This window comes from Bos mutus, chromosome 6 (assembly GCF_027580195.1).
Source record: "Bos mutus isolate GX-2022 chromosome 6, NWIPB_WYAK_1.1, whole genome shotgun sequence".
Classification (NCBI taxonomy): domain Eukaryota; kingdom Metazoa; phylum Chordata; class Mammalia; order Artiodactyla; family Bovidae; genus Bos; species Bos mutus.
The window spans coordinates 5,830,234-6,085,251 of record NC_091622.1 but is presented as its reverse complement, the minus strand read 5'-3'; the positions used below and the strand labels follow the sequence as shown (position 1 = coordinate 6,085,251).

Below are 255,018 nucleotides of genomic sequence, written 5' to 3'. Positions count from 1 at the left end.
CCAGAGAAGATAGAGGATCTCTATTAAAATCAGAATAGTGATTATCTCTGGCTTATGGGTTTATGGAAATATTTATTTTGCATTTGTTTTTCTTAGTTCTAAACTTTCTGGTTAAATATGTATTATTTTTATAATAAATGTTGCTAAGGGAAATATTTACAACCAGTACAAGATTATAAAGACCCCCATGCAATATATATCTTTAATTTACCAAATGTGGGGCAAAACCCAAAACAGTCTATTAATGAATATGTCTTTTTTTTTTTTTTAAGAGAGACTACTTTTAAAGCAATGTGGGAACAATATTTATTCATATGTTTTTTAAAATGTCACATTCTTTTAGAACACCAGTAAACACATCTTAGAAATTGTAAGACAAGTTAAATCCTAATTAGCTTTTACATGTTTTTCTTTGGTGAGACTGGAAATATAAGCCATTGACCAATGCTTATGAAAGATCTAATCAATCAGCAACTTTATACCAGATGAGGAAAGGAAAGCATTTCTGGTTCAATACAGATTTTCCATCTAATCTGTGTTCTGGGCAATGCTCCAGGAACAGTGCTCATTCCTTTTTGAAAATCCTCTTGGCTTCCACACCTTCATAAGTGTAAGTCTGAAAGGTGTTCATAAACATAGAAGAATTTGACGTTAAGATTAGAGGCTCAATTAAGAAAAATATTAGTAGTATTTAGCTTCAAAATGTATTTTTTTCTTGTACTTGATAGTCACATTTTATACAGATAGAGGAGACATTCATTTAAAAATAAGTTTTGGTTTGTAGTCACTTTTTCAGTTAAAATAGGCTCAATGTGTTGACGTATGTAAGTTCTCTTCAAATAGGCATCAGAAAATACCTATATTTTAAAACTCAGTAAGATTTATGAGAAAAGTAATAGTCTGTTTATTGATGATTTAACTCAGCAACCCCCAGATAAAAATCATTGCTATGTAATTATTTTTGTCTTTGGAAAATAACTCACCTGGACCATCTCGCCACCTATAATTTCTCGGACAGTATTTAGTGCATTTCCATTGTCCAACCGTTTAAATTTTCCGACAAGTTTATCTCCCTCCAGGGCCCACGCCCCCTGTATAAGATTTCAAAATAATAATAAAAAAACCATTTTTAAGGGTCTTACACGTGTCAGGCTCTGTTCTGAGGTCTACAGATATACTTCTTCAAACTTCACTATAACCCTATGAAGGAGATATGTTTATCTCCGTTGCACAGATGAAAAAACTGAAATACGGTAATTAAAGTCACAAAGCCAAGCTTGCACCTAGATTACCGGGGCTCTAGAGTACGTGCTGGTAACCATCTCGCTCTGTAGTTTCCAAATGCTGAATTGTAAGGCAGATAATCGGGACTTCTCTTTACTAAGTCTTTCACATTAAAAAGAGTGTTCTAAGTTTAATCATGGTTCATATTAGTTTAACAGAGAAGTTAACAAGCTTGTACTTGTTTTAATTTATGTAATTGTGGTAACAGATAAAACAGCCATAATAAAATATTTGACAGCTTAATTGTCACTGCAAACATGTTTAATTTAACCAGAAAAGTTCTAAGTGGAAACATTTTTTAAAAAATCACTTGAAAAATGTGACCCCATTTTATATCTTAAAATTTTAGATCTTAAATAGTAAAATGAATTCCCAGTGACCTACATTGTAACATTGGACCTTTCTATTTGGTCACACATTCATTCACTAATTTATTCACTTATTTTATCATTTCAATTACACGTCTATTATATTTAAGTTAGATAGCTCTAGAAGCTTTTATTGCTGTCAGATATGTTGAAAACACTGAAATTTTCTTTATGAATAGGTGTATGCTTAGTAATTCAAAGGATATTTTTCTAATTGTTGTTTAATCCAGGTTCTTTAATAGATAACATATGAAAATCAAAACATTTTTAAATACTCTGCTAACTTGTATGATGTTTAATATAGATAAACTCCACTGACTGCTTCAGTAAATGAAGGAGACCTACATTCATTACCCGATCCAGTGGAAGAAAACAGAGATTATTTTTGCAGTATGTAAAAAAATCAGGAATGCTTTGCTTATAAAAAATTTCTTACACTGAGTTCAGTTCCATCTGCGAGGCTATAATTAAAAGTGACACCAAGCTCAAAAATAATTTCAATGGTTCGAAAAGTGCTTGATTCTTTGACTGTGAATTTATTTCCTTCTTGTGTAATTATCAGTTTCAAATTATCATGAGCTGCAAGCTTCCTTTTCACCACATTAATACCTGCAAAGACAAAGAGATTGGAGGAAATAAAGTCAAAATGCCATGGAAAGTGCTACTTTTCCAAGTTCTGTTTAAACTAGTTAATTAACCAGTTAATATTTTGTGGGTGAAGAGGAATACCTGATCATATTGCCTTTGCACAAGAGCATTCAGATTGCTTCTGTAGAAAAAGTTCAAGCTCAATCATATCAAACTGTTTTTCTAAAACTGAAAAAAATTAAATGAAGCATAGAATTGTAGAATCTTAGAACTGAGTAATTTTTTTAAAAATTATAAATATTTTTGTTTCAGTGTTAAGTAAGTCAAATTCCAGGGATATCAAATGAAGGATTAAGAAAGTACATTTATATATTTATAAGGATATACTACTTTAATTCCACATGTATGGTACACTTTCTTTTTTGATGTCCCTTTGCTTTCCATGGCTTTAAAATTTTGAGTTTCATAATTCTCTTTGCTTTTTGTGGTGTTTCTATCATAGAAATGAGAAAATTAGCAAATATTACGGTCAAATTCATTATTATAAGAATCTGCAAATTCCATAAATGTGAACTTGGAATTCCTAAACTACAGGATATAATTGATGCAGATTTTTATTTTTAGGGAATGACAAATCTTTTTGCCCAAAGTGTTCAGCGTATGGGCTGCCAGAGTAGTGGTGTAGATATTAAAATCTGTTAAATTAAAACTTCTGTAGAAACTACATACTGTCATGAGATCATTCCAAAAGCTCTGCAAGTCAGAGGAAGAGAATTAAGTCTCATTTGTTTTCATTGCTCTATTATATGGCCTTTGCTTTTCCATCCCCTAGAATTTAATATTTTAAAGTATGAAGGTTATCATTATGCTCTGCCATATTTTACTTTCTAAACAAACAAAAAACTATTCAATTTTCAGTCACCAGTTAACATAAATGAAACGTATCTGGATGTTTTTTGTGTTTTAGAGAATAGTGCCCAAGAATCTTTTCTTCCACTGGTGAGAGTGTATTCTTTCTAATGTAAGAAGTGAGCATGTGGTTTTCCCTACTCTGAACCAGCACCCATTCTTGATCCTCACCAGCACAACAGGTGCCATTGCCGAAGATTTGAGGTTTAGAAGGAGTTAAAGATGTCTGTGAAAAACAAAAGAACAAGCTGTTAAAGTATTAAGCACTTACCCATTTTTTCCATGAACTTTTCATAGTTCTCATTTCTGTCTACCTTCCAAGTACCATCAAACGCCATGGTCTCTGGTTAATTCAGCCTCTGAGCAATCAGAGATTCAGGTCCGTCCTTAGGAGAGAATTTATTCTATTTCTTATCTTAGAACCAGCTTCATATTGTGATGTGGAAGTTTAAAGTTCAAGAGGCCACTTGACTTCATTAATGCCAAACCTTCTAGTTTCTATAAATTTCTTAGTTCCCCTTCTGAAATGCAACTGCAATAAACATGATAAGCATATGTATTCTATCTTAAACTATGACTTACAGGTACAATTATTTCAAGAGTTAGAATGCATACTGTATGAAGATAGTTTTTTTGTTTGTAAGTTCAAAGTGCACACTTTGTTGGATGTAGCATAATTTAGAGCATATATCAAATGGGTTTTGGAAAATGAGACTATTAATGACCTATCCCTTTTTTATAATAGCAGTTACCTTGTAAGTAATGTAAGACTTCATGATCAAATACAGCTGAAAAGTTGATGTTAATAGGATATTGAGACTGGAATTTTATTTATTTTTCTAATATGTCCTTTTGCATTGTGTTTTTGGGTTTCCAGGACTTTGGGTAAATATCGTGGCACCTGGTCCAGTGCATGACACACAGTAGGGACCCATTACATTTTTGTTTTGGTCTTAAATGCAGGTAGGCCACTGAGAAAAATTTCAAGAGGTAGAAACATGGATGGATGTCATGAAAACTCCCATAAGTGAAAGAATCTTTAGACATCTGCCATGTGCAGAAAAAACAAAAGCCAGATGTCAGCTATGCCATTAACTAAAACCATTCCTGTATTTACTTTCCCCATACTCAAACCACTATATTTGGTTAAGAAAATCCTTGAAATTTGGTTAAGAAAATCTTTGATTTTCTACTGTCTATTAGAAAGTCACCAAAAGTGTGTTTATTTAGGTAGTTTTTAACACGTACTAGTGATTAACTTGGGACCAGATACGACTTGGATTTGCCTGTTAAGATCAGCATAATGCTTTAGCTCCCTTTGGAAATACAGCTTGCCGCTCTGTGATTTCGCAGCGACTGAAATAAAAGTGCCTGACTCCGGAAGGTGGGGAGGAAGAAACTAGAATGGCTTCTTACCATTGTTCACCTAACACTGGCCTTTATCTCATGGCTACCTTGAGCTTCCCAGGAAGAGCAGAATAAGATTAGATGAGGGCAAATAGCACTGGGACTCATGCAGACCTGCTAACAAATGGCCATGTTAAACTTTCATCTTCCATTTGTCAGTAGCAGTAACCTGATTTAAAATCAGTTAGGAATCCCTGTTATCTCTATAGTGTGGAATCATTGACATTTAAAAAAATGATTAGATTGGGACTTCTCTGGCAGTCCAGTGGTTAAGACTTTGCCTTCCAATGCAGGGGGTGCAAGTTTGATTCCTGGTCAGGGAGCTAAGATCCCACATGCTTCATGGCCCAAAAAAGCAAAATATTAAACAAAAGCAATATTAAAAAAAAAAAAAGATTAGATTGAATTTTTAACATTACACATTTTCCTGCAGCTTCCAAACTCTGTTATCTCCCATTTCTTACCGCTTACCCAGACCTCATCTAGAAAAGGTCATACAGAACCAATGGCCAGTTTCCCTTTACAGACTTCTCATACTGATGATACAGTTGGGCCAGTCAGCTGAGGGCTGACTCAGTCCTTTATTTTCTTCTTTGGTAATACTAGAAGATTTAGGGTCCTGCTCCTGCAGCTTGGGAAACTGGGTGGGTTAGATGTGCTTGGTGGGGGGTGGGGGACGGGTGGTACTGATGCTATAGAGGGAGAGTTGTACTCTCTATATGAGAGTTATACTCTCTATATGGACTCCGCAGTCCACGTCAGCCACTGAGTTGTGTGGAAGTAGTAGAAATCAGCAGAAGCTCCTGTTCATCCCTGTCCCGTTCCTCCAAGTACAAATCACATTCCTTAACGTGGTTTCTGATGCCCCTTCTTATATCTTGGGTCTCCTGTCATTCCTTACTGTGTACTCTGAGATTTAATATATCGAACTTCCTGCAGTCCTCAGTCTTGTGAATGTGCCTACTTTCTGTTGCTTCAGGTCACAACTTGGTCACTGAGTGCTCCAGGAAACACGTCCTGAACCACAGAGACTGGGGCAGGTGAGTCCACATCTCTCAAGTGCAGTGACCTTCCGAGAGCCTCAACATAGCTCATGAGAGACAAAAGGAGTTGACGCCTGACCATCATTTGTATCATCGTGAAGTACAGAGAGCGATATCATGATGAGGGACAGTATGATGCTTCAAGCTCACTTACAAGGAATGGCTTTCTAGAAATCACAGAAACCCTTTTAGCCTGTTGTAAAGCTGAAGGGAAAGTTTTTCTGTTTTTTAAAATGTATATCACTTATGGGAAATAGCATTTTCAGAATTTCTGAAGCCTGCTTTTCAGTGCCAAGTTATTTAACTTTTTCATGTCAGAGAAAGGTAATGGTCTCTCTGAGGGCCCTGTAAGAGGATTTGAGGGACAGATGTAAGGAGCAACAGAAAAGTCTTAAGGCTGCTGTCCAGTTCCTAGCAGTGAATGGGGAATGAGGGAGAATTCTGAAGTTTGCCTACAGAGTTTGCTTCATTCTGTTTTAACCATAAGCCTCTAAACTTTAGAAATACTAAGACCTTTTCAATTATGTTTTAGGATTTTGTGCATGAGATGGCTGGCTCATTTTCTTCCAAAGAAGGCTATAGAGTTATAGCAGTGTACAAGGATGTATCTACCAAATAATGGTGAGTGCACCCTGCTAATTGTCGTTAACAACAAGGCTGCCATTTTTAAAATTTTAATTGGAGGCTAATCACTTTACAATATTATGGTGGTTTTGCCATACATTGACATGAATCAGCCATGGGTGTACATATGTTCCCCATCCTGAACCCCCCTCACACCTCCCTCCCCATCCCATCTCTCTGGGTCATCCCAGCGCACCAGCCCTGAGCACCCTGTCTCATGCATCAAACCTGGACTGGCAATCTATTTCACATATGCTAATATACATGTTTCAATGCTAGTCTCTTAAATCATCCTACCCTATCCCTTTCCCACAGAGTCCAAAAGACTGTTCTGTACATCTGTGTCTCTTTTGCTGTCTCACATACAGGGTCATCGTTACCATCTTTCTAAATTCCACATATATGTGTTAGTATACTGTATTGGTGTTTTTCTTTCCGACTTACTTTGTTATGTATAATAGGCTCCAGTTTCATCCACCTCATTAGAACTGATTCAAATGCATTCTTTTTAATAGCTGAGTAATATTCCATTGTGAATATGTACCACAGCTTTCTTATCCATTCATCTGCCGATGGACATGTAGGTTGCTTCCATGTCCTGGCTATTATAAACAGTGCTGCGATGAACATTGGGGTACATGTGTCTCTTTCAATTCTGATTTCCTGGGTGTGTATGCCCAGCAGTGGGATTGCTGGGTCATATGGCAGTTCTGTTTCCACTTTTTTTTAAGGAATCTCCACCTTTTTAAAGGAATTCTCCATAGTGGCTGTACTAGTTTGCATTCCCACCAACAGTGTAAGAGGGTTCCTTTTTCTTTGCGCCCTCTCCAGCATTTATTGTTTGTAGACTTTTTGATAGTAGCCATTCTGACTGGTGTGAGGTGGTACCTCATTGTAGTTTTGATTTGCATTTCTCTGATAATGAGTGATGTTGAGCATCTTTTCAGGTGTTTGTTAGCAAGGCAGCAATTTTATAGGATCCACATGTGCTGGTTGAATGACGTTGCGTGAAGGATTTATGACTGTGTCTTCTGCCTTATTATTATTATTTTTTTTATATTTATGTATCTGGCTGTGCCAGGTCTTCATTGCAGCATGCTGGATCATTGGTTGTGGCACTCGAGGTCTTTAGATTTGGCGTGTGGGGTCTAGTTCCCTGACCAGGGATCAAACCCAGGCACCCTGCACTGGGAGTCTTCTGCCTTATTATTATTTTTTTTTATATTTATGTATCTGGCTGTGCCAGGTCTTCATTGCAGCATGCTGGATCATTGGTTGTGGCACTCGAGGTCTTTAGATTTGGCGTGTGGGGTCTAGTTCCCTGACCAGGGATCAAACCCAGGCACCCTGCACTGGGAGCATGAAGTCTTAACCCCGGGACCACCAGGGAAGTCTCTGCCTTATCTTTTTTAAGCTGGGGCTGTTCACCCAAATAATGAGTCTCTCTCCAGCAGTTTGAGTGAGAGGTTGCTCATTTCCTACGCCCCTCATACCACAGTCAGAGGAAGATGGGTTTGCATTATTTCAACTCCCCATTCCCACATCCATTATGTTTCTGGCATTTTTTTTCCTTTTTTAGTTCTACCAGTTTATTGCTACCAACCCATCTCCCTCTACCCTCATGCATGTGTGCTCAGTCATGTAACCCCATGGACTACAGCCTGTCAGGCTCCTCTGTCCATGACTTATCCAGGCAAGAATACTGGAGTGGGTTGCCATTTCCTTCTCCTTTAAGGAAATCTTTTCCTTTGAGACCATTTCCATTTGCCTGTCAGCTTCTAGCCTACTTCATCAATTTCTACCATCTGATCCATCTATCATTATCTACTGTCTGTCCCCATTTATCATTGTTATCTACCATCGATCATGGAGAATCATGGCACTGGGCTCACCATCTTCTTATTGTCCCACTGTGTCTTGCCATCATCCTGGGTGAGCTCAAAGTCCATGTGGATAAGATACTTGTCACTCTGTCCTCACAGTGCTTTAATCTCCTAATCTCTAATAACCTTTACTTTTGCTACACTTTATCCTACACCCAGGGCTACAACCTGTGATTTGTAGAGATTTTCCTCCTGTGAAATGTAACATGCCACTCTGTGTTCACAGATTTTCATCTGCTTGGCTCCTTCATTTTCCTCATACCATCAGTTCTCAGCTTGACGAGAACCTCAGTCAGTTATTTCCTCTATTTCCCTCAAAGTTTGGAGCCCCCTCCTGGTTTGTTTACATTCTCTTTCCAGTCGATACATGTTGCCAATAAAATACTTCCTTTGCTGTCCCAAGTGCTATTACACATGCATGGTCTCTAGTTTCAGAGGAATCATACCCTGCTGGGCAAGACTTTTGTATACCCCAAAATAAAAAATAAAACGGCAAGCAATAATTCTTTCAATTTATGTATTCTCATTTTCAGTATTACCTGTTACTACTTTATTTACGTCTATAAATTCTTCATCCACCTATTCATTCAACATATATTGGAATTCTCATTATGACCTAGGCGCTGGGCTAAATTACAGAGATAGAATGATGAACACATACACTTTCTGTCAAGAGAAAGCATAGCGTGAAATTAGAATAATTTGGTACCTGCAAAGATTTTTTTTCCTATCTGTATGTCTTCATTTTATATTTATTTGGCTGAGGTGGTATCTTTTCTCCTTCACATTATGATAATTGAGTTTCTCTCATCTTAAGAAATGAAAACAACTCTCCCTGGATTCTGTTGGCATTTCTATAAGCTGCTCCGTCCTTTTCCTTCCCCCTCATAGCCAGTCTTCTTGGAAAAGTGATCTGTACCGTCTCCGTATTCTTACCTTCGATTAGAGCCTCAGTCTATTGCAGTGGAGCTTTCATATCCGTCCCTCCACCGAAACTACTCACTAAGCTCGTTGATGAGTTATTTTGCTGCCAAATCCAATATACTTGTCTTGGCCCTTATTTTATGTCATTACTGCATTCTAGACCATGGGCTCCTCCCTTTTTGAAATTTCTCCTTTTCTTCTCTTGACTTTATTCTTTCCTTATATTCCTCTTCTCTAAATGTCCTTTTCAGGCTCTTTCATGGGCATCTCTTCCTCAACCAACATTTTATATTTTGAAGTTGCATCTTAGGATCTCTTTGTTTTTGCCATTCCCATGTCTTCAGTTTCCATCTGTGGGATTAAAATTTTAAGATACAGCCCAGATCTGTCTCCTACCAGGTACCTATTCCTTACCAAGTTGCTCTGTTTGCAAGTTCAATTGGTGCCTCAGACCCCACAAGCTGGAAAGAACCTTAACATTCCACTCAGCCTTGTTCTCTCTTGCAGGTCCTGTATCAGTGAATGGTGCCATCATCCTTGGAATCATTCTAAAGCCCTTCCTCTCCTTTATCCTTGGCTTTCCATTTTCTCAACAAATCAATACAGTTTTAACTCCTTAACATCACTTAAATATGTTTTCCCTTCCTTTTTATTCCCAGATAATTACCATTTTCCACCTAGATAACTGCAATACTCTCCTAAATGATTTTCCCCTCTCTGGTCTTCCAGAATCTAATTTGTGCAGAGAATATCTTTATAAAATGCAAATTTGACTGCGTCTTGTCCTTCCCTGTTAACAATCAGTGATACCCTATTGCTGTCAGCATAAAGTTCCAAATTCCTTACCTCTCCTGCACCCCCTTTTACTCTTCCTTCACAGGGTGCTGTCATCCATCGCATGTCTCTTTGCATATCTTCTTTCCTCTGCTGGGAAATCCCACCCCTCACACCATGCTTTTCCTGCCTGACATCCACTCAGCCTTTGGGAGTTGGCTCAGTGCTGTCACCTCTCCAACAGGCCTGGCTTGCCTACATCCTTCCTCTATGCCTGGGCTAACTTTTCTTCATGTCAGTATCATCATAACTCTTTGATTTTACATTTATTGTATTGATTGTAATAGTCTGATACCCTGTTTGTTTCTTCTACTCTTCTACTTTCCCATTTGACATCACCATCATCTTCATTACCTCCACCATAGTTTGGCCCCAGGTAAATAGCAGGGAGGGAACACAGCTCCACCCATCAACAGAAAATTGGATTAAAGATTTACTGAAAAAAAAAAAAAAAAAATTTACTGAGCACAGCTCCGCCCATCAGAACAAGACCCAGTTTCCCCCTCTGTCAGTCTCTCCCACCAGGAAGCTTCCACAAGCCTCTTATCCTTCTCCATCTGAGGGCAGACAGACTGAAAAACACAATCACAGGAAACTAACCGATCTGATCACATGGACCACATCCTTGTCTGACTCAATGAAACTAGAAGCCATGCCCTGTAGGGCCACCCAAGACCGACGGGTCATGGTGGAGAGTTCTGACAAAACATGGTCCACTAGAGAAGGGAATGGCAAACCACTTCAGCATTCTTGCCATGAGAACCCCATGAACAGTATGAAAAGGCAAAAAGATAGGACACTGCAAGATGAATTCCCCAGGTTGGTAGGTGCCCAATATGCTACTAGAGATCAGTGGAGAAATAACTCCAGAAAGAATGAAGAGACAGAGCCAAAGCAACACCACCACCTAGTTGTGGATGTGACTGGTGATGGAAGCAAGGTCTGGTGCTGTAAAGAGCACTACTGCATAGGAACCTGGAATGTTAGGTCCATGAATCAAGGCAAATTGGAAGTGGTCAAACAGGAGAAGGCAATGGCACCCCACTCCAGTACTCTTGCCTGGAGAATCCCATGGACGGAGGAGCCTGGTAGGCTGCAGTCCGTGGGGTCGCTAAGAGTTGGATACGACTGAGTGACTTCACTTTGAATTTTCACTTTCATGCATTGGAGGAGGGATAGGCTACCCACTCCAGTGTTCTTGCCTGGAGAATCCCATGGACAGAGGAGCCTGGTGGGCTGCCATCTTTGGGGTCGCACAGAGTCAGACAAAACTGAAGCGACTTAGCAGTAGCAGCAGTAGCAAACAGGAGATGGCAATAGTGAACGTCGACATTTTAGGAATTAATGAACTAAAATGGACTGGAAAGGGTGAATTTAACAGAGATAACCATTTTATCTATTACTATGGGCAAGAATCCTTTAGAAGAAACAGAGTAGCCATCATAGTCAACAAAAGAGTCTGAAAAGCAGTACTTGGATGCAATCTCAAGAACGACAGAATGATCTCTGTTTGTTTTCAAGGCAAACCATTCAATATCACAGTAATCCAAGTCTATGCCTGACCAGTAATGCTGAAAAGCTGAAGTTGAATGGTTCTTTGAAGACCTACCAGAACTTCTAGAACTAATACCCCAAAAAGGTGTCCTTTTCACTATAGGGGACTGGAATGCAAAAGTAGGAACACAAGAAATACCTGGAGTAGCAGGCAAATTTGGCCTTAGAGTAGAGAATGAAGCAGGGCAAAGGGTAATACAGTTTTGCCAAGAGAACGTACTGGTCATAGCAAACACCCTCTTCCAACAACACAAGAGAAGACTCTACCCATGAACATCACCAGATGATCAATACCGAAATCAGATTGATTACAGTTTTTTCAGCCAAAGATGGAGAAGCTCTATACAGTTAGCACAAACAACACCAGGAGCTGACTGTGGCTCAGATCAGTTCAGTTAGTTCAATCGCTCAGTTGTTTCCGACTCTTTGCGATGCCATGGACTGCAGTATGCCAGGCTTCCCTGTCCATCATCAGCTGCCAGAGTTTACCCAAATTCATGTCCATTGCGTCAGTGATGCCATCTAACCATCTCATCCTTTGTCATCCCCTTCTCCTCCTGCCTTCAATCGTTCCCAGCATCAAGGTCTTTTCAGATATGTCAGCTCTTCGCATCAGGTGGCCAAAGTATTGGAGTTTCATCTTCAACATCAGTCCTTCCATGAACACCCAGGACTGATCTCCTTTAGGATGGACTGGTTGGATCTCCTTGCAGTCCAAGGGACTCTCAAAAATCTTCTCCAACAGCACAGTTCAAAAGCATCAATTTTTTGGCTCTCAGCTTTCTTTATAGGCCAACTCTTACACCCATTCATAACTACTGACAAACCATAGCCTTGACTAGATGGACCTTTGTTGGCAAAGTAATGTCTCCTTTTAATATGCTGTCTGGGTTGGTCATAACTTTCCTTCGAAGGAGTAAGCATCTTTTGATTTCAAGGCTGCAGTCACCATCTGCAGTGATTTTGGAACCCCCAAAATAAAGTCAGCCACTGTTTCCACTGTTTCCCCATCTATTTGCTATAAAGTGATGGGACCAGATGCCATGATGTTAGTTTTCTGAATGCTGAGTTTTAAGCCAGCTTTTTCACTCTCCTCTTTCATTTTCATCAAGAGGCTCTTTCATTCCTCTTCACTTTCTGCCATAAGGGTGGTGTCATCTGCATATCTGAAGTTATTGACATTTCTCCTGGCAATCTTGATTCCAGCTTGTGCTTCATCCAGCCCAGCATTTCTCATGATGTACTCAAGTGAAATAAGCAAGGTGACAATATACAGCCTTGACGTACTCCTTTTTCTATTTGGAACCAGTCTGTTGTTCCATGTCCAGTTCTAACTGTTGCTTCCTGACTTGCATACAGATTTCTCAAGAGGCAGGTCAGGTGGTCTGGTATTCCCATCTCTTTCAGAATTTTCCACAGTATATTGGGATCCACACAGTCAAAGGCTTCGGCATAGTCAATAAAGCAGAAATAGATGTGTTTCTGGAACTCTCTTGCTTTTTTGATGATCCAGTGGATGTTGGCAATTTGAACTCTAGTTCCTCTGCCTTTCCTAAAACTAGCTTGAACATCTGGAAGTTCACGGTTCACATACTTCTGAAGCCTAGCTTGGAGAATTTTGAGCATACTTTAGTAGTGTGTGAGATTAGTGCAATTGTGTGGTAGTTTGAGCATTTTTTGGCATTGCCTTTCTTTGGGATTGAAATGATCCTGTGATCACTGCTGAGTTTTCCAAATTTGCTGGCATATTGGGTGCAGCACTTTCACAGCATCATCTTTCAGGATTTGAAATAGCTCAACTGGAATTCCATCACCTCCACTAGCTTTGTTTGTAGTGATGCTTCCTAAGGCCCACCTGACTTCACATTCCAGGATGTCTGACTCTAGGTGAGTGATCACACCATCGTGATTATCTGGGTGATGAAGATCTTTTTTGTACAGTTCTTCCATGTATTCTTGCCACCTCTTCTTAATATCTTCTGCTTCTGTTAGGTCCGTACCATTTCTGTCCTTTATTGAGCCCATTTTTGCATGAAATGTTCCCTTGGTATCTCTGATTTTCTTGAAGACATCTCTAGTCTTTCCCATTCTATTGTTTTCCTCCATTTGCTCTGATCACTTAGGAAGGCTTTCTTATCTCTCCTTGCTAGTCTTTGGAGCCCTGCATTCAAATGAGTATGCTGCTGCTGCTAAGTCACTTCAGTCGTGTCCAACTCTGTGCGACCCCATAGACGGCAGTCCACCAGGCCCCCCCATCCCTGGGATTCTCCAGGCAAGAACACTGGAGTGGGTTGCCATTTCCTCCTCCAATCAAATGGGTGTATCTTTCCTTTTCTCCTTTGTTTTTCGCTTCTCTTCTTTTCACAGCTATTTGTAAGGCCTCCTCAGACAGCCATTTTTCGTTTCTTTTTCTTGGGGATTGTCTTGCTCCCTGTCTCCTGTACAATGTCACAAACTTCTGTCCATAGTTTATCAGGCACTCTGTCTATGAGATCTAGTCCTTTAAATCTATTTCTCACTTCCACCATATAATCGTTGCTCAGATGACCTAAGTCAAATTCCTTATGATTATACAGTAGAAGTGAGAAATAGATTCAAGGGATTAGATATGATAGACAGAGTGCCTGAAGAACTATGGATGGAAGTTTGTGACATTGTACAGAAGGCAGGAATCAAGGCCATTCCCAAGAGAAAGAAAGCAAAAAGGCAGAAGGGTTGTCTAAGGAGCCCTTACAGATAGCTGTGAAAAGAAGAGAAAGGAAAGGCAAGGGAGAAAAGGAAAGATGTACTCATCTGAGTTCAGGGTTCCAAAGAATAGCAAGAAGAGATAAGAAAGCCTTCCTTGGTGATCAGTGCAAAGACATAGAGGAAAACAACAGAATGGGAAAGACTAGAAATCTCTTCAGGAAAATTAGAGATACCAAGGGAACATTTCATGCAAAGGTGGGCACAATAAAGGACAGAAATGGTATGGACTTAACAGAAGCAGAAGCCATTAAGAAGAGGTGGCAAGAATACATAGAAGAAACATAACAAAAAAGATCTTCATGACCCAGATAATCACGATGGTGTGATTACTCACCTACAGCCAGACATCCTGGAATGTGAAGTCAAGTGGGCCTTAGGACGCATCACTACATACAAAGCTAGTGGAGGTGACAGATTTCCAGTTGAGCTATTTCAAATCCTAAAAGATGATCCTGTGAAACTGCTGCACTCAATATGCCAGCAAATTTTGAAAACTTGGCAGTGATCACAGAAAGGCAAGGTCAAAGACTGCTCAAACTACTGCACAGTTGCACTCATCTCACACACTAACAAAGTAACGCTCAAAATTCTCCAAGCCAGGCTTCAGCAGTATGTGAACTGTGAACTTTCAGATGTTCAAGCTAGTTTTAGAAAAGGCGGAGGAACCAGAGATCAAATTGCCCACATCCTCTGGATCATCAAAAAGCAAGAGAGTTCCAGAAAAACATCTACTTCTGCTTTATTGACTATACCAAAGCCTTTGACTGTGTGAATCACAAAAAACTGTGGAAAATTCTGAAAGAGATGGGAATACCAGACCACCTGACCTGTCTCTTGAGATATCTGAATGCAGGTCAGGAAGCAACAGTTAGAAGTGTACATGGAACAATAGACTGGTTCCAAATAGGAAAGGAGTTTGTCAAGGCACTATATTTTCACCCTGGCTTGGAGAATTTTGAGGATTACTTTACTAGTGTGTGAGATGAGTGCAATTGTTCAGTAGTTTGAGCATTCTTTGGCATTGCCTTTCTTTGGGATTGGAATGAAAAGTGACATTTTCCAGTCCTGTGGCCACTGCCGAGTTTTCCAAATTTGCTGGCATATTGAGTGCAGCTCTTTCACAGCATCATCCTTCAGGATTTGGAATAGTTCAACTGGAATTCCATCACCTCCACTAGCTTCATTTGTAGTAATGCTTCCTAAGTCCCACTTGACTTCACATTCCAGGATGTCTGGCTCTAGGTGAGTGATCACACCATCGTGATTGTCTGGCTCGTGAAGATCTTTTTTGTACAGTTCTTCTGTGTATTCTTGCCACCTTTTCTTAATATCTTCTGCTTCTGTTGGATCCCTACCATTTCTGTCCTTTATTGAGTCCATCTTTGCATGAAATGTTCCCTTGGTATCTCTAGTTTTCTTGAAGAGATCTCTAGTCTTTCCCATTCTGTTATTTTCCTCTATGTCTTTGCACTGATCACTAAGGAAGGCTTTCTTATCTCTCCTTGCTATTCTTTGGAACTCTGCATTCAGATGCTTATATCTTTCCTTTTCTCCTTTGCTTTTCGCTTCTCTTCTTTTCTCAGCTATTTGTAAAGCCTCCCTATACAGCCATTTTGCTTTTTTGCATTTCTTTTTCTTGGGAATGGTCTTGATTCCTGTCTCCTGTACAATGTCACAAAGTTCTGTCCATAGTTCATCAGGCACTCTATCTATCAGATCTAGGCCCTTTAATCTTTTTCTCACTTCCACTGTATAATCATAAGGGATTTGATTTAGGTCATACCTGAATGGTCTAGTGGTTTTCTCCACTTTCTTCAATTTAAGTCTGAATTTGGCAATAAGGAGTTCATGGTCTGAGCCACATTCAGCTCCCAGTCTTATTTTTACTGACTATATAGAGCTTCTCCATCTCTGGCTGCGAAGAATATAATCAATCTGATTTCAGTGTCAACCGTCTGGTGATGTCCATGTGTAGAGTCTTGTGTTGTTGGAAGAGGGTGTTTGCTTTGACCAGTGTGTTCTCTTTACAGAACTCTATTAGCCTTTGCCCTTCTTCATTCTGTACTCCAAGGCCAAATTTGCCTCTTACTCCAGGTGTTTCTTAACATCTTTTGCATTCCAGTCCCCTATAGTGAAAAGGACATCTTTTTCTGGGTGTTAGTTCTAGAAGGTCATGTAGGTCTTCAAAGAACTGTTCAACTTCAGCTTCTTCAGCATTACTGGTTGGGGCATAGACTTGAATTACCGTGATATTGAATGGTTTGCCTTGGAAACGAACAGAAATCATTCTGTTGTTTTTGAAATTGCATCCATGTACTGCATTTTGAACTCTTTTGTTGACTATGATGGCTACTCCATTTCTTCTGAGGGATTCCTGCCCACAGTAGTAGATATAATGGTTATCTGAGTTAAATTCACCCATTCCAGTCCATCTTAGTTTGCTGATTTCTAGAGTGTCGATGTTCACCCTTGTTTGATTACTTCCAATTTGCCTTGATTCATGAACCTAACATTCCAGGTTCCTATGGAATATTGCTCTTTACAGCATCGGACCTTGCTTCTATCACCAGTCCCATCCACAATTGGGTGTTGTTTTTGCTTTGGCTCCATCCCTTCATTCTTTCTGGAGTTATTTCTCCACTGATCTGCAGTAGTATATTGGGCATCTACCGACCTGGGGCAGTTATATGCAGAGTACATCATCAGTAACGCTGGGCTGGAGGAAGCACCAGCTAGAATCAAGATTGCCAGGTGAAATATCAATAACCTCAGATATGCATTTGACACCACCTTTATAGCAGAAAGTGAAGAGGAACTAAAGAGTGTCTTGATGAAAGTGAAAGAGGAGAGTGAAAAAGTTGGCTTAAAGCTCAACATTCAGAAAACTAAGATCATGGCATCCGGTCCCATCACTTCATGGCAAATAGATGGGGAAACAATGGAAATAGTGGCTGACTTTATTTTTCTGGGCTCCAAAATAACTGCTGTGGTGACTGCAGCCATGAAATTAAAAGACGCTTACTCCTTGGAAGGAAAGTTATGTCCAACCTAGACAGCATATTAAAAAGCAGAGATATTACTTTGCCAACAAGGGTCCATCTAGTCAAGGCTATGGTTTTTCCAGTGGTCATGTATGGATGTGAGAGTTGGACTATAAAGAAAGCTGAGCGCCGAAGAATTGTTGCTTTTGAACTGTGGTGTTGGAGAAGACTCTTGAGAGTCCCTTGCACTGCCAGGAGATCCAACCAGTCCATCCTAAAGGAGATTGGTCCTGGGTGTTCATTGGAAGGACTGACGCTGCAGCTGAAACTCCAATACTTGGCCATCTGATGCAAAGAGCTGACTCATTTGAAAAGACCCTGATGCTGGGAGGGATTGGGAGCAGGAGGAGACGGGGACGACAGAGGATGAGATGGCTGGATGGCATCACCGACTCAATGGACATGGGTTTGAGTAAACTCCGGGAGTTGGTGATGGACAGGGAGGCCTGGCGTGCTGCGGTCCATGGGGTCGCAAAGTTGGACATGAGTGAGCGACTGAACTGGGCTGAACTGCTCTGAACAGGTTGTTTGGTCATAAGCAGTATGCCAGTGCTTTTTTTCTTAGACCTTTTATTGATGTGTAGTTGATTTACAGTACTGTGTGTACAGCGTCGTGATATTGGTTTTTTTTTCCCTGTTATAGCCATTATAGGTTATTATGAGGTTTTGAACAGAATTCCCTATGATAGACAGTAAATCCTTGTTTTTTATTCATGTATAGTGTTAATTGCTCAGTTGTGTTTAACTCTTTGTGACCCAATGGACTGTAGCCCGCACGCCAGGCTCTTCTGTTCATGGAGTTCTCCAGGGAAGAATACTGGAGTGGATAGCCGTTCTGTTCTCCAGAGGATCTTCTTGACCCAGGGGTGGAACCCAGGTCTCCTGCATTTCAGGCAAACTCTTTACCATCTGAGCCAGCACGGACGCTATGTATACACTATACATGTGCACTTGATGTGTCAGTTCAGTTCAGTTCAGTTCAGTCGCTCAGTCGTGTCCGAGTCTTTGCGACTGCGTGCAACGCAGCAAGCCAGGCTTCCCTGTCCATCACCAACTCCCGGAGTTCACTCAGACTCACGTCCATCGAGTCAGTGATGCCATCCAGCCATCTCATCCTCTGTCATCCCCTTCTCCTCCTGCCCCCAATCCTTCCCAGCATCAGAGTCTTTTCCAATGAGTCAGCTCTTCGCATGAGGTGGCCAAAGTACTGGAGTTTCAGCTTCAGCATCATTCCTTCCAAAGAAATCCCAGGGCTGATCTCCTTCAGAATGGACTGGTTGGATCTCCTTGCAGTCCAAGGGACTCTCAAGAGTCTTCTCCAACACCACAGTTCAAAAGCATCAATTCTTCGGCGCTCAGCTTTCTTCACAGTCCAACTGTCACATCCATACATGACCACAGGAAAAACCATAGCCTTGACTAGACGGACCTTTGTTGGCAAAGTAATGTCTCTGCTTTTGAATATGCTATCTAGGTTGGTCATAACTTTTCTTCCAAGGAGTAAGCGTCTTTTAATTTCATGGCTGCAGTCACCATCTGCAGTGAATTTGGAGCCCCCCAAAAATGAAGTCTGTCACTGTTTCCACTGTTTCCCCATCTATTTGCCATGAAGTGATGGGACCAGATGCCATGATCTTCGTTTTCTGAATGCTGAGTTTTAAGCCAACTTTTTCACTCTCCTCTTTCACTTTCATCAAGAGGCTCTTTCGTTCTTCTTCACCTTCTGCCATAAGGGTGGTGTCATCTGCATACCTGAGGTTATTGATATTTCTCCCGGCAATCTTGATTCCAGCTTGTGTAGTGGTTTGTTAATTCCATCCTCCTGATTTGTCCCTCCCCTCTCCTCTCTCCCCTTTGGTGACCATACATTTGTGTTCTGAGTCTGTTTGTTTTGTGTAAAGACTCATTTGTATTGTTTTTTAGATTCTACCTGTACCCGACACTATAAAATATTCATCTTTCTCTATCTGACTTACTTCATTAAGTATAATTTTTCTGCTCATTTTTTATTGAATTGTTTGTTTTCTCCATATTCATTTGCATGAGCTGTTTGTGTATGTTAGATATTAACCCCTTGTCAGTCACATAATTTACACATATACTTCCATTGCTCAGATTATTTTTTGTTTTGTTTATAGTTTCCTTTTCTGTGCAAAAGTTTTTAAATTTGAGGAAGGCCTCTATCTGTGAACTTCCCATTTAGAACTGCTTTTGTTTGCATCCTATAAATTTTGTAAGGTTGTGTTTTCATTTGTCTCAAGATATTTTCTGGTATCTTTGATTTTATCTTTGACCCATAGCTTTTTTAGTAGCATGTTATTTAGTCTGCATGTGTTCATTCTTTTCCTTTTTTTGGTCCCTGTGGTTGATTTCTAATTTCATGCTGTTGTTATCAAAAAAGATATTTGAAGTAATTTCTGTTCCTTTACATTTGTTGAGGCTTATTTTGTGACCTACTGTGTGCTCTATCCCAGAGAAAGATCCATATGCACTTGAAAAGAATCTATTATTTTTGTTTTTGGTTCTTTTTTTTTTTGGACGTAGCATCCTCTACTGCTGCTGCTGAGTCACTTTATTCGTGTCCGACTCTATGCGACCCCATAGACGGCAGCCCACCAGGCTCCCCCGTCCCTGGGATTCTCCAGGTATCCATTAAGTCTTAGCTGATCTATTGTATCATTTAGGACCTCTGTTATATTGATTTTCTGTCTGGATGATCAGTCCACCCATGTCGGTGAGATGTCAAAGTCTCCTACTATTATTGTCCATTTCTCACTTTATGTCTGTTAGTATTTGTTTTACATATTTAGGTTCTCTTATATTGGGAGCACATGTGTTAATAAGTAAAATACTCTTTTCTTGTATAGATTTCTTTGTCATTATATAATAGAGTCTTTGTTTTTCTGTATGGTCTTTGTCTTAAAGTCTATTTTGTCTTTATGAGTACTGCTATACTTTCTTGTCCAGTTCCTCTCACTTTCAGTGTATGTGAGTGGTTTTCACCCTGAAGTGAGTCTCTTGTAGGCAGTATATTTGTCCCTCCCACTCTCTTCTCTCCCTTTGGTGACCATACGTTTGTGTTCTATCTCTGAGTCTGTTTCAGTTTTGTATATAGACTCATTTGTATTGTTTTTTAGATTCCACCTGTACCTGATACCATATAATATTCATCTTTCTCTTGTTTTTTTTTAATCCACTCTGCCTCTCTATATCTTTTGATCAGAGCATTTTGTTCACTTATAGTTCAAGTAATTATTGACAGGTATGTACCTATTGCCATTTTAATCGTAGTTTTTCGTTCTCCTTTCTAATTTTTCCTTTTGTGCTTTGATGATTTTCTTTCGTAAAATGCTTAAATTTCTTTCTTTTTGTTTTTTGTGAATCTGTTGTATGTTTTTGATTTGTGGTTACCATGAAGTTCTAGTATGTTGACCTGTAATTATGTGTACTTTCTTTAAGAAATGTAAGTTTAAACATGTTCTAAAAGATCAACATTTTTATACTCCCTCCACCACATTTTGTGACATTAAAGTCCTGGTTTACATCTTCATGCTTATCCTGTTACTGTTAATTGCAGTTATATATATTTGCATTTTTATATATTTATTTATTTTTTCTATATACTGGCTTAAGGGATCTTCATTTCTTTTATGTATTTGTCTTTAATATTGTGATTTTCCCTTTCCTATAGATTCTTGCTTTTCTTATATATAGAGAAAACCCTTCAATATTTCTTTTAAGATAGGTTTCAGTTCAGTTCAGTTCAGTTGCTCAGTCATGTCCGACTCTTTGCGACCCCATGAATCGCAGCACACCAGGCCTCCCTGTCCATCACCAACTCCCGGAGCCTACCCAAACCCATGTCCATTGAGTTGGTGATGCCATCCAGCCATCTCATCCTCTGTCGTCCCCTTCTCCTCCTGCCTGCAATCCCTCCCAGCATCAGGGTCTTTTCCAGTGAGTCAACTCTTTGCATGAGGTGGCCAAAGTATTGGAGTGTCAGGTTCAGCATCAGTCTTTCCAATGAACACCCAGGACTGATCTCCTTTAGGATGGACTGGTTGGATCTCCTCGCAGTCCAAGGGACTCTAGAGTCTTCTCCAACACCACAGTTCAAAAGCATCAGTTCTTTGGTGCTCAGCTTTCTTCACAGTCCAACTCTCACATCCATACATGACCACAGGAAAAACCATAGCCTTGACTAGATGGACCTTTGTTGGCAAAATAATGTCTCTGTTTTTGAATATGCTATCTAGGTTGGTCATAGCTTTCCTTCCAAGGAGTAAGCATCTTTTAATTTCATGGCTGCCATCACCCTCTGCAGTGATTTTGGAGCCCCCCAAAATAATGTCTGACACTGTTTACCCATCTATTTGCCATGAAGTGATTTGACTGGATGCCATGATCTTAGTTTTCTGAATGTTGAGCTTTAAGCCAACTTTTTCACTCTCCTCTTTCACTTTCATCAAGAGGCTTTTTGGTTCCTCTTCACTTTCTGCCATAAGGGTGGTGTCATCTGCATATCTGAGGTTATTGATATTTCAGGTGGCAATCTTGATTCCAGCTTGTGCTTCTAAGATAGATTTAGTATTGGTGAATTCTTTTTCGTTTTTGCTTGTCTGAGAAATTTTTTATCTCTCCTTCTATTCTAAATGATAATCTTGCCCAGTAGAATGTTCTAGATTGCAGATTTTGCCCTCTCAGGACTTTGTATATCTTGCCACTCCTTTATGTCTGCACAGTTTCTGCAGATAAATCAGCTGATAGCTTTATGGAGATTCCCTTGTAACTGACTCTTTGTTTGGCTCTTGCTGCCATTAACATTTTAATTATGATATACCTTGGCCTGGGTAAGTTTGGGTTCATCTCTTTTGGGACCCTCTGCTTTCTGGACCTGGATATCTGTTTCCTTCTTTAGGTTTGGGAATTTCTTAATTTCTTTAAATACACTTTCAATCCTCTTCTCTCTTCTTCTGTAATGTCTATTATGTGTAGATTGACACAGTTTATTATCCTATAGATCTTATATGTTGCTTTCAATTCATTTGTCTTCCTTTCTAATGTTCTGATTGCGTGATTTCCATTATTTTGCCTTCCAGATCACTTATTCATTCTTTTGTGTCTTTTAGTCTGATGTTCACTGTCTCTGGATTGGTTTTTATCTTAGCAATTAAACTGTCAATTTTGATTGGTTTATTTTTATAGTTTTTAGTTCCTTTTTATAGTAGTCTGTGTTCCAATCAACAGTCTTTTTAAATTCAGTGAGCATTTTCATTACTTTCTTTTTTATCTTGTTGTCTAGTACACTGATAAACTCTTCCATTTGCTCTCTCAGGGGATTTCTCTGGGTTTTTCAGTTGGAGTGGTTCCTCTGTGTTTTCGTTTCACTTGAGTTTCTCTGTCTCTATGAACTTAGGAAAAACAGTTATCTGCTGTGGTTTTGAAACATTGTTTTTATGTGGGAGAGTCTCTGTGTAGATGTCTAATGTTTTTGGTATGAGGGCTGGTTTTGGTATGTATGCCAGCCACGCCTTTCCTCAGGATATGCTGGCTGGTAACCTCTTGATAGGGAGTGTGGATATTGTTGTAGTGTCTAGAGCCTGTGTTAGATGTGAAGCGAGGCTTCCTCTCTGCCCTGTCAGGGCCAGGGTCTGCTCCCCAGGTGTTGGAGTAAAAGTGGCAAAGTTTGGGACTGATCAGTTCTATTGCCCTTGAGTGATCAGGCTCCGTGTCCTGCCTCAGAGGAGGTGATTGCTGAAGCAGTGAGGCCTGTGCAGTCAGAGAGGGCCTGTGCACCACCTTTGTAGCTGTCTGCAGTTCTGCTCAGAAGTGGCCTAAGGTCACATCTCTTTCTCTCTGTGTTTGTCCCAGATCTAGTTAGTGCATGGTGTTGAGTAGAGTAGGGCTGGGGCTGGGGTTGTTCGTAGCTCCAGGAACTACTATAGCTGTTCTGTCTAAGATCTGGGCTGCTTCTGTGGCACTTTTCTCTCAGAACCTCTCTATACCAGTTCTAGTGCTAAACTGTGGTGTGGAGTGGAGGACCCAGGGAGCTCCCCGTGAGAGCGGAGCTGCTGCCTTCTTCTGAACATGCTCACAGGGGCCATCATCACCTAGTTCAGACAGTACCTCAGGCCCTCCAGCTGTCTCTCTGCAACTAGATGTGTTCTCCCGGGGCTCTCTGCCTGAGATTAGCACTTGGCTGCCAAGTGCTTTTGTGGCAGTGTTCCTGCATATACTGATGATGACCACTGAGACCCCACCTACCGCCAGGTGTGTGCACTGACAGTGGCTTCCTTGGCTCCACCTGGATCATCCCCCAGGCGCCCCCGTCTGTCTCTGCGTGGCTAGACCAGATCTTTGCCCAGATCTCACGGGATCTCATGCCAGGCTATAGCGTGGAGGGAGCAGGGCTAGGATGTTTGCCCCCTTTGGATTGGGAAGTGTATCAGGGTGGCAGCTACCAGAGCAAGGCTGTCTCTGCCTTGATTGTTAGTAAGCCAGCACATGAGCACCTCTTACAAATAGAATCCAGGCTTCTCTAGCCCTGTCTGTCTCAGGGCATTTCTTAGCAGGCAAGGGAACTTGTCTCCTTTGTGCAGGATCTTAGGACTGGGATGCCCAGAGTGTGGCTCCCCATGTGGGAGTCCACCCATGTGGACCTTCTCTACCTTACAGATCTCCACAAGAGACACAGGAATCAACCCAATGCCATTTATCCCCTATCCTACCTGATTATTGATCTTTATTGAAACTCTGGTGGTACAAGAGTACCTCTGTCAGCTTCCAGTTAGTTTTCCATGAAAATTTTTTCACATGTAGAAGTGATATTTTTGTTGGGGGAAGTAAGCTCCACGTCCTCCTACTCTGCCATCTTGATTTCCACCATACCCCACTCCTTTCTATTCTGACACTATAAGGTCATGGGCTTACCGAGTGTAGTATTTTGACTTCTGCCTACTTTTCAGTCTGAATAAAGAGCGCGCATTTGCAAATTTCCAAAAGAAAGATAGTTGCAGATAATTGGCTCCAAAGCTAACTAGTTGGTAAAATACTGCAAGGAACTTTGACTCCTTGATGAAATGAAGCAAATTTTCATCTCAGAAGGAAGGAATAATGTTGTCAAAGAACTACTTTTGGGGCTTGGCAGAAGTAGTATTGCAGAAATAAAGGACATCTTACCAGTTTTAGGAAAAACATCAGTTAGCTTTGCTATATTTTTACCTCCTTGCCACAGAGAATCACACACAGAGATTACCATGACTGTATGTACTCATTGTAGATAGTTTTGAATATGTAGCTAAGAAAAAAGAAAAGTAAAAATTGCTCAAAGGATCATCTCCCAAGGTAATCAGTGTTAGCATTTCTGTGTGTATGTTTCTATATAAATATAAATGCACACACACCATTCATTTATATAAAGTATACACTTTACACAGAGAGATGAGATCATACTATATATACTATTTTGTAAGTACTTCAAAAATTGACAACTGTTTAAAATTTTCTCATTTCATGAGATGAGATTTTAATGAGATCATTAAGAAATTTTTAAAAATTATATTGAGCAGTCATTACAGATAACTTAGAAAATATAAAAAAGCATGAAGAAAAATTTAAAGATTCATAATCCCACCAACTGAACATAATTGCTGTGATGTTTACATATGGTTCTTCCAGTTTAAGTATATGTGTATGTATATATTTTCATATATTCCTTTGTATATTTATGTGTGTGTATGTATATACATCTTGTATGTATATGAATACATAAGTGTGTATATGTGTATATTCATATAGGTTTTTGTGTGTACTGTTGATACCCACATGCATATCTTCATTTGATCATATTTATATTTTAGAAAGCTTCATTTGAGACCAAATATAGGAAAGATTTGAGGGACACATCTGGAAGAGAAGGCTAATTAAATATTACTGTGATCTTGGTGAGAAATGAGGACTGAAAGTAAGATGATGAAAATGAGGTTGGAGAACGGATAACCACAGATATGTGGGAACACCCTGGTGGTGTCAGAGAGTAGAATAGCAAACAAGACAGCAGATAACAGCTGTACCAGATGGGTATGTATCTCCCAAGGGCATCAGGGCACAGCATTCTCTTCTCAGTTAGCTCATCTCTATGGAAGACCAACCTTTGAAATACAGATAAAGTCCCTAAACAGTATCAGTCAATCAGACATTGAAATTTGCCCCCAATGAATGTTTTTACCCTTTTCAACAGGAATTTTCTTCTTGAATCATCTCCCTGTTAAGAAAACAGGTTAACTGAAATAGAATCACTCTAATAACTTAAATTGCTTTTTCTTTTCTTTTTTGAATTCATTCATTCTTCCCTCCATTCATCCTTCTATAACCATAAGCTGTATAAGTCTTTTATGAAGTTTAACTAAAATGTGAATTCCTTTTTGTCTTGATCTTTCACTGGGAGTTTTTTATTTTCCTGTGTCTGCATAAAAATCTAGGCAGTCTCATGATTTTTCTGACCGTTTAAGTAATAAAATGTTCTATCAGGGCCTCCAAGTTGCCCAATTGTAGGGGACACCATTTGCATTGTAATCTTTGTGAATGTGTCTCCCCAACTCGAATAATGGGAATGGTGCCATTGGAGTTTTGCAACATGGCCTTGAGTCCTAAGGTCACTTTATTTATTTATTTATTTTTTAATATTTAATTAATTTTATTTTATTTTTAAACTTTACATAATTGTATTAGTTTTGCCAAATATCAAAATGAATCCACCACAGGTATACATGTGTTCCCCATCCTGAACCCTCCTCCCTCCTCCCTCCCCATAGCATTAAAGTGACTAAGGTCACTTTAATATCAAAATTATAGTTTTAATTCAGTATTTAGATATGTTTCATCTCATATATTGAAGAATACATTACTTTTCATTCAGTTAGGACTTTTCCTCCCCACCCCGCCTTCATTCCAGGGCCTGGCAGGAGACACACCATACTGTAAACCTTATTGCTCAGCCCTTAGGGCTGTGCAGTTGGGAGGAGGGCTAGCGGCGGCCCGTCTGATTGATCTGGCCCTCAGTCTAACTCTCCACTCATAGCAGTGCCTCATCTTCAGTCGGTTCCTCCCAGTGCCCCTGGGATTCTGCCTTGTGGCAGTTATCACAAAACCCCTTACTCCTAGGTTGGCTTCCACCCTCTCAGACTCTCCTGTTGGAAAGTGAAAGTGAAGTCGCTCAGTCGTGTCCAACTTTTTGTGACCCGTGGACTGTAGCCCACCAAGCTTCTCTGTCCATGGGATTCTCCAGGCAAGAAGACTGGAGTGGGTTGCCATTTTCTTCTCCAGGGAATCTTCCCAACCCAGGGATCAAACCCAGGTCTCCCACATCGCAGGCAGACACTTTAACCTCTGCACCACCAGGGAAGCCCTTAAATACGAGAATACAGTCTCTCAGAAAACCTTCTGTAGAGACACAGAACTTCAGATCCAAGTACTAACATCAAAGATTTCAAAGGGAGGAAAGGAAGCCAGGTTGAAAGAAGAAGGGGGAGGAGGTGGGAGAGGTGGGGCAAAAGGGGTGGCCTTACAGTCTCCTGCCACCTACAGATACCCAGGCGTTATGGGACTTTTCCCTGGGCCTCCAGAGAAGGGAGGACTGGAACTCGGCCGTACCAGAAATCAGACCAGACCAGAACCAGAATTCGAGTTCTCTGCCAAGAGGAGGTGATCAGTCTCCAATCCTCAGCTCAGGCTGAGGGCCCTTTGACCAGATTCCTGCATCCAGGACCAGGGTACTAGAAAAACGGGGAAGGATAGGAAGGGTTAAGGAGAGGAAAGAGAGAGGGAAGGGGAGAGAGGTCAATAAAGTCTCTTGTTCCTTACCCGGTCGGGGCAGTCTGGCCAGTTGTCCACGTCAGGAGGAGACCAGGGACAAAAGGGTCCCAGTTGCAGCCGCTGGGTCTGGTCCATTGGCAGGCAAGCTGGCCCCTGAGTACCCCGAGTGATCAGGATGTCAGTCTCAGCAAAGAAGAGTCCCCACCAGAGTCGCCATTTGTTGCAGGAAGGCGGACCCCTTCCAGGGCCTGAAACTGGGCTCTTGTCTAACGCTCAGAAATGAATTGTCCGAGGAGACACATATGCTGACAAAGCAAGAGACTTTATTGGGAAAGGGCACCCGGGTGGAGAGCAGTAGGGTAAGGGAACCCAGGAGAACTGCTCTGCTGCGTGGCTTACAATGAGAGGATACCTTTTTAAATGACCCCGGGGCGGATACTAGTTTTCATCTAGTCCCTAGAATTCCCATACTTCTGACCCATTGCTAGAGGAGAGAGCAGGACCTTCTGAGTCACCCATGTGTGTCTGCTCTCCTAGCTTGCTGTAGCAGGTACAGGAGAGGGTCAGACATTATTACCTTGTGCTTGTCTGTTGGGACTGGGACTGCAGTGAAGCTGCTGAGGCAGTCACCCTGAGTGCAAGATTACAGCGGGTGCCAAAACACTCAGCAATTAAGATAAACTATTGTAATGAAATATTTTAAAAATAAATATTAATGCAAAAAACCATGATGAGCAAGGTATCAAAACTATGACTAAAGACAGGATTAGAGCACAAGATGTTCACTGAGTGCTGTGACTGTTTGAGGTGCATCGCAAACAGCACTCATCATTGTTCTCCCAAAATGCATCTTCTTTCCAGTGAAGTAATCCTCAAAAAATTCTCTCAATTGGCACTCTCATGCGAAGAGTTGACTCATTGGAAAAGACTCTGATGCTGGGAGGGATTGGGGGCAGGAGGAGAAGGGGACGACAGAGGATGAGATGGCTGGATGGCATCACTGACTCGATGGACGTGAGTCTCAGTGAACTCCAGGAGTTGGTGATGGACAGGGAGGCCTGGCGTGCTACGATTCATGGGGTCGCAAAGAGTCGGACACAACTGAGCGACTGATCTGATCTAATCTTATTATATCTATGTTGAAATTTAGGCTCTGTGTTCCAACAGCTCACTTTGAAATGTTTGTTTTTTTTGTATTGTTGCATCAGTCAAAATTTCCAGTTTAAATGATATCCATCTAGCTATTCATTTAATGGGGTTGTGTATGAAAGAGGATAAAGATACTCTTCAAATGCCAATGCTTAATTCATTTTAAGAGATGATTAAAGGGCTTCCCTAAGTGGCTCAGATGGTAAAGCGTCTGCTTCCAATTTGGGAGACCCGGGTTCAATCCCTGGGTCAGGAAGATCCTTTGGAGAAGGAAGTGGCAAGCCACTCTAGTAGTGATTTCACTTTCACTTTCCAAACTAATGACTGTTAGATGGAAATGTTTATACTTACAAAGGGTATACTAATTGGTCTGCCTCACAAGTAGGCCTTGAGATTGATATGTAAAATTAAAAGGAGCCACAATGCATTCCACTTTCCTGTCCCTTGAAACATTGTCATGTTACCAGCTCCTCTATTCTGCTCACCTGTGTAGTCAGCCCACTAAGCTGTTCTGAATCAGCTCATTCCACAGTGTCTGATCAGTTTGTCAGTGTAAAAAGAGATCTTCAGAAATGGAATGATGAGTCTGATCCCGTTCGGAGTAAAATTCAGTTCAGTCACTCAGTCATGTCCAACTCTTTGGGACCCCATGGACTGCAGCACACCAGGCTTCCCTGTCCATCACCACCTCCCAGAGCTTGCTCAAACTCCTGTCCATCGAGTCGGTGATGTCATCCAACCATTACATTCTCTGTCGTCCCCTTCTCCTCTTCCCTTCAATCTTTCACAGCATCACGGTCTTTTCCAGTGAGTCAGTTCTTCGCATCCAGTGGCCAAAGTATTGGAGTTTCAGCTTCAACATCAGTCCTTCCAGTGAATATTCAGGATTGATTTCCTTTAGGATGGGCTGGTTGGATCTCCTGGCAGTCCAAGGAACTCTCAAGAGTCTTCTCCAACACCACAGTTCAAAAGCATCAATTCTTTGGCACTCAGCTTTCTTTATAGTCCAACTCTCACATCCATACACCACTACTGGAAAAACCATAGCTTTGACTAGACGGACCTTTGTTGGCAAAGTAATGTCTCTGCTTTTTAATATGCTGTGTAGGTTGGTCGTAACTTTTCTTCCAAGGAGCAAGCATCTTTTAATTTCATGGCTGCAGTCACCATCTGTAGTGATTTTGGAGCCCAGGAAAACAAAGTCTCTCACTGTTTCTATTGTTTCCCCATCTGTTTGCCATGAAGTGATGGGGTCAGATGCCATGATCTTAGTTTTTTGAATGTTGAGTTTTAAGCCAACTTTTTCATTCTCCTCTTAGACTTTCATCAAGAAGCTCTTTAGTTCCTCTTCACTTTCTGCCACGAGGGTGGTTGTCATCTGCATATCTGAGGTTATTGATATTTCTCCCAGCAATCTTGATTCCACCTTGTGTTTGATCCAGCCTGGCTTTTCGCATCATGTACTCTGCATGTAAGTTAAATAAGCAGAGTGACAGTATACAGCCTTGACGTACTCCTTTCCCAATTTGGAACCAGTCCATTGTTCCATGTCTAGTTCTAACTGTTGCTTCTTGACCTGCGTACAGATTTCTGAGGAGGCAGAGAAGGTGGTCTGGTATTGCCATCTCTTTGTCAGAGAAAAATTATGGTCCTCAAGGTATCTGATCAGAGAAGGCAATGGCACCCCACTCCAGTACTCTTGCCTGGAAAATCCCATGGATGGAGGAGCCTGGTAGGCGGCAGTCTATGGGGTCGCTAAGAGTCGGATACGACTGAGCAACTTCACTTTCACTTTTCACTTTCATGCATTGGAGAAGGAAATGGCAACCCACTCCAGTGTTCTTGCCTGGAGAATCCCAGGGACGGGGGAGCCTGGTGGGCTGCCATCTATGGGGTCGCACAGAGTTGGACACGACTGAAGTGACTTAGCAGCAGCAGCAGCAAAGTATCTGATTGTCAGTTTCTTTGTAAAGAGTGTTTTTATTACCCTTCAGCTGCCTTAGAGGTAGTTGTTAGGTAAGGATGAAGTCAAACTTTGTATCAAGGAGTGCAGATAATGCATATCAATATAAGCGTTGAGTTTTTTTAAGTTTATTTTCAAGCTGATGTATTAAAGGGGTAATTTAATCCATAAACATTTGTTATGTAAAGCTAACTTCCTCCAGAGCAGTTGGCACCAGTGATTTTGAGTGGTGAAAGATAATTCTCTGAAATCGATTCAAACACCTTCTGCCTTTTGTGTAACCAGGTACAAATTAGTGAGTTTCTTTCTTTTTTTAAAAAAAAATTAAATGTATTTATTTTAATTAGAGGCTAATTACTTTACAATATTGTATTGGTTTTGCCATACATCAACATGAATCTGCCACGGGTGTACACGTGTTCCCCATCCTGAACCCCCTCCCTCCTCCCTCCCTGTACCATCCCTCTGGGTCATCCCAGTGCACCAGCCCCAAGCATCCTGTATCCTGCATCAAACTTGGACTGGCGATTCGTTTCTTATATGATATTATACATGTTTCAATGCCATTCTCCCAAATCATCCCACCCTCTCCCTCTCCCACAGAGTCTAAAAGACTGTTCTATACATCTGTGTCTCTTTACTCTCTTGCATACAGGGTTATCATTACCATCTTTCTAAATTCCATATATATGCATTAGTATACTGTATTGGTGTTTTTCTTTCTGGCTTACTTCACTCTGTATAATAAGCTCCAGTTTCATCTACCTCATAAGAACTGATTCAAATGTATTCTTTTTAATGGCTGAGTAATACTCCATTGTGTATATGTACCACAGCTTTCTTATCCATTCATCTGCTTATGGACATCTAGGTTGCTTCCATGTCCTGGCTATTATAAACAGTGCTGCGATGAACATTGGGGTACACGTGTCTCTTTCAATTCTGGTTTCCTTGGTGTGTATGCCCAGCAGTGGGACTGCATGAAAATTGAAACTGTAATCAGAAATCTTCCAGCAAACAAAAGCCCAGGTCCAGATGGCTTCACAGCTGAATTCTACCAAAATTTCAGAGAAGAGCTAACACCTATCCTACTCAAACTCTTCCAGAAAATTGCAGAGGAAGGTAAACTTCCAACCTCTTTCTATGAGGCCACCATCACCCTAATACCAAAACCTGAGAAAGATGCCACAAAAAAAGAAAAGTACAGGCCAATATCACTGATAAATATAGATGCAAAAATCCTTAACAAAATTCTAGCAATCAGAATCCAACAACACATTAAAAAAATCATACACCGTGACCAAGTGGGCTTTATCACAGGGATGCAAGGATTCTTCAATATCCACAAATCAATCAATGTAATATACCACATTAATAAATTGGAAATAAAAGCCATGTGATTATCTCAATAGATGCAGAGAAAGCCTTTGACAAAATTCAACATCCTTTTATGATAAAAACTCTCCAGAAAGCAGGAATAGAAGGAACATACCTCAACATAATAAAAGCTATATATGACAAACCCACAGCAAACATTATCCTCAATGGTGAAAAATTGAAAGCATTTCCCCTAAAGTCAGGAACAAGACAAGGGTGCCCACTCTCGCCACTACTATTCAACATAGTTTTGGAAGTTTTGGCCACAGCAATCAGAGCAGAAAAAGAAATAAAAGGAATCCAAATTGGAAAAGAAGAAGTAAAACTCTCACTGTTTGCCCATGACATGATCTTCTACATAGAAAACCCTAAAGACTCCACCAGAAAATTACTAGAGCTAATCAATGAATATAGTAAAGTTGCAGGATATAAAATCAACACACAGAGATCCCTTGCATTCCTATACACTGATAATGAGAAAATAGAGAAATTAGGGAAACATCCCATTCACCATTGCAACGAAAAGAATAAAATACTTAGGAATATATCTACCTAAAGAAACTAAAGACCTATATTTAGAAAACTATAAAACACTCGTGAAAGAAAACAAGGAGGACACTAATAGATGGAGAAATATACCATGCTCATGGATCGGAAGAATCAATATGGTGAAAATGAGTATACTATCCAAAGCAATCTATAGATTCAATGCAATCCCTATCAAGCTACCAATGGTATTTTTCACAGAGCTAGAACAAATAATTTCACAATTTGTATGGAAATATAAAAATCCTCGAATAGCCAAAGCAATCTTGAGAAAGAAGAATGGAACTGGAGGAATCAACCTACCTGACTTAAGGCTCTACTATAAAGCCACAGTCATCAAGACAGTATGGTACTGGCACAAAGACAGAAATATATATCAATGGAATAAAATAGAAAGCCCAGAGATAAATCCACGCACCTATGGACACCTTATCTTTGACAAAGGAGGCAAGAATATACAATGGATTAAAGACAATCTCTTTAACAAGTGGTGCTGGGAAAACTGGTGAACCACTTGTAAAAGAATGAAACTAGAACACTTTCTAACACCATACACAAAAGTAAACTTAAAATGGATTAAAGATCTAAACGTAAGACCAGAAACTATAAAGCTCCTAGAGGAGAACATAGGTGAGTTTTTTTCTTATGTCCACCTGCAATGTATTGTTCTGTAAAGTATCAGGTTGTCAGCTTTGGTTGAATGACCCAGCTCCATAAGTATAGCCTGTAGTGCATTTGGCTTAATAAACTAAAGAAACTAAACTAAAGGAACATGCTGGCCACAGCCAGGAGGATTTTATAGAACCATTCCTGCTTGGGAGAGCATAATTGGGATTTGAATTAATTATAATCCAGAAAGTTGTCTTAGCCCAAGGCATATGACCTCTGAGACCCCAAATGCCAAAATCATAACTATGTAAAAATGATCCATATAATAACAGAACACATAAGCTGAATTGAATTTCATGCCATGATGTTTCCTAAAATGCACTGTCAAAAGAATTGTTGTGTACCAGTTCCTGCTGATATATAAATGACCATATTTAAATCTAATTACAGTAACCCTCTGGAAGTGAAAGGCTAACTTGTTCAGAAACTGATTTAGGGCTCAGTGACACCAGGGAGTCTGTAGCCCTGTTGCTGCAAGTGAGCAGAAGGTCTGTGAACATTAACACACATTACAAAGTCCATATTTCCAACAAAACATTTTGCAGAGAATAAAATGGAAATTCAAGAAACATGTACACATTTACTGAATATTTTTATTAATATTAGCATTGATATGAAAGAATACATTTCACATATATAGTACAAAGCATAACCAAATAAATTCTATTTTAGCCCTTCTAGTTAAAAAAAAAAAAAAGTCATGCTTAGTCTCTGCAGGTGGGGTATGCTGGAAGTGCCAGGGTATCAAGGCCACCAGGAACTTTTCTCCCTTGAAATCAGTGACTTTAAGAAACTTTATATGTATACACATATGTAGATATTTGTATGAAGCTCTTACTACAGAAGTGATGCATACTTATTGTTGAAAATCACAACTATAGATTAAAAGGAGACAATAACCTTCGATAATCCCCCCACTTAGGGATTATCCCCAACTATTTCAGGTTGGTACCCTGCAAACCAGACCTGAAGACAGAATGCAGCGCCTGGAGTTTCTGCGGGAGTGCTCGTGGGAGAAACCTGTGCGTGACGGAGGCCGCAGGACAGGGCTGGGGTGGGGGCTGTCTGCTGCATGGGGCATGCAGTCTTCAGCTGGTCCTCTGAGACGGTCCGGAAGTGGAGTAGCCCTTCGGGGTTGTTCCCCAGCTAGACGGAGGGGTTGGGTCTTTGTTCTCCTGGTTGACCGTTAATAGGACACAGCCTGCCCCTGGAGAGAGGGTGCAGCCTCAGGCCCGGGCCAGGTTCAGGGAGGACCTAGCCGTGCCCTGACGCTGTCAGCGCTGGACCATCCTGGCAGCCTGGAGACGAAGGCTTCTGTGCTGTGGTTCTATGGGCAGGTACGGTTGGGGTCATGGTAGCTTGATGGGAGATGGATCTTGTCAGGATGCCACAGTATTCACTGAAATATAGCTCTTGCATAGCTTAGATCAACTTGCTTAATAGGCTCAAGTTACTTCATGTGGGAACAACTTTTCCCGTACCCTGACTGGTCTCTTTTTCTGAGGAAAATGCGGAGTAACTAGCCCTATGGTGGCAGCTGTCCTTGGGGTCACAGCTGATGCTTATAAGCTCTCTCTCCCATTATCCATTCTAGATTTGCCTTGTTCTTGGGGGTTGTTCGTAGGAGTCTTCGGATCCTGGCCGTTATGCCCTTCTCTCGCTGTGACTGCTGCCCTTATCTATTTTCTTTTAAAATTTGGCAGAGAAATACTAAACAATTTTCTAGTGGGTCATGTGGGTACCAAACATATTCGTTCCTCCTCCTGTTGTGTAAGAGCAAGCCTTCCTTCTGATACTCTGGGTTGGTTACTTCTGCAGGATTGTAACTTCTTACCTTGACTATTGGTCTCTTGGAAAATAGAATTTCTAATGTGAAATATCAGAGTATTAGTTAATACTTCACTATTCTGTAATAGTTAAATAAATCCCCAGTATACCCCAAGAAAGAAGTCTGTTTTTACAAGAAGTTAATTTGGCCAGCATGAAAATGGGAAAGTAAACTTCACAGAAAATGGTTCTTATGATTTAGGCAATCACAAATGAATGATTAACAGGCTTAAATATCACTGATGATTATGACTCTGTTGTATATCAAGCTTGTTCAGGGCAGGTAAGAGAGCACTTAAAGGATCGTGCTGAAACAAGCAGATTGCAGCAAATGCCCTTTGGTTACCTTTGCAATCAAAAGCTCATTCACCTTGGCCTTTTTTTCCCCCCTCACATAAGAGATTAAAACAAAAGATTTATTATGGATTTCTGTTTAACTGGGGTGTACAGCTTCCCAGGTGGTGCAGTGGTAAAGAGCCTGCCTGCCAGTGCAGGAGACATAGGTTCTGGGTTGAGAAAATCCCCTGGAGGAGGAAATGGCAACCCACTGCAGCATTCTTGCCTGGAAAATCCCATAAACAGGGGAGCCTGGCGGGCTACAGTCCACGGGGTCGCAAAGAGTCAGACACGACTGAGTAAACATGCAGGGAGGTAATATGGAGGAAGGAGGAAAGAGGTTTGAATGGAGAAAGAGGGATAGACAACCTACATTCCAATCATCCATGAGAAAAACTCCCAGCTCAGCTGTTTTTGATCGCTAGCCACTTCTGCGATTGTAGAAGCTCATGACTCTTCTCTCTGGACAGAGTAAGATGCGTGCTTGTAGGCCAAAAATGATGGCACTGATGAGATGTATGCTGCAATTGCCATTGATCTGTGGACCATGGCTCATGCAGAAGGGCTGAAAGTGGCCTCTCAGATACTGGAGATTGGCCAGTGGGGTCCCTTCTCCTGTGATAGTACAGCAGGGACTTTGAAGTCAGACCTGAGTTCATTTTCTAGCTGTGCCACTTACAAGGTATGTGTCTTTGAGCAGGTAACCCTTCTCTGCCTTGTTTTCATATCTGAGAACTGGGAACCCAGATATCTACTTAATGAGAGGGTTGTAAGGATAAAATGAGTTCATGTATGGAAAGGGCCTGCCACATAGTTCCTGCTCAATAAACATTCACCTCCTTCCCTCCACTCTGCTAGGAGACCTTTCTGTGACTCTGAGAATTGTCCTCTGGTAGCTCTTTTCTATAGAAAAGGCCTCTTTGGTGTGAAATCCCCTGCCATTTGTGCCCAGGACACAGGCTTCACAGCTCTTCTAAGGGGCAGGGCTCTGGCCAGAAAAATAGTTCACTCGCTCAGTGCAGCAGGGTGGTCCTGAGGGCCTTGAGCCTTGCCAGGGTGGAGCCCTGTATCCCTGTGGAGCTGGGACTGCCCTGTCCTCATCTGGAGTTTGCCCTGGGTTAAGAGGCTCCAAACTAGTGCAGCAGGAGAGGCCTAAGGCTGAGCAGGGGACCAGCCATCCCCTGGATTTCGGCTTCGGATGAAAGCACCACTAGCTTCACCTCCTTTTCTGAATCTCCTTTGAAATGCTTTCTCTCTGATGGACTTGGGACAGACTGCATGCTCAGGGATGCTTTTTGCCTGAGCCTTCTGCCAGGGCCTTTTTCAAAGCTGGACTGATCCTTGGTTCTAATAATGCAAAGTGATTGTCAGACCTCTGGGGTGGCAGCTGGCAGGAAACTTTGCCCTTCCAACTTACTCCTGGATGTTGATCCAAGCCATCAGGATATATGTAGATGATGAATCAGGAAGAGCACCTTTGCCCTCTTCTCCCAGATCTAGAAACAGTGTGGGGAATTACCAGGAAGCAGTATCTGTGCCATATGAAATGTCAGCCCTCCCTTTTCCCCTCTCAGCCACATCCAATTTTTCTTTGTTCCAACTGTGAGAAGGACTTAATCTCATCATCTTGACCTTATGCAGTCAAGTGTTCTCCAAGGAGATGATCCATGGGGAGGAGTGGGAGGGCTGATAATGGAGGTAATCTTTCAAAGTCCTATTTAAGCAATTGTAGATCATCAGGAGGAGAGGAAATTCTGGAGACCATCATGACCATCCTACTTCTGCCCTGCTGAAACTCAGTCCAAACTGTCAGTGTTCTGACCTCTCTTCCCTACATAGATGGAATATGTTGTGCTTTTGTTGAGATGAAAGATCTGCATAGTTAGAGGGCAAACCGTTTTCAGTGAGGTTGCTGTTTCAAATTTCTCTTGAATGGAAATGTAACTTTAATCATTGCCTAAGTGATTTTGTGTGGAAGTATTTTATTTCTCTTTAATCTTGGGATTGTTAGCAGAAGAAAAGAGCAGTGTCTTAGATTGGTGGTTCTCAGACTTCATCAGAATAAAATGGAAGGCTCATGAAAACTCAGATTGCTCAGCCTGACCCTTAGAACATCAGGCATTGGGCTCAAGAATTTGCAGTTTCAACAGGTGACGCTGGTCTGCTGGCTCAGGAGCACACTTTGCAGATTACAGATTTATATAACAGCCTGACCATCTGGAACCTTAGAGAGTGGCATGATTTTGTAATGCAAACTGGGCCAGATTTGATATAGATTCAGATGAAAACTTTGCAAGTTGTAAGAGTTGAAAGATGGTAACGATAACCCTGTATGCGAGACAGCAAAAGAGACACAGATGTATAGAACAGTCTTTTGGACTCTGTGGGAGAGGGAGAGGGTGGGATGATTTGAGAGAATGGCATTGAAACATGTATAATATCATATAAGAAATGAATCGCCAGTCCAAGTTTGATGCAGGATACAGGAAGCTGGGGGCTGGTGCACTGGGATGACCCAGAGAGATGGTACGGGGAGGGAGGTGAGAGGGGGGTTCAGGATGGGGAGCACGTGTACACCCGTGGTGTATTCATGTTGATGTATGGCAAAACCAATACAATATTGTAAGGTAATTAACCTCCAGTTAAAATAAATATATTTAAATAAATAAATAAAAATTAAAAAAAAGAGTTGAAACAACTGAGTGTCAGAAACTCAAGTTTCAGCTTCTGAAAATCAGGAATGAAAGCAACGCCTGCATCTCAGAACTGCTCTGAAAATGAGACTAGGTCACGCAGGTGAAGGAGCCTGGAATATGGCAAAGCACAACCTGAGTTCCGTTCATCCTAGGCGCACTTCCGTTTTTCTTTAGTTTGTTTGTTTGTGGCTGTGCTGGGTCTTCATAGCTGTGTTCCGCCTAGGCTTTCTCTCTGCGGGGCTCGGGCTCCCTGTGCCGGCTTCTCTTGTTGAAGCGCTGGCTCCAGAGCACGGGCTCAGTAGTTGTGGTGCATGGGCTTAGTTGCCCGTGAAGTCTTCCTTGATCAGGGATTGAACGTGTGTCCCCTGCATCGGTAGTCGGATTCTTAACCCCTGGATCACCAGGGAAGTCCCCTAGATGTATAGTCAACTTTTATCTTAAGAATAAAATCTTTTAACATCTGGGATAGAAGTCTTTCATCGTTATCATCATCATAATAAAAGTAACAATAATGGAAGTTTGCTGCTGCTGCTGCTGAGTCGCTTCAGCCGTGTCCGACTCTGTGCAACCGCATAGACGGCAGCCCGCCAGGCTCCCCCGTCCCTGGGATTCTCCAGGCAAGAGCACTGGAGTGGGTTGCCATTTCCTTCTCCAGTGCATTAAAGTGAAAATTGAAAGTGAAGTTGCTTCAGTCGTGTCCGACTCTTAGCTACACCATGGACTGCAGCCTACCAGGCTCCTCCATGTATGGGATTTTCCTGGCAAGAGTACTGGAGTGGGGTGCCATTGCCTCCTAATCTACTATTTATTGTACTTTCTTGGAGAAGGCAATGGCACCCCACTCCAGTACTCTTGCCTGGAAAATCCCATGGATGGAGGGGCCTGGTGGGCTACAGTCCATGGGGTCACTAAGAGTCAGACATGACTGAGCGACTTCACTTTCACTTTTCACTTTCATGCATTGGAGAAGGAAATGGCAACCCACTCCAGTGTTCTTGCCTGGAGAGTCCCAGGGATGGGGGAGCCTGGTGGGCTGCCGTCTATGGGCCTGCACAGAGTCGGACACGACTGAAGCGACTTAGCAGCAGCAGCAGCAGCATTGTACTTTCTATATGGGGACTTAACACATTTTTCAGAAACTTCATAAAATCTACTTTGTCACATAAACTCCTTACCTATTTTAAATGTTTTTAAGGCCTTAGGGCAGGGCAGCCCCCTTGGATTTGTGAAGCCCCTGTCTATATGCACAATTTGAATTAAAAATGTGGTACACTCATACCATGGAATGTTATTTAGAGCTAAAAATAAATGGACTGGGAAATTAAGAAGAGACAGAAAAAAAACTTGGATGCGTGTTACTAAGTGGAAGAAGCCAGTATTTTAGGCTACATAATGTATGGTTCCAACCAGGTGATATTCTGGAAAAGGCAAAACTGTGGAGACCGTAAAAAAGTCAGTGGTTGCCAGGGCTGAGGGAGAGGAGAGGACTGACTAGGTAGAGCACACAGGGTTTTTAGGGCAGTGGAATATGTATGATTTTATAGTGATACAAGCAGGGAGTGTATATGAAGTCTCCATAATTTCCTGTCAATTTTGCTGTGAACCTCAGACACTCTGAAAGAAGTGTCTGTAAATTGGAAAAAAAAAAAAAAAAAAGTGGTGTCAGATGTTAGGGGTGATGACAAGGTAAAAGAGGATTTTCAGGGCAATGAAATTACTGTTTGATACTGTAATTATAGATACCTGTTATTATACATTTGTCCAAACCCATAGAATGTATCACACCAAGAGAGAACCCTGGGGCTTCCCTGGTGGCTCAGACAGTAAAAAACTGCTTGCAATGCAGGAGACCCAGGTTCAACCCTTGGGTCAGGAAGATCCCCTGGGGAAGGGAATGGCAACCCACTCCAATATTCTTGCCTGGAAAATCCCATGGGCTGAGAAGCCTGAAAGGCTACAGTCCATGGGGTCACAAAGAGAAGGACATAACTGAGCGACTAACACTTTCACTTTCAAGAGTGAACCCTAATGTAAACTTTGGACTTTAGATGGCAATGATGTATCCGTGTTGATTCATCAACTGTAAAAAAATATATCACTAAGGAATGTTGATAGTGGGGGACTGTGCCTGTGCAGGTATGGGGTATCTGGGGACTCTGTACTTTGTTTTCAGTTTTGTCATGAACCCAAAACTCTATTTCCTTTGTGTGTGTGTGTATGTTTTGTTGACATATAGTTGCTGTATAATATTATATAAATTACAGATGTATAACATTAGATGTATGTATAGATGATTCATCTCACACACTAGTAAAGTAATGCTCAAAATTCTCCAAGCCAGGCTTCAGCAATACGTGAACTGTGAACTTCCAGATGTTCAAGCTGGTTTTAGAAAAAGCAGAGGAACCAGAGATCAAATTGCCAACATCTGCTGGATCATGGAAAAAGCAAGAAAGTTCCAGAAAAACATCTATTTCTGCTTTATTGACTATGCCAAAGCCTTTGACTGTGTGGATCACAATAAACTGTGGGAAATTCTGAAAGAGATGGGAATACCAGACCACCTGACCTGCCTCTTGAGAAACCTATATGCAGGTCAGGAAGCAAGTTAGAACTGGTCATGGAACAACAGACTGGTTCCAAATAGGAAAAGGAGTACGTCAAAGCTGTATATTGTCTGTCACCCTGCGTATTTAACTTATATGCAGAGTACATCATGAGAAACGCTAGGCTGGATGAAGCACAAGCTGGAATCAAGATTGCTGGGAGAAATATCAATAACCGCAGATATGCAGATGACACCACACTTATGGCAGAAAGTGAAGAGGAACTAAAAAGCCTCTTGATGAAAGTGAAAGAGGAGAGTGAAAAAATTGGTTTAAAGCTCAACATTCAGAAAATGAAGATCATGGCATGTGGTCCCATCACTTCATGGGAAATAGATGGGGAAACAGTGGAAACAGTGTCAGACTTTATTTTTTGGGGCTCGAAAATCACTGCAGATGGTGACTGCAGCCATGAAATTGAAAGACGCTTACTCCTTGGAAGAAAAGTTACAACCAACTTAGATAGCATATTGAAAAGCAGAGACATTACTTTACCAACAAAAGTCCAGCTAGTCAAGGTTATGGTTTTTCCAGTGGTCATGTATGGATGTGTGAGTTGGACTGTGAAGAAAGCTGAGCACCGAAGAATTGATACTTTTAAACTGTGGTGTTGGAGAAGACTCTTGAGAATCCCTTGGACTATAAGGAGATCCAACCAGTCCATTCTGAAGGAGATCAGCCCTGGGATTTCTTTGGAGGGAATGATGCTAAAGCTGAAACTCCAGTACTTTGGCCACCTCATGCGAAGATTTGGCTCATTGGAAAAGACTCTGATGCTGGGAGGGATTGGGGGCAGGAGGAGAAGGGGATGACAGAGGATGAGATGGCTGGATGGCATCACTGACTCGATGGACGTGAGTCTGAGTGAACTCTGGGAGTTGACGACAGACAGGGAGGCCTGGCGTGCTGCGATTCATGGAGTCGCAGAGAGAAGGACAGGACTGAGCGAGTGAACTGAACTGAATTGAACTGATGGATGATTCACAGTTTTCAAAGTTTATGTTCCATTTGTAGTTATTATTCCTGTGTTGCACAAAAGTTATTACTGCGGTTTATGTCAAAGAGTGTTCTGTTTGTGTTTTCCTCTGCTAGCTCGGTATAGTATCCAGTCTTACATTGAGTTCTTGTGGCTTCTTTTATACCTTATAAGTTGTACCTCATACTCCACCACCCCACCTCTCTCCCCCTTCCTGCCAGTAACCACTGGTTTCTTCTTTTTATCTGTAGGTGTCTTTTTTGTTAAATTCACTAGTTTGTTGTATTTTTTAGATTCTACATAAAAGTGATAGCATATAGTATGTCTTACTCTGTCTGACTTATTTCACTTAGCATAATGCCCTTCAAGTCCATCCAAAGAAAGAAAGAAAAGAGTGAAGTCGCTCAGTCGTGCCCGACTCTTTGCGACCCCATGGATAATAGCCTGCACCAAGCTCATCCATCCATGGGATTTTTAAGGCAAGAAGTATTAGAGTGGGTTGCCATTTCCTTCTCCAGGAATCTTCCCAACCCAGGGATTGAACCCAGGTCTCTCACATTGTAGACAGACACTTAACCGTCTGAGCCACCAGGGAAGTCCATCCATGTTGCTGCAAATGGCAAAATTTCATTCTTTTTTTATAGCTGAGTAATATTCCAGTGTGTATGTGTATGCGCGTGCCGGGGTCCAGCCCTGGCTGATCCTGGGTATTCGAAGGAGAGACGGCATCGGCGATCATCAGGAAACAATACATCAATTAAGCGTTAATTAAAGATATAAAGAGTGGTTAAATAAGGATAGCTCAGTGAGGAAATTCAGTGGAGAAAAGAGGCTGAAATAATTCAGCCAGAAGGTGAGAGAAAGAACGACATGGGGAGACCAAGTTTCGGTGAACAAGGCCCGCACTTTATTTTCCAAAGTAGTTTTTATACCTTAAGTTATGCATAGAGGATAATGGGGGAAGGGGTAGAGTCATGCAGCAAGCCAGGCTTTCTTCCTGCAAACTTATCATATGCAAAAGTTGAGGTGATTTGCATCATCTTCTGGCCTGGAGGCCTGTTAACATTTTAAGACCCTTTCTTCAGAAAACTTATTTTTCTGTAAAGGTGATTAGTCAGGCGCCACCCTCCAAAAGCATTAAAGTTGCATTCCTATAGGGCAAAGGTGTGGTGGGCTACAACAAAAAAGAATTAACTCAAGGGTCCAAGGTTACAAACATTAAAGCTACTACTTAGACCAATTATATTAATCAATACACTGCCAGGGACACAGCAGGTAAGGGATATGGAGACTTAGCAGCAAACATTGGCCCAACAAGTGAAAAACCCTTCACCAATACAATTTCTAATCAATCTTTTAACTGCTCTGTATTTAGACAGTTTAGAACATCTCATGCCTCTCACAGTTGGGAGGCTCTGAGCAATCACATGTGGCCGGAAAAACCTATTCAGGCAGGCTAGAGGACTTCCAAAGGAGTTTGTAGGTTGAAACACTATCACACCCAGGAACTTTATTAACTGGAGCTATAAGTTAACTCTTTTTTCAGAGAGAGGTAGTGGGGGACAGCCCCCCCATAAAGTCAGAGGTGTAGGTGAGAGCACAAAGCAGAAAGTAGGCAGACTCTGGTTTTGGGGGTAGATGCTCGAGAATTTCCAGGGGGACTCCTGAGGCTCGATCCTACCTTTGCGTATGCCGAGCCTCCTTCCTCATGACCTTTGCCACGGGCAGAGTTCCTCACACTGGCTCCTGGCAGTGATAGATTTCCAGTTGAGCTATTCCAGATCCTGAAAGATTATTCTGTGAAAGTGCTGCACTCAATATGCAATATGCTGGCTCCCGGCATGCGCACGCATGCATGCACGGGCTCAGTTGTGTCCAACTCTTCGTGACCCCATGGCCTATAGCCTGCCAGGCTCCTCTGTCCATGGAATTTTCTAGACAAGAATACTGGAGTGGGTCGCCATTTCCTTCTTCAGGGGATCTTCCTGATCCTGGGATTCAACCCACGTCTCTTGTGTCTCCTACATTGGCAGGCAGGTTCTTTACCAACTGAACCACCAGGGCCCCAGATTCCATTATATCTATTTATCTATGTGTGTGGGTGTGTATATAAAATATATACCATATATACCACCTTTATCAGTTGATCTGTTTATGGACAGATTGCTTCCATATCTTGGTAATTATAAATAATGCTCCTGTGAACTATGAATGCTACTATTGCAGTGTGTGTATCTTTTTAAATTATTATTATTATTTTGGATAAATACCCAGGAGTGGAATTGCTGGGTCATATGGTGCTCTATTTTTAGCTTTTTGAGAAGCCTCCATACTGTTTTGGAGTACAACAGTACACAAGGCTTTTCTTCTCTCCATATCCTTGCCAGCGTGTCATTTCTGTTCTTTTTGAAGTTAGCCGTTCTGACAGGTGTGAAGTGATATCTCATTGTGGGTTTGATTTACATTTCCCTCATGATTAGTGATGTTGAGCATCTTTTCATGTGCCTTTTGACCATCTGCATTTCATCTTTCAAAAAATGTCTGTTTAGGTCTTATGCCCATTTTTTAATTGGATTGTTTGCCTTTTTTTTTTATGTTGAGTTGTATGAGCTGTTTATATATGTCGGGTATTGATCCCTTATTGATCATATCATTTGCAAATGCTTTTTCCCATTCAGTAGGTTGTCTTTTCATTTTCTCAATGCTTTCCTTTGTTGTACCAAAGCTTTTAAGTTTAATTAAGTCCCATTTGTTCATTTTTGCTTTGATTTCCTTTACTCTGGGAGATAGATATAAAAAAACTATTGCTGCGATTTATGTCAAAGAGTATTCTGCTTATGTTTTCCTCTCGTAGTTTTATAGCATCCAGTCGTACATTTAGTTCTTTAATTCATTTTGAGTTTGTTTTTGTATCTGGTATTAGAGAATGTTCTGACTTCATTATTCTACGTGTGGCTGTCCAGTGTTCCCGGCACCACTTACTGGAGGGACAGTCTTCTCTCCATTGTATGTTCTTGGCTTGTTTGTTGTAGATTAATAGCCCATTATTTCTGGGCTCTCTCTTCTGTCCCATTGATCTGTGTGTCTTTTCTGTGCCAGAACCATTCTGGGTGTTTTGGGTTTTTTCCCCCAACTTTTAAAAATTGGAATATAATTGATTTACACTATTGTGTTAGTTTCAGGTGTACAGCAAAGTGATTCAGTTCTGCACATACATACATCTATTTATTTCAGATTCTTTTCTCTTACAGGTTATTACAAAGTGTTGAGTATAGTTCTCTGTGCTATACAGCAGATCTTTGTTGGTTACTTATTTTAAATCCAGTAGGGTGTATATGTTAATCCCATGTGGGTGTTAACTCTTCACCACGTGTTCAGTAGAATTCTCCTGTGAAGACATCTAGTCCTGGAATTTTGTTCGTGGAGAGTTTCTAAATTACAGATTCAATTTCAGTATGGATAATTTGTCTCTCAGGGAGGCCTAGCATGCTGCAGTCCGTGGGGTCACAAAGAGTTGGACACGACTGAGCGACTGTACAGAACTGAATTGGTATCTTCATATTTTTTTTCTTCCTGGTTCAGTCTTAGGAGATTGTACCTAAGAATTTTTTTTTTTTTTAGAAAAGAATAGTCCCTTTTTTCTAGGTTGTAAATCTTCTTGGCATATATTTGCTCATATACCTTGGGAGCCTTTGTATTTTTGTGGTGTCAGTTTAACTTCTTCTTCCTTTCTGATTTTATTGATCTGGCCCCTCTCTCTGAGGAGTCATTTTCTTTTTTTAATATCTTTTTAAAGAACCAGGATTTGGTGTCAGTCATCTTTTCTATTGTTTTTTCTTTAGCCTGTGTCTCACTTATTTCTGTTTTGATCTTTATGATTTCTTTCCTTCTACCAACTTTGGGTTTTGCTTGTTCTTTTTTCTCTATTTTACGTTGTTCATTTGATAGTTTTTGTGTTTGGTGACGTAAGCGTTTATCACTATAAACTTCCCTCTTAGAACTGCTTTTGCTGCATCCATTGGTTTTGGACTGTTGAGTTTTCATTTCCACTTGTCTGTAGGTATTTTTAATTTCCTTTGTGCTTTCTTCAGTGACCATTGTTTGCTTAGGGACATATTGTTTAGTATCTATGTGTTTGTGGGGTTTTTTTTTTTTTTTTTTCTTGTAATTGATTTCTAGTCTCATAGTGTTGTGAACAGACAAAAAAAAATGCTTGATATGATTTCAGTTTTCCTCGGTTTTACTGAGGCTTCTTTTATAGCCCAGCTAGTGATCTGTGCTGGGGAATTTCCATGTGCACTTGAAGAGTGTCTATTCAGTTGCTTTCAGGTGGAATGCTCTCTATAAATCAGTTAGGTTCGTTGGGTGTCTTTTAAGTTCATAGTGTGCGTTTTAAGGTCTGTGTTTCCATATTGCTTTCCTGTCTGGATGATCTGTCCGTTGATATACATGGAGTGTTAATGTCCCCTACTATTATCGTATGTTCTTAGATTCCACATGTAAGTGATAGCATTCAGTATTTGTCTTTCTCTACCAGACCTATTTCACTAAGCATGACACCCTCCAGGTTCATCCATGTTATTGCACATGGTAAAATGTCATATTTGTATGGCTGAGTTATCTATCGATCTATATATATTCTTTGGAAACATTACCAGAATTACTGACTTAAAGGGTATGCTTTATCTGGCATAGCACACACACATATACATAGGACTGTACTGGTGGCTTAGACAGTAAAGCATCTGCCTACAATGCGGGAGACTCAGGTTCAGTCCCTGGGTCAGGAAGATCTCCTGGAGAAGGAAATGGCAGCCCACTGCAGTATTCTTGCCTGGAAAATCCCACAGACAGAGGAACCTGGGGGGCTGCAGTCCATGGGATCGCAAAGAGTCGGACCCGACTGAGCAACTTCACTTTCATTTTCTATTATTGTGTTACTGTCAATTTCTCCTTTATGTCCATTAATATTTTCTTTAGTTATTTAGGTGCTCCTTTCTTGAGTGCACATGAATTTACAATTGTATCTTCTTGGACTGATTCCTTGATCATTATGTACAGTGCTTCTTTGTTATCTTGTAACAGTATTTATTTGAAGTATATTTTGTTTTATGTAAGTATAGCTACTCTGGTTTTCTGTTGGTTTCTGTTTGCATGTAATACCTTTTTCTATTCCCTCACTTGCAGTCTGTGTATATCTCTAGATCTGAAGGGAGTCTCTTGTAGGCAACATGTCTTGTAGACACAAAAACAAGACTGTCTGTTTAGGCAGTCTGTCGGAGAAGGCAATGGCACCCTACTCCACTACTGTTGCCTGGAAAATCCCATGGACGGAGGAGCCTGGAAGGCTGCAGCCCATGGGGTGGCTGAGGGTCGGACACGACTGAGTGACTTCATTTTCACTTTTCGCTTTCATGCATTAGAGAAGGAAATGGCAACCCACTCCAGTGTTTTTGCCTGGAGAATCCCAGGGACGGAGAGCCTGGTGGGCTGCCATCTATGGGGTCACACAGAGTCGGACACGACTGAAGTGACTTAGCAGCAGGCAGTCAGTGGCTTTTAGTTGGAGCATTTGGATCATTTACATTTAAAGTGATTATCAATATGTATGTTATTATTGCCATTTTGTTAATTGTTTTAGAGTTGTTTTCGTAGGTATTTTCCCCCTTTTTATTCCCTCTTGTGATTTGATGAGTATCATTTATTTTGGATTCCTTCTTCTTTTTGTGTGTATATATATTATAGATGTTTGATATGTTTTTGCCATGAAGCTTTTGTATAGCAGCTTTTGTATAGTAGTCTGTATATATACAAAAATTTCATGGTAAACACAAAAGTAAACATTTATATATATATATATATATATATATACATACACATATATACACAAAAAGAAGGAATCTAAAATAACACTGAAGATAGTCATCTATCAGATCAGATCAGTCGCTCAGTCGTGTCCAACTCTTTGCGACCCCATGAATCGTAGCATGCCAGGCCTCCCTGTCCATCACCAACTCCCGGAGTTCACTCAGACTCATGTCCATCGAGTCAGTGATGCCATCCAGCCATCTCATCCTCTGTCATCCCCTTCTCCTCTTGCCCCCAGTCCCTCCCAGCATCAGAGTCTTTTCCAATGAGTCAACTCTTCGCGTGATGTGGCCAAAGTACTGGAGTTTCAGCTTTAGTATCATTCCTTCCAAAGAAATCCCAGGGCTGATCTCCTTCAAAATGGACTGGCTGGATCTCCTTGCAGTCCAAGGGACTCTCAAGAGTCTTTTCCAACACCACAGTTCAAAAGCATCAATTCTTCGGTGCTCAGCCTTCTTCACAGTCCAACTCTCACATCCATACATGACCCCAGGAAAAACCATAGCCTTGACTAGACGAACCTTTGTTGGCAAAGTAATGTCTCTGCTTTTCAATATGCTATCTAGGTTGGTCATAACTTTCCTTCCAAGGAGTAAGCGTCTTTTAATTTCATGGCTGCAGTCACCATCTGAGGTGATTTTGAAGCCCAGAAAAATAAAGTCTGACACTGTTTCCACTGTTTCCCCATCTATTTCCCATGAAATGATGGGACCAGATGCCATGATCTTCGTTTTCTGAATGTTGAGCTTTAAGCCAACTTTTTCACTCTCCTCTTTCACCTTCATCTATAGTAGTCTATATATATATATATAGACTTTCTTCACTGATTTCCTTCTAGTGTATTTTTCATTTCTGTTATTGTATTCTTCACCTCTGTTTGGTTGTTCTTTATATTCTGTAGCTCTGTTAAAAACTTATAACTTCTTGCTCTGCCTCCATCCTTCTCCTGAGTTCTTTGATCACCTTTACACCTAAACTCTTTCTTGGGTAGATTGTCTATCTGGACTTCACTTAGTTCTTCTGGGGTTTTATTCTTGTTAGTTCATCTGGAACATGGTCCTCTTCTGCCTCATATTTTTCTAAGTGCTTTTTGTATTTTTATGCACGTGGTAGGTGAGTTATGTCTGTTGACCTTGGAGAAGTGTCCCTCTGTAGATATCTGTGCCTCACCACAGCACACTCCCCTCTCACCACACAAGCTGTATGCTTTAGGGGTTCTCTGTAAAAGAGCTGTGAGTCCTACTGTGATGGGGCTGACTACGTGGGTGGTATCGTAGTTTTCTCAGGCCCCTAGCCTGGTTGGTTGTCAGGCCCTGCCCCACGTGGATTCTCCTGACTGTTGGTTAGTGTGGCCTGGTCTCCAGACTGCAGGCTACAGAACTCTAGGAGGCCCTAGGGCTAGTGGTGGCTCCTAGTAGCAGGATCTGGGTCCAGAATACTCCAGGGTTGGTGCCATCCCACAGGTGGATAATGCCAGCTCCCAGTGGTGGCTCACTAGTAGCAGGATCTGGGTCCAGAATACTCCAGGGTTGGTGCCATCCCACGGGTGGATAATGCCAGCTCCCAGTGGTGGCTCACTAGTAGCAGGATCTGGGTCCAGAATACTCCAGGGGTTGGTGACAAATTACTGGCATAACTGGGTTCTGAAGTCTGGGCTCTCGGGTCCAGGGATCCCAGGGCAGGGGTCAGATCACTGGTGGTGCGGGGGGGACAGCCTCCTGACACATTGGGTATGAGGCTGTGGAGAAGCTGGTGCTGGCCTGCTGTCCCAGGAAGCCTCTGGCCCGTTGTGGGTGGGCTGTGTGAGCACGGTTTTCTTGTGTCTGGTGTCTACCCACTGATGTTTGAGGCTGGTCTAGAAGCCAGTACAGGCTTCTGGAGGGCAGGATTGGGCTTGCCCACTGGTGGGTGGAGCTGGGTCTTGGCAGCAGCTTCTGGGGGACAGGGCCATGTCTAGGGGAGTGTCAAGAGATGGCTGTGGTCTCAGGAAGTCTTTAGGAAACCTGTTTGCTTGATGGATGGGTCTGTGCTTCCACCCTGTTTGGTTGTTTGACCTGAGGCATCCAAGTGCTGGTGCCTAAAGGCTGTTGGATAAGCCCAGGTTTGGGTACTAATGAGCTAGAAGGAGGGTCCCCAAATGGTGGCCACCAGTAGGCATGTCCATGTGATAGAGGGAACCTCTCTGGTATGACTGCTGCCAGGGTCTATGTCCCCATGGTGAGCCTCAGCCACCCCTACCTGTCCAGAGACTTTCCAAGACGAGCAAGGAGGTCTAGCCCTGGATCCCATTAAATTCCTGCTTTTATCTTGGGTCCTGGTGTAAAATTTTATGTGCACCCTGTACGAATGATGTCTCAATTCCTCTCGCCTCCCCCCACCCCGCCCCGCCCCCATCCTGTGGGGCTCTTGAAATTAAGTCCCACTGGCCTTCAATGCTAGATTCTCTAGAATCTCATCTTTCCAGTGCAGGATCCTAGGGTTGGTGAGCCCAAAGTGGGGCTAAGAACTCACTCCTCTGGGACAGCCCTATATTTATTCTTGTTTGTGGGTTGCCCACCTGGGGATAAGGGACTTGGTCATAGATTGTGAGTCCACTTCTCCTACCCGCCTTGCTGTGGTTCTTTCTTTTTGTCTTTAGTTGTAGAGGAGCTTTTCTGGTAGGAGCTATCTTTTTCATAGATGATAGCGCTTTAGCTGTGATTTTGGTGTGCTCGTGATAGGCGACCTTAGGGTCTTTCTACTCCACTGTACCACTTTCTTGGCCAATCCTTTTCCAACCCAAAACTTTCCTAAAGAACAGTCTTATTAAAAGAGCACACCAAAAACGTATTCAAGAGCCCATGTGAAAGTGGCTGTGTGAGACAGAATAATGGCCCCCAAACATGTCCACATCCTAACCCCTGGAATCTGTGAACATGTCCCTTTATGTGGCTTTGCAGAAGTGGTTGTTAAGCATTTGAAAAAGGAAGTTCATCCTGGATTATTTGGATGGGCCACATGATCATACAGATCCTTAAGAGGGTGACAGGAGTGTTAGAGAAGAAACCGTGAGGATGGAAGCAGGGATAGGTAGGGGGAAGTGTGTGGTGTGTGACTGAGTGGGGAGCTTTGCAGATGTTATGCTGTTGGCTCTGAAGATGGAGAAAGAGGCCATGAACTCATCAGTGCTGGGAGCCTCTGAGAGCTCAGGAAGGCCAGGAAGTGGCCTCTGGATGGAATGTAGCCTTGCCGACACATTTTAGACTTTAGATCACCTGAACAGTAAGCTAATAAATTTGTGTTAAGTCAGTCCATTTGTGGTAGTAATTTGCTGCACCAGCAATAGGAAGCTAACAGATTTTTTTTTCAATGAAAATTTAGGAAATTGAGAAGAGATATTTACCTAGTTTATTACCATGTAAAAATCAATCCATAGTGGTAGTGTTCAAGTTCAGGAACCGCTTGTTTGGGTGAATGCTGCAACAGGAGGCTACAAGTGTCACCTGAAGGGTGTTCCTTGCATTTAGAAGCACAAGAGCGAGGAGCCAGTGATGCCTCCCTGCAGCCTCTGTTTAGGGGTTCTGTTGCCTGAATTTTTTGAGGATCTGATCCTACAGTTTTATGGCTTCTGACTTTGTATGGTGTGAATTACTGTTTCCTCATGTATATTGCAATTATGAGTTTGTCTTTAGGGGTATAAATTGTGTGGAAATTTCATGGGCCTGTTTGAGGATGTGTTCATCCAAAGACATTTTGCCTTTGCTTTCAACAGTTGTTCACAGATATTACCTGCCTGAGACTTCTTGCTTGTTATTTGACTTGGATAGTCCTGCATCAGCTTCAAATCCCAAATCTGGGTTAATGTGAAGATGGACTCTATGTTATTATTTTTTAACCAGAGCTCAGATTAAGACAGGCAGGCTTCCTTTAGTTGTCCTGTGTCTCTGAATTTCCCCCCACTTTCTACATGTTGAGAGCACAGCTCTTCAGAGTGCTCAGTCTTTCTTGGAGGGCCATTTCCCAGGTGCTCCCCTGACTCTCAAGACCATGTTTCCAGGTCTGATTTAAAACCCCCTCATGATACAGATCTGCAGGTATTCCTGGGCCTGACATAGTATCAGCTCACACACTTACACTGGATTTTTGATTAGCCTTTCTTTGGCCTCTAGAGATTTCTCTTATATTTTCTTAAGTACTCAAGTATACATTTAAAGAACATTTTGCTGGAATATATAATCTATAAAAATATTGAATCATCATATTGTATACCTGACACTGACATAATATTGTAAATCAGCTATGTGTGTATATTAGTCTGACTCTTTGTGACCCCATAGACTGTAGCCCACCAGGCTTCTCTGTCCATGAGATTCTCCAGGCAAGAATCCTGGAGTGTGTTGCCATTCCCTTCTCCAGGGGATCTTCTCAACCCAGGGATCAAACCCTGGTCTCCTGCATTTCAGGCAGATTCTTTGCCGGGGACCAGCCCCGGCTGATCCAGGGTATTCGAAGCGGGGACGGCGTCGGCGACCTATTTATTTAAATATTTTATCAAAGATATAAAGAGTAATAGGATGAGGATAGCTCAGTAGGAAAATTCAGTGGAGAAAAGAGGCTGAGTAGCTTGGTTTACACGGGAGACCAGTAAAACTTCAAGACAAGAAGTTTGCACCACTTACGTAGGCCGTAGGCATCCTTCCGTTCTCCCGAAGGAGAGGAGACACTGAGGCCTCCCGGTCGGATCTTAGAAGCCCAGGCATAATTAGTAAGCATGGCAGGTTCTGCACTCCAGATGGAGACTCAGCCAGAATTTGGGAGAGAGAGCGACATGGGGAGACCAGGTTTCAGTGAACAAGGCCCAATAAGTGAAAAACCCTTCACCAATACAATTTCTAATCAATCTTTTAACTGCTCAAAAGAATCTGTGTTTAGACAGTTTAGAACATCTCATGCCTCTCACAGTTGGGAGGCTCTGAGCAATCACATGTGGCCGGAAAAACCTATTCAGGCAGGCTAGAGGATTTCCAAAGGAGTTTGTAGGTTAAACACTATCACACCCAGGAATTATTAACTGGAGTTGTAAGCTAACTCTTTTTTCAGAGAGAGGTAGTGGGGGACAGCCCCCTGTAAAGTCAGAGGTGTAGGTGAAAGCACAAAGCATAAAGTAGGCAGACTCTGGTTTTGGGGGTAGATGCTCGAGAATTTCCAGGGAGACTCCTGAGGCTTGATCCCGCCTTTGCATATGCCAAGCCTCCTTCCTCATGACTTTTGCCATGGGCGGAGCTCGCTCCCTGCAATTCTTTACCGCCTGAGCCACCAGGGAAGCCCCAGATCAACTATACTTCAATTTAAAAGTAAAGCACATTTGCTTTATTTTACACATTTATAAGTATTCATAATATTTATACTTTATAAGTATGTTTGTAACCCTCATCATTTAAAAGTATAAATTTTATACAAATTAAGTAAAATTGTGGGAAGCCTTTCGGGTTCTCACGTTTGCTGCTTCTAGGTCTTCACACGTTCCTTCAGCCTGGAATACTCTTCCTCCTTTACACTTGGCTAAGCCAGTTGTCACACACTTCAGGAAGCCATCTGTGAACCCTCCACTCCCACACTTGATGCAGACTATTTGCCCTCCTGTGTAGCTTCTGCTGGACTAGATGCTTTGTGAGACAATGTGTATTAGTTTACCTGAGCCTGATACTTAGGAAAGAATCAAGTATTTAGAAATGAATCAACATCTTCTGTTGACTTTTTTTGGGCATTGTTATTTTTAAATGTAAGTCTTATCTTCTCCATGAGATCACTGACCTCTAGCTAGCCTTTTATGAATTTCCCTTGGCTCCTAGCAAAATGGTGAAAATCCCAATGAGAGTAACTCCACCAGTGGTTATCAGTTTATTAGTGAAAGCCTGGTGACTTCCTGTTCACAATAGAAAACAAATATTCTTTCCCGAAATTGTTCTATTCAGTTTATTTTTCCATCTTAAAATTTAGCTCTTGTCTGAGAATTTCTAAAAGTGCTGTATTGATCTTTCTGTTGCCCTTCACTAGAATTACCTTATCCTTTCTTTATAAGATCCGATTGTACGTCAAAGGGAATTGGATGAAAATTTGTTCTTTCACTGTTGGGTACCTTCAAAGTATTAACAGAAACAGAATGCAAGAGATGTTGGTGGGAGGGCTGTGTGATCCAGGCAGCTGTTCTTTAGGGCCGGGAGAATCAAGTGTGCTTGAAGGCCTTATGCATGGAGCCAGAGTAGAAGAAGAGAAACAGAGGTTGAAGAAGGACAGGACATGATGATGGGACACGGCCCTGCCTTCATACACTCCCCCAAGAAGTCCATTACTTATTCTGATAGACTTGGTAGAGCACCCTTAGTAAATACTTCTGTTAGCTCTTCTGGAGAGAGAGCAGCTGTAGCCAAGGTCGCCATTGAGCATGTTTAATGCTTTTCCTCCCTGTCAAGGCATATCAGCACGATCAGAGAATCCCTACCTTTCAGAGAGCTGGTTGGTGAAGGGGGAAGCTCGTGACTTACAGCAATATTCTGGATTGATGTTGTATAAAGCCTAGAAAATGCTCCTGTTGGGTAAGGGAAACAGTGATATGACATGAAACGTGGCTCTAAAAGTATTTAATATAGGGGATATTAAAGTTTAAAGCTGTTGTGGTAGTTCATGTGATAGTTCATTCCTTCCACTTCCTGCCCTTAGCCATGTGCTCTTGTACCTTAAATTCAGATAAAGATGAAGCCTAAAACATAGCATTGGGATTGCTGTTAGACGATTGAGAGTCAACTTAGTTCCTGAATATTTACACACACACATGCCTGCATACATACCTTTAAAAATGAGACAGGCATGCCTTTTAGATTTCTTTTGATTCAAGTAATTATTATTTTGATTCCATTCATAATTCCTGTGGATTTTTATTTTGAAAAAAAAAAAAAATGTGGTTAGAAACATAGTTTCTCTCCTGACAAGGCTGAATGTAACTTAAAATCAGAAAATATTCTCTGCAAATTCAAGGTGTTTCTGTTAATTTTTTTATATGCCTTAAATGCAGAAAATTACACACTGATATTTGCATATATATTTTTATATATATATATATATATCAACTATATCCCTGTTTGCTGAGAAGGCAGCACAGCTAATAGCAAAAATGTGGATTTTATACAAGAAGGAATGATGTCGCTGTGGATAGACTAATGAGTATCAATTAGAGAGACTTCAGATGATCAATTATTGTTTGCAGAAAATCTTAATCAAATGATCACTGGACAGAAGTAAGCAAATCTTAATTCTTTATTGATTTTTTTTTCCATTTGTTTTTCTTTGAAAGTGAAAGTCACCCCAGTCGTGTCGAACTCTTTGTGACCCCATGTACAGTCCATGGAATTCTCCAGGCCAGAATATTGGAGTGGGTAGCCTTTCCCTTCTCCAGGGGATCTTCCCAACCCAGGATCAATCCAGGTCTCCCACATTGCAGGTGGATTCTTTACCAGCTGAGCCACAGGGAACCCCAAGAATACTGGAGTGGGTAGCCAATCCCTTCAGCGGATCTTCCTGACCCAGGAATCAAACCAGGGTCCACAGCATTGCAGGCGGATTCTTCACCAACTGAGCTATCAGGGAAGCCCTGTTTTTCTTTAGCTGGTAAAAATATTTTTAAAAGCAGTTTATTCATTGTACCCAGTTAAGATTACTTCTTTAAATACAACTGAAATTATGGTGCTAGCTAGTGGTTAGAAGATCTACAATACTGTTTTACATGAGCTTTCATTTTATTTTTGTCTTTAGCTTTGTGAATTAGGCATAGACTGGATACTCTGTGCTCAACGTGAGAGGGCTTGTCTAGTGGCAAAACTGAATAACGAATCAGAAGTATTGCCTTTAATTATACCTCCATGCCTCTAGACTAGCAGCGCTGAAGCACAGTGGTACCTGGGATTCTGTGATGGCATAGCATTAGCTATTACCAGATGAACCAAAGGAGTATTAACTCTGAAGCCCCAAATAAAGCCACATCTGCAGGACATCTTGTATCTCGTGCTTCTAGATAACCCATTTGATCCACTAAGAGTGGATTCGGGACCTTTTACAGTTAAAATTCAAGGAGAGAACTAAGTGGAACAAATACCTGCTTTCAAACTAGACAGATCTGGGCTCACATCCAACTCATGCCATTTGGCAAGTCTTTAATTCCTAAGCCTTAGCTCCTCATGCAACCTGAGGATGCTAACAGTTATTCTCTCTGTTGTTAGAGACTTGAAGTGCTGAGGTGTGTGGAAAATGTTGCCCTCCACCTGGTATCAAAGGATATTAACAAAAAGATTATTTTACTCAGGTGTCTAGGCTGAACAGAGGAGTTTATTAAACCACATCCGCCCACCCCCCCGCCCCCACCCAGCTAATAGGACCACAGGTTAGCTGGATTAAAGTCACTCAAACTCTTGGGCCCATTCTTCTCACCTAAAATTCAAAGTCCTGTAAGAATGACACAGTGCTCATACTTACTTGTTAATTCTTTTTTTTATTTTTACACAGCATGGCAAAATGAGGAAACAGCTGACAAGTGATGAGTCTGCACAATGGAAAAACCACCCTGATCATTGGCATCATAGGTGGGTAAGTGTTCTTTTAAAGTGATTTTGTCAAAGTCATATGAAATGGTTTTCATGGTGGGGAGAGGAAAGACAAGAAACCAACATTCACAATTATTTAAAATGACTTAAATGCTAAACATAATATACATAGTAATAACTGTTTATTCTAGTATAAAAATAGTGCTAGAAACTATATATTTGTTCAAATGTATTGAAAAGGTATAAGAAATAGATATTAAGTGGCTAGTGATGATTCATAAGCTTTTTCTTCCCTTAAACTGTATTAGAAATTTATGTTTTTAACTATTTACATGGCTTTCAACAACATTCATGAAGACATGTTTACATAGGCTTTTGAGAAGCATATGGGAAGGGCAAAGTGAGCTTTAATACTTTCTTCCTCGCTCCCTGCGGTGGAGCAGAAGGGGTCCAAAACCGTGTGCGGTTTAACAGTCTGAGAGAACTCTTGAGTAATCTCTACCTGGCTAGCATATGGAAAAATAATCTATACGGTGGAATATATGACTCCATACTTAACATAAGGTGTTCTTTAAGCTATCAACAGGCTAAGTGATGCATACTTATAGGAAGACAGGATGTTCACTGACGGATTCTTAATAAGTTCCAGGTAAAGAAGGTCCTTGAAAAACTGTATAATACATATAAGTGAAAGTGATAACTGTACCCTATATTTTCACATTAAATCGCCAGAAGCAGAAGCTGGTGAGTCTCTTATGAGGTCGCTGCGTGGTCTCCACTGTGGAGTGCAGTACCTGACATGTGGCAGGAACTCAGTAAAAGGTGGACCGAGGCATGTCGGATGCTGAGCACTGCGTTATACTACCTTGTTTTAACTATAATTATTCCTAGGCGAGGAGAGCAATTATACTCTTCCCTCCTATCCCATCTTAAATCAAGCTTGTAAAACAAAACAAACAGCATTTCTTCTGATGGCCTGTAAAGTTTTAGGAGTACAATCTGATGGAAAACACAGGGAAACAGAACATCAAATTGGAGTTGGTCTGACATTTGTGCTCTGTGCTGAAAATAAAGGCACTTCACAGCTAGGTGAGAATATATCTGTGACCCGTTTCCTCTTGCAACCCATTATTTCCAGTACGCTGTCATACACTTTCTCATCTCCAACACTCCCGTGGGAGGAAACTGTTACTTGTAGTAAGGAGATCGGTGGCGTTTGCACCTTGAGGCGAGGTGCTGAGAGAGCTCTAAATCTCATACAACTAATGATCTGCACTAGGAGCCAAAGAAATGTACCTTTTTTTTTTTCTCCCCAGTCTTGGAAACTCAACATAGGAAATAACATATGGGATTCGACACCTTGCTTTGGGGCCCGCCATCTCCTTTCCGACAGTGGTCTCCAGGGCCCACCAGCTCTGACACAGGAGATGTCCTCTGCGACATCCCCCTTGCAGGGAAGGCTTAGCCCAAACACAACTCCTTCAGCGGCACAACTGGTTCACACTCACAGCAGTTATGACACTGAAACTCGAGTTCACACGGGTTAGTGACTGGCAAAGGCCACTCTTGTGAGTGTATAAGGCCGGGCAGGCAATCTTACAGACATCATTCACAACTTAGCAAAGTAGTGGGGACTTCTGGGGCTGAAAATTGAAATGAAATAGTATCATGTTACTCAGCTAGAACAACAGCAAACTAATCTAGAACAATTTCTTGCTAGTTACAGGTAATATAAATATAGGGTAGGGTGAGAGAAAAAAAATACATATATATATATATGCATTTTTTCCCCCAACTTGAGAGGATACTGGAAAGGAAATATTCACATAAGAATTTGTGTCCATGTACCAGGTATTAATCCATGTATGGAATGATTTTCCTAAAAGTTAAAAAGTATTTGAACCAACTAACCAGGCTTCAAGTAGCACTCTTCTGTATGAACTAAAATACCCAAAGATAAAATAGGTATGGCATTGCCCAACTTCTTTCAGTTTCTAAACTAGTAAGGTAAAATAAGCCATTATCTAAAAGTACGCCAAGAATTTCTAAATATATCATATTACTTGTTAAAATGACATACATGCAAATTCTCTATACATAGTCTACTGTGTATGTAAAAGTTGTAATGACATACATGAGAGGCCCTGAACAAACTGCTGAAATATTTGATTACAGATTTTCACATAACTGTTAAATCACAATGTGTATGGTAAAAAGATAGGTTACTGAAAAGACTGCTATTCTTCAAACGATTTTTTGGTACTAAGGAATTGTGTATGCATGCATAGGCATATCCTGGTATGAAGATATGTTATGTTAGTGACAGTCTGTGTAAGTTACACACCAGTGCCACCAAGAGGCAAACTCTCAGATCTCATGTGTATGACTTAAAAACAGAATAACATGCTGAAGCTACAAGTGTTACAACAGTAATACATACTGCATTAAACAACTGATAGCCTTCTAGACTCTCCCTTACCACTACAAGATGATGGCAATACAATATGTTTTGTTTTGTTTTTTACTGAAGAGTAAGAATAAAATTAATGTCAAGATACATATACACACTTAGAATTTTCAAAACTTATATGTTGAATTTTAGGATGTTTAGGGAAAAAATATATATAAATGGAAAATATGTTTTAGTGAAAATTCTTTTAGAATGCTGCATTATCATATCCCCAAGAGCTTTCCTATCCAAACCAGTGCTAGAAACTCAGAAACTTTTTTCAGGGATGTGGAGGGACGTGAACAGGTGAAACGCCTGTCTTCCTATTCTTCCCCAAGTCCAAACATTACTGCACGTTTAGAGCAGATTTTCTTTTCCGGAACCAGTTTCTCAATTCGTTATCTACTTCTCTTATATGGAATACCAGTGTCTTTAGGGGCACATATGTACAATGGGAATACAATTAAATGAGCTCAAGTTCTAAGAAAACATTAGCATTTTCTAAATGGACTAAAAGTTATGAGAAGTAAATCCCACCAAGTACGAGCTCAGGGGCCAGTTTAGGGTGCATACCCTCTTATCCTGAGTGGTCACAGCTCATTTCAGGCCTGTGTGCCCATGATCGCTTGTGTTTTAAAGTGTTGACTTACAACGATGACTCGTGAGGTGAACGAAAAGGAAGCTCAGTGTGTGACCCCCTGACTGTCAGGGTGTCCTCTGGTGGAGCGTTCTCTTCCCTGACGGCTGTCCTGGCCGCTCCATTTCTGCAGCAGGCTCATCCCTCGAGACTCAGGGGCTGGGTCTTCTTCCCAGGCTCCTCCTGCTCTCTACCAGGTCTGTTAGGTCGAAGTGAGCATTTATGGGTAGCCTTTGGGGAGATGTATTGCACTGAAATAAGAAACCTCTCTCTTGCCTATTCTCTAACAACAAAAAAACCAAATTAATTAAGTAATGCCTTTTCTTTACAATACTGCCTTATAGTACTTTCCATTTGTTTAGAGTTTTAACTTTCTTTCGTTAAGGTAATACAGTGTTGAAAAATATAGCCAATTCCTTTTAAAATCCAACAAGCTTTAAAAGTCAACACTTTTTTCTATTCTATGAAGGTTTTAAATGTCACAGAATATATTCAGTTTGCTCCTAGACTATTTTTAAGAAAGAAAAGATTCTAAACATTCTTGAAAGATTGATAATTCAGAAAACACAAAACCAATTATTTAAAATCCCCAGAAAAAAAAAAAAAAAAACCAAAATTAGCCTCTGTGCAAGAATGCAACTTGTACCTTGCAGTACACAAAGTATTACAAACAGTGCTCTTATTCACGTGCTAAGAGTGGGTGTCGTTGATAATCTCAGTTCAGTGGCATAAAACAAATGTACAGAAAATATGCAATAGTCCTCTAAAAACATTTCATGCTACGCTGTCAAAAATTGTGCAAAAATAAAAATACAGCAGTGGCAAAGTATACAACCAAATCTGTACAGTATATAGCAAAACTAGGCATACTGCAGAAGACACCATCTGTCAACTTCAGCTCTGCATGAATAGGTCTCTCAGTTCCGCTTGGTCTGGCTGCTTTCACCATTGATCAGTGTCTTCTCCTGCTGTTCTGCAAGAGCCTGCCATTTCTGCCTGTTCTTTCTGCAGCCGTCCAGCAAAGGGAAACAGTCCTCCGACACATGGGTCAAGGCCTAAAGAGAGAGGAAGAAAGCCGGTGACTAGATGGTACCGGGAAATAAGCCCTCTCCCCAGGCTTGTCCCAGAGGGTCACATCACACACTCACTTCCCAAGCAGACCCACTGCTGGGGTTCTCACAGAGCTGTGATCACAGATCATTTATGAATGACTCCTCTTAAGCTATACAGACGGGCAACACATGCTGAGACAGAGAGGAAATGCACACATTTCAACATAACATTATTAAGCAGTGAAGACAGATCTGTGTGGAATTGGCTCTGTAGAGAAAGAATCCATTTGCTTTTATGTACTACAGATGGTTCTCTCTAAGTGTTGACTTCATAGGGGGATGCTTAGTTTTTGTGATTTTCTATAAAATAATTTTATCCAATATACATTAAATTTTTATCCAAGATTATAATAAAGATTAAACTCTATATGGCATTATTATTTACCAACTATAGTTCCATAAATATTTAGCTTACAAGAACATTCACTGTAGATGTCTGTGTCATAGACAAACATTGCCTTAAATACCCAACAGCAGGGTTAGAAATATTGTGTTACTATTCTGCAGCCATTAAAGCTGTCATAGAAAACACATTTGAAACAGAAAGATGTACATTCTATTATGGATTGCAAAGAGCAATTTTTGTTAAATGAAAAATATATGAAAATGTCATAAAGAATATGCACTAAAATAACAGTAGTAGAATTATAAGTGATTTTATCTTTTCGCTTCTCTATTATTCTGATTTTTCTATAAGAACCTATAACTTCTGTAATAATAGTAAAAATGTCTGTCTATATCACATAGAATTTAACTGTAGATTAAAATAAAATGAATAGGAAATGTAGAAGGATGAAATTATAATCACCATTATAATGGGTGATTTGACTATATTTATGGGCATGGGGAAAAAATGGAGAGAGACATTAGTATCTGCAGCTGAGGAACTCTTAATCCAGTCCATAAGGAAGGCATTTGTTACAGAAAGGATGACTGTTGGGAGGTGCTGGAGACGCTGCTGGGAAGGCTTCTGCACAGCAGTAAACAGCCAGCTTGCCGAGAAGGGAGGGCAGAAGGTGGTGCCGGGGCCTCACACGCGTTCTTTCATCCTGTTTTCTTCTGCTGTCTCTCCTATCCCTCCCTCCTTTTTCCTCATCAGCCACAGCTTCTTTCTTCAATTCATCTGATGGCTAGAACCCTGGGCCCAGGCTGAGAACTGAACTCTAAACACAGTTCTCCCACTACCTACCTAGTTGGGACAAGCATTCCATCTCCCTGGAAGATGGACGTTTTACAGATTCAATGACTGAATCTGTGAAATGTCTGGATTAAAAAATTTCTAGCCTTTCTTCTGGTCTTGGCAGTCTATGATTCCTCCTATGATAAATGTTTTTTTCCCCAAATACTTAAAGACAGTTTCCTATTTAAATGTATAAAGACGAGGACAGCATCTACTTTCTGTATTTGGGGCATAGCATCTAAACTAGTCAGTTGGATATGTTAGGGAGAATAATTTAAAAAACCCAAACTAACACGTATATGAAAATGGGAACCTGCAATATTTTCCTAGCTGCCTTCCTGTAATCCTCATAAAAATTTTCTTAACAGTAGTAAAGTCATCCTATGAGAAGAAGTTAGATAACTGTTTTTCCTTATTTAGGCCAAAATTTAGTCTTAAAAAGAATATGCTAACATAGAGTATGCAGAATATACTTCCTTTGAGTGTAGCACTGGCACATACTTTTTCTCAGCATTCGCTACATGAATTTGCTGGAGCCTAGCATGCAGTAGGTACTCACTAGATATACATCAATGAATTGACATTTTTGAGAAATAGTAAATATAAAATGTGTTCCTTGTTCAGTACAAACAGCATGTTCATTAGTAAAAGAAATGTCCTGATTATTTTACTTCTAGTTTCTTGTGTAAGAAGGAAAAAAAAATGTGCCTGATGTTCATTGCTTCAATTTACTTCATAACACTGTCAAAAGTCTAGTAGTTTTCATAGTAAATACCTCATACAGTTGCAAGCAGATGGCATCTATGAATCCAACTTGCATACTTGGGATTTTGTTTTTCTTCTCCCGGTTCATTAGATCCTGAAAACACAGAAACACACATACACAGATCTGATTTACTTAATGCAATACAAGTTGGCTCTTAAACGATGATTCCCTGGGTTAGCTGAGGAAGGCCAGATACCTGCCTACCGCCTCTTCACCTTCTGGAGGCTCCTACCCCCCTGCACCAAACCATGCTCAAGAAGGCCCTGGTCCTCTCTCTCTCGTTCACTGGGGCTGTGACTGTCCCTGCGTGACCCCCAGAACCAGAACTGATCACTGACCTCAGATCAACTGGTGACCTAGAGTTAGGCACTGACCTAGAGTCCACTGCTGACATGTATCTGGAAAACAGACACGCTTTCTAATTGTCTACTGATGTGGAATCAAACACTCTCAGCTTTGTGAAAGACGCCACTGAGGCCACAGTCGATTACAACTCAGTTCACACAGAGAGCTCTCTGAGTGAAAAGAACGCAGATATCACTGTTGCTTATTCTCAGGAGCTCATGACGACATAAGACAAAGCCAGCACCTCTGAGGAGAGCAAAGAGTCTGTCTCAGTGCTCGTTTAAAATGAAGCAGATTCTCTGTTAGCTGTGACCATCACTCTGCTACCCACCATTTTCTGAGAGGATTCCGAGCTTCTAACAAGCCTATTACTGTGTGTGTGTTTAGTTACTAAGTCACGTCTGACTCTTTGTGACCCCATGGACTATTGCCCACCATGCTCCTCTGTCCATGGGGTTGTCCAAGCAAGAATATTGGAGCAGGTTGTCATTTCCTTTTCCAGGGGATCTTGACACAGGGATCAAACCCGTGTCTCCTGCACTGCAGGAGAATTCTTTACCACTGAGCCACCAGGGAAGCTCCAACTACTATGTCTAGGAGACTAAATAATTGCAAAAGACGAATGAGACATAGGGTGTGCCCAGATGAGGCTAAAGAGTAAAGCAGAGGCAATGGTACCAGAGGAGGGGCATCTTGTAACCATGGCCCATTTAATGTGGGCTCAATAAATGTTCATTTGAGTAAAAGAATGACCCTGTGCACCACTTCCAGGAAAAACTCATGCATTTCAGGAAAAACTTCATTGGTTGAGAAGAATCTTCTTGTATTCGAGATTCTCTACCTACCCTGAGCAAAAAATGCAGTATACAAATATTTAACAACAACAGCTGTTTATCAAAGTGCTGTTTGTAATAGTAAACTCTACAAAATTATACCAAACAGTAAATAATAGCTGCATCTGTTTCATGTGGGGCTTACCACTTCTCAGTGATAAAGAATCCACCTGCCAATGCAGGAGACTCAGGAGACGTGGGTTTGATACCTGGGTCGGGAAGATCCCTTGGAGGAGGAAATGGCAACCCACTCCAGTATTCTTGGGCAAATCCCATGGACAGGGGAGCCTGGCAGTCTACAAAGCATGGGGTCACAAGGAGTTGGACATGCCTGAGCATGCATGCACTATTTCATGTAACCGTTATAAATGGCATATAGGACAGAGCATCTGTTAGAATGCAAAGTGGCTTATGATATATAAATGGAAAAAATTACAAAAAGCAGGTATGATTTGATAACTCAGAGTCTTTTCTGTCCTTTGTTATTTGCATGTTTTCTGTAACAAACATGTTTAATTCTTCAGGTAAGAAAAAGGACTTTATAAAAAGATGAGAAATTGTCTTCCTAAAATCTCATAGAAGCACAAAAAGGAATCTACAACAAAAACATGTATATGAATAATTCCTCCCAACAAGGTCTCGTACTTACAGCGGGCTCTATGTTGAGTTCTTTCCTCTCTCTATCTCCTTGGTCAAAAAATTCAGTGGCAACAAGTTCTGCTATCTGAAATCAATAACAGACTAAGTGTGGGTAATTAAAGGCATATCACTCAGTAAAACAGACTTTAAATGAAGATAATAAAACCCATCAAATCTGTGGCTTTTAACCACATCAGTAAAATTAGAATAAAGCAGTAACAGTAAATACTTTATTGTAATGTGTACCTAATCACAAAGGCTAGAGTCTGTAATCTATAACTCAGAGAAAAGAGCAACATGTTATTTCGGCCTCCACAGTAGTGGGAAGAAAGCACTGTGTGCCCATCCATACGCATAATCAGTGAGATATTAAGCACCGGTTATACCGGGCGCTGCGGGAAACACAGGATCAGGTAGGTCCTTATACTGAGGCTGACTGCCATGCCTCTTAGGTTTCTTTCAGTCTACCAATTCCTCTTCGTCTCTCTTTTTAAAAAATGTCCTTATGATTTTGACTGCTGTTGAATAAACTGCGTTGTTCCTCCGGTAGTTTCCTGTTGTCTGGATTTTGCTGATTGTGTTTCCATAATGAAATTTAATGTTTCTCTGTTCCCTGTATTTCCATACACCAGTAATGAGATCTAGACACTTGATTCGATTGAGTTTTGTTTTTTTTTTACTACAACTGTTTCTCAGGCTGTGCCATGTACTTCTGACAATGGAATGCCTGGTCGCCTCTCTTTGTGATATTAACAGTCCTTCATGAGCTTTGCCTGGATCCATTAATTTAGAGGCTGCAAAAAGTAATATACAAAGCAATCATTCCCTTTTTCTTTATAGCTGAAATAGAATAAGTCCCCCACATCAATTTTTAGTTACCCTGAAGTATAATTTGTATAAATAAAGGAGAAATAACTTGATTTTCTCTATTATAATTACCATTGGAAAAAAATAATAACTCAGTTCTCAAGCATCCAACAAACATGACTAAAGAAGGCTTTATTATTTTTATTATTATTTTGAACTTTGGATTTAAACATATTTAATGTATTTCAGTCCTTACTGATGCCCACCCACATTGTTCCATTTTGGCCAACTGAGTTGGCTTCTTTGCTCTTCTGACACGGCTTTATCAGTCTTTGATAGTTCTTGCTTTCTGCTATTACAAGATGTTCTTAGCTCATCTTGTACATTTCCTGTTTTGGAACGGGCAATCAGCCATTTCTTCATGGAGTCCTCATTCTTTTAAACTGAGGTATTTAGAAACTTCAATCAGGGCACAAGGCTCGTTCATTTCTACCAGGGTGTTGGTTATTTTTAAGCCCTTTTAATGAATGGAGCTTACACAATGTAAGTTCATATAGTATTTCCTATTCAAATCAGGACTATAGGATTTCTGCAAAACCTTATCCATCTTGGATCTCTATCTTTCTACTCACACTAAAAATCCTACCTCTCAACAATATCAATATAATTTCTCATTTGCTTTTACCCACATCATCCACTATGGTGACTGAATATATATACAAAATTTCCCCTAATATGATTACTGAAAAACAGCTTTAATGGTTTGCTGTTGTTCTTCTTAGTGTACATCGACTGGAGTTACATGGTCAAGTAACGGTTTTAAATCTCTTGGAATAAAACTGTCCCCCTCAGTGTGGTTTTGCAACCAAAATCACATTGTTGCATTTTGCTTCCCAGGTTATGTGATTTTTTTAAAGTTCAACTTTATAAACACAGTTTACATGGTTCCTAAATTAAATCTACAAAACAAGTACATGCAAGCAACTCTACCTTATATCTCTGTTCCCTCAATCTTATTCCTTCCTTCCCCGTGGGAAATCATTAACTTTTTAACAGTTAATCCTGCTTTTTAAAACTATATGCAAATATAAGTACATACATTCATATTCCATTGCCTTCTCAGATAAATGGTAGCATACCATACCCATTTTCTCTTCCTTGTTTTTTCTTTTTTACTTATATCTTTGAAATCACCCCATAGTAGTATACAGAAAGTGCTCCTTTCTTTTTACTGTTGCAGAGACTTCATCATATAAATAAATACTACAGTTTACTTAGTACCATATTAATGAACACTTGGGCTATTTCTTGTCTTTGCTATGACCAACAGCACTAAAATGAATAGTCTATGTAAATGTATTTTTATATTCTTGCCAATATATCTTTGAGATAAGATTCCTAGAAGTAATAGTAAATGAGTATGTGTAATCATATATTCCCAAACAGTTACAATATTTTGCATTTCTTGTTTTCCCACAGCTTCCCCAACAGAGTATGCTGTAAAATCTTTAAATGTTTGCCAATCAGACAGTTGAGAAATGGTGTCTTAGTGTGTTTTTTTTTTTTTTCAGTGAATTGCATAGATCATGGGTCTGCAGTCACAAATGCATGTGACTAGGTTAACACATACCCCAACCAAGAAACAGTGTTTATATCACCCAGAAGTTGCCCTCAGGCCCTTCTCCGTGAGTCACCGAACCTGCTTTGCTTCCTCCCCACTCAGCCACTATCCTCATTTCCTTCACCACTGATTAGTTTTGCCTTTTCTAGAAAGCGACATAAATGAATCACAGTACGTGTTCTTTTGCGTCCGGCTGCTTTCACTGGATATATACTGTTGGTGAGACTTGTCCATGGCGTTGCCTGCGTCGGCGTCAGCTTCCTTCTACTGTTGAGCAGAGCGGCACTGTGTGAGGCAGTGCGCTGCAATGCATGTATCCACTCTCCTGTTGAGGGACATGTGGATGTTTCTAGTTTCTGACTATTGGGAATAATGCTGTTATGAGATTCTGGACAAGACGTTTTTGTCAGTACAGTTTTAATTTGCATCTTTCCTTGTGATTGAGGTTCTGAGACCTTTTCAAATGAGTAAGAGCCATTCGCATTTCTTTCTCTATCAACTTTTTGTTCAAATCTTGGCCCATTTTCCAGTAGGATTGTTAGCTGTTTTCTTTATGTTTAAGAAGTTCTTTGATATTATGGATATTAGCTATCAGATAAAAGTTGTAAATATTTTTACCTATTTCTCATTGTTTGGAGAAGGTAATGGCACCCCACTCCAGTACTCTTGCCTGGAGAATCCCAGGGACGGGGGAGCCTGGTGGGCTGCTGTCTATGGGGTCGCACAGAGTCGGACACGACTGAAGCGACTTAGCAGCAGCAGCATTGTCTGTTTTTGCTTATTGTGTCTTTGTCATGCAAAAAACGTTTTCTTAATTTTTTATTTTCATGTAATCAAATTTGTCAGTCTTTATTGTTTCTGCATATGGAGCCGTAATTAGGAAAGTTTTTTCACTCCTCAGTTATAAAAGAATCCACAAATGTTTTTACTTAGTACTTGCATGGTTTAATTGTCTACACTGAGCTCTATGGTCCATTTGGAATTTAAGTATGCAGAATAGATCCAGTTTCATCTTTTGCCATCTGGCTATGGAAGATGGGAAAACCATCCTAACATTATTTAGTAAAGTCTGTCTTTCCCCCAGTTATTTGCAATGCTATCTTAATTATGTAAGTGTTCTATGCAGTTCTCGGTGTCCTATTGTGTCCACGGGTCTGATACCAATTCCAAACTGTTTTAATTATAGCGGCTTTATAGTGCTGCTTTTTGTCTGGACCCCAGCTTCACTGCACTATGTTTTCAGAGTCTGATTCAAAAGAAAGAGAAAGAAAGAAATTCTTTCCTCGTCCATTCTCTTTCCTGTTTTGAAATGGGCATGTAGTGTTACTTATTATGGAGCAGGAAGGTCTGTAGAGACATTTCTCGCGTGCTTATGGCATGTCATCTTTGGCACCTGGAGAGTGCATTCCTGATATTGTCTTGTCAGCACGTGGTTCAGGAGACGAGCCTGTCATTCCTGGGCTCCATGACTATGTATCCCATAGTTGTGACCAGCAGCAACTGTCAATAATCTCAGGTAGTACATTTAGGATTGACAATGCAGTCTCAGAAAACAAACACAATATACACATCATCGCGTGGAAACCCCCCACCCCCCTTATGTTTAGCCTACGGCCTTTATGCCTCAGCACAAGGCTACGGCACTGACTTATTTGGAGAGACGATATATTTCTAGCCACCTGACCCTGGGCTCTAATTAGCACCTTCTGCATATCTTATATCAACATGTCCTATATTTATGAGCACCAGAAATGTTTAAGTTCTACTTGTTAATGCCTATTTAGAGTTGAAGTACAGCCTAGTAGGCTAACTCCAAGAAAATGGAGTTTGTGTCTTCTAATTATTAAGACTATTAAAGGGATGTGCTTTAAAAAAAAAAAAACTGAGCTAAAAACAGTACTGGAATTAAACTTTATCAACAGCTAGGTTTTTGCTGTTAATAATTATTAAGTCATAACAAGTGTTCTAAAAAAGAAAAGTGTTTATGTCCAATTATCTGCTATTAATACTACTTAAAGTTTAGATTAAAAGTTTCCCAAGTACTTTAAAAGCTACATTTAAGAGTAAAGGTTTTTCATACTTTGACTTAAAAAAAATTTGTATTTATTTATTTTAATTGGAGACTAATTACTTTACAATACTGTATTGGTTTTGCCATACATTGACATGAATTAGCCACGGGTATACATGTGTTCCCCATCCTGAACCCCCCTCCCACCTCCCTCCCTATCCCATGCCTCTGGGTCATCCCAGTGCACCAGCCCTGAGCACCCTGTCTCATGCATCAAACCTGGGCTGGCGATCTGTTTCACGTATGGTAATATACATGTTTCAATGCTATTCTCTCAAATCATCACATACTTTGACTTTTAATTACTACTTTTTCATCACTAAACAACATACCCGTTGTTGAATAGGCCAGGGTTTTGTAATTGCAGAAAGATCACAAGCTGTCATCAGCATCGCTCTGTTAAGGAAAAAGAGGTCCAATACTCCTGTTTACCTTTATGTGACTATAAACCTTAGTAAGTAGTTAGTTACTGATAAAAAGTTAAATTAAAACCCCATAAACTCCAGAGATGGCAGTTTACAAAGACTAAAGAAACCGAAATAGAATTTATATAGAAGCAGAACTGATACAATGGTATCACAGTGTCAGTTGTTTTGGTTACCCAGTGAACCACTGGAATTCGCCCTCAAACTGCCTTGTTGTATCTCCAGATTAGCAGAAGGAGAGAAATTACTAACCTCTGAGCAAAAACTTGCCTGCTATTATTATTTTTTTTACTTTGGCCTTCCATTCTCAGTGACAGTGTGGTGAAAACACATTGATTACTAATAATTAACTGTGAAACATCAACTATCCTATTGATAAAATCCCCATGACAGCAAGGACTGTGATGGGTCATCCTAGTTCACTCAGCACACGTCGTGGCTCCTATGTGAAAAGTCTTTAAATTATTGAACAGTACCTGCTGGAGAGAAGAGGGAAATGAAAGGAGATGGTGCTCTTTACTCCTTTTCTTGTTAGAGAAGCTGAAAACCATGTTGGACTCTGGGGGCTGTGACAAGGTGCTCTAGAACTCAGTACCGTGACTACTGCATGGAAGTGGTTTCTCTTTGGGGTAGTGTTTTTCCATGTCAGGTCTAAATACCTGCCATCTAATTCTTTCAGTCTGTTTGAAGACATAGGCAAAAAGGCCATCACTGTCACATATAGAAACACTCAAGGTAAAGGACTGCGTCACTTGTACCTCTTCAGTTCAGTCGCTCAGTCGTGTCTGACTCTTTGCGACTCCATGAATCGCAGCACGCCAGGTCTCACTGTCCATCACCAACTCCTGGAGTTCACTCAAACTCATGTCCATTGAGTTGGTGATGCCATCCACCCATCTCATCCTCTGTCGTCCCCTTCTCCTCCTGCCCCCAATCCCTCCCAGCATCAGAGTCTTTTCCAATGAGTCAACTCTTCGCATGATGTGGCCAAAGTACTGGAGTTTCAGCTTTAGCATCATTCCTTCCAAAGAACACCCAGGACTGATCTCCTTTAGAATGGACTGGTTGGATCTCCTTGCAGTCCAAGGGACTCTCAAGAGTCTTCTCCAACACCACAGTTCAAAAGCATCAATTCTTTGGCACTCAGCCTTCTTCACAGTCCAACTCTCACATCCATACATGACCACTGGAAAAACCATAGCCTTGACTAGACAGACCTTTGTTGGCAAAGTAATGTCTCTGCTTTTGAATATGCTATCTAGGTTGGTCATAACTTTCCTTCCAAGGAGTAAGCATCTTTTAATTTCATGGCTGCAATCAGAGGACAATCTAAATAAAAGTACATCTTCCCTAACCATATTAGGCCACAAAGAAAATGGTTTTTGGCCTCAGACTCTCTTATACCAATTCTTACCGCAGAGAAATGTTTAATCATGAAGGATTCCAATAATGCTTGCCAATGCAAACTGTCTCCCCCAAGGAAGACCATGCAGTGTCTGGACAGTGAATAGTGGAAGAGGCAACCTGAGTGCTAGGTGTACTGAGTGCTTCTCTGCAAGAGGTCAGAAGTTAGGAGAGTATAGCAGTGAAAACGGTGGCACAGACTTGGAATTGAGGTTGGATTCCATTTTTGTTACTGGGAAAAACTGGTCACAGATTGCAGTAGTGTGTGTATACTTTTCTAAGGCATTGCTCTAAAAAACATGTTGAGGCTCTTACATGAAGCATGACATTTGTGTGAACAGACAGCTGGACATGTGTATGTTTGTTTGCATGTGAAATGACACCTATCTATCTAAAGAGATGTTAGTTATAAAATTGTAGTAGAGCACTGTCCTCAGTCTTATTACCACTTCTGTCTTTATTATTCACTTAGTTATTTTTTAATGGTCTAGTTCTTGTCACGGTAAAGGCAGTGATAGAAATAGCAAAGGATGGGAGGGAGGGACAGGGACAACAGCTGAGGAAAAACAGAACCCTGAAGCTCTGACTCTACAACTAACACCAAAAAAAGATGTCCTTTTCATCATAGGGGACTGGAATGTAAAAGTAGGAAGTTAGGGGATATCTGGAGTAACAGGCAAGTTTGGCATTAGAGTACAAAATGAAGCAGGGCAAAGGCTAACAGAGTTTTCCCAAGAGAACGTACTGGTCTTAGCAAACACCCTCTTCCAGCAACACAAGATGACTGTACACATGAACATCACTAGATGGTCAATAATGAAATCAGACTGATTATATTCTTTGCAGCCCAAGGTGAAGAAGCTCTATACAGTCAGCAAAAACAAGACCAGGAGCTGACTGTGGCTCAGATCATGAACTCCTTATTGCAAAATTCAGATTTACATTTAAGAAAGTAGGGAAAACCATTAGACCATTCATGTATGACCTAAATCAAATCCCTCACCATTCATTATATCGTGGAGGTAACAAATAGACTCAAGGGATTAGATCTGACAGAGGCCTGAAGAACTGTGGATGGAGGTTTGTAACACTGTACAGGAGACAGTGATCCAAACCATCCCCAAGAAAGAAATGCAAGAGGCAAAGTGGCTGTCTGAGGAGGCCTTACAAATAGCTGAGAGAAGAAAAGAAGCGAAAGGCAAAGGAGAAAAAGAAAGATATACCCATTTGAATGCAGAGTTCCAAAGAATAGCAAAGAGAAATAAGAAAGCCTTCCTCAGTGATCAATGCAAAGAAATAGATGAAAACAAGAGAATGGGAAAGACTAGAGGTCTCTTCAAGAAAATTAAGAGATACCAAGGGAACATTTCATGCAAAGATGGGCTCAATAAAGGACAGAAATGGTATGGACCTAACAGAAGCAGAAGATATTAAGAAGAAGTGGCAAGAATACACAGAAGAACTATACAAAAAGAATCTTAATGACCCAGATAACCACAACAGTGTGATCATTCACCCAGAGACAGACATCCTGAAGTGTGAAGTCAGGTGGGCCTTAGGAAGCATCACTATGGACAAAGCTAGTGGAGGGGATGGAATTCCAGTTGAGCTATTTCAAATCCCAAATGAAGATGCTGTGAATGTACTGCACTCAGTATGCCAACAAATTCGGAAAACTCAGCAGTGGCCACAGGACTGGAAAAGGTCAGTTTTCATTCCAATCCCAAAGAAAGACAATGCCAAAGAATGTTCAAACTACCGCACAATTGCACTCATCTCACACACTAGTAAAGTAATGCTCAAAAGTCTCCAAGCCAGGCTTCAAGTATGTGAACCAAGAACTTCCAGATGTTCAAGCTGGATTTAGAAAAGGCAGAGGAACCAGAGACCAACTTGCCAACATCTGTTGGATCATAGAAAAAGCAAGAGAATTCCAGAAAAACAACTACTTCTGCTTCATTGACTACTAAGGCATTCTGCTAAAGCCTTTGACTGTGTGATCACAACAAACTGTGGAAAATTCTTCAAGACATGGGAATGCCAGACCACCTACCTGCCTCCTGAGAAGCCTGTATGCAGGTCCAGAAGCAACAGTTAAAAAGGGACATGGAACAACAGACTGGTTCCAAATTTGGAAGGGAGTATGTCAAGGCTGTATATTGTAACCCTACTTATTTAACTTATATGCAGAGTACATCATGCAAAATGCTGGGCTGGATAAAGCACAAGCTGGAACCAAGATTGCTGGGAGAAATATCAATAACCTCAGATATGCAGATGATACCACCCTTATGGCAGAAAGCAAAGAGGAACTAAAGAGCCTCTTGATGAAGATGAAAGAGGAGAGTGAAAAAGCTGGCTTAAAACTCAACATTCAAAAAATGAAGATCATGGCATCCAGTCCTGTCACTTCATGGCAAATAGATGGGGAAACAGTACAAACAGTGAAAGACTTTATTTTCCTGGGCTCCAAAATCACTGCAGCCATGAAATTAAAAGACCTTTGCTCCTTGAAAGAAAAGCTATGACAAACCTACATAGCATATGAAAAGCAGAGATATTACTTTGCTGACAAAAGTCCATTTAGTCAAAGCTATGTTTTTTTGCCAGTAGTGTATGGATATGAGAGTTGGACTATAAAGAAAGTGGAGCACCAAAGACTTGATGCTTTTGAACTGTGGTGTTGGAGAAGACTCTTGAGAGTCCCTTGGACTGCAAGGAGATCCAACCAGTCCATCCTAAAGGAGATGAGTCCTGGGTGTTCATTGGAAGGACTGATGTTGAAGCTGAAGCTACAATACTTTGGCCACCTGATGTGAACAACTGACTCCCTGGAAAAGACCCTGATGCTGGGAAGGACTGAAGGCAGGAGGAGGGGATGACAGAGCATGAGATGGTTGGATGGCATCACTGACTTGATAGAGTTTGAGCAAGCTCTGGGAGTTGGTGATGGACAGGGAAGCCTGGTGATGGATAGGGAAGCAAGCTCAGGGAGTTGCAGTCCATGGAGTCACACAACTGAGCAGCCAACTGAACTGAAGGTCTGACTGCTGCTCTGCCATCACGTAAGAGAAGTAAACACTTCACAGTCGTGTTCTTGCTCCAGCAGTCTTCAGGATGCCATTTTCAGGTCTTCCAGTCAAAAGAACTGTGAGTGTGAACAAGGGAACTCTACAGCCTTGTATGACACTCTACCACATTTAAAGGTCCTTCTAGGACAAAAAGAGTAATTTACTCTTTTGAATTTGCAAATGCATTTATTTTCAAATAAATACTCCTATTTAGCCCTTTGTATAACATCTGTAAGAATTCTGACAGCCTCTAAGATTATCACATTGTAACAAATAATCGCAATAAAATTAATTGGATAGCAAAGCCAGCTTTAAGGATAGTAATCCTACTTACAAAAACAACTCCTTTTGATGAGGATCTTCCAAATTGAATTGATTTTTCATTATAAGTTCAAAAAATTCTCCTCGTCTCCTTTAAAATAAAGAAAAATATTTGGTAGTTATGATGAGTCCCCTAAGCTCTTATCTTTTTGGTCAACAAAGGCTCATCAAGTAAAATTTCAGGGAAAAGAATCTAGTGGTTCTTCTCAAATAAGAATCTTATATTGTTACATATATTCTTATAAATCAGAATATATACCAATATAAGAATCATATAAAAATCTTGAACACCTTACTTTCCTCTCTTCTACCATATTCTTTGGTTGAAATATTAAATCTTAACTCACTTTTAACTAAGGTCACAAGTAATAGAAATTTCAATTCCTGAATATGATTTAAGAAAATGAAACAATGTGAGTTTCATCAAATCTGATGCTGAGAATGATTTAAGAAATTTTGCATATGGTGCAAGATCTCTATGGTTTCAATTTAATTTTATACGTCTCATTCACATAATTTTTTACTGTATACCAAAATATATCTTAGTATAAAGCTGTGAAGTTCTTCTGAAGCAAAGAAAGACCCAGTATAAACTGATGTTTGCTCACTGTATAGTGAACACCTCCGTGTGCTCAACATGGATAAGCATCTTGGAAAATGCCGAGACATGAGTTCTTTTCATAACATTTAAACTAGTCAAAGTCACGGGACACTCTTAAGAGAAACTTGCATAACAAAAGTGCCTGTCTGTGACTGAGTACCAAGATGAAAAGAGGTTTCAGAAGGATCCAGAGGGGAGACCCTTGTGGCTTGAAAAGGTCAGGAAGTCTTTGTGGTTTCAGGTACTTTTCAAATTATTGGTAACTTGACAGTCTTTATCCTGCAGTCATTTTGAGCTGAAATTTACAATATGTATTTTTTTTACCCTAATTAACTTTAAAGTGCTCCGAAGTCCAAGGAAACAGACTCTTTCAGACGTAAGTCACTTTTAGATGTACAGTAGTGGCTATCTGGTATGTGGTTTTGTGTGCCTGTTCTGTTTGTTTTTACTTCTCAAGAGTGGCTAAAACCACAGTGTGCATCTGTGTACAGCTGGGGAGAGGCCCTTGCTCCCAGGAAATCCCGTGAGCATGAATGCCGCTCTGCCTTCACCCCCACACATGCAGCAGAGAGCTCAGTCTCTGCGTGGGAAACAAACTGCTGCCCAAACCCAGCAACATCCTTCCTTTCTTTTAGAAAGTAAGTTTAGTTATGCAAACACACACCTACATCACCGATACACTCTAATGCATACTTTAATTCTTAAGTCGTTAACTTCATTAATTATAAGGTTCTACATTAATACTCTTCATCTGCCAAAATCCAATAAAAAGAAACAAGATTTACTTGTTTGGCACTCAACTCCTTTTCCTGCCCACATGGGCTTGGATAACAGTTTAAGGGACTGTGAAATGGTCAGACATTGGGGGAGTGAGGGACAGAAGGAGAAGCAGGTGCCCTTTATAGAGGGCATTATTCTATTCTTTAGATTGGCCAGCCAAGCTTAGAATGACCTTGAGATGGTTATCTGCTTTGTGCAGAGCTTCAAAGACAAATGTCAGAAATAATTCTGTATTCTGTCATTTCTAGCATTAAGTAGACTTTTCTGGTTTCCTGTTTAACAAACTGCTCCATAGTTTGATAAACAGCTTTGCCAGGACATTGGTTTTTATAATCTAAAAATATCCCAATGGCAGTTTTTAAAGTTGGAAACTATGCAAACACATCCAAAATCTATTTATCAAGATATGTCTTAAAACTTACTTTATGTACAGTGCTAGGTCTGTAGCTAAAATAGCTTGCTTGATTATCTTCAGGGTGGTCTTATATTCTTCAATGGAGAGGCCACTGAGAATCTGATTGCCCTTTATAAAAAAGAAAACCATCATAAGCCCTCCACTTGGAGATGTTGCTGCTAAGAACAAAATCTGAAAATATAGTCATATCTCTTACACACATTCTGAACTCAGGAAGACAGAGGACATCTACTTACACAAGTCAATACCATGAAGTAATGTTTCCCCTTGATGCACCCACCCCACCACCTTGTCATTTGAGGAAAAAACAGCTTCATGATGGTTCATTGACCAAAGTAAGCATGTTTTTCCAACTCTTGTACTTCTTGGCTTTAGTCCAGGTCCAAAAGTTAATGACTATATACCTTTTTCCTTTGGGCAAGTTAACTGCTAAATCTGACAACAAGTAAAACTTTGAAAAATCAACATCTATATTAATAGATGTGAAGAACAGAGGGATGAAACTGTAAATGATTATTTTAAAAATCATTTCTCTGGCTTCTGTAACAAATCCAATAACATTTCTGGTGCAGATTTATATTTTTAACTTCTTATTGAGAAGAGTGTTTATTCTTAGGAACATGTGCGGTATAGATGGGTAGCGGGCATGAGCGATATGTGCCTCCTCAAGAAAGGAAGAGCTTGAAACATCTATAAGGAGAATCTCAAAGATGGCTAATCCATGTGCAAATTATCTAAAGTTTTTGCTACATAACCATTTTTAAAATTTCTTGCCTGTAATTTAAAGCACAGTGACTCACCGATCTTGAATGAAGTAAAACATACTTTGGGTACTCAGACTATACTCAAAACAACATCTGTAAATTGAGTCAGATGTGCTTCCTAAACCTTAGCGCTGAGGGAAAAAAAACCCAGAAGCTTAGAAATAGAGTGTGGAGGCAAAGGATTTGCTCTGAAGAGAAAACTGCTGAGCTGGGGTCAGACATTGGTTAGAGGATAACTAGTTGCCAAAACTGTGATATACATCTAATTAATAATCTATGATTATACAAGAAATACTAGTTTTAAATATTAAATCACTTTAGATTCTGGACAAAACAGTACTGTTCAGAAGATAGGTTCTGATACTTTTATTTAAGATAAGACTATGTTAAATGAAAAAGTAGAAATGTCTTTTGGTATTATATTTTAATTTTCCCTTCCACGAGCAAAAGCTATAAATTCTTATGTATTGGAGCTTACAAAGAGAGAATGTAGAGATGGGTCTTATAATATGAGGCCAGCCATATATACAGCAAGATTCCTTTTATGTTATAATATATTACATAGTAAGTTATGTCATCTGATAACAGAGAGCAGTATGATAGGAATACTGTACAATATGCTTTTTAAGAAAAAGGTTAAGCACATTTTCTTAAAACTAAATAGGATATTAAAAATGAAGTTTGAGCTGAAGGGCAAAGACAGCAAACTCCAACGAAGGTACAGATGTTTCTGCTATCATTCAACATAGACATTCCTGACAAGTCTCCATTCAGAAAAACCACACACTAAAAAAATAACATGGTGTATGGGAAAAACAGTACTGGGGGAGACCACTCAAAGCCTATGCAACTTTTAAACCAGAGCGCAAAACAAACCAAGAATTAGGACATCTGAAGGTAACTTGGACAGGCCAGGCTCACAAGGCTGGCAGCTGCCTCTGAGGACACTAAAGCAGCACAAAAACAATGGAATGGAAATGCTGGTTTATGGAGGCCCAGGGCAGTGCACATAGAACTGGACCGCGGAGACAGCGGGGCTGAATCACGGAGGCACTGGGGGATGAGCAGCCCCCCTCCCCCAGCCCAGCGCAGTCCAGGGCGAGGGCGTGCCTCTCGGGGCAAGTGCCCACTTCCAGGACTCCTGTAATGACGGAAAGGGCTGCACGGGCAGGAGCCAAGCACAGCGTTTCTTCCTTTCTTTCTGAAGGCTGAAATTCAGCTCCCATAATTCTGACACCTAACCCAAGAGAACTTGTGCACGAAACAGTACAATTTGTACGTTTTACCGACATCATCCCTCTACCTCCCAGTCACACACTAATTCTTGTTAAAAGTCACATCTGTAGCAGACAGTCTGTACTAGAGCATGTGCAGAATTTACAAGGAGGTGCCAGAACTGGCCACATAACTCTTAGCCCTTCACCCACACTGAGCAAGGCCGGCATTCCTCTTGCCTCAAGTAAGAGAGAGCAGCCTGCAGTCACTGTGTCTCTTGGAGTTGGGTGGGTGGGTTGGGACTACAGTGCACGCATGTCTGATTCCCGTCTGGAAAATTGAAAAGGCAAGACCCAAGCTGGCCAGACCCTCTGATTGAGTAGGAAGGAGAGGTTGCTTCCATTCAGGATGGCCTGCCTCTTCTAAGTTTTGGACGCATTAGGTCCCTTTAAGTCCTGTCCTTTTCAAGAGGACCACAAAGAGGGCCAAGGAACCACAGCAGGAAGGAGATGAAAGTCACTACTCAGAGTTCCAGGAGCTGAGGAGGAAGTCATAAGGCGATACACTGGAGAGAGGTGACCACGAGTATTAAGGGGGACGTCAGTGGAAAAGCCCACAGTTAGGGCGCATGGCCACGATCATGGACTTACTCATAAGAAGAGAACCTGTTTTAGACACCTATGAGGCACAGAGAGGGGGAAAGGCATAAGAGCACCAGTCTGCTGAGTGTTCCAGGCCCTCTTCTTTCCTGTTCTCCAGGACGTGGGGACGAGGGTAAGGAAGGTGTCAAAAGAAGCCTAAGGAGGGACAGAAGAGGCCAACCAGGGCAGGAAGAGAGGACCCGAAGCTTTAAATCAAGTCCAAAATCTGTACTATTCCACAGGACTGAACGTTCTGGTTTCTAACTTGAAAACTATGCTGTATTTTGTGATGTAAAGCGGTAACTAGAAAGCTTTGACTTAAAAAGAGTCACCACAAAAGTCATAAGCCTCTTAAGTTTTCTAGGGCTCAGGGAAGAACGAACCCAGTGGGCAAATGTAAAGAGATGGAGATAAAATTGCTTTAAAATTATATACCACACATTGTGATTTTTCAACATAAGAGTCTACAACTTTCATTTTTTTTCTTATTATAAAGGTAATATGTGCATACAATGGATAATGCGAATAATGAACAAGTCCGAATCAGAAAATAAAAAAGCTAATAATTTAAGTAGACAGAGACAGCCATTGTGAATATTTTGGTGTGTATCATTTTAATATTTTCCTTAACATAAATATGACTGGCATAGCATATCACATGCTTTCTTACACCGATATTCATTTAGCCAGCACTGAATAACTTTATTCCTTAACAGAAATGTTGATTAGTGGTCAGAAGTTTCAAGAAAAAGAGGAAAAGGTATTGCCTGTGAAAGACATTTGAGAGCAGTATAAACCACATCATTTGACAAAAACAAAGACAGAACTAACAGAGAACCATAAAATACCAGTTTTGTTTGTTTCTAATTTGGAATAACCAAACTGAGGTAAGTAACCAGTTTTTCCTTATCAGGCAACATTAAGACAGTTTTGGTTTCTAGAGAAGTAAGGCTGTGAAGATCTCAAATGTTTTGGCTTTGCCTTTCTTACCCAAAAAGGAATAAAGCATGCTCAAGAATTTATGATGCTGGGAATAAATCCAAAACTAAAAATAAAACTGAATTTATAAACTCTCTTTTGAAAGTCCACAACCATAAACTAGGTACTTACAGGACTATTAAGGATCATCAGGCACTGATCAAAATGATGATGCTCCATGATTGAATGGCAGTAGAGCTGAGCAAGTGGGTGTTCACTTCTGAAACATAGTTGAAGAAAGAGTAAAAAAGTTTAAAATATGACCAATTTCCCCAACATATCAGTTATCAATTTCTTCTTGTTATTGGTTAACTGAAAAAGAGGCTACTTCATAAAAATTAATCCAACAATTTTCTCTACTTCTGCTGGAAACAGTGAGGTCATCTTTGGGAAATACATGTCAAGAGTCAAATTGTTTTCAAATATCAGTGTAACTGCTCCCCGTTCAAAGTATGAACAATTTCATTGGTTTTAATTTTTATTAAAATAATAACAGTAGAAGGAATAAGAACAAAGGATTACTCTCTCTACACATAAAAAAAAAATCCTGAAACAGCTGTACCAACAATACTTTACAATTTCAAAAGTGCAATTCAAAAAATACCAATACAGTATACTAACGCATATATATGGAATTTAGAAAGAGGGTAACAATAACCCTGTGTATGAGACAGCAAAAGAGACACTGATGTATAGAACAGTCTTATGGACTCTGTGGGAGAGGGAGAGGGTGGGAAGATTTGGGAGAATGGCATTGAAACATGTAAAATATCATGTATGAAACGAGATGCCAGTCCAGGTTCGATGCACGATACTGGATGCTTGGGGCTAGTGCACTGGGGCGACCCAGAGGATGGTATGGGGAGGGAGGAGGGGAGGAGGGTTCAGGATGGGGAACACATGTATACCTGTGGTGGATTCATTTTGATATTTGGCAAAACTAATACAATTATGTAAAGTTTAAAAATAAAATAAAATAAAAAAAAAAAGTGCAGTTCAGTTCAGTTGCTCAGTTGTGTGTGACTCTTTGCGACCCCATGAATTGCAGCACGCCAGGCCTCCCTGTCCATCACCAACTCCCGGAGTTCACTCAAACTCACGTCCATCGAGTAAGTGATGCCATCCAGCCATCTCATCCTCTATCATCCCCTTTTCCTCCTGCCCCCAATCCCTCCCAGCATCAGAGTCTTTTCCAATGAGTCAACTCTTCGCATGAGGTGGCCAAAGTACTGGAGTTTCAGCTTTAGCATCATTCCTTCCAAAGAACACCCAGGGCTGATCTCCTTCAGAATGGACTGGTTGGATCTCCTTGCAGTCCAAAAGTGCAATTACTTAAAAATTTTAAATACCAATTTCCATATAAGTCTTTGTTCTGAAATAAGGCTGAATGTCCATGTCTCTGTGCATGTGCATGTAAGAGCTGTGAGTGGTGAGAAGCAAGGGAACAGGGGACAGTGGGTGCACGTCTGCCCCACTGGAGGGAGGAAGGAGACAGCTAAGTTAGAAAAAGCCCCCTGTGGGTGCAGCTTGTTGCAGCGCAGGACTCGGTGCTGAACTTGGGGAAAATGGTAGAGAACATTTGGCCAAGTAAAGTGGTGTGTGCGTGCTAAGTCACTTCAGTCGTGTCCGACTCTTTGTGACCCCATGGACTGTAGCCCGCCAGGGTCCTCTGTCCATGGGATTCTCCAGGCAAGAACACTGAAGTGGGTCGCCATTTCCTTTCCTTCACGAAGATTCCTTGGGGATCTTCCCGACCCAGGGATCAAACCCACATGTCTTACATCTCCTGCCTTGGCAGGCGGGTTCTTTACCACTAGCGCCACCTGGGAAGCCCATGTTAAGTAAAAGGGTGAGGAGGGAATATTACAGTCAGTTCGTTATATTTAACAGTCACAAATCAAGTTCTGAAGCATCATAAGCAGAGTCCTCCGTCTCCTAGTTCTCATGACCCTTCACGTGGGAATATAAAGCACCATTTCCACTATTTGTTCTTTCAAAACAACAGAAAAAGTTATAGTTCCTGAAAGTCTGTTTCTTAAATTTAGAGGACAGGGGTTTATGAATTGTAAAGCATCATACAAGTCTTAGATAATACAACTGATTGGTCATTCCTTTATACTACTATATGAATCATTATTTTACTTTGTATTTCATTTGTTGAAGATAGAGACGCCACCCAAGACCAAAGAAAGGTGACACAGGAAAAAATGAGCCAAGAGTGAGAGTAGCTTAAGGGAAAACAAAAACAGTAAAACGGAAATAAAGGTAAGAGAATGGGTAATTTCATCTCCTCATACCACCACCAACGCTGCTGACTCCCAAGCTGCCACGTCTCGTCGTTGTCGTAACCTTGCTCCCAAAGTAACTCCTGCCTGTCTTCTTTGCTCCTTTCATATCTAGTAAGTTGCACCATGGGTCAGATCCTGTGCTGATCACTGGACAAAGGGAAGACAGTGGGATGAACTAAAACAAGCAAATCTATAAGAAAAATGCGCTGGAACCATTCTGGAGATGCATGGAGACTACTGGGATTTAGTTAGCAGCCCAGTGGGAAACTGTTCTGGTAGCCAGGTGAGAGAGAGCCTGGATTAGAGTGGATCTGGTAGAATTGGGGATTCTACTGGGCTTGGTAGAATCCCAAATAGAGAGAGTTGTTTAAGGAGGTAGATGAGTCAGGTGCTGGCAGTGAGTCCTGGTGGTGGGAACTAGTGGTGATGAGAGAGATGAAGGGGGAAAGCAGAGAGGCTAAGTTCCTGCACTGCCATTTATTGACACAGGGCAACAGGGAGGAGACGATGGGGGTGAAGGAGGGAGGCTGACTAGATGAGCGCTCGATGTATTGATTTTAGGGTGGCTGTGGTCCAGCCACATGGGTATAAATGTCTAGACTGAAGAGGCTTGGGTCACATCAGCACGCTTGGAAATCTGAGCCGTGCAAGTGGTCTCCAGGAAGATGGCCTGGGCTTACAGAGGGCCCAGCGTAAACAGACCCGTGATCCCCTTCACATCCTGCCTGGAGTCTACCGTCTCTGCTGTGGCAACAGTGTTTTCTCTTCACTCGGACCAGACCCACTAGAACCACTTGTGTTTACACTTCAGTAAAACTACTGCAGCCTTCCTCATGCCCTTCACCTAGGAAAGGAAAAGCTTCTGGAGTGCCTGTTACTTCCATTTATATAAGAAACTTCAGCACATCCATCTGTTTTACTCTGCTGGTTGTTTTTAAGTCTGTTACCTGTTAGATTGTATTCCTCTTCAGTTTGGTAGATTTCTTTTCCCCAGTGATAACAAGTACTCTCTGCTGTAACATGTCCAGCCCTGTGCTAAGCAGTTGACTTAGTGTTGACATTACTCTCGTATAGGACGCTTTAGCTCACCACGTCAAGTCCTCAGTCCCCCTATACTGCAGCCGCTGTCAGGGCGTCCAGCACCAGGCCTGCTGTGACACACGGCGTGAGGAGCCCGTGAGGAGGCGCCTGCGCCGCCCCGCGGGAACACCTCATCTCTGCCCACAGGAGCACTCTGCACTCGGCCGCTCAGCCAGGAGGGTGAGGCGGTGAGGCCTGTGGAGGTCAGCTGTGACCGCGGGATACCGCGCGGGTGGAGAGCCGCCCCTCCCCGTTCATCTCCGTCTGTTTGCAGACAGCTCTGCGTCTCCTGTCCTGGACTGCTCACAGGCTGCTGGCGGCAGTGAGCACCGGGTGCCGTGTGCGCGGACATCTGGCTCTCTCGTCCTCCTCCTGGCCTCCCGTCCTCTCTGTTTCCCACCCTTAGGCCTGCATTTCCGCCCCCTGGGGTCACATGCACCCCTAAGCTGTATGCACCCGGCTTCTGTCCCAGGCTCTGCTCCAGGGTGACCCAGCCTTAGATGTCACGACAGCATTTTAGCATTTGTTTTTTTAGACAACCTAAAGTTCAGAGAGATCATCTAACTTGTTCAAGGTCAACACAAGTGGCAGAGCCGGGGTTCACACACATCCTCTTCACCGCGTGACTCTGGCTCGTGACCTACAGCACTCTGCACACACAGCAGCTCCTCACCGACCTAGCAGCCAGACTGGAAACACAACCAGGCAGCTACAATGGAAACACGTTTAAAATTTAGAATGCATATTGCATTTTTACACCATGCAGAAAGGACTGTTTCACACTAGAGAAGATTCTTGGCTTGTGACATAAACAAATGCAAACTTACTTACATTTTTACATGCTTACTCACATGGTTTACCTTTACTTACGTTCTAAAACTATGGATTTATGAGTCAATGACAGGGTGACAAATGCCCCAAATTCTGTCTTTACAAAGATATTCATGGAAACCAGTGTATCCCCTGTCCTGTCACTTTCTCACTCTTTAAACACGAGGCCACATCGCCGCTTCCTTCGAGGTCATGCCACAAGGACACTTTAAACCACTCTTGCTGGGGGATTCTTCCCCACCGCTGTTATTAGTGAGCAGTCGTGGGTGAGCACACCCTCCCTGCCTCTCCTCCCATTGCTGCTCCATCTCTGGGCGGCGTAAGGACGCTGGTGTGGAAATCAGACCAGTGCCTTAGAAATCAGGAGAAAATGAAAGTGCTGGGAGAAAACACAGCCGCCCCAGCACAGTATTCCTTTTCACTGGCTCTAACAGCCATCCTTTAATCTGACTTCTCATCCATATATATTGCTCTGGGCTCAAATCTCTTAGCTACTCTTTGTAACCCATGCCAAACCATTTACTTCTCAGCTTCACAATTTCTCTCCAAATCATCGTGATCGCCTGTCAGTCAGGGCTTATTTTATGTTCCTGTTCTCTGGGATCACAGATACTCAAGCTGATGAATCATTTCACCCTGTGACTCCAGTTCTTTGACCTCCTTGACTCTGCCGATTGTCTTTTTTTCACAACAGGAGACTTTCCCTTCTCAAGCTGCTACCAGGCAGTCTCTCTACTAGTCCCTGTCTCTCTCTGGGACAGAGCAAGATCTTGAGCTCTTGTATATCATTAATAGTATACCCCTGTGAAAACAGCTAAAACTTGCTGAGCAGATAATCTGTTTCAGGTACTGTTCCAAGCACTTTGCATCTGTTTATACTTCTTAATCCTTATAGGAAACCCTGCGAGACAGGTATTCTTCCATCACTATTCTACTATACAGAGAAGGAGACACAGGCACTTTAAATGACTTGGCTCAAAGACACAGTGAGAGGAGTCAGGATTTGAATGTGCACTCAGGCCGGTCTAAGGACTAACTGAACTCACATATACAAAGTGCTAGAAAGAGTTCCAAATGCCACAAGGCTAAAAGCTATGACTGTGTTGAGGGTTAACTTCTATTATTGTTATTACTATTATTATTAGCTACTGACATTAAGACTAACTGAACTTGCACATTCTTCATATCCAGACCTCCAGTCTCTCAGGCTCTCCAGCGTTACCAAGGATGACCTCATTCCTGGCTCAAGTACACTCTGCCCAGTTTGAACTTCATGGGCTATGGTTCCTGTGCTGCTGCTGCTGCCTTCTAACGTCTCTGAGGTCCTGCTGACCCTCTGTGACCACTGGCCCCTTCATGACCCAGCTCACTGTTGCTCCTCTGTTACAGAGCAGCGGGGCCCACGGTGCAGGGCGAGTTCTTCCAGGACACACACACACGTGATCGGACTGTGGTTACCAGGAAATTCTTTCATTCTGGTTTGGCTGAATCTCTGATTTTGAAAAAAAAAAAAAAAAAACCTCACTTGGTCATCCTACCTCTTCTAACCACCATCCTGTGTTATCCTCCTCATTGTTGGGCTCCTCTCCCCTCTGTGCTCCCCGCCAAGGACACAGCATTCAGACACACCTCCCAGCTCTCTCCCACTCATCAGTGGCACACTCATCGTTGCTCATTTCCTGGACCCAGGGTTATGATTTCCCCCTTCCTTCTTGCATATAACTAACTGTTCAGTATTAAACAGTTTTCTTCCTTCCTTGAGCTAATACGTGATGTTCATATACACCTGGCTTCCCCTAACAGCTTTCTGGCTGACCTCTGTGGTTCTAATTATTACCTGTTTACCTTGTACCTTACTTTCAGATCTTTTCTTCTTAAGCAATGCCATTAACCACTCAGTGGTCACTACACCAAATAAAATGCACAGCCTGGTTTTCTAGCCCTCCCTCTAGAGGGTCCTCTAACTTCTGCTTCTTTATACTCTTACTTTTCATTCTGACTAGTCAGGCTAGCCATCACTGCTGTGCCAATGAAAATGCCCACTTCATGGTATTTCTGGAATATCTTCATGTTCTCTCCTCTCCAAATCTTACTCACTTCAAAGATCCGACTTAACTCTGACTTCTTCCATTAACAGTAAAGATGGGCTACGCTGATCATGACCCATCTCCTTCTCTATCCTACACTTCCAGCCCATGTTATTAAGGAACACAGGACTCACCAGATACTTTGACATTAGTCACCACTGTTTGAGGGGACAATAAAAATTCCTGGAGAACAGGAATTGAATTTTACACGTTTATAGCTCTCTGCCTAACAAAGTACAGGCCCCAGTAACTGCACATTATCCATCTGCCTAAAATGTAGGATAATTTCACTATACTTACGTTTATAAAACACAAATCCTGAATCTAACCAAGTAAATGTATCTACCACAGTCCTCCTATATGGACTACAGGCCTAATGGGGGAAAATTTCTCTACATAAGCAGATGTCTGTTCTTCAGCCACTTGTTCCTGTGACTGTCTGTCTTTAGTATCCATCTGAAACCACTCTTCCCACCATCCAGCCATGTGCGGGAGGAAGGCGCAGGCAGTGAACTCTCCCCACAGGTATTTCGCTGGCATCCTCACAGTGCTCCTCATAAGGGCGGTCTTCCTGAGCCAGGACGAAACCAGAGAACCCGATTAAGAATCAAGACAGTTTCCTAAACAAGGCCTCTCTTACTTCAGATTTTCTGATGAGACCTTCAAGAAGAACAAATGACGGTAGTTCTGTTTCTGACTTTGCTACTTCATAAGGGCTTTTTCTCTTTTTGATGCACTGACTTTTATTTCTGTGCTGCCTTATATTTGATAAAGGTCTGGACACGGTACACCTTTCTAGAAGTCAGTTCTTTATATGGAAATGTTTCTTACGCTCTCAGTCTCCCAAGAGGCCCCTGGTTAAGAAAATTCTCCTTGAGATACCACTTGTTTATCACCAAGAAGAAAAAGAGAAACATCCCTGGGACGTTCTTGGCTTCCTCTACTCAAACCACAGGGATGTAGGAAAAAATAAGTATCTTTGAAACTCCTTTAATTTATTTTTAAAAGTTGTTATTACTTGGTGCAAGTCTACTTTGCGGTATATGTGGAAGTAAGATCCTGCAGTCTTTTTCCCAGGACTTTTTTTTTTGAAGAGAAGATGACGTTTCTCCAGATGTTTTTTTCTGGGTGATTATTTTTAAATAAACAAAGGGAAAAAATAGCTGAGTACTTTTTTCACTCTGAAGCACGGCAGTATGGCCAGCCATACAGTAACAGTCCATACCCTGATGACAGGATGCTCAGGGCTGAGGGAAGAGGAGGAGGCCCCACTGGCTGACCCCCGGCCTGCTCGCGACTCTCCGGCACACGTCTCTTCGCATCACTGCTCCCTCTCATAGCTGCTCCCGTGCTGATGTGAGGCTCAGGACCACAGTACGTGACAGAGCGCCGAGGGCAAAGGGCGCGTCACGCAGTCAGTTCTCCAGAACGTTAGTTTTTAGAGAGGAAACAGCTCGCCTCCGATAGCCAGGCCAGAGCTTGCGATCCTTTCCCATCAATGGTCAGAAGAGGACATGGTCGCTACATTGCTACAGTTCTTTTTACATCAAGTTTTCCACCTACTGTATTTAGATAAAGGGCATGTGATTAGAGAACTTTCTGAAGTTCTCTCAAGATACCAGATATCTGGAATATCCTAGAGAGATATATGCATTAGCTGAATCACTTGCATACTTTAAAAAATGTTCAGTAATAAGATATTTCGCCAAGAAATGTATGCTTTCAACTAATTTGCTCCAAGAAAATAAAAATGTCATGATAGCATTTACGATGTCATAAATCTGATGATCACCTTTAGTATCGCATTTGCCATTGCAAATGTTATGTAAACATGGCCCACAAATGAGCCTGAAAAACTTGTCTGAAGAATTAGTATCTTATACTCTCAAAATCAGTCCCAAAGCAGGCTTCTGATGACGACAGGACTATCACTAGCACCTGAAGCTAAGATTCATTTTAACACTTAAAAATGTACCAGGCATTCTACCTGGTAGTGATGTGCGTTATGTCTTAAAAAACTTATGTCCACCCTATGAGTAGGAATGCTATTATCTTGATTTCACAGAGGTGAGCACCTCTGCTCACGATCACACAGGGACTCTGTGGCGAGGGGGAGGACTCGAATCCAGGTCTGAGCTCAGAGCCCAGATTTGCCAATACTGTGGTCTACTGCCTTCACTAAGACCAAAAGCCTCTTTATGGATGACACTTACTAATACTTAGGATCGAGCTAAGCACTTTTTCAAGTACTATCTTTTATTCCAGGGTGAAATTCTACCTTTTCTGTACTAGTCTTAATAGTTTTCCAATGAAGCTCTTAAGCCTGGTGTTCATAAACTAAAGCAAAACTCCTGGTAATTATCCAATGAAATAAGATTCTCAATGTAAATACTTTTCAAACTTCAGGCCAGAGATGTTCCTGATGTGATGTTGGACTTGCATTATTTTTTCCATTTCCCTTAAATAAAACCAGAGTATGTTACGGGACCCAGACCAACTGAAATTTCGTACCATTAGAATTTGCCGTGGCTTCTACTTTTAACAAGACAGCCCTACAATTTAAAAGAAACACCCTCTTCTGCCACTGGGGCAGATGTCTTACCGCTGTATGTATGAGTTATTGACACCACGGTGATCCAGATCATGGCTTAAGGCAGCAATCAGCAGTGCGAGTATCTCCAGGTCCGTCAGCCTCTTCTACGTGACCGAAGACCGTGGGGAGAGAACGAGAAAGAACCGTTTGGTAAAGCACATTAGCTACCTCTTTCCACCCATCATGTGGTTTTGTCCTCAGCACTTTACATATGTGCTTCTTTCTAGTCATAGAGGACTCGCGCTAGAATCCTTTCCTGCAGGGATTGAATCAGTCATATTCAATGATAATAACCCCAGTAATAACCCCAGTCTTCAGAATGGGGTTATTGTTATCAACAGAAAAAATTAAGATGCCTCACATAATCAACAATCTGTCCATGTGCAGTCAATGTTTTTAATTCTTCATTATCTACATACATGTGGGATAATCCGAACTTCCAACAACTGTCTTCTCCCTGAATTTTTGCAGGGAACCTTCTGCATTCCCTCTAGATTCTGTGGCCTTTTCTCTCTGCCAGTTACTATATACTTCATTCTCTCATTAGGAGCACAGATGTGATTACTAGCCAACAATAGGAAAAAAAGACGAGGAATGAAAATTTGGCTTTGAAAAGTTGCAAAATATATTCCAAAGCCAAATACAGGTTATTTTTAATTCCTGCCATTTGTATTATCTACTCAACTATTCTCCTTCATTAGTAAGAAAACACAGGTGAAATTATCATCAGCTCTGTTCTGTTGGACCTCTGAACATTCTACATAGTAATGTCCTCAGCATATACAAAAGTCACCATTCTATTATTATTCACAAAATGCAGGGAGAGGCTTCAGTGATACAGTCCTCATGACTGTCTCAAACCCCAAAATAAATTCACCTTATTTCTTATAAATGTTTGTTAGAGTAGGAAAATATAATCATGGTATTTGATATGGCTTCTTAAGACAACAATCACTTTTTTTTTTTTAGTTCTAGCCAGTTAAAATGTGCACTAAATGAAAGTCGAGACAGAGAATAAAATTTTGAGAGTTTGTTAAATAAAAAAGAGCATGGAAGCTCTGAATTAAAAACAGTCATATGATGGGTGCCTGGAATCACTTACCTAGAATAACTAGTCAATTCCCAGTGAAGTTAGAATCTAAGGCCAGAGATATGAAAAATCTGACCTGGAAAGGAATGAATTACTTGAATCTTTTCTGCACTGATCTTCCTTGTAAAAGTCTCTGGTCATGTATATGAAACCAAAACCTTTTCCATGAAATGATATTTATAAAATTAGTGCTCCAGAGAAAATGTGATAGAGAACCCTGGGCCCATCAATGGAGCCAAGTTTAGGAACTGAGTGGTTTTTGAGAAAGTCTACTATGGAGCAGTTTAAATGTGACTGTGAGAAGCTGGATACTTTTCCTTCTTCAGTGGAGTTTCCTCTGAAGGAGGTATTTATTTGGCCAAAGACTATTAAGTTTAACATGAAGCTATTTAAAAAATTTTTTAAACATGCAATGTATATTATATATGAAAGAAAATTAGAAATTATTTTGCCATATTAGTCTTGTTGAATTAAGAGACGCAGGAGACAAGGGTTCACTCCCTGGGTTGGGAAGATGCCCTGGAGGAGGGATTGGCCACCCACTCCAGTATTCTTGCCGGGAAAATCCCACGGACAGAGGAGGCTGGTGGGTCACACACGGGGCTGAAAAGGGTCGGACACGACTGAGCACAAGCACACACAAGGCAGTTTACTTCTAACTGGAAATAAGTGTTATTCTTAGTCATCACTAGTGCACATTACAACAACTGGAAGACTATGCTGTAAAGCAACAAAGCGTCTAAATATATAAACGACTCTGAGCAGTACCTGAATTTTGCCTGCTTTTAGTGCCGCAAACATGCACTGAGCTGTATTAAAGGCATGTCTCCAATTATGATAGGCGACGTTCTTCCGATAGTTCTTCTTCACACTTAAAATCCACTTGCAAAGGACCTTTAGGAAACAAGGTGTAAGTAGTCAAAATAACTGCTAACGCTTACCCTACACTGACTTCATGCACTGTACGAAGCGTGTACATCTGACCCCAGGGCTCTGCGGGACGCACTTCAGATGACGGGATTGGCATTCGGAGAGGAAGCTTGCCTGAGGCCACGGTGCATGTGAAGGATGGGGCCAGAATTCAGATCTTGAGAGTTTTGATTCCAGAGTCCACCATGCAAAGCACGGTGCCAGCTAAATTAGATGTAAAAGGCAGGGCACAGACTAGCTTTTTAGAAGATACTATGTCCACGTGTAGTCAGTTGGGACAGTCCAGTCACAGGTGCATGAACCCATGCGCAGGGAGCTCGCAGGCAGCTGCTCTCCACTTCTCACGCCCTCTTTCTGTGCGTCCGCAGAGGTGTTCATGAGGCCCTTCTGGGGACAGACTGGGGGCAGGGCACACAGCACACACCCAGGGACAAACTAAAACTCCACATCACAGTCTCTGTCCCTTTAAACGATTCTTAAATATTCAGGCAGAGTTACTGCTTGGTTATCAAGAAGTAATTAAACACACACACACACACACACACATAAAGCCCTGGTGTGTGTGTATATGTGTGTGTGTTTAATCTATGTATTTTAAAAGATGGAGAAAAAAAGGACAGACTGTTCAGAAAATCTCACAAGCTAGGTTTATTTAATTCAACTCCAAAGTGGTGGATTTAACAAAATCCCTGGGGACTCATGGGCCCTAAGCATGATAATTTTGTGTTTGTGTTATCATCAGAGTCTGCCTCTCTTCGATTCTGAATGATTTACTATGCTTTGGGGGATCTCTAAAAATAAATATGTGCTTCTCCCTATGTATATTTATGGGGATATTTCATACACAAAAGCCATTGCTCTGGGGAATGGAAAAAGTACCAGGGAAAAGAATCTTGCTTTAATAATATTCAACACAGTTTGATTGGCTGCAAAAGTAGGCCAAAAAACAAGGTTTCTTCTTTGTTGGTACAAAATTGCTTATAGAGGATTTGGCAGAAAAATCAATGCTTTCATATCCTCCCTTTTCTTCTCAGGTCTCTTTCTTCCTGTTCTATGATGCAGTTCACAGAGAATTCTGATAAAAGGAACCCAAATGTCCCCAAGCTCTTTTACCCACCCCTGAGTAACCATATTTCCCAGAGGATTTTCAAAGGCTAAGACTGACATGTGCTGACCTGAAATACACTACAGCATGACCATTTCTAAATAAAGTTGACCCTGAAGGTAATAGGTTCATCTTATTAGGAGAATTTTAAGTAAGAACTATTAACTTTCTTTTGATATGTTTAGAAAGTATACAGTGAAGTCTTATAGAAAATTGTCTAGTTGCTAAGTTGTGTCTGATTCTTTTGCAACCCCTGGACTATAGCCCTCCAAGCTCCTCTGTCCATAGGATTTCCCAGGCAGGAATACTGGAATGAATGGGTTGCTATTTCCTTCTCCAGGGGATCTTCCCAACCCAGGGATCGAACCCATGTCTCCTAAATTGCAGGCAGATTCTTTACCACTGAGCCACCTGGGAACTCCTGTTGTAGAAAATTCTGGTGATTAAATATAGAATCAGGGAAAATAAGCAGGAAAGTCCAGATATTTAACCTATGGGCATATCTCTCTACTAATCATAAAATCTGTAGACATAATTAAATAGGCATGTATAGCATATAATGGGAAATAATGGACAAAATGATTATGAAACCTAATTCCTAATGGACTACTCTCTTCTTTTTCGGGGGGCCATGCTGCACAGCTTGTGAGATCTTAGTTTTCTGACCAGGGACTGAACCTGATCATCCTAAGTGGACCTAACCACTGGACCACCAGGGAACTCCTGATTCTGCTTCTACTAAGATGGGCCTGTTAAACTGAGTAACCCAACGACTGCCCCATTGCATCTAATTAGTAACCAGATTCAAGTACAGTTTTGTATTCTGTTATCAGAATGTTCTTAACAACATTTAGGAAAATTATGGTCAGATCTGTTAAATGCTTGGTGGCTATGCCTGGAATGTTCAAACTTGTAATACGGCCTTTCGTACAGGACTCCTGAACAGCTGTGAGCAATTTGGAAGACCCTAGGGAGCATGCTCAGTACAGTGAATCGGTCTCCAACAATTACCAAGGCTTCCTGAGTCCTGAGCAACATACTTAAGATTCTGTGCAAGGAAGTAAATAAAGAAAACACAGCTCAGCTCCTGCCTTCAAGAGTTTCAATCAGTAGCAAAACTAACAAAAGCACACATATAAAGGAAATAAATTCACGTAAAAATGAGAACACAAATTTATAAACTGTCAACAGGATTCCAAGTGGCCTGAAGTCAGTCCTAGAGTTTTCCCAGGAATAGAAACTTTTGCGTCATGCTTCAAGGAAAAAGTATGCTGTGGTACACAGTGTAGTGGACTTGGAAGTGGACAATCCTGTCCATTCGTGGGAGGAATGACTTGTCAAAGACAGACGGTAAAGGAAAACAAGCGTAGCACACGCAGATTGGTAAAGTAAAAGAATCTGTTTCAGAGATCCATGAGCGTTACAGGAGAGAAAAGGTCTGGAAGCCAACAGGGACAAGAAGATCTGTCATATCTTCAGTAGGAAGGATTCTTTGTCAGGCACTTTATGATGCTAACATCTTTTCTAGCAGCAACATTTTAATTATCATCCTAAAATTATATCTGAAATGTATAGTGACAATAATATCTGAAATAAAACAGATGAGTCGCCAAGGCAGGAAGGCCAACAAGAGTAATAGAGACGTTCAAGCTGACACTGGCCAGAATCAGAACAGTAGTTATTCAAATGGAAAAGCAGAGGAGATGAACGAGACACCGAGGAGAAATACCTGCCTGATGGACAAACATTCCGGAAAGGTAAAAATAAAAGACTGAGGGAGAAATTCAAAGGACTATCTTCTTATCCAACACTCAAATGCTACCTTAAAGCTTATTTTTTAAAATTTACTTTTAATTGAAGGATAATTGCTATATAGAATTTTGTTGTTTAGAGCTTATGTTTTTAAGATATAAATCAATTTATGTAATAATTTCATAAATAGGTACAAGGATCATATTCCTGTTCTGGCCAGGCCCTTTCAACAGAGCTATTACCGGTGCAAAGTATGGGAGCTCTCAGGAATGGAAAGCGACCTGAGTTGCTATCTAGATTTATGTAAGTCCTATAACTAGCAAGCAGCAGGACTGAGACTCACATTTAGATCTTCTGGCTCTAAATGAGATCTTCATTCCATTAATAAAGGCTTTAATATATGAGCCCTATGGGGTAATATAACCATGGTCAAATTTGGTTTAAAGAAGGGATTAACTTTCTACTTAATACTTTTGTATTAAGCAAAATATACAGGTGTGCACACATACACACACATACAAATAGACAATCACACAGATGCATGTTTAATTCTCACAAGACCCCCACAGGGAAAGTCATACTATTATTCCTAATTAACAGATTACAAAACTTGAGAATGTGAGCAATTACCTGCCCAAAGAAATGAGAGCTAATCACCAGTAGAGTTATGACTCAAATCCAAGAACCTTCTACTCCATCCTGCTATGTCTGGAGCTTCCCTGGTGGCTCAGACGGTAAAGTGTCTGTCTGCCTGCAAGGCAGGAGACCCAGGTTCAATCCCTGGGTTGGGAAGATCTCTTGGAGAAGGAGATGGCAACCGACTCCAATACTCTTGCGTGGAAAATGCCATGGACGGAGGAGCCTCGTAGGCTGTACAGTCCATGGGGTTGCAAAGAGTCGGGACATGACTGAGCTACTTCACTTTCACGCTATGTCAGTTTCTTCATTTGTAACACAGGGACGATAATAACCAAAGGACGTTTCTTGAGAGCTTCTTGAAATAATTAAATGATATGATATCCCTTAATCAACACACTCTAATAGGAGTGAACTATTACTAGAGTCTACAGATTGTATTTTCACCCAAGAATAATATAAAGTTTGGTTAAATTGAAGGAAGAACCAGATTTGGGCCCCCAGTAATACCAGAAATGACACTGTATTAACCTTAACTGTATTAGAGCTCAGCTCTCAGACCTCAGCTCTCAGATCTCAGTAAGGCTCTGAGATCAGGGACAACTCATCACTAAAGTGCGTCCCTAGCACAGTGCTAGGTACACTGTTTATTGTTAATAAATTTTTATTTTATGAATTAATGGAGTGCTGGATAGCGGAGGCCTTCAAGGTATTTACATATCCATATAGGAAATCCATACGAGGAGACTAGACATGCAACTGACTGGAAAAAAAAAAAAAGACAGCTTTAAAGGCAAATTACTCAATTTCTTTTTCATATAGGCCCTTCTATTCTCCCTTATTCTTTGATGCAATAACACAGGCATTATGAAACAAACTAGAATTCCCTGAAATCTCCCCAACTGGTATGAGAAGGGACTGAGCTCAGTCTTGCTATTTTTGAGAGGCAAGTAAGGTAACTGGCTGGGGTTAAAGTCCGTCTTCATCTTCACTCCGTATGTGTGACCCTGTCTGAACCAAGAGCTTGGCTGCACATCAGCCCCTCTGCTCCCTCATTTCCAAAGGCGTTCACTCTGTTTGGGTCCTTCTTTCTACTGTGTTATCATAACCTCTGTAACCAGATCTTATTCCTTCCCTGCTTAAGATTCCTCAGTGACTCACCATTGTTCTCAGCATAAAATCCAAATTCCTCTAAGTAGCGTTACGAGGACCCACGCGGCCTGCTTCTCACCGTCCTCCAGCAGCTCTGCCACCGTCACCCCGACCAGCGCTCCACGCCCCACCTCGACCCTCCCCTTGCTCTCTGTCGGGAACACCCTGCCCTGTTCTGCAGCCTGCTGCTTGATACGTGTGGGAACCCAGTACATGTCTTCTCAGTGGCTGATAAGTTCTCTTCAAACATTCTGGGTCTGTATTAGGTGACAGTATATGAATCTTCATTCACACTTCGTTCATCTTCATTTCATACTGAAACTTCATTCCATACTAGCATCCGAAACTAATTCTCTCTCTCTCACACACACACACACAATTTCCAGAGCACATCACTACATTGCTACCTCATGTTTCATCTGGAAGTTCTGCACAAGGTTGAGGTCAGTGAACATCCGGATTGTGCACAGTGCTGTTTCCAGGTCAGACAGCTCAAAGTCGCTGAAGCTGAAGTCAGTGATTTTAAGGGTCTGGGCAGATGGTACCACAGCAGCCTTGGGTAAAGGGAGAAGAGGAAACTAAGTGAAGCTGTTTCACAAATGCAACACAAACGCAGTTTCCTTGCTTTGCTTTCAGAAATGGCACGTTGGACTTAATTTTTTATTTTTAATGTCATACACTAGAAATATTTTACTACAGAAGTTATTCCTTTTTTTTTTTTTTTTTTTTTTTTAACTGAGCCCCTTGTGGGTAACTGCTATGCTTCTAAGTAAGGCCAGGTGGAGAGAGGGTAACTGTACCTGGACCACTAGGCAGATCTAAGGAGTCCAGTGATCCAACCGCTTTATATTTCCTCAGCGTCAATTCACTCAACAGATATTTACTGAGTAGTTATTCAGGACCTGTCCCAGTACTATGGACTGAGAATAAGTAGTGAGCAGGATAAAGATAATGTTCTAAGCATTTTATGTTTAATTCTCAAGACAACCTTTTGAAATGGATACTCTAGCTCCACCCTTGGTTTGATTTTTAATCATCTTATGGTAGTAAACACTTGCAATTTCTTCAGATACACCTTGCTCTTTTTAAAAAATCAATATTCCTTTTACCTCCTGCTTCTCCTACTTTCTTTAACTAAAGGACTTCTTTAAGACACAGTTCCCATCCATGCCCTTCAGAGCCAAGCCCACTGTGGGAATACCTGTTTAATCACACAAGTCACTACAGTCTACTTTCCTGTTTATCTGCTCCTAACCACACTGGACTGACAGGTCGGGCTGAATCTCACACATCTTTGCATCCATTGTGTCTACTGATGGATAGAGTTCTGATATTTTTTAATATGAATACCTATTAAATGAATGGGAGGGGGAAAAATGGCATTCTCTTCACTTAATTTGAGTTACAAGTTATAAGGTCTGGTTTTAAGGTCCCAAATCCTCCTAGAAAGGTGAGGTCCATTAATTTTGAGTTGGAAAACTAGCAGATGCATTCATTCCAATCTGTTTTGTTTGGCACTGAATATTTTTAAAAATCACCATTATTTGTTACACTATTTTAAAATTGGGAGATTTTAACAATAAAGCCGTATTTCTGATCTTTCCCGAAAAATCAGGCCACATTGAGCTTCAATTCCCATAAAGCGACTAGCCACAGCCAGCTCTCCTCCCCAAAACCTCCACCCCATACCCCCGGGCCCCTCAGACTGAGCAGGTTTCACACCCAGATTCTCTGCCAGGCCCCCCACCAGCATGAAAACTTACAAGAACCTCACTCCTCAACCCTCTTGACTATTTATTCTGCCAGCACTTTAGCGGCCTTAGCCACATCTGGCTGAAATTTATCTAAGAGGCTTTAACTTGGTTGGGGGGCAGAGGGAAGAAAATATAGAAATCTCAACCAGGTTCCTTCTAATGTTTTTTCCTTGATTTTCTCTAAACCCCTCAAGTTTCCTCTGAGTATCTGCCATATCACTTCCTTGCTCTCAATCCATCTTTTTGTGAAGTGAAAAGGTCAAACACAGAATTATAAAACCGTATGGAGCAACCTAGAGCTTTCCCCTGCCAAGCTGCGGGCACGTGCACACTCTCCGTGCATCTTGACTGGCACCTTTTACTTAGGCATACCAGACGTGTTTCAACTTTAAAAGAATGTCACCCTCTTCATACTCCAAACTAAGTCTCTTTCCCTGAGCCCAAATTTCACAAGAAAATATGCCTTCTGTCCAGCCAGCTCCACGGGCTTAGGCATGGGCTCGAGGAGGAGAAGGCAGGGGGACTGAAATGTTTGGGTAAATGGCTGTGTTGTTTACAGCAGCCTCCAGCATCAGGGACCGGGCAGGCACTGGGGTAGAGCTCGGAAGTGTGGAGGTGGGAGCAAACCTACTTTTTAACTCAAAGCAGCTAACAGCTGCTTCTCTTAGACACTGCACAAGAGAACAGATGTTCATGCCTTAGGACATCATTATTCTTAGCACAGGAAGTTGGCTTTCGCTCCTTCCACAAAGGACATTCTAAACACTACGCACGGGACACAGACAGCCAACATGCCTGGTGCCTTGCTCCATTACACACTCTAACTCCTGAGCACTCTCTTCCGAGACAAGAGACGCTTTTCTTCTGCTTGATCAGCCTCGTCACACCATGACTCAGACTTTTGAGCTAATCTAATGGGGGTGTGCAGACATTTTCCTTCAGAACCTTGTGGTCAGTGATACAGAGGTTCCGGATTCTTGGGATTGATTGCTAATAAGTCATGAGAAAGTCATACATCATTAAAGCTCTCATAAACTGCTTCTCTGACCATCACAAGAGAATTCAACTTTGTTTGCCTTGAAAGGGCTTGGGATACAGGGGATTTGAAAGAACACATATTGCCTGTCATTCTAACTTACCATTTATAAAATAAAATATTCTACATCTTACTAATAAGCAGGCAAAAAAGATGTGGTGTGTCTGGGAGAGGTTATGTATATACAATTCTGGGTTTTCATAGCTTCTTCCTTTCAGGGATGGTTTGTCAGAATTTGCAAAGTGAAATCTTTGGGGGGTAATATAACTTATGATATTGAATACTTAACAGACATAACATTTTATAGACTCTGTAAAGCAATACAGTGCTATAAATATATGTATGTATTATGACCGAATAACCCAGTTCAAAACTTCTGGAACTATGATACCACCTAACACTGTTCAAAGGTCTTCCCTGGTAACTCAGTGATAAAGAATCTGCCTGCAGTGCAGAAGATACGTGTTTGATCCCTGGATTGGGAAAGTCCCCTGGAGAAGGAAATGGCAACCCACTCAAGTATTCTTGTCTGGAAAACCCCATGGACAAGAGGAGCCTGGTGGGCTACAGTCCACGGGATTGCAAAAGAGTAGGACAAGACTGAACAACACAACACTCTTCCACATTGCTATTCTCCCACGTGAGTGCACAATGCTTGTGAATTCTTAGGGAAAAACAATTAGATATTTGCCTGCTTAATTTGAATAGAGTTAAGCCTTTCTAGAGTTGGGTGTTCCAATCCATGTCAAATTAACCAAATACTGAATGTAAAAAAACATATACAAAGCTCCTTGGATTAAATATTTAACCTGGCACTTTGCTAATATAATGTCACTTTTCTTCTGAGTCCTTTAATTACATCTGCCACTCAAACTAATAAACTAGTAATAAACTATTAATAAATAAACTATTCCTTGTATGACTCTTTAGAGGAAATTCATTTAAGTCCCTTTTTTATTATGACTCCTTTTCCTAAGGCCTTGATCCCTTTTCACCATTCTTGCAAAAATTAAAAACAAACAGCTCTGGAAGTGAAATTCACTAAGGGTGAAACTGGACACATTGCTCAGCGGTCTTTAATCAGAACCAGTTGTTCTGGACGACCCTGGTGGTCCAGCACTTAGGAATTGTCTGCCAGCGCAGAAGACACAGGTTTGGTCCTGATCCGAGAGGATTCCACATGCCACAGCCACTGAGCCCTGCACGCCCCAGCCAGCATTCCACAAGAGAACCACTGCAGGGAGCAGCCCAGTGCACTGCAATGGAGAGAGCCGGCACATGGCAATGAAGGCCCAGCCCAGCCATAAATAAACACACTTTATTTAATGGGACTTCCCTGGTGGTCCAGTGGCCAAAAATCTGCCTTCCAATGAAGGGAACTCAGGTTCGATCCCTGTTCAGGAAACTAAGCTCTCACATGCAGCTAGAGCCTGTGCACCATGACTACGGAGCCTGGATACGAAAGGTTCACATGCCATGACCAAGACCCAGTGCAGCCAAAAATAAAACAAATATTAAAAAAACAAAACAAAACAGTTGTTGTGAACACCATCTGACTGATAAGGAACTACATAATAAACTGATCGTGACCCAGCAACATCCCAGATCAGCCACCACATTTGCATTTTGGCATAATGATGTGAAGAGCTGACTCATGTGAAAAGACCTTGATGCTGGGGAATATTGAAGGCAAGAGGAGAAGGGGACAACGAAGGATGAGATGGCTGGATGGCATCACTGACTCAATGGACATGAGTTTGGGTGAACTCCAGGAGCCGGTGGTGGACAGGGAGGCCTGGCGTGCTGCAGTCCATGGGGCTGCAAAGAGTCGGACACGGCTGAGCGACTGAACTGGTAATGATCATAAAAAGAGAAATCTAAAAGCAAGGTGAAGCACATGGTGAAGCCATGTTTGCTGTTAGGGGCTCTGGTCCCGATGTCCCACTGACTTTGTCACCCTGAACAAGACATTCAACCTTTGCCTATTTTCTCACCTGTAAAATGAGGGGATTGGATCAGATCATCGCTAAGGTTTAAGTTATCCCTGCGACCACACATCTAGGATTTCGTACTGCCTTTTCACTTTGGAACCCAAGGCCACCCTGTGAGTGGCATCTAAATCTTGCCAGTGACATTCCTGTATAGGTCCAGGCTCTGTCTCCAGTTCTCTAACCATTTAGATAGATGGTGCACCTTAGCTGTTATGGTTATACTATGCCTTTCATGCTTGATTCCTCACACATGAGAGAAGAGACATTCCTCCTCCAAGAAGGCTTAAATACAGGATCCTAGCTTCTACCATGAGAGCAGAGGAGGGTGAGACTGGTTACATGGCGGCCTCTATACTTACTGCAGTAACACCCTAAATGAAAAATTGAGTTTTCAGAAATTGCCATCTATGTGTGTGTTTTTTTTTTTAATGTACGGATAGGGGAGGTGTCTGTATCATGGCCATTTGTTTTCAAGGTTAATTAATACTCGCTCACTTCTGGGTCTCCTTGTTCCTCCTCCGCTGCCTGGAATATAGCCCTCACGTCATCATATAGCTAGTTCTTTCCCGTTTTTGTATGTCTCAGCTGCACCCAAGAAACATTCTGTGGTAGACCCTGTAGCAAGACTCTATTAACACAGTATCTACATCCACCTTATCTGAGCGAGCCTTCGTTTTCATAAGAGTCAAGAAAGCTCAAAAATTTATTTCCCAGACTCCCTCTCATCTAGGGTTCCAGATGGAATTTGGTCTCTCCCGTGAGGTATACTTGAGGGAGACCTGGATTTCAAACTAACACATGAGGAACCCATGTTCCTGAAATGTGGTTCCAGAGGGTGTCAAAAGCTGTGGAGGCTGCAGTTCCAGCAGACGCTTTCTGACTACCAAACCAAACCGCCCTGGCTGATTCTGGAAGGAGGTTCTATAATGGGTTTCTGATTCTGTCTTCCATGGGAGTTCCCACACTGAACCAAACTACAATTCTGTTGTAGGACTAATTCCTAAGGTCATCCAGCCACCCTCTCCAATTATGTGAAAGCACTTAATTATTTTCTGCTTTAAACAGCAAAAGGAGCTTCTGTTATCTGCAACTGAGTCCTGATGGTGCTCTTTGGGCAAAGTGTCGGTGGGCAACAGGTTCTCAGGGTGAGCCCTCTGGGTCAGAGAGCTCTCTTGGACAAGGTAGAAGGAATCAAGTTTCTGTTAGAGCAGCGCCTCTCACAGTTTGGTTCCAGCGGCTGCAGTGGCCTCTGAGAACCTGCTGAAAATGCAAATTCCTGGATTGTACCACAGAACACAGACAATGAAGGACAGGGAAGCCTGGCAGGCGACAGTCCACAGGGTTGCAAAGAGTCGGACCCGACTTAGTGACTGAACAGCCACCAACCACACAGAACTACTCAATCGGAAACTCTGGGAGTGGAGCTCAGCCATCTGTATTATAATGAAACTTCCAGATGATTCTGGTGAGTGCTGGAGAACCGCTGCATTAGAGAGTGGTTATTAATAATCAATAGCATGTAACAGTCACTGAGGTCATCACGTGCAGTTATAAAGAAGGAAATCCTTGAGGACCCGTGACGGCTGCCGTGTCACATGGTGCTGGAACGCTGCTTCCAGCTGCTGTGCCAGTATTACAGGAAGGAAGGAGAAGCTCTGGGCTATAAATTGTGAGAAAAGTAAAGAGTTTTATGGTCTTCCTAAAACATTCTGTCCGTTGAAGCACTAATAGAGCCGAAACCCACACTCTGTCTTATCTTGCAGGTTGCTGAATTGTGGTATAGGATGAAATCAGACTTGCCACACCTCACAGATGAACATTAGAGCACTGATGAGGAGCGGCAGAGGCTCCAGGAATGAAACTGAGATGCTGAGAAGGTGTGGCCGCTCATGCTGGAAACGTCTCTACAGTATAATTTTGCATGCCTATATTTTACAGTCATAGAACCTTTTTTCCTGATTATAATTATATAGTATTATACAATTATGTTATACATTTCGTCCCTCACTATTCTTTAAATCCCAAGAGGGCAAGACATTGATTATTCACTGTTATATCTGGAACACCTAACATAATACTCACATAAAACAAGAGCTAAATATGAATGTATAAATAAAAAATTTGTGATCAAGCACCTAATCAATTCATCAATATTTAATAATATTTAAACATAATATTTAATAATATATAATAATATTTAACAATAATGTAATTTGGTAAAGAGCTATAATACAAACATTAAAATTTGTAATGAACTATGCTATGTCAGACACAACAGATGAACTGTAGACTGTGCCTTCTCTTACAGTTCAAGTATTCACTTTATTTACTTTTGAAAATTTTTATTTATAGCTGACTTCCTTTCATTTGCACAATGAATACTTCACATTATCATTTTAAAAACTCAGTGTAAGTGGCAATAAAGTTTGATTCATTCACTTGCAAGAACACTGGAAACTCAGAATGGGAAAACAATTACCAAAAGTTTTCTGCTTTTTAGCAGCTCTCGTAGGAAGTTACTTAAAATGGTCAACTCAAGGTGACTTCCCTCAAGTAGAGAACTGGTTACATATAATTCATAAACAAAAGGTTTACACTTCTCTTAGAACATATGGTGCTTTCTTCCAGTAAGTTTTCCACCTACCTGTTGTTGTTCTTTGGCTAGAAAATGAGTGTATACTTTTATGTACCTGTTAGCACAACTGACGCCATCGTGGGCCATGCTGACCTTCCACTGACCCTCCCCAGTCCCCAGGACTGTACTCTGTAGTAAATAATTCTTCTGTCATCAAGGGCTTTGTAGTGCATAGATGTCATTTAGGTCCAGGTGACCTCTCTGCCCTGCTGGCTCCAAACAGTGGTGAAGACCGTGCTTACCATACTCCCAGTACCTGAGAGACTAGTTACCCACGCGTAAATCTTGACTTAGGAGTGCACGCCCTGCTTCCAAGCACCTCCGCACACCCCAGGGAAGCGACAAAACCGTCCCGGTGGGCCCCGTGGTGTGGAGGGCAGCGCTGGATGCTTCCACATTGTCGGTCCTCTGACCCCACCCGTGAGGTGCCCTACAGTGACATGATCCGCCGCTCACATGGAGCTGCCTGCCTCATTTAAAGACACCTTCTCAGTTCAGTGGGCACTTTTACTTCCCGCCATCTTCCAACACCTTAGGCAGAAAGACTTGGAACGTGACAGGGAAGATGAAGGCCTCAATGTTGCTTCTCCAGTATTAGAACTGATTTTCCTCCCAGGATCACCACTACTAACAGTAACTGGTACATAATGTGCATGTGGAGGGGGCATAGGTACCAGGAACTCTGGGCACTCCAACTCTCTGAAGGAAGTTCCTTTATTATCCTCTTTTTACAGAGGAAGAAACTGAGGCATAAAGAAACAGAGGCACAGATTTGCCCAGTATCACAGAGGTGGAATCTGAACCCAGACACCTCTCTCTAGACTCCCATTCTTAATCATCATGCTATATTCATGAAACTGAAAGCCGGCAATGAAAATGTATCTCGGCACCCCTCAACAGGACCAGCTCTGTGATCAGTCAGCAGGCGGTTTTATTCAACCATTAAATTATTTCTAGCTTCATAATCATTTTAAGAAAAAAGAAAGTATAATCTTGTTGAATGCTTTGACGGATTATGAACTGTGTTATTTCATGCTAGATTACAGACTTTCTAAAAGTCTGAATTTTCCAGAATCAGTCATTCAACAAAGCGTGTAAACCAGGTTCCTGTTAAGCAATCACTAAATAATAGCTATTTCTATTATTATTATTATTAAAATAGGACTCAAGGACTAACAGTCTGATGGAGAAGACAGATACATAAATAATGGAAATACACAGATTTTTAAGTAACGACAACACAAATATGCTGATAGTTTGCATGAGTGATCGCTAACAACACAGTGATGGGGAACTTAGGTACACATTTACTGTTTTAAAGTCATTTCGAATAGTTAATTCTGACTGGCCACAGGGTGCCCAAATTAAACACTTCTGGGTGTGTCTGTGACGGTGTTCCTGGAGGAGACAAGCATTTGAATCAGTGGACTCAGCAGGGCAGACTACTCTCCAGGGTGGGTGGGTACCACCCAGGCCACGGAGGGCCTGCACAGAACCTAAGGTGGGAAAAGAAGGAATTCGCCCCTTTTTGCTGCCTCCCACCCTGCTGGAGTGGGGCCATCCCATACCTTCTCCGGTTTTTGGACCGGGATTTCTGCCATCAGCCTGCCCTGTTCTCGCACCCTGAGACCACGCCAGATGACACCACGGGTGTCCTGGGTCTCCAGCCTGGAGACAGCAGACTGCCAGACTTCCATGCTCCCGTAATCACGAGAGTCAATTCCTAAGAATGTCTCTGGTGTACATACAAAATCTACTGGTTCTGTGTCTCTGGAGAACCCTGACTAATAAAGTCACCTATCTTTATAAAGTCAGGGACAATCATTCCTGAGCTTTATCAGTACCTTACTTAAGACAGCCCTTCTCTTATTCAACTACCGCTTATCATGAAATAAGTATTTACACAACAGAAGGAGACACCCTGGAGTCCCTTTTACACAACCATGGAAAAGAAACTTTATAGGAAAGAATACAGTTTAAAAATGCATAGTCTCCTTGAAGTCCATAAAGCACATGCTCAAGGAAAATAAGAATACACTTGGGTAAGGTAAATATAAGGGTCATTTAAAAATTATTGAGTTTCATATTTTTGGTGGATGCTCATGCAAAAAGGTTTATATTTAGCCTGTGGCAAAGTCTGTGGTAACCTCAGAAGAAAATACAGACATGTGGCTACACAATGAGCTCAACTGTACGAGCTTCAGACAAAAAAGGTCACACTGTAGTCAGGCACTCGGCCTGCCTTAGGTCTGACGTATCAAATATCAGGACGTAAAACAAAAATCAGAGAAACAACTCCTAACAGCCAACTGTTAAGAACAGGCTCCTTATTCAGAAAGTTATTTATCATAATAACTCTGAAAAGAAGGGCAGCTACTGAACTTGATCTTCCATAAAATGTCAAATTCTTCCAATTAGCTTCAGTGTTTTATGAAGGCATTTTGTTACATTCCTCCTTGATGTTTATTCAATATAAATGTAAAGAGGAAAAGAGATTTTCCTCAATGATACATGATTTAAGGAAGTTATTTACAGGAATGAAATTCAGATATCTGACATGTTTATCAGTAGCTACAAAGAGAGACGCCCAGTCGGGTATTTGAAGTTCTCCTCCAGTCACTATCTCACGCCTTGGGGCATTCTTCTGTACACAGCAGTTTGGGTTCAGGTCTTTGAACAAAGTCACATAATAGCCATCACACTACACCTTACAGATGCTTAATGTCTTCCTCATGTCTAATGTGCACAGAAAATGTATTCTTAAAGAAAAAGCCCCACACGATTAATGTATAAGGCTGTTAGACTACATCTCTCCTAAGAAGATTCAAATACAAATGAGAAAGAAACATTATTAATACAAAAAGAGGTGAATATTCCAACTCAGCACGTGGAATCAAATCTTAAAGAGAATGAAGAAGGGAGTAAGGCACAGCAGGACCAGATTAGTATTTTCTTCAATAACTATATCAATGTATTTATATGATTTTTCCTTCCTTTTAACATTATATAAATGGATTCCTTTACATTGCAATATGGAAGAGGCACAGACTGTAAAAAACCCTGAAAGATTAGCATAAAGTTTTTCAAAACCATGTAAAGAAGGCACATGACTGTGTCAAGATTCCAGTAAAGTCCATACCTGCTTATAAGTAAAACTTCAGAGAAAATGTATGACTGCAACTGGGACTAATACACAGATCTGGCTAACATCCAGTTAGTACATAAGAACTCAAGAACAGTGCCCCCATACTTTGGAGCTAAGACTGCCACTGGAATTAATACACTTATCAAATGAAAGTAGGAAGAATCAAACAGAATCTATTAAATCTGGCAATGTGGAAGACATACAGCCCAATTCATGTTAGAGACATCTATAAAAATGCATGCATCAGCTGACCGTGTAGAGGAAGCGAAAGGACCCAAACTGTTCAAAAATACTTGTAGCTCTTCGTGAGGAAGTAGGCGCCTTACTGGATGCCTTGTTACTACACTACGGTTCAGTGACACTGGTTATCAAGCTCATAGGTCAACTCTTCTTCATTATTATCTGCTCAAAATTTTCCATTTGCAAAATGTGATTATCCATAGAGACTTCTCCCAAAGAAATCCCAAAGAAGGAATGTGATGAGCACCCTGACATAAGGAACTGGCTCTGTCCTCTACCACTGCCTTCGGCATTAAGAGATTTGAGTCGGGCATCTGGGTTTGGCCCTCACTGCTGCTACCTGCAGCGTTCACAGACGTGCCTGATCAAGAGGGTTCGTGTGAAGTTACTGAAAGGGTAAGGTCAGGATGAGGTATAAATTCTATCCTAGGAAATCCTGCCTGAGTGGGTAGTTTCTTCCTCTCTCACTATTTTGATACAGGATCACAACAGGGTCTGCGTGCTTTTAGATACAACGTCTGTGATTAAAGAAATTGCTATAACATAGAGCAAGCTATAGGGACTGGAACTGAATCAGCACCGACTCCATGACAAAACTGGGAAGCTCATCTAAACAACGAAGCTCCAATAGATATTTATTCACTGTGATTCTAGCAAGAGAAGGCAGAAGAGGCAACCGATCAACCAGATATGCAGCTACTTGTAAGAAACACTATTCATTCTGATATCTTAACTATGACTTTCTAATGATCAGAGCCAGGTCAACTGGGGTCCTTTCATTTTTATCTCAAAACTTGTGACGAGAGATCATTAAAGGGCATGTGACAAAATGCTTGTTTAAGGCCCTATTTCTGCTACACCCAATTTCAAGCCAACAAAAAATAAGATTAAAAATAGGACAAAAATGTCAAGTAAAGCAAGGGGAAAAAAGGGATTCTGAATTTCCTATCAACTTTGTTATACTTTCTGCTGTAACGAGAACTTTTCTGAGCACAGAAATATTTAGTGTACTTAAGCATAGTATTTCAAGAACGCATTTCTAAAAATAAAAATTAAGCCTTTGACAGCTTTTCAATTATTTTAGGTTTTAAATTGAGATGAACCATCAGACACGTGACTAAGATAGCAATTCTGGTAATTGCTGGATGATGCAGGCACCTGTGTAGCTGGGGCTGCAAAGGAATTTTTATTAGGTTGACAGAAAACAGTTGAAATCATTTTCTGAATTTCAACCAATTTAAATGAATTATCTGACCTACGTTATCCTAAATTTCTCAATGCAGCTGCCAGAAATCTCTTTTCCAAATGGAACAACAGATGGTTTTGAACAATACTGCAAGACAGCAATGTTCAGTTTTTCCAAAGTGTTTTACTCTTGCCAAAATTATAAACATGATTGAGAAAATAATTTTCAGATTTTTCTGAAAGACTATGCTATTTTCAGAGTAAAAAGCAAAATTTAATATCCTAATGAATTTTTTTAGCATTATCTTTGCTAGTTTTTATTTATCTGAAACAACACATGGAAGAGTGTAACCTAGCCTCGTTTTGCAGTAATATTAATCCCACAGAGCTTGCAAGCGCTTCAAAATGCTTCTCTCCACGTGATCATTTCCTGCTCACAGCATGCAGTTAGTGCAAAACTCTAGCACTCTAGGAGGATTAGACAAATGGGCAATTAAGCCTGATGTGAGAGATACTTTCAACTTTTAAACCTTTGTAAATAATTGAAAAACAGCTCATTCCTTCAAACATCATCATGAGCAAAAGAAATATAGCCAATTCGAATGAGGCTAACCCCCAGAGAGCTTAACCTTTCAGATGAAATCATCTTGAGTTCCTTCGACTGTTCTTGGCAGATGACTCAGCTTCATACTCAGTGATTTAATCAAGAATCTACAAGTCTGGACCCTCCTTCCTTTCCTAGTCACTTTCTCCAGGGCTGTGCAATGATGTGTGTGCTCTGGGTCTGGACTGTCTGTCCTGGTACCTACTCACAACCTGGGAGATTCTGAGCAGGGCAATCTAAACTCAACCTCAGATTCCATTTTCAAAATGCTAATACTGACCTTACAGGGTAGCTGCAGACTTAATACACTTAACATACACAAAGAAATTCAAACACACCAGGTATATGGTAAGTGCTCGGTAAGTGTAGGGCTTCCCTGGTGGCTCAGATGGTAAAGAACCTTCCTGCAAGGCAGGAGACCCAGGTTTGATCCCTGGGTTGGAAGGATTCCCTGGAGAAGAGAGTGGTAACCCAATCCAGTATTCTTGCCCGGAGAATTCTATGGACAGAGGAGCCTGGTGGGCTACAGTCCATGGGGTAACAAAGAGTCAGACACGACTGAATGACTAACAGAGTAAGTGTAGCTGTTATTATCACCCCTTTTCTCTGGTCTTGGCCAAAGAAATGTCTGTAATGCTTAGACCACTTCAAGGTCCAGACCTCTGTCACTGTCCTACATTCTTAGGCTCACACTCACCCTGGACCTTGCCCCTTTGTCCACAAACATGTTGCCTCTCCTGCTTGTAAGCAAACTGCTCACAAGCACAAAACAAAACAATAAAAAACTTCACATGATGCAGCCAGCACCCTTCTTAGCCATTTCATTCTTTCATACAAAACATACTTTTTAAACTACTACTCATTTCCCCCACTTTCTCACCATCTAGTCTGACCTTTTGCATTTTCACTCCTGAAGCTGCCTTCTCCACCATCACCTAATCCCTGAATCCAGCAGCCTTTTCTCAGTCCTATTTCTCAACCTTCCTGCAACAACTGATGGGATCTCCTTCCTTATAAAAGCTGTTCTGCTTGCCTGCCCTCGCCTAAGTCTGCCTCCCTGTCTTACTACCATGTCTCTGCCTTAGCTGGCTTCTTTTCCTACAGCTTCCATCTAAGCGTATACCTACAACAGTTCTGCCCTCAGCCTTGCATTCTTCCCGCATTCTCCCACACTTGCTCCATTCCTATCATCTCACTATCAAGGGATTCCACCCCGAAACCCTATTGTTTAACCTCCAAATTGCCACCTCTAGTTTCCTGCCCTTCCCAGTGTGCAAGATGTCTATCTGGTTGTTCCACCTGCATCTCAAACTTACCGTGTTCTGCATCAAATCCATCTTTTCCTTCTTAATATTTCCACTTTGGTTAATGAAGGGGATGATCATTCTTTGAACTACCAAGGCCAGGACGTCTGAATCATCTTTAACCTCCTCCCTCCCTAAAGCTCATCACAGACAGGACAGCGCTAACGTGCAGCACTCTGGAGACAGACAGTGCAAATGTCTATCCTGACTCTTCACTTCCTGCTGGTGAGACCCAGAGCAAGTCCGTGGGCTTCAGTGTGGCATCCATAGCACAGCTTGTGCAGTTTACATGAGAAAACATATATAAGGGCATGGAGCATGACCATCTGGCAAGCCATAATGATGATGACAAAGAGAAGGAATCTCAGTAACCTCAGCGACCCTCTCATTGGTCCCTCACTCCCACGACATCTCACATACACTTTACATTGTCTCACATGAATGTAAACTCACAAGGCAGGCTTGGTTATCAGTGCCTAAGTGCTTTGAATTTCCATTAACCTCAACCAAGGCAATCTCAATCAAGTTGGGGCACACATCAAGACACACATCAATGTGCTTTTCTCTCCTAGCATCCTAAATAAGATAGATGCTTATTATATAAAAGCATCCATAATAAATAAATTAAAAAAACTTTGCAAAAATTCAGGAATTGACCTTATTTGAACCCAATTTCAAATAACATTCTGCAAGCCATATGGTTTGAAATTAAAACCATTCTCCATTTCTAATAACGCAGAGTACGTTATCAGTAACAAGCTATAAAATCTTTGTTGTTAGTACTCGAACCACACCACCACCTTGCAATCCCCTGTCCACACTTCCCCAGGAACCAAAAACTAAATTTAATTTTGACTTAAGAAAGATGTAAAGATTATAACAATTATTGGGAAAATATCAGAATCATTTAATGTGTTACAAAATCAATACAATGTTATCATCTGCTCTGTGTTATCAGTGAATTTCTAGCCTTGCAAGAAAATAGGATTAGATTTTTTTATAAATGTCCATATAAATATTTACCACATTTAATTAAAGGTCTGGGGACCACTACCCGCAGCAGCAGCTGCCCTGAGAGAAGCATATCTACGTCTTAATTAGGTGCCTCTGGTTAGTCATTTCTACAAAAGAGGAGGAGGAGGAGGAGGATTACCGCTAAGGACTGCAGCTCTCTGGTTTCTTCCTCTGCAGCTGAAGCATGATAAGACAGAACCTATGGGGTGAGAACAGAAGGAATGCATGTTAGACAAGAGAGGAACACCCAACACAGACCACAACTTCAAGCCTGGGATTCTCCTAAGCCTTCCCGCAGAGGTATCTAGACTCCTCAGAACATTGTATTTTCTTTTCTGCTTTCTTCAACAGAGAGAAAATCTCAGGTTTTTATTCAAATGCTTCTTATGGAAACAGAAAGTTATACTCCCTGTGTTCAAAGAAAACTGTCACTTTTCCTCTGACAACGTTGATACAACAAACACGTTATTTATAAGTCACACTATCAGCTCAAACTTGGCAGAAAATTCTGTGTTGCTTTTCTTAAACAAAAATACTGACTTTAGTTATTTTACTGGTGTACTGAATCAAGATAAAAGACTTCTGCATAAGCTGACATTTTAATGTCGATATTTAGGAAGAAAGCAGTCTGGAAGTGGCTCTTGGATGAGGCCTGTAACCACTGCAGAATTCGTAAGGAAAAACTGCATAGCAGAGAGATAAATGTCAGACAGATTTAAGGATACTTTTCCACTCGTAGAATTCAAGAACTGAGAAGAGCAGAAGTGGCCTATAAATTCATCTGTTAACAGCACAGGACACCTAGGCTCAGGGATTCTCATCATCTGGCTGTGAGCTCACACCCAGTGAGAAGAGGGCCTGGGACCCAGCTTTCATCTCCTAGTCTCGTACACTTTTCACCATCCTAGTGGAGTTACAAGAAGATAGTAAGGCAGATTTACTATCTTCCTATAACTTAACATGTGAATCATTAATTCCCATTTTCAAAACCAATAACTCCAAATGATGGGATAATATTTTAGATGTTCTTCTAAACCATGGTAGTGATTATATGTTAAATTGTTTATCATATTAAATATTTTTAAAAGTTACTTTTTGACAGAGTTAACACAGATTTACTAAAATCTCTTAAAGTTTTAGGGTCAGTGATAAAAAGGTACCTCATTTTCAGACTTTAAATGGCAAGTCAAGTAATTCAGTGGCCCAAACCAGCTTTCCTTAACTAGTTTTTAAAATTGTAAGCAATTACAAATCTAAAGCCAAATGGTAAATATGTCTATGTACTGTGATTCAGAATATTACACTATGGTAATACATGTGACTTGTCTTACTGTTTGAAGCATTAATCACTAGGAAACCTAAGGAACCGCAGAGCTGCTGTTTCCCGCTGCCGTGAAGTTGACGGGTCACAGCTAACCTGCCGTTGACACCAGGGAGGTGGTTTGTTGAGGAAGGCTAAGACGGCGACCCTGAACTAGTCTAATATAAACCAATGCAATGCAACACGGACAAATGAATAAAGGAATAATATGACATGCTAAGTTTAAAAAATTAATTTTGCCACACACTGAAGATAAAAATAGCACCACACTCATCGTGTTGTAAGGATTAACTTTTGTTAATGCATGTTAGAACACAGAGTAAGCCTTTGATAAAGGTTAGCTATTTACTGTTGTTTTACTGTCATTATACTGATGTCTTCTAGGTGAAAATAATTCCCTGTCATAAGAAAACATAAGGCATTTATGTCCCTGGGTTTTATCCAATGCCTTGGGAGAAAATTTTTTCAAGGTTAACTTGGTGATCACAGATACGATTTCCTATAATGAATTGAAATTGGAAAATGGGTATACTAAGTGAAAGTAGAAGTACTCATTTTTAACTAAAATAAAACTATAGTGTAAAAATAGAAGCAAATCTCAACGGGGAAAATATTCAGAAAGTTTGAACAAAATTATACCTGGGATTTGTCTCAAAGTAATCAGTGGATTAATAAGGAAGAAGAGTGCAGAGAAGTGGGCTAGAGTATGGATGGAATGATAGTAGCCACAGGTCAACTGAGGACAGCTAATGAAGACACGGGGGCTCCTTAGCTATCCTCTCTACTTCAGCATTATGTTTGAAATTTTCCAAATAGGAAGTATGTTTAAAAAGAGATTAATTTCTAATTGATAGCTGGCTTAGAGTCAATTCTTCAGTAGTCATGGAAACAGTAAAAAATTGTATTAAAAATTGTATATATGTATATGTATGCATACATTTAATTTAAAATATATGTATACTTGTGTGTGTATTTGAAACAGATTTCTACTGATTTCTAATCCAAAGTCTCTTATATTAGTACTTTACTAAAACTATTTAGAGTTTTATATTCACATTAGAAAGTATACCATCTTGGTTACTGGTAAATCTTGACTTACATATCTTTCTAGCTCTTATTTATTAAGGGGTGGAGGAAAAGTTACAATCCATAACTCAAACATTGATTCCTACTGATCTCTACTGGCTAAAAGTAGGCAAACACTAAAATATATTTCACACCAGTGTATGAATGACTAAGGAATGCCCTTTCTGAAGTCTAATTCCCTAGACTGGTTTATGATGTAAGAAATTTCCATCTTACACAAAGTGTTTTCAGGGAGTCAGTGAGACACATCTGGAGAAGGCTGGCCCAGGTGGGTAGGTGCAATCTGCTTGGGAGAGAGTCAGGTTTGAGGCCAGTCCCCAGGCCAGTAGTTCACACTCAGAATCACCTGGTGGGGGTAAAGCGGGGCTGTGCTGGTAGTAACACAGATTCCCAGCCTCCACCCAGGACTTACTGAATCAGAATTTTCTCAAGATCCACAAATCTGTAATTTGGAAGTTTTCCCTTTTCCTCATTTCTGATTCTAAGTGCTTGTGATATCTGGTTTTGTTTTTTTGCTGTGTGAATACAGCTGCTCACGAGGAGAGATAGGGAGGCTCAGGCAATGGAGAAAGGACAGGGCACGGAGGACTATCATCAGTGTGAGCGGCTCCTCACTAAGGTCTAAGGACCGCTTTCGGCCGAGAAAGCAGAGGACAGAAGGGACCCGGGGCCTGAGCTTTGATGTGGTCGTATGACCTTCGACAAGTTTCTAAAGTATGCTGGGCCTCAGTTTCCTCGGTTGTTTAAGTGAGGAGAGAGGAAGCACGTGGTTCTCGTATGGTCGCAGTGACGTCACAGACACCGAGCGCTGCCGCAGGGAGGGGTCGGCCGAGAGTGCTCGCAGGGAGCCTGAGGCGTCCTGCAGGGGCAGCCCACCTCTAACGTGACCATTTGCTTGGCCATGGCTCTTTCCACTGCTTCGTACATCTGTGTGTTCTGGATCCCCAAGCCACAAAAGATGACGAAAGCTTCCAGAAACTGTTCATCGTTGCGGTTGAAAGCCTTAACTTTGCCAGTGGTTTCCTCCATCTTATTAACAAGTTGGCAAACCCCTATAATAATCCAAGAAATTGAACAAATGTTACTATTCATAATTACAACATGCACTGACTTTAACACAGACCCCCAGAGGTCTAGGGCTTTTCTCTTAGGAATGCTTGCCATCTCCAAATACGCAAACGGATCCTCACAAATATAAGCTAGAACAATGAACTGAGTTAATTTACATGCAAACTCATTTCACACAGTCCTAAATGTATGTTGTCTATGTTCAAAAACATCCTAGAGTACTATTTTCTTCCAGATACTGTCACGAATTTTATATCAGTTGAATCCCCAAAGACAATTTGTCCTTTGGAGACTAATTGGATTTTTGTACTCTTGCCAAGAGAACAATTTTGATGCACATCAGAATTTTGGGTCACCCAGGCTGCCTTTCCTTACTGAGAAATCAGAAGCTAAAAAACACAATTATCCACAAAATAGAATGTAGGAAACAGTTCACAGAGACAGTCTCAAATTTCAAATATGTACCTCTGCATCCAGGAGAGTATTTCCAATCATTTTTGATACTGCAAATACATGCACGTAGAGATGACTATTTACTTAGGTCTAAGAGCAGAATTAATCTTTGAAGAAAATCATAACCTAACCTCCCAAGTCCTGGCCTTTCTTAGAAAGTCAAACACATGGTATATATAAATGGAAGACGATGTCAAATCTTAACTGAACTCATTCTACGGGGCTCTGATCCCAAGGGGTCTCTGCGAGGAGTCTGATGACCTTGTACCTCTGGGGAACAGTGTTTCTAACGTCCTGTCTCTTCTGCCTCTACGTACGTAACCCAGACCCCCATCGCGTGCCCACTGCAGAGTAGGTGCGGTGCTCCGTGCTTCAGGACACACATGGACTCTGGTCTGCATGACTTACACTGAGAAAGGTGCTCACATCCACTTTACAGATGAAGACAGAATCTCAGGAAGGTTAAGTCATGTGCTCCAGGGTGCTTACGTTTAAAACTGAAACCCCAGCTCAGCTTAGCCTCAAAGACCAGATTATTACCATGCAGCTGCCCTGTGCCTTTTACCCGTCTGATGACTGTTGGCAGTTTCTTGACCCACACCTTATTCTTGCTCACCCACACCTCTGCCTATAGTTTTCTGCTGGTCCCAGTCTCTTTCCTGTTACCCAGGAGATCCCTACGTGCCCTTCACAGGGAGCGCCCAGAGGCCTCCCACTTCCCCAGGGGAGGCAGACACCTCTCCTAGCTCCTTAACTTTATCACCTGGAGGATCATGGGGAGCTTTATTTCTGTCTCTCTTTCTAGACTGTACATATCTCGGGCTTAAGAGATTTTATTTGTCAGTTACACTTCCTCAGCTAGCCAGGCCTGGCACACAGCAGGACTCAAAAAATGTTAACCAAGTTAATGAAAGGATGCGAGACTGCAGTTCTGACCCAGTCTTGCCCATGAAGACTGTGGTTTGCTATCTCTTATTTCTTCCTGGAGCACAAAAGGATCTCAGAGAGTCTGAAATGATGCATAGTTGCACGTGTAGTTTTGATGTGCACTTTGTTTTTAACACTACTAATTATCTGTATCCTCCTTTTGCTCTTTGTTTGTGAGAGTTTTTCTATTTTAGACAGTAAAGCCATCCTTATTTATCAGTATTACCACTGCAGAGGTTACTTCTCTAACACTGATTCCATTATCAAGAAAAATTTAAAATTTGGACACTGCAAGTAAAAACCTTGAGTAAATGGCATTACTGCATTTACTCAAATAAATCAGCATTCGTCATTTTAAGACCACATACCATGTATAGTGCAAACAAAAGGGTTATGTCCTCCAACCTTTGTGAATCCCCAAATTATAAACATGGAACTGTTTATGAAGGCATCTGGCTATCTCCCACATCACATGTTCTTGAGAGTCATGCATTCCTTATCTTCATATCACAATGTAACTGCTTTTCAATTTTTACTAAGTTTTCTCCTGCTTGATGGCCACTTTTCATAAACAGGATTTTTCTTTTTGTCACTTCATAAGATTGACTGCATGTATGGAAAGGAAAAGACAAGCCGGTGAGGCTGAGATGTGGTCATCAGGCAGTCTGCTAGGCTTGGGACCGAGGTAAAGGAACTCTTTCCCAGACAACAGTTCAAATCATAAGCCTCAGTCCAGTCCTTGAATGAATACATTGTTGTTTAATCGCTCCGTTCAGTTCAGTCGCTCAGTCGTGTCCGAATCTTTGCAACTGCATGAATCTTAAGGCTCAGTCAGGCTTGCCAGGCTCCTCTGTTCATGGGATTCTCCTGGCAAGAATACTGGAGTAGGTTGCCATTTCCTACTCCAAGGGATCTTCCCGACCCAGGGATGGAACCCGTGTCTTCTCCTGTGGCTCCTGCATTGCAGGCAGATTCTTTACTGTTGATCCGCCGAGGAAGCCCAGTAAGTGGTATTAATTAATACCTCAGGAATCGAAAGGTACTACAACGGCAAATTCAGCATACACACAGTGAGAGCTGGCTGTACCGACCACAGCTCAGGGCAGAACACCGAGCATGTGTCTGTGTCATGACCCGCCTCGACAGACAGGCAGACACAGAGTAACGCTCAGGGTAAGAAAAGGCGAGAGGACAAGTGATCCCTTTAGGAATATACTTTGATTTTTCTCTGAAAGCAGTCACATTTATAGAGCATTCATGATAATCTCATTAATCTCTTTATACCCTTCATAAAATTTAACTCTATTAAACAGAAATACCTAAGTTGGAAAAAAATCTATGAAGAAGAAAAAGGTTTATAACAAACAGGGTTCTTTGAGAAAATGTAAAGCTTGGACCCATTTACAGATAGTTTGCACAATGTATTTCTTAAAGATGTGGAAGAGTGGATGAAGAGCATAGTAATGAAATTTAAAGCTGGTCATCTGAAATGCCACATCTACTAGCAAGTGATATAAAATCAGAAGCACTTATATATAAAAACAAAGTAGTTATTGCAGAACCAAAAATAAAATAAAATCACCAGCCAAAACCAATCACTATGTATAACCATAAAATAAAATATTCAAAAACATATTAGGTGAAAACCAAGAAGTAGCAGAGCTGGATAATAAAATATCAGTGCTACGTAATATTATTAGTTCACAAAGTACTTGTACAGACATTATTTCACATGCTTACAACAGCAGCTCTGAGAGCTAGTGGGCACTGAAGGCCTCTGGAAATTATGCCGAAGGGAACTGGGTAGTTTCTCAAATCATCCACTGAGGTTTCCTTTTCTATAATTCCAGAGGTCAGATGTTCTTAGCAACCACAGTTTTCCTTCTGGCTTTGTGGCAGAGCAGGGCGTCAACTCTTACATTCTGCTTGTGGTCTCTCATGGCTCAGACAGTAAAGAATTGGCCTGCGATGCGGGAGACCTGCGTTGGATCCTTGGTCAGGAAAATCCCTTGGAGAAGGGAATGGTTATCCACTCCAGTATTCTTGCCTAGAGAATCCCATGGACAGAGGAGCCTGGCGGGTTACAGTCCATGGGGTCACACAGAGTCAGACACGACTGAGTGACTAACACATATACACACAAGACCTGCCCTTTTATACCCTTATGACCAACCTTGCAAAAAAAATCTTTTTTCACTTGTTATTTGCCAATTATCTTAATTTAGGAAGTTTTTCGCTGCAGAAAAGATTTAATTTCTCAAGTAAGTCATCTTTTAAGTTTTCAACTATAGTGTCTTGATTTTAAAAGAAGCTCCCTGTTTTAAAACTACATATAAACCAATATTTTCCTCTAGCACTTTTACAGATTCATTCTATCACATTTAATCTTTTAATTGTACTTAATCCCCCGCGAAATTGCTACTGGATTCTTATGAAACTTATTCATACTTTAATAATTTAAATTGTCACCTCAAAAAATAAATTCATATTATTTCAACAGTATGCTTTTTTCACATTTAAACTTTATGAAATCAATTTGCATTCTCATCAACTGCTTGTAATGGTGTAACAGAAATCATGTCTTTCTTTCTTTGAGGTACATAAAATGGTGTCTTTCAACCAATAACATCTTAGAAATACAGTCTATTATATACCAACACAAATTATATTAGACTTGGGTCTGCATTTAGACTTTCTATTATGTTCCATCAATCTTGCCATCTTTTCGAGCACACATTTAATACTTTTAATTATGTTACTTATACAGCATTATTTTAATTTCTGATAAGACAATTCTCTATCCATCAACTCTGATTATTCTACACTATCCTTCCAGAAGAATTTTATAAATAATTCTTCTTATATGTTATCCTCCAGATGAATTTTTTATGTTAAGAACTCCCTTCCCCTTTGAGAAACAACCTTATCAGGACATGTATTAAAATTGAAATAAAACCTAATCTGCAAAAACTTAACATCTTAAAAAAAAATTCTTATCATCAGGAAATGTTTTGTCAGTTCATGTACTGAAGATTTTCAAGTTATCTAGTACAGTTTTATAGTTTTCCTCACATAGATGTTCCTATTTCTGACAAAGTTTATTCCTTGTTACTGTTGAAAATGGGATTTTTTTCCATTATTATTTTCCAACAAATTTGTTTTGCCATGTAAGCAAGTTATTTTCCTTTAACAATTTGAAAGCCAGGCACTTTTGCAACTCTCATTTTAGATAGCTACCTTTAGCTGATTCTCTTGGGTTTTTCCACTTAACAGTCATATCATGTTGTTAGTTACTTTGTTATTTCCTTTTCCATACTTCACCTTATTTCATCCTTTCCTGTCCTCTGGTTGCTTTGGTAAGAATTTACTTTGGGTAATGTTCTTTTTTTTTTTAATGACTTAAAAAATATAACTTTTTCAACTACTTCCATGAGAAATTTTAAACTCTCCTTAGTATTGGTTATTACCAATTTTTATACAATTTGTTTCATCAAAACATACCACTTTTTTGGTACAGTGTATTACATAACATCTTTTAATACTTTTTCTGCATCTATAATTACATTTCTTTTCTTGTTCCATGAGATGGCTGGATGGCATCACTGACTCGATGGACGTGAGTCTGAGTGAACTCCGGGAGTTGGTGATGGACAGGGAGGCCTGGCGTGCTGCGATTCACGGGGTCGCAAAGAGTCGGACACGACTGAGCGACTGATCTGATCTATTTCCCTCATTATCTGTGTTGGATGTTTGTTTAGTGTTTGCCCATCATCTCATTGTACTATCCCTTTTCATTTCATAAATTTCTCTTTTCAATTTCTTTCCTCTGCTTTCTTTCTTCCTATTCATTTATTTATTTTGGGGGCAGTGTGGGGAGTGAGATGAACACTTAGTTGAAATAGTTTCATTATTTCCTGATTCAGTTCGGTTCAGTCGCTCAGTTGTGTCCGACTCTTTGTGACCCCATGAACCGCAGCACGCCAGAGCTCCCTGCCATTACCAACTCCGGAGTCTACTCAAATTCCTGTCCATCTAGTCAGTGACGCCATCCAGCCATCTCATCCTCTGTCGTCCCCTCCTCCTCCTGCCTTCAATCTTTCCCAGCATCAGGGTCTTTTCAAATGAGTCAGCTCTTCACATCAGGTGGCCAAAGTATTGAAGTTTCAGTTTCAACATCAGTCCTTCCAATGAATATTCATAACTGATTTCCTTAAGGGTGAACTGGTTGGATCTCCTTGCAGTCCAAGGGACTCTCAAGAGTCTTCTCCAACACCACAGTTCAAAAGCACCAATTCTTCGGTGCTCAGCTTTCTTTATAGTCCAACTCTCACATCCATACATGACCACTGGAAAAACCATAGCTTTAACTAGACAGACCTTTGTTGGCAAAGTAATGTCTCTGCCTTTTAATAAGCTGTCTAGGTTGGTCATAACTTTCCTTCCAAGGAGTAAGTGTCTTTTAATTTCATGGCTGCAGTCACCATCTGCAGTGATTTTGGAGCCCAGAAAAATAAAGTCTGACACTGTTTCCACTGTTTCCCCATCTATTTCCCATGAAGTGATGGGACCAGATGCCATGATCTTCGTTTTCTGAATGTTGAGCTTTAGGCTATCTTTTTCACTCTCCTCTTTCACTTTCATCAAGCAGCTCTTTAGTTTATTATTTCCCAATGAAAATAGCAAAATATTTAAAACTCTACATCTCTGAGTACATTTTTGACCTTATACCTTGCATTTTTATATTAAATTGAGGTGACCACTAATTTTCTGAAATGCTATACTTTCATTTTGACTTTTGATTTCTTCTTTGACATTTGGGAGAATGTTTTCATTTCCTAAGTGAGCTTTTCCCTTCTAATTTATCCTTTTATTATACATTTCTAGTTTTAATGCCCTGTGATCCATGACAGTAGTTTTCAATTCTACTTTCCAGAAATGACTAAGTTTATGTTGTATGTGTGTATTTGTAAATTTCTAATGGATATTTGAAAGGAATTTGTTTTTAAATTATGACATATAAAAGTAAATGTATGCCAATTAAATCATTTCATTTTTTATATTAATCAATTCTAATGTTTCCTTTTTTCCTATTTAGCATTTTATGAAAAATGTATTAAAGACTCTCACTATGACTACCGTTTTGTCCACTTCTGTTTGTATTTTTAATAGCTTTGACTTTTATATATCAATGATGTTATTTACCTTATTAGAGGCATTTATGACAATTACACTTCCCTCTGTGAATTTAACTTATTCGATGCAAAGTGATTCTGTACATTATGCTCTTTTATCTTAAAATCTACCCTCTCTGATACTAATATTGTTATCTCTATTCAAATTTTGCCCATTTTGTGTACAGCGTGTTCCTATAAACAGTATATACTTCATGTTAGTATCTTCTAGAAATTCCTCAATGTTGGTCGTCCAGTAAAGGTAAGCTCTGTTTTCCAGGGCTACTAGGAAGTTTCTCTTATTTTTCTATTTCTTCAATCAATTCTTGAAACTATAATCCTTATGTTTATTTTCATTCTGTAGATTTTCACTTTTATAATTTAAAGATATAATGCACTAGTTTTATTTTTTCTCTCTCATTTTCTTCCAATTATTACTGTCTCTACAGCCTTATTTTCCGGTGCTTCTTATCATTAAACACAATTTACAGTTCTCTAACTGGGAAAAACTGGATCCCGTAAGCAACACAGGCAACATGTACCACGTATGACGCTGCACAATGTAATTACGTTTGCATTAGGAAAACCCTAGCAAATCTGTTTACAAACAACTGAATAGATTGCCAAATGATATAATTTAATATGAAAAAGAAAATTAAGTAGAAGTCGAATTTAAACTTAGATAATTTTACAGCATTTACTTATGCCTTGGAATCATATTGCCACACATAGATGAGCAAAGAATTGACAGTATGAGTTTAGAAAATACATTCAGTAAGAAATACATACTTCTCTCTCATACTTCACTGTGTCAAATAACATGTGGTGTAACACTATGACTTGCATCACTTTTTCACTAAAAGAAGAGATATAAATGTAAGTTATCTAAAGTGGAAATGTTCTCAACAACTTTTCCTTTTGGATGGGAATGGAACTGATTTCTTCAAAACATGCCCTGAAACTGACATGGAAAATAGGCATGAGTATTTCTGGTAAATATAAGAAAAAGACAAATGTAATCTAATAAATAGGGGAAATAATTGGTTAAAATAAATGAATGCTTCATGAGGAAAGGAGCTTCTTAATAGTGTTGGAAACAAAGTCGTGGAAACATTCTGTATCAGCCAGACCACTGAGCAAACATTAATGATACAACAGGCCCTGCACTCCTCTAATGTCTACAATTTCATCTAATTGTCAGTAATGGAAAAAAAGGAAGGAAAGAAAGATTACAAAAAACACATGGGCCCATCTGTCTTTCCGCATGTAACTCTGTAGGGATTATGTATTAGAATTACATAATAGCAAAATCTGGTCTGTGACATATAAGAAAAATTATTACAACCATGCTATTTTCCATGGTACATCTGTGAATATAAAGTTCACTTGAGAATTCAAATTCTCTGTTTTGTCACACTTACAGAACTCTGTCCCCACTTACAGAACAGTGGGGAACACTGAAAATTTTCCCTATTGGAATTACCTTGAACCCCCACCAGAAATCTCACTAGGGTATTTTTCTTTCTTCTAATTGGTAGGGAATTTTTCCTTCTCCAAAACAACATTTGCTTACTTTTGACTCTTGTTATCAAATAAGAATGACACAAAATATATGCAGACAGAAGTCTGATTACTTTAGCTGGTACTGTTCATTTCTTGTTCACTTGTCTGGAACAATGACAGGACCATAGAAGGTGGATTCTGAAGGGATCTGAAGGGTGTGACTTAGTTGTATAAGGTGCCCATAACTGTTTACAAGGTTAAACGGAGAGTGGAACCACGTGGATATCCTGAGTCCTATTCCTATCCATGGATCTCTGTGCTTCCTCAAATGACTCTTATTTATCACTTGTGTAAAGTGATGAAAAAGCCTGATTATAACTTCCTCCAGCCACTCCCCATTCCCAATTATTCCAAAGAGATGCTGCTGAGAAAAAGTGAAGACATGACTTAATGTGGCCAGCTGCCACTCTACCCTCCTTCTCACCAAAACATATTAGTATTAATAAATGGTGCATCACTTCTGGAATTCATTTCACGTTTTCAAAGGTCAAGGCAGCTTGTTGTAAGCTCTACACTTCTATCAAAAAGCATAACATCTGCAATGTAGTTTGCACCTAACTCCCTAGGATATAAACTTTTAACTAAACATTTACTCAGTGTCATATCGTAGGGCACCTCGGTCGGTTTTTTGGTCTCTGTTAGGGATCTGATCAGTGATACTCTTGAAAAGAGCTAATACATGAGTTCACTAGCTTCTCCTTTTTTCTCTGAGAACTGAGAGGCGTGCAAGTGATGAACAGCCTTCAGGGAGTCACCAGGCTGTCTTCCAAGAGGCTGATGAGGCAATTTACCAGTGAGCCCAGCCTCAGAGGCTCGCAAAGCAGATTACCACACCGAGGACATCTCCTGCTCTCTGGGGTGCAGAACAGTACCTCAGCTCAGAGACTGACTTATAAAACCAGAATAGTATCAAGAAATGGGTACCAACAAGAACTGGATCTGCCTCAGGAATGCGAGTAGTGCACCTGTAACTCAGCCCACGACCTCAAGTCCAGGGGACTGATCTACGAAAAGGAACAACTGGCAAAGCGAGCCTTGCATTCGTGAGGCTAGGAAGAAGGCATTCTCCTCACATGAGTTAACGTATCTTGGAAAGTAAATAATCAGAACGAGGGAAGTCAGATTGGTGGGCTGTTTCAAGGTGTAAGTCGGTGTATCTGTCTCAAAGCAAGGATGCACACCAGGAGAACTGGAATCACTGGGAAGTACCAGGACCACCTGCTGCATGCATGGCCACCCATGTGCTGGTCTCGTCAAGTGGTCAGAAGAGCCTGTACACTGATACAGCCTTCCACACCCATCTCCACGAAAGGGCCAAAGTTCCCAGACTACTGGACAGAACTGGAGAGGCAATTTTAGTACTGGTCTCCCCACTCCCCACTTTCATAAACAATACCTCCCTCCTCCACCTTTCTGACTGATACTCTTCTTTAATAAAATTACAGTCAAATCTTGGAACTAACCAGAAATTTTTTTTCTGGAAACTGATTTTCAGCCTGGAAACTAATCAGGTTTTTCAAGGTAAATTTATACAGCTAAGTTTTGCACCATTAGGGTTTTTATTTAAAAGTTTTAACCTTTATTTCAATTTCTAGGGGGAATATTTAACAGTTCAAGCTATTTTTACAGCATCAATCACACATGTGTTAGTCACTCAGTTGTGTCCAACTCTTTGTAACCCTACGGACTGGAGCCCGCCAGGCTCCTCTGTCCATGGCATTCTCCAAGCAAGAATACTGGAATGGGTTGCCATTCCCTTTTCCAGGGGATCTTCTTGACCCAAGGATTGAACCTGGGTCTCCTGCATTGCAGGTGGATTCTTCACCATCTGAACCACCAAGGAAGCCATAATTGGCATATAAATTTTCTTTTCGACTCTTAATATAACCTGCAGTGCCAAGAAACAAATATGTCAGTAACGGGAAACATCATCTCATTTTTCTGAGAATGCCTTCTTCCACCATTCCCGCAGTAGACATGTTTTACTAAACTTTATATAAGCATGTAAACTCCCTGAGGCAGGGATTTTGACTTATTCACTGATTTATCCCGGGTGCCGGAAAACATGGAGTAGTCAATGAATACAATCTACAATCTAAACCACATATTCAAAAAAAGAAAAATCATAAACTAAGATGTGAGGCTTTAAAACAATATACATTATTAATTTGATATCCCTCAGTCTACTAACTTTCAACATGTCATTTTTAAACAAAACCTCTGTTGAAACAGGATTATAATTACAAAAGTATATCATATTTAACAAGATATTTAACAAATGTTTGTCGACATTTACCAAGGTAAAATTATTTCAAAATTCTTTTATCATTCCAATTTTCATCTTTTTTCCATATTTTAGTCCTTAAATTTACACTGGAAAGAAGTTTCTAGGAATATATGTTTTTCTTTAGTAAGTGCAGAGTGGAGGTCAATGAAAAGGCTTTACCTATCACTTTGTTCTTCTTTCCATTTTTTATAGGTGTACAAAGCAAACTTCTAATGCACTGCTGGTTTATATTTCCCATGTTTTCATTCTAAACAAAGAAAAGAAAAGCAAAACAGCTAAATACTATGAACAGATTGTCTGCCCATTAGATGCTATACAAACCATACTGGACATATGAAGTTATTAATATGCTTATCTTTTATTAGCTGGAGATAACATCAGAGTGTAAAAAATGCACAAATTATAATGAAGTTCATATAAATGCAATAAAAAAGTCTTTACTAAAAATAATAAATATCCTATGTTTAATTTTTTTCTTATTTTCCATTTTATTTACCTATATTTCTTTTATTTTCCATTTTAAAGTTTAAGCAGCTTACAGTAGTACTAAGCAAAATATTTACTGAGTTCCAACTATCCCTGTGTAGTAGATGTCTCAAGTAACTTAATAAGAAGGGTAGAAATCAGAATCTTTACACCACCAAGGATTCTACATGTTACAAATGTCTCTTTCTTTAGTTTTACCACTGTTTCTATTGTCCATATTGCTACAGTCCTAAAAAGGTCTCCTAGATATGCAAATAACAAAGTCAAGGCAGCTGCCTCCAACTGCAATGCTTTTCTTAAGTCAGATGAGAGAACATACTAGAACCTAAAGTTTCCAATGTCTAAGAAACTGACCCTTGTAGGTGTGCTGTTAAGAAAAACAAATACTCATTGTTTTTTCACAAGCTGTTCACTGTGGTAGATGACCAGTTACAGACACTCAAGCCATACGGAACTTAATATTTGAAGACAAACTCGGGAACTCTAGAAATACTATCTAAAGAGTGTCAATTGATATTAAGTAGGTAACAGTAAAACTACCTCAAAGTTAATGATATTTCATTAATACATTTTTAAAAAACTGACAAAAAGTACAGAGAAAAATACGTAGGTATTGCTGACCACCTCTGAACAGATGTTCTGAGCTGTTTTATTTCCCTTCCTCAGATCGGGACAAGCACAGATCACTTCCAAAGAGTCAATTCTGGAGCCGGTCCTTCGGTTAAGAGTAACTAGTACAGAGCAGGTCCGATAGGAAAACAGCCGTCAAGCTCCAAGTCTAGAAGCAGGTTACTTACTGTCCAGGGAAATCTTTTGTCCTTACTGACGTCTGGGATATTAAGTGGTTCCATGGTATTTTTGACATACTGAGCATACATGTAATTGATTCTGTTTGCATCACGTTCCCTGTGGAAAGAACAGAGGTGAGTTCTTTCCATGCAGTGAAAACACGCAGGTAAAACAGGCACATAGATGGTTATGAGAGAAACATAGCAGTCTGAAATTATGGAGCAAAGTGTACAGCTTAATTAGAAAATGAAGCTTTAAACATATTCGATGATGCACAACTTCAGTAGTTACTATAATTGAAATTTTTTGAAAAAACAAAGGCTCACAACTTTTCAGCTATCGAAAATTAGTTTAAAATGTCATTAAGTAATATTACCACTGTTAACGGTCATGTTGATTTTTGTGCCATTTAATGTGAAATCCATATGAATTTTCCTCTATGTCTTATTTTCTCATCAGATAATAGAATGTCTACAGTCGAGTGTCTGTTTTTATTTCCTTATTTGTCTACTCATACCAAGAGAATAATCTTTTACACATTTTAGACAAGAGAAAAATCGGGCAGGTCTAGAATTTTATTAAGTTTTTCTCTCTTCATTTTTCTGCTTTGAGGTGCTTTAAGACATGTATTTAAATGAAAAACAATGCTTTTGAGCTTACAATATTTTCCCAACTCTTCTTCCAGTTTCTTGCTTAACAGGTAGAACCTGTTAACCTGATGTCAGAGGGCTTGTAAGTATAATGCCAGTGCCAGAGTTGGGAAAACAGAATAGAATATGCCTTTTCATTAGGAAACTTCCTACACTCCCTGGTGATGGGAATAAACTTGGCAAAGATGGTCAGGTTATGCAAATTTACTCCGTAAATTTCTGAAAGGATGTGCCTACAGTAACTGTAAGATCACTAACTGAAGAAATAGGAAAGCCTAATAGTGGGAAGAACTATACAAAAAATATCTTACTGACCCAGATATCCACGATGGTTACCTAGAGCCTAGAGCCAGACATCCTGGAATGTGAAGTCAAGTGGGCCTTAGGGAGCATCACTACAAACAAAGCTAGCGGAGGTGATGGAATTCCAGTTGAGCCATTTCAAATCCTAAAAGATGATGCTGTTAAAGTGCTGCACTCAATATGCCAGCAAGTTTGAAAAAATCTGCAGCAGCCACAGGACTGGAAAAGGTCAGTTTTCATTCCAATCCCAAAGAAAGGAAATGCCAAAGAATGCTCAAACTACCGCACAATTGCACTCATCGCACACGCTAGCAAAGGAATGCTCAAAATTCTCCAAGCTGTGCTTCAATAGTATGTGAACCATGAACTTTCAGATGTTCAAGCTGGATTTAGAAAAGGCAGAGGAACCAGAGATCAAATTGCCAACATCCTCTGGATCCTTGAAAAAGCAAGAGAGTTCCAGAAAAACATCTACTTCTGCTTTATTGACTACGCCAAAGCCTTTGACTGTGTAGATCACAACAAACTAAAAAAGAGATGGGAATAGTAGACCACCTGACTTGCCTCCTGAGAAATCTGTATGCAGGTCAAGAAGCAACAGTTAGAACTGGACACGGAACAACAGACTTGTTCCAAATAGGGAAAGGAGTACATCAAGGCTGTTTACTGTCACCCTGATTATTTAACTTATATGCAGAGTACATCATGAGAAACACTGGGCTGGAAGAAGCACAAGCTGGAATCAAGATTGCCAGGAAAAATATCAATAACCTCAGATATGCAGATGACACCACCCTTATGGCAGAAAGCGAAGAAGAACTAAAGAGCCTGTTGATGAAAGTGAAAGAGAAGAGTGAAAAAGTTAGCTTAAAACTCAACATTCAGAAAACTAAGATCATGGCATCCAGTCCCATCACTTCATGGCAAATAGACGGGGAAGCAGTGGAAACAGTGGCTGACTTTATTTTCTTGGGCTCCAAAATCACTGCAGATGATGACTGCAGCCATGAAATTAAAAGATGCTTCCTCCTTGGAAGAAAAGCTATGACCAACTAGACAGAATATTAAAAAGCAGAGACATTACTTGGCCAACAAAGGTCCATCTGGTCAAAGATATGGTTTTTCCAATAGTCATGTATGGATGAGAGAGTTGGACTATAAAGAACGCTGAGTGCTGAAGAATTGATGCTTTTGAACTGTGGTGTTGGAGAAGTACTCAAGGTACTCTTGAGAGTACCTTGGACTGCAAGGAGATCCAACCAGTCCATCCTAAAGGAAATCAGTTCTGAATATTCATTGGAAGGACTGATGATGAAGACGAAACTTCAATACTTTGGCCACCTGATGCAAAGAACTGACTCATTTGAAAAGACTCATTCGATGCTGGGAAAGATTGAAGGCAGGAGGAGAAGGGGATGACAGGATAAGATGGTTGGATGGTTTCACCAACTCGATTGACATGAGCTTGAACAGGCTTAAGGAGTTGGTGAAGGACAGGGAAGCCTCGTGCGCTGCAGTCCGTGGGGTAGCAAAGGGTCAGACACGACTGAGCAACTGAACTGCCTGAACTGAATAGACGGAAACATTTCAAAATTAAGTGGTGTCTCAGGAAAACTGTCCACTTGCTCTGAGTTCTCAAGTTTCCAATCTTTTCCTATCTTCCTTCTCACTCAGCCTGTGCAAACTGCTTCTAGGACAGTGGTTTCAAATGGTGTTCTTGATCACTAGTGATACCACAAAGACTCTTGAAGTAGTGGCCTCATTCCTGGCCAAGATATTTTTGTCTTTCCTTCCTCTGATATGGCCAGAATATTGGAGTGGGTAGCCATTCTCTTCTTCTGGGTTCGAGAACCCAGATCGAGACCTGGGTTCAATCCCCGGGTTGGGAATATCCCCTGGAGAAGAGAATGGCTACCCACTGCAGTATTCTGGCCTGGAGAATTCCATGGACTCTATAGTCCATGGGGTCGCAATGAGTCAGACACGACTGAGTGACTTTCAGTTCTTTGATGTACACTTTAGGTTAAGTGTAACTGGCCAAGTCAGGTAATGAACTTATGTCCAGTACTATATACAACGGAAAAAGAAAGAAAGGGAAACGACCGTGGTAACAGAGGAATAGATGAATTTCAGACTGAACACTTCTGAGCCTAGACTGATAATCTGAGAAGGCATGAAAAATGTTAGAGACATTAGACCTAGGATATGCCTGGCTTCCTAATACTTTGTACATAATTACCTGGGGAGAATCCCAAGAAAAGGTTATGAGATAAGTGAAGGATTTTGGTTAACAAAACTATTTTAAAACAATAAATATTTCATAGAAAACAGAAGTCTCAGGAAAATAAAAGATGCTACAGTAAAGATAAGAAAAATGAAAAAGCATCTACAAAGAGAAAGGAGTACACTGGAAAAGGATTCCTTTGTCCAAACGTCTTTTACAATGATGATGATGATGATAACGACATATGACTTTTGTTATTATCATGATTTCAATAGAGGGAGCCAGATGAACCCAAATACTTAAGCAGTCCGATGTCAGAGTCTACACTCTCATACTCTGTGTCTACCATTTTTTAAAGGAGTACAAATCTTTTTACTATTTTACAAATAGTAGGTGTTCCTGCGTTTAAATATGTTTCCCAATGTAATTATAATTAACAAGTAGTATATATATTCCAAGAACATGAGCTTAAAGGATTAATTCCATGTGTTTGTCATTATGTGATAAAATATGCATTTAAAATTAACACGGGGCTCGCCTGGTGGCTCAGACAGTAAAGAATCCACCTGCAATGCGGGAGACCTGGGCTGGATCCCTGGATCAGGAAGATCCCCTGGAGGAGGGCATGGCGCCCACTCCAGTATTCTTGCTGGGAGAATCCCATGGACAGAGGAGCCTGGCGGGCTACAGTCCATAGGGTTGCAAAGAGCTGGTTACAACTGACTTTAGACTAAGCACAGCACACAATTAACATGAAATTAACTAATTTGGAATTATAGCACTAAAACATCTATTTCTTAAAATTACGAACTTACAGAAATGGTATAACATCACATTCACTTTTCCTTCTAATTAGGTGGCTCTCTGAATTGAAGCACAGAAAACTCTGAAACCTCCCATCATCTGGAGATGACCTTCACTTCTCAATTTCTACAAACCCCAAGAGCTTACTGTGTTTGATCCCATCGATAATACAATTCTAATAATTATGTATAATGTTCACCTTCACTATTCTTTATTTGTATACTTAACATTTCAAAACTGTCTTCAATAAATTGTTTTATCTTTTAAAAGTTAATCAGATGGTTGGTTAGAAGAGTACTAAGTGAGCCATACTTTTCCACTGACACATAATTGCCTAAAAAGAATGATTTGCTTATTGCTAACATCATCAAACTGCCAAGCATTTCATCTCATGAAAGAGGTTTGCATTGACAAAGTGTTTGTTTAATAATGAAAACTGGAAAGGCCTAAATTCTATCAATAAGAAATTTCAGAAATGTAATAAAGAATCTGCTAGCCAAGGGTCAGTATCAGCTAGTCCTTTTACAAAGCTAAAGTTACTAAACACCATTTTAGTTTTCACAAAATGAAGCCTGATATCTAATTTTTATTAAAATAAAAACATACATCACTATGAGGTCTTGTACTGCATCATTAGATTAAAAGCTAACTATTAGCTAATGTAAGGCACTGGTGTTAGATAATTTCCATTACTGTAAACTCGGTTAATGAAATCAGTTAAAATGGTCCATATAAAATTAGTCTTTTAAGGTAACCATACTGACATTTATCCTTTATAAAAAAATCTTTACACTAAGACTGTCTTGGAATACTTTTTAAAAGTGGAAAGATATATTTTCTTTTACAGAGAGGGAATGTGACATTCATTAGAAACAAAACAAGTATACAGTAGCACAAATCAAATATATAGTAAGATTTTAGTATTTTAATGCATATTCACCAGTAGAGGTCACTATTACACCAAATCACTGGGCTTGTTCAACTATCAGAATTAGAGGACTTACCTGAATTAATAAGAAGAATCCCAATGTGAATACATTAAAGTACACAGAAATATGCTGCCACACAAATACATTTAAAGGTAAATATAGATAATTCCTCATTTTATACATTTTTCTTTTCTGTTTTGGCTGTGCCTCTTAGCTTGCGCATTTGTAGTTCCCCAAGCAGAGATCAAACCCAGGCCCCGGCAGTGAAAGCACAGAGTCCTAACCACTAGATGGCTAGGGAATTCTCATCATTTTATACATTTAATATGCATATCATACTCATTTTCCTATTCTCCTCTGGATATATATAAATTCATAAATAAACATGTATATATATATATTTGTCTACATAGTAATCATTATTTATGCAAGCCAAAAGTAAAATAATCAAATATTTAATGTTTCAAAGTTTTCTAAAATGTTTATTATAAAAAGCAACAAAAATGTTATGGTGTCATAAAATAAAAATAGTATCTATTAATGTTCCTCCTAAGAATAAGACTTCATAACTGACCTAGGCAGTACAGCCCAATACCAGCACTTAAGAAAGATACATACATATTCACCAGGACATGTACATACTATCACATATTCAAAAAGGATTCAAAATCCACTAAAGCAATGTTAAAAATGCCAGAAAATATACACACAGAAGCTTAGGAAAGAACAGATGTGGAGATGGGAAATAAAGTTCAGTTCATGACCAACAATGCCAAAAGGGAAATAAAGGTCAGCTATTCTGATATAATTTTATGAAACAAAAATTCAAGGGTAGCAGAAACATCTCTGGGGTAGAGATTCCATGGTTTATGTACCCTGAGTACCCACTGCACACCCAGGTCAGCGGTCACAGCCTAGGTCAGGTGTACCCTGCAAGTCAAACCCATTCCCTATCTGTCCCTAAGTTACATCTGCTCCTTTGCAGCTTCCTGAAATACTTTTAATAGAAGCAAAGGTCTTTCATTGTATCATATTGGTAAAATAATACTCTTAATATAATGTTTTGATTTAAATACAATCACTTAACAAAGTAACAACTTTAAACCAGTAGAGTCAACAGTTTCTCCATCCTGATGGGGAGCACAGAAAAGGACAGGAAATGCCATGAAAGGGAAGAGAAGAAGACAGGAAAGGCATACAGGGCAGAAGACAGCTCCTGCAGACCCCACACCGGTCCATGGGGTCCGTGCTAACGAGGGAGGTTGGGACGAAACCAGGTTGCACACTCAAGCATTTTGTTCTTGCAGCTGCAAGCTCAGACAGTTTGGCTTTATATGACCTACAAAGATGATTTTAATTTTACTTCCATCTTTTTATTACAAACATTTTCTTCCAATTTTTTATGGTGAACTTTTGAAATACATAAGAAAGCTGAAAGCAAAATAAATATCCTACTCGTAGATTCAACAATTTTTAATATTTTACCACATTTGCTATATCTACATATGTGCAAATATATTCATTTACTTATACTAAATTTAGATATATTTGCTTTATTATATTTAGATATATTTACTGTTTTATTTTTTTGTTGAACCATATTTTTTTTGTTGTTGAAAATATCTTTTTTTAATTGAAGGAAAAAAATTTTTTAATTGAAGTACAGTTGATTTACTATGTCATGTTAGCTTCTGGTGTACAACACAATATACATATATGTATATATGTTATATATGTATATATACGTGTATAATACATATATGTCATGTGTACACATACATAACTGAATATTTTCCCTTTTTCAGATTCTTTTCCCTGATAGATTATTACAAAATATTGAGTATAGTTCCCTATGTTATACAGGAGGTCCTTGTTGATTATGTTTTATATTCAGTAGTGTATATAGGCTTAGTCCTAACCTCCTAATTCATAACCCACCCACCCTACTACACCCTACTCCCTCCCCAGCCGGCCCATCTGAACTATTTTAAACTAAGATGCAGACATCCTAACACTTTATCCTTACATAAACCAGCACGAATCTACTAAAAATAAGAACATTCTTCTACTAACCACTTAGTAATGCCAAAGAAAAGGTAACAATAATTCCACACCAATATCCAGTATCCAGTCCATATTCAGATTTTCAATTATCCTCACAAATGTCTTTGACAGCTATTTGCTTTTAACTAGGATCTAATCGGAGAAGGCAATGGCACCCCACTCCAGTACTCTTGCCTGGAAAATCCTATGGACGGAGGAGCCTGGTAGGCTGCAGTCCATGGGGTCGCTGAGGGTCGGACACAACTGAGCGACTTCACTTTCACTTTTCACTTTCATGCATTGGAGAAGGAAATGGCAACCCACTCCAGTGTTCTTGACTGGAGAATCCCAGGGACGGGGGAGCCTGGTGGGCTGCCGTCTATGGGGTCGCACAGAGTCGGACACGACTGAAGTGACTTAGCAGCAGGATCTAATCAAGGTTCATGTACTGCATTTGGCTGTCATGTCCAAGGACAGCCGCTCCCTCCATTTTATCCAATGACTGTTGACTTTTTGAAGAGACTAGGCCAGTTATTCCCTGGTGGCTCAGATGGTAAAGTGTCTGCTTACAATGCAGGAGACCCAGGTTCGATCCCTGGGTTGGGAAGATCCTCTGGAGAAGGAAATGGCAACCCATTCCAGTACTCTTGCCTGGAAAATCCCATGGACGGAGGAGCATGGTAGGCTACAGTCCATGGGGTCGCAAAGAGTCGGACGTGACTGAGCAACTTCACTTCACTTCACTTCAGGCCGGTTATCTTACAGAATGTTCTACAGATTTGCACAGAGATTGTTTTTAAAGAACTACCACCAAGGGACTTGGTTCCTGAGGATATTACTGTGACATCATTCACCAACATGAAATAATCCTCTGATAGGTCAACTGTAGAGTGAAAACTCTGGAACTTTAACGTCAATGGTAAAGTTAAATAATGTTCTATTTCCATGATAATATGCGGCTTTTAATTATAATATCACTAATAAGGGGTAGTATAAATTGACATGAATTATTTTAGGGAGTGAAATAATTGAAAGAAATAAATAATGAAAAATACAAATGGCATTATGCCCAAGAATTCCTGACGCTTGACCCCGGCAGACTTATATTCCTGGGATTACCCAATTGCTTAAGCAAACACCACCAGTAATTTGCTAAGGGTACAAAAATATGAGAAAGAACATTTGTTAGTTAACTCTAAATCCTTTTTAAAGTTCTTCAGAAAGCACGTATAAAATTGGGCCAGTAACGTCTATAACCTTGATACATATAACCTTGACTTTCTATTTTTTCTGTGTACCAGCCAACAAAAAATGAATATAAATTTTAAAATTACAAAGAACATGAAAAAGAAATGAACTACAACAGATTTCTGATTCTTGCCATGCATACATGTATTGGTGTGATGGAGACTGCAGGCACCCTTCTGGGGTCAGTTAAATCCCGGGGCTATTTCCAAATCTGAACAGACTCAGAAGCCTATCAAATTTTCACCGAGGGACCAAAGTACAAAGCAAAAATATATCTGAAATATATGTCTGTGGGTCTTGAATGAATCAGCTCACAGAAAACACTGTACCAGGCCTAGACTAATTGTGACACTATTCACTCTGTGGAAGAATTCTCCAACAGGTCAACTGCAGTGGAAAAAACCTGGAACTATAACGTCAAATAGTAAAGTCTTTTCACAAATGAAGTTACTTGTAGGAGGAAAAAAGCAACTGCAGCTTCTGTGTCTTAAACAGATCGTGAAATAGCTATGTAACCAGCATTATGTACATGTGAAAATGACAGATAGACCATAAGTCCTTACCGTGTTAAAGTATCTGACGATTTTTCTAATTCCTCACACTCCATGTGAAACACACTAGAAAAAGAATCCTGGAAACAGAGCAACAACACATACTGAGAAATAAGTTTGAGAATACACTGAAAACTACCTAGACACACAGACATACAAGTCTGTGGAACTGAGACACCACTTCTTGTATTTTTTCACTTTCTCAGACAAAACTGACCCAAGTACTTACTTCATGACACTCTCAAACCTACTTCCCGTTACTAAGAACCATGCTCCTATTGTTTCTGATACTGACCTACAAAAGTACTTATTTGAGTACTACTTGTTTTTGCTTTTCTACCAGTTGTTAATGAACATGTTAGCTTCAAATTTTCTCTATATTTATTCAAAATCCTCAAGTTTTAGCCTTTATGCATATATTCACTGCTATTCTTGGATCTTTTTTTTTTTAAAAGACACAATTCAATAATATTTTATGAGATTATTAAATTATGAAGATTTTAGCAACAAAGGGATGTACTTTTGAAGTTAAATTGAAAAGCAGCATACATATTTACACCCATACTATAACTGAATAAAAAACTGGAAGGAAACAAATAAAACATGATATGCATTTAATGTGGGAACAGAAGAAATGAGTAACATTTTTTTCTTGTTCACATTTGGATTTTTGCTCATGTGTTGAAATGTTTTTTATAAAAAAATACTCACAGTATAAATGAACATCAAGTCACTTAATTGCTACCCCCAACAAATTAAGTCTTTAAAAAGTGAGCAAAACAGATTAATGGGCATACTGCTGAGCTATACTTTAAAGCAACTCTGATACCAGTCAGTTGCTGCCATGATAGCTGTTAACTGGTAGAAAGATAAGCTGAATGTTAAATAAAGTGATATTTAAATGGTCTAAAAAGGGAGTGCCCTTGTGTATAACTTTCAAAAACTAAATGACAAAGAGCAGTCACAGAGCAAAAATGGTGAACTGACATACTGCATTAAATTCAGACCTGAACTTCAGAAGGATAGCTACAATCTTGTAATTATCTCTATATTAAGGAATTTATAACTGAGTGAAAATATTTTAAGTAATTTCCATGAGAATACTGATTATCTTACAGCACAGTGAATTCTCATTTGATTTCCTATTAATGAGAGTTATACACACACAAACACAATGATTCAAATAACGCTATAGCACACAGTCCTATCTAATAAAATAATTAAAATTTTTAAATATAAGTATTAAAAATCTTTTTATAATTAAAATATATTTTATTTATATTTATAAAAATAATTTTTTCAATAAAATAATAGAAAAAACTATTATTTTTCTCCCCCCATGCATGCATGCTAAGTCACTTCAGTCATGTCTGACTCTTTGCAATCCTATGGACTGTAGCTCATTTCTCCACCCCCCCCCACCAAAATCAATTCAAATATCCTATACAGATTGTAATTGACTTTATGCAAGAATCCCTATTTTCTTTCCTAACCCACCAATGAAGAGCATGTTCTAAGGGTCTAAAGGAAAAAGAAAACAAACAACTACATCAAAAAGAAATATACCAAAAGCAGTGATTCATCAGTTAAGAAGGAAAAGAAACTGCAGAAAAGAAAACGGCCTTAGGCCAAAGGTGCTGATGCTCACAGCAAGGTCAGCTGACCTGTAAGTAAGCAGCACTCTATGAGAATACGCCATCTTTCCACACAGATCTTACTGCTTTACATGAAAATCAATGGCTTGAAATCTACCACTTAGAATACTTAAGCAACTTTCCCTGGTGGGAAGAATTTGGGACTAACAGGTACCTTTAACAGCACTGCCTCCATTGGGCCAAGACTTATGATTTCCACACAATCCCATTCCACTCAGAATAAACAGGCAGAACAGGTTTACCTGCTCACAGCAAGAGGGCACCACTATTCCTGGGCAAAAAAGGCCCGTACACTGTCATGACGCTGCACTTCTCCATCAGGGTAGTGCAGCCCTGATGAAAGCAGCACGCTGACACTCCCGTGGTGACTGCTCAGCGGACGGTCGACAAGGTGAGGGTGCACCGGGGCGTCCTCCAACCTCACCTCTACCCCCTTCCAACCAAACAACGCATGCTTTAATCAGCTTTACATAAACAACCATGTTCAGTTGGACTTGAGAGGGAGTTCTGAGGCCAACATGAGGTTTAAAAGCAGTGCTTTAAGGACCACAAGCTTCTGTCTTTCTAAAAATAAAAAAGTCATACTCTGTACTCACGGAGCAATCTTCATCCACTATGAAAATGGTGCATTTCTGCACCTGCATGAAAGAGATAATAGTGGCAGCTATTTTCTTTAGAATTACTTCTAATGATTGTTGTTCTTCAAAAATTAAGCTAGCAAGGTCAAGCAGCACCTAGACAAAAAAATTAAGAGCTCTGATTTAGTAATTATTAAAGCAATACAATGACTTATATGGGTTGTAAGTGGTTTATATATAATCTAACAAATTAAAACCAAGTTTAAAAAGAAAACTTCCTATTGATTGTTAGTACAATTAGTACAGTGGTTACGATCGGATTCTGAAGTCAGAGCCAAGAGTTTTTAATTCTGGTTTCTCCTCCTGCAGGCTTTGTGATCTAGTTTCTTGAAAATGAGAAAAACAGTACCAAAATTATGGGGCTGTTGTGAAGACTAAATAAGTTAACATCGAACAGTGTCTGATACATAAAACACAATATTGTTTTTGTTGATCCAAACTTCTGAGATCAACATTTACCAACATTGCCAACATTTTCACAGAATAAATGTTTTCCTAAATAAACAAAATTTTCAGAGTTCCTTTCATGTTTTTCCTGATAATTTCTCTTTCCTTTAACTCCAGAGAATTTCATCTAGTCTCACAGGACTACCTGTGCATGGAGGGGAGAGAAAGGGTTATTATTTAAGATTTACCAGAAGCAATACTATGCCAGGGGAGGTCTGAAAGATGAGCAGGAATTATTCAGTTAGGAATAATTATTGAAGTTAGAATAGTTATTGAAGAATAGTCATTGAAGTTAGGAAGGAAAATATCACAGTCAAAAAGAACTACATTGAGAGAAATTGGCATATTGTATGTTTTGATCAAATTTTTTAAGAATACAGAGTGTAAAGGGGAAAACTAAGCAGATGATATTGCAGAGGTAAATGGAGAAAGAATCCCAAAAGCCCCGTCTTTTGAAGCCATTTGGACTGTGATGGATTGCAGTAGAGAAGGGACAAGATCACCTCATTTTCATAAAAAGAAGACTGGATTAATGAGTGGTGAGACTGGAGCAGGGAGATGTTAGGAAGATGCTGCAGTTGAAAGCCATGGAAAGTCCACTGTCTTATTAACACAAGTTCTAAAAAGAGAAATTAAAGGGTAGGGGGATGAATTATCAAAGAAATAATGAAAAAGAAATACATAAAACCTAAGGGCTTACATCTCCAGACTGAAAGGAATGACCAGGTACAAGCATGATGAATAAAAACAAGAATCATATTGTGAAATTTAGTTACAAGAGCAATGACAAAGAAATAATCCCAAAAGCTTATAGATAAAAAAAGAGCTCCAGGAATCAGAACAATATCAATGCTGGCAGAAGACAAAGCATTATCTTTAAATTCTGAGAAACATTTTTCAATGCAGAAGTTTATACCCAGCCACACTGGCAGGATGTTATAATAAATATTTTTATACATGTAAGGTGCTCACATCACAATACGTGTTGCAAGTAGTTAATTAAGAATGTGCTACAACAGAACAAAGGAGTAAACTGAGAAAGAAGGAGTTCTGGGATCCAGTGGATAACTAATGGAGTCTTCCTAAGAAAACAGTGAGGGAAAGTTCTACCATGAACCCTGCACAGCAGGCATGAGGAGAAACAGGTTTGCTTGAAAGGAGAAAGAAAGAGAATCTCAATCTGGAGATTCTACATAAAAAAGAAGAACTCCAGAGAATGCCTAAATAATGGAGAGTTTGTGGGGGGAGAGCAATAACTTGAGGCTACACCAGTGCAAACAGTTCAAGGAAAAAGGAATAAATTTCAGAATCAACAAGAACAACTAAATTATATAACAAAGGTAATATGAGCAATATTTATATCGCAGTACTTATAAATACTTTATTTTAAATTGCAACTTTGGAATTAATCCAGACAAAGCTTTAGAAAAGTTCATCATGGTCGTAGAACAATACAGTTCTTCCTCAATTTACGATGGAATCACATCTTGATGAATCCATTGTAAGTTAAAAATACTGCAAGTCAAAAATCTGTTTAATATACCCAACCACCTGAACATCACAACTTAGTCCAGCCTACCTTAAACATGCTCAGAACACTTACATTCGCCCACGGCTGAGCATGATCATCTAACACAAAGCCTATTTTATAATAAAGTATTGAATATCTAATGAATTTACTCAATACTGTACTAAAAGTGAAAACTGGAATGGCTGTGTGGGAAACAGAATGGTTTGAAGTTGCTTACCCTCATGATGGTGTGTCTGTGAGCTTTGGCTACTGCCGCTGCCCAGCATCATGAGTATGTGTCACTATCCCAGGAAAAGAGCAATATTCAAAGTGTGAAGTATGGCTTCCACTGAATGTGAATAGCTTTTGCACCATCACAAAGTTGAAAATGTAAGTCTAAATAAGCAGTGTAAATTGAAGACCATCTGTATACATGTTATCAGTGTGGACAACATAAAAGAAGAAGTCTAGATAGGAAAAGCAGAGGTAAGGAGTAGTAATTGGGAAGGAGAGATGAGGGATGTTAAGATCCTTATCTTATACAGCAGGGAATCAAGAGATGACATCTCTAAGTGATAATATAAGAACTAAATCCTTAATATTACAAGTGCAATTCATTCAATAACTTAAAACAGTGACATCATAATACTGGTACCATGATGACAAAGGGTGGTGTAAAGTTAAAAGCAAATCTTTACCTGTTAACAGTGATAAAGCAATAGCTCACAGAAAAATACAAAATGGAAAAAATATCTATCAGAACAAACAGTAGAAACAGTTAAAATATTTAGAAACTGAATCTATATGATATATATATAATATAAAAATTTAACCATTTTCTTAAAAAGAATTTCTATACTCTCTCTTTATAATCAGACTTGCCTGATTTCTCTTGTTCTCCAGCAGTGAAGTCTCATAGAGTTGAGCATTATGAAGAACAATTCCACAAAATGCCAAGTAAGCAGCAAAGTCCTAGAAAACAGACAACAGCCAAGTTAAGAACTGTCAATAAACCTGTCTTGTTATATTGCTGGAAACAGGAACAACATCCAAAAATATTTATAGTTCAAATAAATATTAAAAAACCAACAGCATCAAATAAACACAGTAGATGTTTATTCTGCATAAATTTAGAAACTGATGCAAATCAAGTGTTAGCTAAATGATACAATCAGTAGATGATAAATGTTAATAAAGTTGCCTAATGTCATAAAATAGTTGTAAAATAAGCAAGGAGAAAGAGAGGAGACAGAGATCTCTTTACATGATTTGATATTGAAATTCACTTTATGCAAAAGTTGGTGTAGTCTCTAAATGATACTAAGACTTGGATTAAAGCTAAGACTACAAAAATAGTCCGTACTTTATTACCAGGGCAAACTGAAAGCTCACATACTTGTTAGGAGAATACTGGCAACCGCAGTCCCATACTAAATTGCAAATATTAAATATATTCTTTTAAACACGGGCCTATCACCCTCACGATACTATACCAAGGTGATGTGTTCACAGTTATACTAATTACTGATTAAAAGAAGTGGCATATTTTATTCACAATCATGAATTTATTCTGCCAAGAGATGATACAGACTAAGAATGACAATCTTTCAAGGGGGGTTTACCTGAATGGATTATAGACAAAAAATGGAATAAACAGCCAATCTAGGACAGTGTTTCCCACCAAATATTCTCAGATGTCATTAAGAGAATAGGAGACTAGATGACTACTACACATTTAAAAAGGTACTTGCTATGTTCCGAAGCAATTAAGACATGGGGACCAGCACCAGTGTCAATACAGCCTACAGCAGGAGACAAAAATAACTCTGTCTTATTGGAATGTCTTCCAAAAGTTCCTACTCATTTTCAGTGGAGGGACAGAAATAGCAATGGGCTTAAAGAGGAAGAATTCAGTGGGTGCCATGATATACATATAATTACATATCCAGGAAGAGAAATAATAAAACCTACAGACAGAATGAAGTTATAAACAGGTTTAAGGGCTTCCGTCCTTAAAACGCAAAACACATCGATGTGGTGCAAGGAAACTATCCCTCCAGAGTTGGACGAGAAACGTAATAAAATAATGCTGACTGCCACTCTTTCTGAAGCTAAATTCACATCATCCAGCCTGAATTCACACCTTGGCGCCCCATCGTCTGTGTGCAAAGCTTATAAAATGTTCTGAAATTTGCTTCACCAGGAAGCAATTCCAATTTTTAGCAGACCTGGAGTGCTGAACTTGGAGCAGTGCTTTAGGGTTTTGTTTTTTAACTTAATGTTGAATTTCTTTATAGCAGTGATGAAAAGTAAATGGGAGAGTTAAAATACCATGTCACTCTCTAGATAGCCCCAGCATGCACACAGCCTTGAGGCAGGCTTGGGGGCGTGGCGAGGCAGGCTTGGGGGCGTGGTGAGCAGGGGTCGGGCTGGGGCGGGGGTTCTGTTGACTGAGGACCACAGGTCAGTACTGATTTAGCCAGAGGAAAGAGACCCCTCTGAACATTTCAGATCCTTTCAAACCATACTGCTTTTGTGATCAACAGTTTTGACAATCACTTATTCCAAAGGTCTATACACTCTAAAGAGAAAACATCTTCCTAAATTGAGATCATACCAGGCACAAGTTTTGGTACCTTTTCATCTTTTTCAGTGAATGTCCCACCATTTCCTGATTTCTTGTTGATGGCCTGGGCTACACCAACAACCTGGTTTAAGAAGAGAACATTGACAATTTCATTGACAGAAATTATTGGTATAAATTCACCAAAGTGTGTTTACAGAAGAATTTCTACATGTGCTTTAAAATAACAATAAGCTATAAAATTAAAACAATAGCTACAAAGTTAAATCCCTCAGCATTTAAACTAGTTCCCTAGCATTTTGTAATTTTTTTTTCCTCATAAGAGTTCAAATGTTTCTAATTTCTTGAGTCCCAAACTATATTTTATTTTGGAATTTCATGCTGCTCTGTGAAAAGAAATTTATTGGCAATCACTTTTATTGTGAATAATTTTCATGGCTTTTTAATAAAAAAATAAACACAATTTATATTACCTTTCAATAAAATATATGACAAAATGAACATTTTATATTGGTTTTAACTATAATATTTCAAATGGGCTAAATGTTATTTTATTGCAAATGAAACAGGACCAATGGCCCAGTCACAGAATTTAACATACAGGAGAACCAATTAGGGTAAAAATAATTCCTAATGTAGGAACATTGTCTAACTTCTTTGGAAATTTCTGACCTTGAAAATTATCTTACCATCAACAGACTTATTTCGGGGGAAAGAAGTTTTATTGAAAAATCAAATAAGAAATTAACAGACTGAGCATGATTTCAAATCAGAAGGTGTTTGAAAGATAAACTATATCTTAAGAAGACTGAGCTAAACTCTGGAAATGTGCTTTATATTTCCACAAAACACTTACCAAGAATCCTAAGAACCTTCTCATCTTCCTGCTTAAAGTATATTTTACTTACTCATTTAGTTCCAACTTAGTTTCCATTATTAACTCAGTTTTATAAAGACTTTCAACTTCCTTTTGCTTCCTCTTTAATACTAAAAGTTCCACTCTTTCCTTCCTTCTGCAATTTAATTAGTGGAAAAAGCTATTATCCTCTAAATGATTATATTTGAGGAATAAAGTCCTTAGTTTTGTGTGGACAGTTCATCCTTTTTTCTTAGCTCATCCTAGTCCCTTAGCTTTAAGAAATGGAAACAAAATTCCTCTCTAACACAGCAGAGGAAGGAAGGGGAAACACATTCTTGTCTGATGCCGTTTTCTGCTCTTCTCAACACATTTCTTCCCCACCCCATGACAGCGTACAAGGATGTTGACTTTTAAAAAGCAGAATCATTCAATTATCCTGTACCTATTTTACACTCGTTAGTTCTTGGCCAACAGATTTCTCAAGGCTCCAATCTCAATGACTAAATGCTTACAAAAGCTTCTGTCTAAGGTCAGAACATCAGGATTGCAGCCAGACACATTCACTGAAATACAACTGATGGGAGCCTCTTTAAGGCCTGGGGTCTAATACACAGTGCTGCCAGTGGAACTGGATGACTTTAAGTCTTCGTTCTTTTACTCAAAATATTGTGGGGCCTACTGTGTACCAAGGAGCGATTAAAAACTGGAAGAAAGGCTGGCTGGACGAGCTCAAGAATGGGTGATATATAAACATACACTTAACAGCACAAAGAATGACAGGATTACTTTTATAACCACAGATTGCTAAGAGCCCAGAAGGGTGACCAAATATGCATAAAAGAGAGAGTTTCTCACAAATGATGACATGTGAGTTTTTGTCTTTAATAAATCATTTGATAAAAGATGTAAATCTCCACTTTAAAGAAAATGAGATTAAAACAGATAAAGAGACTGTTATGCAAACCTCCTCAGATAATTGTACAGTAAAAAAAAAATGTATCCATGTGCTATTTGTATCTGGAACCATAACTAATGAGACAATGTACTAATAAGCAAGACAATTTTCAACCAACACAACAGTGTTCAGGTAGTTCAATAACTATCTTCCATTTTGAGAACTTCTATTTGATTTTTTTTTCCAAACCTGCCTGTATCTCCTCCTCCTCCTTTTTCCTTTAAATACTAGTACCAGTTGTCCTTCATCTTTTGGAACACACTTTTGAGCATAAGTCCATCCCCCGTCCCCTGAAGAATGAAGTGTCGGGCACACAACTTGCTCCTGACCTGGCGCTGCACTCAGGGTGTGAATCTGAGCTCTATACCCTGCGGGGCACAAGCCCGGCTCTCACCAGCCACTGGGGTCTCTCCTTTCTCCTCCAACTGCAGTCAGAGGCAAGTTTCCCTGCTACTGCTTCTGGCCACAAGTGGGGTTCTCTTGGCCTGGTTCCATGGATGGAACCTTCATAGGCCTCGGCTTCCCCTGGGAGCTTAGTCCCTTCCCTCCCCGCACCGTGCCTGCAGAGGGGACTCATCCCCTCCCGCCGCTCTCTGTTACCCATAGACATTCTTCTTACCACCCCGAGTCTCATGCCTCTATACGCCATCTGGACTTTGGTCACTCATGTTGCTTACCCTGAGTTCCCCTCCTTCTTTCCGATACCTGTGTTTTCCCTTTCTTGAGATCATCTGTCATTTTAAAAATTGCTTTTGGTGAAATTTCATCCTCCACTTGTTTGCAGAATAGGGATGGGGTGGGGTGGTGTTCTGCATTTGTTCTGTCTGGCAAACTGACCAGAAATCTTGTTCACAGGCTTTAAAACCTACCATGTACACCATGAATACCAGCTCTTTCCTATATTTAATTTTGTTTCCTTAGCATTACAACAAGATATTAATCATTAGGCAACTTTATGGAATAAGGACTTCCAATGATGAATTTTCCATCCTTTGTGGTAACCAGTTATTTCTCTTACTAATAATTTTATAGATTTAGATAGAGAGGTTAATTTAAGGGATGATAAATTAAATATAATTAATATATTCTTTCAAAAAAAACAGGCAAGTTCTTTCAAGAGACTGTTAGACTGGGAAAATACAATACTCACATGTGCCTCAATACCTAGATGGATGACATTTTTAAAACAGCACTGATAAAGACAACAGATAAAAATCCGAGAAAAGGTACACTGTTTGTCCAAGGTGATGTAAGACAGTAAAAGACCAGAAGACTTTGATTCTCTAAATTTCATGGAGCCCAGCCAAGTGTGTACCCCATGTCCTCCTCGTGTTAATAAAAAGTCTTTCTTTTTTCTACCATCTTTTGCTCCTTTCAACAAATTAGTTAATTTTCTTCAAGACAAGGTTTTTAATGTCAGTTTACAAGGACAGCTTTTATTCAAAGTATTTGTCAGACCTCATATCTGAGAGGCAAAGCCCCTAAACATGTTAGTTTCTATATCAGAAACCCAATCGCTTCTGCTTACCCGCTGGCTACCTACCTGCAGGGCCCTCAAACACCAATGCTTTATGCTATTTTTTAAAGCATCAAGAAGCTTCTCGGTTTTCTATTTCACTGGCACTTTTTAGAGCATAAATGCATATCATGTCCTCACAGGGTCAAGTGTTCTTTTAGGAATGCAAAGGGCAAGACTTGACTCTGGCTGGGTGACAATGAGGAATGTGACAGCTGGTCGCTGCAGGGACAAGCGATTGTCGCCATAGCGAACTACTTCTTCCTCCATCAGCAGCTGCCCCAACCTTCACTGAGGCCATACATTAGTTTCTACGCTTCTCCCTGCTCCTCGTTCCAGGGGATGCTCGGCATGGAGGCTAAAAGCCAGAGAGAGAAGGAAAAGGCTCTACAATCCTAGCTGTCTCTCTCTCCCACCAGCAGAATGTCTCTATCATTATGACGTGATTCCAGACCATCTACAACCTGAGCTGAAAACCTAACTTCACCAAGAAAACAGGAACTTGATGCAGACAGAAGACAGTGGAGAGTTCTCCCTAGTGCTCTTCCTCAAGCTTTCCCAACTCAGTCATTCACTCAGCAACAAATATTTCATTCAACAGATAATTAATAAGCACCATGAATGTCCCAGTCAGTGCTGTAGACAATGAAGAGGGCACAGTAGTGAACAAGACAGATACAGATCTGGTCTTCACGGAGCTGGCGTTCTGGTCAGGCTGTTACACTTGGAAGGGAATCCTACTCCCGTGCTCTTGCCCACACCTCTTATACTGACAAAATGAAACAGACAGGTTGACCTGACCACTCCAGGCTTTTTCACCTCTTTTCCAAATCCTAGGCAATCAGCAAATGATGGCTTTGTTCCATGCGGTAGGCAAGATAAAGACCTACAAGGATGTCCCATCCTACTCCCTGGAACCTACGACTATGTGACCTCAAATGACAAAAGCGATTTGGCAGATATGACTAAGTTACATATCTGGAGACTATCCTGAATAATCTGGGTGTTCCTAATGTAATCAGAGGGCTTTCCCAATGGCTCAGTGGTAAAGAAACCACCTGCCAATGCAGGAGACTCAGGTTCCATCCCTGGGTTGGGAAAAATCCCCTGGAGAAGGAAATGGCGATGCACTCCAGTATTTTTGCCTGAGAAATCCCATGGACAGAGGAGCCTGGCAGGCTACAGTCCATGGGGTCACAAAGAGTCAGACACGACTGAGCAACTAAGCACATACAATGTAATCACAAGAATCCTTATGACCGAAAGTTTGAGGCAGGCAAGTCAGAGTTAGAGATTTTAAGGTGCAGCTGCAGGTTCTGAAGATGAGGAAGGGGCCACAAGCCAAGTGCTGCAGGCAGCCCACTGAAGCAGAAAAGGTAAGAGGATAGATTTCTTCTCTAGAGACTCCACAGAGAAACACAGCCCTGCTGACACTTTGTGCCAGCCTGCTGAGAACTATTTCAGACTCTGACCTCCAAAACTCTAAGATAATACATTTGTGTCGTTTTAAGCATTGAAATCCCAGTAGTTTTTTCACGGCAGCAGTAAGAAACTAATACATTCCGTTAGCATTAATCTCACATGCTCCTGTTCCTCTGCACTCTTCCTCACCCCATATCATATCTTGTGCTTCACCATTTAAATCCTCACTTTCTTTGAAAGCCCTGACATCTCACTGCTGCTGTTTTCTTACCTTCAGTCCACCCTTGACACTTACGCCAAACTTATAGTGTTCTTCTTGGAACACTATTTTGCACACAAAAATAATCTCAATGGTTCCATCCATCCATCTATAGGACAAAAAAAACGGAAGATTCTGATTCCATACACTCCACATCAACTAAAATCACTTACAAGGGTCTTTGACACAGAATACCACAATGACCTTGGCGCACATCATCCCTTGAAAAATTTTCTTCCACTTTCTCAACTGAGGCTGTCTCCCAAAAGCTTGCCTTCAAAGTCCTTTGAGATTCTGTGTGGCAGTTAAGTGTGCCATAATCTGGTGATGAGGCATTCTCATTTTTAACCTCATTCCTTCTACTTACATCCTAAATTTGCAACACAATTGTTTCCTAAGGACATGATTTATATCTTATGCCTATGGAAGCATCAATACTTGACATTGTTCTCAATGCCTCATAGATAATTGCTGTTGATGATAAGGGAAGAAGGGTCAAAGAAATCAAGTTTTTTAGGGTGACGTACTTACTGAAGTTTTGGTGCTAGTGGTAAAGAACCTGCTTGCCAATACAGGAGATGTAAGAGACATGGGTTCGATCCCTGGGTTGGGAAGACCCCCTGGAGAAGGGCATGGCAACCCGCTCTAGTATTTGTGCCTGGAGAGTCCCAGGGACACAGAAGCCTGGTGGGCTACAGTCCATAAGGTCACAAAGAGGCGGACACGACTGAAGTGACTTACCACACACACACTTACTGGACACTTCACATCTGAATAACATTTGACCATTTTTTCCTCTCTTTTTCCCTTGATATTAAGAGTTCTGTCCTCATACATGAAACTTATGTGGCAGCAAGAAATATACACACTCGGTAAGTCTTTAGCTATGGAGTTGAAAAAAGGACTTTGGAAAAGCATGAAAGAAAAGTCTGAGATTGTTTTAATTTTAAAAATATAGAAAATCACAGAGAATGAGACAGTAAACATCCACCCCTTGTCATCTAAAACAGTAGGAAAGTGAGGCTTGTTAAAACACTGCTTGGTGGGTCCCACCTCCAGAGTGTCGGAGTCAGAGATCTAGGTTGATGCCTGAGAATCTGTTTTACTAAGTTTACTAAAAGTTCTCAGGTGATGCCAAATGCTACTGGTTTAGGGACAAAATATACTTTGACAGCCATTGATATAGAACTACTCAATAGTTGGTAATGTTTCCTCTTTTTAAGTTAAATTATGAAAATATCAAATTGGACTTTTCTCTTCCCAGTCTCATTGTATTTCATGCCAAATGTCTGGGATAGTTGCATTTTTTTGCTATTACAAACAATCCGCAATGAACATATCTTTATAGGACTCTTTGTACACATGTGAGAGCTTTGGGGCTTCCAGGTGGTACTAATGGTAAAGAACCCACCTGCCAATGCAGGAGACACAAGAGACCTGGGTTTGATATCTGGGTTGGGAAGATCCCCTGGAGGAGGGCATGGCAACCCACTCCAGTATTCTTGCCTGGAGAGTCCTATGGGCAGAGGAGCCTGGCGGGCTACAGTCCATGGGGTTGCAGAGAGTCAGACACGACTAGGTGAGACAGTATGCACACACACACGTGAGTTTCTTTGATGAAATCTTTAAAGGATTATAGAATTTTTACCTTTATCATCAGTGCAGAAAAGTTCTGTTAGCCTCACATCCTAACCAGCACCTAGTATGATTGGCTTTTTAATCTTTGTCAATCTGTTGGTAAAAATGTATCTCATTATTGCTTTAATTTGTATTTCCCTGATTACTACAGAGAATGAGCACTTTTAAATTATTATTGGCTATGTTAGTTTTCTTTTTCTGTGTTGCCAATGTGTATCTTTGCTAATTTTGACCTTTTCATTGTTGTTTTAAATTGTCTGGCTTTTTGAGAATCAAAGTTTCTTATTTCTTTAAATGACTGGTAAGACTGACTTTACTTGCTTGTGATCCATTTTATCCAACTGTTATGCACAAGTCCTGCTATACCTATTTCTTTCAAGAGTATGTTTACGGATCTTCCCAGGTTAGGAGACAAGACAAGAAAGATTACAGGAGTGGATGCTTTTACTCTTGCAGCCTGGCTGGCCAAGAAGAGGCAGTCGGGGTGAAGAGAAACTTTTAGGAAGTTGCAAGATATAAACAGCAGTGCCCTGAAGATAACTGGCATCAGAAATACATTATCAATGGCCAGTGGCTCTAATATAGTTAATAAACCCATTCCTGGTAAAAAAAAAAAAAAAGAAATTTATAATGGCAAAAAGTTTGCTATTTAAAAAAAGGAGAAGGAAGGGTCTGCAATGTAACAGGTACTTTCTCTGTTAATCCTTCTAATCTTTGTCACAACACTTTTGGGTCGATATGATTACTCCTATTTCATCACAAGAGCAGCTGATTTTCAGAGAAGTTAACCAGGTAGTGCGAGAATGTGGAGACCCCAGTGCTTCTCCAGGTATAACCCCTAAGTCTGTGATCTTTCCACTCTGCAGGGGAGAGTGAAACCAGAATATAAAATTCAGGTTCCTAAGTACTAGGATTCAAATGAGAGGAATCCTGAAGACCAACAGTTTCCCAGTATATCCAGGACTGTTTTCAGATCCAATACATATGCTTATCTTGTTAATGCATGCTTTCCTCAAAGGGAATGAAACAGTTTTAAAATGAGACAAAATCAAATCCAAAGTGGCTGCTTAAAGTTCTGTTTTCTTAGACTCCTTATTATAAATTATTTTTATTTGTGACACATTTTTATTGCCAAGAACGACTTACATAACATAAAAGTCCTATGTTTCGGGGGAACTAGATAATAAGCAATTTCAAAAATAAGCAGATTATTCAAGAAAAAGAAAAATAAACCTATGGTGATAAAAGTCAGAACTGGGTAGCCCATGGCTCTTGGGCATTGACAAGGGTGATTAAAGTGTTCACTATCTTGACTGGGGTATTACTTACACAGATGTACAAACATTTGTCAAACCTCATCAAATTGTATAATACACAAAGGCTTACATATTTCACTGTATGTAAACTTTACCTTAGTTTCAAAAAGTATTTAAAAGTAAGCTGGTGATTGCTTATGATGTTGTAAGGTGGCGGTCCACGTGCTGAGCTCCCAGCTGCCCTGGTCACAGAGGGACGCGCTGAGGTCCTGACCGTGTGCTCCGTGCTGGCAGCAGAGCAGAGGCTCCCAGATGGCGCCGGAACACATCCACCTTTGGGGGTCAGTAGCTGTCCTGCCCTGGGAACATCCAGTGGGAGTGGTGCCAACCTGAGATTGGATTCCTTCCAGACAAGGGGATGCTGGGCATAATTCTTGATCCAAGTATTTATTCTTATCCCTTTGTGCCAAAAAAAAAAAAAAAATCCTCTTCCCTGCCAAAAGCCAAACTCTGCTACACCAGTTTTTAAGTGATGAGGTGAAGGTCTGAAACCTAGAACCACAGGCACCTGCCGCCTTCTTATTAGACCTCTCTACCCCAGGGATACAGAGATTCAGGTCTGAGACAGAGCAGCACACAGCCGCTGTGAGCGAACTGTCTCCTCTGCCCTTTACAAACTGTAGAGACACAAAGGTTACACAGCAGAAGAGCCTGCTGTCCTTCCCATGGCAGGGAAGGCTCAGCCCTTACTGTTTTTATTGAACTTTCCATTCCTCCATTTGTCTGCCCTTGATCACTGCACAGGGAGGACGCGGACACTGTCTGAGCCTCCGTGAGGTGACAAGCTCTGCAGTGGGCACTGTCACACTCCCTGTCTCACTACGACCCCCGTCAAGCCTCTCACTATTTGCACCTCCCGCTGAAGCTTCACAGACGAGTCACCTTAAGCACAGAGGGGTGAAGAGAGGTTCTTCAGCAATCACTGACCTTAAGCCGGCCCTCAAGACTGAGTTATTTTTTACTACAGTTGTAACTCTCTCCGTTGAACTCTATCTCGCTTGGCTAATTGGGAGCAAGTCCAAAATAACAATAAAAAATTTGTGTACTCAGTATATATTGTATAAATTGCACTTGCACTTTGTATCAGAATAATCATATCACTGTTTAAGCCCACCTTTACACATGTCATTGCCGAAAATGACTTCAGAGCCTGGGATCTATTGAACAGCTAAGATTTATTTTCAGGGAGAGGTCCTGCGTTCTGCCAGGTGCTGGCCTGCAAAAGCACAGGCTTCACCCGGACAGTGCTGCTGGATTTGGATTCCATCAAACCAGGATGGAGTCTGTTCCGGCACTGCCTACACTTACAACAGGTCCGTGCTCACAGTCTGGCTGGATGCTGTTCTAGTAAAGCTCTCTGATAATTACAGGGTAAAGCTGTGTGCCCATAATGTGTACCCAATACACACAGAAGACAAGTAACACAGCAAACTGGCAAAAGGAGAGTTTCATGCATCAGGACACTGAACAGGCTGAACCTCATTTACAAATTAAACCTGGTATCACAGGATTGAGAGAACACCTTCTTAAGGGGAGCTGAACTAAGTGTTTAGATCAGTGTTCTTGTTTCTACTAGCCCATCGAACTGCATCACAGCCAGTTAGATATTCACATCATAGAAGCTAGATATTCACAACATTTAACTGAAGAGATCCAGGGGGAAAATCTGTGTGTGTTTATAATTTTTTTTTACCTTTAACAAATCCTTCACATAGAGAATATAATTTATAGTATTTTATCTCTAAGTGTTTTTTCCTCCAAGACGGAAGGTGAGCCTTAAAAGATAACCTACAGGAAAGCTCAGATGCAGACAGACACCTGTCTCACCAGCAGAACTCAGAGCAGTAGGCGTTAACAGCACAGAGGCATGCCCTCCTCCACACAGCTGTGCACATAATACATCGAGTAATTAACTGGGAATCACTGTTGGCAACTCTGGATTTTATCATTCTATTATTCCAGTCCATAGTTTTGCATTTTTCAAAACTAAAATAGTACAAGAGTTGGTTGTTAGTTACCTTGTAACTATTTCATGGTGAGAAGAATGCAGCCTTAGAATAAGATGACCTGGGTCTGAATTCCAGCCCTCCTACTTTGCAGATATGAAATACTGGGACATTTCCTTAACTTGACCCAGTCCTTAATTCTTCATCTGAGATGGGGATGACGATGTCAACACAAAACAGTTATTTCTGATCTCTAAAGGTTGGCAGGAAGATCCAAGTACTACTGCTATTAACCACGTAGCTTGATTAAATTTCTACTTGAGACCCCTTTTATTTGTCTGTTTCAGTTTCTAGGCTCTGAAATGGCAAAGATATATTTTTTTTAAGTAGATTTCAGGTAAACTAGGTTACTGCATACCAGGCGTGCAGTTTAAATGTCACCCTCTCATCTCCTCGGTAAGCATTCTTGTCTCACCTGGCTCTCATGGAGTCTACAGTCTAGGGAGGTGAAACAAAGAAACCAGTAAGCTGATACATAGCATGCCTAATGGTGACTAGCAAGGATGGAAATAGGTTGATAGTCAATACAGAGGGGCTTTCCAGGCAGCTCAGGAGGTAAAGAATCTGCCTGTCAATGCAGGAGATGCTGGTTCAATCCCTGGATTGGGAAAATCCCCTGGAGAAGAAAATGGCAAGTCACTCCAGTATTCTTGCCTAGGAAATCCCATGGACAGAGGAGCCTGGCTGACTACAGTCCATGGGGTGGCAAAGAGTCGGACTCGGCTGAGCATAGCACAGCGGAGTAGCAGTCAATACGGACGGCGGAAGAACTTCATACCGAGACGTCATCTGAGTAAAAACCTGGAGGAGGGACTTCCGCGGTGCTCCGGGGGTTGCCTCCCAAGCAGGGCATGTGGGTTCGGTTCGGGTTGGGGAACTAAGACCCTATATGCCATGGGGCAACTAGGCCCATGTGCCGCCGCTACTGAGCCTGCGGGATCCAACAAAAGACCCCGCCTGATGCGGCTAAGGCCCGACACAGCGAAAATAAATAAATGAATATTTTAAAACAAACCAAAAAAGCCTGATGGAGATGAGGCAGTGAGCCACGGGGAGAACTAGGTGAAGGGACTTCAACCAAGCAAACAGCTAGTGCAGAGGGCCTGGGGATAGAGCTTACCTGACTCGCTGAGAAAACAGCTGTGCCAGAGAGGACTGGCAGGGAGAGATAACAGGTGAGATCAGAGGGGCTTCGGGGGCCGGATCATAAGGGACCTTTCTTAGAGACTGAAGGGGAAATCCATTGCAAGGTTTAAAGCAGGGGAGAGATGAGATCTAACAAGTTTTATAAAGTGCATTTTGAGACTAGATTGCAGGAAGTCCAAGGCTGGAAGTAGGGACATCAGTTGGGGTGGGAAAGGCTGCTATAATTCAGGTGCTCTGTGCCGATGCGCCAGGGAGGCAGGCGTGCAGGCAGAGAGCACCAGCTGAAGGGAACATCGAGGGTTTTCCTGATGAGCTGGATATATCCTGGGGGGCGGGGGGGATGAATTTCACCTGATTTCAGCTTGTAAGGAATTTAGCTTGAATGGCTGGGACGACAGACAAGTTAACTGTGATGGAGTTGGGTACAGAGCAGGTAGAGAGGGAAGGAAGATCAAGGGTGATGTTTTAGACATGTTACAAGGTAAGGCGAGAACTGCTAGTTCTCATCACTAGCTCTTGCCCCATGGATGTCTTACGGCCCTGCAGAGTGGTTTCCATAGAGTGTGAGGCTGAAGGCTGCAGTGGATTATGCTCCAGTGAGAGGGAGGAATGGAAACAGCAAACAGGGACAGCTCTTTCCAAGAGTTTAGCTCTTGTGGTCATCAGGGAAATGGTGGTCTCTGCAAGGAGATGTGCAGTCCAATGAGCATTTGCTTTTGTTTTTAAGATGGGAGGAATAATAGCATGTTTGTATGAAAAGGAGTACATCAAGGCTGTGTATTGTCACTCTGCTAATCTAACTTATATGCAGAGAACATCATGAGAAATGCTGGACTGGATGAAGCACAAGCTGGAATCAAGACTGCTGGGAGAAATATCAATAACCTCAGATATGCGGAGAAGGAAATGGCAACCCACTCCAGTGTTCTTGCCTGGAGAATCCCAGGGACAGGGGAGCCTGGTGGGCTGCTGTCTATGGGGTCACACAGAGTCGGACACAACTGAAGTGATTTAGCAACAGCAGCAGATATGCAGATGACACCACCCTTATGGCAGAAAGCGAAGATGAAAGTGAAAGAGGAGAGTGAAAAAGTTGGCTTAAAACTCAACATTCAGGAAACTAATATCACGGCATCTGGTCCCATCACTTCATGGCAAATATATGGGAAAACAATGGCAACAGTGACAGACTTTATTTTAGGGGCCTACAAAATCACTGCAGATGGTGACTGCAGCCATGAAATTATAAAACGCTTGCTCCTTGGAAGAAAAGTTATGACCAACGTGGACAGCATATTAAAAAGCAGAGACATTACTTTACCAAAAAAGGTCCGTCTAGTCAAAGCTATGGTTTTTCCAGTGGTCATGTATAGATGTGAGAGTTGGACTATAAAGAAAGCTGAGCACTGAAGAATTGATGCTTTTGAACTGTGGTGTTGGAGAAGACTCTTGAGAGTCCCTTGGACTGCAAGGAGATCCAACCAGTCCATCCTCAAGGAAATCAGTCCTGAATATTCATTGGAAGGACTGATGCTGAAGCTGAAACTCAATACTTGGGCCACCTGATGCAAAGAACAGGCTCACTGGAAAAGACCCTGATGCTGGGAAAGACTGAAGGTGGGAGAGAAGGGGATGACAGAGGATGAGATGGTTGGATGACATCACCAACTCGATGGACATGAGTCTGAGTAAGCTCCGGGATTTGGTGATAGACAGGGAGGCCTGGCGTGCTAGTCCATGGGGTCATAGAGTCAGACAGGACTGAATGACTGAACTGAACTGATGCTGACAAACCAATTTGGTGGAGGACATGACTTTTGGTGATTCTGGACACAGAGGGAGGAGCTGCTGGGCTGTCTTTGAGCAGATGAGATGGATGGGAGAGCTCAAGTGCCAGGCTGACCTTTGCTACTTCATGAATGGTTAAAGTCAAAGGGGAATCAGAGGGGACTTCCCTGATGGTCCAGTGGTTGGACTCTGAGCTTCCAATGCAAGGGGTGGGGTCCTGTCTTTGGTTGAGGAACTACAATCCCACATGCTACTTGGCCAAAAAAATTTTTAATTAAAAAAAAAAAAAGCAACCCCCCCAAACCCTAAACAATTTTTTTTTTTCATTCTTTTTTTTAATTTTTTTTATTTTTTAATTTGATTTTATTTTTAAACTTTACAATATTGTATTAGTTTTGCCAAATATCAAAATGAGTCCGCCACAGGTATACCCGTGTTCCCCATCCTGAACCCTCTTCCCTCCTCCCTCCCCTACCCTCCCTCTGGGTCGTCCCAGTGCACCAGCCCCAAGCATCCAGTACAGTGCATCGAACCTGGACTGGCAACTCGTTTCATACATGATATTATACATGTTTCAATGCTATTCTCCCAAATCTCCCCACCCTCTCCCTCTCCCACAGAGTCCATAAGACTGATCTATACATCGGTGTCTCTTTTGCTGTCTCGTACACAGGGTTATTGTTACCATCTTTCTAAATTCCATATATATGCATTAGTATACTGTATTGGTGTTTTTCTTTCTGGCTTACTTCACTCTGTATAATAGGTTCCAGTTTCATCCATCTCATTAGAACTGATTCAAATGTATTCTTTTTAATGGCTGAGTAATACTCCATTGTGTATATGTACCACAGCTTTCTTAATTTTTTTACTTAGAGAAGAAAGAAAAAAAAGGGAGGGGGGAGGCAGGAATCTAGAGGGTATAAAGTCAGATACAGGAGGGGGAAAAGAGATGGGGAAGCGCTCTGTGGAAGGACGCCTCTAATTGCTTTGTTTTTCACCGAAATAGTAAGCAAGACCACCAGCTCAAAGTGGGGATGGGGACACAGCACTGAGATCTGAGGAGAGAGGAGAAAATAACAGACAGTAAGACAACATATCCACCCACTGCCCCCGAAAGAGCCAACTGTTTTCATCCCCACAAACCAATTCTCTCTTTTGCATGTTCTATTTTAGGAAATATCACAATTCTCCCTCATTACATCTACCTAGAAAACCTAGAAAGTATTCTACATTCTTCCTTCCACTCAACCCTCCATCAAATCAATCCCTCACCCCCATAAACAGAGGTGTAACAAGTCCACTCCTAGTCTGGATTATGTAAACTCCTCCTTACCAACTGCCCTGCTTCCAGACAGAACCTTCTCTGCGTATGAACAAATATGGAAATCAAACTCTATCAAGTGTCAAATTATGTGGCTCTGGGTTACAGTATAAACAAAGGAAACTGTTCATCCTTAATGCTGTGGCCACACAGATCTTTAAATGATAGCAAATGCTTCCTGGCTTAAAAAATAAAATAAAACCCAGCACCTCGTTTGCATGGCAATTTAAGGACTCTGTGACTTTGCCTCGGCCTGCCTGTATGGCCTCATCCCCAGTTTATACTCAAGCAAACACTGGGCTGAAGTACTGGACACATTGCTTCCAGTTGTGATCCATGAGGGAGGCAGAAAATATGGTGCAGAGAGATAACAGATCATAAAGACACACCAGTGGGTATTTTCCCATGGGTATTAAGAAGCCAAGTACTTAAGCTACACGCAAACAGTGATCTCACAAAGACTTGCATTTGTGACATAATATTTTAAGACTTTTAACACCTCAATCATTTGCCATAGCTCAAACAGCAGGCATCTTCCTCTTGTCTCCTCAGTCTTCCTCTTAAATGGAGAAGGGAATTGCAACCCACTCCAGTATTCTCGCCTGGAGAATTCCATGGACAGAGGAGCCTGGCCCGCTATGGCCCATGGCATTGCAAAGAGTCAGACATGACTGAAGTGAGTTAGCATGCGTGCATGCTTCCTCTTCTGATTGTACTTCCTCTTTGACTCAAGCCAGTCTGGAAGAGCACATATACCAACTTGCCAAATTTTTTAAAACTCTTATCTGTGTTGCCTCTGGTAGATATTATTTTTTTAGTACATGAAAGGCTGAAAAACAATAATTTTTAAGATTTTTTTTTTTTTTTTTTGTTGGAAGTGGTCAAACAAGAGATGGCAAGAGTGAATGTCAACATTCTAGGACTCAGCAAACTGAAATGGACTGGAATGGGTGAATTTAACTCAGATGACCATTATATCTACTACTGCGGGCAGGAATCCCTCAGAAGAAATGGAGTAGCCATCATGGTCAACAAGAGTCCGAAATGGAGTACTTGGATGCAATCTCAAAAACGACAGAATGATCTCTGTTCGTTTCCAAGGCAAACCATGCAATATCACAGTAATCCAGGTCTATGCCCCAACCAGTAACACTGAAGAAGCTGAAGTTGAATGGTTCTATGAAGACCTACAAGACCTTTTAGAACTAACACCCAAAAAAGATGTCCTTTTCATTATAGGGGACTGGAATGCAAAAGTAGAAAGTCAAGAAACACCTGGAGTAACAGGCAAGTTTGGCTTTGGAATACAGAATGAAGCAGGGCAAAGACTAATAGAGTTTTGCAAAGAAAATACACTGGTCATAACAAACACCCTCTTCCAACAACACAAGAGAAGACTCTATACATGGACATCACCAGATGGTCAACACCGAAATCAGACTGATCATATTCTTTGCAGCCAAAGATGGAGAAGCTCTATACAGTCAGCAAAAACAAGACCAGGAGCTGACTGTGGCTCAGACCATGAACTCCTTATTGCCAAATTCAGACTTAAATTGAAGAAAGTAGGAAAAACCACTAGACCATTGAGGTATGATCTAAATCAAATCCCTTATGATTATACAGTGGAAGTGAGAAATAGATTTAAGGGCCTAGATCTGATAGATAGAGTGCCTGATGAACTATGGAATGAGGTTCGTGCCATTGTACAGGAGACAGGGATCAAGACCATCCCCATAGAAAAGAAATGCAAAAAAGCAAAATGGCTGTCTGGGGAGGCCTTACAAATAGCTGAGAAAAGAAGAGAAGCGAAAAGCAAAGGAGAAAAGGAAAGATATAAACATCTGAATGCAGAGTTCCAAAGAATAGCAAGAAGAGATAAGAAAGCCTTACTCAGTGATCAATGCAAAGAAATAGAGGAAAACAACAGAATGGGAAAGACTAGGGATCTCTTCAAGAAAATCAGAGATACCAGAGGAACATTTCATGCAAAGATGAGCTCGATAAAGGACAGAAATGGTACGGACCTAACAGAAGCAGAAGATATTAAGAAGAGATGGCAAGAATACACAGAAGAACTGTACAAAAAAGATCTTCACGACCCAGATAATCACGATGGTGCGATCACTGACCTAGAGCCAGACATCCTGGAATGTGAAGTCAAGTGGGCCTTAGAAAGCATCACTACAAACAAACCTAGTGGAGGTGATGGAATTCCAGTTGAACTATTCCAAATCCTGAAAGATGATGCTGTGAAAGAGCTGCACTCAATATGCCAGCAATTTGGAAAACTCAGCAGTGGCCACAGGACTGGAAAAGGTCAGTTTTCATTCCAATCCCAAAGAAAGGCAATGACAAAGAATGCTCAAACTACCGCACAATTGCACTCATCTCACACGCTAGTAAAGTAATGCTCAAAATTCTCCAAGCCAGGCTTCAGCAATATGTGAACCGTGAACTTCCTGATGTTCAAGCTGGTTTTAGAAAAGGCAGAGGAACCAGAGATCAAATTGCCAACATCCGCTGGATCATAGAAAAAGCAAGAGAGTTCCAGAAAAACATCTATTTCTCCTTTATTGACTATGCCAAAGCCTTTGACTGTGTGGATCACAATAAACTGTGGAAAATTCTGAAAGAGATGGGAATACCAGACCACCTGATCTGCCTCTTGAGAAATTTGTAGGCAGGTCAGGAAGCAACAGTTAGAACTGGACATGGAACAACAGACTGGTTCCAAATAGGAAAAGGAGTTCATCAAGGCTGTATATTGTCACCCTGTTTATTTAACTTATATGCAGAGTACATCATGAGAAACGCTGGACTGGAAGAAACACAAGCTGGAATCAAGACTGCCAGGAGAAATATCAATAACCTCAGATATGCAGATGATACCACCCTTATGGCAGAAAGTGAAGAGGAACTCAAAAGCCTCTTGATGAAAGTGAAAGTGGAGAGTGAAAAAGTTGGCTTAAAGCTCAACATTCAGAAAACGAAGATCATGGCATCCGGTCCCATCACTTCATGGGAAATAGATGGGGAAACAGTGGACATAGTGTCAGACTTTATTTTTGGGGGCTCCAAAATCACTACAGATGGTGACTGTAGCCATGAAATTAAAAGACCCTTACTCCTTGTAAGGAAGGTTATGCCCAACCTAGATAGCATATTCAAAAGCAGAGACATTACTTTGCCAATAAAGGTCTGTCTAGTCAAGGCTATGGTTTTTCCATTGGTCATGTATGGATGTGAGAGTTGGACTGTGAAGAAGGCTGAGCGCCGAAGAATTGATGCTTTTGAACTGTGGTGTTGGAGAAGACTCTTGAGAGTTCCTTGGACTGCAAGGAGATCCAACCAGTCCATTCTGAAGGAGATCAGCCCTGGGATTTCTTTGGAAGGAATGATGCTAAAGCTGAAACTCCAGTACTTTGGCCACCTCATGCTAAGAGTTGCCTCATTGGAAAAGAGTCTGATGCTGGGAGGGATTGGGGGCAGGAGGAGAAGGGGACGACAGAGGATGAGATGGCTGGATGGCATCACTGACTCGATGGACGTGAGTCTGAGTGAACTCCGGGAGTTGGTGATGGACAGGGAGGCCTGGCCTGCTGTGATTCATGGGGTCGCAAAGAGTCAGACAGGACTGAGCGACTGATCTGATCTGATCTGATCTGATAGGTGACTTATGTTTCAGGAGCACAGCAAACCTCTTTATCTATATACAAATATATTCTTTTTCAGATTCTTTTCTATTATAGATTATTAGAAGATACTGAATAAGTTTCCTGTGCTACATAGTAGGTCCTTGTTGTTTAAGATATTATTTTATTTTTTTAATATTTTCATTTATTTATTTGCTGAATGGGGTCTTAGTTGTTCTCAGGTGAGAACTTCTGTTGTGGCACAGGACTCTCTCGTTGTGGAGCACGGCTCAGCAGCTGTGGTGCACAGTCTTAGTTGCTCCACAGCAGGTGGGATCTTGTTCCCTGGCCAGGGATTGAACCTGCATCCCCTGCATTCCAAGGTGGATTCTTAACTGCTGGACCACCAGGGAAGTCCCTAGGATACTGTTTTAATTAAAAAGTAGAGTTCCTCGTTTATCATCTGGCCAGTTTTAAGGAAAGATACTGAAGCCTCAAAATACACTTGGTACATTTGGTGGTTTCACAGTATGTCCACTCACCCTTTGACATTCCTCTCTTCAAGAGGTGGCACCTCATTGCCCTCCTCCTGAGTCTGGATTTGATGCCTGGCTTCTTTCCCTTTTTTATATTTATTTATTTGGCTACATCAGGTCTTAGCTGCAGAACAGGCGAGCTCTAGTTGCAGCAGACAAACTCTTAGTTGCGGCACGTGGGATCTAGTTCCTTGACCAAGGATTGAACCCAGACCTTCTGCACTGGGGGTGTGGAGCCTTAGCCCCGGGACCCCAGGGAAGTCCCTGACGCCTGGCTTCCAGTGAATAGTTACTATGAGGCAAAAGTGAGCAGCTCTGGGGCCTTGATCATCCAAGGCGTGGCTGATTGCTCCATGCTCGCTCTTTGCCACATGCTGAGGACACAGCGTGATATGGGAGGGTCTGCTGCCAGGGCGAGCGAGCCCTCTGGGAAGCGCATGCTCACACACGAGGCAGGTGTCCCCACAGCATCCTGAGTGCAGCACGGGCAGGGAGCCCAGGCCGGAGCCACCCAGCTGGCTAGGCCGCTCGGGCATTCCTGAACCACGGAAACTGAGATAACAGAGGCTGCTGTTCAAAATCACTAAGCTTAGAGATCATTAATGTCACCCTCATGATCACCAACTAATTAGTAATAATCAAATGGATCTGGAATTCTAAATCCAGACCATTTTCACTTTACTTCACCAAGTGATGCCAAAAAAAAAAAAACACACAAAGATGATTATGATTCAAAAAATTTTAAATATCATCTCTTACACTTTAATTTGAACTCTGCATAGAATATTAATTTCCACTCTGTGGTAGAAGAGAAATAAGCAGGAACTTTTCAATGTGGATTTAATAAGAAGGAATATAAAATACATAGTTTATAAAGCATTTTACCTATGTCATCTTAGCTTTTAGATGGATACAGATGTTCATATATATATCTACTGATAGCAGCCATGTCACTGACAACTATCTAAACTCTTTAAGAATGCATAAAAATTAATAATGCATGAAAATTATTTAATAATAAAAATCCATCCCAAGGTGTAATTATGTGGCTCTGGGTCAGATGTTATACAAAGAAATTATGCATATCTGCAACTGGTTCCAGATCTCTACTAGTCATACTTCAGGATCTATATAAAACATCTCAAAATTAAACTTATAAATGCTCTATCAAACTTAAAATGAAGTTCGAGAATGATTATTCTAAAAGTACAATGAAGATAAACCTCATATTGAAGAAAACACAGCATTCACTCTGAACCAATTTTCTGAGCATCCACAATAAAATTTGTAGCCTACCATTAACGTAATATTCAGTCTCAAGGGTTTATTCACTCTTCTCCAGGATCAGCAGTGTGGCCTCAGGAATCTAACCTATTAGTACTATATTGTTCCTCTGATACTCTTAAGAAATGTTTTTTCCTGAGGAAAATCGTTACCATCTTTTTTGTAAAATACACTTGTTTATTATTTAAAGGGCAATGTGGAAAAAGGAAAAGACCATCAACATCAAGATATCAAGTCTGGAACCATCGGAAACTTTTCAGAGTATTTTTGTTTTGTTTCTAAAACAAAGCTATGAGAAAATATCACAGGGGAATAAATGCAATGGGCATTTTATAAATTAAAAAAATATATATAACTAGCCAATTCTTCAGGACTAAAATAGATCTACATCCACTGCCCGTCTACAATTAAACTCTCCTTATTTGTGTAGCTATGTTTTCATCTAGGCTGATTTGGAATTGTAGGATTATGTATAAGGCTCTAACATTTATTTTTCCAAGCTTACATGTCCAGTTTAAGAAAAGCTCAGTTTTCCAGTAGTGCAAGCAGGATGTCATACACAAGTATTTCGCCTGCCTCCACCATCTCCCAGCTTCCTCTCTCAAGGCTGTGGGATAAACACAGCAGGGATCTGCTGTATGAAACCACAGCTTTCATCCTTCCTCTGTGATTTCTCTGGCTCTCAAAAATCCAGACTTTCAAATTTATGCACTGAATACCGAACGTATTTAACATTGTCCTGTTACCTTGTACTGATGTTTAATTTCTGATACAAAATCTTCTCAATGAAACTGAAAAAAAAATTTTTTTAAGTATCTTCCTTGCTTCATTAAAAAAAAAAAAAAAAACCTCATTGCCTAGACCAGTGCTTTACATATTACATTGATTCAACAATTACTTTTAAGATAAGATCATTTAAGAGAGGATGACCGGCCCCATTACTTTATGGCAAACAGATGGGGAAACAGTGGCAAACTTTGTTTTTTGGGTTCCAAAATCACTGCAGATGGTGACTGCAGCCATGAAATTAAAAGACGATTACTTCCTGGAAGGAAAGTTATGACCAACCTAGACAGCATATTAAAAAGCAGAGACATTACTTTACCAACAAAGGTCCATCTAGTCAAAACTATGGTTTTTCCAGTAGTCATGTACGGATGTGAGAGTTGGACTATAAAGAAAGCTGAGCACCGAAGAATTGATGCTTTTGAACTGTGGTGTTGGAGAAGACTCTTCAGAGTCCCTTGGCCTGCAAGGAGATCCAACCAGTCCATCCTCAAGGAAATCAGTCCTGAATAGTCATTGGAAGGACTGATGTTGAAGTTGAAACTTCAATACTTTGGCCACCTGATGCAAAGAGCGGACTCATTTGAAAAGAGCCTGATGCTGGGAAAGATTGAAGGCGGGAGTACAAGGGGACGACAGAAGATGAGATGGTTAGATGGTATCACCGACTCAACGGACATGAGTTTGAGTAAACTCTGGGAGTTGGTGATGCACAGGGAGGCCTGGTGTGCTGCAGTCCATGGGGTTGCAAAGAGTCGGACACGACTGAGCAACTGAACTGAACTGAAAAAATTTTTAAATGAGCAGATAAAGTCATGTAGCCTAGTTTTGGAAAACATTTACTTTTGTATACTGCACTTAAGATTTATAAACTTGATTCCGTTAATGCTTTACTTTATGATTTTTGGCATGCAACAAACCTCTCTGACTCATCAAAATATTTATATCATAAAATTAGCTGATATGTTTTGAAGTTTTTCAGGTTTCTTTTAAAAGAAGATATAAACAGTTAGATAGAGAGCTAAAAATGCTCCTTTATCACACTGCCAAAAAAAAAAAAAACAACCTTATCATAAATATTTCTTTATGGCTGTTACATTTGCACTGAAGAATTATGTCATCAAGTACGATAAGATAAACTCAAGATGATAAAAACAGAGGAGAATAAAAGCTCTGATTCCAAATTAGATTTCTGCTTAATAACCGGAGTCGACATTCAACCAAGAGAAAACAGGTGTCAGCCTAACCTGACATTATTGGATATAATCTCCACCTCAGATCAACAGGAACGTTTTCAAGAACTTGCATTATTTCACAATGTCCTGGCTTCTACCTCATTGATGCAGCCATTGGAAAACAAAGCACTCATGTCCACATGCCATAATAAGCAATACTTCAAGAGAGGGTAGTGTTTCAGGAATACATCAGCTGAGCTACAGAGAAAAGGCTGAGTTTCCCTGCTGCTGCTGCTGCTAAGTCGCTTCAGTCATGCCCAACTCTGTGCGACCCCACAGACGGCAGCCCACCAGGCTCCCCCGTCCACAGGACTCACCAGGCAAGAATACTGCAGTGGGTTGCCATTTCCTCCTCCTGAGTTTCCCTACGCTTCTTTACTAAACATAAAAGAACCATCTAGTTATAGTAATAACTAATGCGTATGACAAAAATAAAAAAAATGGATCCAAGTGCCCAGGCCTGAAAAATCCAGTGTTAAGCCTAAAAGAAATTTAACCGCAGCTCTAAAAATTTACACACTTGCTATAAATGTTTTCATGATGCTTCCTGTGCACGTCACAGAGCACACGCGCCCAGATTCACATGAACCATGCTCCTGCAGCTCACATCCCTGGAAAACATTTCTTCATGTTTACTGGATGTATCACTCCAAATACATTATAAAGGGCAGACTCTGACCCCTCTTCCTCCCCACCCCCACCTGCTCCCTTTCTTCTTCTTTTTTTTTTTTTCCAATTTAAAAAGGTCTGTCGGCAGAGTGGTTTGAACACAACTTTGAAGAGCCACCAGAATATAGCCAGTTCTCCTTGTCTCCACCTTCAAGCCTGGCTTCTACGTGGTCACATATCACATCAGGGAACTTCCTACCCCCAAATCAAAAGTAATCTAAACATTTACTGCAGCAGCTCAAGAAAACAATGAGGCGGAAGAAAGAGAGCGCAGTCATCGTCCACAATGGAATTTTAAATAACCCTCCTGCCTAGGTTTCAATTTCAGATTCGCCAAGTTTTAGTTATGTGACTTTGGCCAAGTTCCCTAAATGTCCCGTATCTCAGTTTCATCTTCTGTAAGTGGGAATAAATTAATGACCACCTCCTCTGGTTGTGACAAAGATTTAAAAGAATTAACATGCATCAAGTCCTCCAAACAGTTTCCACAGGATAAGGAGTTATTTCCCAAGTCCTACCCACGTTGTTCCTCAAACCATTTTATTATACAGCCTAGACTGGCTCTTTTCTCTCCCTTGACCCCTTTACTTTTTGTCCTCATTCATTTCCTCTAGCCAATAGTTCTGTGACCTTTCCCAAATAAATTACTTTAGCTTCTTTTAGCGTTTCCAGTCCGCTCCCTACCACCACCACCCTTTGCCCATTAACCCCACTGTCTTAGAAGGGAGTATACAGAGAAGGGAAGGTTGTAAACATTTATCCTCTATGACTTAAAAAAAATTATATCACAGAAGTTTTAGGAATATCTATGATCTTGAGTTTCAAAAAGGCATTGCACTATCACACTTACAATTGTAACACTAATGCAAAGAATTCCTGAAAATGTTCAATTAGTTGGAAGATTTCACAAGAAGAGAGGCAGATGAAGTGATTACATATTTTACTGAATCTTAAAAACCTTCCTGAATATTCTGGACTATGTTGTAGTTCAGACCCTAGTATTCAGTATTCAATTGCTCCTTTCAATCAGCTCTCCAGAGCTGGTACCTTAAGAAACTAGGGTCACTAAAAGGCGCCAAGGCATTTACTAAACAATCAATAATCACATTTCATCTGCGGTTCCTTGGTAATTGGTTGGAGTCAGTGTCCACTTACATGATACAACTGCACTAACACAAAGAGAAGAAACCAAATTTACTTTGCCTCATTTATGAGCAAAAACAATGAAAAGTATCTTTCTTTGAAGCTTAAGGTTTGTTAGAGGGTGAACAGACCAGTCAAGGACTGTGCTGGCCATCATTTGATCCCAGCTGGCTGCTTCTTATGTGACTGATGACCTCTCCATCCTTTTTTTCTCATGAAAGTTCCATGTCTCCTTTAAACAAATGACAGTTGACATTTATGGATCGCTTCCCGTGTGCCAGGAACTATGTCAAGCCCTTTGCATGAACAAACACATTTAATCTTTACAACAACCCTGTGAGGTACGTCCTTTTACAACCCTCATTCAGCAGCTGAGGAAACTGAAGAGCCAAGGGATTAACCAATTCCATCCTGGTTTCTCATCAAGTAAGTGTTGAAGATGGGACTCGAGCTCAGAGCAAGCGTTAACAACTACTCCCCAAAGCCCTACTGGGGCTCTCCCATTGTGATTTAAAAAGCTTGGTGGGAGAAAGAGCACTTTTCTATTGCATGTACACAACAGCAAACATTACTCCCAGTTTGTTTATGTATCTATAAATCTAAAGATAATTTTGGAGTCCATACAGTTCATCTTCTTAGTGTTCTTGGTCAGCTAAATGACTTTTTATACCACAACCAAGCTGAGAGTATGACTATTTTTCTGTTTCTCTTCATTCCTTTTTTTCTGAAGAAATAATTCTCACAGGAAATAATTTCAAACCCAGCAGTGTGAGCGTGGGAGGAGAGGACAAAGAATGGGGAGGGTCAGCAAGATGTTTAAAAAGCTGTGTTTGGAAACCTTCCCATCAGTAAAGTTACTAAAACGCCAGTGAAGTCACTGAAAATTCTTTATCTCATGAAATGTTCTGTGTGAATACGCTTTTGTGAAAACCAGTGAAGAGCTCAGTCTTCTCATCAAATCATCGCAGGGTCAAACAGAGACAGCAGGGGAGGAAGAAGAGGCCTGGAGGCAGGCAATGCTGAGAATGCTGAACAATGCAGCAGAAATCTTAGGGGGAGCTCTGGAAAGTCACAGTCTGGGGACCTGCGGCTGAACTCACTTTACTCAGGTCTGTAAGCGAGCAGATGGCCCGTGACTGTGAGCGAGGTTATTTATTCACGTAACCAAATTTAAGTGCTAAAACTTTTAAAAGTTGACACCGACATGTGTTGCCTAGGGATGTGAAGCAACTAGAACTCTCATACACATCAGCGGTTAAAAAAGCGTATGGCACAGTCACTTTGGAAAGGACTTTGGAAACATCTTATAGAATTCAACACCCAACACACGACCTGGAAATGCCCCTCATATATATTTACCCAAGACAGGCGAAAATATGTCCACAAAAAGACCAGTATGCAGGCATCAACTGCGTGGCTTCTCCTAAGAGACAAAAACAACTCAAAAGTCTACCAACGGATGAAGAGATAATCAAACCGTGGCACATCCACACCACGGAATAACCACTCAGCAATAAAAAAGGAACATACTACTTACACACGCAAGAACACGGATGAATCACACGCATGACACAGAGTGAAAGAAGGCAGACACACAGGACTACATACCGTGTGAGTCCACTTATATGATGCATGTGACATTGTAGAAAAGGCAAGATATCAGTGACAGAAAACAGTTCAGGGACTGTTGGCAGCTGGGGGTTGAGGGAGGAGAAGATCAACTACGGGGGTGCAGCGAAATATCTGAGGGGACAGAAATGCTTTGCATCTTTTCAAAATTTTATTAGTGTTGTTATTTATTTGGCTGCACTGGGATCTTTAGCTGTAGCACGTGGGATCTAGTTCCCTGACCAAGGATCGAATCCTAGGCCCTGCACTGGGAGCGCAGGCTTAGGCACTGGACCACCATGGAAGTCCCAGATACTTTGTATCTTAATGATAGTGGTAGTCACAGGACTGTACATGCATCTTGTAACCATAACCCTGTATGCGAGACAGCAAAAGAGACACAGATGTATACAACAGTCTTTTGGACTCTGTGGGAGAGGGAGAGGGTGGGATGATTTGGGAGAATGGCATTGAAACATGTATAATATCATATAAGAAACGAATCGCCAGTCCAGGTTCGATGCAGGATACAGGATGCTTGGGGCTGGTGCACTGGGATGACCCAGAGGGATGGTATGAGGAGGGAGGTGGGAGGGGGGTTCAGGATGGGGAACACGGGTATTCCATGGCAGATTCATGTTGATGTATGGCAAAACCAATACAATATTGTAAAGTTAAAAAAGAAAAAAAAATTGATACAATAAAAATGGGAAAACATTAAAAAAAAAAAAACCTCATCAAACTATACACTTAAAATGAGTGAATTTGATTACCTAATTTGTACCTCAGTACAGCAGGGGTTTTTGTTACTGTTGTTTTAGTTTAAGCACCCCACTCCAGTACTCTTGCCTGGAAAATCCCATGGACGGAGGAGCCTGGTAGGTACAGTCAATGAGGTCGCAAAGAGTCGGACACGACTGCCCGACTTCACTTTCACTTTCCTCACTGGCAGTTACCGAGACAGAAACATGTGTACCCAGAGGATGCTCTCTTGCAGAAAGGCAGTCTCTTCACCCTGGTGATGTTGTTGCATATTCTCATGGATTCCCTCAGTCCTCAGTGTTCATGAAACTTAGAAAGAGATGTTTAACCAGAGCGTGATATGGGCTAAGTCTCTCGACCAGTACAAAGTTGTTTCTCAGGCCATGGTTTTAAAACATACTTATAAGCTAAAAGCTGAACATCACCTTCTTAAGTGCACACAACTACATCCTGGTTTATAACTAGGGCAGCCAGATAAAACATAGGATGTCCACTCAAATTTAATTTTAGATGAATAACAAATAGTTTTTTAGTATAACTATGTCCCCCAATATTGCATAAGATATGCTTTGTATTTCCTTTATCTGGCAATCCAATTAAAGAACACCATTGGTCCATGTAAGGTCTTTTCAATTTCATTTATTCATTCATAATTAATTAGCCAATTAATTATTTAATCTCATATATATGTTTTAGCTGCAGGTATTTTTAGTAATCATGGCTGCAACTACCTTAGGAAACCATGCAGCAACTCTAAGGCACTGAGAAGGTATTTAGAAGACTGAGAAATTACTGACTCGGGACCTGTTCACCTGTGACTGCAGGCCGGGTGCACCTGCATCACCTCAGGCTTGTGGGAGACTCCCTCAGGGCTCACCTAGACTACTGAACTCAGAACCTGCATTTCAAGATCCCATGTGCACAGTCCTGTTTTGGAAGCATGGAGTTAGAAGGCTGTGCTTTAGCATACGTAGTGGGGATCAAAGGGAAGCTGACTTAAAGTACAGAAACTCCTTAGGAGAATATTTTAAAAGTTCAGACATTACTTCAAGATCTGAATCATGGTACAGTACAGGTACCAGGAATGAAATCGAAAGAAAGAAATGGAAATGGGAAACACTAATAGAAAAAGAATCTGTGGAACTTGGTAAAAGACTGGATGGGCTTCCCAGGTGGCTCAGTGGTAAAGTATCCACCTGCCAATGCAGGAGAGGAGATGCAGGTTCCACCCTTGGGTCAGGAAGGACCCACTCCAGTATTCTTGCCTGGAAAATCTGCAGACAAAGAAGCCTGGCGGGCTATAGTCTGTGGGGTTGCAGGAGTCCGATAGGACTTAGTGACTGAACAACAACAACTGTGGTTTTAGAATTTCTAAATGTTCCACAGGTGATTCTACTTGCAGCCAAGGTTAAGAACCACAAATAGGAGCTCTTTCGATCTATTTGTTTTCACTTAGAGAGATGATTTTCAACCCTGGCTACACTTTAGAATTATTTGAGGAGCTTTACAAATGTATCGGTGTCTACACCCAGCCTTAGAGATTCTGATTTAATTTGTAACTTTTTAGAAGTTCCACCGTTGTTTGTAATGTGCACGCAGGGCTGAGAACACTCAAGTGAAGCATTCAGTTTAAACAGTCATTTATTAACTATTTTTTTCAAATAAATGTAAAATGAAGAGAGAATTCAGTATTTACAGAATCCAAACCTTCTAATTAGATGAAATATAAACCAACCTATTTTCATCTGCTTGTTATAATTTCACAATAAATTTTGCCTGGAGTTAGCTACAATAATATCCATTTTTTTCAAATCCTCATTTTGAATAAAAAATAAAATCAGCTGATGACCACTGAGATTGGATAACCATTTATGAAACATGCATTATTCAAGTGTTCAAAATATAATATGAAATAAATTGATTATAATCACAACCACAATTATATATCTTAGGATAGAGTGAGATCTTCAGGAAACAGAGGTAAAAAAAATTACATGTCTAAATGTATTTCTAAGTAAAAGTAAATAATCAGGATACAATTCTATTACTGAAGTCTAAATAAAAAAACATCAAGCAGAACATTTAAGCACTTTCCAGTTAACTGCACTACAGCATTATTTCAGAAGTATGAAAAGTAAAAAAAAAAATTTTCAAAACGAAAAATGCTTCCAAATGACCTTTTATAAAATGGAAAACTGGCTTACCTCTTCCCTATGATTCTTAATTGGCATACAAAGAATACTTTGTGTCTTGTAGCCTGTAATTTGGTCAACTTCTGCATTGAATCGAGGATCCTAGTAAGGAAGATGAAATTCAATTTAGTGACTGACTTGTTCAATGATTGATGTCATTTTTCTGATTTATAGGATTAGAGAAATCTAACCTTTGACTTACCTTGTTGCTCTGAATGTTAAATTTTATCACTGTAAAACGTATCAAATCATATAAGTACATATAATCTTTGACAAAGATAAATTTAAAGTTTTTTAAGGAAGCTAGTGTTCATGAATAAATACAGATGCAAAAAAATGTTAAGAAATAAAGAAAATTCAAAAGAGTAACCAATGTAGACAGTCTCACTTAAACTCCAGAAAAAGTGACAACTCTCCTCTTCTGTAATACAATTTGCCTATTCCCATCTCATTGATTCTTCTGAAAAAGGAAAGCATCTCTGGTCTGAAATGTTTTCCTATAAAACCCACCACCTCCAAAATGACCTTTCCAATACTGATGTTACTTCCCTTGTAATGAATGACCTTGTTCTGTGACTAGAGGAGCATGATGGGCTATAGTACATTGGGCCGCAAAGAGTTGGACAAGACTGAGCATAACACAATAGCAACAAACGATTGTTTATCTATTACCTCAATATTCTGTATTTCTATCTCAGATGTTCATAAGAATTAAAATCTTTCTTTTTTATTTAATAAAAGTGCCTTCATCAAACTATAAACAACTCCTTAATCTTCTGAATCTCTTTCCCCTTTCACAAAGTACATTCTTGCACATCCAGTAATCACAAAGGGCTTTTGAAATGTGTAAAAGTTCAAAATGTAGGTTAAAGAAAAAAAAGATGCATGCTATTTTCCATTAAACCAGATTAAGAAGATTAAAGGTAGGCTGTAAACTCTGTGAGGGTTGGTTCATTGCTGTATTCCCAAGATCAATTCAGGAACTCAAAAACATTTGTTAAATAAATGAAGCAATTCATTAACAACTGATACCACAGTTATCCAATGTGATCATTCTTAGCTTACTATAGCTTAAAACAAATCTTGTAGAGGTCGGATAAGCTCAAGGAAATGGACAGATATGAGCACATGACATACAATTAGAATGGAAGCAAATGTACCAGAATATAAATATCTGAACGAATATTGTTCCCTTCAAAGCAGCAGCCTTGGGAACTTACATACTCAACCTAATAATAGAATTATTGCTGTAAAAACTCTGCTTTTGGAATTCCCTTTGGAAAATATGGAGTACTCACACTGGAAAAATCCTCATCTTTGAAGGTCATTTCTATTTTTTTTTTTAATTAGTCTAACGTCACGCAAAGCCAAAGCTGTGAATGAAGTAAATGATTACACTAAATTCCATCAAACTAGGGTCAGAAATGAGGCTAATTTTCCCATTTAGAGGGCTGAATTTGGCCTTAAAGACAAACTTTCAAAAGTTACAAAATGGTGGCAAATCAACATATTTTATATTACAAATGAACACTATTGCATTTTAATTTTTCTGCAAACATGTTCAAAGTTGTATTGAAAAGACAGAGAAAATCTTGCCTGAATGTTTCCAAAAAACAGTTTTAAATAACATGCTATATTGCAAGGTATCTAAAGAAAGCAGACAGGCTACTGATATGGATGAATTAAAAGAAGTTAAGCATTATGAATTTATATAGGGAATTATTCCATAGGCTAATCAAAATATGAATGGAAATGCATCCTTAGCAATTATTTTGCTACTGAATATCTGAATCACAAGACCAATTTATAAAGAAGAGGATTAAACTCAACTGTCTAATCAAAGCAAGAGTTTGAAATGTATAAGACTTCCACAGATTTTGTGTATATTGGAAGTTTAAAATAAACAGCAACCTGGGATTTCACTCTTCAGTGAAAGAAGTAGGAGAAATGTCTGCCTCAAAATCACTTTAAGAGAATTTTGGCATCTCAAAGAATTTGCCTTTGGCAATGCACTCAGCACAAGGGCTACAAACACGGAGAACTAACGCTTCTAGGTCCAGGAGCCACTGAAAGAAAAATGGAGCACTATTATTGCTATTGTTATTTCTTTCACTGTTTATGAGAACATGGCAGTGAAAAAAAACCCCACAAAACTTAAATATCCATCTCCTATAAAAAGCAACTAGTACCAGACTTGTCCTCCTGCTGGAAAATATCCGACCAGATCAAACAACTGAGACAGCTAAACCGCACACCGTGCAGAGGCCGCACATGGCTGCCCTGCGGTAATCTCGCTCCTCCAGGCAGCACTCCTCCCACCAAGGAGAAGGCAGGTGGTCCGCAAAGGAACCACAGTTCCAAACGGAACTGAATTCAGGGCTTCTAAAGTGCTTTACAAATAGCTGATGAAAGAAGAGAAGTGAAGGGCAAGGGAGAAAGGGAAAGATACACCCAACTGAAAGCAGAGTTCCAGAGAAGAGCAAGGGGAGATAGGAAGGCCTTCTTAACCGAACGATGCAAAGAAATAGCAGAAAACAACAGAATGGGAAAGACTAGAGAGCTCTTCAAAAAAACTGGATATATCAAGAGAACATTTCATGCAAGGATGGACACAACGAGGGACAGAAGCAGTACGGGCCTAACAGAAGCTGAAGAGATTAAGATGAGATGGCAAGAGTACACAGAAGAACTGTACAGAAAAGGTCTTAATGACCCAGATAACCACGATGGTGTGATCACTCACCTAGAGCCAGACATCCTGGGGTGTGAAGTCAAGAGGGACTTAGGAAGCATCACTATGAACAAAGCTAGTGGAGGTGAAGGAATTCCATCTGAGCGGTTTCAAATCCTAAAAGGTGATGCTATTAAAGTGCTACACTCCTGACAGCAAATTTAGAAAACTCAGCAGTGGCCACAGGACTAGAAAACGTGTTTTCATTCCAATCCCAAAGAAGGGCAATGCTAAGAATTTTCAAGGTCAGCTGAGTTGCTCAGTCCTATCTGACTCTTGCAACCCCATGGACTGCAGGACACCAGGCCTCCCTGTCCATCACCAATTCCCAGAGCTTGCTCAAACTCATGTCCATTGAGTCAGTGACGCCATCCAACCATCTCATCCTCTGTTGTCCCCTTCTCCTCCTGCCTACAATCTTTCCCATCATCAGGGTCTTTTTTAAAGACTCAGTTCTTTGCATCAGGTGGCCAAAGTATTGCAGCTTCAGCTTCACCATCAGTCCTTCCAATGAATATCCAGGACTGATTTCTTTAGGACCAACCGGTTTGATCTCCTTGCAGTCAAGGGACTCTCAAGAGTCTTCTTCAGCACCACAGTTCAAAACCATCAGTTCTTTGGCGCTCAGCTTTCTTTATGGCCCAGCTCTCAATGTGTAAACTACCGCACCGCTGTGCTCATTTCACATGGTAGCAGGGTTATGCTCAAAGTCCTTCAAGCTAGGTTTCATCAGTACACGAACCAAGAATTACTTCCAAATGTACAAGCTGGGTTCAGAAAAGTCAAATGAACCAGAGATCAAATTGCCAATATTTCTCTGATCACAGAGAAAGGAAGGGAATTCCAGAAAAAAAAACATTCGTTTGACTATGGTTGTTTGACTATGTTAAAGCCTTTGACTGTGTGGATTACAATAAACTGGAAGATTCTTAAAGAGATGGGAATACCACACCACCTTACCTGTCTCCTGAGAAATCTGTATGCAGGTTAAGAAACAACAGTTAGAACCAGACATGGAATAAATGACTGGTTCAAAATGGGGAAAGAAGTGTGACAAGGCTCTATATTGTCACCCTTAAATTAAATTAAACTGTAACAATTTAATAAAAATTGCTAAGTTTTATTTAACTTAAGGAGATAAAACCAGTCCATCCTAAAGGAGATCAGTCCTGAGTGTTCACTGGAAGGACTGATGTTGAAGCTGAAACTCCAATACTTTGGCCACCTCATGTGAAGAACTGACTCATTTGAAAAGACCCTCATGCTGCGAAAGATTGATGGCAGGAGGTGAAGGGGACGACAGAGGATGAGATGGTTGGATGGCATCACTGAGTCAATGGACATGAGTTTGGGTAAACTCCGGGAGTTGGTGATGGACAGGGAAGCCTGGCATGCTGTGGTCCATGGGGTCGCCAAGAGTCAGACACGACTGAGCGACTGAATTGAACTGAAATGCAGAGTACATAATGCAAAATGCTGGGCTGGATTTTTCAATCATATGCTGGACTCAAGATTGCTGGGAGAAATATCAACAACCTCAGAAATGCAGATGATACCACTCTAATGGCAGAAAGTGAAGAGGAACTAAAGAGCTTCTTGATGAGGCTAAGAGAGGAGAGTGAAAAAGCTGGCTTGAAACTCAACATTCAAAAAACTAAGATCATGGCATCCAATCTCACCACTTCATGGCAAATAGAAGGAAAAAATAGAAGCAGTGACAGATTTTATTCTCTTGGGCTCCAAAATCACTGTGGATAGTAACTGCAGCCATGAAATTAAGACGCTTGCTCCTTGCAAGGAAAGCTATGACAAACCTAGATAGTGTATTAAAAAGCAGAGACATCACTTTGCTGACAAATATCCGTCTAAGTCAAAGCTATGGTTTTTCCAGTAGTCAGGTACAGCTGTGAGAGTTGGACCAGAAAGAAGGCTGAGCACTGAAGAATTGATGCTTTATTACTGTGGTGCTGGAGAAGACTGTTGAGAATGCCCTGGACAACAAGGAGATCAAACCAGTCAGTCCTGAAGGAAATCAATCCTGAATATTCACTAGAAGGATGAATGCTGAAGCTGATGCTCCAATAGTCTGGCCACCTGATGCAAAGTCCCTCATTGGAAAAGACCCTGATGCTGGGATAGCTTAAAGGCAGAAGGAAAAAGGGGAAGCAGAGGATGAGATGGTTAGACAACATCACAGACTCAATGGACTGAATCTGAGTGAATTCAGGATACAGTGAAGAACAGGGGACTCTGGCATGCTGCAGTTCATGCAGTCGCAAAGAGTCGTACAAGACTTAGGGACTGAACAAGGACAATAACAAAAGTGCTGGGATGTGCAAGGCAAAGTACCTGATAAGACAGGCTGTGATGTGGGTGGGGGAGGGTGTAAAGGAGGAGTGGCAGAAGACAGCGGCTAGCCAGGCTCAACATGTATTTGGGAAGACTCTTAAGAGAGCAAGCAAAAATTACCTGTTGAAAGCTGAAAGTGGAATGGTGCTACCAATTATAAAAATGTTTGAAGACACTGGGGTCCCACCCATCAGAGGTACCTTCCAGTAATTTCACTGCCTGCAAGAATAAAGGTCAGCCCTGTTTTAAAAGAAGATGATATAATCCAAACGACTTTCAACAAACAGTCACAATGTCCAGCCTACAATAAACATAATCACAACAAATGAAGAAATAGGGAACTACAACCCATAGTGAAGAAAAAGAACAGTCATTAAAAAATGACCCCAGGATGATTCAGATATTGGAATTAACAACAAGGACTTCAAAGAAGGTATTATAAAAGTATTTAAAAACTTAAAATATGGTAATAATGAACAGGTGGGAATCTCTGCAAAGAAAGAAAAGAAGTATTTTTAAAAAGCCAAATGGAAATTCTAGAACTGAGAAGTACAAAGTCTAAAATGAAGAGTTCACTGATTAACATCAGATTGGATGAGTCAGTGACCTGAAGGTAGACTGACAAATACCTGATCAAAAAGACTGAGAGGAAAACAAAAACTGTAACAAGTTAACAGAGCCTCAACGTTCTCCGGGACAACATTAAATGGCCTAGCATATATACAATTGGAGTCCAAAGAGAAGAAAATGGGGCTGAAAAAAGTATTTAAACACATGACCAAAAATGTCCTAAAGTCAGTGAAAACCTTAAACATATACACACAGTGTGAAAATGATATATAACACGAAACGTGTAAGAAATGAAGGCTGCTGACTTCTCATAAGAAAAGTGAAAGCCAGAAACAAGCGGGAAAACATTTAAATATTGAAAGAAAACTACTGTTAACCGAGAAGTATCTTTGCAGTAAAGATATCTTTCAAGATTATAGGCAAAATGATGATTTAAACAAAATCAGAGAATTTGTCACCATCAGACCAATCCTAAAGAAATACTAATGAAAGTTCTTCAGCCTGAAGAAACAGATTCAACAGAAAGGAATAAAGAGCTTGGAACTTGGCCTGAGCACAAGCACAAACATATAAACAATAAGGAAATGGACCCAAAAAGATACATACTGATTTATGTCCACGAGCTTCCTGCCGACATTTCTCTCTAGGAGTTTTATGGTAACATGTCTTACATTTAGGTCTTTAATCCATTTTGCGTTTATTTTTGTGTATGGTGTTGTAGAATGTTCTAATTTCATTCTTTCACATGTTGCTGTCTAGTTTTCCCAGCATCACTTATTGAAGAGACTGCCTTTTGTCCAGTGTATTCCTGCCTCTTTTGTTGTAGAATGGAATATTACTCAGTCATGAGAAAGAATGAAATCATGTCATTTGCACAACATGGATGGATCTAAGATTATCACACTAAATGAAGTAAGCCAGACAGAGAAAGGTAATTATGATACTGCTTATGTGTGGAAGCTTAAAAAAAAACAAAAAGACACAAATTAACTTATTTACAAAACAGAAATAGATCTATACACACAGAAAACAAATTTATGGTTATCAAAGGGGAAAATGTGGGGCAATAGATTAGGAGTTTGGGATTAACAAACTGTATATAAAAAAGATAACCAATAAGGGCCTACTGTAAAGCTGGGGAACTATATTCAATATTTCATAATAACCTAAAAGGAAAAAAATCTGAAATATATGTGTATGTGTATATATATATACACATACACACACACACAAAACTTTACCACTGTGCTATACATCTGAACATGCCACTGTAAATCAACTATACTTGAATTAAAAAAAGAATAAGAAGGAAGCCTGGTTCTTCACTTTTGGAGGAAGAAAACAAAAGGTACCTTGAGGTGTTAGATTGAAATCAGAGGTAATAATTTATTGTTTATAATATAGTGGGTAGCTAGCTATAGGAATAAATAAAATATTAGTGTATGTTAGTCTGTGTATTTTTTTTCCAGCTCTATCTGCTGAAAAACTAGAAGCAATGAGCATGCCTAGTGCCTAGATCTTGGTTTTAAAATACCATCCCTTCCACTGAGAGGAACCAGGGTCCCTAGGTCTATGGCAAAGAAAGTGTAAGGTAAGTCTAGAACATCCTGCTAAGTAGTTAAAACTTTCAGCTCCCCCACAAAGCAAGAAAATGCCAAGAGTGATGTGGGAACATATCAAAAAGACATCGGTTCAGTCACTCAGTTGTGTCCGACTCTTTGGGACCCCATGGACTGCAGCTTGCCAGGCCTCCCTGACCATCACCAACTCCCGGAGCCTGCTCAAAGGCATGTCCATTGAGTGGGTGATGCCATCCAACCATGTCATCCTCTGTCGTCCCCTTCTCCTGCGTTCAATCTTTCCCAGCATCAGGGTCTTTTCAAATGAGTCACTTCTTCACATCAGGTGGCCAAAGTATTGGAGCTTAAGCTTCAGCATCAGTCCTTCCAATGAATATTCAGGACTGATCTCCTTTAGAATGGACTGGTTGGATCTCCTTGCAGTCCAAGGGACTCTCAAGAGTCTTCTCCAACACCACAGTTCAAAAGCATCAATTCTTTGGTGCTGTTTTCTTTATAGTCCAACTCTCACATCCATACATGACTACTGGAAAAAACATAGCTTTGACTAGACAGACCTTTATTGGCAAAGTAATGTCTCTGCTTTTTAATGTGCTGTCTAGGTTGGTCATAGCTTTTCTTCCAAGGAGCAAGAGTCTTAATTTCACGGCTGCAGTCACCATCTGCAGTGATTTTGGAGCCCCCAAAAATAAAGTCTGTCACTGTTTCCATTGTTTCCCCATCTATTTCCCATGAAGTGATGGGACCAGACGCCATGATCTTAGTTTCCTGAATGTTGAGTTTTAAGCCAACTTTTTCACTCTCCTCTTTCACTTCCATCAAGAGGCTCTTTAATTCTTCTTTGCTTTCTGCCATGAGTGTGGTGTCATCTGCACATCTGAGGTTATTGACATTTCTCCTGGCAATCTTGATTCCAGCCTGTGCTTCATCCAGCCTGGAGTTTCGCATGATGTACTCTGCATATAAGTTAAATAAGCAGGGTGACAATATACAGCCTTGATGTACTCCTTTCCCAATTTGGAACCAGTCTGTTGTTCCATGTATGGTTCTAACTGTTGCTTCTGGACCTGTGTACAGATTTCTCAGGAGGCAGGTCAGGTGATCTGGTATTCCCATCTCCTTAAGAATCTTCCACAGTTTGTTGTGATCCACACAGTCAAAGGCTTTGGCGTAGTCAATAAAGCAGAAGTAGATGTTTTTCTGGAGCTCTCTTGCTTTTTCGATGATCCAACGGATGTTGGCAATTTGATCTCTGGTTCCTCTGCCTTTTCTAAATGCAGCTTGAACATCTGGAAGTTCACGATTCATGTACTGTTGAAGCCTGGCTTGGAGAATTTTGAGCATTACTTTGCTAGCGTGTGAGAGATGAATGCAATTGTCCAATAGTTTGGACATTCTAATATGAATAAGACAGTAACACCACATAACTCATTAAAAAAATAAAAATCCATGCATCCATAATGATAGAAATAATGTGAATAAAGAAGGCAAAGCTCTTCTTTACATTAGAATGTTAACTAATACATATAGATGGTATTATTGATATAAAGTTGGAAAATTAGTAGATGCCCAAAGTGGTAAGTGCACTGAGAAGGAAAAGAGCATTCACACAATATCAAAATAACGTCCCTATAGATATTTATTAATTACAATGGGAAAACTGTGTCTTTATAGTGAAACACTTAGTGGGCACCACTTTAACCCACTTACCATGTTTAACATCATCAAAAATGTGGTAAAGTAACATCGTGTGCTACCTGGTCACGCATGCTAAGAAGGTCTGTGGTATAATCACAAAACATGTTTGGTCTGGCATTAGATCTCTTCAAACCCTTGGAATTACCTGACTGATAGTCTTTTTATATTCGTAAAAAGCCCCTGCCAAGCATACCTGAGCTCACGGTAAGGCAGTCTCATGGGGGAGAAGGCCTCAAATAGCTTCAGGACTGGGGCTGGCTGCCAGGAAAACCAACTGAGCGATTAGAGGATCAGAACGTTCAGCCCTGCCACTGGATAAGGAAGAGGGGCCTGGAGACTGAGTCCAATCACCAATGGTCAATGATTTAATCAACAATCCCTACATACTGAAAAAAAAATCAGATTGAGGGAACTTTTGGGTAAAGGTCATCTACTGTGTGCTGGGATGGTGTTGCCATAGAGGGTGGACAAGGAAGTTTTGTGTCCCCCGCCTCTCACTCCTTGCCCTTTGTATCTCTTCTATTAGGCTACTTCTGAATGTTATCCTTTATAAACATACAGCTACAATCTTAAGTATGGCACTTTCCTGGGTTCTGAGTCATTCCAGCAAATCATTAAACCCGAGTGGGGAACCCCTGCATTTGCAATCAGCCCGAAACAAGTGTGGCTAGCCTGGGGGTCCTTCTTATGGCTGGCATCTTAAGTGGGGACAACGCTGTACAACAGGGTCCCTAACCTCGGGGTCTACACTCACTCCAGGCAACTAGTGTCAGGACCGAGTTGGACCGCGGGACACCCCAGCTGGTGCAGAGGTGAAGAACTGATAGTCGTCTGTAAAGCCAAACAAGGTCGAAAGAACGTTTGTGGTATTCCTGCCAAAAGCGCCTAATGTGAATCTATTCAAGAGAAACATTCTACAAGATAACTGGCCTGTCTCCTTCCAAAATACATGTCAAGAAAGATAGAGAAGCACTGAGAAGCTACTCCAGATTTAATGGAAACTAACAAGATAGGACAAATACGTGCAATATGTAACCCTGAGTGAGAGCCTTGAACAGAGGGGGGAAAAAAATCACTGCAAAGGACATTCATGGGGCAACTGACCAAATTTGTCCATGGAATGTTAGCTAAGGGCTTTGTATCAAAAAATTTCCAGATTTTGATAAAAGTATGACAATTGTGGAAGACAATATTCTTGTTAGAAAATATGTATAGTAATTGCTTCTCAGCCTTTTAGCTAAGATCAAGTGCAGTATCTGTTCTTATCAGAAAATAATGGGGAGGGAGGAGGGTTCAGGATGGGGAACACATGTATACCTGTGGTGGATTCATTTTGATATTTGGCAAAACTAACACAATTTGTAAAGTTTAAAATAAAATAAAATTTAAAATTAAAAAAAAAAAATCTCCGAATGGCTCAGAAAAAAATAATATGCATGCATTACTTACATGCATTACACACAAAAAAAAAAAAATAAAAAAGCAAACGGGGCAAAATATAAACAATTAGAGAATCTGGGTAGAGGGTATACCCAAGTTTCTGATACTGGTCCTGCAACTTTTCTATAAGCTTGAAATCATATAAAGATAAAAATAACAGAAAACAAAAAAAGGAAATAACCAACTAGATTTGCCAAATTATATGCTGGTCTTCTTCCACAAAGTGGAATATCTAAAGATTATTAGAGCATTTAACAAAGATACAGCAGTTCCCAAACTCTGTTCCCTGGGACACAATTACAACATGACAAATGTATCAGAATTGGTAATTTATTAAGAATGGGACAGTACCTATTGCTACTTCTTTCTTCTGAAATTCATTTTGGAAATAATTTTATTCATCAGAAATTCACTTGAGTAGCACCTGAGATCCGCAGGATGAGAGATAGTGAAGACATATTTATCTGAAGAAGGACTGAAAAGGGGGGAATGAGGTTGCAGCGGGAAGAGCTGCAGCTCGACGGTAAAGGCCACATGAGTGGTGATGTGATCCATCCCTAAGAACCCTACAATTTCTCTCCGTAAAAATCATGGTGTCCATGGAGAGGCTGCCCCATGGAAACAAGAGATGGGTCTAAGTTTTGCATTCCTGTTGCCTTAGGAAATAAGAGGGTTATTTAGACAATATAAATCCTTTGACATAGGAAATCTTGGGAGGCGTAAGGCTTCCACCAGACATAGAACCAGGGCTTCAGGGCAATCTGTGATAGTTAATTTTATGTGTCAACTTGTCAGCTAAGGGATGCCCAAACGGCTGATAACACATTATTTCTAGGTGTGTCTGTGAGGATGTCTCCAGAGGAGATGAACATCTGAATCAGGAGAATGAGTAAAGAAGATCTTTATCAATGCCAGTGGGCATCATCCAATCCGTTGAGTAGGCAGAGGAAAGAAGGACGAATTCGCTCTCTTTGAACTAAGATATCCATATTCTTCTTGCCCTCTTGCAGTCCACCAGAGCTCCTGGCTCTAAAGCTTTTGATTCAAACACAGACCAGAGTTACACCACTGGCCCCCCTGATTCTTAGGCCTGCAGACTCTGAGTTATACCATCAACTACACCAATCCTGGTTCTCCAGCTTGCAGATGGAAGGCAGGCTGTGGAACTTCTAAGCCTCCATTCCCAAGTGAGCTTATTCCTACAATAAACCACTTCTTATTTATCTCTATATATCCTACTGGTTCTGTTTCTCTGAAGAACACTGAGCGATACACAATCTGATCTAAATACTGGATGATGTCTAGTTTCCAAGTATTAGGAAAATTCCAACACATTCATATAAGTTGTTCTGATTATTGTGTCAATACCTTATTATTAATAAATGCTGTGCCACATTCAAGAAAATTGCATGAATGATGGCCTGATAGAGGAGGAGATGATGTGTTGACTGAACATCACTGACATTTGTGGTGTAACTGAAACTCACTGTTCTAAGCTGTGGATCATGTCATGTTTTAAATATGTGAATGTATTATTTTATCAGTAATAAAACAGTTGAATTCCCAAATGTATACCATTCTGTTACAAAGTTTTAAAATGGGAATCAAATGTTGACCATTTCTTAAAATTAATTTATCTAAGAGACATTTTTATTCTTAGATTCAATCTGAACACTACTTTATTTCATGGCCACTGCTTGGCTCTCTGCTGCTGCACTACAACTTCTAAGCATTCTGTGGTCATGTAAGCTCAAGAAATGCAAAGAGACACGTGTACCCCAATGTTCATCGCAGCACTGTTTATAATAGCCAGGACATGGAAGCAACCTAGATGTCCATCAGCAGATGAATGGATAAGAAAGCTGTGGTACATATACACAATGGAGTATTACTCAGCCATTAAAAAGAATACATTTGAATCAGTTCTAATGAGGTGGATGAAACTGGAGCCTATTATACAGAGTGAAGTAAGCCAGAAAGAAAAACATAAATACAGTATACTAACGCATATATATGGAATTTAGAAAGATGGTAACAATAACCCGGTGTACGAGACAGCAAAAGAGACACTGATGTATAGAACAGTCTTATGGACTCTGTGGGAGAGGGAGAGGGTGGGAAGATTTGGGAGAATGGCAATGAAACATGTAAAATATCATGTAGGAAACGAGTTGCCAGTCCAGGTTCGATGCACGATGCTGGATGCTTGGGGCTGGTGCACTGGGATGGCCCAGAGGGATGGTGTGGGGGGGGGGGGGGGTTCGGGATGGGGAGCACATGTGTACCTGTGGCGGATTCGTTTTGATATTTGGCAAAACTAATACAATTGTGTAGAGTTTAAAAAGTAAAATAAAATTAGAAAAAAAAAAAAAAATGCTGCTATACAGTATCTACAGATTACATATCTAAGGAGTATGTAGGACTAAGAAAACAAAACATGCTTTCATACTTTGACTATTTCCACAAAGGCTATGAGACAGCATTTTGAGCACTACTAATTATGAGTGGGCTGAGTAATGAACTGCGTGTGTGCTCAGCTGCTCAGTTGTGCCAGCTCTTTGAGCCCCATGGACTAGCCCATCTGGCTCCTCTGTCCATGGAATCTCCCAGGCAAGAATACTGGAGTGGGTTGCCATTCCCTTCTTGGGGATCTTCCTGACCCAGGGATTGAACCCGTGTCTCCTGCATTGGTAGGCAAGTTCTTTGCCACTGAGCCACCAGCGAAGCCAAGTAATGAATTATCCACTAGCCAACTGATTTTCACTGTTAATACCAAGGTAAATTACATCACAATCAATCCCACAACTTCTAATGAAATTCTGTGCCAGGAAGAACTTCTGCAAGGCCACTATAAATGCAGATCAAGGGTGTCAAGGGTGGAGTGGCAACATGAGAAATCCACCAGGCTAAGGGGCTTCACCCTGGGGCACTGCCAATCAAGGGCACTGGGCCTATTTTAGACAAGAATTAAATCATTGCTCACTGCAGAACAAAAATTACACCTTATTATCGGGTTGGCCAAAAAGTTCTTTCAGACTTTTTGTAACATCTTATGAAAAACTCAAACTTTTTGGGTAACCAAAAAACTCTAAAGATGGTAAAGAAATTAAATAAAATTGATATACGTCAAGAAATCCTCAGTGCTGGTGAACTTTGGGACAATGCAGACAAATGAAGACTTTCTCAGCAAAACTGAAGCATATTTATGGTTCTACTCTACCACTGTCACCTAAGATGGGAAGAGGATTCAGCAAATTTGGCAGCAATCCTTCAGCTGTGCCCTTAATACCCCTCTTGGAGTCTGCTACGGTGTGACGTTATTCACAGAGCTCAAAGAGGTCATGGAGATGGCTCCGTGAAGAACCAAGGTTGAAAATACTGTTGGTATAGAGTGGATTCTGAAAGCTATCTCAGGATTTAACACGTGAACTATCACATATCTCCGCAGACCCCTACCCTCAGAATTCCTCACCAGTCAGCACTATTTACTGACCCTGCTTCAAAACCTGAGGCATCTCCAACTTCTCTTCTCACTTCCATCTCCTACTCGCTTCCAAGTCTGGCAGATTCAACTGCTTCTGCAATCCATTTCCTCCTTTTGATCTTGAAGGCCAGTGCCCTGGTTTAGGTCCTTACTTCCTCAGCCTATTAAAACAGCCTCTCCTACCAGTTTCCAGTATTTTTCCACCTAATTCACTTTATGACCACCATAATATTCATCCTTCTAAAGCACAGTCTGAATCACACCAGTCCCCCTTTCAAACCATCTTCAATTATTTCCCATGGCTCTGAATCAAAGACATACTCCTCAGCTGGGCATTCAAGACCTCAGTGATCTCCAGCAGCTCCTCAAAATCTACACGATCCCCCACATATATCCACACAAGCACCACATGATCCAATTTCCAGTCTCTTCTTCAAATTTCTCTCTACATCTGGCTCTCCCCATGCACACAACTCAATCTACTCAAATCTTACCCATCCTCCAGGGTCTGTGCCAATCATTGCTTCCTCAAAGAAACCTCTCTCCATCTCCCCAATTACATGTGATCTTCTACTTCCCTGAACCTAACACATTTTTGCTGGCTCTATTATGACCTGCTTTCTACTCTACTTATTTATCTCCTCTACCACAGTCTCCTTTTAACCGATACTTATTAGGACTTATCTCTGTGCCAGGCACTGTACTAGGCACCAGAAGTACAGGGCTGAACAAAACATCTATGACCCCTCAAACTGCACAGAGGAGCCTCAACTTCTCTGTGTTACTATGGAACCTACACAGTGTACCACATGATAAGCAGCAAGAACAGTTGTTCTATCAAGGTGCTAGAACATGATTCATAAACATACTGCTGTACAATTAAGATGCTTTGCTTAAAATCTCTAACTCTATTAATAAAAGAATCATTTTCAATAGGAAATTTGAAGAAACATATATTGTAATCTTTAAGTCTATAATAAAGACTTGTGCACTACTGAAACAAAAATGGAAGAAATATCAAATCCTTCCATCAAAATATTGTAGAGCAAAAATTTCTATTTTTTGAAGATACACATAAATTTATTTGTTTAATAAAACAACTGAAAGAGTGGAAAGAAAGATAATCAGACTCTGGTATCAATGAGATGTCAAATGAATGAGTATGATTAAGTCAATGAATTAATTAAAAAAGACTATTGGTTTGGTTTTCAAACTGTTTTTAGACCTATTATTTTAGAATCTCGGTAAAATCCTCGGAAGTTCATGTGGCGATAATGTGGATAGGCATATGTATGAAAGTGAAAGTGACGTCGCTCAGTCCTGTCCGACTCTTTGCGACCCCATGGACTGTAGCCCACCAGGCTCCTCCCTCCATGGGATTCTCCAGGCAAGAGTACTGGAGTGGGTTGCCATTTCCTTCTCCAGGAGATCTTCCCGACCCAGGGATCGAACCCAGGTCTCCCGCATTCCAGGCAGACGCTTTAACCTCTGAGCCACCAGGGAAGCCCGGGGATATGCATAGTGATGAAGAAAAAACAATGAAAGAACACAACTGTGAGATGAGCTAAGTCAAATTATCATTAAGGAGAACAAGACAACCTTTCTCTAAGGCCGCTGTGTTGGACTCAGCCACCAGTGAAGAAACTGACTTTCAAAGATGGGGAGGTTCTTAACCATAGATTCCCACTTTAAATAAGTTTGTAAATGATGAAATCTCAGTTTCAAATATCCCTACGATTGACAGTAGTTGCCCATGCCCCATCCATACTCCACGCCCCACCCTGCCTCTGTTCCAAGAGTTCATTTACCTCATAGGCGTCTTTGATGTTCAAGGGCTCGCCAAAAGCGGCCACGTGTCCCACGATGCCTTTGTTCCACTCTAAGCGGATGCAGTTGTTTGAAGCTTCTTCCAGTGTTGAACCTTCTGCAACATCCAAGAGGCGGCTGATAAGAAACTTGTCATTGGAGCTGTCCTCACAGACGAGGAATAAGGAGTAGCGGTCGGCGGAGATGAGTCCATGGATGTGCAAGAAAATTTTGTGACATAAGGCTGTGACATCCAAGTGACTAGAAATATCTTTCACTAATTCCAAGAGTCTCAAGCACTGGTCCCCTTCATCATTATCAAACCGTGGGGAGGTTAGAGGCATCTGTTCCTTCTTGTCTGAGTCAGAGAGGAAGCTCACAGTTCCCTCAGAATCCTTGATAACGATGGGTCTAAGCGGCCGATCGAATTCAGAGGCAGAGATCTTCCTGGTTGGTGTTCCAGGGACACTGCTCTCTGCACGGGGACTTGGCTGCAAGGGGCAAGAGCAGGATTCCGTGTGGCCCTTGATTCCTTCCTTGCACACAGGGATGGTGTGAACTCTCTCAGCAAACCATGCGTTGACCATTTCTCTGCAGAAAAGAACATGTAGGCACATCAAATATTTGAGGAAGACAGGAGTGGATAAATAAGATGTGGTGCATATACACAATGGAATACTACTAAGCCATAAAAAAGGATGGATACAGGGTCACTTGCAGAGACGTGGATGGACTTATTGTCTGTCATACATAATGAAGTAAGTCAGAAAGAGACAAACAGATGTCCCACATTAAGACATATATATGGAATCGAGAAAAATGGTACTGATGGACCTATCTGCAGGGCAGGAACAGAGATGCAGATGTAGAAAGTGGACGGGTGGACGTGCAGGGGGTGAGCTGGGAGACTGGGACTGAGGAATGTGCCCGGCCGCGTGGAGAACAGACAGGTGCTGGGAACTTACTGCACAGCACAGGGAGCTCAGCTCGGTGCTCTGTGGTGACCTAGATGGGGCGGGGGGGGGGGGGGGGGGGGGGGGGAGGATAAGGGAGGAGGTCCAAAAGAGAGAGGGGATGTGTGTGTACACATAGCTGATTCTCTTCATCACTGAGCAGAAATTAACACAACACCATAAAGCAACTATACCTCAATAAAAACAAAACAGAGTGAGAGTGTGTGTGTGTGTGTGTGTGTGTGTGTGTGTGGCGTGCCTGCTCTGTCATGGCTGACTCTTTGCTATCCCACAGACTGTAGCCTGCCAGGCTCCTCTGTCCATATACTTTTCCAGGCAAGAACACTGGACTGGGTTGCCATTTTCTACTCCAGAGGATCTTGCCAACCCAGGGATCGAACCAACATCTCTTTTGTCTCCTGCATTGGCAGGCAGGTTCTTTACCACTGTGCCACCTGGGAAGCTCCCTCCTTAAATGCTGTTACCCCTGAAAACTTCTAAAATCCTCTCATGGTTAACTGATGCAGTAACCATTTGTCATAGAAAATGAAAACATAACGGTCTATTTAAGACAGTTTATTTTGAAAAACTGAAAACAATTGTTTCAGTGAACATTTTAATAAAAGATTAGCTCCTATATACATATATTTTCAGATATCTGATTCATAATGCATCAGGTGTCAAGTTGGTTCCTCTCAAAATCAGTTTGAATTAAAGTAAAAGCCACTAAATTTGATGACAGTCTTCGGAAAACACAGGCATGGAAATTTGCTATTTAAAACACACAACTTATTCTGAAATTAAATATTAAAAAAATTTTTTTAATTATCTGAATTTGGCTAGGTAACATGCTTAATTTTAGACAGTTTTTATCTATACCACTATATATAGATTAGATTTAGGAAAGGAAATAGAAAAAAGAAACAATTTGATCTAGTATGTAGAAGAAAGATTGTAGACTTCCATTAATAACATCCTAATAATGCATGTCCAATAATCTAGAATAATCTTCTATTTACTCCTTGTATAAAGGAGGAAAACAAAAAATAGGCAATAACTAGTATAAAAATCCAAGAAAATTTAAATTATTTATGTTGTTCATGTGCCACTCCATGAAGAAACCTATCTGAGCTAAAGGTTTCATAGTCAGTATTTTTTTTTTTTTTTTAAGCTAAATATATCAGATCATACACATCCAAAAGACTGTTGTTCAGTTCAAATAAATCCTCTTGGGAAGCTGTAATCTGATGCCAATTGATGCCCCCATTACTTTAAACATTCTGGGAACTTTTGAAACTAACTTCTAAAAAAATTCAAAGTCATATAAGAACATTAGTTTTACCTAAAAGCTAGATCTTGTTTTTCACTGAGCCTTGCTTTGAATAAGCAAATAAAACCACAAAAAGCCTAGAGTAATGGCTAACTTAGTACATATCGTATGCAGGCCTGATTTTTCTTCAAACTCAAAAATTTATTTTCAGAAGACAATAACTTGCAAGCACTGAGGATATTTAAAAGAACTGGCCTATAAGAGCAATGCAATCTCCATGCGCAATGGTTTACTGGTTATTTTCATGAAAGAGCCAGGATGCAGACACTCTCCAATCCTTCTGGCTGCAGCAGAAATTGATAATACCTCTTCAGAGGGCAAGCAGGCAGAATCTAACAAGTTTTAAAATGCAAGTATCCTTTGTTCCAAAGATTTTACACACACGGCAAAAGAAGCATCAGTGTATTTATTTACTGTTTGTTATAGCAAAGATAAGAGCAAACTAATCCTATAAATAGAAGCCTGGCAAAATACATCATGGCATGTTTATAAATGGAACACTGTGCCTGTGCTAAGGTGCTTCATGTCCGACTTTGCAACACTATGGGCTGTAGCCCACCGGGCTTCTCTGGCCTTGGGATTCTCCAGGCAAGAACACCGGAGTGGGCTGTCACTCCCTCCTCCAGGGGATCTTTCCAACCCAGGGATCGAACCCGCATCTCTTCCATCTCCTGCATTGGCAGGCAGGTTCTTTACCACTAGTGCCACCTGGGAAGCCCAAATAGAACATGAGGCAGATATTACAAGGTACTGATATGAATAATCAGCACAATCTATTAAGTGAAAACAGAAGATCCAGAAGGAGGAGAGAAGAGTTAATCATTTTTCTGGGTCTCCACTAAGTCTTTCACTTATAGAATGTTCCCTGAGTTATTTTATTTTGAACAATAATCTATTGTTTGGTAAATATATATTACCCTGAATTGACACCAATCTAGAATGAAATGGGTAAAAAAAAATACAACATAGATATTATCAGGATTATCTCATAATTCCAAGTGTTAGATACATTTTAAAGCTCTCTTTAAAAAGTACTTACTACATTACTCCAGTATATACCTACAGCACAGAATTTTTTTTTTTAATGTAATTGCCAAATATTTTGGAGAAGGCAATGGCACCCCACTCCAGTACTCTTGCCTGGAAAAATCCCATGGATGGAGGAGCCTGGTAGGCTGCAGTCCACGGGATCGCTAAGAGTCGGACACGACTGAGTGACTTCACTTTCACTTTTTCACTTTCATGCACTGGAGAAGGAAATGGCAACCCACTCCAGTGTTCTTGCCTGGAGAATCCCAGGGACGGGGGAGCCTGGTGGGCTGATGTCTATGGGGTCACACAGAGTCGGACACGACTGAAGTGACTTAGCAGCAGCAGCCAAATATTTTATAAATGCATACCATGGCTTGGGACAAAATTTCTAGTCATAAGAATATACTCTGGTAACAGTGTATCTCAAAAACTTCTAATTCTATAGAAATGAGGGGGACATACTTTGGGAAATGTTTATGTAACCTCCAAAATCACAAAGAAAGATTGTGCCAAAGACACTGACGTCAGATATGCAAGTGAAAAATGTACAGGAAGCATTTGAATAAAATGTTTTGTAAAACATGAAACAGGAACACAGCAATATGTTTAAGCTAATCTAGTTTATGTGATTAAAAAATATGTATATGTAACTTAAAAACTTCTCAAATCAACATAAAAACAGGTATTTTAACTATGTCAGCTACAAACCTGAAACACAGACTCAACTTATTTCCTATCTTCTCACTGAAAAATGGTGATCAACATTTTAATCACACCACCTACTTGACAACATCTAAACAGACACCTTCAAGTGGTGAAATCACGATTCCTAACGCCCCACCCTTCGTCTTGCTCCAATCTCACTCCCTGTCCATTTTCTTCATATCAATAAATAGCACCATCCCCAGTTCCTCAACTGCACATCTAGGAATTACTCTGAATTTGTTTCCTTCAACTCACATCCAATCTAGCAACCAAGTCCTGTCCAGCTGACTTCCAAAACCCTATAGTCCAATCTGCTGATTTCTATCTTCCCTGGTTCAAGCTGCGTCATCTCTCATCTTGGACTATGGCCACAGCCCTTAACTGGACTCTCTGAAATCATACTAGCCTCCTTCAACCCATTCTCCCCATGGCAGCTAGAGCAATCCTTGAAAAAGTAAGCCTTAACATCTTCTCACTGAATTGAGAATAAAACCCAAACTCTTCAATCCCCGACTGCAGTCCCTCCTGTCCACACAGGCCTCCCTGACGCTCCTCAAGCACATCACACGTTGACTGCCCCCAGGCTGGAATGCTCTCCTCACCTGCATCTGGCAGGTCAAAGCTCCCTCCTCACCTGCACAGACAGGTCTTCCCTGCTCACTCCACCTCTCAAGGGACCCCAACACATTATGTTCCCCCCAACACGATCTGAATTCTTGTTGTTGCTCTTCAGTCGCCCAGTTGTGGGCGACCCCATGGACTGCAGCACGCCAGGCCTCCCTGTCCCCCGCCATCTCCCAGAGCTTGCCCAAGTTCACGTCCATTGCATCCTGATGCCGTCCAGCCATCTCATCCTCTGATGCCCTTGTCTCCTTCTGCCATCGATCTTTCCCAGCATCAGGAAATTTTCCAATGAGTCATCTGTTTGCATCAGGTAACCAAAATATTGGGAGCTTCAGCCTCAGCATCAGTCCTTTCAATGAATATTCAAGGTTGATCTCCCTTAAGACTGACTGGTTTGATCTCCTTGCAGTCCAAGGGACTTCCAGGAGTCTTCTCCAGCATCACAGTTCGAAGGCATCAATTCTTTGGCATTCTGCCTTTTTTACAGTTCAGCTCTCACAACTGTACATGACCAATGGGGAAGACCATGGCCTTGACTATACGGACCTTTGTTGGCAGAGTAATGTCTCTGCTCTTCAACACACTGTCTAGGTTTCTCACAGCTTTCCTGCCAAGAAGCCATCGTTTTCTGATTTCATGGCTGCACTCACGATCTGCAGTGATTTTGGAGCCCAAGAAGAGGAAATCTGCCGCTACTTCCAACTTTCCCCCTTCTATTTGCCATGCAGTAATGGGGCCAGGTGCCATGATCTTGGCTTTTTTTTTTTTTTTTTTTATTTAGTCTTAAGCCGGCTCTTTCACTCTCCTCCTTCACCCTCATCAAGAGGCTCTTTAGTTCCTCTTCACTTTCTGCCATTAAGAGTGGTAATGAATTCTTACTATCATCTATTTTTTCTTGTTTATTAACCTGTTGGTTTACTGTCTGTTTCTTCCAAGGAGATGTAAATTTCATAATCATCTGTCTTGTAAACAACTGCATTCCTGTACTTAGAAAATGTCTGTCACATATTAATACTATGTCCCTGATAAATATCTGAGTGAAGTGAATGAATAAATAAATAAATGAAGCCTCCTAAACTAACTGCATTAAAAAGGACAACAGTCTTTTGAAAATTTGAATGCTTAGAAAATCAACATTATGTTTTAGCTATTAATGGTCACCACCCCTTGGATGTAAGCCTCATAACTGATCGTGGCTACTCTACCCTCATTTATCCCATAGGGCCTGTTATACATCTTAAACAGAGCCAGTGCCCCCACATTCTTTGTTAGATATTTTGCATTATTATGTTTAATTTGTCTCACAGGTGTTGTATTTCTTGACACTTTCTTGGAGAAATGAACTCAGTATTAAATGACACAGGAAAAGTAGATCTGGTATATTCAGTCATTCAATCAACAATTTTTATTAACCACCAGTCATGGGAGGAAATGTTTTCTTAAGACCACATTATTGATTATCTGAGTCCCTGTAGATATATATGCCTGTGGAGGAAAATATAAGCTATCATAACATCAAAACAATTACTTATAAGCCAGCCATAAATAATATTAAATCATCTCTTACACCTCTCTCCTTTCAGGCATCCCTTGACATTTTGCAGCACATGACCTACGTGGCTATGTGAAGTGAGCCTTCTTTCCTAAGACTAGTATTGATCATCTCCTGTTCTTTAACACTTTAAGCTCTACAAATACAAATCACTTGCAGATTGAAATGTAAACTTACATAAGATATAGAATTTCTAGAAGTAGAACAAAGTGATGTTGGAGACTATTCTAATATTACATAAAGCCACTGATAATTAAAGGGTAAGCCCAATTAAAAACCAGCTAACAAAATCAACAAGGATCATTAACACAACAAATACCTGAAGAGAGAATTCTGTTCAAATAAGTGCATTGTAGATTAAGAAAGGCTGCTGGAAAAACCGAAGATCTTTAAATGTTAATTTTTAAAAACTGTACTTGGGGAAAAAAAACTCTATGATTTTGCAAACATTTTGTTGCAAATGTCAAACAAGTAAAGTTATTTGCCAGAAACTGTCTACTTTAAATTTCCATCATAATTTAAATTTTATTAGATCTAAAATAAATTTACGTTCATAACCTGTGGTTCCATTTTTCAAAGTAAAGTTCCAATCAAAACCTTTTCACTGATACTTCTTCATTTTAACTGGATTCACTTAAGTGTCCTTTGCTCTAGACTGTATTTTTCTCATGAAGTCCCTTGTGCACGCCAGGCACTGCGCTGCCACCAGGATACAGGAGTGAGCAGCCCAGACCTCTCCTCCCAAACTGAGACTTAGTGTGTCCAGAAGTTGCTTTATACACATACTGAATTTTGCTGTCATACGAAGTTATATGTCATTGCTTAGCCGCTAAAGTCATCTCTGACTCTTTGAGACTCCATGGACTATAACCCGCCAGGCTCTTCTCTCCATGGGGTTTTTCAGGCAAGAGTACTGACGTGGGTTTTGCATATAAATGAATAAAGATGGAAAGATGAACATGTCACATATGAGGGTAAATATACCAGATGGGATTTAAGAAACCTGATTGATAGCTCTGCCTGGGGCGAATCACTTCAATGGCTTGAGACAGGATCTCTACTTTCCCTTCTTTCTCTTCCTTGAGTCTATGAGATTTTGAAAAGTATGTCTATCAGAGATACTGGAAGAAAAAAGCACCATTTTATTTAAACCTGGTGAGGCAGGTATTAACAATCCTACTTTCTAAATGGCTGAACCAAACACACTCTGCTATCTGGTAGCAAAACTAGATATCAAATCTAGGTTTCCTATTCCAAGTCTTACAACCTATAAGAATATAGAAGTTCCCAGAACATCAATGTCTGTCATGAAGAAGACACTTCATAACATCCAGATGCAGTAGAAAGAGTAAACAATCAAATTTAAACATATACGGTAGAGAAAGAACACGCTCGCTTGTAACAGCACATCCTCTAACTTAATTCTTTCCATCCAGACCACAAAAGGACGGCGCACTAAATCTCTGATGCAAAAACACTGTGTCAAGGGGCTCAGAACAAAAACTCTGAAGGACAGTGTCCTTAAAATAATCTGACTGAGTCTCATGCCTGTTTCTCTGAAAACAGGTCAGGGTCTATAAACCTAGAATGATGCACTGAAAAGAATGCACAGTAAATGTGTTCAAGATGAGAGTAATTCTCAGGGTTGCACTGCTGTTGTTGTTCACTCACTAAGTTCAGGACTGACTCTCTGCAACCCCGTGCACTGCAGCACACCAGGCTCCTCTGTCCTCCCTATCCCTGAATTTGCTCAAATTCACATCCATTGAGTTGGTGGTGCCATCTAATCATCTCAGCCTCTGCTGCCCCCTTCTCCTCCTGTTCTCAATCTTTCCAGCATCAGGGTCTTTTTCAATGAGTCAGCTCTTCGCATCAGGTGGCCAAGGTACTGGAGCTTCAACTTCAGCAGTATCCCTTCCGATGAATATTCAGGGTTGATTTCCTAACAGTTGATTAGTTTGATCTTCCTGCAGTTTGGGAGACTCTAAAAAGTCTTCTCAGCACACAATTCAAAAACATCAATTCTTTAGAGCTCAACCTTTTTTACGGTCCAACTCTCGCATCTGTACACGACTACTGGAAAAACCATAGCTTTGACTACATGGACTTTTGTCTCTGCTTTTTAATATGCCATCTAGGTTCAAAGGAGCAAGTGTCTTTTAATTTCATGGCTGCAGTCACTGTCCACTGTGATTTTGCTAGACTTTGCAAATAAAAATACTGGATACCAATTAAAGCTGAGTTTCAGATAAATAATGAATACAGTTTTAATATAAACAGTATCTAAAATTCAAATTATACTTAATTTATTTCAAATGACCATACTAGTCATTTGATATTCTGTTTTTCCCAACTGAAATTGTTGGCAGATAGACATCAAAGAAAAGGTAGGTCTGTGTAGCACATCAATGAGCTCTGTGCTATCAAATAACTAACTGTATCATTGAAAGAGCACAAAGGAGCCTGTGTATTATGGTAACTGAACTTTCAAAAGCTCTTAGATTAATAATTTGTGGCATAAAATTCTTCCTTACATCAAGCCTTTTCATTTTACTGTCCAAATCATACCATATATTTAGTAGAGGAAAAAAAAAAAAACTGCAATCTACTTATATAAGGGAGGCTGACACATTGCTAAAAATTCTTGGGAAGCACTGAAAGGCTATGTTTTTAGTCATAAATCCCAAATTCCAATCTATACTTTAGCATTTGTACCAATGGGATTTGTAACCAATAGTAAACAATTTTCTTTTTTGAGTTTCAATTTCATCCTGTATCCAGTAGGGGAAATACTGCCTGTTCTAACTTCTTCCTGACCTGCAAGGTGGTGACTATCTTCAGTTGAGTATAGAGTCAAGAATACTAAACTGGCCATCAGGAGATAATTCTACTGAACAATCACGACTTCTCTGGAGTTCATTTTCTCCTGAACACAAGTTCTTCATTGTAAAAATGGGCAGCTCTCTGAATGGGTCAGGAAGACTCCCACAAGTGCTAACATTATCAGCAGACCAATAGGTGGTGATTCTTATTAGGTCAGTCAACTCTCGTCATCTCCTTTTGCCCCTCAGCTTCTTCTCTTTCTTCTTCTTTCACTCATCTCATGGGGCTGAAGTTCAAGTCAAATTAGAAAATGCACATGGAAGCATTTCAAAATCTCTTCCACCTACTTAAGATGCTGCCATCTCCTAGACCCTTTCCAGTGGAGCCGCAGAGCTGGCATAAAGGCCAATGGTGTTTATTTCCTCATGACGTTCAACCAAGAGACTCAGAGAAAGTAAGGGGGAAGAACGGTCATGTTCCTGGTGGCACAGGCCCACAGGCTGAGTGGGTCTGAAATGATTTGGAAACAGCCTGTCTACACACACCCTGACCATCTAGGTCCTTGTCCAAAGAAGATACTGCAGATTGTTATTTATTATAGAATCCCACTAAGCTTCCCCCTAAAAAGATGAGTTACATCATAACTCTACCTAAAATTACATCCTAGCTGTCTGAGCAAAAAGAACGAAATGGATGCAAATTCCACAAAGGTATTTTACCCTCTGCTGGAGGGTCTAATAACTTAGAAACCCTACTTTCATGTATAAGCAACTCTTTGTTAACTGCCCTGCAAACAAAAACAGAACAACCATCTTGAAATCTTTGAGCTGATTTAACTTTTACAGGCTGTTAATGAAAGACAACAGGCCCTGGATGCTAGAAATAAAGCCAGTCAAAGGAAATGCAATAAAAGTTAATGCCAAGAATTTATAATCAATGACAAGATCCTGATGTTTAACATCCCATCCAAATCATTCCTTCTCTCCTCACCAAAACCTGTTTTATTATCCTCTAGTGAGTTATTTCCTTCCATCTTTTATTACACAAAACATTTCTTACCTCATAAATGAATTATATTATATGCCTCTTTTAAAATGGGTAAACATTCAGTTTTGTTCTTAAACTTTTACAATATGTCTTACAATAACTGGAGAAATCCTGCATGCGAGCTAACTCACTTCAGTCATGTCCGATTCTTTGGGATCCCATGGATTGTAGCCTGCCAGGCTCCTCGGTCCATGGAATTCTCCAGGCAAGAATACCGGAGTGGGTTACCATTTCCTTCTCCAGGGCATCTTCCTGACCCAGGGATCGAACCTGTGTCTCCTGCATTGGCAGGCAGGTTCTTTACCACTAGCACCACCAGGGAAGTGAGATGCAGAAACCCTGGAGGGTCCCAAAATCAGCGCTGGGAATTATTCCTCTCGGGTAACATAAATGTGAAAACCATTTGTCATTTCAAACTTGAAACACAAGTTTGCACAGATGCTGCTCACGGCTCACCAAGGGACCCTTTCCCACAAGGCAGGTAAAGAGCAAGTAAAGAAGTGAAGAACCTCAAAAGAGCAAGTAAAGAACCCCCCAAATTGATATTAATTAGATGGCAGGAAATGAAGCCAACTGGAAGCTGATAAAAACCTGCTATGAGTTATCATAAATGTGACTTAGATTTTAAATCTCAAATCTTTTAAAACAATGAATCCAACCAGAAGTTTACTACCTTAATATTCTACTTTACTGAAGACCCTAGCAGCTCAAGAGTCTTGCCCATGCAATGATGATGTAATATAAAAATCAGTGTCAGGAGGAATAATCTTTAGCATATTTTAACCTCATGAGGCTTCCTTAGAGTGTTAATAGCACTGCATCCTTCAAGACAATGTGTCAGTGTGGGTGGAGCGCTCAACAAAACTGAGTTTATGTCTCAAAAGGCCAGGCAGCCAGGCTCCAGCAGCTGCTGCAGGAAAAGGCTGAGCACTGGCATTTCCAGTGTCAGGCACTTGGGGTCTTTAATAATATACAGAGGAATGGAATGAATACATTCACTTGTGAATGATCAAAAAACAAACCAGAAGGAAATCTGTGGGGCAGAAAGTCTAGGTGAATTGTCTTTTTTTTTTTTTTTAATCATTGTAATAAAGAGTTTATCTCATCAAAATTACGCACGTGGCAGAAATAAAGTGCTATTTCATACTGCACATCCCATGTGTTCATATTTTTAAAGAAGATGAAAATTATTCTTAAAATTAGAGTCAAGGTAATGATTAAATTTAATGGTAGCAAGCTAATAATATCTGTTTTTACTGGATATTTAAATAGCTTTAAGTTTTGTATATCACCTATACTTCATCTCACACTTTTCAAAAAATTTTTAAATTGATTAGTAATATTCACTAAAAACCCTGGAGGAGGAAATGGCAACCCACTTCAGTATTTTTGCCTGGGAAATCCCATGGACAGAGGATTCTGGTGGGCTGCAGTCCATGGGGTCGCAGAGAGTCAGACACGGCTGAGCACACAGGCACATTCATTTAAAAAAAAACCAGAAAGTCACTATATGATGGCACATACTCTGTTAAGGATGAAAACTTTCCCCTTTTGCAATTTCTCATTTTCACTCAATATTACTACCTATCACAGAAAGGAAAACGACAGTTTATAATTATTATAACTAATATAATTTTCCATTAATCTAATTAGATCAGTTTTTTCCAAATGCCTATAATCTAGAAGTCTTAAATAGGATATGCAAAACACTGCATAGTGAAATACAAGCTCTCTCATGGCATTGCAAATATGATTAGCAAAAGGGACACACACACACAAAGTAGCTCCATCCAATAATAACTTTACTTTCTACCAAAGTTGAACTGCTCACTCAGGTTACAAAACGAATCTGAAAAAGACAGGAATACCTTCAAATACATATTCAGTATTCCAGATGCTTTGAAAGGGAAAAATAATTAAAATACCTTGCCTAGGTTTTAAAGAAAATTTCTTGGCATCAAGAAAAGGAAACAATTTACAAAGCAGTGTAAAATTCTAATGTAAACATAATAATTCTCATGAGCTAAAAATATAATTAGATGAAACCTACTTGTAGAGCAACTAGCTTAATGTGTTTTGTACTCTTGCCTAAAATAATGTACCAGAGGATAAAAATTCTTTGAAAATATACTGCACGTAGTGTATCCATAGCCTAATACTAAGAATATAATTGTTAACAGTCTAATACCTACATTTTCAGCCATTCTATTTTAAGATATCACTAGAGAGTTCCCACTTTTTATGCTTTAAAATCATATATGGAAACAAAACCGACTTGGGCAAGGTCTCTAGGCAGCTCATTTAGTGACGTGCTTGCACATTAGAGGCACCAGCAGGAACCTCAGCCTCTTCCTGAGTTAAATTTCTCATGATATTAAATCTCTGAGTCTTTCCTTTGTTTCCATTAATACTGACACTGAACTTCAGTAGAGAATGAAGGGCCCCAGGTGGGACAGACTTAGGCTTCAACTGGAGTCGCTTCTAAGATTTATGCTGTCTATAAAATGAAGATAAGGGTATTAATCCTCATAGGCTTCTTAAGAAAATTAAGAAAAATGACACCTATAAAGTGATTGCACAGAGTCTGGTACTAAAGGTTTAAAATATTACAGTTACTGTTTTTAAGTTAATCAAACATTAACTGGAGGATATTTTCAAAGGCAATTAAATTTTTTATAAAAATAAAAAGAATGTATTCATGGATTTTTACAGAATAACTAGATGTTAGCCATTTGTTTTCCAAGCTCCTAGTTTAAAAGCACTAATTTCTCTACAAAAACACTTGTGCAAAACAAAAAAGGTGTTCTAATGTCTGTAGTTTCTCAAATTAGAATTGAAAAAACATGGACTCCTTAGACCAATAACTACTTATGTATGACATAATTTTCTAAATAATACATAAAGAATAAGAGCTGATCATTTAGCTGAGAAAAATCACTGTGAGAGCATAATTTTTTTTTCTATTACTACTCAGAACTTAATCGCTAAAAAATAAGTTATAGAATTTGGAGGATGATGTGGTTTCTAAATACCAAAGATATAATAAAACTGTTTAACAATTGTGATAAAATATACAACTAACTGCCTATGGTAAAAACCTTAACAATATTTCATAAAAACCATAATTTTAAACTGGGAATGGTTTCAATACTTGATAAAAACAATGCTTTAACATTTGCTACAGGAGATTTAGGGATTAAAGTCGGTCCGTTTTAGTTCCTACCCAAGGGGGCTTACTTGGGGGAATTCTGTAAGTAGGTTGATACTTGAGCCTCATGGATGTTACCCTCGTGTGGTATAACATTTGGGGAGATTTGCAGGGCGCCTCAAATAAAACAGAACAAAAAGCTGCAGGCCCTGAATGATCCATAAAACACAATGCAGGGACACGTTTTTAAGGCCACTGTTAAAACATCACCCCTTTCTCTTTCTTTCCAGTGCTTTTTCCATCTTCATGTGAATATCAAAAAGAGTACTAATTTCCTGTCAAAGGATGGTTGATAACATATGGAAATGGGCTAAAATCATCTGTAGGAAAAACACACAATAACTCACATAAAATAGAACAGATATTTCTCCTGCTCCTGGACCCTAATTTTACAGTCTCAGTCGCCATGTTTGGACACTTTGACCCAGATCCACCACTCTTACTTGGAAAATACTTAAAGAAGGAAACTTCAAATTTGAGAAATTGACACTCTGCTCTTCTGGTGAGAATCAAGAATGCTTAGAGATGGAAGAGAATTTTAAACTCATTTATAAATCTCTCTGCCTTGATTTCTCACCACTCCCATCTCACATAAAGCCAAGGTCTATTAACCTGGGCCAGTTACCAAGCTGGGGACACAGACGGGAGGTCTGAACTCTCATTCCGATTCCTTTCCAGTACCTTACACAGTCTTCAGAAGGTTCTGTTCAAACCATTAATAAAAATTCACTTTAAAAATGAGGACACAAAGTCTATTAAATCCCTATTCTGTTGTTCTAATTTCCATGTATCAGAATAGGGGGATGACTCCCCAAACTTGCAATTATAATTAAACCACTGATGATTTCCAACATAAAATAAATTGTAACCTACTGAAAATCACTCTAAAAAAAAGATTTTAAAATATGCATTATTTCCTTTAAATTTCTTAAGAACACCAGAAGTAATGTTATTATTAATATTTTACAGAGAAAGCAAATAAAGTACCTAAAGGTCATACTCTTAAGAAAGATGTAGTTTGGGAGTTGAAGCTTAAATCTGTCCTAGCTGGGGCCTTCAACCATCGTAAACTGAAATAAATTTTAAAGGGCTCAGAACAGTGGTTCCCAACCAAGTACTGGTGCCAGACTTTGGGGGGCATTTGGAAATGTGTGTCAAAACAATCGGGGTGTTCCTGACATTTAGTGGCTGAGCCCAGGGATGTTAAACATCCTGCAAGATGCTGAGCAGCTTCTCACAACAAAATGTATCACTACCAAAGGCCAAACAGCGTTCCCTTTAAGAAGCAATGGTTTATTGTAACGGAAAAGAATCTGAAAAAAGAACATATATATAAAATATACATACTATACATATATATAAAACTGATACATATATAACTGAATCACTTTGCTGTAAACCTGAAACTCACACAATATTCCTAAATCAACTATACTTCAATTAAAAAAGAAGAAAAAAAGCAAGGGTTAATAAGAATAAAAGATTACCATACTATAACAGGGTATTCAATGAAACAGGAGAGATCTGAGACACCTCCAAGTGATTTCTACAATAACCTCTACTCTGATGTTACACTGAGTAATTCCCTTGCTTCTGGCATGGATTACAAACAAATGCTGCCTAAAGTTATTTAACATTCCCAAGTCTTCTCCAGCTATGAAAACATCTCAGAAGCTTACTGGGACCAAATATAAATCAAATGCATAACCATTTCATATGGTTTTACATTCAAATTTGACCAAGAGTTGGAAGAGACATGATTTGCAATTTTCCATGCATTCATAATCACATGTATGAAAAATGTTCCTTAAAGAAGTATCTATTTACATTTAAAAGAAAATCTAATAACCAAAATCTATGCTGTAAATATGTAAGTCAATTTGTTTTGCAGCTTAGACATGGAGAAAAGATTAGACTAGATTGGCATGTCTCAATCTGAAGTATGAGAAGCCCTCAGAGTCTGAGGCAAGTATGTTTTGAAGATCTGTAGTAGGTTCAGATGGTAAAGAACCAGCTTGCAATGCAGGAGACCTGTGTTCATTCCCTGTGTTGGGAAGATCCCCAGGAGGAGGGCACAGCAATCTACTCCAGTATTCTTGCCTGGAGAATCCCATGGACAGAGAAGCCTGGTGGGCTACAGTCCACGGGGTCACAGAGAGCTGGACACAACTGAGTGACTAACACGCACACACACAGGGTTTCAATGGAAATGCTGCAATTCTGTTTTCACACTCATGACAATACCAACAACAAAGACAGACAAAGACGTATACTTTAAATTACTGGGATGACTACCTTATAACCAACTACCATCCTGCAATTTTAGGAGTCAAGTTATATTTGTGTTTACAGTCACACTGCAGCCCAGTGGTTCTGGGATAACGAGAAAATAAAAGAGGTAGATTTAATATGCAAATATGCTTTCAAGCCAAGTAAAACCCAAAGCTGGTGTACTGTGCTATAGGACTAAAAGTTTCATGACTGTTCAGAGAGACCCAGTGGGAAAAATGAAACATCACAGGCAACTGTAGTAAAGGCAAGATGGCCTCAGCAGATCCCAGCATTATATTGCAATTAGGGCCACATTCACTCCGCAAGGATGATTTAATGAGTGTTGTCAATTTGCATTTGGCTAGAGTTTTATCATTTTATTCATAATCAACTTACACATTTATTTTGGTATTGCAGTTGCACAAATGCTATAGCTATGATTAAATTATACCTACTCTTAAGAATTCCACATTTAACTAGCATTAAAATAAGAGAAAGTCAATACTAGGTACAGCAGATAGCTGGCACTTCTGGGTGCACTCACATCACTTTCGTTTGGGAACTTCTCCTCCCCCACTGACACATCACACTATGGGTCACTGCCCCAACGAAGTAAGGAGACAAACCTATTCTTCCAGAAATAAAGGTTGGTCCAGAGCAGGCAAATTATGCAAGTAAGGCCAAAATAATTCTGAGAGGACTGACATGGATAAGAAGGTATTTCTCAAACATCAAAAGTTTAAGACCCACATAAACTTGCCAAGAAAAATGTTCCAGCACATGAAGAAAGCCTGCTGGAGACTAAAATCAATATAGCATAGCATCAAAAGGATGGCTGGACAAATGGATGGATGGTGGGATGAATGGATGGTGAGATGGATGGAGGGAAGAAAGAGGGAAAGACAGATTGATTAGATATTTATACAGGCCAAAAAGAAAAAAAAATACTGACATGATGATGTCATTACACTGAATTTCACATCCAAACCAATCCCCAAGAATGTCAATTTTGTATGAGTTCAACATGAATTTCTGTCATTTGTGACCGAAAGTTTTTTAACTAAAATAATGGAGGTCAATAAGAATGTCTTTCTTTAACAGGGGAAGGTTACTTAAATTTGAGAAACACTGAATTACATGATCTCCAGCTCTATAAAGTTCAAAGATCCTGTGTGTGTTTTAAATATTTCACCAGCTTAAAAAAAAAATTAGGATCTTTTCTTATAACCTCAGCACGCTTATGCAACAGAAAGTAGAAGTGATTACTTTTTTCATGATTATTACCAGTGATATTATATCAGATAGGAGACTCTTCTCTCTCAAGTTTAGATGTAATAAAATTAGTCCGAAAAGACAGTGTGAAAAAAGTTAATCTTACTTTATGATTCAGAATCAAGGAAACAGTTTCAAAGAACACAGAAGCTAACAATGGCACCTAAGACTTTAAAAAGCAAGTTCACTACAAACTACAAGTGGGGCATATATATACACACATATACACACACACATCCATATATATATTGAGTTGGAAAAGTTTGCTTTTTTCCATAACATCTTTGGGAAAAAACAAAGGAAACTTCCTGTCCTACCAATAAAAGGCTTTTAGAAGCTTTTAAGAATATTTATCAGAATGATTCTTATAAACTTAACACTCAGTTTGCTTTACCTACCTGATATTTAGTTGGCAATACATATAAATTCCTGCCAGTTAGAGAAAATGAATAAAGCACTTACACCATGAAAAAAAAAAAGATTCAAAATAAAATGAGAATACCAAGTCAGTAAGTAAGATTACAGAGCTAAGTATCAAGTGAATGACTCATACGGAAAAGTTTCTTCAGTTTTTATTCTTAGGTTGTAATTCACAGGTACTTTTTTTTTTTTTTTTTTTTAACTGAACCTGATTTAACAGATATTTCCAAGGCCACATCAATCAGCCACATCAATTGGTCAACTAAATCTGTATCTGTCCAGCTAAACTAATCTCATAGGAAGTCCTGCATAGTCAGTAGCTACTCTGCATTCAAAATTCAGTCATTTTTCAACCCTTCACTATCAATCAACTCAGTGATTTATTTAATTACTCTGCTGCTGCTGCTGCTGCTAAGTCGCTTCAGTCGTGTCCGACCCTGTGCGACCCCATAGACGGCAGCCCACCAGGCTCCCCCGTCCCTGGGATTCTCCAGGCAAGAACACTGGAGTGGGTTGCCATTTCCTTCTCCAATGCATGAAAGTGAAAAGTGAAAGTGAAGTCGCTCAGTCCTGTCTGACTCTTAGCGACCCCATGGACTGCAGCCCACCAGGCCCCTCCATCCATGGGATTTTCCAGGCAAGAGTACTGGAGTGGGGTGCCATTGCCTTCTCCGCAGTCCTTACCAAAGGCTTTTATCCTAAGAAGAGCCTTTATCCTACACTTAGCCCTGAAAACAAAGAAAGAAAACAACTCAATACAACAGTTACAGGTTTACCAAACTGTTAGTTTGAAAAATATTTGGGGGACAAACTAATAAACACCAAGCAGTTTTCCCCAGCCATGTTAAGTAGGAAAGAACTTTCTCCCAACCATTATTAAAATGTATTATGAAGTTCAAGCAGTTTAAAGTTAAATCATGTCTTCAAATCTAGAGGAAGCGAAGCATCTTGGTAAGACATACTCTCTGTAATCAGCTAAGGGTGAAGGTACAAACTCTACCCATAAAACTTGAAAACACCTTCAAATATTTTTAAAGAAATGATATCAGAGACAAGACTCAAGTCACTGCTTCAGGTGGAACTATCTAAATAGGAGATTCTGTTGCACGACATAATCAAAACGCTAAAAGTTGTTCATCTTCAGGGACTGAAGATGACTTCATGAAAATATTAGCAATTTCTATAGATCTTTAGATCACAAAGATAAGTCCTTTAGGACTTCCCTGGTGGCTCAGACAGTAAAGCGTCTGTCTACAATGCGGGAGACCGGGGTTTGATCCCTGGGTCAGGAAGATCCCCTGGAGAAGGAAATGGCAATCCACTCCAGTACTACTGCCTGGAAAATCCCATGGACAGAGGAGCCTGATAGGTTACAGTCCATGGGATCACAAAGAGTCGGACCTCACTGAGGGACTTCATTTTCACTTTAGATCACAAACTGAAAAAAAAGTTAATGAAATGCATTACAAGCCTAAGTATTATATTAATATTAAACAAATATATTTATTTTGAGATATTTATGACTAACTGCCACTGCATTGGGTTCTACCACAGTTTTAGGAATCATGATCTTGTACTGGGGGCTTTAAAAATGGAACTAAATAGAAAACCTTGAGAACATTAGTGACAGAACAGCGATGAGAAGCATCATTTCAGGGGCTCCTGCGGATTCTTCCAGATTCAATCACATCCAAATTCAATCCACATGAGAACTTTTAGGGCACTAAAAAGTGCCTTAGAGCTGGCTATAAGGACCCTGGTTATAAGCAATACAAGGATAAAAGGACATTATCACACCAGAATTACCATAATAAAAATATTAGAAATAATATCAAAGCCCGACTAAGTCAATACCCACAGGATTTTATTGTCTTCAACCTTAATGATTACTTAACAAAATGTTTAACAAAATGTTTGTCTGAAAATTGTGAAAAGGTTATATTCCTATATGATACAGAAATAATCATTTTAAAGAGTGAATAGCAATATTTATTTTACACCCATCATCTGACTTTAAGAAAAATATTTTGCCAATAATAATTACAGTTTCAAGAGATGAAAAAATAATATTAAAAACAAACAAGAAAGAATCCTGAACAGTGAACCTGGAACACCAACTAATTCACCACAGCTTTGCAGCGTTAAATAAAAAGTCTATCATAGAAAACTGTATGGGAGCGTAAAACTGCTGTTTCTGGACTTTGATCCAAGAAGTCATAAAAAGTTACCCTCATTTAATATCTCCTCTTTCCAGTATGTGCCAAATATTCTGCTTTTGTCTAGTACAAAACAAAGCACTAAAAAGTCAATCATATTACCTCCTCAATACTAAATAACATAAAACCCTGCCCACAATCATGGAGGCAGTAAGTAACTATTGAAAGGTAAATTATTCTAATATGCTGTCAAGAATAACAACAGCTGTTAAAGTGGCATTAGCACCAGAAAGGCTTCATCTGCAAAGGCGGGAGCACATAAGCCCTTAATGAACATGGTATCTCAAACCTGTAGGACTGCAAAGTTTTCTACAACAGCAAGGGTGGGAGTTTTCCATAGGTTTTAGTTTCTAGTCGCAAACTAATTTTTATGCCAATAGATTATGTGATGAATTATTCAACTGACGCTCTCAAATTCACTTAACCAGGTTTTGATTGCTAAAAACCATTTATTTGTGTGCTGCACGCTCTGGCTTTTAAGGAGGTGTTTAGCTCTGTATTGAAAGATATTATGGAAAACAATGTAATATAGCAGCAATAATTGCTTTCCAGGTCAATCAAAATTCACAGGTGTTTAAACGAGAGTTTAGGAGTGCCAGAACCTTCCTTCTATTCAATGACTACTATTGGGTGCAGACCATTCAGTCTGGGAAGAGAACAGAGACGCATACATAAATGTCAAACAATTAAATCAAATAAGGAGGAAATAGTTCTACCAATAAGCCTGTCTACAGATGCAGATAGCCAATCTAAGTAAATCCAAATTTATTTTAAATAAATAAACACGCAAACTGCCCCTACAGAACTATTCTATTTCACAAGTTTCCTGAATTACAACAGTATTCATTTTATACATACAAAATTTGAGAAAGGAGGGGAGCAAAGTAACACGAGCTTCTTGTTACACACACACACACACACAACTTAGCTGTACAGTTAGTGTCTGCAGTAAGATTTTACCACAACCGTGTGAATCACACAGTGTTCAGCAGGTTGGCATTTTTATGTCCACCCTCTCATTCTTAAAATTTTAAGTCTCCAGTTAACGCTATCAAATATAAGCCCAAACTGGAATATTGTTTCTAGAAAAAATTATGGCTACACACAAGACTCAGATTATATTCTTCACACTGACAACTTCCAGCACTTTGTAATTCCTAAAACTGAGGGCCTGCACTATTCTTGAATATCTTCACTTTCGTTTTCCAACTTCTACTCAACATAAACTCTTCTCTCAAGATTATACACACACACACACACACACACACACACACACACACATCACAGAAAGTGTTCAGCCTACTCTCAACATCAACTGTAATATAAAAACTCCAGATGATCTAAATTTTACGCTAAGAAGTGTAATTTTGAGAATTGAGATTTTAATCCTATGCTACTTCGGAGAAAAAAAAATGTGAAAAGAAATGTAACTTAATTCATTTATTAGGAAAAAAATATTACTCTTCAAGTTTTGGCAGATTCTCAAAGTGAAGTGTTCTTATGTATGAGTTAAAAGCTACCGCCAAACACCCCAAAGTTTGTGTTTTTAAAGGGAGAGGAGAGAAAACAAAGAAAAGGATATCAACGCTGATTTTTAAATAAATAATTTCGTTCGTTCTTAATAATATGCCTAAGGCACATCTCTAAAGAACATCCTCCTACACACTTAAAAGATCAGCCCAGTTCTCCTGCCCAGTCTCTTATGCGCTGTAATTCATTAAGGGTGGAAGTGTGCAAACAGTGAAAGGAATCCGGGGACAGACGGCCTCGGAGGAGGCGACCTCTAGAAACTGTTGGCCTCCAGCAATGGATCATTCCAGGCCTAGAGGGGCTTGGTGCTCACCCCAAACGCGCAGAAAAGTGCCCTTCGGAAAGAAACCACTTTTATTCAGGGTTTATCCTCTGGTCACCCCAGATTAAATATTGTGATAGAAGACGAAAGCGACGGAGAAGAGGATTTTAAAAGGAAGGCGGAATAATTAAACAGAAGAGATAAGGTTTGTCCCCAAACCTTCACCTCTGTGAAAAACCCCCGAAGTCATCAAACCGATAGCAACCCTGAACGTTCGCTGGGAGAAACGGGAGTTAAAAAGACTCAACTAAGATTTCAAAAATATTACATCTGCAGGAATGTAAAGGAAGACAAAACTGTCAAAGAACGCGTTTTCAATAAAGCATCTCCCAGCCAGTGTGACCCGGGTGCCACCACCCAGCACAGCACCCGGCCCCACCCCGCCCCCCGGGAAAAGTGGGAAAGACGGGGGCAGTGCTGAAGTACCTTGTTTTGTCTCCAAAAGGCAACATAGCAAACGTGGGAAGTTGGAGGTGCACACCAGGCGGCCTCGGCGGACCCTGGACTGCAGGAGGCGTCGGGGGCGACGACTCGCCCAGGTGAGGCGAGTCGCTCGAAGCCGGCTTCCCTACGGTCCCCGCCGTCGCGCCGCCGCCCGCCGCCGCCCGCTCGCCCCGCGCCGCGCCGCCCCCTGGCGGGGAGCGCCAGGCCGGACCGCGGCCGTGCGCCGGCGGGTGGGAGCCCGGCGGCCAGCCCCGGCCGGCTCCTCCACCATTACCGCCCCGCGCGCGCCTCCCTCCCGCCCGAGGCGGCCAGCTCCTGCTGCCCGAAGGCCGCTGCCCCGAGCCGGCGACGGCGAAGTCCGGGCCCCTTCCCCAAAGGAGTGCGCCTGGGAGTCAGCCCGCGTCCGCGCGCAGCAGCCTCGCCCTCGCTGCGGCTTCGCATCAACTCTCCGGCTTCCGGGCACCCGCCCGCCTCCCACTCTTCGTTCCACCCTCCTAGCCCCTCGGCTTCAGCCTGGATGCCTCTCCAATGCTCCCGCGGGCGTTTCCCACGCGCGCCTCGACTGTCCGCTGCGCAGCCTCCTCCCCAAGCACAGGCTCCCTCCTTCCCACCCTCCGCAGCAGCCGGCCCGGCGCTTGGCTCCGGACCAGGAAGACTGGCCTCCGGGGTGGCCTCGGGCCGCGCGGGACCTGCCACCCCCCGGGGTCAGCTCTCCGCCGTCCTTTGTGTGCGCGCCGCCAGCCCCTCCGCGGAGCGCCTTCCACGCCACCGCCTTGCGCGCAGACGCGAAGGAAAGGAAGAGCGCGGGACAACCAGGGGACTGGAAGCGGGGCAAAAGACGAAAGCACTCACTCTGGGAAGGTTCCGGCATGGTGCTGCCTTTGGGCTGCTTCTCGGTCTCGCCACTACCCCGGCTTCCCCGCCCCGCCAGGGCCGGGGCAAAGGGGGACGGGGGAGGAGCGGAGCCACGGGGACCGCGTTGGAAATGGTGCTTCCGGAGCTGCAGGGAAGGGGGTCAAAAACTGTTTTGGTTTCGCTAAGGAGATTTAGGGGAACCAGGAGGCTAGAGAAAGGCCCGTGAGAGCAAATATATGGAAATAATCTTGCTCCCAGGGAGTACCAGGGCTGCCGGCGTGTGGAGGGGGTGGGGGTGGGGGTTCGGCACATACATTTTTGGATTTGAACTTTTGTGAGCAAGTTGGATCGGATCCGACGCTTGGGTTTTTCGACTGTACTCGCCTTAAAAGTCGAGGTCTCTACACCGTAAGATCATAGCCCAACTTCAAAAGCAAAGGGCCTGAGAGTGGAGACTGTTTAATGCTTAAAGAAGGGGAAAATTCAATAGAGGAGAGAGAGAAACCCCAGGTCACGCTCCATGCCCCGGCCGGGTCTTCCGTGGCTCCTCTTCTTACCTGGTGCCTTTCCTAACAAAGTAAGAGAAGGTAAAGTCCCAGTGATCGTCCAGCCACGCTTCGACCGAGTCCTGGTCCCATTGCTGTTGCGGCCGCGCGGAGCCGGGGCCGGCCCTCTCCATGATCAGCGCGGCGTGTCTCTGCGGTCAGCTGGTGCTGGTTTTCCACTCCAGCTGGGGTCCCTCCCTCGGAGGAGCAGAACTCGCCTCGAGACCCTCCCCCTTCGCCCTGCTTCAGTCGGGCCGGCTTTCGGCGGAGCTGCTCAGTCGCCGGGCCAGCCTCCTGCCGCGCCCCGCCTCTCCAGGTCCTCACCGTTTCCAGGTGCGGCGGGCGGGGGGTGGGGGTGCCGCAGCCCCGCGCCTTCCCCGGGGTCTGTCTGAGACTGGCTCTGGAAGTCTCTCTAGTCTCTAGATTCCGGGGCGGCCGGGGCGGCGACTGGCGAGCTCTCCGGAAGCCTAGTGGCCAGGACTAGAAAGGAGGCCGGGCGGCCGCTGGGGTGCGCTGCATGCCAAGCCGGCTCCGGAGGAGCGCGCAAAGGTGACGGTGGATGTGTTCGCTGAGCGTCCCTCTCTAGGCAAGGGAAGGTCACGCTGTGGAGACCCAGCCCAAACCCAGAGAGCTGTAGCTGGGGAAATTTTCGCCCGAAAATGAGAGGTGCTGGTAGCCGGTAGCTGGTAGCGCTCTTCTCTCCGGGCCTGGGAGAACAATGAGTGTCCTGCCTCACTTTCCGCCAGATCAGCGCGTGGGTCTGGGAGGAGCTGGGACCCACCTCCCACGAAGCCCTGACGGCGCAACGGCTCAGGGCGCCCCAGCCAAGGACCACATCTGGGGTGACGAGATCCGGGACGTGAGTCACCAAAATAGATTGAACAGTCCTGGTGGGTAACTTCTAACAGAGCCATTCCTGTGATTAACGTTAATAACCATAGTAAGTATAAATTAACTGCCTTCAAGATAAAGGTAAATTGAGATACAATAATCACCATGGTTTGTGTATGAAATCACAAATCTCCATACAAGTAGGTTAACTTGATCTATGGGCAGTCCCCAGGTACCGTGCAGAGCAGCCAGTTAGCCCAGTTTTTAATTCGTCATTTATATTGAACTGGAATTAAAGTACACATACCACAAAAAAATGTATCCGTTTAAAAGGGCTCAGCATTCCTACCCTGTTTTGTCGTTATCCTTATCATGCTTTGATAGGGCTTCCCTTGTGGCTCAGCTGGTAAAGAAACTGCCTGTAACTGCGGGAGACCTGGGTTCGATCCCTGGGTTGGGATGATCCCCTGGAGAAGGGAGAGGCTACCCACTCCAGTATTCTGGCCTGGAGAATTCCCTGGACTGTATAGTCTGCTGCTGCTGCTGCTGCTGCTGCTAAGTTGCTTCAGTCGTGTCCGACTCTGTGCGACCCCAGATTCTCCAGGCAAGAACACTGGAGTGAGTCGCCATTTCCTTCTCCAATGCATGAAAGTGAAAGTCAAAGTGAAGTTGCTCAGTCGTGTCCCACTCTTCCCGACCCCATGGACTGCAGCCTACCAGGCTCCTCCGCCCATGGGATTTTTCCAGGCAAGAGTACTGGAGTGGGTTGCCATTGCCTTCTCCGCTGTATAGTCTAAGGGGCTGCAAAGAGTCAGACACGACTGAGCGACTTTCACTTCACTTCTATCATGCTTCACAAAAAAGAATTGGGAGTCTTCCCTTGCTTTATTCTCATCCCCATCTCCCTGCAGTTTTAATATGGTATTTTGCAATGACCTAATTTTTTTGGCAGAATTAAACTGGAGCTGTGTGTTTCACAACGTGTGAACGACACCATTAGCAGTGATATACCAAAAGTGATTTAGCTGACATACTTTTAACAAACTCCTTTCAAAATATTCTTGGCAAGAATGTAAGACATTACTCACTACATAGAAACACGTAATTAAACAGATAGTATGAGAACTTTAAGAAATGTCTTCCAGTCCCCCAGTGCAATGGTTTATACTTCCTTCATTAAATAATTGTCCTTTTGTCATTTCCATTTCTTCGAAACTTCACTGCTTTATGCAAGTAGCCACAAACTAGTAAAAAGCAAGCAAAGGAGTATGAAATAATACGTGATAAGTTATATCAGATTTTAAAATGAGGATGATCTTCTAATTTCTTACTATGATCGTGATTATAGTGCTCATGACCTAAAGACCATCTCCTCAGTGCTCAATGTTTCTCTGTGGAAGGTCATGCATTTCTCCTCTCAGGAGGTCAATTATATTTTAAAATTCTACTTCCAACTAAGGATGGAGTGAATTTTTGGCTTAAAATGCTTGCTTTGGTTGGCTACCATGATTAAATAAACAGACATTATCCAAATGTCCATTTTCTCTCCCAACCTGAAAGGGTTAAATTATAAGACACCAGGAAGGTGTCTAAAAATATTGTGCAAGAAAAACAATCCCTGGACTCTCCGATCAGTGAGTCTCAGTTCTGTGTGGTATAGATGTTGGGTGGGGGTTACTGTGAAGGCCGTTACCTGAGTGAGTATATCTCAAGGGATGGGATGAGGCATTTCAAACTGTTCTAGTCTCTAGAAAACTCAGAACAGTACCTCTTGTAACTCTAAAGTACTTAAAGTTAAGAATATTTTGAATTGGCCTCACCCTGGCATCTTGTTCTCCGGCTCCTTTTATTCTTTATCCCAATTTCCTCCATTTTTTTTTAACATACATTCTAACTTACTGGTATGGATTGCTCTAAGCATATCAAATCTTGTTTTAGAATAAGTTGAAGGATGAGTAAATAATAAACATTACGAGGAAATAACTTGGAAAGTGATGTAAATGCTACTTAACAACAACAAAAAAATGCAATGACCTAACAGACAAACCCTCCAACCTATTATATTCTCATTGTACTAGGAAAAAACCCAAATCTCTAACATGGCTTACAAGGTTCTGTATGACTTTTACTCATTTCTGTTGCTAAAGGTTTTGTTCATACAACTAGAAAAAACAAATAAAACCATGAATGATCAAATTCCTTTTCCAAAAGAGAACACAGATTATAAAAGTCATGACATCTTTCCTGCCTTGTTTTTTTTTTCAAATACTACATAGTATCTTCTTTTTTCTTACAGCAAACATATATTCTAAGCTTGAGAAAATTGAGTAAATATATTAGCACATATAATAGGATCTAGGTCCCTCATTGTTGAAGGGGAAGCCTAGAAGGTACATTGTGATGTTGAAATGGAATTGGAGGTTAAAAATTAAATGTGTGTGTGTGTGTGTGTGTGTGTGTGTGCATGATGTGGGGAAATCCCACATGACAAGGAAATGCAGGCAGCTTTTAAGAGCTGTGGGCAGCCTCCAGCTGATAGCCTACAAGGAGCTCCAGCCACCAAGAAAATTAATTTTTTGGTATTATAACTGCAAGATTAAGAACTAAAGTGAGCTCAAAAGCAGATATTTCCCCAGTCACACCTCAAATCAGACCACAACCACAATTCCAGCCAATAAACTGATTGCACCCTTATGAGATGCTAAGCAGTAGACATCTTCATAATCAACATCTTAATAACACTGAGTCCTATATCTATTAATGTATGTATTTATCCATTTACTTCAATCTTTTAGAATTTCTCCCGGCAGTGTCTTGAAGTTTTTAGTGTACATGTCTTACATGTATTTTGTTTAACTTATTTCAATATATATCCCACTATCACTGAGAAATACTAGAAGCAATGATATTCATGTGGCAGAATATACACTTAGTCCTAGATTTTGGCTTAAAAATGTGTTTCTTCACTTTAAAAGAAACCAAGAGTCTCTGTAGAAGACTCCAGGTCTGTGACAGGGAAAGTGCAAAATATACCTGGAAAAATCTTGTTTTGACAGAATATAAGAAAGACTTAAACATAATGCCAGCATTTCAGAACAGAGGGCTTCCGAAGCACAATGCAAATCTGAAACAATTAGAATATCAAAATACATATTGATATATATTGACATATTGATAGTAACAAATTTTAAACCATTGACTAAAATAAGAAACTGTGATTCCATACTGATATAAATAAATAACTAATAAGCAAATAAACAGAAGAGAAAGGAATGTTCCTTACAATAGAATGTCAACAAAATGAATATAAAAGGAATCATGTAATTACAAAATCATTGAAAAGAAGTTGTTAGTCACTCAGTCACCTCCGACTCTTTGGGACCCCATGGACTATAGCCCACCAGGCTCTGTCCATAGAATTCTCCAGGCAAGAATACTGGAGTGGGTAGCCATTCCCTTCTCCAGGGGATCTTCTTGACCTAGGGGTTGAACCTGGGTTTTCTGTATATCAGATGGATTCTTTTACTGTCTGAGCCACTAGGGAAGCCCAGAAAAATCACTAATGGTCACTAGAATTAACTGATGAGAGTGTGATGATGGGTGGGATATTTACATAGCTTAAAGTATCACCTGGCAGGTTTTTTATTATATTCCATGGGCAAATAGTATCTTTACAACAAAGAGCCTCTAACCAAGTGATTCAGTATCACTTATATGGGGACAAACTAACAGTATACACATTTAGTAGAACATACTGAAAAGGATACAACATTACATTTATGTCATTACTGTCAAAATTGAGAATCTAATCATGAGGATGAGATTGATGGAGGGACATTCTGCAAAATAACTGGCCTGCATGCTTCAAAGATTTCAAGGTCAAGAAAGGTAAAGACTGAGCTGTAGTTATTCATTGCTATGGAATGATATTACCACAATATTAGTGGCTTAAAGCAACACACATGCATTATCTCTGTTTCTGTGAATAAGGAGTCTAGGTTGGTTGAGCTGGACACTCTGCTCAGGGGTGTCTCATAAGGCAATCAAGGTGCTGGCCAGATCTACAATCTCATCTGAGGCTCAACTGGAGAAGGATCCTGTTCTAAGATTACTCAGACTGTTGGCAGAATTAACTTTCTTGGGATTACAGAACTGAGAAATTCTTTCTCTTGCTGGATGCTGGCTGAAACTTTTACAGGTCACTGGCTGGAGGCCCCTCTCTGGTTCTCAAAGCCACTTTCAGTGCCTTGCCACGTGGAGCTTTCCAACGTGGCCACTTGTTTCCTCAGAACCAGCAAGGGAGACAGCCTCCAGCAAGAAGGGCAGTTTTTAATAATGTCATCAAAACTGTCACAGACGCATCATCACATGCATATCTTTGCCGTATTGTTTGTTGGAAGTGTGGGCAAAAGAACACGTTGCCTGCCATTTCAGTAAGCAGCGAATGTTGCCTGCCATCAAGCCTTCAGCCACTGCAGCTGTCCCAGCTGTGTGCCCAGAGGGGGATATAGGACGGAGACACACAGGATACTAGTCTAGATAGTTAAGATGCATATCTAAAAGGACTCATTTCTATTACCCCAGACTCTAGCATCTTCCCATACACAGAAAAGCACTAAAATCATTCATTTCAGATGGCTGTGTGTGTGTATGATTAGCAGTAATATTTTGATGTTTGACAACATGGTTTTTGTTTTGTTTTTTCAGCAAAGACTCTTTCATGTCCTGGCTCCTCCCTTATCTCCTTGGAATAGTCCCTCAGAGCTATTTGAGAGGATGCGTCCTAGGCTACGGGCTTCTGTAGTGGCTCTGATGGTAAAGAATCTGCCTGCAATGCAGAAGACAGGTTCGATCCTTGGGTCAGGAAGATCCCCTGGAGAAGGGAATGACAACCCACTCCAGCATTCTTGCCTGGAGAATTCCAGGAACAGAGGAGCCTGGTGGACTACAGCCCATGGGGTCACAAAGAGTTGGAGACAACTGAGTGACTAACACTTTCACTTTTCATCCTAGGCTATAGTCCTTAGTAAGGCCAATGAATAAAATATAATTCTCAACTTTTAGGTTGTACATTATTTTTTAGTAGAAAGAAACAAATGAAGGTTTTGCCCTTGATCATACCAGGGTGTAAATAGAGGATGAAGGGATCATGGAGGCTACCTCAAGAATCCACCTAGAATAATATTGTAGAATAAAGTATAGTGATTGGGACATAACATGTGTTCAGTAGCTATTTGTTGGGTCAATTTAAAAAGAAATGTGGGCTTTTTAAAGAGTATTTTGGCAGTTGTTTTTGTTCAGTCATTAAGTCTTTGTGACTGTGGACTGCAGCGCACCAGGCTCTTCTGTCCTCCACTCTCTCCCAGACTTTGCTCAAATTCCTGTCCATTGCATCAGTGATGCTATCTAATCATCTCATCCTCTGCTGCCCCCTTCTCCTTTTGCCTTTAGTCTTTCCCAGCATCAGGGTCTTTTCCAAGGAGTCAGCTTTTTGCATCAGGTTGCCAAAGTATTGGAGCTTCAGCTTCAGCATCAGTACTTCCATTGAAGATTCAGGACTGATTTCCTTTAGGATTGATTTCCTTGGTTTGACTGGTTTGATTTCCTTGCAGTCCATAGGACTCTCAAGCGTCTTCTCCAGCACCACAATTCAAAAGCATCAATTCTTTGGCACTCAGCCTTCTTTATGGTCCAACTCTCACATCTGTGCATGACTACTGGAAAAAACAGTTTTGACCATACGGACCTTTGTCAGCAAAGTGAGGTCTCTGCTTTGTGAAATGTTGTCTAGGTTTGTCATAGCTTTCCTTCCAAGGAGCAAGTGTCTTTTAATTTCACGGCTGCAGTCACTATCCACATTGATTTTGGAGCCCAATAAAATAAAATCTGTCATTGCTTCCACTTTTCCCCTTTTATTTCCCCCTTTTATGAAGTGATGGAACTGGATTCCATGGTCTTAGTTTTTTGAATGTTGAGTTTTAAGGCAGCTTTTTCACTCTCCTCTTTCACCATTGTCAAGCGGCTCTAGTTCCTCTTCACTTTCTGTCATAAGGGTGGTATCATCTGCATATCTGAAGCTGTTGATACTTCTCCCAACAATCTGGATTCCAGCTTGTGATTCATCAAGCCTGGCAGTTGTATGATGCTTATTTAACTGCATGTAAGTTAAATAAGCAGGGTGACAATATACAGTCTTGTCATACTCTTTTCCTAATTTTGAACCAGTCCATGTCTGGTTCCAACTGTTGCTTCTTGACCTGCATACAAGTTTCTCAGGAGGCAGGTAAGGTGGTCTGGTATTCCCATCTCTTTAGGAATTTTCCACAGTTTTCTGTGATCCACACAGTCAAAGGCTTTGGTGTAGTCAATGAAGCAGAAATAAATGTTTTTCCTGGAATTCCCTTGCTTTCTCCATGATCCAATGAATGTTGAGAATTTTATCTCTGGTTCCTCGGCCTTTTCTAAATCCATCTTGTACATTTTGAAATTCTCGATTCATGTACTGCTGAAGCCTAGCTAGAAGGATTTTGAGTATAAACTTGCTAGCATGTGATATGAGTGTAATTATATGGTAGTTTGAACATTCTTTGGCATTGCCCTTCTTTTGGAATGGAAAGGCATTCCATTGGGATTGGAATGAAAACTTATTTTTTCCAGTCCTGTGGCCACTGCTGAGTCTTCCAAATTTGTTGAGATATTGAATGCCGCACTTAACAGCATCATCTTTTAGAATTTTGAAGTGAAGTGAAGTCTCTCAGTCGTGTCCAACACTTTGCGACCCCATGGACCGTAGCCTACCATGCTCCTACGTCCATGGGGTTTTCCAGGCAAGAGTACTGGAGTGTGTTGCCATTTCCTTCTCCAGAGGATCTTCCCAACCCAGAATTGGGAAGATTTAAAATTTTAAATAGCTTTAAATTTTCACTCAGCTTTGATACTGCCTATGGCAGTACTTTTGCTTATTGGCTATATGTAAATATGTCAGCAACTAATCTTTGGGAAAGGTTTATTCTTTCAGTGGTCTGTGGAAGTCTTATCACTCTTCACAAGACCATCCCTTATTCTTAGCAGCACTAGGCTCATGTGACCTAGCAGTTTTCTACAGAGAGCGTTGGAGTACCTATTGCAAGGTGTCACACGGTAGGGATCAGCTTAATATTTTAACTGCGTAAATTTAAATCAAACCATAATTATCAATTTCAAAGACAGAGCCAACCTATGAATAATAAGACTGTGTTATGGTGCAGTGCAATGATTTCAATCAGTACACAGCATTTTCCCTCCAAATCAAACATAGGGTTTTTTACCTAAGTCTCTTGAAGCAGCCAAGAATTCTATTTGATATATAAAGGCTGATCCATGTGGAGAGACATTACACAGTGGATGGCGAGCAGCTGTTCTTCCCATCAAGGAAGGTCACAACGAGAGGAAATGGACTTACATTCAAACAGGAGAGATTTTGGACAGATACTAGACACACGTTCCTGACAAAGGGATGCAGCACAGATGGATTCAGGATGAAAAACAACTGTGGAATTTCCCCCTAGCAACTTTTACAAATGAGGTGGACAACCATCTGTTGGTAACGCTTTGAAGTCCTGTCTCAGGGCAGATCAACCTCAGGAACTCCTGAGGCTTCTCACTGCCCTTTCACCTGCATCTGCAGAAGATATTAAACAGAAGAATGGTGTTGTTTTAATTGATCAGTATAATATGCACCATTCACAGAAACATGAAATAACCTAAAACACCTATATCCAGAACAAACCTATCCTCCTTTCATCCACTTTCCTGTTAAAGAAAAGATTTCATTCTCTAGAGAAAATATCTTGTGCTAGTCAGAATGGCTAAAAATAAAATAATTAGTTTAGAAAGAAATAGCAAGGACTGAAACACTTTTAAAAGTCAACTGCATCTGGGTGTGACACACTTAACTAAAAACCAGTTTAAAAGTAGGTCATTTAAAAATAGACTCTTTAAAGGTTAAAGGAACACAAATGTGTATGTTTAAATGTAAATCAAGAGATATAGTTTTGTTGATCTTGATTCTAGCCTGGAGAATCATTTGTCTTTCCTTTGTAAGTTACAGACTAAAATTTTTTTGGGTGATGCTCAGTCTCATTTAAAATATCTCAGATGACTGCATAGACATCATTATGAAGCCTGCTGCTGCTGCTGCTAAGTCGCTTCAGTCGTGTCCGACTCTGTGCGACCCCATAGACGGCAGCCCACCAGGCTCCCCCGTCCCTGGGATTCTCCAGGCAAGAACATTGGAGTGGGTTGCCATTTCCTTCTCCAATTATGAAGCCTGCCTTTTTCCAAATATGTAAGGGAAGTGTGATATAATTATAATGCCACAGAAAAAAAAAAAAGAACCTCAAGACCAGAGATATTTTCATCTCTTAAGAGTAGCTTTTGGATAACTTGTTTGACTCAACTCTTTGAAAACAAAAGTCAACATTTTATAATTTAATAAAATCAACTAAAACTCAAAAAAGACCCAAAGTATTAGGGATACTTATGCAAAATTCTTCATTCAACTTTGCTACATGCCTTGAAAATAATACATGTTTTAAATAAACAAAGGCTGTATGGAGATGAAGCCAGAAGTTCATTCTTTTCACAGTGACTCAGTTTTCCCATTCACTTCTTATAGGGAAATGAACAATATGTTGACAGTAGGTGATGTGCAACATCCTAGTCTGGAAGTTCCAGGATAAAATTCCAGCTATGCTTACATAAAACGTTGTCTTTAAATAATAGCACTTCCAAGAAGAGCAATCAATAAATCAGTTGAAAGAAGGAACTGCTCTATGGAACAGGCCCTGCCTGATTCCTTCAGTTCATCTGTTTTCATTCTTCTCTGTCAGTGGAATCACTGAGGTGGTGCATGTATTGGAAGTATTGTGCAATACTGGTCTGAGAACTTGAAAAACATTTCTATAATGTCTTAAAACTCTAGAATTGATCAATGTAAGTTGTTGTCTCTTTGCCATAGTTATCTTGGAAAGCCTTATGTTTTTATAAACTGTGTTGCCATTGCTCAAAACATTTTGGGAAGTTTCTCTTTGAATTGCTTTCAGAGTCTGCATTTGACTTTTTGCATCTCTTCAGTAGTGACAATATTTTGGTTTGTAGATTTCATGCTGAGAGTGATTTTTTTTTTTTTTTTTGGTATATTTTAAAGAGCCCAAAGTTACTTCACCTATGGTCTGGTGGGAAATATGAAGGTTTTTTGTTTTTTTTTTTTTTTTGTAAAATGGTTACAAGGTTATGAGACTGATTTTTATAGTCTAGATTAGAAGTGTTGGAGAAGACTCTTGAGAGTCCCTTGGACTGTAAGGAGATCCAACCAGTCCATTCTGAAGGAGATTAGCCCTGGGCTTTCTTTGAAAGGAATGATGCTGAAGCTGAAACTCCAGTACTTTGGCCACCTTATGCGAAGAGTTGACTCATTGGAAAAGACTCTGATGCTGGGAGGGATTGGGGGCAGGAGGAGAAGGGGACAACAGAGGATGAGGTGGCTGGATGGCATCACTGACTCAATGGACGTGAGTCTCAGTGAACTCTGGGAGTTGGTGATGGACAGGGAGGCCTGGCGTGCTGCAATTCATGGGGACACGACTGAGCGACTGATCTGATCTGATCTGATCTGATTATCCTGTTTGTCAGCTATGTGACTGCCCAACACCTCAGTTCCTTTATTTGTAACAAGAGTAACAATGGTTCACATAGACTTGTTCTATTAAGTGATATAATAAATACACCATAGTAGTCAGAGTGCCCAGCACACAGTTAAACAGTTCTCACCTGGAGAATAACTCCATGAAGGGATTTCTAGACCTCTCCTTTCTATTAAACTCTCAATCCATTAATTCAGATCCAGCACATCATTCAAAACTGACTCCAAATCCATTCTCTGAAGTCACCTTTTTTGTGTAAATAATTCATTTTGTAATTTTCTCTTTTTCCAAGCAGTCATGGAGTCCTTAAGACTGATCTTTCATCATGACTCTTAAATCTTTGTCTCCAACCCACTTCCTGTCTTCAATCCTTGAAGCCATGCCTTCTCCATGCTACAGGCAGAGTGATCTTTCCGAAGTGTTAGCCTGATGGAGTCACTTCCCTCTTAAAACATTTTAATGTCTCCCCATTATCCTCTGGTAGAGGACAATCTTCTCAGTAGGACATAGAAAGCTATTTGTGATCTGAAGTTGGTTGACTGCAGAAACTCAATGCCACATTTCTTTAAATGTAGCATATTCTCATGTTCCTAGGATTTTGCATGAGGCTGAAATTTGTTCTGTTTCGCTCCTGGCTAATTCCTACTATTTCCTCTGGATTTATTTTAGACATTTAGTGCTCCAGGAAGCTCAACACTCTCGGGCCCTCTAAGGGCCCCACTTCCCACACAAGGTTTATTTATATATACCTCATAAGTAATCTCATAACACCTGCTCAGCCATTGCACTGTATTGTTACCCTTTATTTGAAATTTATTTACAGGTACTGTGTCTTATTAATACCAGTCTTAGTTACACCCTCCAGGACCCTGTGTTCATATTTGTATCCCTAGGAACATAATGTGCTCAGTTTCAGTTGTGTCTGACTCTTTGTGACCCCATGAACTGTAGCCAGGCTCCTCTGTCCATGGGATTATCCTGGAAGAACACTGGAGTGGGTTGCCATTTCCTCCTCCAGGGAACATAATAGGGCTCAGTAATCATTTATAGGATGAACGAATGAATGAATAATGTTTCTGACGTCTTATTTACTGTTCTTGTGACTCATTAACAATTTTTATTGCTATTAAGATTTTTAAAAAACTGTCAAATTTTGGCTCTCACACCTGCCCTCTCTGCCTTGGAAAAATCCAAATAGTTGCATTGAATCTACCTCAACCTCTCACTTAATGTGGATCTTTAAGGATCATCTTAAAGGATCATCTCAGAAGGGTCTTCTGAGTAAGCAAGTAAGATACACAATCAGAGCTGCCAAACAGAGCTGTGACTTTCTTGAGGCGTTTGTCTACTCTGGACATTATATTCTATATTTACTACTTGTGTTTTTTTTTTTATTCCTGATGTCTGTAAGCTCCATAAGGTTGAGTTTGCTTCATTCACCACTGGGTCATCAGGTCCCACAATACTATCTGGCACATATTGGGTCTTTAATTTTAAGTAAAGTATTGAATACCAGATTACAAGATCCTTGAGAACAGTAAATTGTGTATGTTCCACATCATAACCTAAAATGTCATATAGTATGAGATTGATAGATATATGTTCATGTATTTTTTTGTTGTGGTTGACGATAAAAAATAACAGGGTGCCTCTTGAGGCAGACAGTACCTGTAGGTATCCTTTGAGGGGGAAAATTAAAAATTAAGCGAGCACTTCCAACCTGTGAGAAAGAGGGCAGACAGTTTCTTTGAATCAGATCTGCTAAAACTCGCATGGAGTATTGCCTTTAGTTATGTACAAGTGGTATAGGAAGGTTTCCCCTCAAGGGGGAACCTGGGACCCCTTGAGCAAAGAAAGATCCCTAGGATGGAGTTAGACTAATTTGCATAAGGAACTTGGAACTTCTGGAAGAGATGAACTAAAATGTATATCTTAATCACCTGAGATTTAGCCCTGGGAGGCAGCCGGGGGTGGCGGGGGTTGGTGAAAACTGTGGGAAGCTGAGTCAGGATGTCCCTGATCTAGGTACAGAGGCAGAGAAGAGCACTGGGCTCCTCCTGAGGAAAATTCATCTGCCGAAAGGGCAGAGGTGGTTTCACCTCAAAGTTACAGAAGCATACCGCATCGTTCACTTACGGGACACCTTCTGAGTCTGAGTGAGTCCTAGCAATGTGGTCACACTGTTGCAACTACTTAACTGCTGACATTGAGCGAATGACTGTTGCCACCCAACATTTCCTCCTCAGACTCTTCAGTAATATCACTGGAGTGACTGAAGGCATTTTGGGGATTCAGCTAAGAGGAAGTTGAGTTAGGAATACATTTAGTCTGGTTTAAGGGGGATATCTTTATGTGGTTCAAAGTCAGTTCATTTTTTAAACAATTAATTTGTATTGGAGTATAGTTAGTTGAGCAAACTCTGGGAAATAGTGAAGGACAGGGAAGCCTGGCGTGCTGCAGCCCACGGCAGGGTCGCAAGGAGTCGGACGTGACTGAGCAACTGAACAACAGCAACAAATATCTGCTTTACAATATTGTGTTAGTTTCTGCTGTACAGCAGAGTGAGTCAGCTATTTGTATACATATATCCCCTCTTTTGGGGATTTCCTTCCCATCTAGGTCACCACCGAGTACTGAGTAGAGTTCCCTGTGCTATACGGTAGGTCCTCATTCATTATTTATCTGTTTTATACATAGTAGTGTGATATGGCGATCCCAGTTCACCCCACCCTCTCACCCCCGAACCTGGTGTCCATACATTTGTTCTCTACATCTGTCTCTCTTTTTCTGCTTTGCAAATAAGTTCTTCTGTATCATCTTTCTAGATTCTACATATAATCAATATTATGTTTGTTTTTCTTTTTCCGTCATTTCCTTTTATTGTTGAGTTTTTGCTAGCTGCCCTGATATAGGTATGACTTATAAGAATATCCCTACCACCCATTCTTCAGAATCACCTAATCCCAGGACAAGAAAGGTCAGACATCCTGTTAAGATATGAATGTGCCTTATATCACCTGTCACTAGAATTATGTGGATAATTCTAGAGAAAAAAGACTCTGATTTGGAGAATCTGGAAAACTGTGAAGAAACAGTTTAAAATGAAACTGCAAGATGTTTTAAAATTACTGGACAGCAAAAAATTCTGGAAGGTATAGAAGGAAAATGCTACTTTACTAGCCTTTGCTGAAAAAGGTATTAACTATTTGATTCTGGAGATAAACCAAAAAGAAAAGGATGTAGAGTATGTTTTCCAGGGCCTTCACCTGATACTCTACCATTCCCTACCCTCCATCATTTTTTTTAAACAGAGCTTCATGGTGGCAGAGGACATGGCACCTGATGTTGCTAGACTCTTGGGGGTGCAAGTGCACTGTATCCCGAGTTTCAGTATGCAAGCACAACAGACTAACATGTGGCTAGTGGCCCTGTGTAAGGATAATTTGTAAAGATATTCCAATGGCGGGATTCCAATTGGAAGTAAGTCTATTTTTTCCTGTAGGTGGGAAATAGACTACCGGAAATTGAGGATGTGTAGGTAATGAAATTCTAGCCCAAACCAAGGAACACTGTTCCATATGAACACAGATTAAGAATGAAAGGTACAACAATAGGAAATACAGATGTAGGTAATGAAGGGCTTATATGGTTCCCTCCTCTTGGTCATTCCTATGTTCTCCTGTATAACCATAGCACAGTGCTTGGAAGTCCTAAAATAAATATTTGAAGATTAGGAGAGGCACTGGGTATCTTCTGTTTGTTCCTCTGGCTCTTCTGTTCCCCAGAGGGCTGGCTTATAAGGACTGTATAAACAAGTTCCTTTGGAGGCAAGAATATACAGTGGAGAAAAGACAGCTCTTCAATAAGTGATGCTGGGAAAACTGGACAGCTACGTGTCAAAGAACGGAATCACAACATTCTCTAACACCAAGTACAAAGTTAAATTCAAAGTGGATCAAAGATCTAAATATAAGACCGGATACTATAAAACTCCGGAAAACTCAGGCAGGACACTGACATAAATTTCAACAATATCTTTTTGGAACCATCTCCTAGAGGAATGGAAATAAAAACAAAAATAAACAAATGGGACCTAATTTAACTTAAAAGCTTTTGCACAGTAAATGAAACCATGAACAAAATGAAAAGATAACCTAAAGAATGGGAGAAAATATTTGCAAACAATATAATCAATAAAGGATTAATATCAAACATATATAAATGTCTCAATATATAAAAAAAAGGACAACACAATAAAAAATAGGCAGAAGATCTATATAGACATTTCTCCAAATAAGACATACAGATGGGCAACAGGCACATGAAAATATGCTCAACATTGCTAATTGTTAGAGAAATGCAAATCAGAACTACAATGAGGTATATTACCTCACACAGGTCAGAATGACCGTCATCAAAAAGTCTACAAATAATAAATACAGGAGACAGTGTGGAGAAAAAGGAACCCTCCTACATTGTTGGTAGGAATGTAAATTGGTGCAGCCAGTATGAAGGACAGTATGGAATTTCCTGAAAAAACTAAAAATAAAGTTACCATCAGTTCAGTTCAGTTCAGTTCAGTCTCTCAGTCGTGTCCGACTCTTCGCAACCTCGTGAATCTCAGCACGCCAGGCCTCCCTGTCCATCACCAACTCCCAGAGTTCACTCAGACTCACGTCCATCGAGTCAGTGATGCCATCCAGCCATCTCATCCTCTGTCGTCCCCTTCTCCTCCTGCCCCCAATCCCTCCCAGCATCAGACTCTTTTCCAATGAGTCAACTCTTTGCATGAGGTGGCCAAAGTACTGGAGTTTCAGCTTTAGCATCATTCCTTCCAAAGAAATCCCAGGGCTGATCATATGATCCTGCAATTCCACTCCTGGACATAAATCCAGAGAAAACTATAATTCAAATAGATGCGTACACTCCAATGTTCACTGCAGGAGTCTTTACAATAGCCAATACATGGAAGCAACCCAAATATCCATTGACATTTGAATGGATAAGAAGATGTGGTATATTTATACAATGGAATACTACTCAGTCATAAAAAGAATGAAATTGGCAGCAACATGGATGGACCTAGAGATTGTCATACTAAGTGAAGTAAGTCAGACAGAGAAAGACAAGTATCATATGATGTCATATGTATCTGGAGTCTAAAAAAGTGATAAAAATGAACTTATTTACAAAAGAGAGACTGACAGACATAGAAAACAAATTCATAGTTTCCAAAGGGGAAATGGGGAGGGAGAGATAAATTAGGAGTTTGGGATTAGTACAGATACACTGCTATATATAAAATAAATAACCAACAAGGTCCTACTGTATGGCACAGGGAACTATATTCAATATTTTGTAATAACCTATAAGGCGAAAGAATCTGAAAAAGAATATATATGTGTATATATATAAACTGAATCACTTTTTACTGTACACCTGAAATGAATACATTGTAAATCAACTATTGTTCAATTTAAAAATATGAATATAAAAACATATTAACCAATATAATATATAATATGTGATTATAAAAGTATAATAATATAAATTTGTAAAGTTTCTCATTTTATTAAATTTTAGTAGGATTAAAAAGAACGAGTTCCTTTGCCCTCTGGCTATTGGTTGTCTTGGTTAATAGGGAGGATCAGCAAGAGATGGCAGGCCAGGAGGAAAATGAGCTCAGAATCTTTAAGAAACCTGCTATAGTAAACTAAACAAGATGTCATTTTGTTTTTTCTTTTTGCTGTTGAAGGGTGAAGTCTAATTCCTATCTCCCCTGTAATCAGGACTGGCCTAAGTAACTTGCTTGAACAACTGAATGCAGTAGAAGTGACATTTTGAGGCTTCTGAGAATAGATAATCACAAGCAGACTTACAGACCCCGCTGCTTCAGTCTCTTGGAGCACTCACTCTTGGAGTTCTGAGCTGTCACCCTGAGACTTCCCTGCTGGAAGGACCCATAGGGAGAGAGCATGGAGAGAGTGATGCTGGCCACCCGCTAGCCGTTCCAGCCCTCTGAGGCAGATATGTGAGTGAGGACAACGTCTTGGAGGACACGGCAGTCCCAGCAGATATCTCGTGAAGAAGAACCAAAGGAGTCAGCGAACAGCCTTACCGAGGCCCCAGATATATATGACCCCTGTTGTGCTGGCTCAGACAGCTCCAGCTGCTCCAACCACCCCAGCCGAGGCTCCAGGATTTTGTGAAGCAAGAATAATCCATCCCTGCTGTGCCCTGCCAGAACTAGTGACCCACAAAACTGTGAGCACAGTATGTGATTATCGTTTCACAGCAATAAACAACCAAACACCTGGTAACCTCCTAGCTGGGTGAGCCCGGGTAGACTGTGTCCCTCTGCCAAAGACTCTTCAAGACAGCCTCTCCATAGAACCACTCTCACTTTATAGCCTGCGGGAGGGAATGACTCCCCGCCATCATGCACTGTACTATCTGTTATTGGCTTTTAAAAATCTTGTCCACCTTTCAAAGTAAAGTCCCTTAACTAAATTCTCCTGAATCACCTAGTTTGAGAGTGTTATCTGTTTCTTGTCAGGATCTTGGCTTATAAACCAGACGGTATATATACACGTCTCAAGATTTATTAAAGAGCAGAGGAGAAAGCTACAGTCTATGTAAGGAGGTTCAAATTATGCTTTAAAAAGCCACAAATTAGCAAAACAGCACATGTACATACTTATATCAGGTAATTAGCATGTTACCCTTAATGAAATGTTTTAGAATACTTTAGAAGAGACTAGGTATTTAAGACTATCCTTAAGGTTTTCTGGATTCAGTGAGTCTTATTCTTTTGCTTTCTGTGGAAATTGGTCATTTTCTGGCACTGTGTTATTTTATTTAACAGTTTTATGTCACACTTTCTATATTCCAGGCACTCTGGAATAATATGCAAATAATAATTCACTCAGTCCTCCTAATAACCCTATCAGCCATGAGCTGCTATCATCGCCATTTTACAGATGAAGACACTGGGGCATGCAGAGATGATATTAATGGGCAAAGGGCTCACAGTCAGTGGCAGAGCTAGTGACTGAAGCCACACAGTGCAGCTAGAGGGTATGCACTCTTTGCCACTGTGTTATACTGTGAGGTCTTGTCAGGATTATTTTTAAAAGTGTGGGAGTGTTTAAAGAAAACAAAAATAAGGATTGTATAGAACTTCCAAACTAGTAACAGTAGAGAGCCATTACCTTTCCCTGGACTGAAGGAAGGGGAGAAGTTACCAGAAATCAAGGGAGCTGTTTGTACAGGGTGTCTGACAAAAGTTGGTAGCATTTAGGGAGAGATGCAGATAGCCAAAGATGACCCGGTGGAGGAGGAGGAGGGTGAATACACACTCTCATCTCCTTGTCCCATGCCCTCCCATCTTCTGCTTATCTAACCCACCTGAAACCAAGTGGCCAGGGCAGTCCACGTAGGTCAGCCTCCCAGGACTACAGAGCAGGGTGCTGGTGAGAATGGTGGAGGATGGGTCTGGACAAGCAAATAGAAGATAGCCAACACACCAAAATCTTACTGAGGGTGAGGTTAGGGTGGTGTAAGGCGAGAAGGGTGTTTTGGAGAATTACCAGGTGTTCCACGTAGAGCTCTAGATGAGTGTGGCTGGGGCTTGAAATGCAACCATTTACAGACTTTATGTTGTACCATATGACATTACCATTTTTATAGGTAAAACACCTGGAAAAATTGGCAATTTCATATAGTTCAACCTAATATTCTGTGTATTTTCCCATAAAGTTGCTAATAGATAAACTACTCATACCAGATGACTAAATATGTTGCTTCTCACTTGTCAGAGTTAGGGTTGTTAAACAGAATGGGTATTCTAATTGGACTACATGAAACATTTTTTTCTTCTTTGGTTGTTCAGGGATGAGTCGTTGCTCTTCTTTGTTACCATGTCTTGGTCAGAACTACCCTAGTCTATCCTGATAGGTCACTCTAACTCCAGATTTCTGTCCCGGTCCCAATCTCTCTGAGGCTCCAAGGTTCTTCATGCAAATTTCTCGTATGGGTTTTTAAGCAGCAACAGTAAGGAGTGAGTGTCAAAAGGAATCTATCCTCCTAGGTGCCCCCTCACTATATTCATGTAACTAGGAAAATCACTTTTATTAGTTTCCTATTGGAGAAGGAAATGGCAACCCACTCCAGTGTTCTTGCCTGGAGAATCCCAGGAACGGGGGAGCCTGGTGGGCTGCCGTCTATGGGGTTGCACAGAGTCGGACACGACTGAAGCGACTTAGCAGCAGCAGCAGCATGGTTGTGGTGAGTGGCTTAACACAAATCTATTCTTTTATACTTCTGGAAGTCAGAGGGCTAAATTAAGTCCTACAGGGCTAAAATCAGTGGGACTAAAACTGATGTGTCTGCAGGATTGGTTCATTTTGGAAGAGAATCCATTTCTTGCCTCTTCCAACTTTTAGAAGCTGCTAGCATTCCGTGGCTCGTGTCCACATGGCTCCAATCTCTACTCCATTGTTGGCAAGGACCCACCAGACTGGAATTGTCTGGTCCCTGGGGTTCTTGCTAAATTGATGGTGGAGTAGGGAGGGGAGGGTTGGGATGAAGAAACTAAACTATACCAATGGCAACCCACTCCAGTGTTCTTGCCTGGAGAATCCCAGGGACGGCGAAGCCTGGTGGGCTGCCATCTATGGGGTCACACAGAGCCGGACACGACTGAAGCGACTTAGCAGCAACTTAGCAGGGAGGGGAGGGTTGGGGGGTAAAGAAACTAAACTATACCAATTACTATATTCTTTATTCTTTGCTCTTCACTAAAACAAACAAATAATCTTATAATACTATAAAATAAAAGGATTTGTACCTACATGTTTCAATCCCTTTGATGGTTAACTTCTTTAATTAGGAGACTCCGTCAATGGGCATTTTCTAGAAGTCGCTAAACCTTTATGGTCTGTGTGCATGCACGCTCAATCGCTCAGTCGTGTTCAACTCTTTGTGACCCCATGGACTGTAGCCCATCAGGCTCCTCTGTCCATGGAATTCTCCAGGCAGGAATACTGGAGTGGGTTGCCATTTCCTACTCCAGAATCTTCCCAACTCAGGGATGGAACCCGGGTCTCCTGCACTGAGACTCCTGGGCCTATTTTATGTCAGGCATTGTTTCATGATCTTACATAGTTCATTGCATTTAAATCTTCCCTCCTTCAGTAAGGCAGATTTTCTTTCTATTTTATAGATGAAGAGATAAGGCTCAGGAATTTTTTCTAGCTGGTTATAAGAGACGGGTCTCTAGCCATATTATTGGTTTATAAGTATCAATTACGGTCCCATTTAAATCAAGTGGCAAGTGAAGCAAGAGTATTGCTGGATGCTTGAATGCAGCTAATCTAGGAACACAGCCAAGATTTTATATAATTGTAAGATGTAATGAGAGTTCGCATAGGTCCTATTTTGTTCTAATTAATCCCTCACTCCAAACAAACGCTATTATCAAACACCCCAGCATATCCTCCTTAAACTCTCTCACCACCAAATCCCTGAACTATATATATGTTAGTAATGTATGAAAGATGTGTAAAAAGTACCTTGAGTAAGGATGAGTGTGTGTGTGCTAAGTCACTTCAGTCATGTCCAACTTTTTCTGACCGTGGACTGTAGCCTACCAGGCTCCTCTGTCCATGGGATTCTCCAGGCAAGAATACTGGAGTGGTTGCCATACCTTCCTCCAGGGGATCCTCCTGACCCAGGGATCAAACCCATGTTTTCTGCAGCTCCAGACTTGCAGGTAGGTTCCTTACCACTGTGCCACTGGGGAAGTCCAGGTAAGGATAGTGCTCGTTAAAGTTTGGTTGAATAAAAAGTTAGAAAAAAACATAATCTGAAATGCACAGTAACAAATACAGAAGGCAAATAAAATGTTTGCTACCATTCCAAAGTTACAGCCTTATTCTTTACCACTGAGCCACCTGGGAAGCCCAGTTTAAAAACAGCAGCCACAAAATGACCAAGTTGGTATGTAAGTCCTTTTTGAAAAAAGGTTGAAAGCACACGATGAAACTGAAAGACAGGACTGCAAAAATCTCTTGACTGAAAGATTATGAAGCTACAGAATAACAATTCTGTATATATAGAAGAGTGCTCCCTCAAATTTTTCGCTTGCTTTTGATTTTTGGAGGGCTGTATTTTATATATGAACAACAATCACCATTTGAAACAGACATTTCTGCTGCATACAAGCATTGGTTTCTCCCTTCCTTCCAACAATACCTAGATTTTATTCAAGGTATCATCTCTTCCCCATACCTCTCGTAGGTCTCAGGAGAACTTGACCTCATCACTCCAGGTTGCTCTGGCAGGCGGGTCTAGTGCACCTAAAGCTAATCGCACCTCTAGACCAAGTGATGGGTGCTAGAGATGACATGTGACCCAGCTAACTGAAAAGAGGTTTGCAAGGGGCCTCTGAGAAAGACTTACCATCACAGTGAGAGAGATTCCTAGAGTAACCCTCTCTGTAGACATTATCCTGAAAATGAAACTTCTATTTAGAGTCAGGCAGGTCATGGTGGAGAGGTCTGACAGAATGTGGTTCGCTGGAGAAGGGAATGGCAAACCACTTCAGTATTCTTGCCTTGAGAACCCCATGAACCGTATGAAAAGGCAAAAAGATAGGACACTGAAAGAGGAACTCCCCAGGTCAGTAGGTGCCCAATATGCTACTGGAGAACAGTGGAGAAATAACTCCAGAAAGAATGAAGGGATGGAGCCAAAGCGAAAACAATACCCAGTTGTGGATGTGACTGGTGATAGAAGCAAGGTCCGATGCTGTAAAGAGCAATATTGCATAGGAACCTGGAATGTCAGGTCCATGAGTCAAGGCAAATTAGAAGTGGTCAAACAGGAGATGGTAAGAGTGAACATCAACATTCTAGGAATCAGCGAACTAAAATGAACTGGAATGGGTGAATTTAACTCAAATGACCATTATATCTACTACTGTGGGCAGGAATCCCTTAGAAGAAATGGGGTAGCCATCATGGTCAACAAAAGAGTCTGCAATGCAGTACTTGGATGCAATCTCAAAAACTACTGAATGATTTACGTTCGTTTTCAAATCAAACCATTCAATATCATGGTAATCCAAGCCTATGCCCCAAGCAGTAACGCTGAAGAAGCTGAAGTTGAATGGTTCTATGAAGACCTACAAGACCTTCTAGAACTAACACCCAAAAAAGATGTCCTTTTCATTGTAGGGGGCTGGAATGCAAAAGTAGGAATTCAAGAAACACCTGGAGTAACAGGCAAATTTGGCCTTGGAGTACGGAATGAAGCAGGGCAAAGGCTAATAGAGTTTTGCCAAGAGAACGCACTGGTCATAGCAAACGCTCTCTTCCAACAACACAAGAGAAGACTCTACACATGGACATACCAGATGGTCAACACTGAAATCAGATTGATCACATTCTTTGCAGCCAAAGATGGAGAAGCTCTATACAGTCAGCAAAAACAAGACCGGGAGCTGACTATGGCTCAGATCATGAACTCCTTATTGTCAAATTCAGACTTAAATTGAAGAAAGTAGAGAAAACCACTAGACCATTCAGGTATGAACTAAATCAAATCCCTTATGATTATACAGTGAAAGTGAGAAATAGGTTTAAGGGACTAGATCTGATAGATAGATTGCCTGATGAACTATGGATGGAGGTTCAGGACATTGTACAGGAGACAGGGATCAAGGCCATCCCCATGGAAAAGAAATGCAGAAAAGCAAAATGGCTATCTGAGAAGGCCTTACAAATAGCTGTGAAAAGAAGAGAAGCAAAAAGCAGAGGAGAAAAGGAAAGATGTAAGCATCTGAATGCAGAGTTCCAAAGAATAGCAAGGAGAGATAAGAAAGCCTTACTCAGTGATCAATGCAAAGAAATAGAGGAAAATAGCAGAATGGAAAAGACTAGAGATCTCTTCAAGAAAATTAGAGATACCAAGGGAACATTTCATGCAAAGATGGGCTCAATAAAGGACAGAAGCAGAAGATATTAAGGAGAGGTGGCAAGAATACACAGGAGAACTGTATAAAAAAGAACTTTATGACCAAGATAATCACAATGGTGTGATTACTCACCCGGAGCCAGACATTCTGGAATGCGAAGTCAAGTGGGCCTTAGAAAGCATCACTACGAACAAAGCTAGTGGAGGTAATGGAATTCTAGTTGAGCTATTGCAAATCCTGAAAGATGATGCTGTGAAAGTGCTGCACTCAATATGCTAGCAAATTTGGAAAACTCAGCAGTGGCCACAGGACTGGAAAAGGTCAGTTTTCATTCTAATCCCAAAGAAAGGCAATGCCAAAGCATGCTCAAACTACTGCACAATTGCACTCATCTCATATGCTAGTAAAGTAATGCTCAAAATTCTCCAAGCCAGGCTTCGGCAATACATGAACCACGAATTTCCAGATGTTCAACCTGGATTTAGAAAGGCAGAGGAACCAGAGATCAAATTGCCAACATCCACTGGATATTGGAAAAAGCAAGAGAGTTCCAGAAAAACATCTATTTCTGCTTTATTGACTATGCCAAAGCCTTTGACTGTGTGGATCACAATAAACTGTGGAAAATTCTGAAAGAGATGGGTATACCAGACCACCTGATCTTCCTCTTGAGAAACCTATATGCAGGTAAGAAGCAACAGTTAGAACTGGACATGGAACAACAGACTGGTTCCAAATAGGAAAAGGAGTATGTCAAGACTGTATATTGTCACTGCGCTTATTTAACTAATATGCAGAGTACATCCTGAGAAATGCTGGACTGGAAGAAGCACAAGCTGGAATCAAGATTGCCAGGAGAGATATCAATAACCTCAGATACGCAGATGACACCACCCTTATGGCAGAAAGTGAAGAGGAACTCAAAAGCCTCTTGATGAAAGTGAAAGAGGAGAGTGAAAAAGTTGGCCTAAAGCTCAACATTTAGAAAACGAAGATCATGGCATCTGGTCCCATCACTTCATGGGAAATAGATGGGGGAACTGTGGAAACAGTGTCAGACTTTATTTTTGGGGGCTCCAAAATCACTGCAGATGGTGATTGCAGCTATGAAATTAAAAGATGCTTACTCCTTGGAAGGAAAGTTATGACCAACCTAGATAGCATATTCAAAAGCAGAGACATTACTTTGCCAACAAAGGTTCGTCTAGTCAAGGCTATGGTTTTTCCAGTGGTCATGTATGGATGTGAGAGTTGGACTGTGAAGAAAGCTGAGCGCTGAAGAATTGATGCTTTTGAACTGTGGTGTTGGAGAAGACTCGTGAGAGCCCCTTGGACTGCAAGGAGATCCAACCAGTCCATCCTAAAAGAGATCAGTCCTAGGTGTTCATTGGAAGGACTGACACTAAAGCTGAGACTCCAATACTTTGGCCACCTGATGCGAAGAGCTGACTCATTGGAAAAGACTCTGATGCTGGGAGGGATTAGGGAGCAGGAGGAGAAGGGGATGACAGAGGATGAGATGGCTGGATGGCATCACTGACTCGATGGACGTGAGTTTGAGTGGACTCCGGGAGTTGGTGATGGACAGGGAGGCCTGGCGTGCTGCGATTCATGGTGTCGCAGAGTCAGACATGACTGAGTGACCAAACTGACTAAGTGACTGAGACGTTATCCTGAAAATGCAACTTCTATTTAGAGTAGGAAAAAGAGCTCCAGCAGGTCACATGATTCCCACCTTTAACGCTTCCCGGCCTTCTGGCTAATTAAGCCAGGTTGAGTTTTTTTTTTTTAATTTTATTTTATTTTTAAACTTTACATAATTGTATTAGTTTTGCCAAATATCAAAATGAATCCACCACAGGTATACATGTGTTCCCCATCCTGAACCCTCCTCCTCCTCCTCCCCCCGCACCATCCCTCTGGGCCGTCCCAGTGCACCAGCCCCAAGCATCCAGCATCATGCATCGAACCTGGACTGGCAACTCGTTTCCTACATGATATTTTACATGTTTCATTGCCAATCTCCCAAATCTTCCCACCCTCTCCCTCTCCCACAGAGTCCATAAGACTGTTCTATACATCAGTGTCTCTTTTGCTGTCTCGTACACTGGGTTATTGTTACCATCTTTCTAAATTCCATATATATGCGTTAGTATACTGTATTTATGTTTTTCCTTCTGGCTTACTTCACTCTGTATAATAGGCTCCAGTTTCATCCACCTCATTAGAACTGATTCAAATGTATTCTTTTTAATGGCTGAGTAATACTCCATTGTGTATATGTACCACAGCTTTCTTATCCATTCATCTGCTGATGGACATCTAGGTTGCTTCCATGTCTTGGCTATTATAAACAGTGCTGCGATGAACATTGGGGTACACGTGTCTCTTTCCCTTCTGGTTTCCTCAGTGTGTATGCCCAGCAGTGGGATTGCTGGATCATAAGGCAGTTCTATTTCCAGTTTTTTAAGGAATCTCCACACTGTTCTCCATAGTGGCTGTACTAGTTTGCATTCCCACCAACAGTGTAAGAGGGTTCCCTTTTCTCCACACCCTCTCCAGCATTTATTATTTGTAGACTTTTGGATCGCAGCCATTCTGACTGGTGTGAAATGGTACCTCATAGTGGTTTTGATTTGCATTTCTCTGATAATGAGTGATGTTGAGCATCTTTTCATGTGTTTGTTAGCCAGGTTGAGTTTTAAAGTAGTTTGAGACGGGTTTTCTGTCATTTGCTGCAGAAAGTATCTTTATCTCTGCACTGTTAAGATTTTATTCTGGTGTTGAGTCAATAAAACAAGTAAAACAGATAGTCCTTGCTCATGGTATCAAAATGACAAGACTCATGTAAACCCAGAAGTCTATACTTAGTGGCCTGTCATGCCAAATAAGCACCTCTTAAAGAATACATTTGTTTAAAACTTGCCAATTCAAGTATACCCATTCATCTGAAGTTATCAAGCTTCAGTTCCTAACATTGTACACTGTGTGTTTTGTCAAATTACAAGTTTCCTGTGATAGCAAGAAGCCCAAGTAATAATTTACCTGGCAAAGGAAAGTGAAGAGTGAAGATGGGTATATAATTTGTGTATGAATTGCTGTAGAACCTTTGCATATTTTTAACACCACATGATATATTAAAATGTTTTAAAGTTGTAATGTTTAAAATCCAGCAAATTTCTAAAGAGTCATAAATTACTTTCTCAGCACAGTTAAAGAGAATTGCTAGAATCAGAGGGATTAAAATTTGTCTAAAGTTGTCATGGTACCTTAATGTAATGGTCAAAGAGCATTTGACCCTTGAGTAGATGACAGCATATATACCATATACTTTTTAGCAAGCATTCTGAATTTAAATGATCACTATCAATATGGGATTTCAAAGTGAGACTATCTCAAACAATTAAGCAATTAAACAGGGTGTCCATTTTGTATAACAATCTAGCAGAGAAGACTAATTTGCACTTATGGAATACCAGTCCACTTACACTCAAATTTAAAAGTATGCTCATGACTTGAATAAATATTCTCAAAATAGTTAAATGTTTACTTTTCATGTAGTTTGATTATTAAATCTGCTTGCTTTTCTTCCCAACTAGCACTTATGGTACTTTTATTTGGTGTAAAGGGGTAAAAACGATCCAGCTTTATGTAAGCTAGAGAATTGACCTTAAGAATCTCAGAATATATTTTACATTTACTTTGTATTTAGGTACTTTGCAAAAAGCAATAATTCTATTTTTTTAAAATTAAGTAGCTTTCAGAACTTGTTTAAAGTTTGTCAATTGTCTTAATTAAAAGAAATGTTACATTTTAATCATTTATTACTTCATATGGTATAATTAAGTTTTCAAAAATAAAAAGATTTGAAAATTTGAAAGTATGACAGTATATATATTAATGATTAAATATAGCACCTTTAAAAATACATTTGTTTAAAAAATGATTTTCAATATAAAATATCATTTTGCTAAAAAATTGAACATTATTAAACAGGGTTAAAATTAAATTGAATAAAATTAAACAGAAGAAATTCCACTTTTAAAATAAAGAAGAAAATAATTTGCACTTAAAATTATGGGAATTAAAAGTAGACTATTTGTCAAAAATTAAAAAATTAAAAAAAAGAAATTAATTTACCTGTAAAAATTAAAGTATTTGCATAAGATGGGTATATTTTATTAATTTTTTATGTGAATTTTTTTGGCAATTAAAATTTAAATGATTTTTTTGTTTTATTATTTATGAAAAGAATTAAAAAATGTTTTAAAGTTTTTTAAAAAAGTTTTAAAATTCAAAATTTCTAAAAATTAAATAAATTACTTTTTTAAATTGTACAATTAATTTATTTGAAAAAAAAAAAATTAAATATTTGTCTAAAAAGTTGTAAATTTTTTAATCCAGCTTTGGTAGCAAAGAGCATTTGACCTTTGAATAAATTTTTATATATATATTTATTTAATTTGTATAAGTTTGCTTTTTAAATAAATAAATTTTTTTGATATTAAAATATTTCATATTGTTACTATTTTATCTTTTAGAATTTTAAAAACAATTTTTTTTTAACAATCTTAATAGATTATTAAATTTTTTGGAAATTTCCAGCAATATTTGACAAAAAGTTATTTTATATTTTTTTTAATTTACAGAATTTAAAATTTTTGGTCATTTAATTAAAATTATTCTATTTATTTAAATGATTTTCTTAAAATTAAATTGATTTATTTCTAATCAAATTAAAAATTTTTTTTGAAAAATTACTTTTCATGTAGGAAAAGATTATTATTTCTATTTTATTTTCTTTTGGTACAAAAAAAATCAAAAGTATTTTATTTTTTTTTTTTAAAAATAAAAAAAAAAGAAAAACTAGTTAATAGTCAAAACAGCTTTATATTAATAAATTTATTTAACTTAAATATATTTTAACAAAGCTTATTTAATTTATTTTTACAAAAAATAATAATTTTATATTTTTTTTAAATTAAATAGCAGATATCTGTTCTGTTGGTCAGAACTTGTTCAGATATAAAAAAAACAAAGTCCCTTAATTGAAAAATGATCTTATAGTAACTATTTTCCAACCTTTTCTTGGACTGATGGTTTACTATTTTAATCATTTATTACTTCATATGGTACAATTACTTCAAATAGGTACAATCTTTAAACCAAATTAACAAATACTTATTGAATATAACCATATGTCAAATGTTATATTTAAAAATTATTTTCCCTGTTGGACATAAAAATCCAGGTTAAGTCATATTATCTAGCTGCTTTATTTACAATGAAGAAAAACTAGTCACTAACTGTAAAGAAACTCTAGTTGCAAAACAAGTTAATGAAACAGCATTTTAATAAATATAAGCTTCTTTTACTTTGCATTAGGACCCAAAATTTCAATTAAATATAAAATAATTTATGCTCTTTTTCAAGTATCTGTCCTGTCCAATTTTTAAAAGTCTTATAAATAATCCTATGTTTTTAGTCAGATCTAGCCCAAAGTTTCAATGTTCTGTCCCTGTTTCCTTTAAAAATAAAAAATAATTTATTTTTTCTCCCTCCTTTAGGAAATAAATTTCATTTTTAAAAGCAAGAAAATTTGGGTTGCCATTTCCTTGCTTTAATGCATGAAAATAATTAATTAAGTGAAGGATTTTTTTGAAATGTTTATAATGTTTAAAATTTTGATTATTTTTTTTTTTTTTTAATTCTGGATTTTATTTAAAATAATTTTCATGTACTGGGTTTTGCCATTGCCTTCTCTGTATTATCTGTCCTACAAAAGCTAATTGACTTTAAACAGCTTATAATAGTTTTTTTTTCTTTAGGACCCAAATAGTCAATGTTTTATAAGGGAAGTTATCTCATGTTTCGAAGAATAATTTGACTAATAATTCTATTGCTAATAATAATCCTATGACTAATAATTCATAGGATCTAGAAAGTTCCTCAATGTTTCTTCAAATTTTATTCGTATGTGTATTCATTAACAAAGGGTTTTTTTGAACGCCTCCTATGTAAAATAAATTATGATTATTTACAAGTATTTTGTGAAAATACACTGATAAATTCTAATTATTTAAAAAATGTTTTGTGAAGATACACTATTACTGAGAAAATAGCTATCAGGGCATTTATTTTTTGTTTATTTTTCAAAGAAATGTACCCCTCTGAGTTTGATTTGGGTATGTATTCACAAAGGAAATATTGCTATCGATGGCTTCCTGTTTAATGTCAGGCTAGTTAAGTGACCCTAGAAATCTTTCAGTTGTGTTAAAATTTCCTTTACATGGATTCCAATATAATTGCTGTTATATTATTTGATATGTAAAAATCAGCTACTTTCTATATTCAAACTCTTTTATACCACTTTATTCTTATACTTACTAGGAAACAAATTACTTTACATACATAATAGTATTATTTTTAAGTAATATACTATGTCCCATTTAGGCTAACATTTAACATGTCATAATTTTTAGACAGAAATTTAATTAACTATCTTGGCTTCCTGGTTCTTGGGAAGTTATGTACTACTATTTTTTTCTTACCTGCAAAATTAAATTATACCAAATATATTGAGTTTCCTACATCTGGACCCACATCCTCTGCTTTTCACGCAGTAGCACGGCTCCTACCAACCCCTTGTTCCCCCAATTTGTATACTGGGTCCTCTTCCTCCTTAACTTCTCTGAGGCTGGACTGATCTCTTCCCTCTTCTGCACCATCCTTTCTTTCTGCACTAATTTACTCCCATCAACTAAAAGTGTGCAGAACATCTCTCATCTCATTAAAAAGAACCCCTCTCTTGACTCCTCATCCCTCGCTAGCTCTGCCCATTTCTCTACTCCATTTTTTGCTAGAACTCCAAACCTGTTTCTATTTTCTTCACTTCCTATTCTCTGTCTGAATCTTTTACTTGAACCTACATGTTTGACTCTTCCACAGCACTCCTGAACTCACTACAGTCAGATTTCAGCTTCATGTAAGAGCATTTGTTAAGGTCACTAATGATCTCTACCTTGCCATGAAAAGTGAAAGTGTCAGTCACGTCCAACTCTTTGCAACCACATGGATTGTAGTCCGCCAGGCTCCTCTGTCCATGGGATTCTCCAGGCAAGAATACTGGAGTGGGTTGCATTCCCTTCTCCAGGGGAGCTTCCTGACCCAGGGATCGAACCTGGGTCTCCCACATGGTGAGCAGATTCTTTACCGTTTGAGCCACCTTGCCATATCCAATATAAAATCCTCAGTCCTCACCTAACTTTTCAGCAGCGTCTGGAGCAGTGACTACCCCTTCTCCATTTTCTTCACTTTGTTTCAAGAAACCACTCCCATCTCCCTTTACCCCCATCTCACTGGCTGCCTGTCTGTCTTAGTTGCTGGATCTGCCTCCTTTGCCAGATTAGAACTGTCTTCAGCCCTCTTTTCTATTCATACTCATTTCATCAGCACTCTCATCTCTGCACTTGAAATTTCCAATATTTCTCATTGTGATTTACTAACAGTTAGAAAAGAAGATTCTGTGGCATCCTTCTTTCTTGAGTCCATATTCAACCCATCATTCTACCTGCTATCCTTGGGAGCAAATATGATGTTCACTTGTCCAATCATTTGACAAATGATTGCTTACTAAGCAGTACATGCCAGGCTCTACGCTGTTTTATCCATAATCTAGGCTTCAAATGGCTTCTGGCCTTTGCCCTCTTTTCTTTTTAAATTAGTTCTTTTTGCTCAATCTTATCCATTCCCATTAGTTCAGGAAAGTTCTAATGACCCCTCAAATAAATATCTGCAGCCCATACATTCTCCTCCTTTCTAAAAACTCAAAATTCTACTAACTAGATTTTTTATCCTGGAACAAACACTTCAAATTAACATTACAATTTAAATGTAAACAACACAAGGAAATGTCTTTCTGCCCAAGTCAAAGGTGAGTCATTCTCCCTCCGTCCTCTTCTCTCAGCTCACAGTGCCTTTCTACGTCTCTCCGTACCTGGTCACCTTATCCCTATTCCTGCTAATAGTGCTTCATCTTTTACTTGCCTTAATCATTTACTCTCTAAGAATCTCTCAGGCTCTAGTCATGTAGCCTTCAATCTTCTCATTGCTGCCAGCATGATCTGCTTAAAATGAAAAATGAATAATTCACTTCCTTGAGTATCATCTTTCATGGCTTTCCATCTCCTATGGAATACAGCTCATAGCCTCATTCCTCATAAAAACGAAACGTTTTGAGACTCATCAGCTCTTCTGCAAAATCTGTCTAAGTTCTAGCCCAACAGAATGACTTGCAGACTCATGAAGTTTGTATCTGCATGTGTTTCCACACCCTGTGTGTCTGGGGAAGATGCACTCTTGCATCAAGACTCAGATCAGTTTATATTAATTTTAATGCTCCTTAAGCACTGATGCCGCCCAGAGATAGACCTCTCTTCCGTGTTATATTACCTTGTATAGATCCCTCATTTTTCCTCCCATGTATTTCATGTAGTGTAATTATTTGTTTGTATGGTTGTCTATTCCACTGTACAGGGAAGTCTATGTGGGCAGAGACCTTGTAGAATTAACCTTTCCATTTCAGTCCAGTATTTTTATTTCATCTTTTCTAAAGAAGAGGGAACAGCTGATGTGCATTATCCTCTTTTCTAATGTCTTTATTGAATGTGTTACAATGTTGTTTCTGTTTTATGCTTTGGTTTTTTGGCCAAGAGGCATGTGGGATCTCAGCTCCCTGACTAGGGATCGAACCTGCACCCCCTGCACGGGAAGCAGAGATATCGTTCGGTTCAATTTAGAAAAAAAAAAATTTCTAAAATATAGCTATTTTCCTAATATTAATTACTCAGTTATATGGTTCTTTAAATTGATATATAATTCACCTATCATAAAACTCTCCCTTTTAAAGTATACAATTCAGCGGCTTTTACTATATTCACCAAGTTGTACAGCCACCACCACTATATGATTCCAAAATATCTCTAATCCTGGAACATTTTCATTATCCCCCAAAGAAACTCTGACCCTATTCCCTGTCACTCCCGAAACCCATCCCCTCTCTAGATCAACTAATCTATTTTCCACCTCCACACATTTGTCTGTTTTGACCACTTAATATAAGTGGAGTTATACAACATGTGGTCTTCTATGTCTGGCTTCTTATACTTAGCATGTATGTTTTCAAGGTTCATCCAGGTCATAGCATGCACCACTCCCTTTTATGAGTGAATAACATTCCACTGTTTGGATATACCATATTTTGTGAACCCATTCTTCAATCAACTGACGTTTGGATTTTTCTGCTTTTGACTACTGTGAATAATGCTTCTGTGAATATTAATATACAAGTCTCTCCGTGGATATATGTTTTCAGTTCTCCTTAGGCATCTATAAGGAATGGAATTGTTGGGTCACATGATAACTCTAGGCTTCTCAGGTGGCTCAGAGGTAGAGAACCTGCCTGCCAATGCACAAGGTGTTGGAGACGTGGGTTCAATCCCTGGGTTGGGAAGACCCCCTGGAGAACGAAATGGCAACCCACTTCAGTATTCTTGCCTGGGAAATTCCATGTCAAAGAAGCCTGACAGGCTACAGTTCATGGGATTGCAAAGAGTAGGACATGACTGAGCGACTGAACACACACACACCTGATAACTCTGTTTAACTTAAAAAATATATATATTTATTTGGCTGCACCAGGTCTTAGTTGTGTCATATAAACTCATATAAATGCAGCATGTGGGATCTAGTTCCCTGATCGAGGATTGAACCCAGGCCCTCTGCATGGGGAGTGCAGAGTCTTAGCCATTGGACCACCAGGGAAGTCCCCATTTAACTTTTTAAGGAACTGACAAATTGTGTTCCAAAGTGACTATACAATTTACATTCCCATGATCTATATATGAGGGTTCCAATTCCCCTACATCCTCATTAATATTTGTTATTGTCCATCTTTTTTTTATTACAAACTTTTTTTTTCTTTTTTACCTTCAAGCTTAAGATGATGTTTCTTTTTTTTTTTATTTTTAAACTTTACAATATTGTATTAGTTTTGCCAAATATCGAAATGAATCCACCACAGGTATACTTGTGTTCCCCATCCTGAACCCTCCTCCCTCCTCCCTCCCCATACCCTTCCTCTGGGTCGTCCCAGTGCACCAGCCCCAAGCATCCAGTATCGTGCATCGAACCTGGACTGGCGACTCGTTTCATACATAATATTATACGTGTTTCAATGTCATTCTCCCAAATCTCCCCACCCTCTCCCTCTCCCACAGAGAATATCTGTCTTCTGAGAGTCTTAAATTTATTTCAGAGTTGTATAAAACAAAATATTTTTATACTGATTTTAGATAGAACGGAACTCTTTATAACCATTTTACAGGAGGATGATATCAAACCCTTATAACTAGAATGAACTACTGGTTCATATGCACTAAGAAGGTTGTAATGTATGTAAGGTTGTAATGTAATGATGTATCAGGAGGATGATATCAAACCCTTATAACTAGAATGAACTACTGGTTCATATCCACTAAGAAGGTTGTAATGTATGTAAGGTTGTAATGTAATGATGTATCAGGAGGATGATATCAAACCCTTATAACTAGAATGAACTACTGGTTCATATCCACTAAGAAGGTTGTAATGTATGTAAGGTTGTAATGTAATGATGTATCAGTCTTATTACAACCTTCTTAGTGGATATGAACCAGTAGTTCATTCTAGTTATAAGGGTTTGATATCATCCTCCTGTAAAATGGTTATAAAGAGTTCCATTCTATCTAAAATCAGTATAAAAATATTTTGTTTTATACAACTCTGAAATAAATTTAAGACTCTCAGAAGACAGATATTCGTTTTCTTATCTAAACATCTTTAATGTTTCATAGGACTATAGCATATTTTAAATTATTTATTATTCCTATGATTCTTCCAAGACTCTTCTCTTTCCCCCTTTTAGGGGCAATATATAGTCCCCAAATACAAAGTTCTTAATTAAGATTTACATATTATTTTTGAGGGAAAAAATACTTTCTAGCTCCCATCTTCCTATTTATCCTATATCTGTAAGCATCATATGACAATGTAAGGCTAAGGATTGACAACAGGTTTAATCTGCTGTCCTTTATGACTCTAGATTTTTTTTTTCTTTTTATTTGGAGATGTTGGCAAAAGTCTCTTGAAAGTCCTAACACTGCAGAAAACGGCCTGCATTTAGTTCATTAGTTCTTAACAGTCTTTTCTGGTTACCAGCTCTTACCTTGTTTGTCTGCCATTAGCCCACCTGTCTTAGCATTATTTGAAAACTTTCATAAACGTACTATAAATTCCTTTCTGTTGCCTAATATGGCATTCAGTATAGACAGTGGGGTTTAGAAATTGGATGATTTATTTGAACATGAGGTAGGGCAAAGTGACATTTGTTATAGTGGCTGTTTGTACCTTTACACACACATTCCCTTGGCTGAATCTTTCAAATGAGGTGACTGTGATTGTGACCAGGCCTCTAGTCTCCAGTAGAGAAGAGGATTATTTTGCTTTACACAAAAAAATGGTGACAATGATTTGCCCAGATGGATTTTCCAAGCTGATAAGTTAGGGCCAAATGCTGCAGGCCATTTTCTGCAGTGTTAGGGCTATTGAGAGACTTTTGCTGACATGTCCAAATATATTCTGTTGGGGTCATTGCTCTGTTTTTCCCATGTTTATATAAATAGCATTGCAATGATCTTGTGTTCATACACTTCTTAAGCATTTCTCAGTTTTGTTTGTAGGCTTTTGCTGCTAAGTTGCTTCAGTCGTGTCCGACTTTGTGCGACCCCATAGACGGCAGCCCACCAGGCTCCCCCGTCCCTGGGATTCTCCAGGCAAGAACACTGGAGTGGGTTGCCATTTCCTTCTCCAATGCATGCAAGTGAAAAGTGAAATGAAGTCGCTCAGTTGTGTCCAACTCCTAGCGACCCCATGGACTGCGGCCCACCAGGCTCCTCCATCCATAGGATTTTCCAGGCAAGAGTCCTGGAGGGGGTGCCATCGCCTTCTCCAAGGCTTTTAGCTAAGTCATTGACTAAATACTTCATTCATTCATTCACAGTTTATTCACCCTGGATCCACAGTGTTGTGCCTATGGTTTTCATTACTATTAGTATTAGAACATTTTATATCCTCTAAGACCTCTCCGACTTTTCCTCTAAGCCATCACACATTTATAGAGTTGTATATAGCCTAATCCACCCATTCCATATAACCTTACTTACCTTAGACATCCTAGCTTGAATATTAAAACTTAACCTTCACATGAGTGCATATCGGAACATCCAGCTTGGTGTCACTTCACTTGTGCAAATGTGCACAACTAAACATTAATCACCATATTATTCACCTTACCAATTATACACAATTATTTTATTTTGTCCTATAAGTCTAAAGTAATAAGAATTCATGTCTCTATCTCTTAATATATAATGATTTTTTTTAAAGTAAAGCAAATTATGTGTGTAGAAGAAAAATTCATACAACATGCTTAAACACATGGGAGTTACATTAGCTTAAATATGTTTCATCTGTGATGGATGGTCAGGCCTCATTTTTATCCACTAAGGCAATCTGAGTATAAAACACTTCATTGTGTGTCTTGTAATTTCTTTGTTACCCTGACTTTTCCTAAGAGGGTTAATATTCTTAGTTGATTCTCCAGTTAGGATCGATACTGGCAAGCATCCAACTTCCCCAGTTCAAATATATCTTTCTCACCAGTAAATGTTCTTGCTTTTGTTGTTTACATCTGTAACAAAATTGCACTTAATTTGAGCCAGTGGGAGATCTGATAATGAGCCATAAAGAATTATTCTCTGTCCCTCCTCCCCCAAGGATATCATGCTTACCCAACTAAAAGTTCGAGGCAGATTAATTTTCCTCAAATATATGAAAAGGAAGTATAGACATGGCTATCACTTTAGCAATTAGAATTAAAAGATGTGCTGCCCAGTGGACATCCCAGTTATCATGCAGTTTATGTCATGAGGGATTTGTCACTTCTGTAATTAGCACATATACCTGCATAGTCTGGGACCTTCGGGTGTGTCTGTAAATGAGAGGTTGCATCCAGAGTTCCCTTAGGTACTGCATCATTTGCTTCCAACTGGATGTGCAATCAATCACATATTCACTGTCCATAAACTTGAGCAAAATGTAGCACTGGGCTTGCATGACATGCTTTTATGGTTACAGATCTTCTCTAATCCTTCAAATTTGCTTTGAACTAAATACTCCAACAAATACCATATTTCTAGAAAAAATTTCTTTCACTACCAGTTACATTCAGTTTCTCTAAGGAAGCAGATGCATCTTGACCTCCAAATAATAAATTCAGTGATCTTCCTAGGTACTATTCTATGTCCTTTATCATTAAGTAATAATTTTCACAGGCTTCCCAGGTGGCTCAGTGGGTAAAGAATCCATCTGCAATGCAGGAGACACGGGTTTGATCCCTGGGTCAGGAAGATTCCTTGGAGAAGAGCATGGCAACCCACTCCAGTATTCTTGCCTGGAGAATCCCATGGACTGAGGATCGTAGCAGGCTATGGTTCATAGAGTCTCAAAGAGTTGGGTATGACTGAAGTGACTTAGCATGCAGGCATGCATACAGTAACTTTCAACAACTTTAGAGCTCAGGGATCTAAAGTTCCTTTCTCTTATTTTGTTGGCTTCATTTGTCAAATTCTTGTCCATAGAATCCCAACTTTAGTGGCAATACTCTGCTGGATTAAGACTGGATCTTACAGAATAGATGCCCAGCTCTGATCTAAGTTTATAGAGCCAGGTAAAGCCTCGGTTCTCCTATGTACAAAATTGATAAGAGCTGGATCAAGATGGTGGAATGGAAGCACATGGAGCTTACTTCCTTCCACAAATACATCAAAAATACATGTACATGTGTAACAATTCTCATAGAATACATGCAGAATGCTGGCAGAAGATCTCATCTGACCAAAAATGCAAGAAAGATCACCGTGTAACCGGGTAGGATGAGAGAAAAGCATATTTTTAATCAACTTCACCTTTTCCAAAACCTACAATTACACTTTGTTGTTAGGATGGGGCCTGCACCGCTGTGAAAGAGGAAAGGTTCCCTCACCCTGGGCCTGGGGGGGCTTCATCAGCAGTGAGATCAGCTGGGACAGAAAGAGAGCTTCGCGGCTCAGAGGAAATGCAGCAGCTGGACTGTGGCAGGCAGGACAGAGAGAGAGAGCTGCACAGAAGGTCCTGACCGTCTCGCTGGAGTCCCCAGCCCAAGGACGCGTGTCTGCTGGTGGCTTTCACTGTGGTGCTGGATGTTTGATACAATTAACAAGACAATGAGAGACAAAAACTTTGGCTTCTGTACTAGGATACTGGCATTAAATAGAAGTGATGCTTGTTTGAGTGGGAATTCATCCTGTAAGTGGCCGTCTTATTCGTGAATATTTTTTGTTATTGTGACTTTTTACTTTCCTCTTACCTACTGGGGCTCAGTAAATGAATACTTACATAAAATCTCCCTAACTCTTCCATATTATTGAGAAAGCTAAACATGGGATTATATCCATAATACTTACACACCTGATATATATCAATCAAACCATACATATTAGTGATTGTTATTATTATCATTATTCTACCAACATTCTTTAACAAAGATAGTTAACCACAAACAGTTAGTCTTTGGGGGTACCCACTAACAAAACGGATTTAACCATGTAGCCATTCACAAGCTTTTATGTTCATAGATCACTACAGTGAGTTGGGCTCACTTTATTTATTTAATTAGCTCATTTAATTTATTCAATCCACCAGAGTTTACTTCTTCAAACCAACTAACAAAAAAATACTTTTTATAAATTCTGTAGCCCAATCCATTCATGCTGTTTTTCCTCTTCAAATGGCAGACACAGAAAGTACAGACCAAGAGTTTAGGACTTTAAGTCAGAGACTGAAAAGCAGAATAGTTTCTGGCAGAATCAATATGAAAGACCAGGGCTCCAATCTCTTTAGAGACTTTGCCTCCTTCCTTTCCTCCATTTTATTTTTATTCAGTTTGCTGAATCCTCTTTAAGCTAAGATAGAAATCAAATGTAAGATCCAATCATTACGATTTTTTTTTTTTTTTTTTGAGACTGGTGAAAAGAGCCAAAAAAATGATGATAAATGGAAAGATAAACAGTCCTGGTTGAGAACATTCAGTGCCCAGTTCCTGGGACTTGCTGTCAAAATGGCCTTGCTAACAAATAAATTGACCTTGTATAGGATGGCTGCCATTTCTTCAGTTCTCTATCCCTTCTATCCTTGCTTCCACTCCTAGCTTTTTATTTATTTATTTTTTAAAGTGTGGGTTATCAGATCAGTAGATACTTTAATCTACTGACTGGTCCAGTGCATCTCAAAATTAAAGTGCTTAAAATCCCCTGGAGATTTTGCTAAAATGCAGGTTCTGACTCTGTAGGTCTGAAAGATAGTCTGCATTTCTAGCAAGCTCCCAGATGAGATTTATGCTGCTGCTCTAGGGCCAAGGCCCACACTTACAGGGGCAAGAATTTAGTATATTCCCAGGAATGTTGGGTAGGATGAAATGAAAACCCTTACTGAGGAGTAAAGAGTTTTTCCTTTATAAACATTGCTATATAAAAGGAAAGGAAATTAAATTGGTCTTTCTAGCACTACTTGGGTTTGCAAAGGCATGCTAGTTACTCTATTTCTGGTCTTTCAATGATATTTCAAAATAATAATATTGCTTTTATTACAATAAATTGAAAATAATAATATCCCTTTTATTATAATAAAAGGAAAATAATAATATTCCTTTTATTAAGAATCAACTTTGCTTTTGAGTATCAGCACAGAGCTCTCATGTTTTCCAAGTTACTTCATGACTTCTTACATTTTAGCCCTCAAGGGAACCCTTATATTTATTCTAATTAGAATGTAGATAACTGATAGTGTAAACAAATGGGAAATTGCCTACTGTGTGACATACGCTGTGGTAGGTGCTGGAGACACACTATGAATGAGGCACACATAGTATCTGCCCGCCCCTCCTTTCCACCAGGAAGGCGGCTTATGACTTTGTGCAGAAGAGAACACAGGCTGAGTTAGATAACTGCAGCAGAAACAGCTGGTAAGTGGCAAGGCTGAAATGTAAACCCAGTTCTTTTTGACTGTAAAACTCTTGCTTATAGCTCTTGAACTCATTCTGAATTGGGGATTGCCTACCCTCTCATCACCATAAATAACCAGGGTTTTGTATTTTTTAGTGTCCAAAAAAAGTTACTTCATTTCTCTTTCTTATCCTTTCAGGACAAAGCTGCTGACTCTATAGTAGTAGCTGCCAAAATATTTATAAATAAACATCCCATCTTCAAGCACAAGTAATCCAAACGTACACAATATTTTAAGACTGTTTTGCAATTAGATACTTTTTCTCACTTTACTGTGATTTCCTACTGTTCTATCTCTTGTCCTGGATGACTAACTAAAACAGGTATTTTTTTTCAGAAAGGAAACTCCTACCACACACAGAAATCAATTCAAAGTGATGCTGGGATTTAAACGTGAAAGGTAAAACAATGAAGTTTATAGAGATAACCCAAGCGAATAACTTCATGAACTTTGAATGGGAAAATATTTCTTAAGCAGAATATAAAAAACACTAATCAAAAAGGAAAGTATTGATGTATCAATTCAATTCAGTCACTCAGTCGTGTCTGACTCTTTGCGACCCCATGGACTGCAGCACTATATTAAAACTTCTGTTGATAAAATAGAGTATTAAGAAAAGCAAGCCACAAAGCAGAGGATATTTGCAATACACAAACCAAAAGAGAATCCCCCCCACAATCCAACAGATCAGTAAGAAAAAAGATAGAAAAAATATTAGAATATGTTGTAAAAGACTTACATGGATGGATACTTGACAAAAAAGCATAGCCAAATTGCCAGTAACATATGAAAATGTTCTCAACTTCATTTGTCAAAGGGGAAATGCAAATTAAAACCACACTAAAATATCACCCTACACCTTCCAGAATGTCTAAAATTAAGAAGATTGACAATACCAATCTCAATCAATGGTTTAGAGCAACTAGTACTCCTGCACATTACTAGGAGTATAAACTGATACAGCAATTTCAGAAGATCTTTTCATGATAAACATTAAAACTGAACAAATGCACAGCCAATGGTTCAGCAGTTCCACTTGTAGGTACATATGCAACAGGTATGTGAGTTACAAAAGTCAGGTACATGAATATGCATATGCTTAAGCATTCATCATAGCCACAACTGGGAACAATTCAAATATCTATAAACACAGAATGGACAAGTAAACTTCATTTCATTCATTTAATGACATGCTAGATAGCAATGAACATGAACTGCTACATGTAACAAGAAGGGTGAAATCTCCTAAGATCCAACAAAAGAAGTCAAATACACATTGTATGATTCTGTCTATGTGATGGTCAAAAACAGGCAAAACTGATCTATAGTGTTAGAAGACAGGAGAGGTACTTTTGCATTGGAGGCACCTGGCAGGGGCTCGAGGAGGACTTCCAGAACCCTGGAAATGTACTATTTCTTGATCCTGGTGGTGATTGCCAAGATGTGTTCTTTTTATGAAAATTCACTGAGGTGTATACCTGTATATATGTAGGCAAATGCATATACTTTCCTATATGTATGCTATTTAAAATAAAACATGAAGGAGTAAAATTATTTAAAGTTTCTATTTTTAAGGTCATCCGTTACTAGTTTTTTTTTTTTCCCTCTACAGCAAAGAAACAAGCATTTTCTTCCTTTTATTCCTTTGCCAGGCAAAACTGAAATCTTTCAAGCAAATTTTTATGTCATTTGTAAAATACATTTCTATTACTGCTTTTTGTCCCCAGGTTTTGCTTTTCAACATCACATCCATTTTGTGGTTTTCTTTTGAGATCTGAAACCGATCCTGTTTTTTTTGTCTCTTTTCCATTTGCCTTTTATGTTTCAGTAGAGTTCTGGTAATAATCCCATTTGACCTTAGGACAAATGCATTATCATCATTAAACAAAGACCAGTCACCATGGGCCTGATGTATGACCTCATTCCATCTAACATTTAAGGACATAACAGTCTTCTAAGAATGATGGGACAATTGCTTCCTGAGGATGTGAGGCTTATTACTGAATAGATGCTCCATGAGGAAAAAAACAAAGCATAGATGCTGGGAGTAGAAACGGAGTTTATCCCGTCAACAGTGAACAGCCACCCTGTCCTCACAGCTGTGCACACTCTCCACTGCCCATGCCCAGTGCAGCCCATGCCAGCACATGGTAAGAATGATTGGAAAAGACACAGGTTCTGATAGACATGGGCTCATCAGACAGGGATTCAGACTCTAGATCTCACTAACAGTGTGTTGCTGAGCATGTGTTCAATCTCTCCCGAACTTCAAATGACTTCTCTATAAAAACGAGGATAAAAATAACTACATCACAAAACAGTCACAGGCATTTCCATTACACAGACATATAAATGTCTCTAACATGATATTTAGCACATCTAGGTGTTCAAAGAATGAAACTCTTCTCTTTTCTATTCTTTTCCTTTTTAGGGAAAATATGTTGCTGCAATACTTTGCCATCATATATGAGTTTTTGATTCATAGCAATTTGGCTTTGGAGATGATAAGTTCTGGAATATTTATTTCATGAATGCATGTTGGATCCATATATCATTTCATACATACATTTTTTTTAACCTGTTGAATTTTCCAGATGCAATCTGTACTCAAAATGGGATGAGAAAATAATAATAACTGTAAAATTCCTTTAATGGGAAAGAATATATTTTAATATTTGATCCACTGTCTTAAAGGAATAGAGAGAAATAGTGTAAATGAGAATTTACTTTGTATTCTTAATTCTTACTTCAAAGCCTCACGAATCTGTAGACCTGAACATAAGTGTAGTGTTTTTAGAGAAATGCACATTTGGTTACTTCTGTCCCCAGCTCCAGTTTTATTAAGAGATGACTGACATGCATCACTTTATAAGTTTAAGTCATGGCTTGATTTACATTCACTGTGAAATCGATTCAGCTAGCATCTATCTTCTTACATAGATAAAACAAGACAAGAAATAAAAAAGGGGAAAACTCTTCCCTGTGATGTGAAAATTCTTAGGATTTACTCTCATAATAACTTTCCTATATTGGCATATCTTGGAGATATTGCAGGTTTGGTTCCTGCTGCTAAGTCGCTTCAGTCGTGTCCGACTCTGTGCGACCCCATGGACTGCAGCCTACCAGGCTTCTCCGTCCATGGGATTCTCCAGGCAAGAACACTGGAGTGGGTTGCCATTTCCTTCTCAATGCATGAAAATGAAGTGAAAGTGAAGTCATTCAGTCGTGTCTGACTGTTAGTGACCCCATGGACTGCAGCCTACCAGGCTCCGCCATCCATGGGATTTTCCGGGCAACAGTACTGGAGTGGGGTGCCATTGCCTTCTCCCTTGGTTCCAGACCACCACAATAAAGCGAATATCACAGTAAGGTGAGTCACATACTTTTTTGGTTCCCCAGTGCTAATAAAAACATATTTACACTGTACTGCAGTCTATTAAGTGTGCAATAGCATTATGTTTAAAAAAATGTACACACTTTAAGTTAAAATTTTTTATTACTAAAAAATGTTAACCATCCTCTGACAACTCGGGGTTGCCATAAACCTTCAGCTGTGAAAAATCTAACATCTCTGAAGTGCAAAGAAGAAAAAAGCACAATAATACAATATGCCCATGTATCATTCTTCAGTGTTAGCCATGGTCATCATGTTGTACATTACATCCCCAGTGATATTTATCTCATAACTGGAGATAGGTTGTAACCTTTGACCATGCTCCTCTCATCCCTACTCCCTCACCCTCTCCTCTGGTAACCACAGGTCTGATCTCCTTTTCTATGAGTTTGGGTTTCTGTTTGTTTGTTTGTTTTAAGATTATAAGTGAGATCATACAGCATTTGTCTTTCTGTATCTGGCTTACTTCACTTAGCAAAATGCCTTCAAGATCTATCCAAGGTCTTACATCAGATCAGATCAGATCAGATCAGTCGCTCAGTCGTGTCCGACTCTTTGCGACCCCATGATTCGCAGCATGCCAGGCCTCCCTGTCCATCACCAACTCCCGGAGTTCACCAGACTCACGTCCATCGAGTCAGTGATGCCATCCAGCCATCTCATCCTCTGTCATTCCCTTCTCCTCCTGCCCCCAATCCCTCCCAGCACCAGAGTCTTTTCCAATGAGTCAACTCTTCGCATGAGGTGGCCAAAGTACTGGAGTTTCAGCTTTAGCATCATTCCTTCCAAAGAAATCCCAGGGCTGATCTCCTTCAGAATGGACTGGTTGGATCTCCTTGCAGTCCAAGGGATTCTCAAGAGTCTTCTCCAACACCACAGTTCAAAAGCATCAATTCTTTGGTGCTCAGCTTTCTTCACAGTCCAACTCTCACATCCATACATGACCACAGGAAAAACCATAGCCTTGACTAGATGGACCTTTGTTTGGCAAAGTAATGTCTCTGCTTTTCAATATGCTATCTAGGTTGGTCATAACTTTTGTTCCAAGGAGTAAGCGTCTTTTAATTTCATGGCTGCAGTCACCATCTGCAGTGATTTTGGAGCCCCCAAAAATGAAGTCTGACACTGTTTCCACTGTTTCCCCATCTATTTCCCATGAAGTGATGGGACCAGATGCCATGATCTTAGTTTTATGAATGTTGAGCTTTAAGCCAACTTTCTCACTCTCTTCTTTCACTTTCATCAAGAGGCTTTTTAGTTCTTCACTTTCTGCCATAAGGGTGGTGTCATCTGCATATCTGAGGTTATTGATATTTCTCCCGGCAATCTTGATTCCAGCTTGTGCTTCTTCCAGTCTAGAGTTTCTCATGATGTACTCTGCATAGAAGTTAAATAAGCAGGGTGACAATATATAGCCTTGACGTACTCCTTTTCCTATTTGGAACCAGTCTGTTGTTCCATGTCCAGTTCTAACTGTTGCTTCCTGACCTGCATACAAATTTCTCAAGAGGCAGGTCAGGTGGTCTGGTATTCCCATCTCTTTCAGAATTTTCCACAGTTTATTGTGATCCACATAACAGTAGGGTTTTCTTGTTCTTTTAATGGCTGAATAATATTCCATTGCATATATACACCACATCTTTATCCACTCATCCAACAATGGACACTGAGGATATTTCTATGTCTTAGCTATTGTAAATAATCGTGCTATGAACATGGGGGAGGGTTGCAGATTTCATGTTGAGTCAGGGTTTTTATTTTTTGAATATATTCCCAGAAGTGGAATTGATCACACGGTAATTCTATTTTTACTTTTTTGAGGGTATTCCATATTATTTTCCATAGCTGCTGCACCAATTTACAATCCTACCAATAGCACACAAGTGTTCCCTTTACTCCTACATCCATGCAAATCTGACTATATATATATTTTTAATGGTAATCAGCTACAGCTGGGTTTTAAAAAATGTGTTACCTAGTAAAGCTGAAATGCCTGGAGGCGACCTTAATACTGAACATTCTTATTTTATTCTTAAAAATTATAGGAAGGTGAAGCAACTTGCCTAAGGTGGCCATTTAAAGTTAGGAGTCAAAAAAAATGTTAGGAGCCAATGAATCACCCACGCCTTTCTCTGAGTTCCAAGTGGCAGAAAGTAGCCATAAATGTTGGGAACAAGTCAGTGTATTAATGGTTTGTAAAGCTGAAACAGAAAATGCAGCTGAGACTCCAAGTTGAAATGGCAGTGTTCTGTAACTCTGACTCAAAGTGGACATCTAGGAGCCCTTTGGCAGGTGGAGTTGGCTCTGCAAAGCCGACTCCACCGGCACATGCCTACCAATCTCATGGAGGAGACCAGGTCTGCCCGGCAAGCTCAGATGCTGCAGAGTGCAGGTCAAGAGAGAAAGATGGGCCCTCCTGGATTCTGTGCAATGACCCTCCTCAGATAATGTCCCCTGGCTAGAGAATGTTTGTAGAGCAACAGGTGTTTTTACCATGTCAGAAAATATTTATCTGAAATGCTACTTGCTCTGTAATTTTACATAAGAGTATTAATTTGTTTAGCTTGCTTCTTTAAACTACTTACATCAGGGAAAATGACAAGCTAGAACATACCCACATGATCATTAATGACAGATTATTACTATGATTATTATTATTTTGGCTATCACTTTTCTTATTGTATTGTAGATACTCCCCCTAGCATCAAACAATCTAATGTAACACCTTGCAACGAGAAGTCCTTGGAGGATTACACGAAGTGCTGTCTCTGTGCTTATTCAAACTGATATGGAGTTAGGCCTGCAAATCCTCTAGGAGATCCTTTATAGTTCCAAACTGAAAAACTGCTCCATAAAACTGTGAAGCCTGAAGAGAAAGAAAGAAAAAAAAGCCACATCAAGGCTAAGCACTGTTTACCACATGGCAGCCAAGATAAAATTAGGTGAAAGAATGAGTTTCTGGGTACAGGTAGAAGCTTATTCCCTCACATGAAGAACCTCACAGTGAAATATAAGTAGGAAACTATAACTATCATCTTATTAAGTCACCTCATTAACAAATCGGTTTGGTGTTAGTGTAGGGATAAACATGGGCAGCCTTTGCAGACACACGGTATTAATTTACTTCTTTATACTCCTATCATGTCACAAAAGGCTTTGAAGCATCTAAACCGTTGTTTGCTTGCTTGCTTGCTTTTCAGGTATTTGGCACCCAACACAATTGCATTTAACAGTGTGGCTATGAACAAAAAAGCTCAGTGAATAATTCATACATGTAGTCTTTGTAATTTGTTAAATCCTCTGTGCATCTAGAAAACTCCAGGAACTAAAATAATTGAAAGATTTGGGAGGGTTGACATTAAAAGGCACTGCATCCTGTCTCCATGAGGAACCAACAACTCTCAAGAGAAATACACATGTTAGTTTTATGACTTGGTAACACTCAGGTTCTTTCACTTCACCTCTTTCTCACTTGACTCTTTTTCTCTTTCCTCCAAATAAAGTCTGGCTTTTAAATAGAGAATAAATGAACTCAATAAACCAAGCTTCCATCTCTGGAATCTTCTATCACAAATTAAAGATATTTCACACAGTTTTGACCATAAAACATAGGTTTAAAGGAATATATATATATATATATTTTTTTTTTCATGTAAATAGTAAAAATGGATTATGCAGCTGTATTTTTAGCTTGGTGAGTGGCTACCTTACAATGGTACTTCTTTCCATTCCTATTAATGGAAAGTGTAACCTACATATGCTGTGAAAGAGATATTGTTTGGTCTGCTCTCCTTCATTGGACTTAAATTTCTGTGTTCTCTAGACTACAGAATGTAACACCCTACTCCTGCAACTGTTATGTCTTTTGTTGACAGAGACAGCTTGGAACCTGTATGTACATGGGTTGGTTTCACTGGGTCATGATTATTCTCATAAGTGTTTTATCACTATGACACATCACTCATTTTAATCATTCCCCCATTCCAAAGATTTTGAAAAGCCTGCTAAGAACATAAGACTATCTCTTCAAAGCCCTTGCTGCTCTTTGGTTTATGAACTGAAACTGGTGGTTCGTCTGTTTCAGCAGTTCTTAACATGGGGTACAAGAACAGAATGTTGTCCTTTTGTTTATTAATCCCTGTAGGGATTTTAGAAAATATACATGATGATTTCCAAGTGGGGCCCAGATATCAGAATGTGTTTTAATTTCCCTCACCCCTTCCCAGGACGATGCTACTGAGCCTTCAGGATTCAGAGTCACAGAGCTATTTATACAACTGCCTGTGCCATCTGAAGAGCTAACACTGTCTAATGGTGTAATAGACCCCATAGTCAGACTGTCTTGTTTCAAATCTGCTGACCAGTTTTAACCAGTGTGACTTTAAGCAAAGTACTTAGCCATTCTGATCCTCAGTTTCCTCATTTGCAAAACATGGATGGTAATAGTAGAACATACATCGTACATATAAAACAACCAGAATAGTGTCTGGCACGTAACAAGTAGTATAAAAGTATATTGATAAATATTTAATGCTCACTTCCAGTCTATTTTTTCATTTTAAAATTTCTCCCAAATGTTAAGGAGAACTTTATTTATGTGTACATGGTTTATGCATTTTAAGTGGTTAGCGAGCTGGTGTTCCTAAATGAAACACTAAGATTTTCTACTGTTTCATCATCCCCATAATCACCCAGCATGTGCTCAAGGAAGTCCAACTAAATGATTATACTATTTAATTAAAATTTTATTATTTATACCCTCACTTTATTCTAAAAGGGTTTGTCCAGGCTCTTACAAAATACATACGAACATAACAAGCTAAAGAACTAAGTAATAAAATCAAAGCAAAAGATAAACAAGGGTAGGAAAACAAATTAGCCTTTTAAATTTGGCTCCCAAGAAGGCACCCTATAAGGTCGTATATTCTTTTAGTTCAGGCCCATATCATTAATTCAAGGCTAAATTCAGAGGGTTATTTTACACTATCTGTACAATAGCTTTCCTGGCAACACAAGAAATAGAAAGATGACTTTCACTATTGCTATGTTCATAGCAGGAAAATTTAGGCTCTAAGAACAAAGCAAATTATTCCAGATGATTTTATGTTAGAAACACTTAAATACTGATATTCAGATACGATTTGTTTTACCCCAAAATGGCCTATTCCAGGTCATTTTAGTCAAAGTCATTTTAGTCCATCAAGTTAAAGCTATGGCTTTTCCAGTAGTTATGTATGGATGAGAGAGTTGGACCATAAAGAAGGCTGAAGTGAAGTCGCTCAGTTGTGTCCGACTCTTTGCGACCCTGTGGACTGTGTCCATGGGATTTTCCAGGCAAGAGTACTGGAGTGGGTTGCCATTTCCTTCTCCAGGGGAGTCTACCATCTGAGCCACCAGGGAAGTCTCGAAGAAAGCTGAGTACTGAAGAATCGATGCTTTTGAACTGTGGAGTTGGAGAAGACTCTTGAGAGCCCCTTGGACTGCAAGGAGATCAAACCAGTCAATCCTGAATATTGACTGGAAATCAGTCCTGAATATTCACTGGAAGTACTGATGCTGAAGCTGAAGCTCCAATATTTTGGCCACCTGATGCGAAGAACTGACTCATTGGAAAAGACCCTGATGCTGGGAAAGATTGAAGGTGGGAGGAGAAAGGGACAATAGAGGATGAGATGGTTGGATGGCATCCCTGACTCGATGGACATGAGTTTGAGCAAGCTCCAGGAGTTGGTGAGGGACAGGAAAGCCTGGCATGCAGCAGTCCATGCGGTTGCAAAGAGTCGGACACGACTGAACAAATGAACTGATCTGAACTGAAAATGGCTTAATTTATATAACAATATTAGATAAAACATAAAGCTGTTAAAATACCTGCTAGACGATACAACCCCATAAAAGACAATGGTTTACATTCAACTATTCAAAGAACTGAGCCTAAAATGCATGCCAGATATGGCATTTATTTCCATTTCTACGATCCACTTTTATCAAAGCATGCAACTGCTTGTGGTTAGCTCTTAACTCTATAAAAGGAGACTAATGAGAAGTTGAGAAGTTTGGCCTAGCAGTCATCCACAATCTCCTCTGGACATCCTTCCCCTGTGTTGTCAAACAGCTGTCACAAGTACACCCTACAGCCCGATCTGCAGGGCACCCATCCTGGAAAACTGCCTGCAGGCA

General features: G+C 40.2%; 2 protein-coding genes, 1 non-coding gene and 1 pseudogene across 5 annotated transcripts; 2 read left to right on the top strand and 2 right to left on the bottom strand.

Annotated features, from left to right (window-relative positions):
- Window positions 1-565: 565 nt before the first annotated feature.
- Window positions 566-3,487, bottom strand: FABP2 (fatty acid binding protein 2). Its single transcript, XM_070372909.1, has 4 exons — window positions 3,421-3,487; window positions 2,089-2,261; window positions 984-1,091; window positions 566-616 (listed from the first exon to the last, which is right to left on the bottom strand). The coding sequence occupies exons 1-4, from the start codon at window positions 3,485-3,487 to the stop codon at window positions 566-568; spliced, it is 399 nt and encodes a 132-aa protein (XP_070229010.1).
- Window positions 3,488-55,534: 52,047 nt separating this feature from the next.
- Window positions 55,535-207,220, bottom strand: PDE5A (phosphodiesterase 5A). 3 transcript variants are annotated; one of them, XM_070371936.1, is made up of 21 exons: window positions 206,769-207,220; window positions 183,610-184,198; window positions 167,962-168,051; window positions 139,923-139,994; window positions 138,169-138,258; window positions 135,288-135,425; window positions 133,049-133,116; window positions 124,293-124,401; window positions 123,169-123,256; window positions 112,417-112,592; window positions 109,273-109,332; window positions 94,633-94,779; window positions 89,419-89,544; window positions 87,570-87,664; window positions 78,814-78,901; window positions 75,091-75,191; window positions 73,301-73,378; window positions 68,399-68,462; window positions 63,578-63,652; window positions 61,760-61,843; window positions 55,535-59,747 (listed from the first exon to the last, which is right to left on the bottom strand). In XM_070371936.1, exons 1-21 carry the CDS (start codon window positions 206,888-206,890, stop codon window positions 59,610-59,612), a joined length of 2,598 nt encoding a protein of 865 aa, XP_070228037.1. In that variant the 5' UTR covers window positions 206,891-207,220; the 3' UTR covers window positions 55,535-59,609. The 3 variants fall into 3 exon arrangements, with proteins under 3 accessions (XP_070228037.1, XP_070228039.1, XP_070228038.1); XM_070371938.1 differs by lacking the exon at window positions 206,769-207,220 and adding an exon at window positions 206,209-206,366; XM_070371937.1 differs by lacking the exon at window positions 206,769-207,220 and adding an exon at window positions 205,339-205,498.
- TRNAC-ACA (transfer RNA cysteine (anticodon ACA)) lies at window positions 131,773-131,844 on the top strand. The gene has a single exon. It is a non-coding gene; the product is annotated as a tRNA-Cys (tRNA).
- On the top strand, window positions 178,095-178,238 carry LOC138988343 (U2 spliceosomal RNA; annotated as a pseudogene).
- Window positions 207,221-255,018: the final 47,798 nt, after the last annotated feature.

What these genes read in the sequence shown, in the direction of transcription:
- FABP2 (XM_070372909.1), bottom strand. Translation starts at nt 3,487, where the DNA reads ATGGCGTTTGATGGTACTTGGAAGGTAGACAGAAATGAGAACTATGAA. An exon ending in AAAGTTCATGGAAAAAATGG is followed by an intron (nt 2,262 to 3,420) that starts GTAAGTGCTTAA and finishes TTGTCTTTGCAG; the next exon opens with GTATTAATGTGGTGAAAAGG. An exon ending in CAGATGGAACTGAACTCAGT is followed by an intron (nt 1,092 to 2,088) that starts GTAAGAAATTTT and finishes AATCTTATACAG; the next exon opens with GGGGCGTGGGCCCTGGAGGG.
- PDE5A (XM_070371936.1), bottom strand. Translation starts at nt 206,890, where the DNA reads ATGGAGAGGGCCGGCCCCGGCTCCGCGCGGCCGCAACAGCAATGGGAC. An exon ending in ACATCAAAGACGCCTATGAG is followed by an intron (nt 168,052 to 183,609) that starts GTAAATGAACTC and finishes CTTCCTTACTAG; the next exon opens with GATCCTCGATTCAATGCAGA. An exon ending in CCTGGCCTATTCAACAACGG is followed by an intron (nt 63,653 to 68,398) that starts GTATGTTGTTTA and finishes TATTGATTTCAG; the next exon opens with ATAGCAGAACTTGTTGCCAC.